Source organism: Dromiciops gliroides, chromosome 3, assembly GCF_019393635.1.
Source record: "Dromiciops gliroides isolate mDroGli1 chromosome 3, mDroGli1.pri, whole genome shotgun sequence".
Classification (NCBI taxonomy): Eukaryota; Metazoa; Chordata; class Mammalia; order Microbiotheria; family Microbiotheriidae; genus Dromiciops; species Dromiciops gliroides.
The window spans coordinates 308,644,480-308,932,837 of record NC_057863.1 but is presented as its reverse complement, the minus strand read 5'-3'; the positions used below and the strand labels follow the sequence as shown (position 1 = coordinate 308,932,837).

Sequence of the window (288,358 nt, the reverse complement as noted above, 5' to 3'; positions counted from 1 at the left end):
ATCTATATTGTGGTCACCTTAAATTAGAAGCTTCAATACCAGTCTTTGGGCATTAAACATTTATTAAAGCATACAGATATTTACGAGGAGTTCAGAAAGTTAAGAAAAAGAAGTCCTACCTAGCCTGGAGTTCCAGCTTGGTTGGGTTCTTCCTCAAGTCCTCCTCCATGAGCCTGCTTTAATCAGGAACTCTCTAGCAAGCTGACTGTGGAAGCTTTTTATAGGTCTGGAACAGAGACGGTCCTTACACACTGCTTCAAGCTGATTGGTTAGTGTCATCCAATTGCATTGGTTTTGAAGGTGTTCTCAAGTTGAGTTCACAGTCTAGCTTCTGAGAACAATACCTTCTAAAGGGCTAGCCAGGTGTGATTACAATCTAGTTAACTTGAAGTAGGCTAATCAGCAGTCAATCACTCTCACTTGATTCAATCAGTCTAGATTAATCTCCAGGTGGGTCTTTGAGTATCTGTGAAATCCCATTATTTCATCACACTAGAAAGATGTGATCAGGTGGCTAGAATTTTATGCCAGAAACTTACTATCTTTTATAAATAAATAAAAATCAATTCCTCCATGCACAGTGGATCCAGAGTATCATTAAAGAAATAAAAATTACTAAGAACTACCTAAACATAGCATTGACCCATGAAATTTTAAGAACATATATGATAGATATAACCAAACCAAATAGTCATAATCTCCAAACTACAAAGGATGAAAAAGCTCTGAAATAAAGAAATGTAATAGAAGAAAATAAAATCATGTAGAAACATGACAAAGGATATGCTACCCTGATCACATTGTCTGGCACAGGAGTTGTTTAAAATATACACTCAATGATTCTATAGAAAATGAACTTATATCCCAATATCAATTACAAAAAGCAAGCATTTTATCCACATGAGCTAGATAAAATATCATAATGAAATCCTTCAATTGTTTCTAATGAAACCCTATCAAATTAAATAAGATTAGGATAATAGGGCTAGTAATAATGATGATGGTAAACATCATCTCACTATCTTTCAGAAACTAATAAATTACAGATCATAACATTTCAAATATCCTATTATAAATATCCTTGAAAATTCAACAAATAGGCTTCACTGAAGCTAGAGGAGTATCACAGAAAAATTGTTCCCTTCAATTGGCTCTTCATAAAAATCCACACCAATTTAAGAGAAAACATTTTAATAGATATTGCTACAGCAAATGGTCATTATATTCACTCATATAACATGAAAAGCTTTTGAAGTATATAGATCTAGCAAAAAGAAACCAAAATCAATGTAGGGAAAAGGATGATGAAGTCCTTAGAATCCATTTTGTCATGTCTACTTCTGGGGTTGCCTTGAAGTTATTTCAAGAATAGATAGGTAGATAAATAGATAGATAGATAGATAGATAGATAGATAGATAGATAGATAGATAGATAGATAGATAGACAGACAGATAGATAGATGATAGATAGATAATATGATAATATATTATAAATGATATATGATAATATATATAATATATTTGTATATATTTGATAATCTTATTTCCCAATTATTCAATTAAAACACTTATTTTATCTACATGTACAATTACCTAAAGACATTCCATATTAAAGAATAATAGCAGGATAGCAATTTGTCCCAGGACCATTCTCATTTGACCTCATGAAAAAAAATGAGAATAGAATGAATAATGATGTAATAATAATCATCCGAATTTGTATAGCAGTTTAGCATTTGCAAAGTGTGGTATATACATTATCTCTTTTAATCTTCACAAGAATTGTACAAGGGAGGTGCTGTTAGTATTACCATTCATAGATGGAGAAACACTTGTCCAGGTAGTGAGTGTCTGAGGTTGTATTTGAAGCCAGGTTTTCCTAAAAAGCACTCTACTCACTTGATTGCAATTATTCTTTAGTGTTCTTTGTCTATACTGTTCATCTGCCGCTGGTTGTTGTTGTCCAGTCGTCTGTCATTTCCAGCTCTTCATGACCCTATTTTTCTTGGCAAAGATACTAAAGTTACTTCCCATTTTCTTCTTTAGCTCATTTTATGGTTGAGAACACTGAGGCATACAGGGTTACTGACTCACCCAGGTTTACATAGCTAGTGTCTGAGGCCAGATTTGAACTCAGGGAGATGTCTTCCTGACTTCAGGCCTAAAAATTTATCCATTGTACCTTCCTTTTTTGGTACCTATCATTCACTTCTCCAATGAGATTGAAAGCTTCATGAAGGCAAGGGTGAAAGGATAATAAATTTAGAGCAGGAAGGGAATTTAGGTATCATCTAGTCCATATTCTCTAATATTATAGATGAGTCAGCAGTGATTCATAGGTTAAATAATTTTCCAAAAATTACAGAGGTGGTAAGAGGCAAAGCCAGAAATTGGACCCCAGTCTTAAGACTATATTTAGCATTCATTCTAATGTACCATGGTGTCTACCTTTGTACTTAGAAGTAACCACTTCACATTTCTTTGTACCTACTCTATTCTTGATGCCTAACAAAATATTGTGCATGCACTGAAAACTCAATCTAAAAGTGTTAATTGACTGAAATTAAATTTATCATGAATTTGACCCAAGGAAGTAGAGTCTTTAGTGTATATCCTAATGATCTGGCAACAGAAGTGCGATAAAATAAAAGCAACAAGAACTTGGAAAGAATATATTAGTATGCTTCTACTTTTCTAGAACATCCTCAGGGACTGTTTCAGGTTTCCCACACATCTGTTCACATTTCATAGATTCATAGATTCATAGAATGTTAGAGACAGAAGGGACCTTAGGGATCACCTAGTCCAAACCCCTCATTTTATAGATGAAGAAACAGGGTCCCAGAGAGGTACAGTGACTTGCCGAAGGTCACAGACTGCCAGGAAGAAACTCAACAAAAAGTTCTGCAAAGAAATAAACAGAAAATGAGAAGTCAGGGAATATGAAGAGAGAGCACATGTTTCCTCCTGCCTAGACAGAAACTACACATTTTGTATGTTACCATTTATAATGGTCATACTTACCACTATGTTTTCTCTATCTCAGCCAAACTTTTCAAAAGAATAATGTGAGAAAGAACACATAATTCATCATTTAAAGAGCTAGCAATACTCTTTTAAGAAATAGCATAACGATTTCATTTTCTAAGGACCCATCAATCTAAGTAAAGAAACGCTTTACCAGATCACCAGTAATCTAAACACTTAGTCATGGAAGTGTTTTTGCCTTGGGGGCCCACATATTATACGTATGTATCTGTGGATATATAGAGTGCATATGCATATATATGTATATGTAATGCATGTGCATATACATATATACAACCATATATACATATGTACACACATGTATATATGCTTATATATGCCTGTGTGTGCATGGGTGTGTATGTATATGGATGGACAGATATATGGGGGTATATATAAAATGCCCTTTAATCTTTTGCAGAGCCCTTCTTAATCTTTAGTCATAGTAGAAAACTGGTTGGAAGATGAACTAATAATAATCGTGCAGCTTTTAGGACATCCATGAACATTCATTTGACTGTTGGTTTAGTAAATGTGAGATCTTTGTTCAAGGGCCAAAAGGCAGAGGAGCTAAATTACATCAGTCTAAACATTCATTTATAAATTTATAAGTGAAATCCAAGGAAATATTGAAGGTATAGATAAATGGAAAGATGGCTCACAAGTACTCATTGTTGGTAGTACAAGAAGTTGGTGAAACAGGTCTTATTTTATGCACAAAAGCAACAAAAAAAGATTATTTTTGTGCTATTTGTTAATCATATGTTATGCAACTAATAATAATTATTTTCAAAAAGACCAACATGAAAAAAATCACCATGTGGAACTTTTCATCAAAATGGCAGCATGAATCTTAGCACTTACTTATATATTCCAAAGGTTTGTCATGCTGGGGTGGGAGTGGGGATAAGCTCCCACTCTCTATAAAATGCTCCAATAGCCTCTGACAACTGAAGCCCAACTCCTGGCCTTCTCATGGCAGAACTGTTTCCACTAACAGGAGAAGGGGCGAAGGCGAGTCACTGGCACCTTAAAACCGGTGGCTTTGGGCAAGTGGGGTTCCTTAGCCTTGGTAGGCAACCCGCCTAGGAGAAGGTAACCTTGATTTTAAACCTCCGCTTCCCTGCGGCTATACCCATATATGGGAAAGGCTATGGGAGTTAACCCCAAGGAAAAATCAGGAGTCGGAGTCCCTTTGGCAGTTGGATGTTGTTCATCACATTGCTTGGGCAACTCCTGCGGCAACACTGGTGCCAAATTGTACTGGCTCTGCCTCTCCTTTGGATCTACCAATGTCACAGAGAGGGAAAACCTGCTGCATGGGCAACAGCTTGTTTTCCATATTGATCTGCCCAGGCCAGTGCCCTGGAGAGGACTCTCCAGCTACTCCTCATGGGGTAGATACAACACGGGATGCGGCAGTTATAAGTTATAAGTTTTAAGTTATAAGTCACTCCGGAGCTACAGCTCCCATATCGGACTGCACAGCCACACTGTGGCCTGTGGCTCTTCAAAGCGCTGATCCATGGTCATCCTTGACTGATGGAGGCCTACTACTACTTATATATTCCATACACAAACACATACCCCTCTATATGTGTGCATGTACATTATATATAAAAGTATGTATACATATATACATCTATATATGAATGTATATGCACACATACATATTTATTAGAGAAAACCAAATTGAGCAATAATCAAAAAGTCTAGAGAGAAACAATAGTAAGCTTTTACATGACAGTATTTATCATGGGTTTTTTTTCTTTTTAGTGAGGTAATTGGGGTTGTGACTTGCCTAAGGTTACACAGCTAGTAAGTGTTAAGTGTCTGAAGCCAGATTTGAACTCAGGTCCTCCTGACTCCAGGGTCAGTACTCTATCTACTGCACCACCTAGCTGCCCCTATCATATTGATTTTTAAAAAGCATTTGATTTAATACAGCAAAATCACAACAGAGTCTCTTTCTAAAGAAGATATTTCCCCACTACACATATAAATAATTTGAGATTCCTTGAAAAAAATAACAAAGATAATTGTTTAATGATCATCATATCAGTAATTAAAATGTAAAATGAAATTCCCATCACAAGAAATGTTCACTGTTGTGAGGTAGGAAATCCATCTCGGTGCAAATTGAAGTGACATGTTCTGTGGATAGTGACATATTCCCATTTATAAATGACAATATGTGGGTGGTACCAAGTTGCAGAAAACTCCAGAAGCTATTGTAAAGATACATAATTATCAAAATATAGTTTAGCTTGACTATCCGCATCAGAAAGACCAAGTTCATATATAATGCCTATTTTTCAGATTACATGTAGTTTGATGGACAATCTTTAGAGCTTATTCATCATCATTTATATCAGGCAGAGAGTACAGTCAGACAACAATTTGGGAACAAAGTTGAATGGGAACAAAAAAGTGAATTTGATTACTTTCAGGAAATTGGAAAGTTCCTTTAGTGAGCTCAAACATCCTTTGAAAGCAAATGACCATCTTTTAATAGCAACATTCTACCTGTTTTGTTGTAGTGCACTGAGAGATGAGCATTGCACAGAGGTCAGTCGAGAATCAGAGAGGTAGGAGCTGGCTGCAATGAGGAATTCTTTAGAAGAATAAGAGTAAAAGATACATTGTAAAAATATAAGAAAAGAAAATAGACTGATCATAGAAGGTGAGATATCAGAGTGTTCCACTGGTACTCTCTGTGTGTCAGATGAAATAGAGGAATATTGGATGGAGCATCTGTGTTAAAATTATAGGAGGATATGGATAGGACTTATGGTATCTACAGGCATTAATGGGTTTCAATTTATCCCATCAATGGGTACTCCCATCACAGATCCAATTGAGGATTGAGACTAACCCTTTTTCTAGGCAAGAGACATTTGGGATGAACTTCAAGACAATGCATTTAACAATAACAGTCCTATTAAATAATAGGAGAAACATTTAATCCTCTTGGAATGGAATCTTGTTTATCTGAAATATTGCTTTGGCAAGTGCTATCCTGATAAGTCATTCAGTATATTGTTAGAATATTAATTTTATTTCTTTCCATGTTAATCACATTTATATTTCCCTCCATGTTAACATACAGTGTTATAAATTGTTCAAACTGTTAAAATTATTTGTGTATATTATTTCATTTGATCTTCAGAATGATGCTTTAGTGAGGTAAACATTCTATCTATTATTATCTCCATTTCACAAATTAAAAACAAAGGCTCAGAAAGAGTAAATTACCCAGAATCAAATAGTGAGCATTAGAAGCATGATTTAAAAACAAGTTTCTCCTAACTCTAAATCTGAGATTATTTGTAGTATACCATTTTCCATGATCAATATGTCTATGTATGGGGCAGCTAGGTGGTACAGTGGATAAAGCACTGGCCCTGGATTTGGGAGGACCTGAGTTCAAATCCGACTTCAGACACTTGACACTTACTAGCTGTGTGACCCTGGGCAAGTCACTTAACCCCAATTGCCTCGCCCCCCCTTGCCCCCCCCCAAATATGTCTATGTATGGGCCTGCCACTTTTGTTTCTCAAATAGGAGACAAGTGGATTTTAGAATATGATTCATCCTAGATGCTACTACTCATTTTTGATGGCAAAATCACAGCATAAATAACACAATTAAATGTTCTTTAAAAAAAAAACCCTCAAAGTCTTGAAAATATTTATGCTTTTAAAATAATTTCTACATTGCACATCAACTTAATAATTGGGAGTCTTGGGTGAAATAAAATTATATATTTTTATTATTTATTCACTAAAAAAGGAAAAGTAAAAATACCCTATCAATAAGGGATTAAGGGAAATGAGGAAAAAAGACATAATAGAGAATTTAATGCATTAAAGGAAATAGAAAGGTACTTGATAAGTATATATAATAGCTACAAGGGAAAGCATATTTCATAAGCACCTTCAGAAAACAAACGATTTACATACACTTTTATATGTTTTCACATGCCATACAATGTGCTGATATGAAAAGCAAAATTCCTCATAGTAAATGCTACAAAGCTTAATGGTTTGCCATCCGTTCATTTAAGCTAAATAGACCATTTGATGTTGGACTAAAGTACTTTGGTTAAATTAGTCTTTTATGCCTGCTACTTCTGGATTTTTTCCCCTATGTCTTCACTGGCTGAATCAAATTCAAATTATTCACATCAAGCTTCAAGCTCTATCCATAGGCAAAATTTCATTCCCATCTATCCTTCACTTTTAATCATTGTTTTATTCCATTTATTTACATTCTTTTTCTTAACCTTCCTTGCTTTTTTCTACTTCTTTTTTTAGGGGGGGTTATGGGGGTGGGAAGATGATGAGTGGAATGTCCTCAAATTACTATTCAATCTCACTTGTCAAAGAAGGATGTGCCCTGATGACCTCATAGGAATGTTTTGATAACTAAATGGAATGAATTGGTAAAAACAATGAGAAATATTTATTGTTTATATTTATTTTAAACTTTAAAGTTTTCAAATATATTATGTCACTTGATCCTTCTTATAGCTGCTATAGTTATTAGTATAGCTAATGAAATAATTATTAGTAGCATGTTTAAATGTAGTTAAATAAACTAGTATAGTTAGTGGAGTTAACCAATAATTATTAATATCATGGTTAAATAAATAATGTTTTAAATTAGTATAGCTAAATAATTGGGTAGGTAAATATAATTGTTATTATTGTTGTTGTTGTTGTTATCACTTTATAAATGAGTAAACTGAAGTCCAATGATGCTAAGCAACTTTCAGAAGCTTGAATGTTAATAAACTGTTGAATTCCAACTCTGAGCCTTTTAATCCCAAAAGCCATGCTCCTTGTCTTGTACTATAATGACTCATATGCTTAATGAATTGTCATACTATGTCTACAAAGAGAGAGGATGAGGATAGGATGCTGATTTGGAATAGAAAGGGTCATCAGGACTAAAGACATGCCATTAAAAAGAACATCAAACAGGAGAAGAAATGTAGAAAAAGGGAAAATATATTTGATATTTTTATGTTTAAAATAAACTTATGTTTGTCAAATGAAATAATATATATGGTTTTAATTATAAATAAAAAAATTAATTGCTTTATTTTTGCTTCTTCTATTAATAATTTAATCCACATTTATTACTACTATGTACCAGGCACTGTGATAACTACTCACTTAAACTACCAAACTCCCTTAAATTAAAATCACATTATGTATCAACAAAGGGGGAAAAAACCAAATTTGAGTATGCCTATATACAGATATGCATATATATATATCTGTATATAGGTATATGTGTATTCTCATTTAGATTGCCATCTCCTTAATGATAAGATCCGTATCTTATACATTGTATATAGTACTGTGCTTTGCACATAAGAGATACCCACTAGATGTTTTAACAATGTGATGAAATAATGAGATTTAGCAGATACTCAAAGACCCACCTAGAGATTAATCTAGACTGATTGACTCAAGTGAGAGTGATTAACTGCTGATTAGCCTACTTTAAGTTAACTGGATTGTAATCACACCTTGAGAACACCTTCAGAACCAATGGATTTGGATGATGCCAACCAATCAGCTTGAAGCAGTGTGTAAGGACCGCCTCTGTTCCAGACTTATAAAAAGCTTCCACAATCAGTTTGCTGGAGAGAGTTTGTGATTGAAGCAGGCTTGTGGCAGAGGACTTGAGGAAGAACCAGACCAGGCTGGAGCTCTAGGCTAAATAGGCTTTTTTCTTAACTTTCTGAACTCCGTGGGAATATCTGCATGCTTTAATAAATGTTTAATGCCCAAGGACTGGTGCTAAAGCTTCTAATTTAAGACGACCACAATTTAGATTTTAAACATCACAACAATAAACAATGATGATGAAGATGATGATTGTGATGGTGATGATTTGAGGAAATGATACAAATAATTTAATATGTAAATATTTTATTATAAATAAGACTTGGTATTTTTGAACTTCAGTTTTGATTGGGGAGGGGAATAAAGAAGACAACTTGTCTTGATCTGTTATTTAATGAATATAAGGGACTCCTTAGCAAGAAATTTCTCTACCAATTATAATTAGTACTTTCTCTACAACTTTAGTTTTAGAGAGTTCTTAAAGGCATGATGATGACTGACTTGCCCACAGTCATATAATTAGTACTGAATATGTCTCATCTGGCCCTTAAACCTAGGTTTCCCTGACTCCCTGATTATGTGTGTGTGTGTGTGTGTGTATATATATGTGTGTGTATGTATGTGTATGTGTGTGTATTTATGTATGTATGTATGTATATATAAATATTCATATATAATATCTTCTGCCACTTCTGTTCAGGAGGGTAGGAGTCAGTTAATAGGTAATGATAGAAATATAAGAATATCCATGAAATATTAAAAACGTAGAAGAATACAAAAAGAATTTTAGAAGGGGACACACATATATCCATTTTGTCACTTCCTTGTGGAATTCAATATACCCTTCAAACCCTATGTTACAGATTCAGTTTTGTGTAAAATCCTCTTTTTTTCTTGTTTTTCATATGTTGAAATCATTGTTTGTTGATGGCTATTACATTTGTAGTGAAAAAATTCTAAGTAAAACAACAAAAACAACAATAAAATCTTGCCACAATATACATTTGTTGATATTGTCAATTTGTTGAAGTACTAACTGTACTTCTTGGTTATAATGGAGGGTTATAGTTTAGAAGATGAGAGAAAGCCATTTAGAAAAACTGATCAGTAAAAAGTTTAAAAGATAACTTGCCTCAAAAAGGATCCTTATGTGTGCAATAATACAAGGGTTGCCCAGAATGATATATTACAGGATTCAACCATTAATTGAGGATTAGATAATTTTTTCTAGATCTGGAATTTCAAAATCTATTACTTTAATAATTTTTTGTCAAAATGTTATCTTTTTTTTGTAACACTGAATGCAAGTAAAGGACTTATTTAACCAAGCTTATCAAACAATAAAATGCTTAACACTCTTTTTAAAATTGGGCTTGTTTCACTTATGAGTACAAATGTATATAAAGCATACAGACTTCAAATTGGGCCCTGCTGTAGGTGTTAAAATTAGCCTCAGGCTTCCCTCCCCCTCCATTTCAGCTCTGGGGGGGCCTCTGAGTCAGGTTAATCTGTGTGGCACAGAGAGATGTGCACAGCGAGATGTGCAGGAAAAACCATAGGGATGTCAGAGCTTGCTTTGCCCAGGCCCCAGTTCCTGGCATGCACAGCACAGGCTTGGCCTCGGCCCTGGGCGTGGCCAGCCACAGTTTCACTTGAGCAAGGAGGTTAATAAAAAGAGATGCAGGGAGATGTAAAAGGGGTTGACAAAGTGAAGGGGTCTTTGAGTTAGAAGAAAGGAGCAGAGCAGTGAAGCAGGGGGCTTTTTCGTTATAAGGGAGGATGCTATAAGGACACTAAGGAGACTGAGGAACTTTAAGGAAAGAAAGGGGGCTTGTGGTTAAAATATGTAGTGATAGAGAGGTTAAAGAGTGAAAGGGAGAGGACTGAGAAAGTTGGAGAGGACTGAAGGCAAACCAGTCTGAGTGAGGCTTAGCTATAGACTGAAGTGGAAGGGGCCAGTAGACCCACAGGCAAGAGAAGTGGCTAGGGGTAATAAGCACAAGGGGTGAAGTGCCCATAGGAGAAAAAGTTTAAAAAGCTGACAGGTCGTATTTTAATTTTGTTATCCTACTTCCTTTGTTGCCTTTATCCCTAAGTTTATTCATCTAAATAAATCTTTGTGCTGTTATTTAAAAATAGGCATTTGCTTATCAATTTGGGAGGAGCAGTGGGGGATTTTATAAATGGCCCATACAAAATTAAAAGCAGTCTGATAGCCAGCCAAAAGGCCACAGATTAGGCCCATCAGTTAGTTAAAATATTTTTACACTACAAATAAGTTTGGTAACAGAATATCATTTGTGCTATTTTTTATGGGGGCAGGGAGGGAGTGAATATAAACCTTAGAATTGATTTTTCCCTTTTGGACTTTGCCTTGTAACTCATGACTAACTTAAACCTTAGTTTTAGCCATCTTTGTACCATTGCTTATAATGATTGATATTTTTAAAAAGGAAATTAAGATCAAAGTACATAGGAAGCTCAAAAATTATATCAATAACTTATCTTGTGTAACATGCTAAAGTTCTAGCTAGTCTGTCTAAAATATCTAATGAGTGGTCACCAATAAATTATAAGCTTTAGCAAGAGTTAGACTTTTAAGCATTTATGAAGGAGAATAAGAATTTGGTGAAGAGAAAGAGAAAGGCCTAGATTCATCTATCTATTAAAGGAAGAGTGCATTTCTAGCTCCACTCTCCACCACAGTCCTGACAAAAGAGCACAAAAGAACCAGCCTCGCCCCCTCTTCCTCCCACAAGCTAAGTTCACTTCCTGACATCAAAGAAAAATTGCATGGCCTTGCCCTCAGAGGTCTTATCCTCATGGTGGAGCTTTTCTACAGTAAGTCTCCAGCAGGTGGCATCATTCCAATCGTTACACTTGACTGCTTAAATCCCTTGGAATGAGTATTTATTTTGGAGATAAGGAATGAGAGCATGAATTCTTAAACCCTTTTTTTTCTTTACCCTTGCAGTATTTATAGAATATTATTCTTTATGCCTGTAAATAGAACAGATGTTCTAATGTTTGGGGAAGTTATTTTTTATTTCCTTGGGTTAATTACTATACATTTTTCCCAAAGATAGGGTTGTATACAGTAACAGCAATGTTGTTTTCAGAACAATTTTGAGCAATTGAATAATTTTGACAATTATAAATACCCAAATTTGCTACAAAAGACACATGAAGAAAGACACTATCTGAATCTAGAGAAAGAACTGATAAATAGAAATACATATAGAATGATTTCAAATATATATATATATATATCCATATATATGGGGGGTGGGTATATATATGTATACACACATATATGTATGTATGTATTATGTATACTCACATTTGTGTCTAATGGGAAAAATGAATTCTACATGATAACTTCATTATATATTTAAAAGGAATAGAAAGTTGTACATAATAAATTTGCAGTTTCATGTGCAATCTTTTTTTATTCTACAATGCTATGGAAATGTGTGACTTCATAAATTACATATGTGTATATATTGTTAAGGGCTAAAATTCTAGCTAAACTGTCTAAAATATCTAATGAGTGGTCGCCAATAAATTATAAGCTTTAGTAAGAGTTAGACTTTTAAGCATTTATTAAGGAGAATAAGAATTTGATAAAGAGAGAAAGAAAGGCCTAGATTCCTATCTATTAAAGGGAAAGCACATTTCTAGCTCTCTTCTCTGCCGGAGTCCTCAGGAAAAAGTGTGAGACCGAGCACCAGTCTCTTCCTTCCTCCTCCCACTAGCCCGCATCACTTCCTGACGCCAAAGAAAAGACTCCTGGTCTTGCCCTCAAAGACCTTCACTTCATGGGCGGATCTCTTCTACAGTAAGTCTCCAGCAGGTGGTACCATTCCCATCATTATACATATATATATATATATATATATATATATATATATATATATGGGCTTGAGTGCATGTGTGTGGGGGTATTTTAAAGCTACAAAAGAAAAAAAAAAGATTGCTCCATGCACAATACTTTCTCCTCCTCAATATTTTTTCCCCTGGAGGCAAAGGACTTTTTTGTTCATATTTAGAAAGAACGTCTCTCAGAAGTATATGTGCTATTTTCATTGCTATATAATCCTTTTTTAAGCACTCATGAGATTATTGTTTTATAGATGTCTATTGATTATATAACCTGCAATAACCCAGTTCTACTATACCTAATTTTTAAGTCATTTGCAGAATGAATTAATGCCAAAAATAACCAGTTGTTTGGGTCAGTTATACTAATAGCTAAAAACTTGGTACAATTTGTATTATTACAAAATTTCAACAATGGAAGTAACCTCTAAAGGCCCAAGTAGTCTGCAAATGTTTCATGGAAGACATGGGGCTTCAATTTGGTCTTGAAGCAAGGGCAAAATTTGAATGGCAGAGGGCATTCCAAGGATGCAGAACAGGATGTGTAATGGTAGGAATATACACATTCAGAGAACAGTGAGTAGACCTATTGGTTGGCACAGAGACATCATGTATCAATGCCTCTATTTCCAATTACTGAATAAGCTATTTGGGGGGGGATATCATTTATGACCTTTTGTAAGCTAGAAGATTCATTTGCTGTTTACCTTGGGAGAGTTGGTTTTGTATATTCTCTTCTCTCATCAGAGAGACAATCATTCTTTTGTAGCATGATTACCTCATTTAGTGTCCTTTGAGAGCAATTGCAGGCAGGTAATATTTCACATGCAGTTTAGTTTATAAACAATGAACATCGCTAAGCGAAAGCAAATCTATTTAAATAAGTAGCTAGATGAGATTGCAAGATGCACAGAATGACTAAGAGCTCAAGGATTTTTTTTTTTCTGGTAAAGGTTTTACTTTCACAGTTCAAATAGCAGGTATTATTTCCTCTAATGACATAGACAGGGTATGTAGTAGAATTGATTTAGGGCAGGTTTTTTGATTACTAGGCCTGTCTAAGAAACAAGAAGCCCCTTAGTGATTAGGAAAGGATTAAACTTTGGGAACTTATGTTTTAAAACTGACTTTTAAGAACAACACAAAAGAAGTAATCTGAAAATAGGCAATTTGCCTTTCAGGTCAAATTATCTATCAGTCTATCAGTCAGTCTGCTGGCCTGTTTGCCTGTTTCTCTCCCTTTCCCTCTAGGCTAATTAGAAAGTAAACAAACAGATTCCCCCATAATCAATACAAGTCAGAAGTTAATGCTGTCAAAAGAACCAATAGTCAATTCAATACTCCGTTATTAACTGTGCCTGCAGTCAAAAGACAGTCACACAATTGATTTGGTGGATGATGCTGTAGAATGTCACTTAAAATGAGAACAATAAATGTGTCTAATGAAGTTTTCTCTCATCTATGTGGGTAATTAAGAAATAATATTATACCACAAAGATGCAGTAGATACAATTACTAATCCCTTTCTCTGGCACTTCTAAAACTTCTACAGATAATGGGTTGATTATTTCTCTAAATAAAATTCTAGCTCATTACCTTGCCTTCTTTAAGTATATACTATGTGCAGAGCAGTATGCTAGAGACTGAGAGAAATATAAATAATGAAGGTCTTGTCCTCAAGAAATTTACAATCTAATGTGAGTAATGCAGAAAAATAACTATGCTGCAAAATAGAAACTCAGTCATTAGGGAAGTATAATAATTCACAATTCTATGGAACTTAAAGGTTTACAAAGTATTCACCTCACAACAATGGGAAAGTATAGTATGGTGATACAAAAGGTAGAATTGGAATTAGAGGGGGCAGCTAGGTGGCGCAGTGGATAAAGCACCGGCCCTGTATTCAGGAAGACCTGAGTTCAAATCAGGCCTCAGACACTTAACACTTACTAGCTGTGTGACCCTGGGCAAGGCACTTAACCCCGGTTGCCCCGCCCCCCAAAAAATCCCTTAAAAAAAAATAAATAAATAAAAAGAATTGGAATTAGAATCCAAGTGTTTTTTTTTGTTTGTTTGCTTTTTTTGTTTTGTTTTGTTTTGTTTTTCCTGCCTCCAGTGTGACAACTGGTAAGCCATTTAAAAATTCTAGGCCTGGGGCAGCTAGGTGGCACAGTGGATAGAGCACCGGCCCTAGAGTCAGGAGTACCTGAGTTCAAATCCAGCCTCAGACACTTAACACTTACTAACTGTGTGACCCTGGGCAAGTCACTTAACCCTAATTGCCTCACTAAAAAAAAAATATTCTAGGCCTGTTTCCTTATATATAAAATGAAGAATTTAGATTGGTATCTAAGGTTATTTCTAGTTTTGTTTCCCTATGGCACTGATAGAGAAACTGAGACTCTGAGAAGTCAGAAGACTTATTCATAGTGACACAATACAATTAGCAAATGTCAGAGCTGGATTTTAAACTGGGGTCCATTGGTACCAAAGAATGTGTGTTGTCTCTTATATCCTTCACATAGTGTCAGGTCACAAAGAGATAAGAGAGTTCAAACACTGGTTAATTCTCTTCTGTGATATAGCCAAGGGAAGGTTTCATGGAAGGATAATGTCCAACATGAGGCTTTGTAAATGAGTTGGAGTTCAAGAAGGGGTCAGAGAGTAATACAGGTAGAAGGAATACCAGGAATAAAGTCATGAAGGTGAATAAAGAGATGAAGCACACAGAAGGTGTTCTATTTATATTTGCATATGTTATGTGAACAGGAGAGTGAGGTCGTAATACAACTAGACATTTATGTACCACTTTGAGATTTATAACACATTTTATACCCATCAGCTCATTTGACCACAGTAGCCATCAGAGATACATACTGTAGGTAAGATTGTGTCCATTTTATAGAAAAGAAAAGTAAGACTTAGCTTAATTCAGTGACTTGCCTAAGATCACACTGGTATGACATATCAGAGGCAGAACTCAAGCCCTTCTCTTTCCTCATTCCAAAGCCCATGTATTTTACACAGCCTCATACATTCTCTCAGAAAAGGTTAAGAAGAGAGGTTTAAGCCAACTTGTGATGGATCTTGAATTCCGGATTAAAGAAAACAAATTTTATTCAGTAGTTAAATTATTATTGAATTTGAAATTTCAGGCAAGTTAAAGGCAGATAATTTCATTCCCTTCTTTAGACATGAAACATTAGTTGCAAAGCTACACAGAACTTATACACTTCTGTTTAAATGGTTCATAGCAAATATAAACTTAAGCAAAAACCACACATATTACTGGAAAACAGTTATGTTTTTTATAAATGAACTGAAGCACCAATAAATTTACAGTATTGTTTTTAATGTTTTGAGGATACAATTTGCCAGGTTATTTGAATGTTTTCCAGAATGACATTTCCCAAAGGCCTAAGAAGTTTTCCCTAATTTACATAGTTTCTTTTTGCTATGGGCAAAGAATACAATTAAAAAGAATTCTACACATGTGCACACACATACATGCACACACTCAGAGTTTTCAAATTTTTCCATGTTCCAAAAGGAAATGAAATATCAAAAGTTAGATGTAAAAATAGGAGCAACTCTTTTATTAGAGTAAGTTGAATATAAGAATTATTCATTTTCTTCCATGTGAAAATTAGAATTTGTGCAGACATATGTGTATACATAAATGTATGTGTATGTATGTATGTGTGTGTATGGGAGAGGAGATGGCTATAAAAATTAGAAATTGTTACAAGTACATATAAATTGACAAGGAAGGCTGCTGGGAATTTATGCACTTGCTAAGAAAAGTTGATCACCAGGGCAATTTATTGAAAAGAAAGCAACTTTTTAAGAGGAAAGATAATAATGAACATCATATTAATTTAAAGAAGTGTTTCTAAGTATAGACATGAGAAACTCATGGGAAACATAATGCAGGAGAGAAAGATTCCATGGCATATAATAAAACAAATTTTGGGAAAGAATAACTATGTATAAATCCCTGAACCAATGCCTAATACCATTCATTAAATTAGATACATTTGGACTACATGACCTCAAAACTCCTTTAGAGCTCTCTTATTCTATGAATGTGACAAAGGTCTATGGTCCTAGAGATCATGAATTGGTCTTTTCGGATAAAGTTAAAACAATATCTGATTAACAAAAATTCTAAACTTTCCAGATTTCTTCCACAAATGAAGACAAAATAGAACCTCAGTGTGAAACAACAAGCCTTGGGGGTAGCTGGATTAGAATATAATCTCAGCCATAAGAATTCTCACCTCACAGATAGTGGGAGGAGGGGGTCAGGCATTTGAGAAGAGGAAGATTGAAGGACCCTCTGCTGCCAAGAGATATCAGGCCCAGCTGCACTTCCAAGAAATGGTCCCAGCAATGGCCAAAGGCATGAAGGAACCAGCACAAGCCCTGTGAGTACAGAAGCAGTGAGGAGGGGATACTGCTTGCTGCGGGGACTTACAGGAGAGCTAAATTCCTGGCTTTGGTTCAAGGCTAGATGGGAGATCTAAAGAGTATAGTCACTGGAGCGTCCTCAGGGAGCAAGAGCATTTCCAGAATGGTGTGGCTCGGGGTCTTAGCTATGGCTTGGAGGGGGAAAGAAGTGCTGAGTTTGGCCCCTGGACAAAGTTTAGAAAATAATTATAAGAAAGACCTGAGGTGAGAGCCATCAATACCCACACCCCTGGACTAGAGGCAATAATAGCAAACTGTTAAAAATGAGTAAGCAAAGGAGAAAGAATCCAACCATAGACAGCTACTATAGGGATAGAGAAGACCTGGGTTCATTTTCAGAGGATAATAAAGTTAAAGAAAAAAAACCTTTTCCTGCCCAAAGAGCAACATCAAATGGCCATGTGCCTAAAAAAAGAGTTCTTGGAAGAACTTTAAAATAATATAAAAAAACAGGGGGCAGCTAGGTGGAACAGGGGATAAAGCACTGGCCCTGGATTCAGGAGGACCTGAGTTCAAATCCCTGGCCTCAGACACTTGACACTTACTAGCTGTGTGACCCTGGGCAAGTCACTTAACCCCCATTGCCCTGCAAAAATGAACAAACAAACAAACAAATAAATGAATAAAAAACAAAAAAATTAAAAAAAATAATAATATAAAAAAACAAATAAGAGAGAATAAGGAAAAAAAATTATCCAGGGGAAAAACACATATATGTATGTATGTATATGTGTGTGTGTATATATATATATATGTATATATGTATACACACATACACACACACGCATATATATATGACAAGAAAGAAAGTCAGCTAAATGGAAAGAGAAATCTAGACTCTTAAGGAAGTAAACAACTCCTTGAAAACTAAAATTTGGCAACTGGAAGTGGATGAAATTATAGTATACCAAGAAATAATAAAATAAATAGAATGGAAAAAAATAGAAGAGAATGTGAATCATCTCTGGAGAACAAATCAAGAAGAGAAAATATAAGAATTATCAGACTACCTGAAAGCTACAATCACTAAAATAATCTTGATACAATATTATGAGAAAAAAAGAAAACTGCCCTGAAATTTTAGAACAAGAGGGGAAAGGAGAAATAGAAAATAACCATTCTTCACCACATGAAAGAGAGCCCAAGATGAAAACATACAGGAATATAATAGCCAAATTTCAAAACCCCTAGGTTAAATAGAAAATATTATGAGCAACGAGAAAAAAAAATCAAATACTGTTGAGCCACAATTATAATTACACAAGACCTAGTAGTTGCTACACTAAAAGACTGTAAGTCTTGGAACACTATATATCGAAGAGCAAAACAACTGGGGTTGCAACCAAAAATAACTTACCCAGCAATGTTAAGTGTAATTCTGAATGAGGGGAAAATTGACATTCAATGAATGTACAGACTTTCAGTTTTGTTTTGTTTTGTTTTTTGTCTCAAAAAGAACAGAACTTAATAAAAGATTTGATATAAGATCCAGGAGAAATGTAAGTTAAATATCCAAGACTAATTATAAGGGTTTCAATAAGGTCAAACCATTTTTAAAAATATGAAATGTAAACCCTATACTTAAGATTGTCATTAGTAGTTAGGTAGTTAAAAAAAAAGTTGGAGAAGAGCTGAGCATTATGTGGTTATTCTAAAAAGCAAAATTGTGTAGAAAAAGGTAAAAAGAGGAATTATACAAATTAGGTGTGAGAGGAAAAACTGATACAGAGGAAGAAGATGGGATAGAGGACTGGTAATGCTAGAATCCCTCTCTCATCAGATTTGGCTTAAAGAGGGAAAAATGTATATATTCACAAGGGTATAAAAGCCTTTTGAATTTATAAAGAAATAAGAAGGTGAGGCAACAGGATGGACAGATTTAGAAGGGTGTGGAGATTAGGATTTAGGGGGTTGCAGTAGAGGAAAAGGAAGGGTCACTACAGGAGTGGGTAGAATAAGGAATAGAAGAATTGGGGAAAAGGAAAAGGGAGAGATTCTTCAAAAAGTGGAAGAGGGAGGTAGTAGAATTAAATTAGAGGAGGTATAGGGTTAAAAGAGAGTTTGAGAATGAAAATAGTGAGAAAGATAGGATGGATGGAAACACACAAATAGTAATTATAACTTTGAATGTGAATGGAATTAATTCACCCATAAAACAAATGGATAGCAGAATTGATTAAAACTCAGAATCTGATGATATGCTGCTTACAAGAAACATTTACAAATGACAGATACAAAGTTAAAATAAAGGGCTGGAAAAGAATGCATTATGCTTCAACCAAAGGAAAAAAATTAGGGGTAGCAATTATGTTATCAGACAAGTCAAAGCTAAAATGGATTTAATTAAAAGAGATAATCAGGGAAACTACATTATGATAAAAGGTGATAGTTTTAAATAAATGCTTCTTATCAATTTAAGAAAAATTCCATTTGTTCCTATATTTTCAAGTGTTCTAAATAGAAATGAGTGTTGTATTTTATCAAATGTTTTTTCTGCATCTATTATTAATAAGCAAAACTAGAAGGGGTCCTATTAGACTCCTTTTATGAAACAAATATGATACTGCTACTTAAACCAGGAAAAGTAAAAACAGAGAAAGAAAATTATAGACAAATTTAATTAATGAATATGGATAGAAAAATCCTGAATAAAATACTAGCTAAAAGACTACAGCAATATATTACAAAGATTATACATTATGACCAAGTGGGTTTCATACGAGTTAATGAAGGGATGGTTTAGCATAAGGAACACTATTAACATAATTTTAGCAAAGTAGGAAGATACAAAGTAAGTCCACATAAACCATTAACATTCCTATATATCACCAATAGGATCTTGCAGGAAGAGATAGCTAGAGATACACCATTAAAAATATCTCCAAACAGTATAAAAATACCTGGTAATACACCTACTAAAACAAGTGCAAAATCTATGTGAAGAAAACAATAAAAAACTGTACATAAATAAAAACAGAATTAAATAAATTGAGAACTATTTATTGTTCATGGATAGTCAGGGCCAATATATTAAAATTACAATTTTATCTAAATTGATCCATATGTTCAATATCATTCCAATTAATTTAATTACCAAAAATATTTTACTCAAATAGAAAAATAATAACAAAATTCATTTGGAAGAACAAAAGTTTAAGGATTTCAAAAGAACTAATGGGGAAAAATGCAAAGGAAGGAGGCTTAGCAATACAAGATCTTAAACTAAATTATAACACAGTAATTATCAACATTATATGGTACTAAGAAACAGAAAGGAAGATCAATGAAACATAGTAAACATACAATCTACAGAAGCAAATTAATATAGTCTTGGAAAAGTATAACAATTTAAGTTTTGGGGATAAGAATTCACTATTTGGCAAAAATTGTTGAGAAAGCTAGAAAGCAGTGTATCAGAAATTGGGCATAGGCCAATACCTTACACCATTTTCCAAGATAAAATAAAAATGGATACATGACTAATATAAAGGGAGATATTAAAAGAAAATTAGAACAAAGACCATATTCCCTACCAGACTTATGGATAGGCAAATAAGAGATAGAGAGCATTGTATGATGTAAAATGAATAATTTTTATTACATTAAATTAAAAAGGTTTTATACAAATAAAACAAATGTAACCAAGATCAGAAGGAAAACAGAAAACTGGGGTGGGGGGGATAAAGGTCTCATATCACAATATATAAAGAAGTTTGTCAAAACTACAGAAATATGAGTCATTCCTCAATTGATAAATGGCCAAATGATATGAACAAGCAGTTTTCTGATAAAGAAATCAAAGCAATTTATACTTATATAAAAATTCTCTAAATCATTGACTAGAGAAATGCAAATTAAAAAAAAAAACCTGAGATATCATCTTATACCTATCAGATTGGCTAAAAGGATATGAGGAAAAAATAAAATAAAATGTATTTTTTAATGATATAAGGGGAAAATGACAAATGTTAGAGGGGATGTGGACAAATTAGGATCTTAATTCATGATTGGTGGATCTTTGAGTTGATCCCAGCATTTTGGAGAGAGTTCTGAAATTATGCCCAGAATTATTAAATTGCCTATACCCTTGGACCCAGAAATACCACTCTTCAGCCTTTTTCCCAAGATGTTTGGAGTGGGGGGGAGGGGTGGGTAAAGGAAAAGAACCTAAATGTTCAAAAAGAGCCCACAGCTCTCTTTGTGGTGGCAAAGAACTGGGAATTCTGGGGATGTCCATCAATTGGGAAATAGCTAAATAAGAAATGGTGAACTCAGTGATTTTAGAATAATGTAGAGAGACCTCCACAAAGTAATGCATAGTGAAATGAGCAGAACTAAGAGGACAATTGTACTCAGTAACAGCAGTATTGTTTTAAGAACAACTTTGAGGAACCAAGTCAATCTATTATAAATATCCAAGTTAACCACAAAGATCCTATGCCAGAAAATGCTGTTTGAATCCAAAAAAAGAAATTTCTCTCTCTCTCTCTCTGTCTCTCTCTCTCTGTCTCTCTCTCTCTCTCTCTCTCTCTCTCTCTCTCTCTCTCTCTCTCTCTCTCTCTCTCACACACACACACACACACACACACACACACACATCCACACACCCCTCCTTTACCTGGATTTAGGTACTTTATTAGCTATATACTAAATGTTTTCCCTCCCAGATTACTTCTTTGTATATATTTATATTTATTAACTTCAATTTATTCTGTACATATGTATATGTGTATATACATATATATGTGTGTATAGCTATATATATGCATGCATACTTATATACATATATATACATACACATATGTATGTATGTATGTATGTGTTTACCAGGTTGTGGTTGCTCTGTATACTATAGCTTTTCAGAGGCACAGGTAAAAGTTGGTGACAGGCCGACTCCAAAAGTGCATAAGCAGCTCAGGTAAAGGGATCAGCAAATCCTCACACCAGAGGTGCTAGTGCTCCCCAAATACCCCATATCATCTTAGCAAATGTGCTAAACCAGGTTGAGGGTAACTGAGAGGCCTCAAATATATCAGTGAGTTAGGGAGAAGTCTACCCCAAGTATGTAAAGACTTCCCCTGGCAGAATGGGTGGATGTAAATAATTTGTTCCAATAGCCAAGAAGACAACACAAACAGGTGCTATGAGGCACTTAGAGCTTGGTCAGACAATGAAGATGTCAAAGTCATCCACAGGACCCTGGGCCATTGCCAGTCATCTCAACTTTTTTCTTGCCACTGGACTTCAATGACTCTGGAAGAGACAGTGAGGCTGACAACTGCCTCACTTAAATCCAATTCATATATATATGTCAAGACATTATCCTATGACATCATCAAAAATGGACAAACAATGATATAGGTAAATAGAGATAGACATAGATATGGAGATATAGAATTGTTCAATATATATTGTGTATAATATATTATAATATTAAAACATATATATATATATATATATATATATACGTATATTGCATGTAGGGCACCACCTTGCCTCAGGGTGGTAGGCTATGGGGCATTGGTTAGGCCCCGGTCGTGTATGTATGTATATATGTATGTATACCTCAGTCTCCTCACCTGAAAAATGGAGATAATAATAACACCTACTTCCCAGGATTGTTGTGAGAATCAAGTGAAGTAATATGTGAGCATGCTCACCACAGTACCTTGCACATAGTGGGATCTTAATAAATTCTAGTTCCCTTTCCCTTTTCCACCTATTAGTGAAAGGAACTATGTAGGTAGTAGGGATTCTAAGGCAAAAATAGACTGAATTTCAAATTTATAACCTTGCATAAGAATTAGTTTCATCTTTAAAAATTCTCCTGGTTTTTACATCATTTAACTTCATTTCAATAAGTATTTCTTTAATACTTTGTTTTTGTATGTCACTTTTGTTAAATGGTAGTGATACAAAGACAAAAACAAAAGTATTCTTGCCCCCAAAAAGCAGACATTACAACAGAAGGACATAAATATTTGCATGAGGAAGTAGATATAAAGTACATACAAAGTCATTTCAAGAAGAGAGAGGCAATAACTAGGAGGAAACGAAAGGGCTCATGTAGGAGTTCTTACTTGGCCTGGTTTTTTTTAGAAATAAGAAAAAACATATGCCAAAGAAACATGCTGTTTTATGGCATAATAAAATTAGAAACTTTGTTCAGGGCTAGTCTTGAGTACATTTGTCCTCCTACCTTCCTCCATCCCCACTTTCAAGGTGAACATTACCTCTGAATAAGTAATGATGACCATAATAATGATAGCCATTCTCTTTGACACAGAAACCTTATATGACAGCTTTTACCCTGGAGTGAGTTTCAGTTGATTCATAATCCCTGGCTTATGGTAGATAGGATGATAAACCCCAAGAAGGACACAATAAAGGTATTTTTCATATTTTAAAAATCTATTTTACTCATGTTTTATAATAATCCTTTGGAAGTTTGACAGCAAAATCTGTTCCTCTACTGCTTTGTGATTCTCCTGTCTGCATGTATATGAGTTTATTATGGTAGGACTGTTCATAATGCCCATTTGTTGAACATTGATTTTTTTTCTACTGTGAGTCATTAAAAACACAAAAACACATACACAATAATTTCATAGACCTTACAAAAACAGCATAAGGAGGAAGAAAGGTAAGTCGAATTGTGGTCTTCTGAACTATTTAAGGTACCATAAGTGCTGTTAGAACGTGATAGCTAGAGCTCCATTTATTAGACTCTGGAAAGTGTGTACTCTAAAATCTCAGTTTTATGCCATGTAGATCTAAGGTCTGTCTGGGATACTCGGAAATGCATTTCTAATTGCATTTTCCATGCAAAAAAGATACCATAGATTACTAACAACAGACCTATTAATCATCAATCTAAGTGCAGCTAGTCCTTTGCATACAATATTTATGTGTTGATATACTCCTTGCTAATGCTCACAATCAATGCCTATTTGATGAACCAATCTATAGAGTTGCCAAATGCCTAAATCTTACAGCAGTATTTAGTATGCTCATGGTCTTTTTTCCAAATTATTCTGGAATATATAATATATCTATGTTTGCATGAATCTATGTATACATACATACAAAAAATTAAGTATATGTAATTTATGTACATATGCATACTATGTTTATATGTACATATATAAACATTAGAAATAATTAATTGAATTTAATGTCGGAAAATAAGTATTCCCATTGCATTTTTCTTATGAGTAAATAAAACTTATAAAAATTATTATTTCTTAAATACTATCTCATATCAACAGTAGAAACATAATAAGAGAAGATTTTTTTCTACTTCTGTATTTCTGAAAGGCACCTCTAAATACAAGGTTTCAATGGTGCTGGAATAAAAAAAACAATTACTGTAATAGTTTAATAGGGAATTTTCAGGTCTTGAGAGACCAAGGCCCTGTCCTCATCAATTTCTAAATGTAGTCTGGCAACATTACACATTGTTCTGGTTTCTGGAAACATCTATTTACCTTTTAGAGGGGATATTCATTGACCACTGGTCAATCTACTTCCTTCATTTTATTCATTCTGTGTTTAACAAAACTTCAGAGTAAGGAATTGTCAAAAACAAAATTGAGTTTCAGTCTGTTTTCAGATACCATCAGTTCTTTCTCTGTAGATGGACTGCAATTTTCATAAGTTCTTCAGAATTATATTGGGTCATTGCCTTGATGAAAATAACCACGTGTTTCCCAACAGATCATATTACACTAATGCTGTTATTTTCTATGTAGTACATTTCTCTCTGCTTCAGTTCATGTGGGTCTTTCCAGGATTTTTTGATACCATCTTGTTCATCATATTTTTATATAGTACCTTGAACTTAACAAAGAATTTTCTTCACCATAGCCCAGCAGAGTAGGTACCATATGTTTTGACATTGTAGTCTATCATCATAACTATTTCCATCCACACCATTCCCTTCCAATGATATTTACTTTATTATCTATCTTATCTTGCCCTAATCCTCCTCATAAGTGTTTTGCTACTGACTGTCCCCTCCCACACTCTACCCTCCCTTCATTAACCCTTCCCTCCTTATCCTCTTCCCCTCCTACTTTCCTGTAGGGTTAAATAGATTACTCTTCCAAGTTGGGTGTGTGTGTTATTCCCTCCTTGAGCCCACTCTAATGAGGTTAAGGCCTTTGTGCTAATTCTGTTTTCTAAATTTTTCTTCCTCCTTCCCTCCTCATCTCTCCCTATGAAATCAAGCAATCCAATATATGTCATATATGTGTTATTATGCAGAACATCTTCAGCTTCCTTAAAAGTATTTTGCTTTTTACAGCTCCCTCCCCCAAACTTTCCTTCCCTCCTTCTCCTCTTCTCCCCATCACCCCTTCGCCTTCTCCTCCCACTTTTCCTCAGGGCAAAAATGTATATATACCTTCTTGAGTATGTATGTTATTCCCTCTTTGAGCCAATTCTGATGATAGTGAGATTCACTCAATCCCATGCTCCTTACCCCCTTTCCCTCCCCTCCATAGGCTTTTTACTTGTTTCCTTCATGTAAACTACCTCTCCCCTCCCCCTCCCCCAATCCATTCCTCCTACACCTCACCCCTATTTTAAAGATGTCATCATGGGTTAGCTAGGTGGCACAGTGGACAAAGAACCAGCCCTGGGGCAAGGAGATCCAGAGCCAAAATCCAGCCGAAGACACTAGACAACTCACCCTGTTTGTTCCACAAAAGAAAAGGATACACAAAATATAAATACCCTCCCTTCATATTCAGTTCAGTCTTGTGTCTTCTGGATATGCCTTACTGAAAAAGCTCTTATGAGTTGGAAGTATTATTTTCTCATTTATGACTGTAAGCAGTTTAACCTTTTAATGTCCCTCATGATTTCTTTTCCCTGTTTACCTTTTTATGATTCTCCAGGGTTTTGTATTTTAAAGTCAAATTTTGTATTCAGTTCAGGTCTTTTCATCACAAATGCATGAAAGACCTCTTTTTTATTGAAGTCCCATTTTTTCCTCTGAAAGATTATACTCAGTTTTGCTGGGTATGTGATTTTTGGCTATAGTCCTAGTTCCTTCGCCCTCTGCAATATCATATTCCATGTCCTCCAGTCCTTTAAGGTAGAAGCTGCTAGATCTTGCTTTATCCTTATTGGAGCTCCATAGTATTTGAATTCCTTTTTTCTACCTGCTTGCAATATTTTCTCCTTGACCTGGGAGTTCTGGAATTTGGCTATAATACTCCTGGAGGTTTTCCTTTTGGGATCTCTTTCAGGAGGTGGATTCTTTTAATTTCTATTTTAGCTTCTGCTTCTAGAATATCAGGCCAATTTTCCCTCACAATCACTTGGAGGATGATGTCTAAGCTCTTGTTTTGGTCATGGTTTTCAAGTAGTCCAATGATTTTCAAATGATCTCTCCTGGATTTATTTTCTATTTCAGCTGTTTTTCCAAGGAGATATTTCACATTGCCCTATATTTTTTTCATTCCGTTGGATTTGCTTTACTGTGTCTTGGTTTCTCATAAGGTCACTAGCTTCCATTTGTTCAGTCCTAATTCTTAAGCAATTATTTTCATCTGAGAGTTTTTTAAATCTCCTTTTCCATTTGGCTTTTCAAACTGTTGACTTTTTTTCTCATGACTCTGCTGCATCGCTCTCATTTCTCTTTTCATTCTTTCCTCCCTCTCTCTACATCTTCCTTCTATCCCTCCTACTTTCTCTTCAAAGTCCATTTTGAAGCTTCCATGGCCTGAGACAAGTTCATATTTTTCTTGGAAGCTTTGGATGTAGGGGCCCTGTGGTTGATTTCCTCATCTGATGGTGCCAGTTGATCTTCCTTGTCACTGAAGAAGCTTTCTATAATTCTGAAGCTTCTTTGCTTGCTCATCTTTTACTTGACTGTGAACTCTCCACTGGGGGGGGATGGGGGGTTACTTTTTGGTTCCACTACTGTTCTCAGCTTCAGAGGGTCCCAGGTGTTTTGGTTTGAGGGAGGGCTGGTTTTATTCTCGTCTGGTCTATTCCCTGGTCAGATGAGACCCTCAAGCCTACTTACTAAACAACCAAGCAGCAAAGCTTTCTGCGGTGTGGTTCTTAGCTTCAATGAGCCTGCAACCCTCCCCAAACAGGGCCTCCTGCCATTGAGGATTTCTTCCTGGTTCACCCCTTGGGTGGGACAGCTGAATTTCTCCCTAGGTCCCACTGATACCTTGCACTTCCCCCCCAGCCAGCCATTCAGACCTCTCACCTGACCACACACTCAGTTCTAGAAGATGCTGGTGCTGTAGCTGATTCAGAGGCTCTGGGGTAAATTCCTCTGGCAACATGGATGGGGTCTCTGTCGGCATGATAACGAGGTTGGACTTTATTTATTGCCCAGCATGACACCCTGCAATCTATCTATAGCTGGAGAATAATCTCAACCTGTATTTTTGTGTGTTTTTCTGCTTCATGGGGTTCTTTTATTGCTCTTTTTGGGGTAATTGTAACAGGAGCTCTGTGTGTTTAAAGTCTTTCCTCCACCCTCTTGGCTCCACCCAGTTTCCTCATCTGTAAAATGAGATGGAGAAGGAAATGTCAAATCACTTTAAGCATCCTTACCAAGAAAACCCCAAATGTTGTCACAAAGTCAGACATGAATAAAACAAATGAAAAACAAAAAGTTATTCATCAGAATCAACTTAATGATCAGAATTAATTTTTTAAATGATGATAATTTGTTGTCACCTAAAGATCCAGATTTGTATATCTGTAATAATTAGAAAGTGAAAACTAATAGAATTATCGAAGAGATTGTAAACATTCTTCCAGAGGCCTTTTACTGCAAAGGTATTTGTCACTCTTATTTCCTTCATTCTATGTATTTTGAAGCAGTCAGTTCAGATTCAGGTGCAGGTTTGGATTGCAATGAATGTTATGTGGACCATAACATTCCATAAAAATGAATTTACTCACAATAGGTTTAAAAGGATATAATTTGCTAGAAATAAAATCTGCTCCTCTTTCCCTCCACATTTCCTAGCACATTACATAAAGCAGTCAGACACAGCACTCAATCTCAGGACCTCAAAGTCACCATAGTCTAGGTTTTTTATGGCTTTAGTATTGAAAAGAAACTGAATACTAATGGTTGATTCCTTGCCCTCTTAATAAGAAACCAACTTCACCTACATAAAATTTAAATTCTTCCTATTGCACTATTCCATCACAAGTGTCACCTACTTCTATTCTTCTGTCCTTTATCTGCTCCTTTTCTTCTTTCTTTTTTTTACTCTTCTTGTTTTTAAACCATCAACAATTTTCTCCCCCTCATTTTTTTCCAGCTAGGGACAAACAGAGAGAAGCAGTAACAGCAAAAAATACAATAGGGAGAATAAGAAAAGAGAAATAATCCTTTCTTCCTAGAACCTTTAGATAAATAATTATTACCCCTTTGAATGGTTAGAGGTCAATGATCTTTATTAGTAGTGTAGGGTCTTCATTGGAAGTGTTCTCTAATTATTTTGATCAGCTTATAGAGAAACAAGCTTTGGCTTGGGACTTTGATTGCCTCACTCTATTGATGCTGTGGACATGCCCATTTCAAGTCTTCCTGACCCTATAATTCAATGAATAGACTTGAAATGTTGCAGAATTCACTACAGTGGTAGAAACTATTCCTCTGTACCAGCCTGTAAAAGAGAGTCTTTATGTTATACAAAGATGCAAACTTTTTACCCCTTTTTACCATTTCTCTTTCTTTCATGTTCTTTAGTATTTTTCCCTAATTACATGTAAAGAATGATTTTAACATTAATTTTTAAAATTTTGATTTCTAAATTCTTTCCCTTCCTCCCTTCCCACCCCCCTCATTGAGAAGGCAAGTAATTCGATATAGGTTATACATGTTAGTTATGCAAAACATATTTCCTTATTTTTCATGTTGTAAAAAAAAACAGAATGAAAGAAAGAAAAAAGAAAGTAAAAAAGGATGCTTCAATATTTATTCAGACAACATCTATTCTTTCTCTGAGGATGGATAGCATTTTTCAACATACGTCCTTCAGAGTTGTCTTGAATCACTGTATTGCTGAGAATAGTGAATTCATTCACATCTGATCATCTCAGAATATTTCTGTCACTTTGTACACAGCACATTTCATTTTGCATTAGCTTATGTAAGCCTTTCCAGGTTTTTTCTGAGAGTATCTTGCTCATCATTTATTATCCAAAATAGTATTCCATCACAATCACATACCACAATTTGTTCAGTCATTCCTCTATTGATGGGTATCCCCTTAATTTCCAATTTACCACCAGAAAAGAATTGCTATAAAAGTGCCACTATAAATGTTTTTGTTTTTTACTTTTTGTTTTTTACCTCTTTTTTTGGATACAGACCTAGTACTACTATTACTAGGTCAAAGTATATGCATGGTTTTATATCCACCCCTTTGGGCATAGTTACAAATTGCTCTACAAAACGGTTGAATGAGTTCATAACTCCAACAACAGTGGAGTGGTTTTTTTCCACACCCCCCTCCAACACTTTGTCATTTTTCTTTTCTGTCCTATTAGCCAGTTTAATAGGTATGAGGTAGTAGCTCAGAATTCTTTTAGTTTGCACTTCTCCAACCAATAGTGATTTAGAGCATTTTTCCATATGGCTATAAGGAGGTTTCATTACTTCATCTGAAAATTTTTTCTTATCTTTTGGTCATTTGGGAATTAGCTTTTATTTCTAAACATTTAACTCAGTTCTCTATATGTTTGACAAATAAGGCCCTTTTCAGAGAAAATTATTCCTATTTTTTCAGTTACAATTGCTAACTATATTTCCCTCCATCCTATTCCCCCCTGTTTATTTTTTCTCTCTCCTTTCACCCTGTCCATCCTCAAAAGTGCTTTGCTTCTGACTACCAACTCCCCCAATCTGCCCTCTCTTCTATCAGCCTCACCCTATTTCTTATCTGCTTCCCCTCCTACTTTACTATAAGGTATGATAGATTTCTATGTCCAATTGAGTATGTATGTAATTCCCTCTTTGAGCTAATTCTGATGAGAGTTAGGTTCACTCACTTCCTGCCACCTCCCTCATCTTCCTCTCCACTGCAAAAGCTTTTATATTGCCTCTTTTATTTTAATTTGCCTTATTCTACTTTTCCTTTTCCCTTTCTCCCAGTGCATCCCTCTCACCCCTTAATTTTATTTTTTTAAATCTTCCTTCATATTAAATTCACACCTGTCCCCTCTGTCTATACATGCTCCTAACTGCCCTAATAATGAGAAAGTTCTTAGGAGTTACAAGTATCATCATCCCACGTAGGAATGGAAAGACTTTAACCTGATTAAGTCCCTTATGATTTCTCTTTTTGGTTTACCTTTTCGTGCTTCTCTTGAGTCTTTTATTTGAAAGTCAAATTTTCTATTCAGTTCTCAACAAGATAGCTTGAATATCCTCTACTTCATTGAATATCCATTTTTTCCCTGAAACATTATACTCAATTTTGCTGGGTAGATGATTAATTGTTATAATCCTAGCTCCTTTACTCTCTGTAATATATATTTCAAGTCCTCTGATTCTTTAAAAATGTAGAAACTGCTAAATCTTGTGTTACCCTTACCATGGCTCTGGATCTGAGTATGGGCAAAGCAACAGTCTTGCCCCTAGTGACAGCAAAGATAACTCTGTGATCTTTTTCTGAGAAATTGTTTAACCCCCTTACTGTCTGTGCAATGAGAGTTCCAGAAGCAGCCTAAACCACTGCTGATTCAGTGGCTCAGAAGTCCTGCTCTTAGTTTGCTGGGGCCTGGTCTGTGCTGGTGTGGCTTGCACTAGATGGAGCTTCACTTTCACCGAGGTGTGACAGACCTTTCTTGTCTACCTTCTGAGTTATTTTTTGGCTGGGTTCTGCCATTCCACAAATTTTTATGACATTATATAAAGGTGTTCATAGGGGTTTGGGGGAGAGGTAAGGTGAGTCACTGCCTTTCTTCACAAACATTGCTCCACCTCCCTTTTTACCTTTTAGATGATACATAAGAGAAATGTAAAGTTAAAAGCAGATGTGGGCACTAAGATATTCCCATGAAGCTTGGGAGTCAATGATTTCTTGGGAATGTAGATACATAGTTATTATCAGCTGTGTGGAATAGAATCACATTTCTGAACCCAGGATTGGAGACTCAGTGGCAAACCTTAACCTGAAAGATGGATAATTTGGAAAGATGAACTACTTGGTCAAAGTGATTAGAATTCCTATCACTCTACCTCCTCTTTAAAGAATGAAGAAGTATTCCTAGATGACATGATCCAAGAATCCATACTTTACCAAGGAAATAGGGATATACTAGGCATCATCAGCCTTTGGGATTACATTACCAGCAATCCCAATATGTGTATGTGTGTGTATACATACATATATGTATGTGTGTATATTTATGCATACATATATACATACATGCATATTTGCAACATGGCTAATATGGAAATATGATTTGGATGTCTTCATATGTACAATAAATACATTGTTTGACAGTCTGCGATCAGAGCCTCAGAAGCTGTTGGCATTGAAGACTCTGAGGCACTCTGGAAGAACTGTCTGTTCCTGGTTGGGTCTGGACTGAGGGCTGAGCTGTTCAGCCTGATCAGTAGGTGATCACAATTGCCCTCTTTTGCTGAAAGATAGTTTCACTCTATTCTTATGTGCATTAGGCTGCTATGTTGTTGTTTTTTTGTTTTTTTACCACATTATTTGGGAACGAGTGCATGGGTTTATCTGGAGCTGGTGGGAGTCACAGCCTCTCCTCCCAATTCTTGTTTTTAAAGTGTTATTTTCTTCAGCATTTTTGGTGCCTATTTTAACATGCTATAAATTTCCTTTTCGTAATTTTCTTTCCTCACTCTAATATTTTTATCCAATTTTCCTCTACCACTCATTTAATTTTGAAAATCATTTTACTCTGCAAGGAATACTTGTGAGGAGTCCAATTCACATTGGGTTTTTTGTTGTTGTTGGAGGCTTTGCTTGTAGATATTTTATCATTATTGTGTTCTTCTGAGTTTTTATCCTGCTTTTCCCACTTGTCATACTAGATGTTTATGATCAGGTTCTTTTCTAGTTGTTTTCTCATTTTCCAGGCTATTTCTTGACTTTGAACATTGTTAATTTTTGTTAATATTGAGCTCTGTTACTGGCATGGGGGAGGGAATTTTGGAAGAGGGAAACTCTCCCATGTTTCAAGGTTTGTTTTTTCATGTAACTATTTTCAAAGTTAGTTCTCCTGGTTTGGAAGTTGTCAGTCCTTACAAGGTGGTAAGATCTGGTGAGAAATATAGTCATTGCTCTCCTGGATTTGCAAATTAGTTCTTATCCAGAAAGGGACCCTGATCCTTCAGAATTGCAATAGATACTATTCTTCAGGGACCCTGATACCTTGTGACCAAAAATAAAACTGCTTTTCAGTGCCCATTCTCTTGTGATAAAGTGTGCATTTCCACCCTTGAACTGTAACCCAGAAATGGTTATAGGCAAAGGAGTTGCCAAAAAGTGTCCAATCCTGTTCCAGTGTTAGCATTCAGGTCTCCTGTGATCACTTTCTCACCAATTGCTTGATCCTTCTACCACTTTTGGCTTGAGATCTCTCCAAACTGCTAATTCTTTTCTCATCAACACTAGTCCCACTATTGGTATTAAGTCCACTTGGACTCTATTTCAGCCTCATCCCTCATGTCAGATCTCTCCTTCCAATCTCCAATAAATTGTCTTGGATTGGAAGATTCTAAGATTGACTTTTTATTGACTCTGCCACTCCAGAAATCAATTTGTGGTATTATTTTAAAGCTGTTTGGAGGGGGAGTGTTGGGAGACCTTGGATGAGAGCTTCATCTAATTTGCCATATTGGCTATGCCCCCTGAATAGTTATATTGTGTATTTGCTTCTGTATGTCCTATGGGCAGTGAATCCACCTTTATGGGGACCACACATTAACTTTGAGATATAGCCTGAGATTTTCCAGAAGCAAATCTTGGTGAGAGTAAAATGAACCCACCTCTTAGACTGTTTCAGTGGAGGACCACTGCCTGAAACATTGGTCCCAATCTATATAAATTCAATTTGAGGGGTTTAGAACAGGGATCACAGAGAAAGGGGAAACTTTTTAAAAGAGTAACTTTAATAGCTAAGAATGATACTTCCATTACAAAGATCACATTATTTGTTCTCACTTACTATGACATTTGTTTGTGTAATTTAAGCTAATCTACTTTGTCAGTAATAAAGTGATATTTGAGGACCTGAAAGTATCTGAAGCCTTAAGCTTCCTTCTTAGAGAATTTGTATTAATTGTGTATTCCCCTTTAGGTGGTTCATATGTATAGCAAAGTGGCAGATAGTTTCTATAATAGAGACCTTTACAAGACAATTCACTAATCACATAGCCTATATATGAGGGGTCACAGATGGTGGAATGGTCTCTAACAGAGTAGCCATTTTCATTTCCTGCCAGTGATCTTAGTATGAAGAGTGAATGGAGCTATCACTATTCTTTCATCCAATGTATGCTTCCTCTATAGATATTTATATTCTGAAAGTGATGCCATCTGGAGAACACATTTCTAGAAATACACATATCACTGCTTGTGTTTAGTATGTGTGTGTGTGTGTGTGTGTATATATATATATATGTTTACATATTTGTATGCAAACACACAAGCACACACATACACACACATATCTGTGATTCTGATTGATGACATATTTGATAGCTTACCTATTTGTGACATTGCCAAAAGATATTTTTGCTTATATAAATCAGATTCATGAGGATATAGGTGGAAGGGGTGAGGTACTAGCACCTTAGGGACCTGGTCTATCATTGGTATATGATATTAAAGAAGTGTCGGTAAATTATCTGGTACACAGTTCAAGAAACACATTTGTGAAGCAAGAAGAATCTGGTCCCACAAAATAGACAGACCCCCCAGCCCCAATCAAAATTTTTATGTAGACTTCAGAATTTTTGCTATAGCTTTCTAGAAGCATGCATTCTCTAACAGTCAGCTACATATTGCCACAGCTAAACAATTGGAGATTTTTAGCAAGATATGCTTCTACAGTATTTGTGAATCTGTTCAGTGTTGTTGCCAGGTATGTAGCCTTTGTGATGGATAATGGAAACTAATTAAGCTTAGGCACATGCTATATTTGTAACATTTTAACAGTAGAGTTTAGCACAATCCTGCTGACAATTTCTTCTTAAAAATATTTATAATTTCCTTTTCAGTGCATCATTTGAAGACAAAAATCAGATTGCAACTCTCCAATTAAAGTGGCAGTGCATGATGAATAGAAATCTATTGTTACCCAAAGGAAAACTGAAACATAAGAGGGGAGTGATGGAAATGTCCAAAGCTATCAGGGACATTTAAGGCCATTAGTTGCACTACTCCTTTAAGTGGAACCATTTATTCTAATTGGATAGAAATATGCACTACTTTATTGAGCTGACATTTTTTATTTTAGTCCAGTTGGCATTTATGATAAGAGGCCACTACTTGGAGAATCTTTTAAAAGGTGCAAACAGAAAATTTATCTTCCTGATCAGTCACTTACTGATTGTTTAAGTTGCCTTGAGATTTAAAATAAGGTCGTTGCTGCCTAGCTGTTAAGCAATTTTAAACTTATCCTTCTAGAGCTTTCTAAAAAGCTATTACTGGCTTGTGTGCATATAGAAAGATTGTGATCAGAGTTGAGGAAACTATTTTCCTGTAAACATACCAAAGAACTTGCTCCAGGATTATGATGAGGGCAAGTGAATGTCAGGTCAAGAAGCTTGCTTTTTAATACAAGATGATCTATAAGCTTTTCAGGAGTTGTGAAATTTAGAGTATACAGAGAATATCCCAACTAATTTAATTTACTATGTGTGTCATCAGATGGTGGTAGACTCACTGGTAAATAGTTTGTTTTTCTTCCAATTAATTTCAAAGGAATAGGTTGAATAGATTGTCACTTCTGCTTTCCCAAATGTACTGTAAAGCCCTTATTAAATCTAAAAAGTGACTATGCCCACCTTTCAAATTATAAAAATGACTTTATGTTGAGAGATGAGTGTGCTGAGGAGTTAATGATATGAGGCTATTTTATTGACCTGTAATAAAGTCCAGATACATTAGAACCATGTTGCGCTAGAGGGTACTTAGTACAATGTCCAAAAAACTAAAAATTAAAGTATGTTTGGACTCCTGAGCATTGCCAAGCCAGAATGATGTTGCCTTCCCTATGTGTCTATGTCCTCCTATAATGAAAGTATCTTAAAATATTTGCTATGGGTAACAACATTATATACTTTCAGCTTCAAAACTTGAAAATTCAGATTTTGAAGACCAAGGCAAGAAGACAAATAAGATGTACAATATTTTACATGGAAGGAACCTTAGATATCATCTAATTAAACTTCATTCACAATAGAGAAATCTGCTCTACAGGATCCTCTGACAAATAATCATACAAATATTTCTGTAATACTTCCACTGAAAAGGAAAATGAAGTATTTTCTTAACCTTGGGATTTGAATGAACAACATTTTAAATACTTTCCAAAATTTTTTAGACTCATTAATTGAATTCCAGGTTATCGGAGTAATTTCTTCCCTTTATAGTTAGGCTATTTTCCCTCTAGACAGGTAAGTGGCACAGTGAATTAGAGCACTGAACCTATATTCATGAAGATGAGTACAAATGTGTATACAAAGAGTAATAGCTCTGTTGACCCCCAAATAGCCATAAAACAACCCCTGGAGCAACAAAACCCACAAAAAGACAAGCTGAGATTATTTTCCAACCAAACACAGCTTAGAGGGGCCTGTGCTAGACTGCAAGCAGAGTCCAATCCTGCGATGCACTGACACAGTCCCTAGGCAGCCTGTGCCAGAAAAACTTACCCTCAAGCTCCTCCAAATCTGCTGCAGCACTGAGTCTTCTAGAAACAATCTACGGTTGGGTGAGAGGGCTGAAAAGCTGGCCGGAGGGAGGAGGGGTAATACAGGGGTGTCTGTGGGACCTAAGGAAGAATTTGTCTATTCCACCCCAGCAGGAAACAAGGAAGAAATCTTGAGTGGTGTGAGACCCAGGTGAGGGACAGCTGCAGGCTCATCAGAGATAAGAACTGCAGCAGACAAAGTTTTGCTGACTGGTTAAATAGCAAGTTGGCTTGAGGTTATCTTAAGACCTGAGAATGGGCCAGGGAAGAGAAAAACCTGCCTTCCTCAAACCAAAACACCTGGGACCCTCTGAATCCTGGGACAGTGTAGCTGAAAAGTAGGGCCCCAATGTAAGAGGGAATTAAAAGTCAGGGCTGCTAGGTGGTTCAGTGAATAAAACACCTGCCCTGGATTCAGGAGTACCTGAGTTCAAATCCTGCCTCAGACACTTGACACTTACTAGCTGTGTGACCTTGGGCAAGTCACTTAGCCCCCATTTCCCCACAAAAGCAAAAATAAACAAACAAACAAAAATAAACAAAAAAGTTTAAAAGTCAAGTAAAAGATGTCAAGATGAGCAAGCAAAGAAAGTTGAGAATTATAGAAAGTTTCTATAGCAATAAGGAAGAGCGAGATACACCCTCAGAAGAGGATAGCAACCTCAGGGCCCCTACATCCAAAGCTTCCAAGAAAAATGAATTGGTCGAAGGCCATGGAAGCACTCAAAAGGGACTTTGAAGAGAAAGGAAGAGAGATAGAAGGATTTATAGTGGTGGATGAAAGAATGGGAAGAGAAATGAGAGCAATACAGGACAATCATGAGAAAAAACTCAATACCCTGAAAAGACAAATGTAAAAGGAGATACAAAAGCTCTCTGAAGAAAATAATTGCTATGCAAATAATGCCATAGTACAATTCCTGGAGCAGCAAATCCCACAGAAGAATGTGCTGAAATCATCTTCCAACGGAGGACAGCTTGGAAGGTCAGAAAGAGGGAGTTACTGTGCTGAAACAGGAGTGGAGCTCAAACCCACAGTCACCCTGACAAAGATCCAGTCCCAGGAAGGCCTCCCCTCCCCCTGAGCCTCTGAATCAGCTGCAGTGCCAGTGTCATCTGGAACTAAGCTCACACTCTGGTGAGAGGGCTGAGCCCTTGGCAGGGGCTAGATCACATGGGTCTATGCTGGTGCTGAGGCAGAACTTGGATTTTTCACCCCTGCTGGGAACCAGGATGTAGGCTTAAGTATCAATGGCCCAGGTTGGGGAGGGTCACGGGCTCATACTGAGCTGACAACAACAACACACAAAGCTGCTTGATTAGCAAGTTGGTCTGGGGGTCATCTACAGACCAGGGAACAAGCCAGGAGAGGGAAGAACCTGCTTCTCCTTAAATCATACCACCTGGGACCTTATGAAGCTTGGGATAGTGCATCCTGGAAACAGTGCCCCACTTTAAGGAGCTAAAAGTTAAGTAAAATAAAGGCAAGATGAGGAGACAGAGAAAGGTGAGGACCAAAGAAAGTTTCTTTAGTGACAAGGAAGATTGAAGTGCACCACCAGAGGAAGATGTCAACATTGGGGCCCCTATATCTAAAGTTTCCAAAAAAATATTAATTAGTCTCAGGCCATAGAGGCACTCAAAAAGCACTTTGAAGATAAAGTTAGAGAGGTAAAGGAAAAATTGGAAATAGAAATGAGGGTAATGCAGGAAAGACATGAGAAAAAATCAATAGCTTGAAAAACCAAATTGGCCAAATGGAAAATGAGGTACAAAAGTTCTCTGACAAAAATAATTGCCTAAGAATTAGTATTGAACAAATGGACGCTAGTGACATTATGAGAAACCAAGACACAATAAAGCAAATCTAAATGAATAAAAAAATAGAGGGCAATGTGAAATATCTTCTTGGAAAAACAATTTGAAAATTATTGGTCTGCCTGAAAACCATGATCAAGGAAAGAGCTTAGACATCATCTTCCAAGAAATAGTCAGGGAAAATTGCCCTGATATTCTAGAAGCAGAAGGTAAAATAGAAATTGAAATAATCTATCAATCATCTCCTGAAAGAGATCCCAAAATGAAAACTACTAGGAATATTATAGCCAAATTCCAGAGCTCTCAGATCAAGGAGAAAATATTTCAAGCTGCCAAAAACAAAGAATTCAAGTACTGTGGAGCCCCAGTCAGGATAGCACAAGACCTAGAAGCTTCTACATTAAAGGACCAGAGGGCAAGGAATATGATATTCCAGAGGGCAAAGGAACTGGGATTACAACCAAGAATCACATATTCAGCAAAACTGTGTATAATCTTTCAGAGGAAAAAATGGGACTTCAATAAAAAAGAGGACTTTCAGCTATTTGTGATGAAAAGATGTGAACTGAATGGCAAATTGGACTTTCAAATACAAGACCGTAGAAAACCATAAAAAATTGGAATTGGGGGATATACCTGGGGTCATACAGTGGGTGACTGTCTTGTGTCTGAGGCCAAGTTTTGGCTGGGATTCCCCTGGGTCCAGGGTGGATGCTTTATCCACTATGTTATCCAGCTGCCCCATGATGACATCTTTAGGGTAAGATTGCGGGGTGAGGGGAATTCACTCAGGGAGGGGGAAGGGCAGAGGTAGCATGGAGTGAAATCCTACATGAAAGAAACAGGAAAGGGCTTATGTAGAAGGGGAAGAGATGGGGGAGGAGCAGGGCAGTAAATTAATTTTACACTCATCAGAATAGGCTCAAAGACCTCAATCTCATCAGAACTGGCTCAAGGAAGAAATAACATACACACTCAATTGGGTGGAGTAATCTATCTAACCCTGTAGAAAAATAGGAGGGGAAGGGCATAAAAAAAAGAGAGGCAAAAGAAGGGCAGGCAGATTGGGGGAGGGGACAAACAGAAGCAAATCCCTTTCTAAGGGGGATAGGTTGAAAGAAGATAGATAACAGAGTAATATCATGGGGAAGGGAAAAAGATGGAGGGAAACAGTTAACAATAGTAATCATTAAAAAAAGAAAAGGGGAGGGAATGTACAAAAAATATTTATAGCAACTCTTGATGGTGGCTAAGAATTGGGAATCAAGGGAATGTCCATCAATTGAGGAATTACTGAAGAAACTGTTGTTTATGATTTTTGTGGGATGGTATTATGCTATAGGAAATGATAAACAGGATGATACCAGAAAAACCTAGAAAGACTCATATAGTGAAATGACCAGAACTTGAAGAATATTGTGTATAGTGACAGCAGTATTGTTCAGTGTGTAGTTGACTCTGAGCAATATGATGATCCAAGATAATCCCATGGACTAATGATGATGCATATTATCTACCCCCATAGAAAGAACTGATAAAAAGAGTACTTGTGTATTATACATATATAACCTGCTTGATGTCTGGTGGAGTGACAATGAAAGGGAGGGAGGGAGAAAATTTTGAACTCTAAATATTATAAAAATGAATGTTGAAAACTACTCTTACATGTAACTGGAAAGAAATAAAATAAATGTTTGTTGCAAAGAAAAAAAAATAATTACCTTTGAATTAGGATTGTACAAATGGAAGTCAGTGACCTTATGAGAAACCAAGATACAGTGAAGTAAATCCAAATGAATAAAAAAATAGAGGGCACTATGAAATATCTTGTTGGATAAACAGCTGACCTTGATCATAGATCCAGGAGAGATAAATTGAAAATCATTGGACTACCTGAAACTCATGACCAAAATAAGAGTTTAGACAGCATCTTCCAAGAAATTGTCAGGGAAAATTGCTCTGATATTCTAGAAGTAGTAGGTAAAATAGAAATTAAAAGTATCCACTGATCACCTCCTGAAAGAGATCCCAAAAGGGAACCTCCAGAAATATCATAGCCAAATTCCAGAGCTCCTAGGTCAAGGAGAAAATATTGCAAGCAGCTAGAAAAAAGGAATTCAAATACTATGGAAATACGATAATGATAAAGCAAGATCTAGCAGCTTCTACATTAAAGGACTGCAGGGCATGGAATATGATATACCAGACATCAGAAGAACTGGGACTATAGCCAAGAATCATGTACCCAGCAAAACTGTGTATAATATTTCAGAAGAAAATATGGGACTTCAATGAAAAAAGAGGACTTTCAAGCATTTGTGATGAAAAGACCTGAATTGAATAGAAAATTTGAATTTCAAATACAAGACCCTAGAAAAGCATAGAAAGATAAACTGGAAAAACAAATCATGATGGATATTAAAAGATTAAACTCTTTACCTTCCTACATGGTAAGATAATACTTCTAATTCATAAGAACTTTTTTCATTATTAGGGTAGCTGAAAGGAATATACTTAGAGGACACAGGTCTGACCTGAATATGAAGGGATGATATATTTAAGCATTTATTTTTTGTTTACCCTTGTTTTTGTGAGGCAGGCAGGATGGGGTGTCATGTCTGGGGCCAGATATGGGCTTGGGACCTTCTGGGTCCAGGGCTTGTACTTTGTCCACTGTGCCACCTAGCTAACCCATGATGACATCTTTAAAATAGGGTTGAGGGGTAGGACAACTGACCTGGGAGAGGGAGAAGGGGAGAGGTAGACTGGAGAGAGGTAGATCACCTGAAGGAAACAAGAAAAATGTTTATGGAGGGGTGGGAAGAGGGGGAAGGAGTAGAGGAGTGAGTGAACCTTACTCTCATCTGAATTGGTTCAAAGAGCAAATAACATACATACTCAAGTGGGTATAGTAATGTATTTTGCACTAAGGGAAAGTGGGAGGGGAGGGAGATAAGGGGGGCATGGGAAGGAGGGAAGGGCAGATTGGGGAAGAGAGCAGTAAAAAGTAAAACTGGTTCGAGGGAGGTGAAGATGTTCTGCATTACTGCACAAGTATGACATGTTGAATTGTTTGATCTCATAGGGAGGGTTGAGGAGGGAGGGAGGAAGAAAAATTTATAATACAGAATTAGCTCAAAGACCTTAATCTCAGCAGAGTAGGATCATAGAGGGGATAACATTCATACCCAGTTGGGAGCAGTAATCTATTTAACCCTACAGGAAAGTAGGAGGGGAAGAAGATAAGGAAGGAAAGGTGAAAAAAAAAGGAGTGCAGAGTGGGGGAGAGGATAGTCAGAAGTAAAAAACTTTTGAGGAGGAATAGGTAAAAAGTAGACAGAAAATAGAGTAAATACCATGGGAAGGGAATAGGATAGAGGAATATAGTTATGATGATTGACTATAATGGCAAAATGTATGGTACCTACTTTGCTGGGCTATTGTGAAGAAAATTCTTTATCAAGTTTAAGGTACTATATAAAACTTATGAACAGGATGCTATTAGAAAAACCTGGAAAGGCCTATCTGAACTGAAGCAGAGTGAAATGTAGCATATACAAAATAACAACAATAGAGTAAGATGAACTGCTGGGAAGCACATGGTTATTTTCAGCAATGCAATGATAAAATATAACTTGAAAGGACTTAGGAAAATTATAATCCATCTACAGAGAAAGAAATGATGGTATCTGAAAACAGATTGAAGCATATTTTTGACAGTACCTTAATCTGAAATTTTGTTTTTATCTGTTTTTTCTCACAATGTAGCTAATGTGGATATGCTTTCCATGACTACTCATGTATAACTTATATTGAATTGCTTAAGTTCTTGGGGTTGGGGGGGCATTGTGAGATTTAAAATTGGATATAAGAGCATTAAACTCCCCTTTAACCTTTCCCTTATATATATATATCTCCCAGACCAGTAAGAGAAAGAAGCCTCTAAGCTTTAATTAGAGAGGGATTATATAGCTTTTATTGCTTGGGAATTAATTAGCTAACAAACAGGTGATACTGATTAGGGAAATAGGAAAGTAGAAATACAAATGAATAGTCTTAGATCTAAGCTTAGTCTATATTCTTTTATAAAACTCACCAAATCCCAAAGTTACCTCTCAGGCTGAGAACCAGAGTCAAACGCATGCTGCCACCAAGGACCAGAGCCGATTACCCGAACACACTGTCAAACCTGAGCCAGCATGTGTGTGCCAAGAGTGAGAGAGCCCACTTCCATTCTCTCCTCATTTTTAAACTGGCGTCCCAGAAGTGGCAAGTTTCTCCCGAGCAGCAGCAGGCGCAGGGCTGTTCGTCACAGTCTCCTCCCTGAAAGGTCGGTCCTTCAAAAACTGGCGGTCCTTCAGTAGTATGCATTCAACTCTTAAATTTAAAATTTTAGTTAAAAACTTCCATTTTTTTTTTACCACATTCCCCCACTTTGCTTTATTTGAAAAACAAATAAGTGTGCTCAATGAAACAGCCAAAAATAATATCCTAGTTTATTGTATTCTGTTATTTTTGACTGTTTCATCAAGGAAACGTCCCATTTCTTGAGGAAACAAAGGGGAGACTGTAATGATTGGAATGACGCCACCTGCTGGGGACTTACTGTAGAAAAGCTCCACAATGAAGTGAAGGTCTTTGAGGGCAAGACCAGGAGTCTTTTCTTTGGCGTCAGGAAGTGACATCTGCTTGTGGGAAGAAGAAGGAAGGAACCTGGTGCTCTGACTGGGTCTCTTTCCTTTGGACTCTGGTGGAGAGCAGAGCTAGAAATGTGCTCTCCCTTTAATAGATAGATGAATGTAGGCCTTTCTCTCTCTCTTTACCAAATTCTTATTTTCCTTAATAAATGCTTAAAAGCCTAACTCTTGCTAAAGCTTATAATTTATTGGCAACTACTCATTAGATATTTTAGACAGACTAACTAGAATTTTAGCCTTAAGAGGTTGGAAGGGAGGAAGAGAAGTTGGAACACAAAGTTTTAAAAAACTGATGTCAAAATTTGTTTTTACATGTAATTTGGAAAATAAAATTCTAAACAGAAAAAAAGAAAAGAACATAAAAAACAAAATAGGAAAAATCAGGAAAAATCAGGGGAAGGGTCCAAAATTTCACTGAAGAAAAGAATTCCTTAAAATTTTAATTTGACAAGTTGAAGCTAATTATTCCATGTGACATCATGAAAGAATAGAATACAGTCAAAAGAATGGGAAAAATTAAAGAAAATAGGGAATATCTCATTGGAAAAATAACTGAACTTGAAAATAAACCAATGAAAGATCATAAAAAAGGGGGAAAGGACCCACATGTACAAAAAAAATATATTTATAGCAATTCCTTTGATGGGAGCAAAGATTTGGAAATTTAGGGGATGCTCATAAATTGGGGAATGACTAAGCAATTTTTGTCATAGGATTATAGTGGAGTATTCTTGCATTGTGGGAAATGATAAGGGGGTGCTTTGAGTGAAAAATTAAAAAAAATACATGGCAAGTCCTTTATGAACTGATACAAAGTAAATTGTATTGATCCATAGTATCACTCTGTATAAGAACAGCAATGTGGTAATGATGATAAACTGAAAAACTTGGCTATTCTTATCAATACAATGATCCAAGACAAAACCAAAGTACTTATGATGAAAAAATAGATAACTGATGAACACTCTCTCTCCAAGATACTGAAAACAAAGTAGGAGCAATATATTGGGGAATGGCAGTGTAACTTGTTGTATATCAGGGTGTTGTTGTTGTTTGTGGGGCATTGAAGGTTAATTGACTTGCCCAGGGTCACACAGCTAGTAAGTGTCAAGTATCTGAGGCTGGATTTGAACTCAGATCCTCCTGAATCTAGGGCTGATGCTTTATCTCCTATGCCACCTAGCTGCCCCTGTATAGCAGTTTTATTTTTATGTGTTTTTTTTTTTTGGTGAGGTAATTGGGGTTAAGAGACTTGCCCAGGGTCACACAGTTAGTGTCAGGTGTCTCAAGTCAGATTTGAACTCAGGTCCTCCTGAATTCAGGGCTAGTGTTGTATTCACTGTACCACCTAGTTGCCCCAGTATATCAGTTTAATAGAATATTTTAAGCCCATAGAATTGATTAATATAACTATTTCATATGAAATTGAAGGGTGTTCTATAAATTGACTTAATTAAGTGATCAAAACAAAAATAAACCCAATATTCTCCAAAGACAACAAGATTGTAAAAGAAATTTACACTAAAATATAACAATATTCAAATTATCAAAAAGGATATTCTTGATTTCAGAGATCTGATGAGGAAACCTATTTTACTTCTCTTAATAGAAAGGCTATGGATTCTTCAGTCAATGAATAAAAAATTACCAATTACCTACTATCCTAAGCATTGGGAATATAAAAGGAGGCAAAAAGTGCCTGCCTCATAAAGCTCACAAGCTAATGGAGGAAACACTAAGCAAAAAAATGTACAAACTAATTTTATATATACATAATAAATAGTAAATAATTAGAAGGCTTAAAATTGAGAGGTTGGAAAAGACTTCCTCTGGAAGATGAGATTTTAGTTGGGACTCAAAGAAAGCTAGTGGAGTGAATAGTCATAGATGAGGAAAGAGTAAATTTCAGGCATGCAGAACAGGTAGAGAAAATGCCTAAGATTTATCTTGAATTATGGAATACAAATAAGGCTAATGACATTGGATCAAAAACTAGGTAGTAGGGATTAAGGTTTAAGAAGACCGGAAAGATAGAAGAATATTTGTTTATGAACAGTTTTGAACATCAAGCACAGGATTTTGTATTAGTTCCTGCAGGCAATAGTAAACCACTGGATTTCTTTGAATAGTTGGGGTGGCATAGTTGGACCTGTGCTTTCAGATAATTACTTTGGTGGCTGAAAAGGAGGACAGATTGAAGTAGGAAAGACATGATACAGGTGGACCAACTATCAAGCTATTACAATAAGTCAGACATCAGATGATGATATTCTACACCATAATGACAGTATCATCAGAAGAGAAATGGGGGTACAGTTGAGAGAGGTTGAAAAGGGGAAATTGACAGGACTTGGCAGCAAACTGGATATACATTGTAGAGATAGTGAGGAATCAAGAATGACATCTATGTTGTGAGCCCAAAGTATTGAGAGAATAGTATTACCTCCTGTAATAATAATAAGGATGGTAAGAAGGAGGAGAGTTTGGGGGAAAGGTGATTAGTTCTGTTTTGAACATGTTGAGTTTAACATGTTTAGTATACAGCCTGTTTGAGATGTCTTAAAACCAGTTGAAGATGTAAGATTCTTGATTGAGAATCCTCCATTATATATATTAAATAAAGCTGAGGTCACTTTTTTTTTAGCATAAACCTATCTCCTTCTTTCAGAAAGTGTTCTATTGGGTTGAATAGTGGGGAGATGTTATTGGGGTGTAACATTGCTATAAAAAGACTGTAATAAAATATATTTGTTGAAATATCATAGTGATAGGAATACTATGTTGATCACCTGGAGACATGAATTCATGTTATATTTTCATCCTTATGAATTCTAATTCTGGTACTATTAATACCTCTGCCCAAAATTATTATTATTAACTTATCTCTGAGCCTTAGTTTCCCTGTCTCTGAAGTCAGAAGGGTAGACTAGATCACTAGCGTCAAACTCATATTGAAAGTAGAGCTTCTAAACCATACATTTGGAAACCTGTGGGCCAAAGACTGACTTAGAAAACCACACTAAAATTGTCTGTGTTCTATTATATTTTTCTTTATTTTCTTAAATGTTTGGAAATTACATTTTGACCTTTTCCTAAAACATTCAGGGATGTTGTAGGCTGAAGTTTTGCCAGCTAAAAAATTTGACACCTTTGCATTAAATAACTTGTAAGATTTTTTTCATTCTAAAATCTATGATTTAATGAAATTCTCTGAAATTTATACCATAATATTTAATTTCTTGATCTGAGAGGTAATTAAGATGATCAATCATATGCTAAAGAGACTTATTTTAGCAAAGTAAAAACAAAACAAAATAAAATCATTGTCAACAAAAATAAAGGAAGTAAACAAATAAATAAATGAAAATTAATAGATAAACAATTTAACAAATAGCAAATTAATAAATTAATAAACACAGAAATAGTTAAGCTGACTTAAACCAAGTAGCTCACACTATTGACAGCAGAGACATATTAGGAGCCCCCTTGTTTTTCACTAGTGTTTTATATGCAATTAGAAATCCTAGCTGTACAAACAAGACAAGAAAAAGAAATTGAGAGAATATGTATGGGTGAAGGGGAGACAGCTAGGTGTACCAACGGTTAGAGCTCAGGCCTCGAGTCTGGAAGACCTGAATAAAATTTGATCTCAAATACTTGTTTTATGACCCTGGTTAAGTCATTTAGCCTCTGCATCAGTTTCCTCAACTGTAAAATTGCAGGGGGGTGGGAATTATAGAAACTATCTCAGGAAGTTGTTGTGAGGATCAAATGAGACATTTATAAAATATTTAGCATGGTGCCTAGCATATAGTTGGAACCATATGGACACTTATCCCCTTCTCCCACTTCCCAAAATGTGCTGGTGTGCAATAAATCTAAGAACAGAAGATACTGGGGAAGGAAAAGTTTTTTGACATGGATTTCTAAATGGAAAGCAAATTGGAAGAATATCCATTTAGACTCACATCTTTCATAATGTAACATAAGAAACACCAGAGTAACATATACACATATAGAGTTACATATAAAAAGTTACAACAGAAGATACTGAAATCCATAGATATCAAATAACAGAAATGTACTGACCTTAAGTTAACTGCATGACATATTAAAAGAATGTGAGCCATTGATAGTACATGCATTCATTAACACATATATGCTTACAAAAAAAAAGTGAAGGTGACAAGGACACTTGTACTTCCACCTATCCTGTAGAGGTCCCTCTCAAAATTCTGAAAATTAATCTATGTATTGAACCCTAGGCAAGAAATCACCTGTCTTCAGACTATACTCTGGCACAGAGTATCTTTTTTTTTTAATTTTGTAATAAACATTGTTATTTATAGTTTTGGGTTTTAATTTTTCTCCCTCCCTCCCCTCCCCCTTCCCTGAGGTGGCAAACAATCAGATATGGGTTATACATGTATGATTATGTAAAACAGTACCATATTTGTCATTCTGTACAAGAAATTTAGATTAAAAGAAAAAAATGAAATAGTGAAAATAGCAAGCTTCATTCTGTGTTCAATCAATATTAGTTCTTTCTTTGGAGGTGGATAATTTGTTTCATCAGTAGTCCATTGGGATTGTCTTAAATCATTGTATTGTTGAGAATAGTCAGCTCATTCACAGTTCTTTATCAAATATTGTTGCCTCTGTGCAAAATATTCTCTTGGTTCTTCTCACTTCACAATACAACATTTCATAGATTTCTTTCCATACCTTTCTAAAGTAATCCTGTTTGCCATTTCTTGTAGTATAACAATATTCCATCACCATCATATATCACCATTTGTTTAGTCATTCCCCAATTGATGGGCATTCCTTTGATTTCCAATTCTTGATCATAAGAAAAAGAGCTGCTATAAATATCTTTGTACAAATAGGGCTTTTTCTCTTTTTTGGGATGTCTTTGGGATATAAACTTAGCAGTGGTATTGCTGGATTGAAGGGTATGCACAGTTCTATAGCCCGTTGGGCATAGTTCCAAATTGCTCTCTAGAATGGTTGGATCTTTTCACAACTCTAACAGTGGATTAGTATCCCAGCTTTCCAACATCCAGTATTTTCCATTTTTGGTACTGAATATCTTAAGATAGGTAGGCTGTGTATTTTTTTCTAGTGAGGCAATTGGGGTTAAGTGACTTGCCCAGGGTCACACAGCTAGTAAGTATTAAGTGTCTGAGGCCGGATTTGAACCCAGGTACTCCTGACTCCAGGGCCGGTGCTCTATCCACTTTGCCACCTAGCTGCCCCGGCTGTGTATTTTTATACTGAGGTAGACAAAGGGATTTGGAACATTTTAAATGTCCACCAAAGTAGGGTAATTTGACTCTAAAGACCTTTAAATATACTGATCTTAAATAATCTTTGTAACTATAGAGAGATTGATAAGTCTTATATCAAGATCTTTCTTCAGTGATTCATTAGTCATTCCAACTGTATCACTCTGTGTGTCCTCCCTCCTCCCTGGGAGAAAGGGGATAATAGCAAACAAATTTATAACATGACATGGGACAGAGATTTTTTTTTAATTAAACTGACAACCATGAATACATAAAATTGTAAAAAAAAAAAGATGTTGTTCAAATAAAATCAATGCAATTAGAAGAAACAATAAGATTAGTAGAAATCCTGGAATTAAATACCTCTGATAAGTAATGAACTTGCCTGTATAGTAAAGAGTCATTCTTCCAAAGACAAATGATTATGTGAAAAGTACATTTTTCAAAGGAAGAAATACAAATGAGCAACAATGATCTAAAACTTTTACAAAATTATTAATAATCAGAAGAATGCAAATTAAAACAACTCAGGCATCACCATACACCTTTTAAAGTAGCAAATATAGAAAATGATGTGAAAATCCAATATTCAAAGGACTATGGGAAGTATCATGCAGTGCTATAAGTGGGTTTAAATATTTTGTAATGTGATTTGGAATTATGACCAAAGATGTTTTTGTACTCTTAAATTGTAGTTCTTACTAATGGGATTCATTCTTTTTGGAAGGTTAATTCTAGTAAGAAAAAAAATAATAAAACTCATATATGCCAAATATTCACAGCAGATTCTTTTTGATAACCAAAAGCTAGAAACAAGAAGCATACCTAATAATTGAAGAGGATCATCCTAAAGGAGGATAAGTTTAGAATTCATAGAAATGTAGAAGTTCCCATATAAAGCAATGCAGAATGACAAAAATAAAGCAAAAAAAAAGTACCCAGTGTGTCTATGACAATGTACCTAGAAACATGCTATACCCAGTTTTCTATGACAATGTGCCTTGCATTGAAATAGATAGATAAGATAGACCAGATAAATAGACAAGCAAATTGAATGAATGAACAGATAGATAAAAATAAATGAGTGTTGATGTTTAGTCAAACAGAAAGAAAAATTCACTTACTACTACATGATCAAAATTAAATCCTATATCCTTCTTTTCTAATTTTTAAATAATGCTGGAATATGACATGTTCTATCAGTTAGATTCACATTATTAATAAACTTTGCTCATCTGTTTTTCAGAGAATGTGCTTTATTGGGGTGGTTATTGTCTGTTATTGGTGTTTGTTGCATAAAAACATTATTATCAATATTAAGTAACAAGGGGATACAGAGTAGATTCAGCCAGTGTAGCAGGATTACATCTAAAATTTTAAAAGAAAATGTAGATGAACATCTCCTGGACTATGAGTAACTTCTCTGTGGAGGGCCTTAGAGGAGAATATGGATAAAAAGATTTGGATAGGTTACAATCTGCACTATTGCAATGAGTGTCCACATCAATAAAGTCAATAAGATGATTCAATATAAGTATTGACATAAAGAAATTTCATCTTTTGGGATGTTATTCAGTGCTTGTCATTTCTAGCTCCTTCCAATTCTTTTCAGAAAGAAAATAGTATATAGGTATGAAACTTCTGCTAGCCAAAAATATTTTGGCTTCTTATCTTTTACTCCTGAACTGTATTAAATTTAAATTGAATGTTCTTATAATTCTTCATACGAAATTCTCTACCTCATCATCTTCTGTAACAGTTATTTCTGAACAATTGTGATTGTTTTTCATAGTATGGGCAAGTAGGTGGTTCAGTGGCTAAAGTGCAAGACCTAGAGCCTGGAAGACATGAGTTCAATCCTACCTAGCTGTGTGATCCTTGGCAAATTACTATACTTTTGTATGCTTCAGTTTCCCATCTGTAAAAGTGAGATAATATTAGTACCTATCTTCCACAGTTCGTAAGGATAAAATAATATTTAGAAAATACTTCAAAAATCTTAAAATGCTATATAAATGTGAAATATTATTATTATATTATGGAGATTGTTTTGCAAATACTGATGAAATTGTCTTTGGAAAGCAATAAAGGCATCTCTGCTATGCACCCCCCCCCCCCCCGCTTTATTTGCTTCTTCAAGGAGAATATGTGAAACATACTTTTAGCTTAAACTTCCTTCTTCTGTTTAGTTTTTGCCTTCATTTTGTTTTGAATATTTAGAATGCCATAGTTGATATGAGTCAGTTCTTCCAGTGATATACTCATTGGCTATTGGACAAGGGTCTCACATTTAGATTGGTAATAATTGTTTATGTTACAATAGTCTTTAAATTTTGTGATTCTTAACATTCTGTGCCCCTCCCTTTCTACTTCTCTGCCACCATCACATCATAAGTAGAAGGGTTTTGTTTTTTTAACAACACTCAAGTTTATTTTGTAGTTTTCTTTTTTAATGGGATTTCATGATCAAAAAATCATCATGAAATGGACAACATGAAGGTGATGACTTCCCCTGCTTAAACAGGCTGGTTCTGAGAAAGGAGACATATTAATGTTGCAAAAAAGTACCTATTAGAGCTTATACTTCATTAACATAGACTTTGATAATTTAGGGCCACCCCTCCCCTTCCATGATTATGTATAAAGTAGGAATTCCCATCATAAATATTGAAAAGCTTACTACCAGAAGCAATATATATCCAATAGGGCCTTCTTTCTCCAGTTATCTTGATTGTTCTGTGTTATAGTCATGGGCACATTATGTAAAAAATAGCATTCATCAAAAATAAATGATTTCTGAATGTCAAACTAGATTTGAAAAACAGACTTTTTGGATTTTTAAATTATTCTTTATTTTACAAGCTTTGTATCAATCAATACAAGTAATGAAGAATTCATATAATCCTTCAATAGCTTTCCTTCAAGTAGGAAAAAAAAATAGTTAATTTTGAGGGTAGAAATAAGTATCCATTGAGCCACACTACCAGCTATTTAGAACCATATATTCCTTAATAGGGAGGCTGTCCATGGAATTAATAGTTGTAAAAGTCCTGATCCAATCACTCAACTTCTTAGAAACTTTTAATCCAAGGAGAATATTTGCAATTATATTCTCAATTAATTTTGAATTAATTAATTATGAATTAATTAAATTAATTTTTGAGAAAATATCACTGACATATCAAAATTATCATGTTTTTACATGGAAAATTGTAAAGAAATGGGATATATGAGGTGTCATATCATCAAACAAAAATATTATTTTTCAGTGAGCAACACATCTTTTTCAAAGCCAGGTATGGGAGAATAGCTATTAACCATACAGATAAGATCACAGTCATTGAGATTGGAACTACAAGGATGTGAAACCCATAAATAGTGACTGGACATAAAATGTTAGTCAAATTTAGTCTCTGTGGATCTAGAACACAGAATTAGGCCTAAGGAAGCAAATGGTCCATCATCTATAGAGAAATATAAGGAAGAAGACAATTATAATATCAGCTGCCCAAGACTGGAATGGGTTCTTTCATGAAGTTTGTATTTCTGTTTGATTATTTCGGGCATGCCTAACTTTTCTTGACCCCATTTGGGGTTTTCTTGGCAAAGATACTAGAATGGTTTGCCATTTTCTTCTCTGGATCATTTTACAACTGAGGAAACTAAGGTAAACAGAATTAAGTCATATAGCTATTAATTATGTGAGGCCAAATTTGAACTCAGGAAGATGTTTTCCTGACTCAAGGCCTAGCACTTGATCTACTACACCCTGCCAGCTACCCACAACAGAAGTTATCACTCATGCTTCTGATAACACAGAAGCGATTCCTGCACTGGATGGGTAGGGAGGGGAACAAAATAATTGTAAATGTCTTCCATCATTAAAAGATACTAGCACTATGTTGAAAACTATCTCTACATGTAACTGGAAAATAATAAAATACTTTTATAATTAAAAAAAGAGAGATTGGAACCTAAAAACATATATGTGTGTGTGTGTATGTATGTATATATGTCTATATACACATATGTATAGATATATATGTGTGTCTATACCAATATATTTACTTACAATATACTCATATATGTATGTATATGTATGTATATACACACATATTTTTGTGTATGCGGATGTTGGTAGAATTATGAGATCCTCTTGTTCAATCTTATCCCCTAGTCAGTACAAGAATTCTGTCTTTAGTATTAAGCTCCTAAATCAAAAGTTCTGTTGTTCACTTCTTCAATAAATAGTTCATTCCAGTTTCAGACAGATCTAATGATAATGAAAGTCTTCCATACCTTATATTTTCTGAAAATGGTTGCTCTGTGATTTCCAACCATTAATCCTAATTCTGATCTTTGAACTCAATGAGATTAGATCATATCTAAAAGTATATGCTCAGTCCTCCTTCTACAAATGTATGTAAAAAATAAATGCATGTGTGGCAAGGCCCCACAGATAGTAAAGTCTGTCACTGTGTAGCTCAATAGGAGGCAGAAGAGAAATCTCTAGACTCTTTTCCTCCCATCCTTCTCCAAGAGATGCTTTCATTCCTGCAAGAAGCGGAAAAATGAAGTTGGGGCCTGAGGACAGTCTGCTCTAGTTCTACAATAAACATACATAGTGCTTATCCAAGAAAACACATTTACCCAATGAAAAGCAAAACAGAATTCAGAGAAGTTATACATAAAAGAATGTATACCAAATAAGATGGCGTGAATGAGCTCTCTGATTAGGAGCAAGCTGATTTAGCTCAGCTGTGATCCCAGAGGAGAAGATCCCCAAAGTCTCTAGTGTAGCAAGCTGAGGATAGGGACATGATGAAGATGGCTAGCTCCTTCCATGGCATCCCAGTCTTTCCCTTCAGCAAACAGAAATGGAATTGGCCTCTTCCATCATCCCTCTCAAAGCTGGAAGCCATAAGTGGCCAAAGTGACTATAAGCTTCACAATTCCCAAAGAAGGTTGGAGCTCTCCTAATTTCATCAACTTTAATTTGCCTTTACACAGGTCAAGCCATTATCTCCAACAATGAGGTAAAATTTCCACACCAATGAGCTTTGGTATTGGGGTTATATTCATGTCTGTATAAACACACATGCATATGTATAGGTATATATGCATGCACATGCAAATACACACAAATGTGTATGGATATATGGATATTTGCAGCATCTGTTGGCTCAGTGGATAGAGCACTGGGCCAGGAGTCAGAAAGATGACTTCAAATCTAGCCCCAGACATTTCCTAGATGTGTGACCTTGGGCAAATCACTCAGTCTGATGAAATGGGTCCACTGGAGAAGGAATTGGCAAACCAATCTAGTATCTTTGCAGAGAAAATCCCAACTTTGGTCAGGATTTTTGAAAAAAATTACTACAATTTAACATATACTGTACAAAAGTTACCAACAAATGAGTCATGAAATATGTGAGAAAATATCCTCTGAGAGGTTAGGGAGCAGGAATGAGAAGATAAATGAGAGTGATGTAATAAAATCACAGAAAAAGAGTTAAGAGCTTGGTAAAGAAGACACAGACATACTGAAAAAAATAACAAATTAAAGAAACAGACTAGGCCAAATGGTAAAAGAGGTACAAAAAGTCAATGAGTAGAAGAATGCTTTGAAAAGCAGGATTGGCCAAATGGAAAAAGAAATCCAAAAATTCATTGAAAAAGAAAAGTCCTTAAAAAGTAGAACTGGCCAAATTGAAAAGAAAATAGAAAAACTCACTGAAGAAAATAATTCCTTGAAAATTAAGATTGAGCAAATGGAAGCTAATGACTCTATGAGAAATCAAGAAACAAAACAAAATAAAAAGAATGAAAAAATATATATAAGACTATTTGAAATTTCTCATTTGAAAAACAACTAATCTGGAAAAATAGATCCAGGGGAGATAACTTTTTTGAGCATTAAATATTTATTAAAGTATATTAGGGGTAAGTAAAGAGAAACACGTGGATCAAGTATGAAATTTGCTTGCTCTCCCTATCCTGCCTGTCTCTTGATCCCCTGGTGAAGTCTCCAACCAGAAAGCCCCCTTGCTCCTTGGCTCCTCTCAGAAGCCTCCTGAGAAACTGAAAACAGGGCCATACACACACACACACACACACACACACACACACACACACACAGCTCCAAGCTAATTGGCTGTTAGCTCTGACTGACAGGCCCCATGAGCAAATATCACTTCCTGACACCGAACTGAGCTTTGAAACCCCAGAAAAGGTCACTTCCAGATGCTAAAGTCACATGGTTTCTTTTTTTTCTGATAAAATTATTTTATTTTTTCCAGTTACATGTAAAAATAGTTCTCAACATTTGTTTATACAAGCTTTCCAATTTCAGATTTTTCTCCCTCCCTCCCCTCCCTCCTCCCTCCCCTAGATAGCAGGTAATCTGATATAGGTTTTATACACACACACACACACACACACACACATATACATATATATATGCACACACATAATAACATTAAACATATTTCTGCATTAGTAATGTTATAAGAGAAGAATCAGAGCAATGAGGAAAAACCTCAAAATAGAAAAACAACAGCACCCAAAGCAGAAGAAATAGTACGGTTCAATCAACATCTCTACTCCATAGTATTTTTTTTCTGGATTTGGAGATCCCCTATCATCATGGGTCCCCTGGAACTCTTCTGTACCATTGCATTGGTGACAAGAATCTAGTCCATCACAGTGGATCAACACACAATGTTGATGATACTGTGTACAATGTTCTTATGGTTCTGCTCATCTCACTCATCATCAGTTCATGTATGTCCTTCCAGGTTTCTCTGAACTCCTCCTGCTCATTGTTTCTTACAGCACAATAGAATTCCATTACATTCATATACCACGACTTGTTCAGCCATTCCCCAATTGATGGGCAACCCTTCAATTTCCAATTCATTGCCACCACAAGAGTAGCTATAAATATTTTTGTACATGTGGGTCCTTTTCCATTTTTTATGATCTCTTTGGGGAAATGACCCAAAAGTGCTATTGCTGGGTCAAAGGAGATGCACAGCTTTATAGCCCTTTGAGCATAATTCCAGATTGCACTCCAGAATAGTTGAATCAGTTCACAGCTCCACCAACAATGCATTAGTGTTCCAATTTTCCAACAGCTTCTCCAACATTCATTCTTTTCCTTTTTTGTCATATTAGCCAATCTGATAGGTGTCAGGTGCTATCTCAGAGTTGTTTTAATTTGCATCTCACTAATCAATAGTGATTTAGAGCATTTTTTCATATGGGAATATATAGCTTTGATTTCTTCATCAGGAAACTGCCCGTTCATATCCTTTGACCATTTCTCAATTGGGGAATGACTTGGATTCATATAAATTTGATTTAGTTCCCTATATACTTTAGAAATGAGACCTTTATCAGAAATACTGCCCATAAAAATTATTTCCCAACTTTCTGCATCCCTTCTAATTTTGGATACATTGCTTCTGTTTGTATAAAAACTTTTTAATTTAATGTAATTTTGCATTTCATAATATTCTCTATCTCTTCTTTGGTCATAAACTGTTCTCCTTTCCAAAGATCTGAAAGGTAGGCTATTCCTTCCTCTCCTAATTTACCTATGGTATCACCTCTTATGTCTAAATCATATATCCATTTTGACCTCATTTTAGTATAAGGTGTTAGATGTTGATCTATGCCTAATTTTTGCCATACTATCTTCCAGTTTTCCCAGCAGTTTTTGTCAAATGCTGAATTCCTATCCCAGAAGCTAGTCTTTTGGTTTATCAAACACTGCATTACTAATGTCATTTACTACTGTGTCTCCTGTGCCTAGCCTATTCCACTCTTATTTCGTAACCAGTACCAGATAGTTTTGATGACTGCCGCTTTAGAGTAAAGCTCCAGATTGGTACAGCTAACCCACTTTCCTATGCATTTTTTTTCATTATTTCCTTTGATATTCTTGACTTTTTGTTTCTCCAGATGAATTTTGCTATTATTTTTTCTAGCTCTATAAAGTAATTTTTAGGTAGTCTGATTGTTATGGTGCTGAATAGGTAATTTAGGTAGAATTGTCATTTTTATTATATTAGTTCTGCCTATCCATGACCAATTGATATCTTTCCAATTATTTAGATCTGATTTGATTTGTGTGAAAAATGTTTGGCAGATGTGTTCATAGAGTTCCTGGGTTTGTCTTGGCAAGTACACTCCTAAGTATTTTATATTGGCTACTATTACTTTTAATGGAATTTCTCTTTCTACCTCTTGCTGCTGGATTTTGTTGGTCATGTATAGAAATGCTGATGATTTATGTGGATTTATTTTATATCCTGCTACTTTGCTAAAGTTGTTAATTGTTTCAAGTAATTTTTGAGTTGATTCTCTAAGATTCTCTAAGTATACCATCATATCATCTACAAAGTGTGATAGTTTTGTTTCCTCCTTGCCTATTCTGATTCCTTTAATTCCTTTTTCTTCTCTGATTGCTAACACTAACTTTTTCTAGTACAATATTGAATAATAGAGGTGATGATGGACATCCCTGTTTCATCCCTGATCTTATTGGGAAGGCCTCTAACTTATCTCCATTACATATAATGCTTGCTGCTGGTTTTAGGTAGACACCATTTACTATTTTAAAGAAAGCTCCACCTATTCCTAAGCTCTCTAGTGTTTTTATTAGGAATGGGTGCTATATTTTGTCAAAAGCTTTTTCTGCATCTATTGAGATAATCATATGATTTTGGTTACTTTTCTTATTGATGTGGTGGATTATATTGATAGTTTGCCTGATGTTGAACCAGCCCTGCATTCCTGGTATAAATCCCACCTGGTCATGGTGTATTATCCTGGTGATGACTTGCTATAATCTCCTTGCTAATATCTTGTTTAAGATCTTTGCATCAATATTCATTAGGGAAATTGATCTATAATTTTCTTTCTGTTTTTGCTCTGCCTGGTTTGGGTATCACTACCATATTTGGGTCATAAAATGAATTTCATGGAATTCCTTCTTCATCTATTTTTTAAAATAATTTGTATAATATTGGAATTAATTGTTCTTTAAATGTTTGGTAGAATTCACCTGTAAACCTATCTGGCCCTGGGGCTTTTTTTTCTTAGGGAGTTCATTAATGGCTTGTTCAATTTCTTTTTTCTAATATGGGCTTATTTAAGGATTTTATTTCCTCTTCAGTTAACCTGGGCAGTTTGTATTTTTCTAAATATTTATCCATTTCATTTAGATTGTCAAATTTATTGGCATACAGATGGGCAAAATAATTCCTAATTATTGATTTAATTTACACTTCATTGGTGTTCACATCACCCCTTTCATTTTTGATATTGGTAATTTGGTTTTCTTCTTTCTTTTTTTTAAATCAAATTAACCAATATTTTATCTCTTTTATTGTTTTTTTTTCATAAAAAAGCTCTTACTTTTATTTATTAATTCTATAGTTTACTTGCTTTCAATTTTATGAATTTCTCCTTTAATTTTCAGGATTTCTAGTTTAGTATCTAATTGGGGATTTCTAATTTGTTCTCTTTCTAGCTTTTTAAGTTGCATGCCCAATTCATTGATCTCCTCTTTCTCTTTTTTATTCATGTAAGCAGTTAGAGCTGTAATTTTCCGTCTAAGTACTACTTTAGCTGCAACCCATAGATTTTGGTATCTTGTCTCATTATTGTCATTCTCTTGGATAAAGTTATTGATTGTTTCTATGATTTGTTGTTTGACCCATTCATTCTTTAGAATGAAATTATTTAGTTTCCAATTGATTTTCAGTCTACTTTTCCATGGCTCTTTCTTACATGTAAGTTTTATTGCATCATGATCTGAGAAGGATGCATTTACTATTTCTGCCTTTCTACATCTGACTATGATGTTTTTGTGCCCTAATACATGGTCAATTTTTGAAAATGTGCCATGTACTGCTGAGAAAAGGTATATTCCTTTCTATCCCCATTCAGTTTTCTCCAGACATCTACCATGTCTAACTTTTCTAGTATTCTATTCACCTCTTTCACTTCTTTCTTATTTATTTTTTGGCTAGATTTATCTAATTCTGAGAGATGAAGATTCAGATCCCCCACTAGTATAGTATTACTGTCTAATTCTTCTTGTAACTCATTTAACTCCTCCTCTAAGAATTTGGATGCTATACCACTCAGCGCATACATATTTAATATTGATATTGCATCATTACCTATAGTGCCTTTTAGCAAGATGTAGTTTCCTTCCTTATCTCTTTTAATGAGATCTATTTTTTGCCTTCACTTTGTTTGAGATAAGGATTGCTACCCCTGCTTTTTTTACTTTAACTGAAGCATAACATATTCTGCTCCAGGCTTTTACCTTTACTCTGTGTATATCTCTCTGCTTGAAATGTGTTTCTTGTAAACAGCATATTGTAGGATTCTGGTTTTTAATCCACTCTGCAATTCGCTTTCCTTTTATAGCAGAGTTCATCCCATTCACATTCACAGTTATTGTTACTGTTCATTCCCCTCCATTCTATTTACCCCCTTTGTATTCCCCTCTTCTTTCACCCTATTCCTCCTCACCAACATTTTGCTTCTTACCCCTGCCTCCTCTAATCTGCCCTCCCTTTTTATCACCCCCTCCCTTTTCTTTACCCTTTTCTCCCTTGCTTTTGCCCTCCCTTCTATCAGTCCTCCCTTCCCCTTCCCCTTTTATTTTCCTAAAGAATAAGCTAAGTTTCTTTATCCCAATGAATGTATATGTTATTCCCTCTTTGAATCAAATCTAATGAGAGTAGGGTTGAAACAATGTTCACCCCTCCCTTCTTTCCCTCTATTGTAATGGGCTTTTTTCACCTCTTCATATGATGTAATTCACCCCATTCCACCTCCCCTTTCCTTTTCTCCCTATAAGCTCCCTTTGTTACCCATTAATTTCCTTTATGTCATCACATCAAAGACTATATATATATATATATATATATATATATATACCTTCTGTCTATAATCCCTCTGTCTGCCCAAATACATTTACAATTCTCAAGAGTTATAAGTATTATCTTCCCCTGTAGGGATGTAAACAGTTTAACCTAATTGAGTAACTTTTTTCCCCCTGTTTTTAAACTTCTCTTGAGTCTTGTATGTTAAGATCCAATTTTCTATTCAGTTCTGGTCTTTTCCTCAGGAAACCTTGAAAGTCCCCCGTGTCATTGAATGTCCATCTTTTCCCCTGAAAGAGAATGCTGAGTTTTGCTGGGTGATAGATTCTTGGCTGCAATCCAAGCTCCTTTGCCTTCCGGAATATCATATTCCAAGCCTTGCGGTCCTTTAATGTTGAAGCTGCTAGATCCTGAGCAATCCTGACCATGGCTCCATGATATTTAAATTGGTTCTTTCTGGCTGCTTGGAGTATTTTCTCCTTCACCTGATAATTCTGGAATTTGGCTATAATGTTCCTTGGAGTTTCCCTTTTGGGGTCTCTTTCAGGAAGTGTTAGGTGGATTCTTTCAATGACAATTTTATCCTCTGATTCTATGACATCAAGGCAGTTCTCCTTAATAATTTCCTGGAATATGGTGTCTAGACTCATTTTCTGATCATGGCTTTCAAGCAGCCCAATGATTCTCAAATTGTCTCTCCTATAGATCTGTTTTCCAGATCAGTTGTCTTTTCAATGAGCTATTTCACATTTTCTTTTGATTTTTCATTGTTTTAATTCTGCTTGACTGATTCCTGGTGTCTCATGGATTCCTTATTGTCCAACTGTCCAATTTTAATTTTTAAGGCATTGTTTTCTTCAGTGAGATTATGTGCCTTTTTTTCCCATTTGGCCAGATGAATTTTTAAGGAATTGTTTTCTTCAGTCAATCTTTTTGCTTCCGTTTCCAAGCTGCTGATTCTTTTTTCATAATTTTCTTGTGTTCCTTTCATTTCTCTCAATTGATTTTTAAAATCCTTTTTGAGCTCCTCCCAGAAGGCTTTTTGTTCTTGAGACCAATTCACCTTTCCTCTTGAGGCTTCACAAATAGTCAATTTAGGAGTAATGTCCTCATCTGAATTTGTGTTTGCCTCTTCCCTGTCAACACAGAAGCTCTCCCCTCTTTTTTTTTTTTTTGGTGTGGCAATTGGGGTTAAATGACTTGCCCCAGGTCACACATATAGTAAGTGTTAAGTGTCTGAGGCCGGATTTGAACTCAGGTCCTCCTGACTCCAGGGCCAGTGCTCCATCTACTGTGCCACCTAGCTGCCCCTAACACAGAAGCTCTCAATGGTGAGAGGTTTTTTTTGTTTTTTACGCATAATGCAGCTTCTTTTATTTTTTATTTTTTTTAAGTTGAGGTCTCCTCTGGGAGCACCAGGGTCCTTGTTTCAAGCTTCTTGTGCTGGGATATAGGGGCTATGTCACTGGCTCTCTACACTGGGGCCTCTATGGCTTGTAGATTTTTCACCACCCTAGACTTCCTGTCAGAAGGAATCGGGATCGGTGGATATGGTCCTGTACTTCCTATCTGAGCGTGCTGGGATCAGTAGGCCTTCTGGCCCCTGTCCTGTGAGTATCCCTCCAGCTTGCAACCTGACCTCTCAGCTGGTACAGGTGGGTTTCTCCACTGTTCTGCTGCGCCACCAGCATGTTGTGCCAGCATCCAAGGGCCTCAGTTGCTTGGCTGTGTCCCACAGTTTCCTGCTGACTTGCCTCACCCTCTCCTGCACTGTGTGCTGCAGTAAGCTGAGTCTCCCTTTTGGCTGAGTGAGACCGACCTTTCCTGAAGTCTTCTAAATTATCTCTGGTTGGAAGATTGTGTCTCTCTGTCTCTTTCTAGGTTCTGTAGTTTCAGAATACATTTAGAGGCTTGATTTAATGTTCTTTTTGAGAGAACAGAACGAGAACTCACACAATTTGCTGGCTTCTCTCCGCCATCTTGGCTCTGCCCCGGGGGGAGGGGGGGAGGGGAATAATTTTTAAAATTATTGGACTACCTAAAAGACAAGAGCAAAAAATAAGCGGGCCGGGGGGAGGGGGGAAGGTAAGGTGGAATGGGGTAAATTATATCACATAAAAGAAGTCAGAAAAAGTTTATATAGTGGAGAAGAAAATAGGGGAGGTGAGGGGGACTGAGTGAACTTTACCCTCATCAGAATTGGCTCAAAGAGGGAATAACATACACAGTAGGTTTGGTACAGAAATCTATCCTGCCCGTAGGAAAAGAGTAAGGAAAGGGGATAAGAGAACCAGGAGTGGCAATGAAGGCTGTGATAGAAGGGAGGACAGATGGGATATGTAGATATGTATATACACTCGTGTGTATCAACAACTATATGTATCTATACTAATATATTTATTTAAAATATACTCATATATGTATGTATATATACACATATTTTTGCATATGTGTATGTTGGTAGAATTATGAGATCCTCTTGTTCAATCATATCCCCTACTCAGTACAAGAATTCTGTCTTTAGTATTCAGTAGTGTTAAGGCTAAAATTCTAGCTATATTATCTAAAATATCTAATGAGTGGTCGCCAATAAATTATAAGCTTTAACAAGAGTTAGACTTTTAAGCATTTATTAAGGAGAATAAGAATTTGGTAAAGAGAGAGAGAAAGGCCTACATTCATCTATCTATTAAAGGGAGAGCGCATTTCTAGCTCCACTCTCTGCCAGAGTCAACAGGAAAGAGCCCCAGTCATTGCCAGCCTTCCCCCCTCTTCCTCCCACAAGCAAATGTCACTTCCTGACGCCAAAGAAAAGATGCATGGTCTTGCCCTCAAAGACCTTCACCTCATGGGAAGAGCTCTTGTAAAGTATGTCTCCAGCAGGTGGCAGCATTCCAATTGTTACAGTACTCAGAAGCAAAACACTTTTGAGGATGGACATGGCAAAAGGAGAGAGTAGAATAAACAGGGGGTAGAGAATAGGATGGAGGGAAATACAGTTACCCATACTAACTATGAAAAATATTTTAGGCAAGTTTCTCTGATAAAAACCTTATTTCCCAAACATATGAAGAACTGAGTAGAATTTATAAATATAAGAGGCATTCCCCAATTGATAAATTGAAAGATATGAACAATTGTCATATGAAGTAATCAAAGCTATCTATAGCCATGGTTTTTTAAAAAGCTATAACTCACTACTGATTGAAGAGATGCAAATCAAACCAATTCTGGAATATTACCTTATACTTATTAGATTGGCTAATATAACAAAAGAAGAAAATGACAAATGTTAGAGGGGATATGGGGAAAAAAATAGACATTAATGCACTGCTGATGAAGGTGTAAGCTGATTCAACCATTCTGCAAAAGAATTTGGAATTATGCCTAAAGGACTATAAAATCATGCATACTCTTTGACTTAGCAATATCCCTACTAGTTCTGTATCAAAAAAAGAGCTTGGGGCAGCTAGATGGTGCAGTGGATAGAGCACCGGTCCTGGAATTAGGAGAACCAGAGTTCAAATCCGGCCTCAGACACTTTACACTTACTAGCTGTGTGACCCTGGGCAAGTCACTTAACCCCAATTTCCTCACTAAAAAAAAAAGAGTTAAAAAAAGCTAAAAACAACAAGGAAAAGGTACACACAATTTATAGCAACTCTTTTATTGTGGCAAGTAATTCAATATTTAGGGGATGTCCATCAATAGGGGAATGGCTGAATATGGTATGTGATTATGATGGAATACTATTGTACTATAAGAACTAATCTCAGAAAAATCTAGAAAACGTACATGCAAAGAGAAATTTACTGTTTACAAAGTAACAGAAATACAGTAAGATGCTCAGCTGTGAATGACTTAGATATTCTCAACAATACAGTGATCCAAGACAACTCTGAAGGACTTACAATAAAAAGGGCTCTCCATCCCAAGAGAAAGAACTGATGGTGTCTGAATAGACTGAAGCATATTTTTAAAGAAGAAATGACAAGCAGGATGATTTCCCAAAAACCTAGAAAGACTTATATGAATAGATGTGTAATCAAGTGAACAGAAACAGGAGAACATTGTACATAGTAACACAATATTATTGATTGAAAACTGTGTATAACTTAGCTATTCTCAGTAATACAGTGATCCAAGACAATCTTAACTAACAATTAAGCATACTATTCACCTCCAGAGAAAGAACTGATATTGATTGAATACAGACTGAAGCATGCTATTTTTCACTTTCTTTCTTTCATTTTTTCTTTTATTCAAGTCTTCTTAAATGAAATTACTAATGTGCAAATGTTTTCCATAAATGCACATATATAACCTATATTTGATTGCTTACCACCTCAAGGAGGGAGTAGGAGAGGGAGGCAGTGATGGATAGAATTTGAACTCAAAATTTTAAATGAAAATGTTTAAAATATAATTTGGATTTCTCTAATTACTAGTGATTTAGAGCATTTTTCATGTGATCATTGATTGATTTGATTCCCCATTCCAAAAGGTGGCTCTTTATATTATTTTTTGTAGTTTTATATGGCATTGGATAAGGAAATTAATATAGATAGCATTGTCATTTTTATGATGTTGACTCAGCCTCTCCATGAGCAACTAATAGTTTTTTTTTATTATTGAGACCTTTCTTTATTTGAGTGAAAAGCATTTTGTATTTGTGTTCACATAATAATCTTATTTGATCCTCATAAAAACTATGTGAGAAAAATGAAGGAACACTTACATGAACTCATGCAAAGTGAAATGAGCAGAACCAGGAAAACACTGTACACAATTAATAGCATTATTGTAAGGATGATTAGCCATGAAAGACTTAACTGAACTGATCAAGACAATGATCCAAGAAAATTCCAAAGGACCCATGAAAATAACGTTATCTACTTTCAGAGAGAGAGAACTAATAAAATCAATGCAAATTGGAGCATATTTCTTTTTTACCTTCTATTCCTGTTTTCTTTATTATCAGTCTTTTGCAAAATAAGTAATATGAAAATATTTCCCATGAGTTCACATTGCATAAATAATATCAAATTGCTTGACTTATCAAGGAGAGCAGAAGGCCAACAGAGAGGGAGAGAATTTGGGACTCAATTAAAAAATATTGCTAATTTTTTACATGTAATTTAGAATTTTTTAAAAATAAGTACATTTTATTAAAAATTAAAACCCTATGAAATATATATAATAGATACTATCAAACTTTGTTTTAATAGATGAGGAAATGGAGGATATAAGAAGGGAAGTGATTGTCCCATGGTGACACAGATAGTTAAAAGTCAGAGTTAGTATTCAAACTCAGGTGTCTCCTGACTTTGAAGTTATTATATTTTCTACTTTACTACACTGCCTTTTTTTCTGAGTAATGTTTCCTGTCATCTAATCAGGATCATTTAAATCTTCACTCACTCCATGATCCTTTTACACTGAAGATTCTAAAGTAAAATTACAAGAAATTCAATATCTACATGTGGCATTACGCAGAAATATTCGTCAATGTAACCTTGCTTCACTCAAGTCTCTATATTGACATATTCATTATATTGTCAGGCTGCCAACAAATGACCTAATACTTCAGTTCCTATTGGTTATATCAATATGACTTGAAGCCCAGTATTTTAGATATTTTCAAAGTAAGCAGAGTGGTCCTGACCAGCCAATTACGAAATTTCAATGTCTCATCAACTGTTTTGCATTATGTTCAAGAAAGCATTTAAATTACAGCAAGATGCTTTCCCTTTAAGATAAGTAGATGGTGCAGTAGATTAAGAATGAGTTCTGGGGCAGCTAGATGATTCAGTGGATAGAGCACTGGCCCTGGAGTCAGGAGTACCTGAATTCAAATCTGGCCTCAGGCACTTAATAGTTAACTAGCTGTGTGACCCTGGGCAAGTCACTTGACGCCAATTGCCTCACTAAAAATAAAAAATAAAAAAAGAATGAGTTCTGGGGGCAGCTAAATGGCATGGTGGATAAAGCACTGGCCCTGGATTCAGGAAGACCTGAGTTCAAATCCAGCCTCAGACACTTAACACTTACTAGCAGTGTGACCTTGGGCAAGTCACTTAACTCTCATTGCCCTGGGAAAAAAAAGAATGAATTCTGAAGTTAACAATTCAAATCCAGCCTCAAATACCTGCTATCTGTATAAACCTGGGTAAGTCATTAAACTGCTGTCTGCCTCAGTTTCATCAACGAAAAAAATTGGGATAATATAGCACCTGCCTCATAAGGTTGTTTGAGTACGAAAGGAGATACTATTAGTTATTAGTATAGTGCTTAGGAAAGAGCCTGATACATAGTAAACATTTAATAAATAATACTTTCTTCTCTTCCTTCCTTCCCTTCTCCCCTTCCTCCTTTCTTCCTTCTTTCCTTTCCTTTTCTCTATATTTTGCAACCACTTAAAGAGCTCAAGACAGAAAATTCTAACAAACCTTCCCATTGGAAAACTTAATATATCAATTCAACCCTACCAAAAAACTGTCCTTATTTGTATAGGTCAGAGTAACAATGATTTGAGAATTCAACCATAATTTTATGTGGTAAAGGGGATAAAACTGTATATAAAAACAATATTCTTACAGGTTCAAAAAGAATATTTGACCCAGTCAGAAAATGTTTCTGTGGAAGAAAATAATGTAGATGCTTTTGTCTGACATTTTAAAATGACAAAATTGATAACTTTTAAACTGTTATTAAGCTTGTCCATGTCTTGAATATTATCCATTCTGTCCTCTTCTACCTACATTTCTTCTGACTTATTTTAGCAGGGCTTATTTTTTCTTAATGAGAAATTATGTTAAACTTACAATTTGGGGAAAAAAAGCACATTTAACTTAAATCATGATAACCAACATCTGTTACAGGTCTTTTAAACCACTTTTCAGGATCTTATCCATTTTCAATTGACTTAAGTTGAGGAAAATGAAAATATAGTATTCAAAATAGTGCGTTCAATTCTTAAACAGCATCATGTTTTGTAAGAAATAGAGACTTAAAGAATGTTTATGGATAGAATTTAATATCTTTAATTACATCACCAAAAGTTAGAAATGTACTTAAAAATTATTTCTGGGGTTTTTTTGGGGAGGGGGAAGGGGAGAGATATTAGGATTAAATGATTTGCTCAAGGTAATACATACAGTAAGTGTCTAAGGGTGGATTTGAACTCAGGTCCTCCTGACTCTAGGGTCAGTGTTTTATCCACTGTGACACAGTTATTTCTCTCTTTTTTAAATGCCCCCCCACTTGTATTTGAGTATGCAGTAAGTTTCTAGATGCTAAGAATCATGCTTTTGTCTTACTTGGTAAGAGAATAATAACTAATATCATTGTTAAATTGATAGAATACACATTTCCTAGTTATGATCAGTTTGTTAAAGACCTTGCCATTATCTCTCAAATGTTTAAATGAATCTGTGATTACATTGTTCTTAATGTTCCCACTGCAAATCACAACTTTCTGTTACTGGTTCTTTGTCCATTTCCCACCGGAAATTGACCATAATATGCTAGGTATTTTCCTTACTTTCTCCTGATATCATAAGTATACCAGTGAACACACTTTGCTTATTATCCTTCAATGAACTCCTTTATTCTTGGTCTTTTTAGTAGTTTATTTCTTTTAAGATAGAAATTGTTTATACTCATTGTAAAACTTCATCTTTATCAAAACCAGCTTGGTAACTGAATGAAGGTTAGACAAGAGTATGGGGTAAAAGAAATAGTGGAAGAAAATTAGTGATTGGATAGGAGAAGTGAAGAAGAGGGAATTCTCAGCAAATTACCTCTATTTTTTTTTCAATAAAATATGATAGAAGTCATGAAAGGTGGGATATGGGGAGATATGAGAAGTTTGAGAAGGGATGAAAAGATACGGGGGAAAAACACTGTAGTGAGTGAAATAGTAAGTCAGTTAAGGAGGTGTAAAACAGGTTGCCTTGCTGCACTTAGGGCACAATTGAGGTTATGTAAAATAAATTTGTAACAAACCTAATCTGCATGATTTCATGATTTTCTTTAGCTTCATTCAGCAATAAGGGAGGAGTGAAGTCAATGGATGGTGTGAGTAGTTTAAGACTGAGGCTTGGTGGGACAAGATATGCAAAAAGATATTTCTTCACAGAGAGGTCAAGATGGGAAAGGAAAGAGAATGTAGCTTTGGGGACCAATTTTTAATTGGGGAGTGCTAGGTAAGCGGCTCACCGCAATATTGGGGCAAGGAAGGAAACCGGCAGCCTCCCTCAAAACAGAACAAGATTTTTTTTTTTTTTTTTTGCGGGACAATGAGGGTTAAGTGACTTGCCCAGGGTCACACAGCAAGTAAGTGTCAAGTGTCTGAAGCTGGATTTGAACTCAGGTCCTCCTGAATCCAGGGCCAGTGTTTTATCCACTGCACCACCTAGCTGCCCCCGAACAAGATTTATTTTAACAAGAACAAACTTTAAAAAAAAAAAAAAAACATGAACAGGATCAGTAGGATCAAGGGAAAGGAAATAAAATGGGGAAAGGGAAATTATAATACCTGAAAAAATACCACCACCCAGGAATCAGCTGAAAATACGCAGCGGAACACCTGTAGCTTTCCAGCTTCCACTTAGAATGCCTAATTCTCCTCCCCCAAACCTAGAACACCCCCCACAGTCCCAGCCAATGGGATGGCTGCTCTGACAGTCACATGACTGCCCTTACTAGGCTTCCAATCATTATAATTTTGCCAGGCCGATGTAGGCATTGGCGAGTGGTGATGACAGGAGGTGCCAGAGCCCTGGCAAGGTCTACAATCAGTGGGTGGAGCACCATGCAGTTTGCGGAGCCCCAGGCCAGTGCGCACAGAGGCATAAAAACCTCAAATAACAATTAATTCTTTACATTGCTATTATAAGAATGATGGCCTAAGAAAGAACTGAGGGAGGGGTTGAGGTACTAAAAGTTTTGGTGAAGATGAACACAGTGTTTGGAGTTGCAAAGGAGAATAAAGAGAAGAAATTGTGATAAGATAAAAGACTTTTAGAAATCATGGAATAGAAATAGCACATTTTCGTGATAGCAAGATCATGGGTCATGTTTATCCCTACGTGTAGCCACAGTAAGATGAAGGAGTAAGTTATGGGAAATGAGAAAATCGTGGAACTGGGAGGTAAATATATAAATATCAAGGAGTATCACTATGTATGTTGAAGTCCTCTAGAATGAATGAAGAAAATGGGAAAAGACTGGAATCCAGGCACTGAGGAAATTGAAAAAAGATGGAAAGTGAGCTAGAGATTGATAGACAACTACCAGAATTTTGATTGAGTGGTAGATATGGACTGATTGAACTTCAGAGGAATAGATATTATTTAGTGATGATGGTAGAAGTGCCTGGAAGTAGCAATGGAGATGAAGGAATATTTCAATTCCCTCATATCAACTAATGAGTCAGTTGTATAAATAAAAGTGTGAACAGTGTTGGATAGGGTGGCCGAGGAGATTTTGTTATCAAGAAGGCATAATCTCAGTGAGAACTAGATAATGGAAAGAATAGGGAAAAAGAAAGCATTTAAAATGAATATAAATTTGTTAGGTAAGGAGCAGGCAGAGAGGACAGTGGAAGGTATTGGTAGCTTTAGTATGGGACAGTGGGGCAGTTTAGTTCAGAATGATGGATATAAGGGAGCAAGCTGTGGGGAATGAAGAGCCAGGTGTTTAGAATCGTTGAGATTGGGAGAGTATGACTAAGTGTGAGTTTGTTAACTGTTGACAAATGAGTTCAGGTAGGTTATCAGCATTACTAGGGATCTGATCTCCTGTGGAATCCTCTCAATATACTAAGCAGATCAGGCAGGGTATTAGAAAAAATTGAATTGGGGTTTTCTTGGCAAAAATACTGGTATGATTTTCCATTACCTTCTCCAGCTCATTTTTTTTTTTTGGTTGTTTTTTGTTAATTCTTTTTAGTGAGGCAATGGGGGTTAAGTGATTTGCCCAGGGTCACTCAGCTAGTAAGTGTCAAGTGTCTGAGGCTGGATTTGAACTCAGGTCCTCCTGAATCCAGGGCCGGTGCTTTATCCACTGCGCCACCTAGCCGCCCCCTCTCCAGCTCATTTTGACAGATAAGGAAACTGAGGAAAACAAGGATAAATTACTTCCCAGTGTCACACAGCTAGTAGGTGTCTAAGGCCAGATTTAAACTCGGGTCTGCCTGACTTGAGGCTTGGTATCACCCACATACCCTACTAAGGCACTAATAGGAACATCTAATAGAATGAAGTTTCTCTCTTTCTCTTGCATGCAGACAAAGCCAGCTCAGAAGACTTATGGAAGGAATACTAAGGAATGGTGAGTCTCTTCATTTAGTAATAATCCCAGCCAGCAGCAAAATGCAATGGCATCTCTCTTCTAACCCTGCAGACAAGAAAAGGCCAGGGGAGGAGACTGGTACACCATACAATGACTTCTCCTTCCCTCTACTATAAGTAGGAGGAGGCCAGGAAGCATGGGAAGGAGGTCACTATGCAATGCACTTGCTTTTCTGTTCCTTGCCAGCAGTCAGGAAGAGAACAGGTAAGGAGATGGGTACCTAAAGGAATGATATCACTGTAAGCATGAAGAGACCATGAAGGGATTATAGATGTGATCAAATGGGCATTTTCCTGGCTCATCACCAAGTCTTTGAGGTTATAGTCTTCAAGTCACTCTAAATTTAATCAAGAAATTTGAAACAATTGAAACAGCAAAATTACTTCTTGGATATAAGTCCTGAGTCCTGATCTATCAAAATGACGTGACTTCTGGGAAATCTTCCCCAGTGATAGGGAATTGAGCCGAGTTTTGATGGCTCAGAGAAACATCTCTGAAGCTCAGTCTTCAGGATATGTAACTTCTCTTTATATTTATTTAGAGATGCTCTTTGTGTCCTGCTACCTGACCAGCAGACCTAACTATAGAGCATCCAAGAGCTGTGAGGAAACACAAAAATGTCATCAGAGCTTTTCACTCTCCACTTCAGAATAGGACCACACACAACACTTTGAATACAGAAGGGAAAAATTTTGGCTCACCAAAGTAGTGACACAAAATTCTGTAAAGCCAACCATTTCCCAATACTCCCCTAGATAAAAGTTAAACTCTCAGTGGTTGGATCCACCTAAGTTATACTCTAATAGTCATGAAAGTAGGGAAGAGTTATTTAATTGCCTGCTGGATCCACATGGAATCCTTGCTATTCATCCCCACATTGGCATCACCTTGCATCCCCAAATCCTATTATCTTGCATCAATTAATCTGAATGTCTCTACTCACATGGATTATTATAGGATAGGTGGCTCAGTGGATAAAGCACTGGGCCTGGATTTAGGAGGACCCGAGTTCAAATCTGGCCTCAGACACTTGACCCTAACTAGCTGTGTGACCCTGGGCAAGTCACTTAACTTTCATTGCCCTGAAAAAAAAATTTAAAACATGTAAGTGGGCAGGGTTTGGAGAGGGTTGTTTTTTCTTTTGTTTTGCTATAGAAACAGAAATGCATAGAAAAATTGTTAGCTCCATCCTTATTCCCTCAATATTAATGAAAGGCCTTTGGGGGTTTGTCAAAAATTTAAGTGAGGTTGCATGGTCCAGCCAATTCTGCAGGGAGAAAGTTGAAGCAAAATGCAGAATTTCAATGGATAACAATGAGTGCAATAGTAGCAGGATGGGGTTGGAGAACCATACCAAATGGCTAGATTGAGAAGAGAGTACAAGAAACAGTGAAGTAGAGCTGATGGCCTGGAGTCAGATCTGTGTGTGAGGCATTCCAAGAATAACTACTCTTTCTCTTTCTCTTCTCAGCACATCGATTTTGCAAGTAGTGTTCCCTTTCATACTGAGGTAGGAGTTGGAAAACATTCTTATAATAATCTCTGATATTCACTTTGATAATCTCTCTCATTTAAATGGTGTACTATTTAATTTAAGATTCCTGTCTTGAGAGGAAACAAAACTATCACTCTTTGCAGATGATATGATGGTATCCTTAGAGAACCCTAGAGAATCAACTAAAAAGCTACTTGAAACAATTAACAACTTTAACAAAGTTGCAGGATATAAAATAAATTGACGTAAATCATCAGCATTTCTATACATGACCAACAAAGCTCACCAGCAAGAGATAGCATAAGAAATTCCATTTAAAGTAACTGAAGACTATGTAAAATACTTGGGAGTTTACCTGGCAAGACAAACCCAGCAACTCTATGAACACAACTACCAAACAGTTTTCACACAAATCAAATCAGATCTAAATAATTGGGGAAATATCAATTGCTCATAGATAGGCTAAGCTAAAATAATAAAAATGACAATTCTACCTTAATTAATTTACTTATTCAGTGCCATATCAATAAGAATACCTAAAAATTATTTTATAGAGCTAGAAAAAATAATAACAAAATTCATCTGGAAAAACAAAAGGTCAAGAATATCAAGGGAAATAATAAAAAAAATGCATAGGAAGGTAGGCTAGCTGTACCAAATCTGAAGGTATATTATAAAGTGGCAGTCGAGGCAGCTAGGTGGCACAGTGGATAAAGCACCAGCCCTGGATTCAGGAGGATGAGAGTTCAAATCCAGCCTCAGACACTTAACACTTACTAGCTGTGTGACCCTGGGCAAGTCATTTAATCCCCATTGCCAAAGGGAGGAAGGGAGGAAGGGAGGAAGGGAGGAAGGGAGGAAGGGAGGAAGGGAGGAAGGGAGGAAGGGAGGAAGGGAGGAAGGGAGGAAGGGAGGAAGGGAGGAAGGAGGAAGAAGGAAGAAGGAAGAAGGAAGAAGGAGGAAGGAGGAAGGAAGAAGAAAGAAAGAAACATAAAGTGGCAGTCATCAAAATTATTTGGTACTGGTTGTGGAATAGAGTGGTGAATCATTGGAATAGGTTAGGCACAGGAGACACAGTATTAAATGACAATAGTAATCTACTGCTTAATAAACCCAAAGACTCCAGCTTCTGGGATAGGAACTATTTGACAAAAACTGCTGGGAAAACTGTAAAATGGTATGGTAGAAACTCAGCATAGACCTACATCTTACACCATATACCAAAATAAGGTCAAAATGGGTACATAATTTAGACATAAAGGGTGATAATATAGGTAAATTAGGAGGAGAAGGAATAGTTTAGCTCTCAGATCTATGGAGAGGAGAGCCATTTATGACCAAACAAGAGACAGAGAATAATATGAAATGCAAAATGGATGATTTTGATATATATATTTTTTCTTCCCATCCCAGTTCATGGATCCTTTGAAATGGATTAGTTTACCAATATTAAGATGAATTTCAATTCTGTTTTTTTTTTAATCATTGTTTTAACTTCATCTGAAAAGACTATTTCATGATATCAAGGACCACTGACCTTTGTCACACTTATAGAATAAGAGAGTTCTAAAGGAGCTTTGAGGTCATATAGTCCAAATCTATCTAATCTAATGAATTGCTATTAGGTATCATTTCAGGTACCTATACAAAGCTATTATTATCCAAAGTTCATGTTATTATGTGCTTAAACACCAATAAATGTCATGGAATCTTATCTTTCTATCCTGCAATGTATTTCCCATGAGTTTCTTATGTCTATACTTAGAAATACTTCAAGTTAATATGATGTTAATTATTATCTTCCTTCTTCCAAAGTTGCTTTTATTTCAATAAATTGTCCTGGTGACCAACTTTCCTTACCATGTTCATAAATTCCCAGTAACATCTCTTGACAATTTATCTGTATTAGTAACAATTTCAAATTTCTCATAGCCTAGGAAGATACAATGTGTTCTTTATCTTCTCTTTTTGTGGCATAAGAAAATAAGATTGATTCCAAGAACTGAACTCATGAATATAATTTACTTGACTTTTACCTCCTTCTTAAAGTGGGGCACTACTTCCAGGATGTACTGTCCCAAGCTTCAGGGGGTCTAAGGTGGTACAACTTAAGGAGGGCAGGTTCTTCACTTGCCTGGTCTGTTCTCTAGTTCACAGATAACCCCAGGCCAACTTGCTAATTAACCAGGCAGCAAAACTTTGCGTGTTGTGGTTGTTAGCTCCTATGAGCCCCTCCCCCACCTGGGCCACCACCACTCAAGCCTACTTCCTGCTTCCTATCAGGGTTGAAATACTGAAGTTCCAATTCAGCACAACCAGAGAATCCTGTAATCTCCCTCCAGCCAACTGTTTAGCCCTCTCACCAGACTATGAGCTTAGTTCCAGATGATACTGGAACTGCAACTGATTCAGAGGTTCCAGGGGTCTCTTTCTCTGGCTCAGCCTGACTGGGACTGGATCTATGTCAGCGTGACTGTGAGGTTGCTCTCCACTCGTGCCTCAGCAGAGCAGCCCTCTCCTAAGCCATCTTTGGCTGGAAAATGATCTCAGTATGTTCTTTTGTGGGTTCTGCTGCTCTAGGAATTGTCCTATGGCATTATTTGGAGGTTTTTTTGGAGCAATTATACCATGATTTCTGAGAGCTTACTGCCTTTCCTCTGCCATATTTGAACTCATGAAGATCAATGGAGGGTTTATGCAGACCTCCTCTAAAGTATGGGCTATTCATGTCTCAGGAATACACACACACACACACACACACACACACACACACACACACAAACACCTCACTCAGTAAAGCCCCTCCCACTCCAAATGGACTGATTAATGATAATGAAGCTGTCACTTATGTGTATTTCTCTCTGAAATATACACAGAAGTCTAAGAAACCTCTTGAACTGTTAAGCAAATGAATCCCACTTAGGCAGGTAGATGGCACAGTATATAGAGTATCAGGCCTGAAGTCAGAAAAAATTCATTTTCCTGAGTACAAATCTGGCCTCAGAAACTAGGTGTGTGAAGCAAGGAACTGAACCCTATTCACCTTGCTTTCATCATCTGTAAAATGAGCTCAAGAATGAAATGGCAAACCCTTCCAGTATCTCTGACAAGAAAACCCCAAATGTGGTTACAAAGAGTGAGACACAACTGAACAACAACAATTGTAGCATGAGTGCCCTCACAAGCTTTGGGTGACTTTTCAATCAGAGAGCATACACTTCAGGATAAAAAGGGATGGGGGTGATTGATAACTAATTAGGCGATATCTACAGAAAGGAAATTCTAAGCAGTGGCAACATCTTAATCCAGGATGTGTGAGGAGCTGATACCCAATAAATGCTGGTTATTATTGTGACAGCTGATAATAATATGGTGGAAATTAAAATTACCTACCTTTAAAACTCCTACTGTGTTACATTATTTAAATTATGTAATGTGATTTGCATCCTGGTGGGGTCAGAAGGTCATGGGACTTTTCCTTTGTATACCCCCACTCTCCCACCACTGTCGGTAATAACAGATTCTGCTGACAAGTCACGAATGACTGTGAGGCACAACTAACAAATGCCAGTAGAGAACTCTGGAAATATTTTAAATGCTATAGAAATGCTAAATAAAACATTCAAACTTTTCTGATTTGGGACAATAGGAAGGATGTTCTCAGCATCTAATGTTATCCCTAAAGCAGCATAAATCCAATTTTCCAGCTATTCATGCAAACTACTTGCAGCAATTTTCATTTTAGGCCTCTTAAAATGTGGAGACCCCCCAGTGGGAATCATTTCCTATTTCACAGCTTTCAGGGTTGGTGTTTCTTTTAATTTGGATCTTAGATTATTATATTTCTTTTCCCCACTCCTAACAAGTTAGCAACTCACTTTGAACTAGTAAAGGCAAGAATGATAAAAGCACATCGTGGTTTATCAGTCTCACATCTATAAGAACATCACATCATTCTTGCCTACCTTCACAGGAGTACACAAGTACCTTGGCAATATTGCAGGCCATTGTTTGACCATGGTTTTATTTGTTGTTTTGTTTTGTTTTGTTTTAGGTGCTACAGGACAGTTGAGAGACAGCATGATACAGTAGATAGAGAACTGATCTGGAAGTCAGGAAGACCTCGTTGCAAGCCCTGTACCTACTTACTGGTTGTATAACCAAGGAAAATTCACTAAAACTTTTAGAGTTCCAGGTAACTCGCTAAGATTATAAGTTGTCGAACCCTTGCCAATCTGCATTGACAGAGGGAGTTTCTTCATATGGGAGATATCCGCAATCAAAAAATTTTAAACATAAAACACCTGTTCTTTTCTGTGTAAATCATAGTATTTTAATGTAACTGAATATTATGATGCTATAACATAACCAATATTCTATGAGTTAGAATGAAAGAAAATATGAAAAAGAATTATGCAAACATTAAATGCCTTCTTAGACATAACATCCCATATCCTCACTAGGTGGCCTCTCTAACTTAATATAGCTCTTCTTGATCTATTAAAATTCTGGGGGCACTAAAGAAAGACCTTGGTATCCTTTTGTTATATGATCAGCTTATCTCCTCTTTGTGCAAATGTCTTTCACGATATCTTTTATATATTGCTTTTTAAAAAATCTTTATTGGTAATAGGCTCATTTTTTAATATCAATATTTTTCTAGATTCAGGGTGACAATGAGTAGAGGACCAACTTTAGACTCATGGAGATCTAATTACAAATGTTACCTCTAAAACCTTCCAGTTTTGTGACCTTCAACAATTCATTCAACCTCTTAGTGTAATAGGAAATCATCAAAGACTATGTTGTATGTGTATATTGGTAGAAGAAGGGAGAATTCACTAAAAAAAGAAAAAATTGTAAGCTAGTGAAATCAAAAGTCCAGACAAAGGAAAAATTGTTCTAGTGATATTATATTTCTGTGAATCATAAAACACCAGTTTCAGAAAAATTAAAAATGGAGGTCTACCAAAAGAAAATTCAGAAATGAATGCATGATGTAAATAAGTTGAAACATAGAAAGAATTGAACATAGCTAGCAACTATTTTTAAAGATATTTTAAATTTATCCAGTGAAAGATTGTGAAAGAAAAACAATGAGAAGGTTAAGCATTTTTTTTAATGTAGTCTGGAGGTAAATAAAGAAATTAGTTTCAACCTCAATTAAGAAGTACCAATAGACAGACAGACAAGCAAACAGAAAGATGGATAGATAGATAGATAGATAGATAGATAGATAGATAGATAGATAGATAGATAGATAGATAGATAGATAGATAGATAGACAGACAGACAGACAGAAGGGAAAACAAGCATTGTGTTGTTTAAAAATCTAAATGTGGGTTCTAATCTCTCCCCCCCCACCCAGTTTTGGGGGGAAACTGGCTAAAATCACTGATAAATTCACCAAGAGTTTAGGCTTTTAAGGGTTTATTAAAAGATATGATAGTGAAGAGGGAGAAAGATTGAGAACAGATTCTTTATAGTATGGAAATCCTAGCTTTCCTAGCACACATGAAGTCCTGCCACCACACTTATGTCTAGGACCAAAAGAGGCAGATTCTGTCCGACAGTGTCCACTTCCTATTTCCTGTCCTCTTTCCATAAATGGGAAGTTCTTCAAGTTGATTGGCTGAAAGCAGTCTCCTGTTGATGTCCTAGTCCATAGCCTCTAAGAACACTTGATGTCGCAGTCCATAGCCTCTGAGAATACACTGACCTTAGTGTTGCCTAGTGGCTAAAATCTAATCAACTTTAAGTGGGTACTTAGTAGTTCCTCATTCACTCCTAACTGAACCACTACTAAATCAATCAAGTCAGACCCCTGGGCATCTACCAAATTCCAAAGTTCCTAATCCACACCAACAAGAAAATGTCAAAGATAGATCATAATATGTGATTTTGTGTAAAACTGAAATAAAAGAATTTTTGCTTCTAATTGTTATGCTAATCTTCAATACTCTATCACTTCCTGAACTGTACAAAGCTAATTGTAATTCTGGACTCTTTGCTTTCTCATATTGCATAATAAATTTTGGAAACATACCCTCAAATAGCCAAGGGTAAAGAAAACAAGAATTTTTTTTTTAAATAACAAATACTAATTCTTGGCTTAAGAAGAAACCATTAGGGAATCCATTTTCCATGATCATCTTTGACAGATTGGAGAGGTCAGCATTTTTAATCTTAAAGACTGTTCATTAATATGGAGCCTTTTTCAAATCCAGTTGTTTTGAAAACTAGAAATAAGCAAAACTATTTCTTTGTGGAATCCTGCGTGAGGCTTCTAATTGATTGAACATGTCTGAATACATTTTCAAATCTTTGAAGGAATATTAAAACAATGAGTCGCCTTTTAGTAACATAATGGAATATATTAATTTGGGCTCATAAACAAAGTATCACTTGTATACTGTTAAAGACTTGTCAAAATTGGTATTGTATAATATATTAAAAGTGATTGGAAATGCTGGAGGGGCGGAGTCAAGATGGTGGAGGAAAAACATTAAATGCACAGAACTCCTGATATTATTACCCCCAAAACAGCAATAAAACAACCCCTGAAGCAGAAAACCCCTCAAAAATATGGGCTGAGATTATTTTCCAGCCATAGGCAGATTAAAGGGGGCCTTGTTGAGCTACTGGTCAAGTTCAATCCCTTGATTGTGCACACTACACCAGAGGAACTTAACCCCTGAGACTCCAAATCAGGTGCAGCACCAGCATCTTGTGGAACTGAGCTTGCAGTTGGGTGTCAGCAGGACCTACGTAGGAATTCAGCTGTCCCTCCCCAGAGGGGAACCAAGAAGAAATCCTGAGTGGCAGGAGGCACAGGTGGGGGAGGGGTGCAGGCTCGTTGAAGGTAAGAACCACACCACAGAAAGCTTTTCAGCTTGGATGTTTAGTAAGTAGGCTTGAGGTTATTTTTGGAACCAGAGAACAGGCCAGGTAGGAGAAAAATCTGCCCTCCCTCAAACCAAAACTCCTGGGATCCTCTGAAGCTGGTAAGAGTAGTTTAATCTAGAAGCAGGGCCCCCCAGTGGGGAGTTAAAAGTCAAGTAAAAGACAGCAAGATGAGGAAGCAAAGAAAGTTCAGAACTATAGAAAGATTCTTCAGTGACAAGGAAAATTAAGGTGCACCCTCAGAAGTAGACAACAACCTCAGGTCCCATACATCCAAAGTTTCCAAGAAAAATATTAGCTCATTTCAGGCCATGAAAGCTCTCAAAAGGGACTTTGAAGAGAAAGTAGAAAAGATAGAAGGAAGATTTAGATAGAGGGAGAAAAGAATGGAAAAAGAAATGAGAGCGATGCAGGAAAGTCATGAGAAAAAAGTCAACAGTTTGAAAAGTCAAGTGGAAAAAGATATAAAAAAGCTGTCCAAAGAAAATAATTGCTGAAGAATTAGGATTGAACAAATGGAAGCTAGTGACTTTATGAGAAATCAAGACACAGTAAAGCAAATCCAATTGAATGAAAAAATACAGGGCAATGTGAAATATCTCCTGGGAGAAACAGCTGACCTGGAAAATAAATCCAGGAGATAGCATTTTAAAATCATTGGACTACCTGAAAACCAGGACCAAAATAAGAACTTAGACATCATCTTCCAAGAAATTCTAAGGGAAAATTGCCTTGATATTCTTGAAGCAGAAGGTAAAATAGAAATTGAAAGAATCCACTGATCATTTCCTGAAAGAGATCCCAAAAGGAAAACCTCCAGGAATAGTATAGCCAAATTCTAGTGCTCCCAGGTCAAGGAGAAAATATTGCAAGCAGCTGGAAAAAAAAAGGTATTCAAATACTTTGGAGCCCCAATAAGGATAGAACAAGATCTAGCAGTATATACATTAAAGTACAAGAGGGCATGGAATATGATATTCCAGAGGGCAAAGGAACTGGGATTATAGCCAAGAATCAAATACCCAGCAAAATTGATCATAATCTTTCAGAGGAAAAAATGGGATTTCAATGAAAAAGAGTACTTTCATGCATTTGTGATGAAAAGACCTGAACTGAAAGAAAATTTGACTTTTGAATACAAGACCCTGGAGAAGCATAAAAAGTAAACAGGAAAAAGAAACCATGAGGGATACTAAAAGGTTAAACTGTTTACATTCTTACATGAGAAGATAATACTTCCAACTCATTAGAACTTTCCCAGTAAGGAATACACAGAGGACACAGGTCTGAACTGAATATGAAGGAATGATATCTGTAAAACTTTCATTTTTTGTTTATTTGTTGTTCTTTGTGGGGCAAACAGGGTGGGGTCAGATTTGGGCTTGGGACCTCCTGGATCCAGGGCTGGTGCTTTGTCCACTGTGCCATGTAGCTAACCCATGATGATATTTTAAAATAGGGTTGAGGAGTAGAAAGAATAGACTGGGGGAGGGGGAAGGGGAGAGGTGGACTGGGGAGAGGTAGCTCATATGAAGGAAAGGAAAAAAACTTATGGAGGATTGAGGAAGAGGGGGAAGGAATAGGGCAGTGAGTGAACCTTAATGTTATTAGAATTGGCTCAAAGAGGGAATAACATACATACTCAAGTGGGTATAGTAATATATTTTTGCCTTGTCAAAAAATGGATGGGGATGCAAGTAAGGGGGGTGAAAGAAGAGGGGAAGGATGGAAGGAAAGTTTGGGGGAGGGAGCTGTAAAAAGCAAAATACTTTCAAGGAAGGTGAAGATGTTCTGCATAACAGCACATATATGACATATATTGAATTGCTTGATTTCACAGAGAGAGCTGAGGAGGGAGGGAGGAAGAAAAATTTAAGAAAACAGAATTAGCTCAAAGACCACCTCATCAGAGAGAGCTCAAGGAGGGAATAACATACACACCCAATTGGGAGGAGTAATCTATTTAACCCTACAAGAAAGTAGGAGGGGAAGAGGATAAGGAAAGAAGGGTGAATGAAGGGAGGGTAGAGTGGGGAAGGGGACCGTCAGTAGCAAAACAGTTTTGAGGAGGAATAGGGCAAAATAACATAGAAAATAGAGTAAATATAATTGGAAGGGAATAGGATGGAGGGAAATAGTTATGATTGACTACAATGTCAAAACATATGGTACCTACTCTGTTGGGCTATTGTGAAGAAAACTATTTATCAAATTTAAGGTACTATATAAAAATTATGATGAACAGTATGCTATCAGAAAAACCTGTAAAGACCCATATGAACTGAGGCAGAGAGAAATGTACTATATAGAAAATAACAGCAATAGTGTAAAGATGATCTGCTGGGAAGCACATGGTTATTTTCAGCAAGGCAATGATCCAATATAACTCTGAAGGGCTTTCGAAAATTGCAATACACCTACAGAGAAAGAACTGATGGTATCTGAAAACAGACTGAAACACATTTTTTTTGACAACTCCTTAATCTGAAGTTTTATTTTTCTCTGTTTTCTCTCACAACCTAGCTAATTTAGAGATGTTTTCCATGACTTCTCATGTGTAACTTAAAAAAAAATGTTATTGCGCACTCTGATTTCTGCTTTTACTCTGGCTGTGATGCCCAAGGTGGGAAGCAACAGCCACCAGACACCGAGGAGAGTGGGGATGAAGAGAATGGGAATCCTGCTGGTCCAGCCAGCCTCCTGGGCCCTCCCCCCATAGCCAAGTGGAAGTTTGGTGGCCCTGATGCAGCTTCCCATAGAAGTCCCCAGGGCTTAAGGGGACTAGTGATTCCACCACTCCTGAGCCTCCCACTTCCTTTCTGGGGAGGATGCCCAATGAAGGGGGTCCCAGGTCCCAGGCCTCGACCATATCTACATAGCCATTGTGCCTATGAGGATCCAGAACCTAGGTGGGAAACAGGCTATAGGGACTATGTCAGGAATGGTCCTCCCAATGGATAGAGAAATATTGGAAGGGGCAGTAGTCACCATCCATCTAAGAATATCCCCTGGCCTAAGAATGCCCCTCAATTCAAGGACTGAATCCAGGAAGGTGATAGAACACATAAATCCAACCACCCTGTGTGCAGACACTTTTCTTTTTCTTTTTTTTTTTTTTAAAGTGAGGCAATTGGGGTTAAGTGACTTGCCCAGGGTCACACAGCTAGTAAGTGTTAAGTGTCTGAGGCCGGATTTGAACTCAGGTACTCCTGAATCCAGGGCCGGTGCTATATCCACTGCGCCACCTAGCCGCCCCGTGCAGACACTTTTCAAAGAGCCACTGTCACTGTAAGGATCTTTGTGCCTTCTGCCACCCGGGGATGAATAGACCTCCACAGTAAAACTGTGCCTTCCACTAGTCAGGCTCCAGTGGACTTTTTCTATCCCATAAGCCCATTGCCCTATTGTTCTTCGTTGGCTTCTCTGAGGTATTTCTTCCCAACACCTCTGGCTGAGGAAGGAGCCTGAGCCTGACCCTCTCCTTCCTCTACTTGGGGATCAGGAGGATTTGGGGTGGGGGGAAGAGTGGCAAGATGAGGTTTGTTTGTTTTTTAAATAATGTTTTAATGATACTTTGGAGTTTTATACCACTATCACTTACCAGTAACTCTCTCAGTAACAATCCTGTCTTTTAACGAAGAAAATCACTTATAGAAATCAGCATATGGACAACATCTCACAGTGTGTGCAGCATTCCACATCAGTATTGGTCTGGGAGGCTTTCCAGTCATTGATGTGCATCATCTAACTTTTTCTCTGTTAGAGGTGGGAGGGGTGGGGTGTTGTAATTTCAATGCTGTATCCATTTATTCCTCTTTCCCAATAAGTGACGTTCTTCTGATAAGTTGTAATAGAAACCTAATTGGTGCTGTTCTCCCACAATTTGCCCCCTTCAAGTATTACTTGTGGTTCTTGTGAGCCCTGGATAGTTTTGGAAAAGTACACCCATCTTGATTCCATTTTTGTCCATTAGTTGTGCCCTCCAACCCTTCTCACCTTCAGATATAGATTTAAGAAATGTCCTTTAGAAAAATACCCTGTGGTTTACCCAGTTTCCCTCCTTCCCCAATGTGAAATAGTGAGTTGTCCCTTAGCTTACTCCCAACTTTTGATTCCCTCCCTCCCCTTTCCCTACCTCCAGTCTGTTGGATTCTGGGAATCTCCACCCAGTATAAAATCTCTGGGCAATGAAATTCCCCTATCTCACTTAGTGAAGCTTAGATGATACTACTGCTTTTTACCCTTTTTCTTTCCTTTATCCCTGCATAGGTTTTCTGTGAAAATAGATTAAGTTTTGTGAGTAGAGCCTGGAGAAAGATTAGGGAATGTGGGGAAAAGGGACAGACCGGAGCCATGACTAGTTGAAGAGTCTTTGTTTAGCTTTTTTTTTTTTTTTTGCGGGGCAATGGGGGTTAAGTGACTTGCCCAAAGTCACACAGCCAGTAAGTGTCAAGTGTCTGAAGCCAGATTTGAACCCAGGAACTCCTGACTCCAGGGCCGGTGCTTTATCCACTGCGCCACCTAGCTGCCCTGCTTTTTTTTTTTTTAAGTAATAAACTCAGAAGAAGCATTTTATTTAAAATAAAAAAAATGATTGGGGCTGCTAAGTGGCACAGTAGATAAATTACCAGCCCTGGATTCAGGAGTAGCTGAGTTCAAATCTGGCCTCAGACACTTAACACTTACTAGCTGTGTGACCATGGGCAAGTGATTTAACCTCATTACCCCACCAAAAAACAAAACTGATTGATTTCAGAGTAATCACTAAAGTTATGCCAAGGCCCCTCTGAGCCCAAAAGCAGGGGCTAGGACAGAGGTGGAGGTGTGCGTGGGGGCCACTGTTGGGGGGAGACCCTGCCTTGGAATCTGGGACCCAGCTGCACCCAGGGGCAGCCACTGCTGCTTGCTCAGTGTGAGGAACTCCAGAAAAGAAGCCATGAAACCAGACTTCATCTCTAGCTGCTTCTTTTCCATCTCCTTGATCTTTGCTTGGATCGTCTCCCAGATCTGGCTGGAGTCCTCACCACCTTCCATGGGGCTGGAAGAATCTGCTTCCCCCACCATAGAGCTGTCACCCTCACCCACCTTGGGCACTGCCAGTTTGATCTTGAGTGGCTTCAGGAGCTCCAGCCCTTCAGTTCTGGGCTCATCTGCCTTCCTCCCCAGGCTCCAGGCCCAGCCTATTGGCTTTCTGGTTCCATCTGCCTGGGTGCCAGGAATATGGGGTCCCAGCTGGGGATCCAGCTGGGGCCCAGGAGAAGGTTCGGTTAAGGGCTGGATGCCGGGCCGTCACCAGGGCGGAGGTGGGACATCCTGTTTGGCTTTAATGGGTTTCCTTTCCTGGCATCAGGGGCTGGTGGGTAGTAGTCAATGTCCCCCAAAGGTGAAAGTTCCAGGAGTGAACTGTAGCTAGACACAAGGTCCAGCAGAAAGTCCAGGATGCCGTGGGGATTTGAGGTGGGCACATCAACCATATCCTTGTCAGCTTCACACTGGTATTTCTAGGCATAGAGCTTCTTGGCAGTCTAGAAGGGAGGGTCCCACCACCATCCTGCTGCTGCAGCATTTGAAAGAATAAGATACTTTGGATAAGAGTAATGAAAGCCATGCTTCTCATCTAGTGGAGTCTATCACATATGCAAAAATGTATGTACAACATAGTACCAGTTTCCCACTAATAGTCTACTTCAAAACAATCATGGTCCAATATTGTCATTGTTCCCCTCTTTAATTCTGCAAATTATTGTCATTTCAAAGTGACATGCACATTTTTGAAGAGGATATGATGTAATGGAAGAAAACAATGAGCATTAATCAAAGGAAACAGCAATATTGTTTTATCTCTATTTAAGGACATCTCATTATACTTAAGATGATCAAATATGCGATCTGTGATTAGATGCTATTTGTGACATTATTGTGGATTGTTCTTATTCTTGTTTTTAATACTGTCCCTTTAGATATCATAGAATCCTAGGAAAATTCAATCTTAGAACTGAAAGAAACATCAAAGATTTCCTAACCTACCTTTTACTTCAGAAGAAATCTTGATAATTCTCATGGCAATGGTCCTCCCACTTTATGTCTTGAGGTTTAGCAATGATAAACATTATATTTTCTGAAAGTAAATATGGAATCTCTTATTACAATCTTGCTCTTATGTCTCATTAAGAAACAGAAGTAACTTTGTGATTTCAAAGATTATATCAATAAAATCTAAACTCTGACAGATTCTATAAGTAGAAAAAGATTTGAATGTAGATTTGTATAGAATATATAGTGAAAGAGCTCAGTAGTGAGGATGATCCATAATTATGCAGAATAGTGAGGGGCAGCCAGGTAACACAGTGGATAGAGCACTGGCACTGGATTCAGGAGGACCTGAGTTCAAATTTGAGCCCAGACACTTAACACTTACTAGTTGTGTGGCCCAGTCAAGTCATTGCCCCACAAAATAAATTAATAAATAAATAGATAGAGAGATAGATAAGTGAATGAATGAATAAATAAATAAACAAACTATATACAAGATAAATTGAATATAATCAATAGAGGAAAGGCACTCAAATTGAGGATCAAGAAAGAATTCTCTTAGAATATTGGATTTTAACTGTGACCTTAAGGAAGCTGGAAGGCAGAGGTGAAAATGAGTAGTATTTCAGGTATGGGGAACAACCCATGAAAATTCCTGGAGTCTAGAGATGGAATGTCTTGTGTGAGGTAGAGATAAAAGGTCAATGTGTGAGATTACAGAATATGTGTTAGGAGTAAGATGTAAAAAGATTGGAAAGGTAGGAGGGAAGTGGGCAATGAAGGGTCCTAAATGGCAAATAGAGGTTGTATAATTTATCCTGGAGTTGACAAAGTATTCCTGGAGTTTATGGAACAGAGAAGTGTGTCTTAGTCAGATCTGCATTTAGGAAAATTAATTGACATTTAAATGGCAAATGGATTGGACTGGGGAGAGACTTGAGGCAGGAAGACCAAATTGCAGACGTAGGAGAAGAAACAAACTGTTAAATGTGTATCTGTTTCTCCTTATATTATTCTTTCAACTCTTCCTTCTTCCTTTTATTTTAGTTGTTCTCTCCTCCCACTGCTCCTCCCTCTCTCTCTCCCTCATTTTCCTCTGTTCCTTCTTCTTTTTCTCTTCCATCTCCGTTTCGTTTACCTTCTCTCTTTCTACTCTCTCCTCTCCTCTTCCTCCTCCTTCTTCTTGGTGATACCTAAATGCACAGAGCAGCTGCAACAACTCTCCAATTAGAGCAGCAGTTTTATCTACCAAGAGCAACTTTTATGAGTAACAGACACTTAGTTAACTGATGGATCAGAAATGGGGTTTCGCACCTTGTCTTTCTTTGAGCAGTAGCAGAAAACAACTCAGTTGAACATTCATTGGCAATGTCACCTTAGATCAGCTCACAGAATGTCTTAATGAGAATCTCCTTATTTCCAGCCAGTAATATGGAATTAGATAATCCGCTCTGTCTCTCTCTGTCTTTGTCTCTGTCTGTCTCTTTGTCTGTCTGTCTGTCTGTCTGTCTGTCTATATATATATATCATCATGTTTTAAGTTCCTTCACTGTCCATTTGACATGAGACCACACCCTCCCAGGTGACCCAGGTGACATGATGCAAATCATCATAACACCACCACCACTGCCAACAGCAACACTTACCGTTGTTTTTTTCTCTCTTTTTAAATATTTTTATATAACTTCATTTCAAAACATCCATTGGTTTACCTACTCCCTTAGCATGTCAGGGATGCAGTTATTTGACATTGATGATAGTTTTCTAACTTGTCCTCTAACATCAGAATTATTTATTTCATACCTTAATGCTTCATCCCAAGGAAGAATTCGTCATTCACATTGACTTATCATGGGGGCTGTGGTCTTAAGCAGGGACCACAAATAATTCTTCCTCTATTACCACCACCACTGCCATCACAACACCATCATCAATTTGTTTTTCTTGTGTATTTATGTGCAGAACCCTACTCAAAACAAATCCTAAAATTCAGAAAGCTATCTACTATTATCAAAGTACTACACCAGCCCCATGTTCAAGAGTCAGCCCTGTGGCCCCCTGAGTAATTTCTTATCCAAAAAAGAACTAAGAAATATTGCTACCTTCATCATAGCACACCCCTTTCCAGTAGGATTTTTATAAAAGGGGACTTATCCTCTTCCCCTACACTCCCCAATCCAAGCATTTTCATACATGTTCCTATGTACAGAGCTCTCCCCTTGCTATTCTATGAGTTGGGTTTATCTCCAGTCTTTTCCTGTTATGTGCTAATTTATTTTTCTCATGAAACCACTGAAGCACCCCCCCCCAACTTCCCATACTTTCTTCATGTACCCTTGGTCACCACTTTTATACCATTAATGACTTTCCAAGCAACTAAAGCAACTTGTCACTCTTCTCAAGGTCCCTTGATCAACCCTATCTCTATCTCCCTTAATCTTCATTTCCAAACTGGTCTTTTTACTTCTGAAACAGTCAAACACTAAACCTAAGGATATATCCTAGAATTCTTAAATAGAAAAAGGAAATTTTGGGCAGCTGCATTCATCTCACCAAACTTTCCCACCTTACTTCAAGTGCTAACCTTCCTTTGGGTCCCACATCTTCCATGGATCATGAAAGCATTCTCTCTCTAAACAGCATAATCTTCTACTTCTTCCCAAGGAAAAGAAAGAACAAATGTTCCTAGGCTTTAAAGAATGAATTAAGGGGGAGGGCAGCTAGGTGGCACAGTGGATAATGCACCAGTTCTGGATTCAAGAGTACCTGAGTTCAATTCCAGCTTCAGACACTTGACTCTTACTGGCTGTGTGAGCATGGGCAAGTCACTTATCCCTCATTGCCCCACCAAAAAGAAAACAAAAGAAAGAATGAATGAATTATGAAGCTACTGCTGAGATGCTTGGGGAAAGATGCTGACATCTTCTTAAGGACTTTTTGACCCAGGACCTTTCCAACATTTCTTCATTGTTTTGTTCCACCCCTTCCATATTGTCCATGCACAGAAGACTGATGATTGCTGAGGACAAGGCCAATCCTTTCCCCAAATATCTACCTGATGAAGTCTCCTCTTCACCAGAATATATAAGAAATATAAGATGTTTCTGCATTACTCATATCCTAAAAGACGTTGTATTCTTTTCTACCTAATACCCCTGATTTCTCCTGAAGCCCTCACAATAAAACCTGTTCCTTTCTCACATATAAAAAGCCACACCAGAGCCCCCAATATGCATGTGGAATGATTTAAGGAGTGCCTAAAATGACTTGAGTCCAAAAATTTTCTTCCCACCTGTTTTTTTTCCTTTCCCCCCTCACTGGTTTGCACAAAACACATAAATAGAAATACCCAAATAATGCAATCTTCAGAATGTAAGTTACAAAGGAGTAAATTCCTTGCTAAAAATGGGAGCTGCAAATTACGTTATGATTTGTCATTATACCTTGTTCTCCAATAAAAGGAGTATATGAGTTAGCTAATCATAAATCAAAATTCAAAGGGAATGAGAACAAATATTGTGAGAGTTTGATATAGTGATAGAGCCAGGAAAGATTTATAGCATGAGAACATACCTGAACTGATATACTAGGTATAGGTTTTAGAAAATAAGCTATAGGCAAACAAAATATACAGGCATTGACCCCCTAAATAGAAATGAAAAGGAAAAGAATATCAATCTAATGTAAAAAAAATTACTGGTGCTAAATTTTCTCTACTTCAAAAGTTTCCCTATGTCTACATCTAATTATTTGGAAATAGAAAACACAAGGAAACAGTGACTTAGAATTTTCAGAAAATGGTCCTAGTTAATAGAATGTTTTAGTTAATGATGGTTACTAATAAATTGTATGTCACATGGCGGATAGTGATGGATCTGTGATTTCATTCATGAATGAGGACATGTTCTCTACCAATATAGGTTGGAACACTCTCTGAAACTTGTAGAAGGTTGACCAAGAGCACTGAGAGGTTAGGTGAATTACTCAGGGTTGCCCAGAAGAGGATATGTCATAGGCAATCCTAAATCCAGGTATTCCTGGACATAAGTTCCTTCCTATATTCAACTTGATGGTTCAGCCCAATGGCCTGCTGATATTTCTCAACAGGATATTCTGTAATTTCATCTGTTCCTTGAACTGGCTGAGCTTCATGGCTGGAATGCTTCTCCTCTTCATATCTACCTCTTAAAACCCATGACTCTCTTAACATTCAACTCAAACATTAGCTTTTTGAATTCTCCTTCCCTCCACCTACTAGTGGCTTCCCCTCTCTGTGTCAGTGTGTATATTATATGCTCCTGTTTATATACATATGATCTCTATCATTAGATTACAATTTCCTTGAGGACAAGAATGGGTTTTACTTTTTTCTTTCTTATTTCAAATCGGTCATCACAGACTGTTTTTTTAAATGCTTGTTTATTGATTAATTTATTCACTCATTCAGCCTTTCCCAAACCCAATAGTGCTCAGGAAACAAACAAGCCACCTCAATCCTAGGAGTTCAAAAAAATGTACATCTCGAGTTTATTTTCCTATAACCACTCTCCCTTTGAGTAGGCAAAGAAAGGCAGATGAGAAAAGAAATTCATTCAATATTTGATTCATGTCATCAGGCCCAGTCATAAAATGAAGATAAGGAACTCTGGTGGAATTCTGGTCCCAGGGCTCCCTTCATGGGCACAGGAATTTGGGATATAGTCACCATGAGTAAAGATAAAAGCACCCATGCATCATACTTTCCTCAATCTTGATCGTCCTGTCATTGACAGGGATCTTTAGCCTTCTGTCATTGTAGCTAGATCATCACTCATAGATCAGGATGAATGAATCCTGTGGCTGGCTTTGGCAGGAGAGTTCTATCACTGGCATGATGATCTGGTGACCCTTATTAACTGTAGTCCTTGCACCCCTTTCTTTCAGGTCATGTCACTTTCTGTAATAAATTTCTTTTTAAACTCCCTCTTCTTTTAGTCAAAGTCACAACATTTCCATCAATAGGGAAGAGAGTGAAAATATAAACTCTTCTTTAACCCCCTACCTCTTTTCTTTTTCTTATGGTATTTCTTCTCTCTCAAATTCCCGTCCCTCCCACTTTTGCTTGTCTAAATCATGCCATCTTTAAAAGGTAGGGCCATATACCACTACCTCCTTGAGTCCTCCTTGATTCCCATAGCTAGAAATTATCCTTCCTTTCTCTGAACTGCCATAACTATGCTTGTACATTTTGAATAGCACTTTATTTCTTTTATTTTCTAGTCCTTTCTCTACTTGTCTTATCACCCTTATGCATTTGCATACATAATTTCAAAACTCAAAAGGCCCTAGGAGGCCATATAGTTCAACACATAACTGAAAAACATTTTTTAACTCAACTATAGGTACCCATGCATCCTTTGCTCTAATTATAGAACCAAGCTTTCTCTTTCTTTAGTTAAAAATATCTATCCTACTTCTTTTCCCCCAATGTTTTCTTTAATGGTAGGCAAGAAATATAATTCATACTTCCCCTCCCCACCTTCCCAGAGCCTTATAAAAAGATTTTTTTTGAGTTTCCAAGTTTTGAGTTTAACTAAATGGAAACACATAAGAATTATACTGCTTAACAAGATTACTTCATTATTGGCACAATTTGTAAAACTTTATGCAGTATATTATAATGACTTATAAATAATATGCCAGGGATTTACTTCTCTATATGACAAATAATAAAATTAAAATTTTTTTCTGAAGTGTTCTTCTTTATCTTGTTTCATTTTCTATGTGTTTGTTTGTTTTCTGATTATAACAAATCAGATATTTCAAGTAAAGAATGACACCATCAAATGAAGAATATATCACCTACTAGACTAATCTCATAGGCGAAGATCACATCAGATAATAGACATAAAGTGCTTTTGCAACCTTAAAGTGCTGTAGAAATAATATTAGTCATGGAAATGTTTTACATAATTGCACTTGTATAAACTATATTGAATTACTTACCCTCTCAGGGAGGGAGGGAGGAAAGGGAGGAGGGAAAGAATTTGGAACTCAAAACTTTCTTTAAAATGTAAAACAAATGTTTTAACATGTAATTGGGGGAAAATTAAATATATGAAAAAATGAATGACATTCTCTAAAATGAAATTTTACATGTAATTTTAATACTTTACTTTACATGTAGCACTGCCAATTTACAAGCCATTTTCACATTGATTTCATCCTCATGAGGTCTATCTGATCTGAACAAAATAGCAATGTTTATTTCTATATCATATAAGATAATTTAGCCCCAGTGAAAAGGAGTAGCTTGCCTAAGGATACACTGCTAGTAAGGGGTAGATATAAAGCTTGAACCCAGTTTTCCTGACTCCTAGTACAGGGCACCTTTCTGCATCCCACTTGGCTCATCAAAGAGTCTTTTGTCTGCTTTAAAACTATTATAAATTATTTAAAATTATCAACTCCAGTTCTTAGTGCCAGAATGTAAGGCAAACTACTTATAATGCACCCAGGGTTTCAAAGTGAGGTCAGGAATGGAACCCAGGGAAGCATTAGATTTTATTGAATGAACTTTTAAGTTAATGTAAGAGATTTGCTCTAAAGCTCTCAGTAACCCCAAAACATCAGAACATGGATTACAACATATTTTGATCAATAGTTGCTTCAGTCCTTAAACCAGAGTCAATACATGTGGACTTACATCAACATTGTGATCATCATCATATAAGATAATTTAGAGGAAGCCTTTTGTAAATCATAAAGCACTTTGACAAGCTAGTCTTACCACCACTATCATTATCATCACCATCTAATTTGTTTTGCTTGGCCCAGAAAGCAGAATCAGTACCAATGAATGTAAATTACAAGCATTTATTAAATACCTGCTATATGCTATACGCTGTGCTAAACACCTTAAAATATCTCATTTGATCTTCAAAACAACCTTGTGAGATAGGTAGTATGTTGTTTTTGTTTTACAGTTGAGGGAACTGAGGCAGAGTTTATGTGAATTTCTCAGGCTCACATAGCTGGTATATCTGAGGTCATAATTGAACTCATGCATTCCTGTTTATAGACCCAGATTTCTACCCACTACACCACCTAGTTACCTCCAAGAAGGTGAGGAAGATTTCAGCTCAAAACAAGGGGAAAAAATTAAGAGATTAGAGATCTATAAAAATGCAATAGGCTGTTTCATGAAGAATGGGATTGCCTTACACTAAAGGTCTTCAGGAGATTTCTGGATGACCATTTGTCAATAAAGTTCTAGAGGACATTTCTTCTTTTGGTAGGTGTTGGAATAGATAAATTGAGGTCTATTCTATTTTTTTTATTCTATGATTTTATTCTTCTAAGACTCACTACATGCTCCATGGCATAAAAAATTTAAATGTTATTCTCATTCCAAATGTTAAGAAAATATTGTTGATTCATTACATATTAAACACTGTACTGGTAACTGAGGAAAGCATGAGGAGATATCTCTGCCTTCAAAGGGACAGATAGAAGGAACAAGAAGGGGAGAGGAGTAGAGCTGGAGTCTAACTAGTTTACCATCAAAAAAATTGCAAGTGTGAGAAGTTTTTGTTCTATTTTAATAGATATTTGGTAATGTAGTTGAATAAATGATCAAACATGATTATTGAAAACTGATTAAAAATGCTGCTCACTATGTGATAAATTATTATGTAGAAAAAAGAAATATAATTTTGTACATGATCAATGTAGGAATCCTTTTTTCTTCTTCTTCATATTGTTTACTTGATACCAGAGTTCATTTTGCTTTCTTCCTTCCTTCCTTTCTTTTTCTTCCTACTTTCATTCTTCCTTTCCTTCCTTTCTTTTTTCTCACTTCCTCTCTTTCTCTTTTTCCTTCTTTCCTTCCTCCCTTTCTTCCTTCGCGCTTTCTTTTCTTTCTTCTCCCAATATTTGTTGGGACATGAAAGGAAGAAATTTAAAAAATGTTTGGTAACTGAAAAGAAAAGAAAAGAAAAGAAAAGAAAGCACTAAAAGAATATGGGTCCCAGATTAATGATCCCTAGTGGTTTCTCCAGGGAATTATGATTTTGATTGAAGTTAAAGGTTTGTGTTTGGCTTTAGTATATATTAAGGAAGGAATGGTGGGTAGAGCCACAGGCAACACTATCGGGGGACTAAATAGTAGAATGAAAGCCAGCTTCTAGAAAGCTTCTCAGGGTTTTCAGCAACATATTTTTTTCTCTCAAGTGATATTCAATAACAAGGAGTGTTTCATCATTTCCTATGAAAACATTCTGCTAAACTGTAGCCACAATCCAATTAATCTGTAATCAATGGAAGAAGTTTTGGAAGCATTTGCAGCAAAATAAAAGATCCCTTTATTCAATTACATTATTAAACATCAGTTCAAATGGAGGGCAAAATTCTAGTTCCTAATATTCTTGCAAATTTCCTGATACTAAGCTAATTTAAATCTCTAAGTCCACTGTCATTCCTACCTCCTCCTTACCCCCACTTTCTTCCCCCTTTCCACTATAAATCAAATGCAAAATTTTCCACAGATGGGCTTGTGAATGTTAACTCTGAAGAAAAAGATAAGAGATAGAATACATGGAGAAATAAAAACCAGTCACACATGATAACCAGACCAGCTAAAACATCGAAGTGCATTTGAGGTCATTTAAGACATGTTTATCTATCTGTCCAGGTGAAGTACTTCACTCAAGAATTTTTTAAAAGGGTGTTAATTGGGGGCAGCTAGGTGGTGCAGTGGATAAAGCAGTGGCCCTGGATTCAGGAGGACCTGAGTTCAAATCTGGCCTCAGACATTTGAGACTTACTAGTTGTGTGACCCTGGGCAAATCACAAAAAACAAACAAAACAAAATACAACAAAAAAAGTGTTAATTTATAAATAAACTTAATCTTTATTTTTTCACTTAGCTACACATTTTAATAACAAGGGCTAGATACATGTGTTATATTGTTTGTTTTTTTTAAGATATCTTTCTTTACTCAAATTGTTGGCGATAACCTATGTTTGTCCAAATTCATTTGGAATGAGTTCAGCCCCATATTCAGCCACCGTAAATAAAGAGTTTTGACCTGAAAGAATGCAATTTCTCCTTACACTGAATAATAGTTATTCATACAACAAGTCCATGAACCTTTGCAATAGTATTTTTCTCTTCCATTCCACAATGTTGTTTTTTCATATTGATTTTTGTCTCTTTTTATTTGAAACTACATACAAAAGCAGCAACATCTCCAGTAATACAAATTCACGTTGGCATGTATTGATTAAGGTATATTGTTATCAGTTGCATTACAAGAATATTGACAGATCCAGGAACATCATATTTCGTTACAGGGAGCCTCAAACCCCAGCACTTTTTCATCATTGTCATATTGTTTTCCCCTCTGGTTCTTAATAGCTGTGTTATATGAAGGACAGAAAAGGAAATGAAAACAAAAACAAATAGTGAACAACATCAAAATCTATTAAAGCCACAATTGCAAGACAATTTGCCCAGTATAGATAATATTAGGGTCTAGATAAAGTTGATCTCTTAACTATGAGTTGCTCAAACTGCCAGGAAAAAAAAGCATGGTAAGGAATGAGCCCAGGCCATGATCAGAATTCTATTGCTTGGTAGATTGAAGTCCCGCTATTAGAGTTATACGTATATAGCTTTGTGTAGTTCAATTGCCTAAGGACTCCAAGTCACTAAAAATAGGTCACCCACATAAAAAAAAAAAAAACTTTCAAATCCAAAACTCAGCAGACCAAGTAATCCAAACTCCAGTTGCTCAAGGTTTTATTACTTCTCCATAATTCATTTTTCTGTCATTCCACAAAACCTAGCTACAGATATAGTCGTAACAAGTATCCATATGAAGTCCAATATAATGTACTAAAAAATGAGGTGTCTTTTTTAGAAGACTTGAGATGCATACAAGCCTTTTCACATTGCAAATCTTTTCACATTAATTCACTAGGTAATTGCCAATTTAGCATGCACATTGTCTATTACATTATGCAAAATCAGCCCATGTATTTGGGGGCATCAACTCATTGCCCCTTCTTTAGTGGTGATGCATGGAAATGAAACTATATTTACCATGACTAATAATGCTTAATTAATCTTTTTAAGGAAAAGAGGTCTAAGTAGTGGATATATGACAATAGTAGGGATCAGTATTATGATTTTTTCTTTATATTTTTGCAAGGCATTTAAATGTTCCAGCTTGTATGCAAAAATGTTTTTGCATGCTCCTTTTAAAAGAGATTTGGCCAATATTTTATACATATGCTTGATTGTTAAGGGTTTCTCTATAATTGATTACACCTTTAGAAAAGCATTGATCCCAGTGACAAGTCTTCTCCCTATATGGTGTTTGGGTTTGTTTTGTTTGTTTTCAGGTGTTGTTTTGGTGGATATAGTTACTGTTTTTTCCTCTGAGAATGTTGACTGGAATTTTCCAAAAATATATATAAAACATCCAGCATATGTGACTCTTCTAGGAGGTCTCATAATATTGTTTGTCTGATGCTTAGTCTGACTAATGGATTCAAACCTCACATTAATATTATCTTCTTGGGCTCCTGCTTCTATTCCATTATTCAATCCTTTTATATAAAGTAATCTGACATATTTATCTCATGCTTCCTTATGTTATTACACTCTGATTTCATCAATTTCTTCATTTCTTTTGTGGGGTTGGAGCTTTCTTACCTGTTATACATCATTTCATGATTTTTAATGGTATCTTCAATCACTTGTATAATATCTGAATGACTATTATTGATAAGGCAGGCTGTTAAGACTCCTGCTATCATAAATGGAAAGCTTAGCCTGGTGGATTTATTTGTATATGTAAAACTACAATAAAACTCCTACATTGCCCTTGGACAGAGAGATACTGGGGACCTTGCAGAGGTTAAGGTGCCCAGTAACTGGGGATTCACATTATAGTTAGATCTATTTAATATGACCTTTATGAACTCACCACGGCAGCTATTCCCTTGACTAATTCAGTGACACTGACATGTTCATAGTTTAACTACAGGAAACAGAGTGTCTGGAACACCTAAGTGATATACTATGTCCATATATAGAAACATTTGCTTTGCCAGTAATTACCAAGTCATGGAACATGAGATTAAAGAAAGCCAAGAGACTGGTGAGTTTAATCCTCATAGCCTATGGATGAAGCTCAGAGAGACTTGTCTAAGCATACACAGTCAGTCAGTGCAGAACTCAGATCCCCTGATTTCAAGTTCAGTGATCACCTCCATGAAATTCTGAAAAACAGTTGACATAGGGCTTGGGACAAGACAGACATATCAAAGAGTCCAGGGAGTATTAAATTCCTAAAGTTTAAACTGGTCAACGAGATATCAGGACAGACACACAGAAGAAGTAAGAGGAGGGGCAGCTAGGTGGCGCAGTGGATGAAGCACCAGCCCTGGATTCAGGAGGACCTGAGTTCAAATCCAGTCTCACACTTGACACTTACTAGCTATATGACCCCGGGCAAGTCACTTAACCCTCATTTCCAGCAAAAACAAACAAACAAACAAATAAGTAAGGGGATATAAAATTCTATAGCAGGAAAGTCAGTTAGGCGTGGCTACTACCTGGGCTAGGAGACAGAAATAACTCCAGAGGTCAGGACTATAATTCAAAAAAAAAAAAATCCCCCTGATGCTCAGGAATCTTCTACCACCCCACCCCCAAAAGGAACTTTTCATTTTCAGATGGTCACCCCACCTATCCTCTATAAAAGCTTTTTCCTTCTTTCTGTTGGGAGAGGAAGAGGTTTCTAAGCCATCTTTTCTCTCTGGATCATTTTCTCTAGTGCCCAATAAAGGACCATTTTAATTCTAATTGGACTGTATACAAGAGTGCAATTCTTTAAAGAGAAATACCCAAGGACTCCACCACTACTTTTTCCCGCATGACACAATGGTTGATTTGATTACCATGGTCAAAATTATAAGGATAGTTGGAACTCTTCAGTAGAAGCATTTTCCAGTCCTTCCATTTTTCACAAGTAATCCTTCTTACAGATTTAAAACACCTAAGAATATGTTGATAAATGTTTCACTATCTTTTTAAAAAAATATCTGCTAAACATTTAAGTTTAATCTGCATTATCAAGATATGCCCATGTCTTAAGCTTATATAATCAACAAAATAATAACTCAAACTCTGATTTGTGGCTTTGGCCGATTTCTGAAGTATAAATATTCACACGGAAAATTTAACAATTGACTTTCTTGGGTCAGATAAAATTGAATCAAACACACCAATGAAGCCACCACAATATAAGAAGTGGTAACTAATTTTTCTAAGTGTAAGCCTCTATATGTATATGTAGGATTGTTAAAAATTAATAGTTATAAAATTCAGATCATGGTCAAGCTTGATGACATCTTTGCTAATTTCTTTGTTGTTATATACTACTCTCCATTATGTTCTTATACAGATAAGGAATGTCTCAGAACCTTGCCAAGGTCACAAGAGCCTTCTTCAACCCACATTTCAGTCTGCTGAATAATAAATATTCAAGGGCAATAATGGGTAATTGAGACTCCATCAGCACCACCACTATGTACTTCCTCTCCCTCCTTGACTAATTCTAATGCACAAGAATCTCAAAGCACAGATTTGCAAATGGAGGTAACAGATAACTACCTCATCTCCCTACCAATCATTCCCTTAAAATCCCTCAAAATAAATGAAACATTATTATTCTATGTCAGGGATGGAATTTTTCTGTATATAATTTTAAAAAATGTAAAATCATTTTGTGCTACTTAAGCGAATCTGGGGACATTAGTTTTCCTGTGGCTGCAGAGTTGCTATGTTCAATCTGCAGACCTAGAGGAAGACATAGTCTTCTACTTCAGAAGTACCTTGAAGAAATTCACCACCTGTGTCTGACCTGTAAATTGTTATCAGGGACCTAACAGTGTACAAATATAAATTGCCAAAAAAAAAAAAAGTCTCACTGGGATACATAAATTTTGCCCATGCACTGTCTTTCATTCCTCTTGTGTTCTGGTAGACTAATCCCATAGCCATTCATTTGAAAAACATCCTGGGAATGTATATATGTTAACCTCTTTAGTATCTGAAAGTGACTTCTTAGAATACAGTACACCTATACTTATGGATTAAATTTTTATTTTAATTGCCTGAAAAGATACTAATTTTTGATTTTCTGGATAGTGGTCAAATTTAAGACTAAATTCAAATCTGATGAGGTAGCCATTTTTGGCATAAGGGAAAAGTGTGACCATATCTAAGAACATGTTCTCTGGTATTTATACAAGATTAGATGTTCAACGATTTCTATTAACAAGTTTTATTTGTTTGTTTTTATATAAAAGAGTATAATAGACTAGTGTCTATCACCGTCAAGCAGTTAAAACTATACATATAATTCTTGACTGTATGGCACAAACAGGAAACCATCTATTCCAAAAAGATGTTCCCAATAAAATAATTTCCTATTTCAAGCTTCAATGTTGCTTTATTTACATTTGTCTTAGAGATTTTTATAGTGGTATTGCACTGCCCTGGTTGCTTCCTAGGACCCCTTCAACTATAGTACCACATAGAAACAAGTAAGAGAGAAATGTCTTAATTATAGCTTCTATAAGTGTATGATTACATAAATGCCAGTGTCTTTGGGGCATGAATTATTTTATTTTAATTTTGTATCCCCCAACATTTAGTCCAAGGTCTTGGGTATTATTGGAACTTAATAAAATGAACTATAAGTGAATTGTAGCAATTACTACATCTTTATACATTTATATTGAATGAAGGATGCATTGTACTAGAATGCCAAAGTAGGGTTTTCAACATTGATTATCTTTTTGAGAGTTGGGAAAGTGCTATTATATCCCCAGAGGAATTAAATACATTTTCCTTTCAATTTTAACAATGGGATATCATGAACCATAACTAAAAACACTTCAGTACTTGATTCGCACATTATCAGCATACAACAGATGTCAAAGGAGAACTTTATGAAAATGATTTGGGGAATAATTATAAATGTGGTTGGAGCTGAGGGCTAGATAATGTATTTAGAATGAAGCTCAGCAGAAAAAATAAAAAAATATTAATTTAAAGAAGCATAATGGAGAAAGGAGATTTCTTGTATTAAAGTAAACTTTTCTTTATTAGAATACTTAGAAGCCATGATATGAAAAGCCAAGAAATCCAAAGATGAACGCTTTCAATGATCTGTTTCCATTTTATAGAATGACATAGTTTTACCACTTAATTAGATATCCAATCCCACCCTATAACATCCCCTCTCATATGATCTACTGCTCCATTTTCAAAATGAGAAAATTGAGGTCCAAAATTATAACTTGACTGTCACATGGCTAGTTACTAAAAGAACAAGGATTAGAACTTAGACAAGGGGCTTATGATTCAAGAGTATATAATGTAGCCCCAAATTCTGGGAAAATGCAGTTGGAACAGTTTTAAGAGATTATGCTTTAATTAATCAAAAATGTCCTCAGGTTATGAGATAAAACAAGCCATGGCAAGTGGCTTTCAAATCCACACCTATTTTTTGAGCCTGGAGAAAGTGGTAAGGGAAAAATAACTCACCTGTTATGAAGTGCATTCACATTTGAACAATACAGTTAGTGTTGGTCTTTCAAATTGTCTGAACTGATAAATGGATATGAACAGTTAGTGTTCAGAAGAAGAAATCAAAGTCACATAAAAATTGCTCTAAATCACTACTGATTTAGAAATGCAAATTGAAACAACTCTGAGGGGTAGAGCCAAGGTGGAGGAGGAAAGGCAGTGACTTGCCTGAGTTCTCCCCAAGACCACTCCATGGGGAGGGAATAGGATTGTGGGAAGTACAGTTAACAGTAGTAACTATGAAAAAAATTTGAAGCAAGTTTGTCTAACAGGCCTCATTTTTCAAACACATAGAGAACTGAGTCAAGTTTATTAAAATGAGAGCCATTCCCCAACTGACAGATAATCAAAAGATATGAAGTTTTCAAATGAAATAACCAAAGCTTCCTACAGCCAAAAGGAAAAAAAAATGTTCTAACTCACTATTGATTGCAGAGATGCCGATCAAAACAATTCTGTGGTATTACCTCATACTTCTTTGTTTTGGATAACAGGGCAACAGAGAAAAATGACAAATGTTGTAGGGGATATCAGGGAAATGATACATCAAAGCACTTTTCATGAAGTTGTAAACTGATTCAAACATTCTGTAGAGCAATTTGGAACTACACCCAAAGGACATAAAATCAAGTATAGTCTTTGATGTAGTAATACTACTACTAGGTCAGTATCCAAAAATAGATAAAAAAAACAAAAAGTTAAATTTGAAATTGAGGTGATGGCCATCAATTGGAGAATGGCTGAACAAATTGTGGGATGACATTATGATGGAACACTATTGTGTTATAAGAAATGATGAGCAGGATGCTATCAGAAAAACCTGGAAAGACTTACATGAGCTGTTGCAAAGTGCAATTTACTGTATAAAATGTAACAGCAATATTGTAAGATGATCAGCTGTGAATGGCTTAGCTATTTTCTGCAATACAGTAATCCAAGGCAACTCTGAAAGGCTTATGAAAAATTCAGTCCATCTCCAGAGAAATAAATGATGGTGTCCAAATACAGATTGAAGCATAATTTTTTTAGTTCCTTTTTCTTGTTTTCTTTTTGTTCTGTTTTCTTTCACAACCTGACTAATGTGGAAAGGTTTTGCATGACTACACATGTATAACTTATATTGAATTGCTAATCGGATGACTACCATGACAGAAAAGGTAAATGACAAATGTTGGAGGGGATGTGAAAAAATTGGGACACTAATGCATTGTTGATAGAGTTATGAATCAGTCCAAACAATCAAAAACAGTTTGAAACTATTCCCAAAAGCCTATAAAACTGTATATATCTTTTGTCCCAATAATACCACTATTAGGTCTATGTCCCAAAGAGATAAAAGAAAATGAAAAGGACCTATATTTACAAAAATATTTACAGCACCTTTTTTCTGTGATGGCAAAGAATTAGAAACTGAGGCAAAGCCCATCAATTTGGGAATGACTGAACAAGCTGCAGTATATGATTGTGATGGAAGAATATTGTACTATAAGAAATGAAAAGCAGAAAAACCCGTAAAAAGCTTACATGAACTGATGCACAGTGATGTGAAAAGGAAAACATTATACACGGTAAGAGCAATATTGTAAGGATGATCAACTGTGAAAGACTTGCCTAGTCTTATCATTAAAATGATCCAAGATGATTCCAAAGGATACATGACCAAAAAAACAAAATGTTATCTACCTTCAGAGAGAGATAATGAACTCTGAAAACAGATTGAAACCTACTTTTTTAAAACTTCCTTTATTTTTATTGTTTCATTTTGTTTGTATTTTTTTTGCAACACAGCTAATATGGAAATATATTAGCATGATCTCTTATGTATAATCAATGTGTTTGCTTTCTTAAGAATGCAGGAAGAATGGGAGAGTCATGAAGTATCAGACACAACAAATGGGAGAGAGGTAGAGAATTTGGAATTCAAATTTTTAAATGATTGTTAAAATTATTTTTACATGTAATTGGGAAATACTTGATGAAATTTAAAAAAGAAAAAAACTTATTTGGGTTAAGTCCCTAGTTATAACTCTGGTGCTATCTAGTGTTACATATGATCATTATGTCTACTATGTGGTATTTCTAAAGCGACCCTTTATCAAGAACAATCACCTAAAACAATTTGCTTCTCCCCTATTACTACTGGCATTTTTCTTTAGGATTTTTCTGTTTGAATTGTAAATTTCTCTCACAGTGAGTACCAACACCTACATGCTCTGAAGTTCTAAAGTGAGGTTGGAATGAGGCTTATGCAAATGGAAAGAAAGAGGCATAGGTATAATAATAATTTAAATACACATACACACATTTGGCCCTGACCTTGGTTGATTATGGCTATACACTGCACAATAACACATCTGGCATTAGCAAAGGGGCTTATCACAATTGAAGCTTAAACAGAATGGAGTAGGCAGAACCCTTTCCAAAAGGGATAGACTAGTTAATGAAATATAATGTTTTTTGGAAGCTAGAGATTTTTCCTGAATTTCCCCTTGGGCAAGCACAATGCACCTGTAGCAAACTGGCTCTTCTCTCATACATCAAGTGCCAATCCCCTTACCCAATCCAAATTTGATTTTAATAAGCACTCAAGTCCAGCTGAACTCCACTGGAGTCTATCCTTCTGGAATCATCTAGAAGAGACAAACCACCTTGGGAACTTCCCCAGCTGGGAAGTAGGGCAATTAATAAAGAATAAATCAAAATGCAACCAAGAACTGTGTAGCCTGGGATATTATTATGAGGATGACATGAGTTTAAAAAAATTCTGTGTGATTTGAGTGCAACAAGAAATACCAGCATTGCTCTACAATTTTCACTTATATGCAATTATTTAGTCAAGCATTTTTTGGTAGCAACTATGTGCCAAGCACTGCTAGGACTGGTGTTGTTTAATCAGTTTTAGTTTTGTCTGATACTTCATGAGCCCATTTAAGGTTTTCTTGGCAAAGACACTGGAGTAGTTTGTTATTTTCTTCTCTAGCTCATTTAAGATGAACGAACTAAAGGGGTCAAGTGTCTTATCCAGGATAACACAGCTAGTAAGTGTCTGAGTCCAGATTTGAACTAAGGAAGATGAGTCTTCCAGACTCCAGGCCTGACCTTCTATCTACTGAGTAATCTAGTGAGAGAAAGATAAAGGAATAATAACTCTTTCTCTTAGTGAGTTATATTCTTCTTCTTCTTCTTTTTTGCAGGGCAATGAGGGTTAAGGAACTTGCCCAGGATCACACAGCTAGTAAGTGTCAAGTAATGAGGCCGGATTTGAAGTCAGCTCCTCCTGAATCCAGGGCCTATGATCTACCCACTGCTCCACCTAGCTGCCCCCAGTGAGTTATATTCTAATGGGCTGACTCTAAGTATATGCAAAAAACACAAGGAAATAACCCTCTATTAGTAGGAGCTTTTTCTTTTCTTCAAATCTCAACTGTGAGTCCATCTCCTCTGGAAAACCTACTTGATTTTATCCATTTTTAAAATGTGTTTTCGCTCTTCAAAATACTTTGTCTTTATGTGTGTACATGCTGGATCCCCTTCATAGAACAAAAGGGACATGAGGACAGGGACTACTAGTCTTTGTATCCCTATCACCTTACAAAATGCCTTTGATATTGACTAAAGCAAAATTTTTTTTAATTAGTAGTTAATCCCCTATAGGTGAAGGAATGAATCCCCTGAAATAGTCCCATTATTTTAATTCATACTACCTATTTTCATTTGGCTGGAATCAATTACCACATTTTGCATAATTAGAACTTCAAATAGTGCAAATCTGAGTACATGGAACAACTTCAGGAGGTTCACGATTTGGACTAATTTGGACCTAGCAGTACACAACATCTTTGGAAAGGAAGGAACTAGAAGCAGGAAAGTCCTCATGCAGGAGGCATTTAAGCCAGGATTTCATGGGACATTCTTTTATCATAAGACACAGATAAGAAAGGAGAACACTCTAGGTGTGGGAATAAACTAGTAAAAAGACAAGGCAAGGGAAAAAGAGCAGATTTTTTAGTTGGAGTTTCAAATTTACAGAATTTATAGTGCAGGAAAGAAGTTTATTTTACATTGCCTGACACCATAAAATTTCCATAATTTTACTTATTTCAGGTTAAGCTAGATGATAACATTTAATTATAAAGTGTGATACTGTAAAGCTACCGGCCAATGTAACTATGAATATACAAGGAGAAGGAAAGCAACATTTTCTCCAAGTTTCAGCTATGGAATCAGTAGTTTCTCATGCCTGAAAAAAATCCATTCAAGTAAATTTTTAAATTTGTTCCTAGGTACTATGTGAAAGGCATTGTGCAAGGTGATAGGGATACAAAGAACTAAAGCAAAACAGTCCCTGTCCTCAAGACACTTATACTCAATGAGTGGAATACAAGGTATTTTTTTTTAATGGATGTAATCAAATAAGATTCCTGGAGGAAATAGCCTCAGAAAATAATGATAAAAGGAAAGATAAAGTCAGACAATAGTCCCAAAGAAGAATTATAAAAAGAAAGATAAAATCAGAGATGAGGAGTTGACAAGGGAATTTATTGCAAGTAAGAGCCAAAAGCTTATTCAAATGGGCAAAAATAGGAGGTGAAATGTCACATTTGGAATAAAAAAAAATTAGTAGACATATGTGAGGGCTGAAATTTAATATATGGGGCGTTAATTGGGTAACTCGCCAGAATATTGGGGTCCCAGAAATAATGAGGGACCTTTAGGTTCAAAGCTCCCTCCCCTCCAAACTGCCCTTTTAGGTATTTCTCCCAGGTCAGTAGAAAGGAGCCTTGCAGCTTCTTTTCCACAAAAGGATCAGATTTTATTACTTGGGAATTAATTAAACAACAAAGGTGAAATTAATAAAAATCAAAGATAAGGAAGTAGGATAAAGAAATAGAGAAAAATTCTCTTAACTCTAAGTCTATGCAATCCCCAGATCATTTCCAATTAAGCTAATTTAAAGAAATTTGTGTTCCCTCACCACTCCTGGGATGTCTGCAGTTGCTAGCACCACCAGAAAGGCGGGAGGGAGAGAGAGAGAGAGAGAGAGAGAGAGAGAGAGAGAGAGAGAGAGAGAGAGAGAGAGAGAGAGAGAGAGAGAGAGAGAGAGAGAGAGAGAGCGCTAGTGTTCTGGAAGTGCCTCCCCTCAGGGAGTGTTCAATCTTCCTCCTCCAAAAGGGGAGGTCCTTCAAAAACTGCCTATGGAGAGTTCTCCTTCTGACCTCAGTAGCATACATAACTTCAGGGTGGGCCAGGTGTGGCCCCTCCCAAATGAGTCAGCTAAAATTCCAATAATTTTTTACCACAAATAATTTTTACCACACACATTTGGGTGAAATAATGTTTATATAAAGTGATGTACTGTAGAATACAGTTGGTAAAGTTATCAACTTCTTGTTAAGGATCTTAAATAATGGCATGAGAAGTTTATATTTTCTCCCAAAGGAAATAGGAAGCCACTGAAGATTTTTGAACACAGCAATGGCAGAGTCAGACCTGAGCATTAGGAAGGTTATTTAGCACCTGCATAAAGGAGGTCTTTTAGAGGAGGAATGCTGGAGGTAGTGACATTAATTAAGATGTCATTAAAATAATCCAGGTGAGAGGTGATGAGGGCTAGATGAAGGATGAGGGTCATAGCAATGTGAGCAGAGACAAGAGGACAAATGTCAGAGATACTCTGGATGTAAGGTTTTTTAAAAAGTTCAAATTATTATATTTGTGGAGAAAGTAAGAAGGAAGAATTAAAATGGAATCTGAGGCTACATAACTGGGTTATTTGGAACATCAAGATGCAATGAAAATATATAGGAATGTTGCAAGAAGGCCAGATTTTCAATATGAGTTTTATAGACCAATGGAAAATCAAGTGAAGATGACCAGTAGGCACATGACAGTGTGAGAAAGCAGAATTGAAAAGAAACTTCCTTGGAGATCTAGATTTCGGAGACTTCTATGTAGATAGGATACTTTAACCAACAATAACAGATGAGATCACCAAGGTAGACTATGGAGACAGACAGAGAAAGACAGGCAGGGAGCGGGAGGGGTAAACTAGTAAATACTGAATATGCTCTCCAGAAGAAAAAAAAATGTGTGCACAGTATATTTTCAAGATCAATCATCATTATTAGCTCCATAACTGTCTTAATGCCAGACAATCACAAAACAATGAACCAATCCCTGATTTAGAATAGTTGCTGTTTTCTGATAGATAAATGCTCACCCTGAAAATGAATCAATCTGCTCACTCTAGATCTGATTTGAGCTGGTTCCAGAATACCCCTGGAGAGAAGAAAATGCAAGATGCCAATGCAGCAAGTGAGAGTTAGAATGAGTGATTAAGCATGAAGGAGGGGGAGGAAAGAATAATTCCATAGAAGTCAGAGAAACACAAACTATCTAGGAAGAAGGGATTGTCAACAGTGTTAAATGTTCAAGGAGCATAAGGATTGAGAAGGGGGTATTAAATTTTACAGTTAAGAGATCATTGGTGTTTTTTGGAGATAGTTTCAATTCAGTATTTTGTGGGAGGTTATCTGAAGTGAAGGGGAGAGGAAACAAAGATACAGAAAAAAAGGAAGAATAAACTGCTTGGGCGAATGTAATCCATAAAGCTGAAATGTATAGTTGAAGTTTGGGAAACTCCCATACTCAGGCTAGTGGAATAGACAAAATCTTAATGCATTCTTCAGCAAAATAAACAAACAAATGAATAATTTTGTCCAACGTATGGGGTGGATTTTTGGTTTGGTTTATTTCTTTGTTATTGGGTCAATGTCAGTGTAAATCAAATCATCAATAGAAATCAATATGAAAAGTATATTATATCAATGTGAAAGCATATTATATATACTTATGCCAAGGGGTAAGGGGTGTCAAGGGAAGGCTAGTACCTCTGGCTTGAGGGCTTACCAAGCACTTTTCAGAGCTGCTCAAACACCTTTGGTGTCCAGCTGTCACCCAACTCTCACCTGTGCTCCAAGAATCTGTAGCATGCACAGTGGCCAGTAAAAGTGTCTAGGTAGATGGGTTAAACCAGGTTAAGTGTAACTGAGAGGATTCAAACCTGTCAATAAGTTAGGGGAATATCTACCCTAAGTAGGTGAATACTTTCCCCAATGGAATGGGAGGATGAGAACAATTTGTTTCAATGGCTATGAAGGCAGGTAAAGCAGGCACTGTGGAAAACTTTGAACTTTATCAGACATCAAAAACACCAAGGTTATCTACTGCATCCTGGGCCATTGCCAGATATCTTGACTTTTTTCTTCCATTGGACTTTGGTGATTCTAGAACAGAGAGTGAGGTAGATAATTTTATGTAACACTGCCTCTGCCTCAGTTAAATACAATTCACACACAATTCAAGACATAAACCTATGCTGTCATTTTTCCTCTTTGAAAATGAAGAATGAAAAACAACTTATGACAAGGAATAGAACTTTGCAACTTAGTGCTGCTTTGCACCTGGACGAAAAGCCCCGTATAGGTAATATTGTCACAGAACTTCAAGGAAAGATTAACATCTATATCAGCCCTGGAAGTTGTACATAAAAAAACCTCTTAAGCTGCCCAGTATGATATGGAAAATAAAGAGATATATTTTTCTACGTATCATTGAAATGTATTTCATGAATTGCTATGGCCAAAGAACTCATCACCAAGTAGCCAGAATGCTGGTATTGAGCTTTGCTATACTTCATTGGTTGGGCCTCAGAAAGTAGTCATACTTTTTTTTAATCATAAAAGTATTTTATTATTTTTCAGATACAGGTAAAGATAGTTTTCTACATTTGTTTTCATAAGATTTTTAGTTCCAAATTTTTCTCCCTCCCTCCCTTCCCTCCTCCCTCCCCAAGACAGAAAGCAATGTGATATAGTTTATAAATGTACAACCACATTAAACATATTTTTGCATTAGTTATGTTATGAAAGAAGAACCAGAACAAAAGGGGAAAATCTTAAAAAATGTAGAAACCATATGGTTCAATCTGTATTCAGAATTCCCAGTTCTTTCTTCTGGATGTGAAGAACATTTTGCATCATGAGTCCTTTGCAGTTGTCTTGGATCATTGTATTGCTGAGAAGAGTTAAGTCTATCACAATCGATTATCACAAATGTTTCTGTTGAAAGTATTCATATTAAAAAAAAAAACACAGGGGCAGCTAGGTGGCACAGTGGATAAAGCACTGGCCCTAGATTCAGGAGGATTTGAGTTCAAATCCGGACTGACACTTAACACTAGCTGTGTGACCCTGGGCAAGTCACTTAACCCCAATTGCCTCACCAAAAAAAAAACCCCAAAAAACAAAACACACACACACACACACACATCTTTACTTTATTTTTTCCTATGACCAAACATAGAAGTAAAGAATGACCAATAAAATTTCCCCTTATTCCAGTGTTATCTTCACAATTTTAAGAAAATTGGAGGATGACTCATAACACACTGGGAGGATTCTTTATAGCATATATAATATGGAAAAGGATTAGAAAGATTGGGCATTTAGTCATTTATTCATGTTGCAAGTAAAATTAAATGTGGTCACCTTATTTCTGTCCCAAATTTAGGGAAAATTAGCTGGGGTTTCTAATATATTGCTACTTATAAATTAGAAGCTTTAGCACAAGTTTTGGGGCATTAAGCATTTACTAAAGTATATTAAATATTAGTAAAGAGAGAGAGCACATGGCTCAGAAAGTTCAGAAGCCCTATGGTACCTAGGGATAGAAGGAGTGAGGCCGCCTCCTCTGAGTCCCAGGCCAAGAGGAAGTCCCTCTGTGCCTGTGTGAGTGGAAGCTTCCTGCAGGATCCTGAGGAGAGGTGGCCTTTACACATTACTTCAAGCTAATTGACTAGTATCATTCAAATCTATTGGGTTATGGTCTTGAGGGTGGTCCATGAGTAGAATGTGCTGAGGTCAGAGGTTCAGAGAACACACCCTCTGAGGGCCAGGCTTTCAGGTAGGTATGGTTTTAATTAAGTTAACGTTAAATGAGTTAATCAATCTAAGTCAATCCAGTCAATCTAATATTATCCCTTCCAGAGGGGGGCCTCTGGGCATCCCAAAACCCATTATTTTCTCACATTTTCAAATGAATAAAACATTACCAAGTGCCAATTATATTCCAGGCCTTGCACTTGGTGGTGGTGGTGGTGTGGTGGTGGTGGGGTGGTGTGTGTGTGTGTGTGTGTGTGTGAGAGAAGAGAGAGAGAGAGAGAGAGAGAGAGAGAGAGAGAGAGAGAGAGGAACAAGAAGCTAATGGATATAGCCAGAAAATATTCTACATATAGAAAAAGGAGAAGTGTAGAATCATTATACAGTGAATAAATGTAATAATTTGAAAAGTATTTAGATAGAAAGGCCACTAGAAGGTAGGGGGATCAAAGAAGGTTTTCCATAGAAAGTAGCACTTGAGTTAAATCTTTTAGGAAGAGAGGAACTCTGTGAGGTAGAGAGAGAGAAGACTAGAATGTAAAGCATAGGAGAGCAGATATGGATAGCTACAACCTGCAGTAGTTTGAGGGCACATTCATATCAAGATGATCACAGATCCATTGATGTATCCAAATATTTATAAATTTAATAGAACTCAGTATTATAAAAGAAATTGAGGATGATTATATCTAGAATCCAAAAATTAGATAAATGATGACAATAACATTTATTAAATTGTTTATAATTACAAAATGGTTTCCATGGAATTATGGCATGGAAGACATGGAAAATTCCTCAGAAGTCCTCTAATACAGACATACATGAAGCAATAATTGTTTCTAAAACATCCATGATAAGGAATCATCCAGTCCCCTTCTCCTTTGATAGAGGTGGCTCTTACACACTGCTCAAAGCTAATTGGCTAGAATCATTCAATTCCAGTGAGGGTGAAGAGAAAACTTACTAAGACTGTGTTCCTGTATCTTCCAAGAAATCCATTATCAATAATTATATTCCCACAAAACAAACACTAAACATTACAAAGTAGAGACATTTATTCTTCTCTTTAAAATGAGGAATCAGGCTCAGAGAGGGTAAGGAACTTGATTATATTCATACAGCTATCAAACCTAGCTCTTCTGGACTGCTCTTTCCAATATGCCCATGATCAAAACACTTTCAATACTGTAAAGCATAAATAGTGTCTTACTATTAGTATGTATCTTCATAAAAAGGTTAAAACAGGATAGGGTCATGTACAGAGTTCTACAACAGCCCATTTGAGACCTCCCTTCAGAATGGCATCAATCCATTAATTGTTCTTTAAGTTTCATTGTTTCTAAAAGGTTACTAATCGAGCTAATTATACTGATATAGTGTAACTGCATTGGGGGCCAGGGGAGAGAGTAGGGAAAACTAGTATGGTTTCAGATTCAGGGCTGGATGAGATTTGTAATTCATCCTCTCCACTTCCCCTCATTTTTTTTTAAATTTTTTTTTTTGGAGGGGCATTGAGGTTAAGTGACTTCCCCAGAAATCACACACAGCTAGTAAAATTGTCATGTGTCTGAGCTGGGATTTGAAATCAGGTCCTCCTGATTCCAAGGCCAGTTGCTTCTATCCACTGTGCCACCTAGCTGCCCCCACTTCCCTCATTTTTACAGACAAAACTCATAACGTGGATGTGAAATAACTTGCTCATAGTCCTTACAAAAGAGGTAGCAATTGCATACAAGTCATCTGAACTATTTCTGAATGCTGGATGTCAGTAGAAAGGAGTGAAGGAAGAGCCTTCCAGCTTCCGCCAGAGTGCCCAGAGGAAAGAAAAAAAAAAAATTCCTTCCTCCCCGTACACTCCACACAGCCCCCAGTCAATGGGATGGCCACTGACAGTCCACATGACTGCCCTCTCTAGGCCTTCCAATCATTATAATGTTGCAGGCCCATGTAGACATCACGCAAGTGGTGATTGACATGAGGTGCCTAGCACCATGGCAACGGCTACCAACCAGGTGGGTGGAGCACCATGCGCTTTGAAGAGCCCCCTGGCCCAGTGCGCACAGAGGCATAAAACCCTCAAATAACAATTGATTCATTACACAGTAAAATATTTGATTTGTCTGCCATGTGTACCCCCTGATATACCCTGAAGCTCAGTCTGTTGTGAGCAATGGCACAGAGTATTTCTCAAGGTCTAGAGACTAAACTGCCTCTGGTGTGACTTAGGACAATAAAATCACATCTCTAATCTGCACCCACTGTATTCCCTTGTTCCTTACATCACTCGGCTGTTTCTTATTGATTCTATTTCAAAGTTATTGTATAAAACTTTAGTGTGGATATTAGGAAACCGATGGTATTAATTACACAATGCAGGTGGATCTCTCAACTCATACAATACTCCTATGCTTTTCTTCCCTGTCTCCTTTCTAGGAAGTTAGCTAGAAACTCAGGAGTTCATTTCTTCCAACAAGCCATGAAGAGAACTAGGAAAACATGCCTTGGGACTTTCCCACAAAACAGGTACTTTATCCTTCTGCAGGTTCTTTCATCAGGCCTCCAGGACTGCTCTGAAAGAAGACTGGATGCTTCTTAAGACAAACTCATATCTGGATTTCTTTTGAAGCCGAGTTCCTTTGTCTTTTATAACGTAGTTATGAGGGCAGCTAGGTGGCACAGTGGCTAAAGCACCAGCCCTGGATTCAGGAGGTCCTGAATTCAAATCTAGGCCTCAGATGCTTGACACTTACTAGCTGTGTGACCTTGGGCATGTCACTTAACCCTCATTGCCCCTCCTCCCCTCCAAATAAATAATGTAGTTATATCTCTGTCCCCTTTCCTACTGGCAAAAGTGAAAATCAAAGGCTATCTCCTACAGGGCAAAGATGGATGTTTCACTCATATCTAAGCCACTGAGAAGAAGTGCACACAGACTCCTAGAATAGGGAATTTAATTCCCTCAATCTTTCCCCACATTTTTAAAGTTGAGCCCCTTATACCTTTACCTGGCTTGTTTTTTCATTTATTTATTTATTTAGGTACTTATTTGTTTGTTTACTTATTCTTTATCTTTTTTTGTGTTTCTCTGTCAATCCACTATTCCATTCATTCATTTATTTGAAAGACTGAATCTTCCATCTCATGCAGTCCTGGAAGTGTAGGGTACGTATTGGACAATCTTGCTACTGATTGTCATGAGAGCTTTAACCTATTGCATTTTCAACCTGGGCAAGTTTGACTCATCAGGGCAACCTAGTGGACACCCTGCATGAGGAGAAGATTAAATTCAACATATTGATTCACCTTAGGGCAGGGACCTCTAACAGCATAGTCCACTGTATTCAGAACTTCCAAACCCGAAGATCCATTACCCTCAATATCCATGGTCACTGGAATAAGTAAGCCCTTCATCCAACATTTGGCCCCTTTTTTAAACTGGGCTTTATTTTTTTCCTATCAGAAGTAACTTCCCAAGTTTTTCAGACAGGGCTCACTCAATGTTTACTGCTCTAATACATGTCTTTAGCAATCTATTCTTGGGTTTGAACTGTGAGTGAACTTTGAAAATCATCTTACAAACTCATTTACAAATGATAAAATTGAGCCTCAGCAGAAGTTGGCCTTATTTGAAGTTACAGGCACAGTAAGTGGTAAGAGCCAGGATTGGAATCCAGACCATGTGATTTTAAACTCAGTTCTCTTTTTGGCAGCTATTTGACCTAATGCTGGGCCTGGAGTCAGGAAGACATAAATTCAAATTTTACCTTAGACACTTACTAGCTTGTGACCCTGGGCAAGTCACTCAACCTCTGATTCAGTTTCCTAACTGTAAAAGGAGATAATAAGAGTATCTGGTCTCCAGGGGTTCAAATGAAATGATGCTTGTAAAGCACTTAGCACAGTGGCAGTGCTACCCAGAACAGCAACAGAGCCATTGCTAATTCCCTTCTGAAAAGCTATGCATTATTCTGATACTCTCTGATACCTCATACTATGCTAGAAAGTGTATATTGGTACAGTGGCATAACAGAAGAGAAGAGATGTATAGGCAAGGTCTAAGGGCAGAAGAAACATTGACTCCATTCTGTGTAGTGTCAGAAAGTCATTCAGTCAGTAGAAAGAAGCCACCATTTTGGAGATTCTCTTGTTCCGTGTTCCATCTACGATAGTGACTTACAGCATAGCCTTAAGGAAGTTGAGAAACTATCTAGAAAACACTGTGGAAGAGTGAATGTACCAACCCACATACTGACAGGCCTTTTAAAAAATAAGTCACATAATGTGACATTAGTACTTAGAATTAGTCATGTAGTCAATCAATCAACCAAGCAAGTATTTATTGAGTGCCAGATTGCTGCAAGGTACTTGTATCCTTTCGAGCATGATGAGTTCAGACATCTATTTCTAGCACATGAACTCTTTACTAAATGCAAGTGCAAATAATATTAATAGCATATGCACTTGGAGTACAAATCTATATGGCAAAGTAGACAGGTACACAGCCACATCTCTTCAGTCCAATTCCACAAATTTACTGAGGACAAAGCTTTTGCACTTGGCAATGTCTATAATATATTCCCTTAAGTTTTAGTTGGCCATTTTTCCTTAGTGCTATTAGTCTTTGTCTTCATTTTTTTTCCTGATTAACAACCTTTGTTCTGGACTGGTGTTCACACACATACTTCACTCAAGTTTGGCCTTCCAGTGAAGTTTGAAAAGGATCTCTGAACTTTTGCAAAGTTCCAGGCAGAAAATTTCCTAGGGCTTTACCAGGCAGTCCAATGGTTAAGACTGGGTGCCCATTTCATTAAGATGCTTATAAGAAACACCTTGGGACAATAATGGAAAAATGATTTTTGAAATGTCTAAACCCATAAAACCCATAAATATTTTATCTGAAAAGGTATTAAGTACCATCTGCCACAGTACATTTAATTTTCATAGTACTGATATCTATGTTGTGTACTTTGGTTCCTCATTTCACATTCTCTTTACCCATCATGGAGGTAAGCTATATCTTTCCCTAAAAGATGACGAGGCTAGTAATGTGATTGGGGTGGTGTGGGGACATAAAGTGAGTTTCAAGCTGTGCTTCCTTTGAAATAGACTTCTGATGGCTTCTCATTCTATTGCACTGTTGATTTGACTTCCAGATCACTTAGGGGTATAAAAGGTTCCAATCACATAAGAATGATCCCCTACAGGCTGGATGGATACCTGATATCACTGCTGACCAAACACATTTTCAAAGGGAGATGAGGGGGATAGAGTGTGTCTACCTCAAGTCAGTGCTACTATATATGCTTTTTTAAAGTTTGGGTTATTAAACCTCCTTTACTTAACTTTTGTTGTTTGTCCTTTATTCTTGAAGAGGGCCCATGACATCCATGACTGTTACTGAATTGCATTTTAGTAAGGGAGGTTCGTTCAAGTTCACCAATCCTCACTCTCTCTCCTGAATATATCTGGGTCCAGTGGCAAGATATACATCAGGACAACTGAAGATGGACCGAATGTTTAGGCAAGTCGGTCGTTGTGACTTGCCCCAACATCAGAGCAGCTTGTAAGTGTCTGAGGTGAGATTTGAACTGAAGTCCTCCTGATTCCAGGGCCAGTGCCCTGCCCTGCACTGCACCACCTAGTTCCCACTTTTCTTAATTATTCAATGAACTATGAGTGACTGATTTCATCTCAGCATCATATTTGATCTAATAAAATACCAAGTCAGGCCTTCACCTTACATTTACAGATAATGAAACTGAGGATCAGAGAAATAAAATAACTAGTTAGTGGCAGACCCAGAAAACAAACAAATCCGGATTCTCCTGTCTTCAAATACAGTACTTTTTATGTTGCCTTTCATGTTCCCTTCCCCAGTTCCACTGTATTTATGGGAGTCCAGGCCATAGAATAACTTAGACACCTCATGATCAAAGTATTTGGCACAGTTTCATTTCCTACACCATAACTGGTCTACAAAAGCAATAGGCCCACTGAGCATTCTAGACCCAGCTAAAGTATATTCATTCTTTGTATATTAAGTACGCACAGGTATCCTTGACCCTTCCTTTTCCCATGGCCGCCTCACCCTCTCCCCATCCACATAGTTTGTGTTTTTTTTCTCATGTGTAATTAACTGAAATCTTTTCATTTATCTTAGGCTCAGCTTCTTTAAGACCCTAAAATGTCTAACCTTGCTGCATTCGAGTAGTCGCCTCTTTTCTTTCCTGCTTTGCTGCTCTGTGCCACTTATATCCATTTCTCCCTAATATGACTTGCAAAAGTGAGATGCCCAGATAATAATCAATAACAGTTGATAAGACAATTTGAATATACTGCTTTTTTCTGAGCGAGTGCCCTCTACTACTCATGTTCCCATGGAGGCTACCTTTCACAACCATCCTATTCTTTATTAAAAATATCCTGAGTCTAAAATGTCTTGATCCAAATTCTAACTATTTCCATTATACCATACTGCCTATAAGGATGAATAAACAGAGCAAAAAGAAAGTCTTAGTAATTGTCCTTTATCTCCAATAAGATATACAATTTCCTTCTATCACTTTTCTCTCTTATAACCATCATTACATTCTAGGACCTGTTGCTGGGCACCAAACAAGATGGAGATGTAAACTTTTTTTCTGGAACTAACCCTACAAGTTTAGGACTTTTTATGGTAAGGGTTTCGTGGGGTAGTAGTGTGTTGTGCCCATGTAGATGATATGTACCCACATGTTCTATCTAGATTGGGCTCATGAAACATTAAAGAAGCATCTAGTCTCTTCCACCAACCTTGCTTCAAGGTGATTTTGTTTCCTGCCAGGACAGGAAGGAAGTCATTTGGTACCAGAGATTGGCCGCTCTGTTATGTTTTTCCCCAGAAAAAAAAGGTATCAATGTCAGAATTATATCTTTCATTCCCCGGCCCCCCCCAAACATATCTTAAATCTAGGAAAGTATTTTGTTAGCATCCCACTCCCTAAATCATTATACTCATTTTTTAAAGATGCTTTTTTATAGTAACTTCCAATTTGATTTTTACCTCTGCTCATATTTTATGATTTATATTATTTCATTCTCCTAACTATTATTCCGAAGAGTTCCCAATCATCTGCCAATTTTATTAACATGATGTTTACTCTTCTTGAGCATTATTAAAAAGTATGTATGAAATTACAAGGAAGCCAGAAGACAAAACACAATAACTAAAGTTTTCTAATTTAAAATGTCTAATTTAAAATGTCCCTAAGTGGGGCATTTCTTTTTTTTAATATTTTTATCAAAATGAAAGGAGAAAAGAGCAAGAAAAAATAATTCTGAAGTTATCAGAGGAAACACACTCTTCTGGATTCTCTTCTACAGGAAAAAATGTAGTCTTTTGTCATGGGTAAAAGAAGATTGAGAGAAAGTCCTTTCCAGATCTAAAATGATCACACTTTGTTCTGACAAGAAAATGTAAGGAAAGAATAAGGCTAAGTGTAGTGGCACTGACTTGCAATCCCTGTCACCTGGGAGGGTGAGGCTGGCAATTTCTTAAACTCTAAAGTTCTGAGTTGTAGTAGGCTAAGCTGACTGAATGTCTGTACTAAGGTCAGCATTGGATGGAATAGCTAGGTGGTGCAGTGGATAGAGTGCCTGGCCTGGGCTAAGGCAGACTGATCTTCCTGAGTTCAAATCTGGTCTCAGACACTTATTAGCTATGTGGCCCTTGGCAAGTCACTTTACCCTATTTGCTTCAGTTTCCTCCTCTATGGAAAACCACTCTATCTTTACCAAGGAAACCCTAAATGAGGTCATGAAGAATTGGACACAACCAAAAAATAACTGAACAACAACAACTAAGTTTATCATTAATATGGTATGTGTCCAGAACTAGGGGAAGGGGAACAAAGCCCATATTGGACAATCATACAGGTCAAAGCCCCTTTACTAATCAGAATGGGTCCATATCAATGAGTAGAGCTTCCATGCTTCCAGCTTGCATTAAAAAGAGAGACCAAGTCAAAAGAAGGAAGGAAGGAAGGAAGGGAAGAAGGAGAGAAGGAAGGAAAGAAGGTAGAAAAGAAGGAAAGAAGGAAGGAAAGGAAAGGAAAGGAAAGGAAAGGAAAGGAAAGGAAAGGAAAGGAAAGGAAAGGAAAGGAAAGGAAAGGAAAGGAAAGGAAAGGAAAGGGAAAGAAAGGAAAGGAAAGGAAAAGGAAAGGAAAGAAAGGAAAAGGGAAAGGAAAGGAAAGGAAAGGAAAGGAAAGGAAAGGAATAGGAAAGGAAAGGATAGGAAAGGAAATGGAAAGGAAGAAGGAATATAGATAAGACTGTCTTCTACATGTTAATATTCATATATTGACATCACATTTATTCAATAATTAAACTTCAGAAGTTTCAGTGTGCTCCTGATTCATACACATATATAATATACATATAGGATCTATGATATCACTGGTATCAAACCTTCTTTCATGAATGAGATCATTAAAGAATATGGTTTAAATGTTAATTTTCCCTCTCGGTTACCTTATGGAAGATTGGAATTATTGGTTGTCATTGTGGACATATCGTCATTATTTTGTCCCGCTGGCATGCCTTTTTTTTTAAGTGAGACAATTGGGGTTAAGTGACTTGCCCAGGGTCACACAGCTAGTAATTGCTAAGTGTCTGAGGCTGGATTTGAACTCAGGTACTCCTGTAATCCAGGGCCGGGTGCTCTATCCACTGTGCCACCTAGCTGCCCCTGGCATGCCCTTTTTTAAAAAAATTAAATTAACAAAAGCCTGCCTGGACTTAATATTTCTTCTTAAATAAAAACAAAGTCCACATAAGTAATGTGTTGGATTCTCTAAAAGATGCCATTAATACTTGAGAACCCCCCTTTGCATGCGGCTATTGGCAAATGAACATACTTTAAGTTGCTCTTCATGTTGTAGTTCTAGACTACACATACTAGTAGGAGATCAAGGAAAACCTGACACAAGTATTGTTTCTCTCCAGTTACTGGCATTACCCCAACCTACCCTGCTGCTATCAGTGGGAGGTTAGCTAAGAGAAACCTTAAGTACATTTCAGGTATTTGGCATATACTGAACCTGTTGGCTAGATGGCACAGCCTGAGAAGTATTTGCTGACCATTTGGGTGTTTAACTGCATTCAAATTCAACTACAACAACAAAAAATTCATGGAAGAGGTACAAAGACAAAGTGAAACAAATACCTCTCTTGAGAAACTATATTCTTTTGGGGGAAGCACCGTTCTGACATTGTACCTCCTATCTCATAATGCACTTGTCTTCAATCTGATCTTCCAGCTTTCTTTGAGAAGTGGAGTGACTCTCCTCCACTCAGTGGTAAATATTCTCTTTACTATACCTCTAATGATTCTGAATCTCCTAAAGATCACTATCTAAAAACCCATTCCCTACCCTCCAACTCTAGATTTCTATTCCCATCGTTTCCTAACCCTCTCACCTCAAGTTTCAAACAAATTCAACAACTTCTATTTTGTCTTGTGTAATACCTGTTCCATAGGTACCAAACTTCTCTTTTCTTAATTCCTTTCCTCCCCCATTCCTTTCACCTACTAGCCATTTCTGAACCTGGCTTCCCCCGATGATAAAACCTCTGTGGCCATCTATTACAGTATTTGCTGTAATGATTGAAGGTCCCCTCAACTTACTGTTTGAGGTGAGGAGTTAGAATACTTCTTGCTCCCTATTGGGCATTTCCAGGATCCTCCCCTGCTTCTATAACTCAGTTACCTCTTCTCTTTTGAGGGTCCTCTATTCATATCTACCACCCAATCAAAATCCTGGGATTTTGTCTCTAGATCTCTAAGTTACTTCTCTTCCTCCTCAATGATTTTGGTATATAGTTTACAACTTTTACAACTTCCCCCCCCCACGCCCCAGCTCCTGTCTTCATACTAGGGGACTTTAGCACATAAATGAAGTTGTCTCTCAACACCCTATTAATTTACTCCCTCAACTTCCTTACTTCCCATGACCTACTCCTCCATCCATCTCAGTCACATAAAAAGATAGCCATACCCTAGACCTAAATTCACCACTTTTGTATTCAAGAATTCTAAAATGCCTTTATCTAACATTAATCTATTGTCTTTCTACCCTCCTTCCCTTAACAAATCCTACTCTTCACCACACTATGAACTTCAATCCCTTCACCCTCAATTCTCTCCCAGGCAACTCCCATGCATTAGACATCCTCTCTTTTCTTTTTCCTATCTTGATCCCTTGGTAGACAATTCAACTGCAAATCATCATTCTCTCCAACTTTAGCCTCTGTATCATTTTGCCAATAATGCCCCACTAAGCTCTGTCTTAGATCACTTCCTACACATAAGCTACTAATTAAAGTAGAGAATATCATAAAACCATTCTGACTGGTTTCTATTACAAATTTAGGTTAAACAACTTCACCCTGGGCCCTTGCAGCTGCTAGACAATCCTTCTATACCCCTACTTATCAACTCACTGTCCCACTCTCCACAGCTGGCTCTTCAAACCTTTTCATCCTTCCTAAAATCTCTTATGGCTCTCCCTTCTCTTAACCTATCAACTGAGTACTTTTGCCTCGTATTTTACAGAAAGAAATGAAGCCATTCACTGTGAACTCCTTTTTCTCCATTTTTCTTAATTTCATATAACTATATGCCTTCTGCCACTTTTCCTCCTTCACTGTCTCCTTGCTCCTACATGGAGGTGGGCTCACTCCTTAAAGAATGCCTAAACTCTCTACATGTTCAACTGATTTTTTTCCTTCTTGTCTCTTCCAATAGATTGTCTTCTCTTTCATTCCACTCTGTCATTTTATTTTCAATTTCTCCTTGTTTACTGACTCATTCCCTAACTGCCTACACATATGACTGTCTCCCACCATCCTGGAAAAATAATCTTCACTCTGTCCTTCCATGCCTCACTATTATCCTATGTTTCTTCTGCCCTTTATGACTGAACTGGAAAGGGCTTGTCTATTATAGGTGCATCCACTTTTTTCCTGTTCTTCTTAACCCCTTACAATCCAGCTTCTGCAATAATTCCACTAAAAACTGCTCTCTCCCAAAGGTACTATATGATCTGTAAGTTGTCAAATCCAAATGCCTTTTCTGGTTTTCATTCTTCTTAACCTCTCTATAGCTCTTAATACTGCTGATTACCTCTCCTCCTTTGCATTCTCTTCTCTTCAGATTTTCAGAACATTATTCTCTCCTGGTTCTCTTCCTTCCTATCTGACCACTCCCCATTATTTTCTTTGCTGGATGCTCATCCAGATCATGCCCTATAAAGACAGGGTGGGATGGTTTGCAGTTTCCTACTCATCTTATTTTACAGATGAGGAAAACTGAGGGCAAACAGGATTAAGTGACTTGCCCAGGGTCACAGAGCTAGTAGATGTCTGAGATGGTATTTGAACTCATGAACATGAATCTTCCTGATCCAAGCACTGGGCCTCTATCCACTGCACCACCTAGCTGCCCAAAGGATAAATAGGATATAATGTTAGAATTAGAAAAAAAGAGGCATTGAGAGGGCTTACTGTAGAAGACAGAATTTTGCATTGGGATTTAAAAGGAACCAAAAAAGGCAATAGGTGGAGATATAAAGGAAGATCATTTGAGACATAAGGTACAGCCAGAGAAAATGCCTGTAGGTGAGAGATGGAGTATTTTCTCTTGGAACATCTGAGAGGCTGGATTGAAGGGCTACATGGCATGGAAAAAGGAGTAAGAAGACTGGAAATGTAAGTGTAGGGGCATAGACTATTCAAAGGAACAGTCCCACTATAACAGGAAGGTATTCAGATTCCCGAGAAAGGAACTGACCATAGCAGCCTGATTTATGTGTGTAGATTATTAGGGCTAATTGGGTTGTAAAAAAGGGAAATTACCATTGAGCTGGCCCTGTGGCAGCCACAGACAGGGAGGTGCGTTACTGCACCAACCATTAGGCTAGGTATTATTTTAGTTGTTTTTGTGTTTTGTTTTTCATAGGCTATGAGGGTTAAGTGATTTGCCCCAGGGTCACACAGCTAGTAAGTGGCAAGTGTCTGAGGGTCAAATTTGAACTCAGGTCCTCCGAATCCAGGGCCAGTGCTTTATCCACTCACCACCTAGCTACCCCTTGCCAGGTGTTATTTATAAATAGAATAAAGAAGGCATAGTGCCAGGATGACCCAGTGTTACATACAGGTATCTCATAGGATAATTAGAACTTCTCTTGCAGTTTACATCAAAGGAGAGTAATTGTGTTTTTGTTTGTTTTTAGAATAGGAGAAAAATGAGTATGCTTATGGGCATCAATAAAAGTACCAGTAGATAAAGTGAGATTGAAATTTAGAGTGAGAGTGTGGATGATAGAATAAGGTAATCTGCTCAAGGAAGGTATTGTATGTGATTAAATATGTGCATGTAGAGATTTGGAATTATTAGAGGATTTTGATCAATAAATAATATCAGGTTGCTTTATAGGAAAGTTACTACTACAGCACTGTGCAATATAGACTGGAGTAAGATGGAGGGTTGGTTAGGAAAATAAAAGGCAGGGAAACCAATCAGGAGGCTTTTAAAAATAGCCCATTAAAAATGTAACAAGGACTCAAATTACAGGAATCATAATAGAAAAGGAAAGGAAACAATGAACTTACATGACTGTTGCCAAACATCAACTGAGCTATAAACATTTTTTGTTACCTCTATGTATAACTTTACTGTTTTCATTTAGGTTTACAAATGTGCTTATTTGTTTTATTTAGACCATTGTTTTTCTTTAGTGCTTTTCCCCACTCTTTCCATAGATAAGAGAAGTAAATCTGATACAAATTAAAACATGAACCCATAAAAAATATCCTTCTCTTCAAAGTTTTATCATATTTTACAAGCCTTGATTACATGGCAGTACTATCTCTAAACTTTTCCCCACCTATAATAAATACTTACTCTTTCACAAAGAAATTATTACAGTAGATGAAAAACATGAAACTATCAACTGCTATAGTTTTTTTCATTGCCTTGGGAAACTGTAAACAAACACTCCTGGACTTAGAGATTGCTCTTAGTTTCTTGGTGTTTATTTTAGAACACCATACAACTTTTCAAAATGTTTGAAAATCATTTGGAATTATGTCTGTGTGTATTTTAAGTGACTAAAATGTTCACATCCTTTGACCTTGAGATTTCATTACTAGTCATATTTCCCAAGTAGTGCAATGACCAAAAGGTCTTCTGTATAACAAAATGGTTATTGTTATTATTTTTATTGAAGGGGGGAAATTAGAAAAATAAGGAGTTGCCCACTGATTGTATGAAAAAAATGAATGAGATGGAATATCATTGCACTGCTTGATATAATGAATATGAAAAATTCAGATAAGTTTGGGATGATGTATGACCTCTTGCAGAGTAAAGGAAGCATAAGGAGGGGGGGGACATTACCTAATTGCCAATGTAAATGGAAAGAATAAAAGAAAACTGAAAACTGTGTAATTATAATGATTAAGCCTAGGTGCTAGAAACAAGATGAAGAAACATACCTCTCCCTTCATTTCAGAATTAGAAGACATTGCACACTCTCAGGCACAGCGTTTACATTGTTTTATTTTATTTAATTATAAAATGGAAAATATCAGCAAATAGAATTTTTCCATATATGAAGAAGGGGAAAAATAGGGCTCCATGAAATACAGTTAATCTCTAGTATGCATATTTTGGGGGGAAGTATATTTCAAATTTAATATGGTAATTATACTACTACCCTGATTGTTTATGTATCATTCTCAGCTTGCTTCTACCTTTTTTGACACTTCTTTCATTCCTTCCTTTTAAAAATATTTATTAATGCCCTTCCACACCCCCATAAAATTACCTACCTTAAAGAAATAAATATATAAGCCATTTCCTAATAATTGAATAAGTAGTCACACAAAACAAATCCACAGTTGGCTAGATTTAAATGTATGACTTATTCTGACCTTTGCCAAGAGGTAGAAAGAATTATTCATCATTAGTTACTCATATAGATTTATATTAGAGGGGCCCCATTCCCTCCTTCCTTTAATCTTTTTGGATATTATTCCTAAAGTGGCCAAAATGTTGACTTTTGGGCATCATTATGAATTGCTTTCATAGAACAACTACTTCAAGGTCCATCAAGAGTCTATTAATATTGGGGCAGCTAGGTGGCACAGTGGATAAAGCACCAACCCTGGATTCAGAAGGACCTGAGTTCAAATCCGGTCTTGATACTTGACACTTACTAGCTGTGTGACCCTGGGCAAGTCACTTAACCCTCATTGCTCTGCCCAAAAAAATGTATTAAGTTGTTTGCTTATGAAGAGAACCCCAAGAATTCAACTAGGGGGAACTAGATAGTGAAATACTCAACTATCATGAGAACAGAGCACCACTGGCAATTTTTTCCAGTGATTTCACACATATCTGTCAGTAGGCAAATAGGGGGGACACAAAGCCCAAAATGAAAGTAGGGAATTCACCCCCTAGAAATACATGCTTTCATTAATAAATCCCAATAGAGCATGGATTAAAATGGAACAGACTATCTCTTTACACCAATGGGGTAGAACTCATCTAATCAATTTAATGGAAATAAAATAGATGGCATACCACAAGCAAAACTCCATAGCTGCTAACACCCCTTAATTCTTCCTCAAGGAATCTCCTTTTAACTATATAATATTGTTTCAGTATTTTATGTTCAGTAACCATATTACATGTTCAGTAACCATTATTATCACTATAGAATTGGCTATCTGGGTGAGACTGGCTTTCCTCAAAAGAAAAGTACCTATAACAGGGTAGAAAACAATTGCCCAATATCTGGCTTCATTGCATATAACTGTGGCAATGCCATTCATGAAGTAAATGGATTCCAACAGTTCCAACCTTCTACACATATCCTTGATCCCATGCAGTTCCTTCTTTGCCACAGATTATCTTATTCTATCATCACACTCACTTTAAACTTCAGTCTCTCCTTGTCTACTTAGACTTTTCTTGCTGCCCATCAACTCACTCATTTCTTCCCCATCCTAAAAAAACAAACAAAAGAAAAACAATCTGGAAAATAGAGGGAAAGATACAAAGGGTAATATGTTGATGTAAGAAAGAGTAAATGTTAATAAAAACTTAATCCAAAATAAACAAATGGAACCTAGCTTAATCTATAAAATAACATGGAAACCAGCCACTTTTGCTTAAAGCACAACAGTAAGTACTGTCACCAGTGCCTTAAAAAAAATTATTAAACATTTTTCTTTAAAGTTTCTGAGTTCCAAACTGTCCCTCCTTCACTCCCCACCCCTACCCCATCCCTGAGGTGGTAAGCAATAAAATATAGAGTTATACATGTGCAATTATATAAAACATGACAATATTAGTCATTTAACATAAAAAACTGTAATCAAAGAAAAAATTAAAGAAAGTGAAAATAGTATGCTTAAGTCTGTGTTCAATCACTGTCAGTTCTTTCTTTGGAGGTGGTTAGTATGCTTTATTATTAGTCCTTTGGGATTGTCTTGGATCACTATATTGCTGAGAATAGCTAAGTCATTCACAGTTCTTCATCAAACAATATTACTGTCACTGTGCACAATGTTCTCCTGGTTCTTTTCACTTCACTATACATCAGTTCACACAAGTTTTCCCAGGACTTTCTGAAATCATCCTTTTTGCCATTTCTCATAGCACAATAATAATAATATTCCATCACATAATATACCATAGATTTTGTAGCTATTCCTCAATTGATGGGCATTTCCTTTGATTTCCAATTCTTAGCCACCACAAAAAGGACTGCTATAAATATTTTTGTGCAAATATGTCTTTTTATTTGGGGAATGTCTTTCAGATATAAACATAACAGTGGTATTGCTGTATCAAAGGGCAAGCACAGTTTTATAATCCTTTGGGCATAGTTTTCAAATTGCTCTCCAGAATGGTTGGATCTGTTTGCAAACTCCACCAACCCATAGTGGATTAGTAAAACAGTTTTGCCCCATCACCTCAAGCATGCCATATTTCCTTTTTTTTTTGTTATATTTGCCAGTCCGATAGGTGTGAGATGATGCCTCACAGTTTTTTTTTTTAATTTGCATTTCTCTGAACAATAGTGATATAGAGCATTTTTTCATATGCCTATAGATAGTTTTGATTTCTTTGTCTGAAAATTGCCTGTTCATATCCTTTGACATCTTATAAATTGGAGAATGACTTATATTTTTATAAATATTATTCAGTTTTCTATATATTTGAGAAATGAGTCTTTTATCAGAGATATTTGTTTAAAAAAATTCTTTCCCAGTTTCCTGATTTCCTTATAATCTTGGTTATATAAGTTTTATTTGTGCAAAAGCTTTTTAATTTTAAAATCAATTATCTATTTTACATTTGTATCACTCTCTCTATCTTCTTTGGTCCTCAATTCTTCCTCTGTCCATAAATCTGACAGATAAACTAACCAATGCACTATTATCAGCACCCCTGAACAAGAACTGTATAACCAAATCCATCATACTATTGTGAGAATTGGAACGCCACCCCCTGCTAAGAGGGACATTGTGAGAATCAGGCCTGAAAAGAAAACATGTGACTTAGCATCTGGAAGTTACCACCTATTAATCATGTCAATCAGTGCTACCAGCCAATTAGCTTGGAGTTCTGTGTGTGGACAGCCCTGCTTCCTGTTTCAGAGAGGGCTTCTGGGAGAAGCCACTGAGAAGCAGCCTTTTTTCATCCAGAACTGGCTTGTGATGGCAGAACTTCACAGGGGCTGCAAGGTAAAGGGATGTTTTGCTCTCTGTCTATCCCGCATAGATCTAAGCTAGGGTTTTCTTCTCTCTCTCTCTCTCTCTCTCTCTCTCTCTCTCTCTCTCTCTCTCCACTAACTTCTAATACACATTAATAAATACTGAAAAGCCTAAACTCTTGCTGAATTGATAAGTAAATCTTAGCTAGTTTCTCCCCTACACTGGGGTCAGGTCAGGTGACCACACATTAGATTTTAAATATCACAGCTAGAATTTTAGGCTTTACACTATTCAACTATGCTTCATTGACAATATATGAAAGGTGACTCCTACCTGTGGGTTTCTAAGGTTAAAAGCTCCTACCAGCCACTCAGTATGATACCCTTTTCAAATACCAAATTCTAGCTACCTGCTTGCCTTCTTAGAAACAAAGTATTACCCATTAGGAAACCACTGAATTATACAGAGAAATGCACATAATAACCTACCCTGTATGAGAAAACAATTAACTTTGGGAGGCTGGGCGCAGTAAACATAATTCCCTGGTGCCTCTGGGAAAGGCCTAAATCTGGATCCCTGAGTGTCTCCACAGTTGCTTCCTATATTCTCCTGGACAAATGGCAGACAACTCCAGAGGCTGATGAGACTCTATTCCAGCTCTTGTGAACTTGGAGGTTCAGAGTTAGTTTCCGTCTAGGTCAGCTTGAGGTGGAGACCATGGAATATATTTACTTCATGGAGGATATTAATACCATTTTATATAACTGAGCCAGTTTGGCTCAGGGAAATAGTTGTTAACCAATTATGGGTGCTTTGTTTCTGAAGCAATCTAGTATCACACAACTAGTCAAACCTACAGTATTCATGACCACTGAATATGCTAAATTTCATGGAGTGAATAGCAACCATATTTTCACTGACTTCTGGGATATAGCCTTGGCTTAGATCACAAAGCTTCCAATAATACCAAAGAGAAATACCATCAGGGTCCTCAACCTCCTATATGGCCCTATTGTTACTACTATCTCTCTATACACTACCCCCACTAAGACTTTAGCTCCCATTTTCTTGTCATCCTTTGACTATCCTCTCCCCCTGCCCTCTTCCAGGAAACTATCCCTTGTAACAAATAATTTTAAAGAAAAGAAAAAAAGAGAAAAATCAGCAATATATCTCCAAATTGTAAAAATAAATGGATCTCCCACTTTTGCCAAGGAATGAAATTGGAATATTTTCTCATTTCTATGCTCTAGTGTCTTGCTTCTTTATTGTAATTTTGTAACACTTTTGATTGTTTTGTTGTCATTCTTTCCATTTAGCTTCTTGAAGTTATTATGAATATTTTTTTCCTGGCTCTGCTTACTTTATACTGTATCAGATTGTGTTAAACCAGTCCTTTCTCTGTTTGTTATGTTCATTATTTCTTATAGAACAATAGCATAGCATTACATGCATATCCCAAACTTTGTTACTCATTCTCAAGTCAATGGGCTTCTATTTTATACCCAATTCTTTGACACTATAAAAAAAGTACCACTATAAATATTTTGATGTATATAAGGACTTTGTTCCTATTAATGATCTCTTTGACATATAAGTCTAGTAGTAGAAACCTTTGTGTCAAAGTTTATGGGCATTTAAATCACTTTATTTGTATAATTTCATGTTTTGCAAAATGATTGTATTGATTTACACTACTATAAATGCACTAGTATGCTTATCATCCCTACAGTATTTTTCCATGTTTTGTAATTTTTGCCAATTTATTGCATGTGAAGTGAAACTTTGATTGTCTTAATTTGTATATTTCTTACTACCAGTGAATTGATGCATTCTTCAATTTTTTTTTGGAGGTGCAATGAGGTTTAAGTGACTTGCCCAGGGTCACACAGCTAGTAAGTGTCAAGTGTCTCAGGCTAGATTTGAACTCAGGTCCCCCTGAATCCCGGGACTGTGCTTTATCCACTGTGCCACCTAGCTTCCCTGGAGCATTCTTTCATATGATGATAAGTAGTTACTAATTTTTTGGAGAACTGTTTATATTCTTTAACCACTTCTTTATTAAAATGGTTTTTGCTTGTGTGTGTGTGTGTCTATGTCTAAATTAGCTGAAATTGCCTTTATTCTCTATTTTCATAAGAATATAAAACAACTCATAGATATGAAAGGTATGTAATCTGTTTATCTTAAAATTTTAATGGTCTTTGATATTGAGGGCACATAACAAGAACAATTTGTGTAGTATTGGTACTAGTTCCATGAGTTGAAGAAAAATATGTATGCTCATTAGCAGTCTTACTTAGAAGGTACAACAGGTATTTTTACTCTAGTTTCGCTATACACTTATTCAATTCTCTATTTTCTTTAAAAACAAAATGTCTGGTTAGATTTGTCCAAATCCAAGAGAGAAATTAAAGTCCCCTATTCTTTTATTTCTATGTCTTCTTTGTGAATTGACATTTAGAGGATATTGGGAGGACATTTGTTAGGGCATTTAGAGCATATACAGTTAATATTGATATTTTCACATGATTCCTTTCAGTATAATGGTAACTTCTTTGTCCCTTTTTTATTTGTTTTCCTCGTTGTCTGCTAACATGACTGAAACTTTTATTTTTTTATTCAAATGATACAGAGTAAATTTTGTTCTACTTTCATTCTGTAGATGTCTTAGGTTTATGTTTTCTCTATTTATCATCAATAATTTTATGAATTTGATTTTTTTGGCAGCTTGTCCTCTTCCTATATAAAGAGAATACTCTCTCACACTCTCTCTCTCTCTCTATCACACACACACACATACACACACACACACAAAATTATTTTTTAAACTATTTTAAGGATCCTATTCCCACAAGCTCTCTTTTCCACATCTCTAATCCCTTCTTTTCTTTCTTACCCATTCTCAAGGTTGTTTTTGTTTCATTTAACTTGTTAATTCATTTTTTTAATAAATTTCCCTTTTTTCTAGTTATTTAATTAAGCCTCTTTTTCTCTCCTTCTAAGGTGCCCAGTAAAATCCCTTCTAATCTCCTACCCTTCAATGTTTATTATTAATTTTTTTGCACTTTCTATGCCTTCCTCTAAAAAGAATTTCTTTTCTTCTTTTTCTTCAGTATTTTCCTTCTGTTTATTATGGAATTATAATCTTTGATTCTATTTTTTTATTTACTCTACATTTCTCATGGAATAAGTTCTAAATACCAAATTTTCCTTCTCTTCTAACACTTTTTCTGTTACTGATTTGTACTCCCCTCCCCCATCTTTTTGTGCAATACTCTTAGTAGTATCAAATAATTTTTCTTATTTTATGAAATATCAGGTTAAGGATTTTTTTCAAACTTTTCATCATTTTCTCAGAGATCTATAATCATTAAACTGTCTTTACATACCCTGTCTTTGATATCATTATGTTAAACTTATGTAGAAATCATGCTTTATTTTAATGTTATTGCCTTTTGCTTCTCTTCTTCCAGATTGTCCTTTACTTCTGCATATTTCATTCCCAATCAGTTCTCTTTTGCTTCTGTGTTGTGACTCACCACAGTGAATACAAGTTTTTCTATTCTGCCAATTATTTCTACTCTGTAGATCATAAATTATGTTTTTATTATTCTTATTTCACTCTTGACATAATCAGGAGCATCCTGCTATGAATCAATGCTTAATTGGGATTCTGCAAGACCCTTGTGCCTAATTAAGTGCTGATTTATTTTGCTTTGTGTGCCAATATTTATTCACATATGTTTGGACTTCTTGAAAGGCCCTGGAGTCCATAATACCTTCTATAGTTATCTTCATTGTTGCTTTAGCTATATGTGGTCAAGGTTTTAAACTATTTGCTTCCTCCTTAGATCTTTCATAATTTCAGCCTTTTTCTTCTTTAGTTCTCCTATCACTCATTTTCTTAACTCCTTCCCCTGTGATTAAAGATCCCATAAGGGATAGATCTTATAGCTACATCAGCCTTTTCCCATAATGGAAATTCACTTTAAAAATTTATAAATTACTTTAATAAAAATTTTTCAGATGCTTCTCTGAAGTTCTCTAAGAACATCATGTTATTTGCAAAAAAAGAAAAAGAGCAATGATTTCATTCTATATAACCTTTGCTTTTTTCCCCTTCCTCTCTTTCATATTTCCTATTGTTCTAATGGGATTCTAGAAGTATTCTCTTCATAATATAGGCAACATTAACCATCTTTGTTTTACTCCTATATCATTGGAAAATGTCAAGCTTTTCTTCTTTCTGGATATTGTTAGCTCTTTGTTTTATATCAATATATTTACCATATTAAGGAGTGTTCCATTTGTCTCTAAGCTTTTTAATTTAAAAAATGGTATGTTGAACTATATATGCTCAAAAAATGTTGGCCTGTTTGATATAATTAACATTATATTATTTTGGTGGTTAACATTAGTGATTATGTTTATAGCTTTCATTACCTTGAATGAACCCCACATTTCTGGTAAAAACACAACCTAATCATAGGGTATATAATTTTTTATATAGTGTTAACAATTTTATACTATTTTATTTTTATATACATTAAATTACATTGGTCTAAAGTTTTCTTCCTGTTTTATCTCTTAATAATTCAGTAATAGGACCATATTTGTCTCACTGATAGAGTTGAATAAAATCAATTTTTCCCTATTTTTGCCAACAACTTATATATTATTTGAATTCTTCTATTAAGGTCTTATAGAATTCACTTGTAAATCCATCTGGTCCTGTTTTCCTTTTCCTTTTGGTTTTCCCTTATGCTTTGTTAATTTTTGTCACAGAGACTGAATTATTTAAATTATCTATTTTTATACTTAATCTGGATATTTTACATTTTGTATATAATCATCCATCTCATTAAGTTAGCAGTTTTACTGGCACATAATTGGGCATAATATTTACTAATGTTTTTGTATTTCCTCTTTATTTATTGTGAATTTAACTTTTTTTATTTTTTATATTCTGTGGTAATTTTTTTTTCTTTTTATCAGGTTAGCTAACAAATTAAATAGTTTTTTAAAAGCGCCTTTTTGTCAATTGTTATATTTTCTTTTTTCAACATTTCAAATTTTGTGTTTATTTTGTTTTGTCTTTTGCTTTTTAAGGTTTTTTTAGTTGTTGAGTGCTTTCCTTCTCTGCTAGTAATAAAAAGATTTAAAGATACATTTTCCTGTAAGGATTTGTTTGTCTATCCAAAAATTTTTGTATGATATCTCATTTCCATGATTTTCTTTAATAAAAGTATGTATTGAGGGGACAGCTAGGTGGCACAGTGGAAAAAAACACCTGCCCTGGATTCAGGAGGACCTGAGTTCAAATTCAGCCTCAGACACTTGACACTTACTAGCTGTGTGACCCTGGGGCAAGTCACTTAACCCCCATTGCCCTCACCCCAAAAGTATATATTGGGGCAACTAGGTGGTACAGTGGTTAGAGTACTGGCTCTGGAGTCAGGAGGATCTGAGTTCAAATCTGGCTTCAGACACTTAACACTTACTAGCTGTGTGACCCTGGGCAAGTCACCTAACCCCAATTGCCTGAAAAAACCAAAACCAAAATAAAGCAAACAAAAGTATGTATTGCTTTTTTCACTTGTTCTTAGATCCACTAATTATTTAAGAATAAATTGTTTAATCTCCAAGTAAATTTTTTTTTGGTCAAATATCCTTTATTAGATACATGGTTTTTAGTGTTATGGCCAGAAAAATGATGGTGTTAATATTTCTGCTTTTATACATTTTTTCAAAAGTTGTTTTTTTATTTAATGTTCTATTACATGAAGATTTTTTTTGTAATGTGCCATGAATTGCTGAGAAAATTTTTGTATGTTTATATATAAACATGTATATTCCCACACATGTAAAAATATGACAAGGTGATAACCACATATCTATCATACTTGATTATTCTAAAATAATATTCAGATTTGTTTACTTATTTCTTATTTTTCTTTCTGTTTTATTTGTCTAGCTATGAAAAGAGCATTTTGAGATTCCCAATGATCATAGTTTATTCTGTTTATTTCTCCTTGTAATTTGATTGACTCTCCTCAAGTACCTAGATGCTATGCCATTTGGTGCATAAATGTTAAGTATTGATGTTATATCATTATTTATGGTGCCTTTAAACATAATGCTAATTTCCTTCTTTTCTCTTTAACCTTGTCTAATTTACTGTTTCCTTGTATGAGCTCATGATTTCTAACCATATTTATAATTTGTCTGAAGCATAATAAATTTTACTCTAACCTTTCATTTTAAATCTCGGTGAATCTTGATGTTTCAAGTGTGTTTCTTACAAACAACCCATTATTAAATTTTGATTTCTAATCCATTCTGCTACTCTCTGTTTTATGGGTGGCTTCATACCATTCATGTTCACTGATTATGCATTTATCTCCATTAGTCACTTATGATTTTTCTTCTTTCCTTCCCATGCCTCTTTTCACAAGAAGACACTGGAGAAAAAGAAAAAAAAACTAGTGAAAACTACACATTTAAAACTACTCTGGCCCTGCCTGTGATCTCTGATTTTTATATTTTATTTCTTTTTTAAATTCTTACTCAATGATCAACATTTCAAAATTGAAGTTTGTTTTATTTATGAGAAATCTTTCTTTGAATCTACTCTTTTTTCCTTTCCTCCACCTGTATTCCTGTTGAGTTCAAGATGTTTCTATACCAAACTTTTTTTTTTGAAAATGTGTGTGTATTTACCCTTTTTGTTCAGTTGGGGGGTGCAGCTTGGTGCCACAATGGATAGAGTTCTCAGCCTAGAGTCAGGAAGACCTGATTTCAAATTCAGTTTCAGACATTTACTAGCCTTGTGACCCTGGGAAAGTCACTTAACCCTGTTTGCCTCAGTTTTTCATCTATAAAATGAGCTAGAGAAGGAAATGGCAAACCACTCCAATAGCTTTGCCAAGAAAATGCCAAGTGGGGTTACAAAAATCAGATATAACTGAAATGACTGAACAATAAAAATAAAAATTCAGTTCAGGAAGAGTGAGGTCATCAATCAAGAAATAAATATTTATTAAGGACTTACTATGTGTAACCAGAGTTCCAAAGTCCATTGTTGTGCTATTTTCTCCTCTTTGATGGATATCAGTGCCCTGACCTATATAAGGGGGAGTACAGACTTATAAAGCGTGGGAGAAAAAAAGAGGATAACTCTCTTTGGGCTCTAGAATTTCTTCAAATCTTTGAATCTTCTTCAATCTCCTTGAGTGTATTGAGTTCTATAGTAATTCCAGGTGCTTCTGGCTTTCTGTTTCAAGAGATGATGAATAACACCAAACCCCACTTCAGGTTGCTGAAGGGAAATAAGATTCTAGGAAGAAGCTAACATGAGAGGAGCTAGCAGTCTCCATTGTGTCTTCACCTTCAAAATGTATGCTGGGGGGTGGGGGGGCAGTTAGGTGGTGGAGTAGATAAAGCACTGGCCCTGGAGTCAGGAGGACCTGAGTTCAAATCCGGCCTCAGATACTTGACACTTACTAGCTGTGTGACCCTGGGCAAGTCACTTAACCCCAATTGCCTCACACACCAAAAAAAAATGTATGCTAGGAAATTTACAGAGAGCCCCCTTGGTTGAGATCTGGGATTCTTTCTCTCTCAGTTGAGCTAGTTACTTTGCTTCCAGTGAGTACTCCTTTACTCTATATTGTATAGTATATATTCTCTTATGTGTGTTTTCTCTGATTTCTATTTTGCTAATGATTTAAATAAATGGGTTTCTTTGCTAGCTGCTATGTATGCTCATTGTGGCACTAGTATTTATTAGAAAAGAAATCAAGCCTTACATATAAAGGATGGGTTCTCCTTTTCCAATTGAGAAACAGGGATCAGAAGTATAACTAAGAACTGAAAACTACATTCCCTAGATTACTAATACATAAGGAACAGATAGATATAATTCTAACACAGTACCCACCCTCTCTGAGCAAAGGGGAATGGCCAAGATTCTGGCCCTAACCTCTTGCTTCCTGTCCTGGAGGAGAATGAAAGTCTAGCAAGGACTATTCTTTCTCTCTTTGAGCCACACAATGACATTCCCAAATTACATGTTGGGGAAAATACTTGATATGTATGTGCTAAATACTGTTGTAGGTGCTCATTAAAGAAGCAAAAAGCAATTCTTGCTCTCAAGGAGCTCACAAGACAATGAGGGAGACAAAACACAAACATACAAGTCTATACACACATATTAACTACAGGCAAAATATCAAATGACTAATAAAGAGATGCCACTAGAATTAAGAAAGTTTAGGGAAGACTTGGTACAAAAGATGGAATTTTAGTTGGGACTTAATTGAAGTCAGGGAAGATAATAGACAATGATAAGGAAGAAGAGCATTCCAGGCATAGGAGGCAAGTCAAAGAAAATCCCCAGAGTAGAAGGAATGGAATGTCTTTTTTTTTTCTTCTTGGAACAATAAGCCAGTGTCACTGGATTGGGGAGCATGTAGCAGGACATAAAGTTAAAAAGATTGGAAGGGCAGAAAGGTTCTATGTTATGAAGGGCTTCGAATGCCAAATACAGGACTTTGTATTTGATCCTGGGAGACGCTGAAGTTTATTGAGTAAAGGAGTAACACAGTCAGATCTCTACTTTAGGAAAATAATTTTAGTGGTTGAATAGATAATGGGTTAGAGTGAGAAAAGTATTGAAGCAAGCAGACCCACCAGCAGGCCAGGTGTGAGGCGGTAAGGACATGTTTCAGAATGGTGGCAATATCAGAGGAGAGAAGGGGATGTATCAGAGTGATGTGAATGTGTACAGACCTTTTGACAGATTGCATATAGTTTAGGAAAATCCCTCTTCTCTACCCCCACAACATGTCTGCAATTATGGCTAGCTCCTTTCAGAAACCCTCATGCTTCTGTGCTTTGCAGGGAGGGCACTGTATTTATAATTTTCTTTGAGTGAATTTTTGCTCTGGGTTCTGAATGAGGCATCTGTACTCCTACCCTTTCTGGGAGACCCCAAAGTATTGGACTGAGCTATGGGCTGGAACCAAGATTCACTCCAGGCAAATCAATGCCACTGGCCTCTCTAAGATCTCTGAGCACTTAGTCAGTGATCCCAGATCATCCCTATTAAATAGCTTCTGCTCAGGTCACTTATCCTGTAAGTCAAATTTGTCTTGGGCTCAAAAAATAACCCAGTGTAGTTTCTCCTTTTGTTTTATCAATTACAACTTAGTCTGATGATCTCCTTAGATTGTGGTTGGAATAGTTATTCAGAGAGTTGGACTGTATAGCTTCCATCTACTCTATGGTCTTAGGTAAGTATGTGTCTATGTGTGTATGCATGTGTGTCTGTTTGCATGTATACACACACACACACACACACACACACACACAAACATTGAGTCTAATCTCTAAGTCCTTCCTTGATCATGGCCAAGGCCTTAGACTTAGTCCTATAAGCCATTTCACTCTGCCCAGCTAATATATTCCTGCCATAAGCCCTACCTCAATCATACTTCACCTTAACCACACCCAGTCTGAATACTTGACTTTGCTTGAGTCTCTGCTTCCCTCCTCAACATACCACCTCATTTGAGCTGCAGATATCTCTGCCTGAATGAACCACATTCCCATTTTATTTACAGATAAAACTAAATTAGCATAGGCCTAAAAATTCAAACTAATTTTGCAGAGAGACAAAAAATTAATGAAATGAAATGCAGACAAATGAGATATTCTATATTTTGTGTACCCAAAAAGGGGGTGGGAGGCGATTATTGACTTGATTTTTCTCAGATATGAGATTCAAGTTAGTTGTCTAATAACAATAATAAATTTAAAGTAAGTCATTCATTCTCTCCTGTGTAACTTACTTGACCTACCGTATAAATTAGATAGTATACTATTTGACAACTGAAAGTTATGTGGAATACAGATTTAGGGTTCAGAATACATCTCATTCTGAACATGAATCAAGAGTATAAGTAGTACCATGCTGTCTCTCTTATGTAATAGTGGTTTTCTCAACCTACTGAAGTAGATATGCACTGTATTTTGTTTTTCCAATACCATTAAAGAAAGTTTCTCTGATAAAGGATTAAGGAACTGAACCAAATTTATAAAAAAAAAAAAAATAAGAACTATTTCTCAGTTGATAAATGGTCAATGGATAGGAATAGGCAGTTTTCAGAGGAAATCAAAGTTATCATTAGTCACATGAAAAAATATTCTAAATCAGTATTGATTAGAGAAATTGTAATTAAAACAACTGAAATACCACCTCACATCTATTAGGTTGCCTAAAATGACATAAAAGGAAAAGTACATATGTTGGGGTGGTAAGAATATAGAAAAATTGAGACACTGTTGGTGGAGTTGTGAAGTAGTCCAATCTTTCTGGAAAAAAAAATTGGAATTACATCCAAAGGGCTATTAAGTTGCATAACCTTCAACCCAGAAATACCACTAATAGGTATGTATCAAAAAGAGATCAGGGCAGCTAGATGGCACAGTGGTAAAGCACCATTCCTGGATTCAGGAGAACCTGAGTTCAAATCTGACCTCAGACACTTACTAGCTGTGTGACCCTGGGCAAGTCACTTAACCCTCATTGCCCCACAAAAAGAGAGAGAAACAGAGAGAGAGAGAGAGAGAGAGAGAGAGAGAGAGAGAGAGAGAGAGAGAGAGAGAGAGAGATCAAAGAAAATGGAAAAGTACCTCTTTGTACAAAAAGTATTTGTAGCAGCTCTTTTGTAGGTAAATAATTTGAAATTGAGGGAATGCCCATCAATTGGGGAATGGCTGAACAAGTTGTGGTAATGATTGTGGTGGAATACTATTGTGCTATTAAGAAAATGACAAGCAAGATGGTTTCAGAAAAATCCTGGGAACATTTATATGAACTCATGCAAAATTAAATGAGCAGAACCAGAAGAATATTGTACATGGTAACAGCAACATTTTAAGGATGATCAACTGTGATTAAAGCAATAATCCAAGACAATTCTAAAGGACTTATAATGAAAAATTCTATCCACTCCCAGAGAGAGAACTAATGAACTATAAATGCAGAATGAAGCATACTTTCTTTGAAGCTTTTTTTGGTTTTGTTTTTATTTTTTAAAGTTTGTGTTTTCTTTCACAACATGGCTAACATGGAGATGTTTTGAATTACTTCACATGTATAATTGATATCAGATTGCTTGCCTTTCCAAAGAGTGGTGAGGAACAGGAGAGGAGAAGAGAATTTAGAACTAAAAAATATTTTTTTAAAGAGTGTTGAATTTTTTACATATAATCAGGAAATATTTAATTAATTTTTTTTAAAAAATGATTTAAAAACACAGCCTCTAGATACACTTATGTCTGAAATTTCACAAGCCAGAAAATGATACAAATAAAATTTCCAATTTGAATGCAGTGCATAAAATTGAAATTAAACACATTTTTAAATTACTTCAAGTTCCCCAATGAACTTTACAACTTTTATTATTTTATTCTGATCCCCTACTGGTTCCCTCAGTCCCTAAAGTAACATCTATGGGCTTGAGTTAATAGCTAACAATACAAAAAAGTTCCAAAGGACTCATGATGGAAAAGGCTCTCCAAATCCAGAAGAAAAAAAAAAAAGAACTGTGGGATATGGATGCTAATTGGACCATACTATTTCTTCCATTTTCGCTGCTGTTTTTCTTTTTTGAGGTTTTTCCTTTTTGCTCTGATTCTTCTCTTAAAACATGACTAATGCAGAAATATGCTAAATGTTATATATAACCTATATCACATTACCTGCTGTCTAGGGGAGGGGGGAGAGAGGAGAGAGAGGGAGAAAAATTTTAAATTTGAAATCTTATGTAAACAAATGTTGAAAACTATATCTACATGTAACTGGAAAATAATAAAATACTTTTATTTTTAAAAGAGTTAATAGCTAAGAACAGCAATAAAAACTCAGAATCTTTTTCATTTATAAATCTAAGTAACTCAATAAGCTCTTTAAAGTTTAAATCCAGGTCAACATTCCCCCCAAAACATTAACTAGAAAGTTGGCCATTATTAAAAAATCCAGGTGACATAGATAAATTTGGGCTAATCTACTTTCAAACTTGAAAGTTCTACCTCTACCTCATTAAAAATACATCATTGCTGATGGACAATTTTTATAGGAAAATGGATCATAGATTTAGAGTTAAAAGGGATCCCTAAGGCTACCTAGTCTAAATCCCTCATTTTCCAGATGAGGAAATGAGGCCTAATGTGGTTAGGTGTCTTACACAACAACAGACAAGTAGCATTCAAGACAATATTCGAATAAGGTCTTCTGACTATAATTCTTCCACTATATCTCACTGTATAGACCTTTTCTACTAATGAGGCAAATATTACTCAATTAAATGAATTTAATTATCTCCCCTTAGTTGATTTAGTTTTTAGTCATGTAGTCCATCAGATGAAAATTAACAATAGAATCATATACATTCCTAAGAATAACAATTACAAATTTATGAATTAGAGTCCAATTTATAATTCTGTTCTAAAGGACAGTCATTCACTGACAACTAAGATTAAGACCTACATGTTAATTATGAGAAAAACATATGTAAAATTTGTACATTTAGTATTAGTGAAAATTCAACCACCTTATTATTTGTTGACAGTCACTAATAACTCCCAAGAAAGTATGCCAGCCAGACTATTTTAAACAAAGAATGCTTACCTATAGGCATTTCCTTGTCGGCAGTTGGTGAATTTACTGAAATACAAGAGAATAAGGACTGTGAGTTGTCCCTTACTGAACCAGGCATTGGTTGTGAAACAAGATAAAGGTTACAAGATTATGCCAATAAAAAGAATTATCTCCTCCTAGGCAGTAGGAGGGAATTCCCAACTACTCTGAGCTGTGCTTATTTAATATCTGTTTTCCTTTAAATTCTGAGAAAGGCCATTATCTTTCACTTCAAAGAATGTCCTAGAACCTTTTCATAGGACCTCATTCCTGGACAATTCCTGGTTGCTGTTCACAAGAAAGATGTTTATTTTTACTCTTTCTTGCCAAATAAATACTATTTTTTAAAATTTATTTCCTGTCACCCAGATTTCCAAGTCTCTACATGCTATTTTTTCACCCCATGTTTTTGAACTACCTCAGTGCTCAAAAGGAAGATAGTAAGGTCCTGGCATCTGTAGATCATGTCTAACTAAATCCCTTATGGTTCCTTACTTGAATGGTAGTTCCCTTCTAAAGCTTGGCTTCTTAAAGGGCTGTTATTTTTGTTTTCTTCTGAACATTTTAAAAATCATGAAACAAAACAGAATGTCTTAAGCAAGACCACACAGAATCACCTCAAAGCAATTGCCAGTTATTTAACCAACTCTTGCCTTTATCTAAAGCAAGAGTCACTGAGTGCAATTCAACAACATAGTTGTTCTGCTTTTGTACTTAAGGGTAACTAGTATTTTTTTTTAATCTGGTCTAGAACCTACTTAGTTCACAATTTTCACTTCCTACATTAGACATAAATTTAAACTATGGTCAGTCCTGAAAAAACTTCGTTCATAAATGTTCATACTTTTGAAATAATTCAACAAGAAATGTGGTTCCCCTTGGAGAAGGTAAAGGTATTTCTGCCTAGAGAAGGTGTCCTTTGATAAATGGGTTTCAATTACCCCTTTTATTTGAAGAAGCATTATGTCCCTTACTGACTTTATGAAAATGTCTATGTTGCAGTGGTCACATATTCAATTTAGACTAAATAAAAGGCAATCTCATTAATTCTCATGATTTGCAAATCTCTTCACTGTGCTGAAAAAAATGATACTATCAAAAGGATAAACACGGCAGTAAGGCATACATGATATTTTAAACGTAGGCTAAAAGGTTGCTAATTCTTAGCATTAATAACAGAAGCCAACATTTATATAGTCCTTTATGGTTTGCAAAGTGCTTTACATATGTTATGTCATTTGATTAAATTGATTGTGATTTCTTTTTGAATTATTTCATCCAAGACTAGTGATTTTCTTTAAGAACTGGGAGAATATTTGTACAAGATTTGAGTTAAGGTTATACAATTTATATACAGAGGTACTTGAACTATGCTCCCATGCATTCCTCTATCCCCTGTTACCCCAGAGAAAACTGACATTTTTTCAATATCCCTCCCACTCGTATTAAGACATAATAGGAAAAATTACTTGAGTTTCCATCTTTTATGATGCCCCTCCTGGGAGCTATTCTGCAAGATATGCCCAGATAAACTCTCACTCAGCAAAAATCTCCATTTCAGCATTGCCTAATGCATCAACCTCACTCCTGCAGTTAAAGTTTTGTTGTTCAAAGACTGAGATTTATCTGAGGAAAAAGAGAACAAAATGCTGACATAATGTAGAGAATCAAATACATGGAATACCTCACCCTCCTCATGTTATTGTGTAGCCTCAAAATGTTAGGAGTAGAAATCTCATCACACCAAAAATGTTATTTTTTATTTGTAAAGAATAAAATTGCCGATCTATAACTTCTAAGCTCGGGGTTTAATCAGAAAAAAAAATCAGTAAACTTTAGTAAATCTGGACTGTTCTTTTGGTTTCGATTCAGAGACATTGAGCATTTTCTTTTGGCTCAGAACTTAATAAGGTTAGGAGAAGGATCCAGACATATAGTGAGGTCCCCAACTAATACAGAAATACCTACAAAGGTTCTAAATGTTATCCCCTTTTTTGACAAACAGGTTACATAATTAAGGCAGTATCTGAATCTACTTAATAACAAATATAAGAACAATATTACATTATTTCTATGTTCACACTGGCCAAGACCAATGAGATTTCCAAGCTCACAGATCTGAACACAGACATGGTAATACTTTTTTCAATAGTGACCCCACAATTGCAGCTGCTATTACTTCAAATTGCTAGTGCAATTTAAACTAGGCCTGTAGAGAATATTTTAATTGATTTTATCATGCTTGTGTAGTAGTAAAATAAATGCAGATTAGTTCCACATAGCCCATGGGATTTGATGCAAGACACCAATGGTGAAATCCCATTTATAATAATATATCTTTATTTTCCCTTGGTGTTCATTCTGAGAGTTCATTCATATTGTGTTTATTAAAAAAGAGAAAATGAATGTGTGAATGACAACAAAATACTCAACTCTTTAGGTACAACTCTTTAAAAAGTGGTAATACTTATCCTTCATTTTCCATATTTTCAATTTATTTCTGTAAAAGTGACCAGATTTCCTAATGAGGTGAATTTAATAATATGGCTTGTTTTAATGAGATTTGTTTTCTTTCAAGACTGTATTGAAAATGCCAAAACTTTGGTTTTGAAGTAAACTCTAATACTACAGTTAGCAGACTAGTTAATCTAACATGTTTCTGTTCCTCGGTTTTTATCACCACTTACAACCAGTCTGGTCCATAAGTCACATCTCTGCTTAGCCAGAAACGTGTACAGCTTTCTCTATAGAATCCTAAATAGTGGTGAAGTGTTTCTGTCATGCCCTATATTATGTAACTAGGACCACAAATGTTCCTTGCTTCTTGAAGGAAACAGCAATATAATCTATTACCTTTACAGACTTCGTTTAACAAACAGAAACCACAGTTGACTATAAATGATGACAAAGTTCTTTAAAAGCTGAGGGGAAAAAAAAGTTCTTTTCATCACACTGATAAAACACCACCACCTCATGATCGTTCTTTGACTTGAATTCAATCTTTATAAAAATTCATTCAAATCGTTTTGTTGATGTAGATGCTACTTTATCACTGAATTATGATATAGAGCATGGAGGAATGAGATGAAATTAGCAAAAAGGTGATTTTTTTAAAACCATTTTTTGATTGTAAACACTTCTGACAAAAGTTCTTTATTGTCTGTGTTGGCTTTTTTCACATAATCAATAAAAAATCAATAAAAATTATTAAGTATGGGCCACAGTGGATAAAGCACCAACCTTGGATTCAGGAGGACCTGAGTTCAAATCCAGTCTCAGACACTTGACACTTACTAGCTGTCTGATCTGGGGCAAGTCATTTAACCCCAATTGCCTCACCAAAAAAAATTATTAAGCACTATGTGCCAGTCACTGTGCAAAATGCTGAAAATATTATCCTTTGTTTTCTAGGGGGAAAATTTTGCTCCTTCATCTTACTTTACACCAAGAAATATTTTGAAGATGTTAATGTTAATAAAAGGAACAACTGAGCTGGAGATATAGGAACTATCTAATGGAGAGCTTTTCGTCAAATTCATTATGACCTTTTCTGCTTTACAGATCTTTTGTATCCCTCCCTTTAAGGAGGTTTTGGGAGTAGGAAGTGAGTATAGGGAATCATAAGGAGAATGTGTATTGTTTCTACTTAGCTTTCATCATGTGGCACACAGGAATGCAGAGGCACATGAACATTTAATGATATGAACATTTGGTGAAGTTTTATTTCACCATAAGTTAAGAAACTCAGAGGGAATGAGTCAACATAAAGTCCCAGCTAAACATTTTTGTGAATGCTTTGAAAGGAGTATAAATACTATCTTTTCATTATTTCTTCTATCTTGTGTACACAGGGAATAATGTTTATTTGTTTTTATTCACGTATCCTTTCCTGTTCATCAAAGTTACCTCTTAGACAAATCCTCCTCTTACATTATGGTCATGCTCCTTTGCAAAATTGGATTTTAAATCTAGTTGGAGGTGACTAAAGCCAGCCTTGATCTGTTAGATCAAGTCATTGTAGGGAAGAAGAAACACAAGTCCTTGAATAGCTAACAAAAAGAGGTTAAGTTTGCCCTAACATAGCAAGGATAGGGAGGAAGAATAATGACATAGCTTCTCTGAAGGTATTTTGAAATGAAGCCATGAGATGGTGAAGGGGAATCTCAAACTTCATGTGGCTGGTATTTTTATGCCCTTAGAAGACTAGGAATTTGTATTTTAAAAGTTAGGGCTGAATCCAAGTCATTTCCCAATTGAGAAATGGTCAAAGGATATGAACAGGCAGTTTTCTGATGAAGAAACCAAAGCTATCTATTCCCATATGAAAAAAATTCTCCAAATCACTATTGATTAGAGAGATGCAAATTAAAACAACTCTGAGGTACCACCTGACACCTATCAGATTGGTTAACATTACATAAAAGGAAAATAATAAATGTTGAAGAAGTTGTGGAAAAATTAGAACACTAATGCTTTGTTGGTGGAGCTAAGAACTGATCCAATCATTCTGAAGAGCAATTTGGAATTATGCCCAAAGGGCTATAAAGCTGTGCATACCCTTTGACCCAGCAATAGTACTTTTGGGTCTTTTTCCTGAAGAGATCATAAAAAATGGAAAAGGACCCACATATACAAAAATATTTCTAGCTGCTCTTTTTGTGGTGGCAAGCAATTGGAAATTATGGGGATGTCCATCAATTGGGGAATGGCTGAACAAGTTGTGGTATATGAATGTAAATGGAATTCTATTGTGCTGTAAGAAATGATGAAGAAGGAGTTCAGAGAAACCTGGAAGGTTTTGCATGAACTGATGATTAATGAGATAAGCAAAACCAGAAGAACATTATACACAGTATCATCAACATTATATGTTGATCAACTGTGATAGACTAGATTCTTCTCAGGAATACCAAGGCACAAGAAAGTTCCAAAGGACTCATGATGGAAAAGGCTCTCCAAATCCAGAAAAAAAAAAAAAAGGAACTGTGGAATATGGATGCTGATTGGACCATACTATTTCATTTGTTTTTGGTGCTGCTGTTTTTCTTTTTTGAGGTTTTTCCTTTTTGCTCTGATTCTTCTCTTATACACACATGCAGAAATATGTTTAAAGTTATTATATATTACCTGCTGTTTAGGGGAGGGGGGAGGGATGGGAGAGAGGGAGAAAAATTTGAAATTGGAAATATTATCTAAACAAATGTTTAAAACTAAAATAAATTTTAAAAAATTGAATTAAGGAGATTTACCCCCCCCAAAAAAAAAGAAAAAAAAAACTAGGGCCAGTGGCAGCTAGGTAGAGCAGTGGATAAAGCACTGGGCCTGGACTCAGGAGGTCCTGAGTTCAAATCTTGCCTCTGACACTAGATACTTACTAGCTGTGTGACCCTGGGCAAGTAACTTAACCCTCATTGCCCAGCAAAAAAAAAAAAAAAAAATCTAGGGCCATTGATATACTGGAGACAACTTGATTTACTTTTAGGCAAAGTTAAGCCCACAGGGAAAAAAGGGAAAAGGACTGGGCTTACTAGATGTTATGGATGGAGTGAAAGAAGCTGCATCAGGGAAACAGGGACCAATCAGTTTCTGGGATGCCTTTTCACAGAATGGAAAGAAGAGGGTAATCCTAAACTTTATTTTGAGGAAATGCTGATAGACATTAGTCCTATCACCAATCACTGAAATTTACTTATCAGTGGATATACTTCAATTCCTTCTTAGTCATCTTTGATTCTGCTTTTTTAGAAAGTCTCCTTTGTTATTTCTGATTTTATCTAGCTCATTGTTTTAATTTCAATAATTTTATTTGACTCCATTTTAACCATGTTAACTAAAATTTGCTTGGTCAAGTCAGTTAGCATTTTCAAAGGAATAGATTTTGATTTTGTTCTTGTTTCTCCAATTATCATTATCCATTTTATGTATTTCTCTCCTTGTTTTTAGGATTTTCTTTTGTAATTATTTTGAGTCTCATTGCTTTTGGATTATTGCCTCTCTTTCCATTTTATTAATATATTCTCAGAGATATCTTTTTTTCCCATTTAAGAATTTCATTTCCTACATTCAGGAAATTTTGATATACTCTTGTTTTTTTGTTTTGTTTGTCTGATTTTTGCAGGGCAATGAGGGTTAAATGACTTGCCCAAGGTCACAAAGCTTTAAGTGTCAAGTGTCTGAGGCCAGATTTGAACTCAGATCCTTCTGAATCCAGGGCCAGTGCTTTATCCACTACACCACCTAACTGTCCCAGATTTTGATATACTCTTAATCATTTTAATTCTCTTCCACATAATTACTTGATTGTATAATGTGTTGTTTGACCAATTTATTATTCAGAAGGTCATTATTAAGTCTGTTTAAGTTGTTATTTTGTTTAATCTTTGCATTGTTATTTTATTGTCCCGATTGACATATGTATTCTATATTTTTATATTTATAAATGTTCTGTGCTCTCACACATTTTGCAAAAGCTGCCATTGTTTGTTTGTTTTGTTTTGTTTTGTTTTTGCAGGGCAATGAGGGTTAAGGGACTTGCCCAGGGTCACACAGCTAGTAAGTGTCAAGTGTCTGAGGTCAGATTTGAACTCAGGTCCTCCTGAATCCAGGGTTGGTGCTTTATCCACTGTGCCACCTAGATGCTCTAAAGCTGCCATTGCTGCTGAGAATTATTTATATCCCTTAATGTTCCCATTAATAGGAAGCCATAAGTATTTTAGATATATCTTCTGTCACTATTTGTATAATTCTAGGTTTTCTTTTTTGTTTACTCTTATGTTACATTTATCCAAATCTGAAACTGAAATATTAAAATCTCCTATGATTATTGTAATGTTTTCTCTATCTTTTTGTAATTCAGTTAACATCTCCCTTCTACATGTAAATGCTATTCATTTTGGTGAATGTACTTTCAACATTGATATTATTTCACTGTTTCTGGTTCCTTCAAACATAAATTTTGTTTTGTTTTTTTTCTCTTGCGAATGTGAATTTCAATTTTGATTTGTATGATAATATATTTATAATATGTTATTATTTGGATTCACCTGATAAAAGCAGGGTTTCTGTTATTCAGATAGATAGATAGATGGATAGATGTGTGTGTGCATTTGTGTAAGTGTGTACATTATTATTTTTACAGATTTTTAATATATTTTATCTAATAATCTAATAATGTTTTGTTTTTTATCTATTCTTCCATTTTTCTTTTGTGTTATTGGATTGTATATTCTATTCACATTTGGGGTTATGATTCTTAAACATTTGTTATTCTTCATTTATTTATTTTGTACTTATTTTATACGTTTCCCCTTTTAAGTCAGCTCTTTGTCCCCAAGAATGGTTTTGATTATCCTACTTTGATGCTAGTCTATCCCCATCGACTTTTCCTCCATTCTTATTTACCTACCTTAAATGAATTCCTTTAATAGAGTTAAATTGTAAATTTGTCTGTCTGTCTGTCTATCTATCTATCCATCTTTTGGTCTATCCATGTCCAAAACTATATTAATTATCTTTTCCCTAAACCACCCTTATCTTCTATCTTCCCTATTACTGTTGAAAGCAACACGTTTCTCCTAGTTCATCAGGCTCTGAATTTGGAGTCATCCTGGACACGTCACTATCTCTCACTCCTCTCCATATTCCATCTATTTCCAAAGCCTATTGTTTCTAACTTCCAGACTTCTCTTAATATTTCCTAATACTGCCACCACTTTGGTGCAGGCCCTCATCACCTTATGCCTGAACCATTACAATAATATTTTTTTCCAAAATTTATTTTGTTCTTATTATTTCTCTACTACTATAGTTAATTATATTATGAGATCAAGGGGGGTACCTTTGTTGGTGCTTCTTTGTACTTTGTATCCTTCATGAGGGTAGCACTTCTGTAGTACAAAAGTTTTACTATCAAAGGCAGCTAGGTGGCACAGTGGAAAAAACACTGGCCCTGGAGTCAGGAGGGCCTGAGTTCAAATATGGAATCAGACACTTGACACTTACTAGCTGTGTGACCTTGGGCAAGTCACTTCACCCTAATTGCCTTGCCCCCCCAAAAACAAACAAAAAGTTTTACTATCCCATTTCTAATTCATTGCATTTGTAAATTTTATTTTATTGAAATATTTTTTTCTTCTATTTATTTAGAATATCAATTATAAAAGGAAAATTATGATATTAGAGTTATTCTGTGCCCTGAGTCTAGGAGCCTAGTTCTATCCCCTGCTTTTACCATGATCCCCCTCCATTCCTAGGGCAAAAATATCCTCTTTTGTTTTATTTCCCCCTAGATGGTGGGAGTTGGCTGCCCTTGGGAACTTACATGGATGCGGTGTCGAGATACAGTCCTGAAATATAAATCTCTTCCTTAGAAAAGTTATTCTCTCAATGTGGAAATTTCCAGCAGATCAAAATGCATTATAGGTTTCCAATTTCTTACAATAGAAATCAACTTCCTTGCCCATGGGAATGTTCTTTAGTGGCATTGATGCCTTTCTTATTAATTTCAACATTAACTTTTATCCCAAAACTTACAATGCTTTTCTTCTTTAGTTTCCACTTAGGAAGTTACTATTGACTGCTGTGTTTCTTTGGACAGGTTCAGGCCTACCCATCTGAGTCATTTCAGGAAAGTAGAACATAGTGCTAAAAAAGTTTGATTTTCACATCGGCCAGTTGTATTATATGAACATTTTAATCAATATATTTTCATTGTATTGTCATTTAAAACTAAAATCTATTAATATTAAATTTGTAAACTTAAAAAAACAAAATTATTTCTGGGGCAAAACTCCTTTACCTTACTCCACCAATTACATCCCTCTCCCTTCCATGGTTTCCATACTATTCTATTATACCTCCCATTCATGTTGAGAAACTAAATATACTGCCACCATTTCTTCATTGTTCATTTATGGACATGGTAGAAGTGAATCATTCTCTTTCCTCTTTTTACTGACATCCTATCTCCCAACTAATTAAACTATATAATTCCTCTCACAGAACATACCATAGAAGAGTTCTAACTTTCATCTTCCAATTATTTATGTTCCCTTTAGGTTCTTGTTGACCTTTCATAATCCTTATGTGTTCTCTTCTCTTCTCTTCTTTCTCTCTCTTCTCTTCCCTTCCTTCTCCTCCCCTTCCCCACCCCCTCTCTCACACACACATACACACAAATACACACATTAATCTATAAACATGAGTGACATAATTTAATTACTTATTCTTTTCTAGGAAATGGGGGACTTTTTTAGATTTTGTGTTTATTTTTCATTGATTAGTATGCTCAACCTGTCAGAATATAATATTTTCAGTTCCAGATGGAGCTTCTTTGCTTTTCTGAATATCCTATTATAGTCCTTCCTTCTGCTTCTCATGACTGCAGAATATTTCTCCATTTTCTGAATTAGCATTCCTTCATACATGAAGATCTTTCTCCTGGATACATTTAGATAGATAGATAGATAGATAGATAGATAGATAGATAGATAGATAGATAGATAGATCTATGTATATATGTATATGTAAATGTATATACAATATTAATATATGCACATATATTTTATATTTGTATATACACATATATTTATATATACACACATGTATATTTTATATACATATATGTGTATATAATTTGTTATTTTTATTTAAAAAAACTACTATTAGTCCCTAGAGTTTCAAATGTGCTTTAGTTTCAATCTTATAGTGATCTGGGGTTTTGATAATTCAATTTTTGTTATCTATATTCAAAAGTCCTTCCTAAGCAGTTTTCTTTTACTATTTCTTGAAGTATGCTCAGTTGTTTTGGTGTCGTGTTTTTTTTTTTTAATTTATTATCTTCTATCAGATGTATGGGATGAAGAGAGCATGAGGTTCAGACTGTCTCTGCAGGTCAGAGGTCCCTGCAGCAGTGACCCACACAGCCAGGCCCTCAATCATAAATAGGTGGGTTATTTTATATGCATGCTTCTGGAGCATGAAATGGATTTGGAGTAGGCAAAGAACACTGAGCAGGAGATCTAGACATTTCAGTTTTCCAATATTCTTTTGTTTTAAGTAATAAACATTTTTATTTATAGTTTGGGGTTCCAATTTCTATCCCTCATTCCTTTCCTCCCATCCACCCTCCCTGAGGTGTTATGCAATCAGATATAGGTCATGTATGTACAATTATGTGAAACATTACCATATTAGTCATTTTGTATATGAAAACTTGAATAAAAGAAAAAACTGAAATAAAGTAAAAAATAGCGTACTTCGGGTCTGTGTTCCATCAATCTCAGTTCTTTCTTTGGAGGTAGATAGTATGTTTCATCAATAGTCCTTTGTGATTGTCTTAGATCATTGTATTACTGAGAATAGTTAAGTCATTCACAGTCTGTGTACGTGTGTATATGTTTGTGTAGTTAGCATGAGACAAAGGGGCAGCTAGGGGTGCAGTAGATAAAGCAGTGGTCTTGGATTCAGGAGGACATGAATTCAAATCTGCCTCTGACATTTGACACTTACTAGCTGTGTGAGTGATCAAATCACTTAACCCTCATTGCCCTGCGCACCCCCCCCCCACCAATAGCATGAGACTAGGACCATGTTAGGTTAATGGAATGGGGTTGTGGGAACCATTTTTTAATTGGGGAGTGTTAGCTAAGTGGCTCCCCACAATATTGGGGCAAGGAAGGAGACTGGCAGCCTCCCTCAAAACAGAGCAGGATTTATTTAAAAAGAACGAACTTTAAAAAAAAATACAAACAGGATCAGTAGGATCAAGGGAAAGGAAATAAAATGGGAAAAGGGAAATTATACAACCTGAAAAACACCACCACCCAGGAATCAGCTGAGAATACACAGCAGCACTCCTGTCACCTTCCAGTTTCCAGCTAGAATGGCAAATTCTCCTCCCTCTTCCCAGCATACCCCAGGCAGCCCCCAGCCAATTGGTTGGTCACTCTGATAGTCACATGACTGCGCTCACTAGGCTTCCAATCATTAAAATTTTGCCAGGCTCATGTAGGTGTGAGGTGCCAGCACCATGGCCACAGCTACAACTAGTGGGTAGAGCACTGTGCCATTTGCAGAGCCCCAGAGGCCAGTGCGCATGCTGATGTTTTTAAAAATGCATATATACATATGTCTCTTTGTGTGTATATAATTAAAAAAAAAAAGTTCTATCATTGACCATTGAAATTCTTTAGGTTAAAAAAACCCCATATTATTTACATAGATGCATTCAATTTGACAATCTAATATGACACTTGGGTAGAGATCAAAGAGTAAAAAGGGTGATTCAGCTTGTGTGTGTGTGTGTGTGTGTGTGTGTGTGTGTGTGTGTATGTTTCTTGAAATGGGGTTCCCTTAGAACCAGCCTATCATACAACAATTGCAGTATTCTATTCAATCAGTAAATATAAACCCCTCCCTTCAATTGCTAATTTTAATGGACATCAATATACTGCCTCACAATGTGTATAATCATCTAATTGTTTAATAAGAGGACACTCTATTAAATGAGTTACTCATGATTAATATTCTTAATGATCTATAATACATACTAATTGGCTAACCCTCTGATTTTAAACTTTAGCCTGATTTATTGTGAAAAGATTTGGCATCTTTCTGGCTGTTGCACTCCTTAAAAACTGGATATCTCATGGTATAAGTCAAGATGTTTGATTGCTTTCTTGGCAATGTTTCTTATAAGCTGACATAATGGTTTCATATTTGCACTGATCACATGCTTTATTTTGCAATAATTTCCATCCAGACCATATTGACATTGATGGAAAACCCAATGGAGTATTTTAATACCAAAGAAAATGTAGATAAGAAATAAAGGCTTCCTACCCCCGTTTTTTAACAGACCAAATAAAACTTTATAATGTTTCTTGGCCCTATAGCTTTGACCATGTTATCTTTTTCACTTTCACAAAGTACAGACAAGGAAGACAAATGGAACAGGAATGATTCTGATGGGTAGGATTGTAGATGAATAAAAAAAATTTCAGATTTACTCTGTGTTTGTGTGTGTATGCAAGAAGCAGAGACAGACATAGAGACAGGGAATGAGACAGAGACAAAGAAAGACAAAGACAGGGAGAGAAGGGCAAAGAGACAATGAGAGACAAAGAAGCAGAGAAAGAATAAGAGAGAAAGGGAGAAAGAAAATGAAAGGAGAGAAAAATATAGAGGGACAGAGTGTGAAAGAGGGAAAATAGAAATGGGGAGAGACAGAGACAGAGAGATTCAAAGAGGTTTAATGTTGTAACTTCCCTATGAAATACAGCAAGAGTTAATACATTTATATGTATATATTTCATATATTTTTTCATATACATTTAAAAAGTTTTAAAAACACTTCACATGCTTTATGTCATTTGAAACTCACAAATACCCTGTGAGTTCTTTAAGATAAGTAAAGTAAGGCACAGAGAGATTAATACACTTGTGCACGGTCACACAGTGGGGAAGTTTCTGAAGTGAAATTCAAATTCAGGCCTACTTAACTCCAATTCCATTACTCTATGAAGGTATTGAGCCAGTTTGGATTGTTTTGTTGTTGTTCTTGTTGTTGTTGTTTTGTTTCATTTTTTTTCCCAGTCCCAAAGGAAGCCCCATAGGTTTTATTCATCTCAGACTGGTGGTGGTGGTGGAGCAGGGTGACAAAGAGGGACCAGCTTGGTTACTCTGGATACCTAAGCAAGGCAGTAGGTTAATGAAAGGGGCTAGGGTACCTGGGAGGCTGGAGATAGATCTATGCCTCTTAAATCTGGCTCTATGACACACTAGTTATGTGACATTAGAAGAGGTCACTTCAACTCCCAGTTTCCCTATTTGTAAAAATCAGAGTATACATGGTCTTTCAAAAGGTCCTTTTCAGACCACTATTTCAGGCCAAAAAGTCCTTTCTACTTCTAACTCCTTTTGATTCCATTTCCATGCATCTAAATCCGGACTAGAGATAGGACTAGGAAACCCGTTTCCTCCAAAGGCCCATGGCTGGGAAATTAGGATACCCCGAGTCCCATCCTTGGGAGAGGGGGTGGTCAACGGTCAACTGGGTAGATCCGAAGCATCACAGGCCTGGGTAGGTTGTGGGGCTGCAGTTTCAGCCCCCTGAGGTGGCCTGGGGACAGGTTGGAACTGGCCAATCTTTGGGGGGGGGGAATGGCTGGGACAGGGCGTAGCTTGTCACTGCTTCTTCTTCTGCTCCTTCTGCATATCATTTAGAATCCAGGTCTGATAGGTTGGTGTAGACAGCAGGATATCTGGCCAGGGTGCAGTGTTCAATGACCCAAGACACAATGCCTTGCAGGGCCACACTTTACACCAAGGGGCCTCCAGAGTCATCCGGAGAGGCATCCTTTTCACTTTTCTCAGTCCCAGTACAGACAATGCCTAGGGTGATTTCTTATCAGCAGTTAAGCTTTTTTGCATTTTTCCAAGGACATGATGCTGACTTCCACATACTGGAGGGTGCTGGGATATTTGACAATAGAACTGGAGGTGGTACCCCAGCTGGACACTTGGCAGGTTGTCCCAGGACTGGTACACTCTTCTGTTAGCTGAATGGGCTGGACTTGAGGGGTCAGATTCTCTGGCTTCTCAAGGTAGAGCAGCATGAGATGGTGGTTCAGATTTCTGAAGCTGTTCTTGGGGTAGGGGATCCGGCGCTGCATCTTGATAGATTGCTGGAAGGGCTGCTCCTGATGGATACTGTGCTTCCCCAAAACTGCTTGAAGGTTCTGGTGGCTGAAATGAGCTGCTGTGAGGATCCACTGAGCAGACAGCAGGACACCCCCACAGTGGAAATTCTGAGCGACAAACAGTGCAGCCTACCAGGGCTGGGAGTGGGGAATACAGGTTTGCCCACCAATGATCTTTTCCTCATTCCTTTCAGGGATGTTGGCAGAAACCCATGAGAAAGAAGCGGCATTAAAACCGGGGGGGGTGGGGTGCGGCTAGGTGACACAGTGGAAAAAGCACTAGCCCTGGATTCAGAAGTTCCTGAGTTCAAATCTGGCCTCAGACACTTGACACTTACTGGCTGTGTGACCCTGGGCAAGTCACTTAACCCCCATTGCCCTGCAAAAAAAATTTAAAAAGCAGGGGTAGCATATCTGAAGGGATCTCAGGGTGGGCTGGGGGAGGTCAGAGGCAGAGATGGTGCCCCAACAGAAGCCACAGTCTAAAGGTCCTGGAGGGAGATGCAGGACAGGGAGCCAGGTATCTTCTGGGAGGGGTGTCTGCAGAGAAGCCTGTCCAGCTGGACTGTTTAGAAGAAGTTAATTATGGGATGATTATCACGCCTTGAAGGAAAGCATATTATAAATGGATGGGCACAGGAGCCTAAAGAGAGAAAGTAAAACTGGATATATTACCTATTTTGAATATTACCTATTTTCTTGTATGTGTAGTTTGTACATAGATATTTGCATGTTAAGTCTCCTAATAGACTGTGAACTGTTTATTTTATCTCCAATGCTTAGAACCTACATAGCAGAAAGTAGGTGATTAAATATTTATTGACAGACAATGTTACACCTATCATTCACAGTGAGACCAGAGTACATACTCTTGATGAGTTAGAAAGAACAATGACAGAGAAAGTTCTTGCATGTCAGTGAATTATACTAGATACACACATGCAAAATCATTCAGGGACAAAAACTTGTTTAAATTCAAACAACGTTAAAAACAACTGGCTAGTAACCATATATTATTCATTTGTTTGGATGAATCTCCCAGATTTCCTTTATCTTATTTGTAAACCTGACTTTTGGACAGAGAGAGTTCTTTAGTTCATGACCTCAAATTACTTTTAAGCAATTCAATAATCTCATTGATAAAAGGAAGAGAAATAATACTTGCCTCTATATTCATGTGGAAGAGGGCATAGAAGGGGTGCTATATATTAATACCACTGAGCTTTTTGAAAGACCCTAGGCACATTCAAATACTTTATTGTATTGTGTCAAAAATAAGAAATTGTTTGAGTTGACTAATATACAATTCATAATGAATGTGTTGACATCATAAATACTTTTGTTTCTCATTAATCACTGAATAATTATAATTTAGTTAATAATATGCATATATAGTTTGAATGTTAATAAATTCGAACTGTATGTCTAAATATAATAATTTATATTGTTGTCTGATGAGATCACAGGTCAGCATTGCTTACATATTCCATATGATTTAGCAGTTTAGAGTTTAAAAACAGTAACAGCACAATGTGTCTGTCTTTTCTAGATTCATGATATAAGTCGAGTCTGGGAATTGGTCATTACAGGTCAAGACAGGGAAGGCAGAGGTTTTGAGTTCAGGAATAATGATAACATCAGAAGTCAGTCTATGGGGGTGAGGCTAGGAATTTATTATTTGAAAAATGAAGATGGGTCTGAAATTGGAACTTCAGAAGGAAAGAGGCAGATGACAAGGAACATTAGGCAAAGGTTTAAATTGAGCCATGAGCCAAGGTATCCAGTTAAATAGAGGGAGGTCAGATGATTAATAGAAGGCTAAGCAATAGGAAATAGTAAAGTATTCTGGCAAATGGTAAGCTATGGAATTCTAAGAAGAAGGTTACTTGGCTGTATCAGATAATCAATAGCAGGCAATGCAAAAAGTCCAGACAAATGTATATTTAATATTAGAGAAGCTTAGTGACAGAAACCAAGGACTCAGATACAAAATTGGAATCCAGGGCCAGAACTCCAGTTCTCATGAAAACTAGATTTCAGGCAAGCCAAGACTACAGTCCTAGAGACACTGGAAACTGAGGGACTCTGGAATGAGTGAGATTAGATAGAGATAGTCGGTAGAACTGGAATCAAAGGCTATTACTGGGAGATCCTGAAAACCTCAAATATTGCTAACATTTCCATATTTTATGCTAAGCCTAAGGCACAGGCCATGCTATTCTAGATACTTCTTTTATACATATAGGAGGAAAATGACATTTTGGGCTCTGTATACACATGTATTTTTCTAATGATAAAACTGGATTCCAATAAACCATTTCCCTAGGGGAAAGGATACCATAATCCATGTACACTAATATGAAGGCAGGAAGGAAATTTCAACTAACACTTGGTTCAGGTTCAATCAGTATGAAGTTTCTGTCACCCAATTTTGCTAATTAGCTTGGATCTGGGGGATATCCAAATGGTTCCAAAGGGTTAGAACTGGGCCAAAAGCTCAGGTTGAAGAGGAGAGGTAGGCTAGAAACAGAGTGCAGAGCTAAACATTTGGACAAGAATCATGAAGCCTTATTTCTTGCTGTCAGAATATGTTGGCTTTCAGAGAAGATCTGGAACAATAGATGTCAAGTCAACAAGTATTGATGCCTACTATGTGCCAGGTACTGTATTAGGTGGAGGAGGTATTCTTAACAGAAAAGGCAAAATCCATTTTATAACTCAATGGGGGGTAGGAAAGGCTACATATAGGGAGAGAAAAGGAGACAAAGGGGTACAAGGTGAGTGAGTGGAAGGAGAAGGAAAGGAGAAGAGGAGGGAGAGGAGGCAAAGGAAAAGGACGGGAAAGGGAGAGGAAGAAGAGAGGAATGAAATGAGAGAAACTGACCTGACTGAGAAATTTTATAATTTTATCTAGTATATCTATTTATCTATTATATAATAGATATTATATAGCATTATATAGTATAATATATACACATTATATATATATTTGTATTTATTTATATTTATATATTTATACAAACACATTCCTGGGTTACAAGTCTGGAATATTTGCATGAGACTATCTTCATAGGTGGAGAGAATGGTGATGCAACTCTGCCTAACAGCTTACCTAAGGGGTAGTGGGGAGAGGTTTGGAGAACAGTGAAATTATCCAAATGTTCAGTGGTTGAAATATGTGATTAGCTTAGAATGGCAGATAGAAAAATAAAGATGTTTCTCATCTAGAGAGGCAAGAGACAAAGACATTATTTCGCCAGGCCCATGTTCAGAGAGTTTGCCACAAAAAAGATGAATGTAAGTTCCTTGTAGGCCAGAGATCAAGGAAACAGAACACATCTATCTATTGATTGTCAGGAAGCTGTGCAAGAGGGGATTCAAGAGGTAATTTCTTCTTTTTGAATAGCTCTAGCTGACTAGCTAGTTGATTCCATTTGCTAAAGTTGTTAGATGCTTCATTCATTCTATTCAATTGTTTAGCTCTGGACAATTAGATCTCAAAACTGGAACTAAGTTGTATTTTTGTTTTTGATTTTGTTTTTGTTGGGTTTTTTTAGTGAGGCAATTGGGGTTAAGTGACTTGCCCAGGGTCACACAGCTAGTAAGTGTTAAGTGTCTGAGGCCGGATTTGAACTCAGGTACTCCTGACTCCAGGGCCGGTGCTCTATCCACTGTGCCACCTAACTGCCCCACTAAGTTGTATTTGTGAGAAGGAAGATCCATGAACAAGGCTTATAAAGGAAATATCATACACAAAATAAAATTATTATCTATTCCCCCATAGTTTTTACTCTATAGTTTTTACAATATTAAATAACAGGGCAAGTAGAAATTATACCGTTTTTTCATTGATCTGATATTATTAATGTAATCAGAAATCCCTTTGCATTTTTATAGTATTTAATCATAAATCCCTTAGCATTATATATATATATATATATATATTTCCTATTGTATTTAGTAATAAATCTTTTAGGGAGGAAAAAAAAACTATAAAGAAAGGCTATTTCCATGGAACAAAGCAAGGAAAAAATACAAAAGGTCTGTGGTCTGTCCTGTGTGGGGCTAAGGGTAGACAGTGGTAGTGAAAAAAAAATGAGGAGGTCAGAAAGGAAGATCTTGGGGTTATCTGGCAAAAGAAAAAAAAACATGTTTACAGTAGATTATGGTTGTGTGGCATCCCAGGCTATCTGAACACTGGCACAGAAAAAGTCTGGAACCATGTACTCATGGTTATCAAGCTTCAGTGAATGGACTGATAAACCATTTTGCACATTTGCTTACTTAAGCCATGTGTTATAATATCCTAATAGAATCTCATAAATAAACACCAGACTTATTAAAGTTTATTGAAACACCATGTAGTTATTACTGTATGACTAGTACTATGGTAGGCATTGCAGAGAAAGCACTGAAAGAATAGAAGTATATTCCTAGTCCCTGAGGAATTTACCTGCTTCTTGTGGAGAAAAGATGTATATAATCAAAGCAACCAGAGAACAATGTAATGCAATATAGAAAAGTGTGAAATACCTTGATACAGACTGGGGATTTCAATTTAGCAGGAGAGATATTTGTAAAGGGTAAAAATAAAGCCTTTCTGGCATTTAGCTCTTAAAATGCAACTTGCAGACCACCCCAGAGTTGAATGGCCTGAGATTTTTGTTATGATGGTGACATAGGGAAATTGATGGAATGCTTTGAACTTTGCAGACTTGAAATTAATTTTCCCATGGAACACAAATATTTTGTACTACAAATAGATAAAAATAAAAAATAAGCTTTATTTTTTTAGCCATAAACAGCTCATAAAAATCACCTACTAAGGATTTAGCAGGGTTATAATCTTGTGATATGCATCAGCAAAGGGAATGCCTACACTGATTCAAAGCATCAAATCAAAGTTGAACACAGCATACACACACATTGAATGCCAGTTTTTGTAAAGACTATATAGCCACATAGGCTAGTATGTGTGTCCAATGTTATAAAAATAATATAAGGGACTTAAACATGAGATGCTTGACTTAAATGTTATAAACTGTTAACTTAGAATAGCATGTATTCATGGAAGCTCAGTAGTTAAATTAACATTCACTCCCAGAAGAAATGAAAATTTAGAGAGGGAAAAGGTGCCTTGGGCATTGTACTTTCTGATTTCAGAGAATCTGTGTCTCCTGCCTCCTAATCCAGAAAGCAAAATGTATATCTGATAGATTCCGAGGACATAACAATAAAGATTGGAAAGCCATAACAATACACAGTAAGCTATCTCAGAGACATAAATGTGTTTTCTTCAGTTTTGTAAAAACTCTAATTGATGTTTACTAAAAATCAAAATTTTTTATTTTTGATGAGTACAATTTTATTGTTTTTCAGTTTATAGGAAAGATGGGAAATTAAGCTATGTGGATGTAGAAAAAGATAAGTGAATAGAATTACAGTTCTTTTGTTATAATAAATAGGTGTATTACGGTGGAAAGAAAACTGCCTCTGGATTCAGAGGATCTGAGTTGAAATCTTGCCTCTGAAACTTACTATCTATATGACCCTAGGTAAGTCACATGCTCTCCTGAGATCTCAGTTCCTTCACCTGTAAAATGATATATTTATATTAGATACCTTTCCAGCTCTAGATTTATGATACTATTTTTGTTTGACATGAATATGTGGGAAAATGTTTCATGTCTCTTAACAGGCACTTGTGTTTCCTATATAAGAAGCCAATTTGGTTGCCTGGAGGGAATAAAATCTAAAAGCAATGCTTCTGATCAAAATACTGCCTGGGGAAAAAGCAAAGCCTAAATGCTAACTTTTATTTGGAATCTTGAGTGGTTTAGAACTAAGTGGTTAAACTACTGATTCCAGAATTCATTGCCTGGAAGGAATCAACAGATACCTAATGTTATCCTTATATAAACAGGATCTCACTCTATTTTGGGCTGGATTGTAAATTTGTTGAATCAACCCAATAAAGACCTATGCAATTCAATTGAATATGATTCAATTCAATGGAGATATAAGAGGGAAATGGAAACTGTTATTGCTTTCAAAAAGTTTAAAGTATAGCAAAGGGATTCCTAGACGATATTTGTGAAGGCTTTCACAAAGCAAAAGTAGCCTATTTATCAAGTACTCCTCTTCCAGCATCTTTCTTTAGATAACTCCTTAGCGCAGAGCATTAGCTTTGGTAAATAACATCCTGTGAAACTCACTGGTTACTTCAGAAATGGACCATTTTGTTTTGTTTCTAAGTCTGTGGTTTTTTTTAATTTGTTTTGTTTTTTAATAAGCAAGTATCACTATCCTTTTGGTCTATTATCACGTGTGTTAACAATAGGTGCTGATGTTCAAAGAATGGAAACATTGTAATTTGAGAGCATCCAGAATTTTGGAAACTATTTGGAGGATTACTTAGGGCCATATTAAAAACAAACAAAAACATCCACAGCAACAGCAATTACAAGTGACTTCAAGTGACTTAGACTATTTTTAAAATCGTAAATTACCCAATTTGCATGGTTATTTGCTCTCCCTTCATCCCTTTCTCCCTTCCCTGTGGAAGGAGGGACAAGCTGGGTGACTTCTTAGAGTAGGTTCTCCCTCCTCAAAGCTACCATAGAACTGCTTACTTTTCCATTTACAATTTCATATTCTACTTGTTATATGAAAGCTATATATGTAGATGACATGTCACTACTAGGGCAGGGATTGTCATTTATTTGTCTTTATATCCTACATTCTCCACCTGAGTCCTATATCTAAGGTTCAGCCAAACACACACACACACACACACACACACACACACACACACACACACCTCAACAATGATTTACATTCTTCCCTCTTTGCTTCTACACAGTTTCATTAGCTAACTACTCTCTCACCTGCCACACAATCACCCAATCAAATACTAACTTGCTCTCTTCCAGACTGAAACTCCACTCTATACTGGGTCGCAAATACCCAAGGTGCTAGATTACATTCAACCACAGAAAAACCTACTTGTTTGCCAGGAGCAGGAGGCAGAAGTGATGCTTTTTAAATATCTGGGTCATTATGACTACACCTAACAGTTTTAGGTAGCTACTATCTTCCTTCGTTCTTCAACATGCATGGAGGCAGAGTCTGAGCATTTTATACTAGTCTAGGATTAACCTTGAATTCCTAGAACATCAGAAGTTCTAGTCGATATGGAAAGATATAATGCATAGACCTGATGATATCATGTTCAAGAAGCACACTGGTTACATGTAAGGAAGCTCATCAGCATAAGATTAGCAACTGGGTGATTTTTTTTCTGGAAACTTGTGAAATGTGAAGGGGTTCAAATCTGTGTCAAGTGAAAGAAAATTAAGCCTGAAATAACCAAAGATCTTTCAAACTGTGCCTTACATATAATCAGCACTCAAATATTTGTTCAAATATTTGTTCAAGCATTTAGATTTGGAAGTAAGATAGTACTAGTAGCTAAATGGGAGTACCTGGTAATGAAGAAGGCATTGAGAAAAAAGGGAAAAAAAGGACAAAGAAGAGATCCTTGAAGGACTTAGCATTCAATAAATATTTGTTTAAATAATTGAAAATACAAATGTGATCAGATGTACAGAGTTCCAGTTCTAGCTCTGCCATTTACTAGCTCTCTGATATTAGGTACATTGTTTAGCCTCTCTGAGCCTTGATTCCCTGATCTGTATAAAGGGGATTCATTCACCAACCCATTATTCAGTGACTATTATATAGAAAGCACTAGGCACTGAGAGAGAAGTAAAGTTTATGATCTTTGCCATTATAGAGTTTATAGTCTAATAGGGGGTTAAGAACTAAGCAAAAATAACTAGACTGTATAGCATAACATAATTACACAAGAGCATTGTGAAACAAAATCATCTATGAAGTTTAATGGGGAAAGCAGTAATTAGTGTTACTATTGACAGTGTAGCATAGGAATTAAGGAACTGTATATGCAGTCAGGAAGACCTGGGTTCAAATCCCGATTCAGGAAATTACTAGTTGTGTGACCCTCAATGAATGACTTGCTTAAACTGATCTCAGCCCCCAGCTTCTCCAGCAATAAAATGGGGTTATTAAACTTAATAATTGCCTTCTTTTTGGTCTTTTTAATTTTAATATAGTGTTTTCTTTTTCTCCAATTCAATAACTGGCTTCTAAGGTCTCACATTTCTAAATCTATGATCCTATACTCATATGATTACAAACCAAGAATTATGCAGAAAGCCTCATTGAAATAGAAGCATTTGAATTGGGCTTTAGGAAATGGTTAAGAATTCAAGAGATACAAGGGCAAGGGAAATCATTCAGTCATAGGAAACAGAATAACCAAAGGCAAGTGATCCATATGACTTGAACAAGGTGTGTAGAGGGGAGTAAAATGAACTAACACTGGTATGGTAAGATGGTGATAAATTGTGGAGGGCTTTGAATTCCAGATGAGAACTTTAAACTTCACTTGGGAGGTATTAGAGAGCCACTGACGTCTTTTGGTTGTTTCTTTAGCATAGGCGTAATATGACTGATTCTGTACAAAAGAACGATAAATCTGACAACAGTATGAAGTATATGGATCATACTTTGGAGAAGGTGGATGTGGAAAGGCTTGTCAGGATATCATTGTACTACTGGCAGTAAAGAAATGGAGCAGCTAGGTGGCACAGTTAATACACTACTGGACCAGGAATCAAGAAAACTTGAGTTCAAATCTAGCCTCAAATCTTTACCAGATGTGACCCTGGGCAAGTCACTTAACCCTGTTTATCTCATTTTATTCATCTACAAAATAAACTGGAGAAAGAAATAGCAAAGCATTCTAGTATCTTTGCCAAGAAAATGCCAAATGGGGTCATGAAGAGTTTGGCACAACTGAAACCACTGAACAACAACAATAAGAACATATACTCGAGTGGTTGCAGTAAGAATAGAGAAATGTAAGAATATGAAAGATCTTGCAGAGATAGAAACACCTGGTCTTGATATCTGGTTTGATATACTGTAAACTTTCATAGAAATAGTCTACCAGGCCTGGACTCAGGAGGACCTGAGTTCAAATCCGGCCTCAGACACTTGACGCTTACTAGTTGTGTGACCCTGGGCAAGTCACTTAACCCTCATTGCCCCACCAGAAAAAAAAAAAAACAGCTTAGAAATAGAGAAGTCAAAGAGCACCCTAATGTTATAAATACAGAAAACTTGATAATCATGTCACAGAATAAAATAGTAAAACCAGGAGATGTAGCAGTTGGGGACAGAAGAGAAGTTTATATACATGTTGAATATGGAGTACTGGTAGTTTAGCGAAGTGTTGATGGCTAAAAGGAAGCTGAAAATGTAGACCTGCAGTTCTAAAGAAGGAACAGGGTCATACCTTTAGACATGGAAGTAAGCTAGCACTAGTATCTAAATTGGAAGTGCCTAGCAATGAAGAAGGCATAGAGAAAAAAGAAAATAGAGATACTTGAAAGAGATACTTGAAAGAAAGATTCATTTAAAAATGTTATATCTAAGACTTGGTTTTTAAAGGCTAAGGATTTATTGAATGTGACAAAGGAGAAGGGGATATTATGGAAGAAGCATGGTTACCAAGAAAATGTGGTATCCCCAAAGACAAAGCAAATATGCAGTAGAAGGAGAGTGGCCAACTATGTCAAAAATAGAATAGTAGGGGCAGCTAGGTGGCGCAGTGGATAGAGCACCGGCCCTGGAGTCAGGAGGACCTGAGTTCAAATCCGGCCTCAGACACTTAACACTTACTAGCTGTGTGACCCTGGGCAAGTCACTTAACCCCAATTGCCTCACTAAAAAAAAAAAAAATAGAATAGTAAAGAATGAAAACTGCAAAAAAAAAATAATGAATGCAATAATTAAAATTTTACTGTCGAAACTTTGAGGGGGCAGCTAGGTGGTGCAGTGGATACAGCACTGGCCCTGGATTCAGGAGGACCTGACACTTACTAGCTTTGTGACCCTAGGCAAGTCACTTAACCCTCATCTCATCGCCTCACCAAAACAAAAAAGAAAAAGAAACTTTGAGAGCAAATTCAATATAAAGATGAGGGGAAAATTCAGATTATAAGGTATTGAGGATATACTACGTAATAAACTGAGCCATCAAGATCTGTAAACTTTTCAAACAGCAAAGGGAAGAAAAGTGATGGATCAGGAGCTGGATGAGCTAACAGGCTCTAGAAAGGGTTTAGATTTTTGTAGTAACTTTGAATTAGAGGGATCTGCTTAGATTAACATATTAAAAATAGACAGTGGGAGAGAGAGTAGCCAAATAGGTTATATGAAGGGGAGGGATAGTGGTACATCAAGGGAATAAAGACATTTGATTTTTTACTATAAATTCCTAGGATGGTATGAGGATTAAATTCAACATCATACTTCTAGGATCAAATACAAACTTTTCTGGTTGGCATTTGAGCTTTCCCACAACATGGTCCCTTCCTATCTCCACAGTCTTTTAACATATTACTCCCCTCCATGCATCCTAACCAAGTATCCTATTTTTGAAATTACATAGAAGTATATGGTGGCTTGAGTCCTCTAGAATGATAAGGCAAAGGGTCAGCTATCAGAGAGCAGAGTACTAGAGGCAAAGATTGCTGATTGATTGATATATGATGTGCATGATAACTACAAAGTGCTATATAGATATGGATTATAGTTATGAATAGCTAAAAGTGCATCAAAGTAGTAACTGTTTTAGTTGCTTTTTGCTGATGGTGATCCCAAGAGAGATTCTTGTCATCTCTCAGAGAAGAACCTTATGAAGAATAGGGAGAGGTCATAGAACTGTATTACTCTTGTCTCTGCAACCAAGTTTGTGCTGAGGCTGGAGTTCCATTGTGGTATAGGGCAAGTGGAAATAGTCCCCACCATCACCAGTATAAGAGCCAACCCTGCTTAAGTTTATCCTTATGATCAAGTACATACCAGAACCTCACAGGTAGTATGGCCCATGGCTTTTGGTGAAGTCCAGTATCACTTCCTGTAGTACAATACTGAATGGAAGAGAGAAATACACAGATACCCAAATATCCTGTGTCCTCAACATATGATTATCTTGCTGTTTACTTATACCAAGACAGCATGGTACCATGAGAGGAACCCTATACTCACTGGAATCAGAGGACCTAGATTCATTTCCTAAATCTATTACTTACTACCTTGACTTTGTACGTCACTTAAGCAAGCTGTAATTCAGTTTCCTTATCTGCAAACAATGTTTCTATGCTGGCCATTCCATCTTCTTCTTGACCAAGGAGCACCACATTTTAACTCATCAATTCATTGATGTTTATCTTGTAGCTTTAGATGTCATTAAAGGAGGAAGAAAAGCCTGCCCTCATTTTCTTTTATTGGGCTACTGTAAAAACTGCATGGGTACTCTAAAGAGATAGATGGAAAAGAAATGCCTTGGTCAATATGCATATAAATGCACATGTATTAACATTTTACACTCTGAACATGGTATCCTCTCTGAGCTCTCCCCTAAGGAGAGAATGTACTCGTGTAGGATCAATATCTACAATTTTGGTCTTCAAACTAAAAGCATTGGATACTGTGCTTTGCTCAGAAATCATGGGCAAAGTGGTCAAGCCCAGTTTACTCCACTGTCTCTCTCTTACCCTACCCTTCCCCACATATGACAATCATTGAAAAGACAGGGAGAAATAATTACATGCTCATGCTAAAGAGTGGTTTTTGAAATGTCTCAGTGTCACTCTGCATCTAGCTTTCTTACATCATTATGTGAATGTAGGCTTCTTTCTGTCTCTCCCTCTTAACAGCTTAAAAAAAGGCTCCTCACAGTGCATTAGACTATTGGTTTAGCTGTTGGAAGCCAAGAATGCATTTAGTCCATTCTTTTTTTTATATGAAGTGTTCTTTTAAGTAGCTTCCACACTAATTAAGTTAAATGTGATAATGACAACACATTGATGAAAGTGAAGTTAATGGTAATGATGCAATACATTAGTGTTGAGAACACCTACCCAGGGAAATTCATTGTTCTATTGTCTGTAGATGGGTTGTATGCCAATTTTTAAATATGGGAAGATACCTGTCTTCATAATCTTATTTTTAATATAAGTGGGTGGTAAAGAAGCTTTCTGGTTTGAAGGTTGCATTAAGAATGGATTTTGAGGTGTCTATTATTCTCAATTTTTCTCTATAATTGATCAATTATCAACATAGTTATGTACATGTGTTTTATTTAGTGATAGGGATGGTGATTAGTCATGTGAATTCATTGGTATAAGTGATCTCTCAGATAACGAACATCATTTTACTACTGCCAGTTGGCACCTTCTCTGCAGCACTGAGAAGTTATATTACTTGCCCATAATCACACAGGCACTATATACATCAACATGCAAAAGTTGAAGTTGTTTCCCTAATTTTGAACGCTGTGTGTGTGTGTGTGTTTGTGTGTCTCTCTCACTGTGTCTCTGTTTGTCTCTGTCTCTCTCTCTGTCTCTCTCTCTCTCTCTCTCTCTCTCTCTCTCTGTCTCTCTCTCTCTCTCTGTTTCTCTCTCTTTCTCTGTCTCTCCTTTTCCTCCCTCCCTCCCCTTGGTCTCTGTCACTCCCTCTCTCTCTCTCTCTGTGTTTCATATAAAAAACACTTGTTGAGGCTATACCACTGACATTTTTATAGAAGAAACATGGTACAATGCAGAGTGCTATATTCCTCATTAAAAGGCCTGGGTTTAAATCATTGCTGTACCATTTATATTTTGTGTTACTTTGGGCAACATGAAACATTGGGAAACAGTGTAGTGAAGTGAAAAAAGAGCTTCATTTGGAAACAGAGATCCTGGGTTTGAATCCTGTTACTACTACTTGTTGTTGTTTATCCTTTCTTCAATAATAAGACCATGACATCAGGAAGGTGATGCTGTGACTTGGTTTTAAGTGAGCCAGGGCTATACTAAGTCACCAGCCTCACTCTATCCTCCTGAGACATCTGGTTTCAGTGGCAAGATATAGATTAGGATGACTGGAGATGGCCAGGATGCCATGAGAGACCGTGGCCTTTTTAAGGTTTTTCCCAGATCTCAGTTTGTCTGAGGCAACACCCATTCAGTGATTAAGGCTAGGTAAGAAATTAGGCCCCCCCAAAATGGCCTCTTTTACCTAGCAAAAAAAGCAATATGGGAAGGGAAGACCCTGTTTCTGGCCCAAACAAAAACAATTGCTATTTATATTCATCCTGAGCCCTCAGAACCCAAGCAATGACCAAGGTAGGTATGAGATGCTATTGTTGGCCAATAAGTGGGAGTCAGAGTAGTTCCTACTGACTTTGAACAAACTATATGGTCTGGGCTTCAGTTCCCTCATCTGCAAAATGAGGGTTTTTAACTACACAAGCTCAAAGATTCTCCCACCTCTAAATCATTGATCTCATGTTCTAACATCTCTTAATTGCCCTTTGGTTCATTCAAAATTTTAATTCTTTGGAGACGTTTGTCTTCAGCAGGTCATGGATATTTAGAGAGTATCTTAGAAATAATCTAGTACAAGCTGTCATTTTGTACATTCACGTTCACACACACACACACACACACACACACACACACACACTCCTACCTCTTCTCTAACCTAAAGTTGCCCACTCCCTACATCCAGTCCTCATATGTGATGTTGCCAAGATGCTCCACTTGCTGGTTGCTTGCCTACAGATTTAATGTACTATCCATGTGCATTTGGCCAATAATATAATATTTTTGTTCAATTCACTGTTGGACTAGAAAGTCATACTCAGTTCTAATACAGAGTGATGAAAATACATGGGCCTAGAAAGATTAATAAATTCATTAAATTGTATACTTGTGGTATAATTTATTTTACATAAATTGTTCTTGATATTGCTGTATTGATAGCATGCTTCTAATAGAGAACAGGTTTCCATATAAACATCAAATTCTCTTGCATTCTTACAATGCTTGAACCTGTTTTATGTATTTATAGCTTATGACTAAGCCATGAGTACAGAATTGAGGCTTTGCAATAATGAATAAATTTTGAGACAATAATTGTTATTTTATTATCATTATAAATAAAAATAACAACAATAATGAGGGGGTGAGCTTTAATTAATTATAAATTTTAATTAATAGGTAATATGATATTTTGTTGACATAGGATAAATGCAGACATTTATTTTAGGGAATACAGTTATATGTTTTCTGGGGCAAAATAGGGCCATGAACACCAAGTCTGCCCAGGACCTTTCTAGTCTTGCTCTGAAGATGATTTGCATGTATGAGTGGCATTATAAGAATTGAGAATATTATTTTCTCAATAACTCAATCTAGCCCATTTTTTAAAGTTTTTCTAAGTAGAAGTCCAGGGATAAAATGTGAAAGAGTTAGGAAAGTGGCCATGGGTATAATTTTTTTTAATAATAAACATTTATATTTAAAGTTTTGAGTTCTAAATTTTATCCCTCCATCCTTGCCTCTCCTCCCTGAGGTGGTAAGCAATCAGATATAGGTTATATATGTGCAATTATATAAAACATTATCATATTCATCATTTTGTATGAGAAAACCTGAATAAAAGAAAATGAAAGTGAAAAATGGCTTGCTTCAGTCTGTGTTCAATCAATATCAGTTCTTTCTTTGGAGGTGATAGTATGCTGTATCATTAGTCCTTTGGGATTGTCTTCGATCATTGTATTGCTGAAAATTGTTGTCATTCACGGTTCTTTATCAAACAATATTGCTGTCACTGTGCATAGATTTCTCTTGAATTTGCTCACTATAGATCAGTTCATATATAGTTCATACTTTCCAGGGGGTTCTGAAATCATTCTGCTTATCATCTCTTATACCACAATAATATTCCATCACCATCAAATACCACAGTTTGTTTAGCCATTCCCCAATTGATGGCTTTCCTTTGATTTCCAATTCTTAGCCACAACAAAAAAAAAGAGCTGCTATAAATGTTTTTGTAATATAAGACTTAACGTGAATTTTACAAATTTTCTCAAAACTACAAACTAAGATATTCTGAGTTACAACAAAAGAGAAATTCAGTTCCACAAACAGACTGATTTCTAAGGATATCTTAAGCTACTTACATGTGGGAATCTAAAATCACAAAAGAGCTAAATAGCACAAAGTGTGCCAAAAGTCAGAAAGGGATTTCAATATTTAATAACTCCTTTATTTTTTCTTTTCAATTTATAATATCATAGAATCATATACAGTATATATAGGAAATGAATCTATATTATTTGTGCAAAATCAAATCTCATAAATGGTAAAAATTAAGAAAAATATGTTTCAAAAAGTTATTAAAACATTGCAATGTTTCACCCACCCTGTATTTGGGCCCATAGTCTTTAAAAGCTGATAAACTTCTCCTATTATGGAGTAAGAAGCAGCATAACTGATAGAGAAAAACAGATGTTGTCAGAGTAACAGAATAGCAAAGCAGAAAAGCTTGCAAAGAGAAGCAAGGCAAAGTTAGTGGAAATGGACAACTCAATGAAAATACTACCGCAAATTGATACCACCACAAGGAATCAAGTATTAAAGAATGAGGAAGAGAAAAATGAGTTCTCTCCATACTGTTGCTTCAATTCTAAGTAACTACTAGTTTTTCATATTTTTAGAGAACCTTGAATACTCCTGAAATGTGCCCCCTTTTCCATCAGTGGTATCACCATCTTTGAGGGAATTAATCCATATATATATATATATATATATATATATGTGTGTGTGTGTGTGTGTGTGTGTGTGTGTGTGTGTGTGTGTATATATATATATATATATATATGAATCTTTATTTTCACTTATTTTGATGTGTTAATTAAATGTCCTTTGCTTTAATGGAATATATTTCACAGAATCATAGGACCATATGATTTATAGCTATAGGAGACCTTAGAAATCATCTAGTCTGGTCCTTTCATTTTCCAAATGAGAAATTGAACCCAAAAAAGAAATGGCTTAACTAAGATCATGTAGATAACAAATAGCAGATAGAGAATGAAAGATTAATGGATAGATAGATTGAATTGGAAGGAGAGAGAGAGACAGAGACAGAGAATGAATTAAGTATTTACTGTATGCATAGTATTCTGGTAGGGGCTTTGAAAAATAACCAAATAAATAAATAAATAAAGTACAGTCCCTGACCATAGGCAAGAATCTTGTTACACCAAGGCAAATTGGATTCATTTCCAATAATAATAAAACAATAATAACATGTAAATAGAGCTTACTACTTTCCAAGTGTTGTGCTAAACACTTTATGATTATTACATCATTTGATATAGGTACTATTATTATCTCCATTTTATAGGTGAGAAAACTGAGGCAAACTGAGATTAAGTGACTTGCCAAGGGTTATACAGTCAATATGGATCTGAGACCATATTTTAAATCAGGTCTTCCTGACTGCAGGCCTAGCACTCTATCTACTATGCCACCTAGCTATCCAGATGCAAAAGAATATCAATTGGTTTCTATCCATAAGATATAGAATTACATATAGATATCTCTGCAAGAAGAGCTCTAGAATTGCTAGTATCCATGAGCATTAATTATGTGAAGTACTATTTATTTCTTCCCATCCGACCTAAAGGAAATTATTTATATTTCTTCTTTCTTATACCTTGTTGCTGTTATATTTAAGAAAATAATCATGAATCTTGAAGTTAGCTTAAGCTCCTATGAAATCTGAAATAAACTTCATTAACAAAATTGTATATGGTAGTAAGAATTTTAAATTATGGATGCACCAACTATGTTCAATGATCCTCTGATTATAAACACTACATAAGGTATATGCTACCCAAAGGTATTTGTAAATCTAATGGAGAAAATCCAGCATAGAATCCAAGCTGAAGGGATATTTTCCATGGAGTCCAGATGCTCCTGTTTATAGATGACATTATACTGGTTACACTAGAAATTGGGACATTGCAGATCCTCCTGCAGGAGATATATAACAAGTCAAAATAATGTTGACAGGACCATTCATACAGGAAATTCCAAGTGGATGAAAAATGTTTATTGTCAAAATGATGACATGTGTTTGAACTGACATCCTATAAAAGTGAATGTATTATATGAACGTATGAAAAAGACAATACAGATAGACAAAATGTTGGGCAGAGATTGGAACAAGAAGAGGTGAGTGGAGTATATTGCCTTCATAAGATTGGATGGCTCTTTTAATGACGTCAAGCTTCCTAAACAAAAAAAGTCTAGCTTTTTTAATATCAAAATTCAAACATGTTATCATATTTCAGGGAAGCATGGAATATGTTTCTGAAGATTTAAAAATGAGCATCATCACATGAAGGGAAATGGATGGGCACATTGAAAAGACTTAAATATGTAACTAACAAGAAACTTTATAGAAAGATAGAACTAAAATATGTCACCCAGGAATTCTATGATAAGAATAAAAATAGGGGGATGTGGAAAGAATAAGGGATAGAAGGTATACACCCAAAGTGTTTTAAAACAAAAAGGGCCTCTAGAATATTAGTTAACCTCCTGAAGTATGCTTATGGTAGGGCATAGAAAAGAATCACAGAGGATGGGCAGGCATAGTCAATATATAAACTTTTATTAAGTGTCTATTATGCACCAAGCACAGTGCTTAGTGTTGTAGATAAAAAAGAAAAGCAGAAGAATGTCAGTCCATGCCCTTGAGGAGTTCACAATCTAATGGAGAATTCACAATGTAAAGGGAAGAAGAAGCTTTGAAGAGGCAGTAAGAATTATGTCTACACCCTCAAATCTTAGGTGGAGAGTTATCTGATCCATTAGAGGGAACCTGCAAATCAATAAGACTATAGGTCCCTATTGGTATCTGAGTCATTCAAAAACTGTGATGGTTTTATGATAATGCTCTAGGTGTATTGTTTATAGAAAATACTGTGAAGATGGTGCAGTATGGATTCCTTTACAAAATCACTGTAGCATACAAGGAACCATGAGAAGGGCCAAAATATAGCCAAAGATGTGCAGTGATCAGGGGCAGACAGTTGTCTCTTTTTTCCCCTATCGCTATTCCTTACCCTCCTCCATTTGTCATTTTCCTTTGTGAACTATCTGCTCTCTTTCCTTTGCTAAACAGTCACCACACCTATGTTTTCTCCACATCAACATACTGAACTCAGGACAGTCTGGACTCAGTTTCTGATGGAGGAAATAAAAAGAATATGAGAGACGTTAGAGAGTTAGGATTGACAGGCCTTGGAAAATATTTGAATTATGAGGTCAAAGGGTCAAACTTAAGGGTCAAATATAGCAGCCATGCTTCAAACTTGGATGATTTAGAGTGTGGTGTTTCTATTACCAGAAATATAGAAGTGTGGAGAAGAAGCAGGTTTAGGGAAAATGATTAATCCAGTTTCTGACATTTTTGATTTTGAGATTATGGGGTTAACAAGAAAATCCAGTTCTGGTAAGAGATTCAGGTTGATATATAAATATAGTTATCAATATGAAGAGGATCATTTCATATGAGTGCTGCAGATATTATCACAACAAAGATTATGAACAGAGAAAAAGAGGACTGAGAAAAGAATGTGATGGAACAAATGGGCAGAGATATCAAGAAACGGATGATGAAACAGGAAGCTCAGCTGGAGAGCAGTCAGGAAGTTAAGAATAACAGAAAAGAGCCACATCTTAGAAGGCAAGGGATGAGAAAGGAGGTGCAGGGAATGATCAACAGCATCAAAAGCTGCAGAAAAATGGAGGGGAATAAAGACATAAAATATATTCAGTTTTAGTTTTTAAGGCATCTTTGGCAACTTCTGAAAGAGCAATTTAAATAGAAAAGAGGGATTGATAGTCATTTTTCAAGCAGTTGAGAATTGAATGGAGGTGAAGATTTAGGTCAGCATTGTAGTCCCCTCTTTCAAATACTTCAAAAATGAGAGTCATGAGACATGTGATGACATCTTGAGGAATGTTAGGCCCATATGAAAATATTTTAAGTATAGGGAGCCCTAGAAATGTCTGTTGGCAGTAGGGAAGCAGTCAGTATAGCTACCAAGAGATTAAAGACAAAAGGGAGATAATGTTCAATGTGAGGAAGTACCTAAAGGAAAGGAGAGGAGATATGATAGGATTAAAGAGATAAATAAAAAAGGTTAGCCTTGAAAAGAAGGACCATTTCATTTTATGAGACTGGAGCAAAGAGCAAAATGATGAGAGCACATATAAAATAGTATAATTGTGGCATCACAGAATTAAATCTGGAAAGGAACAGAGTAGTTGCTAATCCACCCCTCATTTTATAAATAAGGAAAACAAGACCGCAAAACCTTAAGTGACTTCTCCAAGTCTAACAGAAGTAGTAAATGATGGAGGTACAATTTTAAGCCATGCCTTCTGGCTGCAAATCTACTTCTCTTTCCACTGTGCCATTGGATCTGAGGAATCTTAAGATGCATAGGTGGATTAAAGGTATTTTGGGTTTTTTCTTTATTTTTACTTCATTTGTTTGTTTTGCTATTTGTTTGTTTTTGTTATTGTTGTTGTTTTTTACCCAATAAGATATAGAACATTAGGTCATTATCAGAAAGCAGGGATAGTTAGGGAATTGAGCTTCATAGGTTTAGAGCTGGATGAAATTTTGAAGAGTATCGAATTGAACTTTTTGATTTTACAATTAAACAAACTTAGGCCTATAGAGATTCAGTGAATTGGCTAAGTTCACATAGTGGCAGATTGTGGTGAATTTGAAGTAGATCTTTTGATTCTAGATACACTTTCTACCACACCATAAGCTTTTGTGAAGTTTGGTGCTTGGAACATAGTGGGCACTTAATAAATGTTTATTGACTGACTGGCAAAGCCTCCTAAATGCAGTAGGATTTTTTTTGTCTATTTTGATGGATAAGAATATTTCATTAGAACCTGGAGGGTTTTGTGTGGGCTGATGATGAGTGAGATGAGCAGAACCAGAAGAACATTGTACACAGTATCATCAACATTGTGTGTTGATCTACTGTGATGGACTTATATTCTTCTCACCAATGCAATGGTACAGAAGAGTTCCAGGGAACTCATGATAGAAGAGGATCTCCAAATCCAGGAAAAAAAAAGAACTGGGGAGTATAGATGCTGAATGAACCATACTATTTCTTTTGTTTTTGGTGCTGTTGTTTTTCTATTTTGAGGTTTTTCTTCATTGCTCTGATTTTTCTCTTATAACATGACTAATGCAGAAATATGTTTAATGTTATTGTATATTGTTAAGGGCTAAAATTCTAGCTAGTCTGTCTAAAATATCTAATGAGTAGTCGCCAATAAATTATAAGCTTTAGCAAGAGTTAGGCTTTTAAGCATTTATTAAGGAGAATAAGAATTTGGTAAAGAGAGAGAGAGAAAGGCCTAGATTCCTATCTATTAAAGGGACAGCACATTTCTAGCTCCCTTCTCGGCCCAAGTCCCCAGGAGAGCGTCAGAGCGAGCGCCAGTCTCTTCCTTCCTCCTCCCACTAGCCCGCGTCACTTCCTGACGCCAAAGAAAAGACTCCTGGTCTTGTCCTCAAAGACCTTCACTTCATGGGTGGAACTCTTCTACAGTAAGTCTCCAGCAGGTGGCGTCATTCCAATCGTTACTATATAACCTATATCAGATAACCTGCTGTCTAGGGGAGGAGGGAGGGAGGGGAGGGAGGGAGAAAAATCTGAAATTGGAAAGCTTGTATAAACAAAAGTTGAGAACTATCTTTACATGTAACAGGAAAAAATAAAATACTTTATTAAAAGAAAGAACTGTTAGATAGTCACATGACATGTCATATTATAGATGTCAAAACTATGTAATAAAATATTATTTAAAAATAATAAATTAAAATTTTAAAAAAGAATATTTCATTAGGTAGTGAGAATCAAGAAGGACATCACAGACAGGAAAAATAACAGGAAAGTATTGAGAGAAGAATGAATAAAGCATGTACAAAGAATATAGCAACCTTGCCTGATTGATGTGGAAAATATTTGGATGAATATTGAGGAGTAGTGGGGATAAGGTAAGATAGAAGAGGTGGGGCCAAATTACAAAGACCTAGAAATCTAAATAGAAGTGATCAGATAATTAATATACTTATGTTTCCTAGTACTCTGAGCTTATAACTCCAAAGAGAATTTAGGTTCCAATGTCATTTCCTGGATGGTCTTCATTATTTGGAATTTACAAAAGTATTATGGCTTCCAAATACATATAAAACTAGATTTTAGTAGTTTGTTAACACTTTATCTAAACCATCCAAAATAGCATACTGCTGAATGCACAGTGGGGCCCTATGAGTCCTTATTGAAATTCAGTTTAAAATCTTTAAATATTTTTGCATTCTTCTGCAGAAGTTCAATACCATAGAATACTAGGTAGAACATTGGCTTTGGAGTCAGGAATACCTGAATTCAAATTATACCTCTCAAACTTATTACTATTACAACCATGTAGAATTCATTTAACCTCCCAAACATCAGTTACCTCCTTTATAAAATGGCAGGAGCAAGAAAATCATTTCACAGAATTGTTGTGAGGATCAAATGAAAAAAAGGTGCTTTGCAAATCTTGAATCACTATGAAAATGAACTAACATTATTCTAGAGATTTATTCTGCATTTTTACTGGATTCAAATAGGTTTTAAAGGTTTAAAATTGCTTACAGGGTTCATACTAATTCTATATTTTCATTGGCTTCCTATGTATTTGCCTTCCCTGAAATTTGTATGCTGTTTAAAATAGACAATGATTTTCTTTGCAAGTCAACTGTCCCAATGTCAAAATATAAGCAGGAAGCAGATGAAGTCCAACTAGCTTAATCATATAGTAAGCAGTTCAAACTAGTTTATTGAATGACCTCATGTTTATAATATCAATTTAACAGATCAAATATTAAATCTCATTTTGTTAAAGGTATAAGGAGTAGTGTGCTCTGAGCAATTCCTCAAACCTTCTCACATTTTCCCTAATGTAATTTTATTTGGTGTAATCAAATTATTAAGTGCCAATTTGTTACAAAGCTCTACTTTGGATTCTTTTGAATTCTTAAAGACTTAAGATTACTCTCACCCTCAAGAAACTTTGCACTCTAGCTTCCATGCAAAAAGATTGTGGGAGAAGAGAGAATTTGAGCTGAATCAGAAGTAGCAGAAAATCTTGTAGGTGACTTGCAGGGGTCTAAATTAGTGAAGCAATTCAAGGGTTGAATTTGGTGGGGAAAAATAAATTTGTCAAACATTTTGGAAATTGAGAAAATATTGAAGAACAATCCCTAGGCCCAGAAACTGTTCCAGAATCTACTTCCAGATTGGAAGGAGGTTGGACAGGATTGGAGCAATTAAAGAATATATAAAACCATGAAGGAGGCTCATGGAGGACTGGGGAATAGTTCCTAAAGAGATAGACTCAAGGATAAGGAAAACATGTTGGCAAGACAAGGCAAGGTAAATCAGAAAAGGTAAATGGAATAATTAACAAATTGTGAGAGTGTTGGGTGGGGCATATTAGTGAGATATATAGGCTTGTTCAAAGTTGAATAGGAACTAAATATGACTGTGGCTGTAAGTTGTTAAGACAGGAAAGAAATGTAAATGAAAAAAATCTGCAAAAAAAAAAAGAAAGAAAGAAAGAAAGTCTCAACCAGGTTCTTAGGATTGAGATGTAAACATTTACAAATAGTTTTAAAAACAAGGCTGGATATTTGAACCATTACGGTATGAGTGAGATTTTCCCCACCCCTTAGTTATAAGTGATTTAACTATGGTAATAAGTATATGAACTAAAATTGTGATTTATTATATCTATATATTTTATTTTATTAAAAGATTAAGTCAATAATAATGGATTAGGTAAGACAGATACCAGTAGAGCTAATTCCAATGCTATATTATTAGCAATGCCATACAATTATCAAGTCTTGCTAGAAACCATCTCTAGCCATCATCTGTAGCTTCTAGCCATTGTCCTTTCCATCATAGTATTGGGTGTTCAGCAAGTTGGCTAGAGGCAGATTGTGATAATCAAATGGCTAGCAAGTTGGCTAGATAATCCAAATAGCAAGCAAATTGATTAACAAGCCTGGATGATCAACTGTAAATTGGAAGAAGTTTGTCTAAAATTAGTATGGTATATAAGCATTTAAGCCCTGTAGGGATATAAAATCCTGTTGAGTCCCAAGCTCAGGGTCTTTCAGGTCCTACCCCTGACTGGCTGGCTTTATAGTGAGACCAGTGCCCTCTCTCAATAAACCCATTTTCTACGACTTGGAGAATTTGCTGTTTTGTTTCTTCGTTAAACTTATGAATTTTCATGACAATGGAGAGTAGGTGAAACTATATAGTGACTGGTTTTTAAATCCAACATACTCAAGGTTAATAGGGAAAATGAAAGATTCCTAAAAGAAACAAAACTTCAGAGGGGAAATAATGGGTTCCGGAGTTGGGGAACAGAAGCTTAACCCTTGTCTAGATGATGGAGAATAAGTATTGGTTAGTGGTTGTCCTTCAGGCTCAAAGAGGACCAAATTGATATCACTATGTTGGAGTCAAAGTATTGTGTGTCTGACTGTGGCTCAGGAGGCTCTATCATAAGTCAGACAAAAATAGTCCATATGAACATTTGGAGTGTGATGTCTCTAAATTTGTGCATCTCATGTTTCTTTTGAGCTACTCCATTTCTGCTTTGCTCACAGAGCACCAGACCTTACACAGGAGAGAAAGGGAAGAAATGGGAGAGCTGTACAATCAGAGTTTCAAAACACATATGAGGCTCTTTATGGAGAGAGAGTTAGTTGGCCTGAAGAGGAAATAGTTGCTTGTCTTCCCAAGTTTTATAGAGTAGCATCCCAGAAGTTATCAGGTCATCCAGTAAGAAGGAGAAGAAAAGAAGAATGGTAGGTGGTTATTCCCTACTCAGTATTACTGACAAATATACAACAAAATCAACCTTATAAAAACAATGGAGAGGCCTGTAGCATTTATTTAAGACATAACAAAGAATCTCCTAAGATTTATCCAAATCAGTAACTACCACTTCTGACAATTTTCATTGGCATAATCGACACTTCCAGAATGAAAATGTACTAAATGAACAACAAGAACTAAACACCATAAGGACAAAATCTGTGGTTTCCCCACTGTTGGCCTCACTGTTGAACACTGAAGGCAATAGATGAAGATGATAAGAGGTAATTTAGGAATTGAACATCTGGCTAAGGAAATGGTGTCTGAAAATATTATTTTGAATTCTCAATAAAAGTTTATAATAAAGTTGACATTCCCAACCAGAGATAGAGTACTCCTAAAAAATGTTGGGTTTTTTCTTCATTTTTTTAATGAATGGATGGGCAGATATCTTGAAAATGCAATCAAAAGAGGCTTTAAGTTAGAAACGATCAAAGAGTAAAAACAATGTTATGAGTATCCCACAATTATGATGATAAAGAGAATATCATGAAATATTAAGAATAGCAACCGTGATATACAGAAATTCACAGAAGACAAAGTCCAAAAATGAAACTACTAGTAAAAGCCATAACCTTACATCTGTACAAAAATACTCCAAGTATTGACATGAAATAAGATGAACTGCAGGTACACCCTTTTTTTTCTTTTTTTTTTTTTTTGGCAGGGCAATGAAGGTTAAGTGACTTGCCCAAGGTCACATAGCTAGTAAGTGTCAAGTGTCTGAGGCCAGATTTGAATTCAGGTCCTCCTGAATCCAGGGTCAGTGCTTTATTTACTGTGCCACCCAGCTGCCCCCAGGGTACACATTTTTATAAGGGTACATATTATAAAGATACATATTTAAAATGTTTCTCCATAATTTAAAAGTATAACAAAACATACATAATAATGAAACTCAAAGCAAACATAATTTAGTTTCCCAATGAAGCAGAAGACATAGCAAGATCTCAAAGTACTTCAAAGATAAAATTATGAACAACAATTACAATTCTACTGTGGATATTGCATCTAATGGAATTTCAGTAGCAAAATGTCGAATAATAGACAGTTCCCTGTATCTACAGTTTAACAAAATATGTGCTAAAGATTGTTGAAAACATTTTGCTGAGAAAAATCAATCAAAATTGGTTTTGATTGACAGAAAATAAAGGCTCTAGTGATGATAAAGGGTACATTTGTAATGATATGCTTGGTTCTATTCCCCTAAATCCCTCTAATCTTCCAATTTGGAGGTATTTAACCACTACCTATAGATTTAGCTTACCTCCAGTTCTGACACTAATCATATCCCTAGGCTGGGGACATGGTGGGATATAAACTTGGTGCTTTGCAGAGAGCAGAAGCTCAGATATGTGTTGAATTATAAAGACTCCATCACTGATTGAATTCTGCTGTTGGTTCTGTCCCAGTATTTTTATCCCAATTCCCTAGTAACTAGGTTCTTTTTTGTTGTTGTTTTTCTCCTGTTACAAAGAATCCTACCTAATACTCTAGACCCCTAGGAACTATGTTTTCTACTTGTAAACTCCATGGTCCCTATATGGTAATCTTCATTTCCTACTGCCAAGCCTCTCTAATGTTGTGAACTATCTGGATAGTCTCTGATTTTATGCTTTTTGGACTTCTTTACCTTTATCACATATGCATCTTCTTGGAGAAACACTTTTGATCTTGGTCTGCTTTTAGACCATATGTTTCATCTGCCCTGGTTCTAGAGTTATAATTAGATTGGGGGTTCATAATCTGGATTCCATGGAGCTTATAGAGAAAAAAAAGGAAGAAAGAAAGGAAGGAAGGAAGGAAGGAAGGAAGGAAGGAAGGAAGGAAGGAAGGAAGGAAGGAAGGAAGGAAGGAAGGAAGGAAGGAAGGAAGGAAGGAAGGAAAAAAGAAAGGAAGAAAGAAAGAAAGAAAGAAAGAAAGAAAGAAAGAAAGAAAGAAAGAAAGAAAGAAAGAAAGAAAGAAAGATAGGAAGGAAGGAAGGAAGAAAGGAAGAAAGAAAGAGGAAGGGAGGGAGGGAGGGAAGGAAGGAAGGAAGGAAGGAAGGAAGGAAGGAAGGAAGGAAGGAAGGAAGGAAGGAAGGAAGGAAGGAAGGAAGGAAGGAAGGAAGACTATTTTATAATAGATTTCTTTTGTAAACCTATGTATTTTATTTTGGTAATTGAAAAACGTTATTCTGAAAAAGGCTTCATAGGCTTCATTAGACTTTAAAAAATTAGAACCCCTGATTTAGACCTGTGTTCTGGTGTGCTTCCCCAAAATAATCAGCCCTAGACTTTCCTTTCATGCCCAAAGTATTTAACCTTTAACTGATCTATTGGGGCTTTTAGGGGGACACTATTGGTCCTAGCATTTCAAGATCAAGGCCATGTTACTATGATAGCTGAGCTTATTTATTCTAAATCATAGGTTATAGGGCCTGGGATAAACTATGTTAGTTGTGATTTTGTTGTTATAAAGAAATCCTCTGTGGAGACACTCTCTCTACCAACACAGGTTGACACCTTCTCTGAAAGTTATAGTTTTAAAAAAGCTGTGTAGAATACTAAAAGTTTAAGTCATTTATCCAGGATCGTAGCCAGCATGTGTCAAAAGTCAGACTTGAGCATATGTCTTCCTGGCTTTGAGGCTGAATCTCTATCAACTGTCATGATGCTTCTTTTTATATATAATACCACTAAATTACATACTTGAGCAAAACATTTCTGTTTCTTACTGGAATGAGCAAAATTCTTACCTAATTGTAAAATGAGAAATTAAAAGTGGTGAGCTTTCTAAATCATTAAAATTTCTCATTGGAGGTGTATTTTGTTTCTTTGTTGTTGGTTTGATTTTTTTCCTCTCCCAAGAGTATACATATTTCTGCTTTCAGTTGCAGAAGGTATGGCTGTTTGTGTTCAGGGGAGAAATAGAAGAGAGTAGAATTAGGTTTTGCTAGGTTAGTATTTTGCCCAGCGTTTTAAGAAATAGGCAGTATGTAAATTTGCTGATGCCATTTAGTGGGGGAATTCCACAAACTCCAATGAGATAACAAAATAATATCCATCAACCTAACAAGGTTAGATATAAGGGCAGGAAACTACAAAATTAGATTCACCCTTGAAAAACAGACATGATGGAAATATTGAAGGAACAAAAAAAAATCTCTATTATATCTAGGGGAAAAGCAATCTACAACTCTCCATGTTGGAAAACTTGGAGAGCAGTAATTTGGAAACAGACTTGTGTTGATAGGAGACATCAAACTAAATATCAGTTGGTAGCAATAAAAGACATGAATAAAAAAAAGGTCAGTGATCTTTTGGATAGCAAGGAATGATCTAATGAATCATGGGATAGGAAGCTTCTAGCTTGTCTGGGACAACTCTTCTGAAACAGCAGCTTGAAAGAGTGCTGTTCAATTTCTGAGAACTTTCATAACTGAGAAGTGTGTAATACAGAAAGCATTAGGAAAGAAATAGTAAAATATAGGAATTAAGTTTTAATGAAAAGTAAACAGAAAGACATTTATAATAATAGCTGTTTACATAGTGTTTAAAAATTTCAGAAGCACTTCATGTACATTATCTTCTTTGATGCAACAAACTTGTTGGTCTAGTAATCCAATTATCTCATTTTTATAGATGTGAAAATAAAGGCTCAGAGAGATTAAATGAATTGCCGAGTCCCATAGTTAGTGGGTAGGGTTCAAATCCACTGACTCCAAGCCCTGTACTATATTCATTATAATAACTAATAATACTTCCTACTATGTTCTCGCACTATGCTAAGTGGTTTACAAGTATTGCCTCGGGGAAGCTAGGTGGCACAGTAGATAGAGCACCGGCCCTGGAGTCAGGAGGACCTGAGTTCAAATCCGGCCTCAGACACTTGAGACTTACTAGCTGTGTGACCCTGGGCAAGTCACTTAACCCCAATTGCCTCACTCAAAAAAAAAGTACAAGTATTACCTCAAAACAATCCTTGGTGCTATTATTATCCCATTACACAGATGAGGAAACTAAGTCAGACAGAATTCACATACCTAGTAAATGACAGAGGCCTGATCAGAACTTATACTATACTCACTCTCTTTTTAGACCATGCGTTGGACCATTCAATCACCAACCACTTATTAAGTAGCTGGGCAGCTAGGTGGCACAGTGGATAGAGCACCAGCCCTTAAGTTGGGAGGACCTGAGTTCAAATCTTACCTCAGACACTTACAAGCTATATGACCCTGGGCAAGTCTCTTAATCCCAATTGCTTTAAACATCCCAAGACATTTCCATTTATCTTGATGTATATATTGCCACTGGGTCCAGATGGCTCTGGAGGAGAGAGCGAGGTTGATGACCTTGCACATTCCTCCCTCACTTAAAAAACCCAATTTGGGGGCACCTAGATGGTTCAGTGGATAAAGCACAGGCCCTGGATTCAGGAGGACCTGAGTTCAAATCTGACCTCAGACACTTGACACTAGCTATGTGATCCAGGGCAAGTCACTTAACCCTCATTACCATGCAAAAAAATATATATATTCAATTCAGTGCAAGTCATGACATCACCCCAATGTCATGGTCCTCCTCAGGGGTGAAGGACAAACAACAAGTAGCTACTATGAGCAAAACATTATGGTAGGTAGTAGTGGAGCTAAAAATTATTTTAAGAATTAGAGTCTGCTCTTTTTAGAATTTAGCAATGAGAACATTAAACAAATATACAGTGTTTATGATAAAGATGTAGTAAAAGTATAAAATACAATATAATAAGAGCACAAAACACATACAAATTGCTATTGTAAGGTGCCAAAAAGCTGAAATTAAATGTGAAAGAATATTAATGTAGCACAAAAACAGATACAGTAAAGGAAATAAAAAAGCAAATTAGTTGAATAACATATTAAAACGTAATAATAAAGTAATGTTGAAAAGGAACAATGAGTGATTTAAAGGGGAAAATTGCTTTCCTAACAAAGAAAACACCTATAAAAATAATTATTTCATATTTGAAATCACTGCCTAGATATTTATTTCAATATTTTATGTAATATAGAGGTATTTGATTTTTTTTGTTTGATGAAATTTGTATGCCTCTCTTGGCACTGATTAATTTAATTCAGTTTGATAATAATAAGAACAACATTATTTATATAGCATCTAGTAATGTACTAAAGTACCTAAGCCCCACTTAGGAGATCCCCCTGGACCACATGGGCCTGGCCAAATTATAATGGGGACAGTCGAGGGGGTATGTTGAACCAATTGGAGACTCAGCATGACTAAGAACCACCCTATCTATGAGAAAGGCAGGAGGAGAGAATACTGGAAGAGGGACGGGGAGGGAAGGTAGAGAGAGAGAAAGGAACTGGCGGGTTTTGACCTTTAGACCAAACCAGGAGAAAGACTGCATAGCTGATTCTCCTTAGAACTACAGATTCCAGGTGGTGGTGAGTTTGTGTTATTGAAGTGAGTCTAGCTCATTAGGCCAGCTGAGCTGGAAACAAGTTTAGTGTTTGAGTTAATTTTTGCCAGACCCAAGCTGTTCTGAGTAGCTGAAGAAGCAGAGCTTATTCGAGGTACCTGGGGGCATTTTTACCCTAGAGATTTAGATTTTAACTATCTGTGAAGTGGTCATATTTTTCCTTTTCTCTATCCCCTTTCTCATTGTCCCTAGCTTTCTTAACTCCACTTGTGTTGTAAATTTTGTTACCATTAATAAAACCTAATTTGTTTGCGGAAAAGAGGCTGTTAATCTCCTTTCTTATTAGTCTGGAAGACAACTGGAAAAAGAGGCAGTTTGGAGAAGGGGAAACTCTGAATCTAGAGATCCCCCATTATTTTCTGTACCCTAATTTTATGGCAAGCCGCCCCATACTGAATTTGGCCCTAACAATACAAATAAACATTAATACATATATACACATATACATAAATCTGTATGTATTTTATGTGTTAAAGATCTATGGACAAATGATAAAACATTAATAAAAGACTCTATACATGTGTGTGTATAAATGTGTGTGTTGCCACATATACTTTTTTCCATTTGTTAAGAGAAAAAAAGGTTTATATCTGAGGTGATCAAAACTGGCCTACATGTTTTTCAATTAGCTCTTGTAGCAAGATTATAAAGTTATTGTATTATATTGATATTATATTTCAAGCTATTCCATTTGTTTTCTGAGACATTGTAGTTTAGGAAAATAGATATGTGTGATGTTCATTCTACGATAGGCACCTTGATAGTAGAAATTGTTTTATTGTTTGCATTTCTTTCCCCAATACCATATATACTGCTGGCTGCTGGACACACTGGGATTGAAATAACTCAGCTCAATCAAGAGAGCATCCCAAATCTCACCTTAAAGTTAATTCCCACAAGTTGAGAATAAAGATATGATCAAAAATCTATATATCAGCTTGTTTCCAGAGTTTTTGTCTCCTTTCAGTAACACAAAGAGAAATTTTTATCACCTACATTATTTTCTTGAAGCTAGAAGCTAAAAGGCCTCAAAGAAATTGAAGAAATATGATCTCCGTTCTCTCTGATTCTCACCAACTCTTTCCCATCCCTGACATAGGTGAGGGGCACTGATCCCCACCACTGAGGAGAGAGTTCCATACAAATGGGATTGGGGGCTTTGGTTACATATAATTTAAGAATTAGAATTCTTTCCCAAAAGAATGAGTTACCTTGGGACAAAGGTAGTTCCCAACACTAGAGTCCTTGAAGTGAAGGTTGCATGATTATCTGTCATGGATGTTGTGCGAGGAATTTTTGCTTCAGTTTGGTTTATAGAATCATAGACATAGATCTGGAAGTCACCTCAGAGGCCATCAAGTCCAACCCCTTCATATAATAGATGAGGAAATTGAGGTCTAGGGAAGACAAATAATTTGACCTGAGTCATATGAGTAGTAACCAGCAGAGGGACAATTGACTAGGTGGTAGAAAATCATGGGATCATTAGTAAATTCTGAGATCCTAAACAATTATAAAATCATATAGTTATATAAAATATATCTAATTTGTTAACTTTTGTTACCATCCCAATGTGGATGACTCCCAAATCTACATAAAGAGCAATTATCATTTTCTTGAACTATAGTATTGAAAATGACTCCTGAATAGCTGTAGCCATGAGGATGTAAGGGGGGGGGGACTTTTTTTTTTTCCAGTGAGAGGTATCATGTCCAATAACAAATGTGATGGAGCAGACACTAATTGAAAGGTTATCATTTTTCATCTTTATTACTAGCATAATGTCTCTATATAATTGCTTTACTGACTTTCATAGATGAAAACATCCATATACCTAAACAGTGTGGTAAAGTGAAATCAATCATTCAATCAGCAAGCACTTATCAAACACCTATTAGGTGTTTAGGTGAAGATGTTGGAGAGGTAGAAATGGGAAGATTTGTTCACTGATTGGCTATGTAATTAGAGGGAAAGTGAAGAGTTAAGGGTAATGCTGAGGTTGCAAATCAGAAAGACTACAAGGATGGTGGTGCCCATAGGGAAATTTCTTAAAAGGATTGGAATTGTGGGTTTATGGGAAAAGATAATGAGTTCTGTTTTGGATATGTTGAATGTAACTTATAATGTTAACATTTGTCTTTATGTCTGATTGGGAGAAATAAAATACTAAATAAATAGAAAAAAATGTTTTAACAGACTATAAACTCCAAAAAAGGAAGAAATTATTCCTTATAGTCATTGATATTGCTTGGCCAATCCATTTTGTTCTTCAGTCAACATATCATTTGTGTGTCTGTGTGCATTCATATAAATGTGTATTACATATACATGTTTAAATGTATATATGTTAATTACTTTGTATGTCATATAAGTGGCAAATGCTTTGTATCAATACTTACAGAAGTAATAGACACATACTTAGGCATAAATATTTATATAATGATTGATATAATATTTAATCTTATATTTATATTATATATATTTATTGAACGCCTTCATTCTTTCATAATAGATTTGTAATTAATTTGATTAGGAAAAGTAAGATCAAACTTTTACCTTAGAGGAAGTTGATTCACTTAGTGGTTACTTATTCCTTCAGCACTATGAAATATTTGAGACAAGGATCTTATCCTGTCCTATTAGTTTCAAGTTTATTAGAGAGGTTCAATTATCAGGTATCTGCCTTGATTTAATTGTTACGTTATTCAACGTACTGATGTCCTGAAAACTTTGCTTCCCATTTAACCTTTTTTAGATACTGTTGTACCAGAATTCTTAGGACCATAAGGAAAACCAGAAATTTTCAAATTTCTTTCTTTAAGTTCTGACTTTTTCCCTGTGTAGTAGTTTTTAATTTATATTCCATTGTTTATTTTATTATTTGTACTGCTTTGACTACTTGTATCATCCTAATTTTTTTTTTAGTGAGGCAGTTGGGGTTAAGTGACTTGCCCAGGGTCGCACAGCTAGTAAGTGTTAAGTGTCTGAGGCCGGATTTGAACTCAGGTACTCCTGACTCCAGGGCCGGTGCTCTATCCACTGAGCCACCTAGCTGCCCCCTAAACTTTTAACTTTTGTTTTCAATGGAAAATTAAGGGCAACTAGAATTTATCATATTTCTTTTTTCCTGGATTCATTTCAGCACTATTTTTGTTCATTGTTATCTTTAACTGGATATTGTGGTGTTATTGTTTTCTATTTTGCGTATAGCATGGAAATAGATGTAATCTCCAAACGCTTTTCTTCAGATCTCCAATAGATTTCTCAAGTTACTTCTACCATAATGATGTTTGGTGGTATTATGGATTTTTCTTGATAGAACTATCCTCCCTGTTATGTTTCTTAATAGAATAATGGTTGTCCCATATAATGCTACTTCTAAAACATTTTCATGCTTTTGATGATATACTGTAGGAGAATGTTTTTTATTTATGATAAAAAGCAGCTATAGTTAATTTATATGTGTTTTAGGACATAGAAAATCCAGATTTCTAAGTACCATTTTGTATGATCTAAGTTAAATTTATGTCCTTAAACAAAAAAAAAGTCTCTCATAATTCCATCTCAGTGTGCCCATCTTCTTTCCAAACTTATTCAAGATTACAGTATTTTTTACCTTTTTTTATTAGGTATACATTAGGGATTTTATTAAATGAAGGTTGTTTACCTCCACATATTTCAATAGCATCTCAATTTATTCTCTTATTTCATCTAAGCTAGGATACCAGGTTTTATTTTTTGAGTGATTGCAGGGCTTTTTGTGTAGGTATTTTTTTTAATCTTTACCAGTCAGCAATAGTGTGTGTATACACCTCTCTGGGTGTATATGAGAGAGAAAGACAGAGACAGAGAATAAGAGAGAGGAAGAGACAGAGAGAGACAGAGAAAGAGAGACAGAGACAGAGACAGAGAAAGAAAGAGAGCGAGAGAGATTTGGTTATAAAGATACTGTTAAAAAGCAAAATGAGATCTTTACTAATAACTGATAAGGTCTAACTCCAAATTTTGTTAAAATAGAGTCTTGGTGCATAAAGAAAGGATACATGTCTTCAGATCACTTCATGCACACTTATGGTTTCCTAACTGTAGTTTAGTTAATGGACTATACCATTTTTCCTGAAGCATTTCTAGTACACAGGTACTGGTGTTTCTGATTTGTTCCAAAATATCTTATTTTTCTATACAATTCACTACAATGAATTTATTGTCATTAAGCTGATCATTAAGATGGTTCCAAGTAAGGGAGGACCTGAGTTCAAATATGGCCTCAGACACTTGACACTTACTAGATGTGTGACCCTGGACAAGTCACTTAACCCCAATTGCCTCACCAAAAAAGAAAAAAAGATAGTTGTACTGGTAAAGATATCACATATAGGTATGGACAAAGAAAATTTAAACTGAGGGGAAAAAATGAGATGAGCTAAAAATGTCTGCCAAAGCATATGACCTTATCATAAAGGCAGCTATCATTAAGGTATATCACACACACACACACACACACACACACACACACTGTATGTGTGAGCAAGAGATAGAAGGAGATACAGAGACAGAGAGAATTCTGTGAGGGATCAATTTATGTTGGGCTGTTGGATGGCCTTAGCAGTTTGATAAAAATTTTCCAACTAAAATTTCTATAAGTTTTTGATTTAGTTCTCTGGAGTACTAATAGGGAGTAGGGAGATTAAGATAATTGTCCAGGAAACTGAGATAACTTCTCAATTGACTGCTCTTTTTCCATAACCCAGCTAGAGATAAATATCAGGTCTAAATCTAAGTGACACACTCATTGGCCAGTTCCAGAAGAAGTAAGATCAAATACCTATAAACTTTAATAATAATAATACTTTTCTACCTACAATATTACTTCAACTAAAATTCAATAGAGAGGATTCCTTAACCCAAACCTAAAAGAAACCAAAAAAGTAGTTTTTATCATATACTAAACTGATAAATAAGATTAGACATTTTCTTTATCTATGACTCAGTTTGAAATCAAAATATAGATAAAAATACAAAAGACTGGATTATCTTCACAACACTTCTAAGAATTTCTTGCTAGAGGGTTTCAGAAGAATACAATTTGGGTCATTAATTTCTGGGGAAAAGAATGGTTCTTCTTTTTCTTTTTTTAATTTTCCATGGACTATAAGAGCTATCAGGACCCCTGACATACTCCAGGTACACTATTATAGGGCTTTTATAGTGAAGATAACTTTGTGATCTCGTATTCTCCAGTGATTTGTGGAGTAGTAAAAATGGTGACATGCTTGAATGGGGCAGGTGGTAAGATTTTTTTTTAATATGGGCAATACCAAATCTAATGTTAAGTATTCTTTTTTTTAACTTTCAAAACTATGTCCAGGGGCACCTCATTAATCCAGCATCTATGAGGAAGCAGGTGTTCCATGTAAATAAATTTTTCAAAAAATTAAAGTTCATTCCACTAAGATTCGTTTTTTAAAAATCATTTTATATGGCAATCCTGTGAAAAGACATCTCACAGTTCTTTGCTTTCCCAGAGTATAATGAACATAACTTTTGTTTTTTTCTTGATAACATAGGGTCATCATTGTGAACATCAATCTTTGTGCTGGATTGCAATATAGTTATGTATTATAGTACTATAGGTATTACTGAACTTTGTAACGTTGCTATAGTAAAGAGCCTCAAATTGCTCTGCTTTCACAGTTTCTGTTTTTCTATCTCCTGACTTGCTGACAGACCCTATATTTTTGCCTTTATCTAGCCTCCTTTTTTACCTTCTCCCTTATCATGTGGCCTTATTGGATATTTGGCTCTGTTTTTGTCTACTGTGGGCCAGAAAGTCAGAAAAGTACATTGGTTAGGATTATACTTAAAATACTAATAAATAGTTTATATGAGAATCTGAGGGGGTACTATGAATTTTATGCTTGAATTTTATTGAATGGACTTTGCTCTATCTCTTTTGGATATTCAAAATTCTTTTTTACTACCCACCCCACTCTACCCCATCCCTAAACACACCTCTCAGCTGTACTGAAGCTGTATTGATAATTGAGATATATGTTCATCACCCAGGAAACTATTATGTAAAGGATGTTACTGCTATATCTCTCCAACAAAACCAATGAATTTCAGCTCTAATAAACATGTGCCATTGGACCAAGATATTTTCTTTCTCAATCAAATATATGGAAGTCAATTTATGATCTAATAAATCCCCAATATGAACTGCCTTATCTATTATCATTAATGGTTATATAACGTAATGCTTTGTAGCCATTATTTTCCTCTGTGACCATTAGATTACCATTTATAGAAATGTCCCTTTGGAAAGAGAACAAATCACTGGCCATAAGAATTCAGAAAGCTGTACATTGGAATCTTCAAAACCTCAAGGCAGTAGCACAGCCAAGATAAAACAATCACATCTAATATGAACCAACTTTTACTAATAAGATGAGAAAATTCTGTGAATTCTCAGGAAGCCAGACTGACAGAAGGACAATTTGATGGCAGCTAATTAAAAACAATATTGTGCAAGTTGAAGCTTTTTTTACCCTACATAAAAACTGAATATTAATGTTCAAATAGAGCCCATTAAAACAAAGACATGAACACACATCACTACCAACATCATGAAATTATATAAAACTAACTTAAAGTTAGGTGTACTAGCTAACAAAAACAAAGGAATTTCGAGCAGATTCCCCCTTGCTCTTTTCATCACCCATGCTTTGATATCACTGTCCATGTGTTCAGCAAAGTTAAAGCCTTTTAAGAAATGACTTTAAGCAAAATTGTCACCTGACTAAAAAAGGAACCTAAAAATCATGCCTTCACTTTGACCATGATTCTTAAAGGCAACTTTTTCCTTATGTAGCTAGTCCTGATCAGGGGACTTGACTCAATGCAAGTGGGATTGGAGATAAGAATCTCCAGAGCTCAGAAGGGTAATCTGTGGGGCCTCATCATGAATAAATATGACAATTCACATTTTCTGGAGCCTTCTTACAATGGGGATTGACATTCTACAGTCTCTGGCCTGAAAGTTAAGAATGAATTTTATATTTCTAAATAAAATTTTATTGTATTTTAAAATGAAAAAGCATTCTTAGCTCATGGGAAGCACAAAAACAAGTAGCAGGCAGGATTTAGCCCTCTTGTGTGTAGTTTGCCAACCTCTTCCTTGGGAGATAGTCCATCCAGAACTGCAATTATTGGATACCCTAGTTTCGATGATACATTAGGGGAAAAAACAAATTGACATTTGTTCCTTCTGTTGCTATAGGCTATAATTATATAGCCAGTTTTTCCAGTATATTTCCTCTACAAGTCAGAAAATTTCTTTTTGCGTCACCTTTTGCACAAATGAATGTTTAAGCAGTGCTACCTAGTGTAGCAGCCAGGTGGTGCAGTGGCTAGAGTGCTGGCCCCGGAGTAAGGAAAACCTCTGTTCAAATCTGCCCTCAGACACTTACTAATGTGTGACCCTGGGCAAGTCACTTAACACTATTTGCCTCAGTTTCCTCATCTGTAATATGAGCTGGAAAAGGACATGGCAAACCACTCCAGTATCATTACCAAGAAACCTCCAAATGAGGTCACAAAGAATCAGACATGACCAAGCAACAACAGCAACACCTAGTATATTACTGAACCCTTTATAAGTATTAATACTGAGGTTAATACAGGAAGTTTGGATTTCATCTTCCTAAAATACTACTGACCAGGCGACAAGTGTTCATATTTTTTCTCTGATTTTAAACATACCTAGAATGCTTGCTGTACTAAGAGATCCTCACAAATTTCAAGTCCTTAGGATAATACTTCCTGTTGGTGAAGAAAGTGCAAGTTGTCAATCTCATGTTTAATTCATTTTGGACATTGTACATATGTTTGAAGCTAACCTGATTCTGTTCTTAGGCTGAGTCTGTGTTTTTGAATTTCAGATATATTTGGAATTCAGCTTAACTTGTTCTCAGGGTAGCAGGGCTGTATAGAAAAGTTTGAGTGCCCTAGGATGTTTCGGGGATCTAGATAAGTTGTGTTTCCTGTGCATTGGTCACCTAGAGATTTTTGTCTGGACCTTCAGTTGGATTCTTCATGGATTTCTAGGATCCCTTGAGAAAAATTTACATGTCTTAGATTATTGCAGGGAGTTTATGTCACAGCATCAGAAGAATCCTATTGCCCCTCAGAGATAGGCAGAGAATCCTGAAGGAGGGAAAGATGTAGCTAGGCTTGATCTGATGATACAAGTAATAAATTAAAATATGAGTTGGAAAAAGGCTTTCCAGAGCTTATAGAGGCTATACTTAAGAACAATTAGGCTTACTCTTTTTTTTTTCCTGTGCATGACAATTGAATTGACTTCAAGATATATAAGGATTCTTTAGGTGTCTTTACACAGCTAAGACATAGTACATGCTCTTATAAAAGTGAGACACTATAATCCTAAATTTGGAGTCAGAGAATGTGGGTCAGAAAGCTGACTCTGCTACTTCATGTGTGACATGGGGCAACTTGCTTGACTGTTCTGGAACTTATTTTAAACAAGAGTGACAACTTTGTTTTTGCTCGTTTATTTCAGTTGTATGTGTACCTTGTGACAAAATTTGAAGTTTTCTTGGCAAAGATATTGTAGTGGATTCCCATTTCCTTCTCCATCTCATTTTATATATGAGGAAACTGAGGCAAAAGGGATTAAATGACTTATCCAGTGTCACACAGATAATATCTGAGACCAGATTTTAATTTAGGAAGATGAGTCTTCCTGACTCTAGGCCCAGCACTCTCACCTAGCTTCCCCATAGAATGACAATATCTATATATAATTGAATTAGATTTGTTACTGATATTAAAGATGCTTTGGAGTGGAGAAAAAGAAGAGGTTTGAAGATTATATAAGAGGCTATGTTTTAGATGTTATAGGTGGGTGTTAATTAATATATTGGAGACAAAGGAGGATACCAATGATATTAGAGTAAATGGAATATATTCATACATAAATTCCCTCATTAGAGCATTCAGCAAGTTTTTATTAAATACCTACTATGTATAAGTCACTAAGCCAAGTGCTGAGGATACAAAGAAGAAATATATAACCATCTAGTCAATTTATAGCTTAGAGATATTGTGTCAACAAAATGAATGACAATGGTGTTGGATCTGAGTAGTTTACATATACTATTGTATATGTATGTATTGGAGAAGATATGTTATCATGTGATTTGGGAAGCAAATAAATTGATTAAAAACATATACAACTTATTTCAGGATGGGACAGGACTGAAAATACTACCAAAGACCTCTTTTCCCTTAGGAACAGTTAAGCAAACCCTAGTTTGTAATGCTTTGAGCCTTCAAAATCCAACACAACAATAATGCAGGGCAACCTCGCTTAATGGCTTTCCTCTAAGTTGTGTTCACCTTATAAGTCAACTTATAAGAACAAGAGCACTTGATTAAAACTAGAGGACATCAGTTTGAATCCAGCCTCTGTCACTTACTACTTCTGTGACACTGGGCAAATCAATTATCATTTCTGGGCCTCAGTTTCCTTATCTTAAAATGAATTGGTGGTATTAACTAACCTTTGAGATTCCATTCAGCTCAAAATCTCTTATGAACACCATTTTTCATAGGATATTAAAAATATTATAAAATACTGCTTGCTTTCATTAATTTAACAGGGATTATTAACCTGGGGTCCAGAACTTGTTATTTACATACATATATACATATATGTGTATCTAATATATATATATGTATATGTACATATATGTACATATGCATATTTCAATTCAGTCTACTTTGTAATCATGTGCATTTTATTTTATATATTTAAAAACATTATTCCTTTTCAGAAGAGGTACATAGGTTTCACTACATAAAAATGTCCTTTACTTCTTTTTTAAAAATTAAATTTTATTTTTTAAAATCAGCAATATTCTCAATCCATTTTATCCCCCTCAATAAACACATCTAATCAAGCAAAGACACCCTTTCATTATTTCTTATTAAGCAAGAGTATTCCATCACATTTATATAACAGAATTTTTCAGGCTTTTCCCAATTGACAGGCATCCTCTCAGTTCCACATTCTTTTGCTACTTCAACAAAGAGCTGCTATAAATATTTTTGTCCATCCTCACCTAAAGTTCTACTTAGGACTAATCCCTCCTTAAACTACTATCCCACCACTTCATCCTTCCTTCTATTTCCCTGTTGACTAAGTAGTATTTTTACCAACCTTGTATTTCTTTTCTTCTTTAAGTAGTTAAGATGAGAGCAAAGTTCAAATATCCATTGTTCTGACCCTCTACTCTTTGTATAGACATCTAGTTGCACACCCTCATTATGTAAGATAATTTCTTTTGAAGTAGCTCCCATTCCTTTCTTCCCACCCAATGGGTTTTTTTTTCTTTTAAAATCATCAAGACATAAAAAAAAATTCCCAGGCATCCTGTTTAATTATACTCAAACTCTGACCCCTGATGATGATAGACTTTAAATGGGTCACAAATATCATCTCCCCATAATTTAATATAACCAGTTTGTCCTGGTTTAATGCCTTATTATTGTTGACTCATGTTTACCATTTTAAGTTTCTCTTAATTCCTGAATTTGAATTTTGAACTTTCTATAAAGCTATGGTATTTTCATTATGAATGTTTGAAAATCCTTTCTTTCTCCACTAGCATTACACATAGGGATTTTTATTTGTTTTCTGGGAAACTAATTCTTGGATATAATCTCTGGCTACATGTTCCCTCCTCAGTCTGCCTTGGATCCTTTGTAGCATGTGACAAAGATGCCAGATGGCACCAATTTCTGTTGTTATGTCTTGGTAGGTTTCTAGGACTAGGAACTCCTCTTGCCCTAGTGCACAATTTCTCCCTTGACACTGTAGTACTTTGCCTGGCCATTCCTGCATAGACCTGATCCTCATTATCCCCAGACCTCTTTGTCTGTCTCCAAATACTTACCTGGGCTGGAACAATGGTTCACTGTGACTTTATTTTAGAATTCCCCATCAGGCTTCAGTCTGATGCACATTCTAGATCTGTTTAGAAGAAGGTGTCTTGTTTTGGTTTGTTTTTTTCTGGGGGGAGTGGAGGTGGACCACACTCCATCCTGCTTCTCACTTCTTAATGTCTGTCATTAGTGATGGCAAGCAATCTTTCAACTTAGTTATTAGAGGTGATGTTCAATTTTTACAGGCCATTCCAATATCAAAAGCTATGGTCATTCAGTATTGGAGATAATAGTGTGGTTATCCAAGACTTAGAAAAAAATGTGGTTTCACAATTGTGACTACATATGGATTCGATGAGCAGCAGATTTCAGCTGAGTAATCTTTGCCTTTGTTATCTGGAATATCATTAAATAAGTTGATTTAAAAATCTCTTACATAAGTCATGTGTGTACTAGCCGTAATTGTGGCTCTGAAACAATTTCAGAAGATGGCATTGGCTAGTGTTAATTTAATACTCAGAGCCAGGAGCTCATATATACATCAGAGAAATGGTGTCAAACACAATGCAGATTGTTTGTTTAGAGTAACCTAGCAGTTACTTATGTAAACAAAATTGTAAGACAAGTTCTAGTTTTCATCCAGATTTCTCCTTATAATGATATATGCCTAAGAAGTATAATGAAGCCACAAAAAGTTGAAATAGTTTATTGTGTAGTCAAATACTATATTTGGTCTTCATTACATGATAACTTGATTGGGGCAAAACCCACTTTGGGATTCCCTTTATAAATAGCACAAATTTACAATAACTTCTGCATCGGAACAGGCTATATAATCACCAATTAAGACAAAAGAGGTTAGTAATTAAGTGCAAGGAATTTCTCTTTTTTCCAGAAATATGTCTATGTTTTGAGTTCCTTTACTCCATAGATGCCCAGGATAATAATCTATATGGAATTCTCAGTCACAATGAGAAAAGGTGAAGATTTAAATTTCACATTCAGTCTTTATTGGTGCAGCTCTGTACATCATTCTGAAAATACTGAACCTGAGGATTGGCTGATTAATGATGGTTACTCTGTAGATGCACATTTGTTTTCTTAACAATTCACATTTTGGTATTCTACATTATACATCCTGGAAAGTAGTTATCTCTGATCTAACTTGGGACCACAAATAATGCCTGATTGCTGTATAACCCCAAATTACCGATGCTTCTGAGGAACAACAAAAATACTAAAGTATTTTATAACTATTTTTATCTTGCTTTCTTTATGTACATATAGCAGGTTCTTTTATTAAGGGGTCACAGTCTTTGAGACAAGATAACAATTTAAATTTAAGGGTACTGATACTTTATCTTTGCTATTTTCTTGGATCTCTCCATTTCCTTCCCATTTTTTGGCTGCACCCAGAAGGCTGACTGAGCATTTTTCATGAATGCTAGTACTCATGCATTTCATTTTATTACTTTCACTTATGGACCCAATCTATAAGTTATATAGATGTTATGATTTGGATGATGTAATAAAGGAATCACCATCCTTTCTTTACCCCCAAAGAATCTCTTGCTCATTTATAATAGTGCTACTCATATATATGTATATACACAAAAATATGTACATATTCACTTACATATGTATGAATGTATGCAATGTATATATGCATATATATTCATACACATACATATACATATGGACACACACATATATATATAGCAAAAAGAATTTTTCAGTGCCCCACAGTTAGTAAGGTTAGGCTTATATTTCTACTACTAACAAATAATAGCTATGAATGCATAAGGTGGAAGTTACATAAGACCAAAAGCCATTTCCCAATAGATAAATATGAAAGGAGATGAAGTTTTCAAAAGAAGAATTGCAAGCTATCAAATATTCTGTAAAAGAATCCTCCAAATGACTAAGAAATGCAAATTAAACCAACTTTAAGATTTCACACTGTACTCAATAAATTGTCAAAAGTGACAAAAGATAGAAAAAGTTCATGATGGAAAGGCCATCAGTATCATAAAAAAACTTCAACTATGAGAAATTCAGAGCAAAATAGAAAGATCAGCATGAGTTGAAAAAGAATAAAGAGAACAATAAAGGCAGTGACAATAATGGAAATGAAAATAAGACACAAATGAAGCTGACACTGAGTTATTACAACGATGAGTGTTAGCCATGGATAAATCATGAAAACGTGTCTCCTTCCATTGATAGGAACATGAGATTATGGATGTAGAATGATAGATATATTTGACAGGTGTGGTCATTGTGTCAGTTGATTTTGCTTAGTTGTTTTTATATTTAAAAAAGAGAACTCATTTTGGGGTAGGGAGGAGAGAAAGGAAGGTATATCAAAAATAACTATTTTGTCAATTTTAAAATATCAGTAATTTTTTTATTTAAGTTGTTCTTCCTCCTAGAGAAAGTAAAAAGTATTGTAGTGGTGGTGGATTACCCAATTTATTAGGAAGAATGAAGAGTTCCTTTAAAAAAAACTGGAGGGAATACTTCAAAGGAAGGGAAAGAGATAAACAAATCTGGTGACTCAATGAGTGATACTAGCTTATTTCAAAAGCTGAAAGGGTAGAAAAATGTGAAACAGAAAAGAAAGAAAAGAAGGAAGAATAAACTTTAGAGGTATATAATAAGTATGAAGGTCATCCTACAAAAGGAGTGGGACCCCTTAAGTAAAGAGCTTATCTAACAATGGTGAGGAACAGAGCTCTAGGTCATGCTGAGGGGTAATTAAAAGGTAATTTGTTTGTCTGAGAAAAGCAGCTGTCTTCCTGGAGAATGTCCCCAGGATGACATGGAAAAATTCTGACTTTTGTTATACCTGCCACCACACTACTGGTTTTACACACTACTGGTGATTCATACGGGGGCAATTTATATCACCCCCAAGGAACTTAGGAAGCATTGTTCAGTTTTTATAGTCCAAAGAAAGAAACTGAATATTTAGAGACATACAGGGTGTTTTCACCATTTTTGCCCACTGAAGGGAGGGACTTCAGAAAAAATAAATGGGAACTGGTTAAGGGAGCTGGACTTGGTTTGTGGGACCATGGCTTATATTATAGGCAAACTGGACTTTTAGTACCTAAGTACACAAAGTATTAAAAGTACCTAAAAGTTATGAGAGGAAAGCATAATTAGATGGATTCAGAACTAGCTGAATAAGCAAACACAAAGAACTGTTTTTAATTGATTGATAACAGCTAGGAGAAAGGTACTCTATGAAGTACCCCAGGGAGCTGTCTTTGGCTCTGTGGTGCTGAAAATTTATATCAATAACAGTAAGCAGGGAGACATAGCTAACTTGTCAGATGGATAAGTCTTGATAAACTGAAATTAAATAATCTTGAAAAAGTCATCTGTATAACAAGAAGATGAATAAGAAATCTTGAGACAGCAGTTTATCTGGAGGAAAAAAATCTGAGCATTTTAATGGGCTGCAAACTCTACCAGAGTTAACAGGTAACATGGTAATCAAAATAATTAAGCTTCAGTTGCAATATAGAGCTAAACTGTACAAAGGAAGAAAGGTTATAGTTCCACAGAATACATGGTAGTTCATGCCTGAAATCCCTGTTATTAGAGAGGTTGAAGCTGGTGGATTTCTTGTGTTTAGAAGTTCCAAGCTGCAGTGTACTAAAATAATTCTGTTTCCATACCAAACCTGATACCAATATGATAAACCCCTGGGAAGGGGGCAGGGGAGCTACCAGGCATTCAAAGGAGGGGAGAACTGTCCCAGGTTGCAAACACAAAGGTTAAAACTCCCATGAGGTCATGTCCATAAGTGATTACTCAACTTGGGACACGGTAAGACAAAAAGGCCCTGTCTTAACAAATAAATAAATTGGCAGATAAATACTTTAATTCTAGATACTATTGTTGTTTGTTTTTAAAGACAATGATACCATTTACTCTAGAGGACCTTGACCTGTAAATTGAACATATTCCAAATGAAAATAGATTGAAGAACCAGATTTCTTAGCCTTAAAAATAATAGACTGTGGGAAACGAGTGGCAAGGAAATATTATGGTGGTCTTCAAGAATTTACAAGGTCATCTTGTAAAAGATGAACTAAATTTGTTCTTGGACTCAGAATGCAAAACTTAGAAAAAAAAGAGGTGACCACAGAGAAGCAAATTTAGGATTATTATAAGGGAAAACTTTGTAACAATTGAAACTATTGCCAAAATGGAATGGACTGCCTTGTAAGATAATTTGAATCACTTTCAGCAGAGGCCTTTAATTTGAGTTGAGAATGGCATGCAGAGGGTATTGCCAAGTGGATATTTGGTCAGCCATGTGTTAGATTAGCCAAGGTCTGAAGTCCCTTGCAAGTCCAAGATTATACATTTCTGTAATTCATTAATCATAAACTCCTTGAATGAACAGATAAAATTTCATACTTCTATTTTATCCCTTACTGTCATTAGGATATTTCTTGATATATATTTTGGGGGTCTTATAAAGCCTAATGACCCACTATAACCAATGAAGTATCTATAACATAGGCTAGCATTTTACAGGCTGTGGGTAAGAGGCAGCTCTATGTATTATACATTGATTATATGATTTGTTTCTCACAACAACCCTTTGAGGTGGGTGCTGCTAAATTCTTTAATCAAAAGAACTGGACTCTAGGAGAACACAGTCCAATTATTTATTTATAGCACTTTCCTAGATAATTTATAATATTCTGAAATCAGTCTGTCATAATATGATGTAGGTAAAAATAAATGTATTCTTGCCAAGAAGTTTGAAGAAAAAGGCTTTAGCAAGCTCTTGGCGAGAGGGATGGCAAATACAACAAGTGTAAGATGTCAAATATTTTTATTGTAGGGGAGTCAGTTAAGGGAAATCAGAGACAGCTGTTACCAGAGATCTAAGCAGATAAGGTCCAGAGTCCAGGAAACAAAGAGATTCAACAAAAGCCATATTACTGACTAGGGGAAAACAAAAATGAATTCTCAACCTGGGTTAGATATTTTTCCTGCCTTACTTTCTATTGTCAACAATTACTTGTTGAAGCTGGAAGGAGGTCAGATAACAGAAAGTGAATCCTGTCACTGACTATAGCAAGGAGCAGAAATACAATAGCCTACAGGGAAGACCTCATACCATCTTTATATTACACATGTATTCTTATGATCTTTTTCTCCTCCCTTAGCTCATAAAAACTGAGCTATTTCCCCTAAATGAGTCTGTAAGATTTTCTTTACCTACTCATAGACTGAAGAGTTGGAGAACAGCAATCATTAAGTATTATAAATGTCTATACAAAAGGTTAAACATAATGTAAATGATACCTTGGATTAATTTAGCATCTTTCTCTGAAGAATTAAATGTGTGTATAAAAAAGCACTATTTCTAGATCCATATGATCATAGTTCAAATCTTCTCTAAATATGATGCCTCATGTGACCTTGGACAAGTCATAGAACCTCCACGGGCCTCAATTTTTATATCTATATAATACGAAGTTTAAACTAGGTAGTAGTATTGAAGGTCTCTACTGTGATGATTAAAAATAATGAGTGACATGGTATCTGGGTAATTTGATCATTTTATTAATATAGGCAGCAAGATATTAGTAAAATGAGGTCGATGGCCATCTCTCCCAGACCAAAAGCCCCTCCTCATGGTGAAACTCTTAGTTCATATACTTTTCCACTGTAGGAGGTCCATCACACAGCAAACAAATCTAATTGGTTAGCATTATTCACATCTATTGGTTGAAATTGGTTGGTCTATAATAAAATGAACTCTAGAGATGACTTCAGTAAAAGAATGCAAAAAGCCCTTATTCCAGTTGCTCAAGACAAAGTTCATTATCTAGGTGTGGTTAAATCTTATCAGTTCTTCAGCAATCTTGACAAAATAATCTATCTCCATTCCTTTTGTTACCTTGGGTTTGTCCCAGATGAGATTTGATAAAGTTTCTCAGAGAACTGGATTCTCTGGAGAGGGGAGTCAGGGGGAGTGGGGGAGGACTGATCACTGGGTTCCCCAAGAAATCAATTACTAATAATTATTTTCTCATATTGCCCCTAATGAAAAATCCTATGATCCTTTGCAGATCACATTCATGTTATCTTCTCTATATCCAAGGGACCATAGGAAAGGTTAATATTAGCTACTGTGAGTTAAAATGTGTGTCATTAATAAGTAGGCATATTCTGTAATGTCCATGGAAACTAAGGTCACTCACAAAATTGTCCAGTAATTGAGACTGATAGGCCATCCACTCAAAACATAACCTTTCTTCCAACTTAGTTCATACTGTGTTCATATTTGTACATAGGGACTTTTAAAAGTCATCATTTAAGGCATCTGTAAGATGTTTACAAAAAAAATCTAAATTTTTGAGGAGGACTTTGCCAGTTTAATGGTCCTTCTAGTCTGTAATAGGCTGGAATTTCCCCCTTTAATTCAAACTTAAAAGAGAATTAAAATTGGCCTTCCTTTAAATTTACTGAGTTCTGAGTTAAAAAAAATAAAAGCTATTTTGTAACAATAATTACACCATCTTGGGCAGCTAGGTGGCAAGGTGGATAAAGCGCCAGCCCTGGATTCAGGAGTACCTGAGCTCAAATCCAGCCTCAGACACTTGACACTTACTAGCTGTGTGACCCTGGGCAAGTCACTTAACCCCCATTGCCCCACAAAAAAAAATAAAATAAAATAATTACACCATCTTCTTAACTCAGGGGGTCCATAACCTGGGGTTGTGCTAAATTTAAAAATAAAACACCTTTAAAAACTTTATATTTCCAAAATGATGCCATGGGTACTGAGCCAAGATGGCAGAGAAAAGGTAGTGACTTGCCTGAGCTCTCCCCAAGACCCTTCCAAATGCCTTTAGATAATGCCATAAGACAATTCCTGGAGCACAAGAACCCACAAAAAGACAGGGTGAACTAATTTTCCAGCCAAAGACAACTTAGAAAGTTGCAGGAAAGGTTTGTTGCATTGGGGTGAGAGTGGAGCACAGTCCAGCATAGGCCATGACAGCACAAACCCAGTCTCATCACAGACCCAGAAATAGCCACAGCACATATTGGAACTGCAGCAACTGCTCCTGGAATGCAGCCTACAGAAAGTAAGGGGCTCAAACAATTGGCCAAAAGGAGATTATAGGGATCTCTTTGCTAGAAATGAGGCCGGACTCTGTTGTTTGGCCCATATTCAGATCTGGGTCACAGACTTGGGTGGCAATCCCAGGTAGGGGAGTGCACAAGTACTCAAGAGCTTGCAGCTACAGTGGAGCAAAATTCTGTTCATAGTTCCAGGTCAGAAAAGCAGGCCTCTGTTTGCTCACAGACCAAAGCACAGACTAGGAGAGTAGTAAACATACCTCTCCTTAAATCATACCACCTTGGAAGAACTGAAAACTTACATATTCATAGAAGTATCTCTGAAAACAGTTGCTCAAACCCCCTGAAGCTTGGGACAGTGCACCCTCCACCCTGGAAGCAATGTTCCACTTTAACAAAGAGTGAAAGTCAAGAAATATGCTAGGAAAATGAGCAAACAGAAAAAATGCTGACCCTAGAAAGTTTCTACATTGACAAGGAACATCAAAATACACCCTCAGAAGAATATAACAAAATGAAAGCTCCTACATCCAAAGCTTCAAAGAAAAATATGAATTTGTATAAGGCCATAGAAATAACTCAAAAAGGACGTGGAAAATAAAGTAAGAGAGGTAGAGGGAAAAAATAGAAAGAGAAATGAAGTGATGTAAGAAAATAATGAAAAAAAATTAGCAGCTTGGTAAAGGAGACACAAAAAAATACCAAAGAAGATGACCCCTTAAAAAAAAGACTAGGCCAAATGGCAAAAGAGGTACAAAATACCAGTGAGGAAAAGAATGCCTTGAAAAGCCAAATTGGCCAAATGGAAAAGGAGATACAATAGCTCTCTAAAGAAAATAATTTCTTAAAAATTAGGACTGAGTAAATGGAAACTTATGACTTTATGAGAAATCAAGAAACAATAAAGCAAAACCAAAGAATGAAAAAACAAAAGGCAATTTGAAATATCTCATTGGAAAATCAACTGACCTGGAAAATAGATCCAGGAGAGATAATCTGAAAATTATTGGGCTACCTGAAAGCCATGATCAAAATTAGAGCTTAGACATAGACTTCCAAGAAATTGTCAGGGAAAATTGCCCTGATATTCTAGAAACAGAAGGTAAAATAGAAATTGAAAGAATCCACCAATCACCACCAGAAAGAGATCCCAAAAGGAAAACTTCCAGGAAGATTATAGCCAAACTCCAGAGATCCCAGGTAAAGGAGAAAATATTGCAAGCAGCTAGAAAAAAAGGAATTCAAATACTGTGGAGCTACAGTCAGGATAACACAAGACCTAGCAGCTTCTGCACTGAAGAACTGGAGGTCAAAGAATATGATAATCTGGAGCGCAAAGGAGCTGGAATTACAACCAAGAATCACCTACCCAGCAAAACTGGTTATAATCCTTCAGGGGATAAAAAGGGAATTCAATAAAAGTGAGGACTTTGAGGCATTATTCATGAAAAGACCTGAGCTGAATAGAAAATTTGACCTTTGAATACAAGACTATAGAGAAGCAAAAAAAGGTAAACAGAAAAAATAAATCATAAGGGATTTTAAAATGTTAAACTATTTAAATTCCTACTTGGGTAGAGGATACTTGTAACTCATAAGAACTTTCTCATTATTAGGGCAGCTGGGTGGAGTATATTTAGACAGAAGGCACAGGAGTGAGTTGAATAAGAAGGGGTGATATCTTTTTTAAAAAATAATAAAATTAAAGGGTGAGAGAAGAATGCACTGGGAGAAAGGGAAATGGAGAGATGGAATAGGGTAAAGTAGCTCATGTAAAAGAAGCAAGAAAAAGCTATATAGTGGAGGGGAATATGGGGGAGGTGAAGGGGAGTGGCTCATAAGAATTGGCTCAAAGAAGGAATACCATATACATTCAATTGGGTATAATTATCTAACTCCGAAGAAAAATAGGAGGGGAAGGGGATGGGTGGTGGTGATAGAAGGGAGGGCAGATTGGGGAAGGGGGCAGTCAGAAGCAAAACACTTTTGAAGAGAGACAGGGTAAGAGGAGATAGAAGATAGAGTAAAGGGCATGTAAAGTGAATAGATTGGAAGAAAATTCAGTTAGCAATAGTAACTGTGAAACAATTTTGAAGCAAGTTTGTCTAACAAAGGTCTCATTTCTTGAATTATTTTTTGTGAGGCAATTGGGGTTAAGTGACTTGCCCAGGGTCACACAGTCAGTAAGTGTTAAGTGTCTGAGGCTGGATTTGAACTCAGGTCCTCCTGACTCCAGGGCTGGTGCTCTATCCACTGCACCATCTTGCTGCCCCAAAGGTCTCATTTCTTAAACACATAGAGAACTGAATCAAATTTATTAGGATAAGAGCTATTCCCTAATTAATAAATAATCAAAAGGTATGGAGAGTTTTCAGATGAAATAATCAAAGCTTTCTATAACCATATGGAAAAAAGTGTTCTGAGTCACTTCTGATTATGCAATTCTGGGGTACTACTTCATAATTATTGGATTATATAATAGGACAGCAGAAGAAAGTGACAAATGCCATAGGGGATATGGGGAAAATAAGAAATCAATACACTGTTGGTGGAGTTGTAAACTGATTCAAACATTCTGTAGAGCAATTTGGAAATATGGCCAAAGGGCTATAAAACCAGGCATACTCTTTGACCTAGTAATATGACTACTGGGTTGGTATCCAAAAAGAGATAAAAACCAAAAAGTTAAAGGACCTATATGTACAAAAAATATTTATGGCAGCCCTTTTCTGCTGCAAAGAATTTGAAATTGAGGAGATGCCCATAAATTAGAGAATAGCTGAATAAACTGTGGGATGAGATTATGATGGAACATTAATGTGCTATAAGAAATGATGAGCAGGAGGTTCTCAGAAAAACCTGGAAAGTATAAAAAATTTGATCCATCTCCAGAGAAAGAACTGATGGTGTCTGAATACAGATTGAAGCATAATTTTTTTTAGTTTTTTTTTCTTGGTCTTTTTTGTCTGTTTTCTGTCACAGCCTGACTAATGTGGAACTGTCTTGCATGACTACACATCTGTTATTTATATTGAATTGCTTGTGTTCATAAGGGGTGAGGGGTGGAGGGTGGAAGAGAATTTGGAACACAGAGTTTTAAAAATTGATGTTGAAAATTGTTTCTACATGTAATTGGGGGAAAATAAAATAAAATTCTAAAAAAAAAACCTTTGTATTTCATCCCTATTTAATAAATGGACAAGAATATGAATGGGTAGTTTTCAGACAAAGAAATCAAAGCTATCTATAATCAAATGAATAAATGCTCTAAATTACTATTGAATAGAGAAATGCAAATTCAAACAAGTCTGAGGTAACACCTGATGCCTATTAGATTGACTAATATGACAAAAAGAGGAAAATTACAAATGTTGAAAGGATGTAGGAAAATTAGGATACTAATACAGTGTTGGTGGAGTTGTGAACTGATCCAACCATTCTGAAAAAAACAATTTGGAACTATGTCCAATGGGCTATAAAACTGTGTATATAACCTTTTACCCAGCAATACCACTACTATGTATATATCCATTTGTATCTGGAAATATGACCACTCATGTATAATCAATATCAAATTGCTTGATTTCTCAATGAGGAAGGAGGAGAGGGAGGAAGAGAATTTGGAACTCAAAATTTTTTAAAAATGTTAAAAAGGTTTACACGTAATTTGGAAAAAAATGAAATATTTAAAAATAAAAAGACTGAATTTCAATATAATTGGTTTCTCTTATAACCCTGGATATTTTTTATGCATTTAAAGCATTTTTATGAGAAGGGTGCTATACTTTTTACTAGGTTATCAAAATGGTCTATGAGGCAAAAAAAATGTCAAAAACTTCTGCCCTAACTCTTTTCCCGTCCCACTTCCTTTTGTTTACAAACACTTGTGCTTCATTCTAAGGTGTTTCAAAGTATGTTACTGGAAACCCTGGGTTCAGAGCTTTCCCTTAAATTTTTAACATACATATACACAGACATTATAGTTTTCTGCCAAAACTTATTTAGAAACCAAAATGAGGAACACATAGTATTTAAGTTCATAAAGATGCGTTGTAAGCCTTCTAGAGATAGATCACTTTATCACAAGCTATGAGGGGTCCTAGTGGCCATAGAAGTCCTCCACTACAACCAACTTCATCACCTCAAAAAAAGACAATTACAATCATGTTTGAAATAGATTCACACAAAGATGCTTCCCTCTACTAATTTATTGTCATATGTGCTCAAAAGATTGATTAAGTTTCATTCAAAAAGGAAATGTTTGCAAGAGCAACAATGTGTTAATGGGCACATTATCACTTGATAATTTGGAAATGTCATGTGCTAACTGGTGGTCCTTGGCCTATGCTGTTGATCTCAGCAGATATGGGCAGCAATCCTTCCAATAAATCTGCAATTCATTCCTGTCACTCACTTCCCTAGTGAAATGGAATTCATAATTGAAATGCTGATGTAACTTTGTCCTTAGCTATATCACAGCAAATGACAACATTATGGGTAGTGACAAATCAAAAAGGACCAGAGGACTGCATGCCAATTAGTAAGGTGCACAGAAGTTCCATACCTCCATGTTAGAGCAAGGAATTAGAAGCAAGTGACATGAGTAAAAGGATTCGATGGCATCCTTGGCCTTCTCCATCATAGTACTCTGACTGTAGAGAAAAATAATACCCTATTACCAGACACCACATTGATTTGACTAATACTGAGCCCAATCCAATAAATAGTCACTGCCTTAGATAGTATGATTTTTATGTTCTAAGAAAACTTTTGTTTGATCTTGCATTGACCTATGTGACCTTAGAACAGTTATTTAACCTCTCTTGGTCCATTTATAAAATAATGGTGTTGGACTATATCATCTCTAAGGTCTTATGATTCTTATCATCTTCCCCCACCAAAAAATGGCAGAAATTCCAATATTATGGAATAATTCCTTTGGGTATTAGGGTCTTCAAAAAGAACTTACACTTGCAAAAAAACCTTATATATAAGGCATCTAACAATGATAGTTTGAGCCATAATTGAGGCAAATATTTTTATACTGGATGATTGGTCACACAGTAAAGTCCTTTGAATAAAGGATGCATCTGGTAAGAGGCAAGATATGGAGCAAGAGCCATAAAAGTGTGTCTGTCACAAAAAGCTGCCCATTACACATTTCTGGCCAGACAGAGATTGAGTTGATTCCCCAGAATTTTCAGCTAATGGTCAAGCCAAAAGATATTAAAAATATTGTTAGATAATTTATAATAGCTTACATTTATAAAAGTTTTATTTAAGGTTTTTAAGACATTTTCTTCACAACAGCCCTGTGAAGTAAATAATGTAAGGAAGATTATCACCAAATGAAGAAACTGAGTCTCAGAGATATTCATGAGGCTAAGAAGTATTTCTGATATATACCATCCTGAGATGTTTTCCCATTGCTAAGGGTTTTTTTTTTTTAAGAAAGTAAAAGTTAACAATATTCATCATGAGTAAATATTTACCACTGAATTCAGCTTAAGGATTTATCTTGTCCTCCTAGGAATCTGCATTTTGAAGACCTGACAGAGTCCTCAAAAATTAGACTGGATTTCTTGGGAAATGGTGAGTTCCCCTTCTTTGGAGGTCTTGAAGCAAAGTCCTGATAGATATTTGTAAAATACATTTTAAAGAGGTCCTTGATCAGATATATTGTGGGCTAGATGACCTCTGAGGTCCCTTTCAACTAAAATGCAATAGATGTTATTCTGTGACCTCAAAAAGCTGTCTACAATCCACTCAACAGAGGGAGGGCAAAGCACTTATGTTCTTATCCAGCAACAAATAATCTCGGAGTCCATGGCTAAATTGCTTAAAATTAGAGCACACCAGCATAGCTCATCTTCGATTCCAACTATCTGGTTCAGCAAATTGAAGAAACTTATCACCCTTCTCACTTTTAACCTTTGGTATTTCCAATCTATATAGGCCTTGTGATCTTAAAGTACAAGTGCAATCTGACATTGACTGATAAGACAGCTGCCATCCCCAGGCTCTCAGATTCCTCTTATATAAGGAGATAAAACAATCTGGAAAGTTGCCTGGCATCAAGAAGTCAAAAATGACTCCTGTGCTTGACAGTCAAAAGGTACTTTATAAGGGATAGGAGGAAAAATGTAAAATTAATATCACCAAAGAGAGGCAGCATGGTATGGCAGATTGAGGAATGACTTTCGCATCACTTAGGGCTAGACTCAAGCCATCCCTCTGACACATACTAGCCTTTGCCCATAAGTTACCTGCTCCCAGGTAACTCTCAAAGACCATATGTCATAACCAAGTCATTAGGCATGGACTAGAGGAGGAAGACACCTCAGAAGCCATAAACTCTAGCCCTCTCCATTTATATCGGAGGAAACTGAGGCTCAGGGAGATGAAGTGACTTTCCTGACAGCACAAAAACATAAGCAGAAGAGGCAAGATTTGTAACCTGGCAGTCTGACTCCACTCTTAGTACTCTTTCCATTGTGCTATGCTATCTTCTATACCAGTGGAGGAACATTCCCTACTGGGAAGTTCCCCATAACAATTAGTTAAATCAGAATTTGGTTCACAAAAAAGATGAAAGAGAGAGAGAGAGAGAGGGAGAGAGTGATGTGAAATAATTTTAAGCAGGGATTGTTTTATTCTTTTTATAGTACTTGTATCGTCATTGTCTAGCATGTAATAAGCAATTAATGTCCATTCATTGATTAAAAACCAATACGGGGGGGGGGGGGGGCAGCTAGATGGCACAGTGGATAGAGCACCGGCCCTGGAGTCAGGAGTACCTGAGTTCAAATCCGGCCTCAGACACTTAACACTTACTAGCTGTGTGACCCTGGGCAAGTCACTTAACCCCATTTGCCTCACCAAAAAAAACAAAACAAAACAAAACAAAAACCAATAGAGGGGCAGCTAAGTGGTGCAGTGGATAGAGAACCAGCCCTGGATTCAGGAGGACCTGAGTTCAAATCCGGCCTCAGGCACTTAACGCTTACTAGCTGTGTGACCCTGGGCAATTCACTTAACCCCAATTGCCTCACAAAACAAAACAAAAACAATAGAGAAATGATAGAAAGATATATATATATATATATATATATATATCCATAAATATACAGATATGTATATCACTGAAGCTACCACTTAATGAACAGTATCATCACCAGCATGTAGAAGGAATAAATCTTTGTTGTTTCACATAGTCAACACTTGTTCAGTTTTTGCTTTCAAAAGCTCAGTTTAAGAAATACAAGGAGATAGCAGGAGTTGAGGGCATGGGGATGAGGGCAGCAATAAGAAGTTAATTATTAGTCAGGTTGAGAGACAGATAGAGTAGTAGTACCTTTGTGAAATAATTTTTTTCTTGTGTTGTTCCAGAGATGAGACATTCTCAGGAGCAGCATTGCCCTAAGTAGTATTTAGTACTCCAGTCCACATGCTTGCCTCCCCCTTCTGTTCACTCCCTACTTAGAAGCAAATAAAAATAGTTGGGAACGTGAAAAAAAAATCTCCTCTGTGGGGGGTCTCTTGGAGCAGAACCCATGTGGTGTTTACAGCAGAGAAGAACACACATTAAATTCGACAGGGTCCCAGCAGGAGACTGCTGTGTGAGGTTGCAGTGTGACACCAGGGATCGTGCCTCTTCAGAAACAAGTGAGGCAATTATTGCAAATAATTATTCCAGGAACAGAGCTTCTTTGGGCAATACCAAGGAAAAATTTTAGTTGGGATATTTGGCAACAATAACAACAGCAAAGCACACGCAAAAATTCATGAGGTCAAATTAAAATACAGCTCCAGAGCTAAAGGAGGGAAAAATAAGGAATAATATAGGACCTGAGTTCTGAAAAAATTAAAATGAAACAGTTTATTAGAGCCACTTGTCCAGCTAAACATATCTCTCAAACTCCCACATTCAAAAACTAATAGTGCACTGCTTCTAAAAAGTAAGTGAGGAGCAGCTAGGTGACTCAGTGGATAAAGCAGCGGCCCTGGATTCAGGAGGATCTGAGTTCATATCTGGCCTCAGACACTTGACACTTATTAGCTATATGACCCTGGGCAAGTCACTTAACCCCCATTGCCCCATGCAAAAAAAACCAAAAAACAAAAAAAGGAAATGAGATACATAACTCTAACCACAAGGAGAAAAATGAATACAAGTTGTACCCAACTTACAAAATAGCCAACCTACAAACTACCTGTATATGAAGATACAATGAGGGAAACCTGAATCTGTATCCCCCACCTATGAGGGCAACTGTCTTGGAAGGAAGGAAGGAAGGAAGGAAGGAAGGAAGGAAGGAAGGAAGGAAGGAAGGAAGGAAGGAAGGAAGGAAGGAAGGAAGGAAGGAAGGAAGGGAAAATCTGAGTGAATTAAAATCTAAGGAGATGCTGATTGTTTTACATAGGCATGTCTTGTGTATAATAGACATTTTGTAAATATTTATTGAATAAATTACATTGAAGTGTGGAGAGTTAACAAGTTACTGGTGCCCAATAATATCTATCCTCTCCATGGCTTTTCTGATGCCATATATTACACAATAACCATTTCATCTCCCATAAGGGAATGTGGGTCAAAATAAAATTCATAATGCGTTTTTACTTAGAAATGAAATGGAACTAAAATGAATATTTGCACTGAAATGATGATCTAATGTTATGGAAATTGTTCATAGTTTAGTCACTTTTCAGTCATGTCAAACTCTCCATGGCCACATTGGGGTTTTCTTGGCAAAGACACTAGAGTGGTTTGCCATTTCCTTCTCCAGTTCGTTTTACAGGTGAGAAAATGGAGGCAAACAGGATTAAGTGATTTGCCCAGGGTCACAGAACTAGTAAGTGTTTGAGGCCAGATTTGAACTTAGGAAGATAAGTCTTCCTGACTCCAGACTTGGTACTCTATCCATATGACACCTAACTGCTCCTCTCATGGGAATATAAGCCTGAATTTTCTATTTCAGGCACTGGATTGGTGACTTAATAGAGAATTGCCTGAGGAACAAAGAATCAATCAGTCTATTATCATTTATTAAATGACCACTGCCTGTCAGATTCCATGCTAGGAATTAGGGAAAGAAAAATATAAAATGGAACAATACCTGCCCTAAAAATGCTTACATTATGGGAATTACAAAAAAAAATCAGTGTGTCAGAAGTAGGGCTTAAGCACAGTCAAATTTTTCTGACTCTTAGGTAGGGTAGATATGGTAAGTATTTATTAAAATGTTGGTGGCTAATCTAGAAAACTGCCCAGCAATTACAATATTATTTCTAAAAGAAAGTATACCTCAATCCCGAACAACCAGCCAACATATGAAGAATATTTTGGAAGTTTATAAATTAAAGTTTGCCTGTTTAGTGAATCATAAAAGAACAGGGAACAAAATAAATGATCCAGTAGAATTCCCTGCTGGGAAACAATTGCTTTAATGGGTCTTTTGTGTGACAGATATACTGGAAAGAACACAACACTTGGAATATCATGACCTAAGTTCAAATCCTAGTTCTGCCTCTTATTGTCCATGTGACAGCAAAAGCAATAGCAATAATAGCTAATAATTATATATCAAGATCCCTACCTGTAGAATTGGACATCATATGGCTTGCAAGTAGCCAATGGTAGCCATATCTAGCCTCTTCTCTACCCACCATCCTTCAAAGGAGACTTTAATTTCTTCCATGAGAGGAAGCAGGAGATGAAGGACAGAAGCTTGTACCTGTCCTCTCTTCTCAGAAAGAGGGGGTACTGAGCTAGAAATATGTTGATCTGTTCTCCTATTATTAGTCCAGTGGATATAGTTTTCAGGTTCAAGCTAAATTTCTGATCTCTATAATTCAAGATATAGATATATGACTAGATAAACATCTACGATACATACATATGTATATGTACCCATTATACATATTACCAACACTTGATGACTTTTCAACCAAATGTCAGTTCTACAATGAAAATATGTAGCAAGTATTAAAGGGACCCATATATCCAAGTTGATGGAAAAAGATAAATTAGAGAAAGTATGCGTAGGAGAATTTATATAGGCAATAAAATGTGAAGGGACTCTCTCATTGGTAGAGGAGTTGTTGTTATTCAATTGTGTCCAATTCTTTGTAACCCCATGGACCATAACACAACAAGCCCTTCTATCCTCCATCATCTCTTAAAGTCTTTCCCAATTCATAGTCATTTTTTCCATTATATTATCTATTCATCTCATCCTGTGCCACCCCCATTTTCTTTTGTTTTTGTTTTTTGTTTTGCAGGGCAATGAGGGTTAAGTGACTTGCCCAGGGTCACACAGCTAGTAAGTGTCAAGTGTCTGAGGCCAGAAATTAACTCAGGTCCTCCTGAATCTTGAGCAGGTGCTTTATTCACTGTGCCACCTAGCTTTCCCCCTTCCCCAATTTTCTTTTGCCTTCAATCCTTCCTAACATGAGGGTCTTTCTCATTATGTGGCCAAAGTATTTAATATTCAGGTTCAGTATTTGATCTTTCAGTTCACTAGATCAATAGTTACAGTAGCCAAATTGGCCTTTTGCAATTGTCAGAGCAGTCCAATGCCAAACAATAGATGATTGTTGAAGAAGGGTTGTTTCGGGAATCTTAAAAACTACATGAGAGGAACCATTTAGCAACTACAGTGCTAACTTGGCATTAGACGTACAACTACTGAACCCAACAACCATCAAGATATTTGTCATATGAAGAAAATTAAGTCAAAGACACTATCAACAATACAAGACATAAACATTTTTTTCTTCTGAATAAAGGCTAAGAAAAGAAATGACATTGAGTGATACTTATGTGACATCAACTGAAAGTGCTAGCCAGAATGTGGGCACATGTAAAAATCTAGAGCTAGAAGAAGTAGATAAGAACAGGAGAGGCCAATCAAACCATACAAGGAAACAAAAGTAAGAGGTACTAGTAAGGCAACTGGTTATTTAAGAGTTCAACAGGCAACTAGGAAATAGGCTAGCCAGAGAAGTTGAAAGGGAAAATTAAATGAGCTAAGGAACATATGGGAGATATTCACATCAAGAAAAACCTTTGTGATTAAGGTAACTTTCACCTCATAATGGAGACATTTCTATATGCTCCCTATGAAGCCATGAAGCCTTTTCCAAATGGCATTCTTTTGGGACTTATAGAGTTTAACTGATAGTGTCTGACTAGAAACAGGAATAAGAAGGTTAAAAAAAAGATGATGGTCCTAGAAGATTACAACCAATCAACATCGGCCAATTATAATAAGGGGGAAAATGATTTTTTTAGGGAAAAGGTCATTAAAAGAAGTTTCTCTAAAGTATATGTTTGGGTGGGCATGCATGCATACATGTGTATGTGATTGTCATAACACTTAAATTGGTAATTCTGCTTTTCCGATTGATATTTTTCCTAAATCAATATAATTCAACATTAAGCCCAGTAAAGTATATTTTTCAGATAAAACTGATGATGGCCTTAAAGAATATGAAAGATAGAATTGCAAAGTTGCAAAAAGAGAAGCCAACTTATTTCTTAGATAGTTATAATAGCATAGAAGACTCACAATGGTTTTCTCCCCCACAGCAGAGCATTGAACTTGTCAAAAACAAACAAACAAATAGGCAGCCATCTTTGCCTGGGAATATTAATATAAATGAATATGCTTAAGAAGAGAAAGGTTTATTCAGTCCAACATGATTAATTAATTATGCTTTTGCCTGAGAGCAAAATACCAAGAGGCGAAGTGTCTGAAAATACAATTTACTTAGTCAAGCAAACTAAAATTTTGCCACTTCCTAAACCCATGAAAACTTTGAAATATATGGAAATTCTTACACCAATATTTTTCATCTCTTGACACAAATGAGCCAGTTGTAATTACTTTTATGTGACTTTTGAAATCAATAATTTTTCTTTACAATTAGAATTTCCTAGTGTGAAACTAAGATGGAGTTCAGTATTAGAATACTAGTATGTTAGAGCAGAAAGCAACTTTAGAGGTTAGTTACCCACACTGTCTTATTTTGAGAATGAGGAAACTGAAGCCTAGAGAAGCAAATTGATATGATCAACATTGTCTGAGCTCAGACTTGAGCTTAGTGTCTGAACTGTGAATTCATTTTACTATAACCCCTGAGGCAACGTAGTATAATGAAAGTAACTTTGGACTCAAACTAAGGAAAATAGTTTTAATAACAGCTCTGACACTTATTAGCTTTGTAATTCTAAGACAAGTCACTTGACCAGTCAGAGCTTTATTTTCCTCATCTGTAAAGTAGGGATCATAATAGCACTTACTTAGAAGGTTTGTCGTGACGATCAAATGAAATTATGTATGTCTCAGTAACTGGGACATAGTAGGTGCTTAAATTCTTGGTGAATAAACTCAAATGACAGCCTTAAGATCTTATCTAAAGGATAGCCACTCATTGCATTATTTTCAATCCCAAAAAGGAATTTCAAAGTCAAATGGAATCCAAATAGAAATAGTTCTGGGACAAGGTATTAGCCTATTCTTCTTCTTTATGTTTAATGTTCTACAGATTATTGGATATGTAAATTAAATGACTGCATTTTATTTCAACTCATTTTCTGTTGACTCACTGAAAGTATTTTTGGGACAGTTCCAGTAACAGACAAAATGACAAAGAGAATATATACTTCATCCTGTAATAATATTTCATTTTCTCTACAGTTTATTTATCTATTTATTTTTTATTTGTTACTTATTTACTTAATCATTTATTTATTTAGTTAGTTTTATTTGTTTAGTTATTGCAGGGCAATGAGGGTTAAGTGACTTGCCCAGGCTCACATAGCTAGTAAGTGTCAAGTGTCTGGGGCCGGAATTAAGCTCAGGTCCTCCTGAATCCAGGGCTGGTGCTTTATCCACTGTGCCAACTAGCTGCTCCACCTTATGCATTTATGCATTTAGACAACCCATGTGAACATAAATATCTTACATGGGCATATATATTTATAGAGATATTAAACTTATTCTGTTGTTCCTAGAGGGAATCCAGAGCAATGGGTAGAAATGGAAAACAGTCTGATGAATATATTCCTGAATTATAATGGATAATTTTAAGTCTGTATTATTCTCATAATGATCAATGTTATTTTCAACTTGTGATTTCAACTATGTAGGAAACTCCAGGGTGGAAACAACTGACATGGTGGATTGCCACTTCTTTGACAGTAGATAGTGTTATAGAGTTGCCTAGGGCTCAGAGAGTTTAACTGAATTACCCAGGGTCCTACAGTTAGTATGTGAGATGCAGAATCTAAATTCAGGTCTTCCCTACTCCATGTTCATCTCATTATCAACTATACCACAGTCAATTGTTACTATTATTGTGCTGATGGTGGTGGTGGTGGTTCTAATTTGTTATTAGATAAATTATCAGATGGCAATTGAACCTATATTTTATTGTTGTAGGGAACTCCCAGATGAGGAAAGTCCATCTACTTGTGGAGATCAGCAACTTCTCTATTATTTAGTCTTAGAGTTTCTTAGTGTTTGAGAGGTTAAGTGATTTATTCAGAATCATATGACCAGTATGACTCAGAGACAGCACTAGAATCCCAGTCTTCCTAACTCCAAAGCCATCTCTCTGTCCACCATACCTCAATACCTGTTGTCTATGTCTACTACTGCTGCTACTACTACTACTACTACTACTACTACTACTACTACTACTTAACTGTCTTTTAAAAATAAACATTACTTTTTTTATTAAGCCAATTCTATGGCCATTACTACTTCTTCCTCTCTATTAATATTACTATTTAATTCAGTTATTCCCTACAGAGAGAGTATTTTCTTTATATGATTTGCTGAATATAAAGTAGACATTCAGATCCAAAAAAGAAAAGAAAATTCATTGGTAAAATCCTGGCAGTATGGGTATGTTGGATGGAGGAAGAGATGAAATGCAGGTTCTCTATTGTACTGAATTCAACATAACAAAACTCTCTAGTTCATCATTAAATTCTTATTTTACAAATGAGCTAAATAGATTAGAAGTTTCCCAATATTCCTTTTACTTATCTTTACTTTCAACTACTCAGAACCATTCCCTGGTTTCTCCTCTTTGCCATTATCCCATTTCTACCTCTTGAAATAAATATATATTTCAAAACTCAGGTTAAAATTTACTTATCCAATTAATGATTGAGTGTTTGGTGTTTTCTGCTTATATTAACCAAAAGTAATGTCTGTCTCTGTCTCTGTGTCTCTCTATATCTTTCTCCCTGTCTCTATTTCTCTGTGTATCTGTCACCATCTCTCTCTCTCTCTCTCTCTCTCTCTCTCTCTCTCTCTCTCTCTCTCTCTCTCTCTCCCTGATGGCCTATAGCAATTTATACCATTCATTTTGTATTCATCATTTATTGCCTTGTATTCTAGTTTTTTGTCTGTGTTTTACTTTCTTTTGCAGCTTATAAGAACCTTGAGGGTAGAAGTGATGCTTGCTTCATCTTGGTATTCCACTAACTTTTAGGAAAATGTCTTGCACATAGTAGGAGCTCAATAAATATTAGAAAAATGAATTATATCCACCAAAATTAGCAACTTTATAGGAAGAGGTTGGCATAATTAAAATTATTGTTAAAGACATGCTCACAATTATCAGAAGGCAAATGAGTCTTTTAACAAATTTAATCACTGACCCAATTCACTGTGGAGTGTTCCCTGGAGACTTTATTTGGGGAAAATTATAATGCCCTTCTTAGAGAGCAATTTGAATTGTAATAGGTAGAGCAAGTAAACAAGCAGGAAGAATTCAGTTCATGTATAACTCTCATTCCTCATACAGCAAACTATAGTATTGACAGAATCAGAAACTTAATTAAGTCTGTTAGTGATGATTTTAATAAGGCTAGCCTGCATCTGTTTCAGATCAACACAGTTCTTGATGTGGGCATTACTGCTGTTTTTCAGTACTAATAAATTTTATCACAGAAATCTACAAGAGAATATTTGAGATCTATAGAAATCTTAAAGTCAACTACTAAGGAAAATATGTTGCAGAATGCTGCAAATTCCTCAGATCAAAAAATATTCTTATGAAAAATTGTGGTGAACTTCTGAGGCAGAATCAAGATGGTGGAGGAAAGGCAGTGAGCTCCCGAACTCATGACACGATTGCTCCAAAAAACACCCAAATAATGCCATAGGAAAATGCCCAGAGCAGCAAAACTCACAGAAGAATATGTTGAAATCATCTTCTAACCAAGAACAGCTTGGAAGGTCAGAAGGAGGGAACTGCTGTGCTAACACAGGAGTCTAGCCCAACCCCACAGTCACCCTGACAGAGATCCAGTCCCAGGAAGGCCTCACCAGAGAAGCAGACCCCCAGAGCCTCTGAATCAGCTGAAGCACCAGTGTTGTCTGGAACTAAGCTCACAGTCTGGTGAGTGGGCTGAGTCCTGGGCAGGGGGGAGACTACAGGGGTCTATGCTAGTGCTGAGGCAGAACTTGGGTTTTTCACCCCTGCTGGGAACCAGGAGGTAGGCTCGAGTAGCAGTGGCCCAGGTTGGGGAGGGGCACAGGCTCATCAGAGCTAACAACTACAACACACAAAGCTGGTTGATTAGCAAGTTGTTCTGGGGTCATCTAAGTACCAGGGAACATGCTGGGCAAGTGACGAACCTTATCCTCCTTAAATCATACCACCTGGGAATTCTTAAGCTTGGGATATTGCAGCCTGGAAACAGTGCCCCACTTTAAGGAGCTAAAAGTCAAGTAAAAGAAAGACAAGATGAGCCGACAGAGAAAAGCGAGGACCATAGAAAGTTTCTTCAGTAACAAAGAAGACCAAGGGGCACCCTCAGAGGAAGATGTCAACATCAGGGCCCCTATATCTAAAGCTTCCAAGAAAAATATGAATAGGTCTCAGGCCATAGAGGTGCTCAAAAAGGACTTTGAAGATAAAGTTAGAGAGGTAGAAGAAAAAAGGGAAAGAGAAATGAGGGTGATGCAGGGAAGGCATGAGAAAAAAGTCAACAGCTTGAAAAGTCAAATTGGCCAAATGGAAAAGGAGGTACAAAAGCTCTCTGATGAAAATAATTGCCTAAGAATTAGGATTGAACAAATGGAAGCCAGTGATGTTATGAGAAACCAAGACACAATAAAGCAAATCCAAATGTATAAAAAAAAAATAGAGGGCAATGTGAAATACCTTCTGGGGAAAACTGCTGACCTGGAAAATAGGCCCAGGAGACATAATTTGAAAATTATTGGTCTACCTAAAAACCATGATCAAGGAAAGAGCTTAGACACCATCTTCCAAGATATTCTCAGGGAAAATTGCCCTGAAATTCTAGAAGAAGCTAAAATAGAAATTGAAAGAATCCAGAGCTGTGGAGCCCCAGTCAGGATAGCACAAGATCTAGCAGCTTCTACACTAAAGGACCAGAGAGCATGGAATATAATATTCCAAGGGGCAAAGGAAATAGGATTACAACCAAGAATCACCTACCCAGCAAAACTCAGCATTATCTTTCAGCGGAAAAAATGGGACTTTAATGAAAAAGAAGACTTTCAGATATTTGTGATGAAAAGACTTGAACTGAATGGCAAATTTGAATTTCAAATACAAAACCCTAGAGAACCATAAAAAAATGGAGCTGGGGTACATACTTGGGGTCATACACTGGACGACTGTGTTGTGTCTGAGGCAAGGTTTTGGCTGAGATCCCCCTGGGTCCAGGGGTGATGCTTTGTCCACTGTGTCACTTAGCTAGGTGATGAAATCTTTAGGGTTAAATTGAGGGATTAAGGGAATTCACTGGGGGAAGGGGAAGGGCAGAGGTGATATCCTACATGAAAGAAACAGGAAAAGGCTTATGGAGTGGGGGAAGAGATGGGAGAGGAGCCAGGCAGCAAATGAATTTTATACTCATCAGAAAAGGTTCAAAGACCTTAAACTCATTAGAACTGCCTCAAGGAGGGACTAACAGAACACCCAACTGGGTGGAGTAATCTGTTTAATCTGGGCAGTAAATGAGCCTAACACTCATCAGAATTAGCTCAAAGAACTCAATCTCATAAGAATTGGCTCAAGGAGGAAGTAATGTACACACTCAATTGGGTGGAGTAATCTCTATAACCCTGAAGGAAAATAGGATGGGGGAAGGGGATAAAGAGAGAGGGACAAAAGAAGGAAGGGCAGAGTGGGGGCGGGGACAGACAGAAGCAAATCCCTTTTGAAGAGTGATAGGATGAAAGAAGATGGATAATAGAATAAATATCATGCGGAAGGGAATAGGATGGAAGGGAAACAGTTAACAATAGTAATCATGAAAAAGAGAAAAGGGGGAAAAATTGTACAAAAAATATTTATAGCAACTCTTGGTGGAGACTAAGAATTGAGAATCAAGGGAACGTCCATCAACTGAGGAATGATAGAAAAGGCTGTGCTATATTATTGTAGTGGAATGGTCTTGTGCTACAGTAAATGACAAACAGGATGGTCCCCAAAAGACCTGGAAAGACTAATGAAAATGGATGTATAGTGAAGTGAGCAGAGCTGGGAGGACATTTTGCATAGTGACAGCAGTATTGTTCAATGAGCAATTGTGAATGACTTAACTACTCTCAGCAGTGCAATGATCCAAGACAATCCCAAGGAACTAATGAGGAAGCTTACTATGCACCCCTATAGAAAGAACTGATAAAAAGAACACTTGTGGATTGTACATATATAACTTGGTTGTGATCTTGTGGAGGGGGGAGGAAAGGGAGGGAGGGAGGGAGAAAAATTTGGAACTCTAAATCTTAAGAAAATGAATGTTGAAAACTACTTACATGTAACTGGAAAATAAAATAAATGTTTGTTGCTAGGAAAGAAAAGATAATGATGGTGATAATAAAGGAGAAAAAAATTGTGTAGGACTGTGTCTCAAGTAAGACAGGAGAGTTCAATATATTTACAACATGTTTTATTTTTTTAAAGAGCTATCTAGCTGAGTTTGTGCAAGCAGTGTTATTCATATATTTAAATACTGAAATAATAAATACAGTGTTATTTCAGATGAACATATATTTCACTGTGTGAAATAATTACTGTGAACACTTTAAAAAGGAAAGTATGAGTATTCTTTCTTTGGAAAAAAAAACAGTATTAAGGTCTAAAAAGTTAACTTTGAAAAAATTGAGTCTAAAGAAAGAAAACACACACACACACACACACACACACACACCCTTTAAATAGAATACATGCCATAGCATCATAGGCCTAGGGCTGGAAAGGACCTTAGAGACTACCTAGCCCTTTTATTTATAGATGAGAAAGCAAAGGCCAATCAGCTAGGATCGAAGATGGGCTTTGAACTCAGGTCTTAATGACTCTGATACATTGACCTGTATATGCTGCTTAATTATAGGTAAAAAGATTTGGCATTTGTCCCGATTACCTAAAATGGAGGTAACCCTTTGGGGAATGCCAGGCAATTGATTCTGGGAAACAAAGGACTAGAAGGGTCATTAGAAATAATCTAGTCCACCTTCACCCTTTCAAAGAGCCCCAGTCAGGATAGCTGAGACCCAGAAAGGTCAGGCAACCTGCCTAAGACTACAATAACTCCAAATATTTTTGGAGTCAGAGCCTAAATTTAGGTCTCCTTAATAATCCCAGTCTAGTATTCCCTTTTTAGATCACTTCCATTTATGAATGAATCCCTCAACTAGATGTACTCACTATAATTACAAATACAAATTAAGTGGTACATTAAAATTTTGAATATATATATATATATATATGACATGGGCAAAATCACTTAACCTCCCTGCACTTGTTTCATCATCTGCAAAATTAGGAGGTCTGGAAATATGGCTTTTGATGTCCTTTCAGATTTAATCTTTTTTTTGTTGGTTTTTTTTTTTTGGTTTTTTTTTTTTTGCAGGGCAATGGGGGTTAAGTGACTTGCCCAGGGTCACACAGCTAGTAAGTGTCAAGTGTCTGAGGCCAGATTTGAACTCAGGTACTCCTGAATCCAGGACTGGTGCTTTATCCACTGCGCCACCTAGCTGCCCCCCAGATTTAATTTTCATGATCCATGATCTATCCCATCCCCCTCCCCTTTCAGGAACTAGGTAGGGCCGTCTGATCATAGAAGGGAAACATTCATTTTTTTTTCCTTACAGCATAGCAGAGATATACCAATCAGCTTTCCCAGAAGGAAGCTAAGTGAAAGCAAGGTCCTGGGAGAATGACAAAGGAAAGGCATCTTTGAAATGATGAGAATGTAGGAAAGGATGTTTTAAGATATGGTAGCACTAAAAGAAAAAGAAAGCACTAAAGGAAAAATTGGGATTTTGCTGAGGCTTGGAACTATGGTTTTAGCTACTACACACAGAAAAATAACATAGTTTACCATATATTGAAATCTATACTTAATGCTTAGCTGGTTTTGAAAATGTTTTGGTAAATTATACTACCTTTGTGGATAAAGATAGACTATATCTACAGATGGTGCTCATCGCCTCTCCACTGAACTATGAATTTATCCCTCTAAGTTCTCTCTCTGATTCCAAGTTGTGCTCCTCTCCCTTTCATTCTCAATATTTCTGCCAAAGTCACTTTCCTAACACACACTTGTGACTATGCCACTCCCGTATTCAAGAATCTTCAGTTACTCCACACCTGTAGCCTGAAATAAAGTAGAAATAAAGTTACTTAATAACTGATTAGAAGCTGATTGACTTCTCAGATGGACATCTATACCTAACCAGCCAAACTTTCCAAACTTGTTTCACTTTAAATCACACACATTTTCCATTAATCCTATGTTTAAAATCTAATATGTGTCCTAACCTGCCCCCCCATAAGTTGGAGGGGGGGAGACTAGTTAAGATTTACTGATAAATTCAGCAACAGTTTAGGCTTTTAAGTATTTATTAAAGTGTATTAGAAGTTAATGAAGAGAGAGTGAGAACAGATCTCTTATAGAATGGAAAACCCTAGCTTAGATCTATTCCATATTGCCCAAGAGAAAACCTTGCCTTTCCCTAGCAGCCCACATGAAGTTCTGCCACCATGCCAAAGTCCTGGACAAAAAGAGAACAATTCAGTGAGCCACCCTCACCTTCTTATTTCTTGTCTCCCTCCCTGAAAGGGGAAGTTTCTCAATCTGATTGGCTGAGGGTGGTCTCCTGTTGATGCCGTAGTCCACAGCCTCTGTGAACAACACCCCAATCAAGGAAGGTCAGTCATGGTCTTGATTTTATCAATCTTAAGTAGGTTCTCAGTCAGTTTCTCAGTTTTACCCAATTCAATCAATTCCAAATCAATCTTCAGTTGGGGGCCCCTGGGTATCTGCCAAATCCCATCATTTTGTCACAATCCTTATACAAGGAATTTAATCTCCTCCATCAGAGCCTTTGCACATGTTATTATGTACATATTATTATGTTATTATTCCTCAGGGTTTTATCTGACACAACAGCTAGCCAAGCACAAGTATGTGAAGCCAAGGGCTGTTAACCTTCACCAATCATTAGACTTAACCCACTTTACCCAGCACTCATAGCTTGGTGTAGATTCATTGTTCTAGGGTTGCATTTCTCCTTGAACAGGGAAATTAGCATCCACTGCTTCAAATCCATTCCCATCTCCAATTGTTGAGGAACAAATCAATTTGTGGCCCTAATCTAATGAACTTAGGGTGGGAGTGGGGGAATTAGTGAAGAGCAAAAAGGGCACTGAGGAGATAGAATGCCAGGGATCTCATTTTGATTTATATGAAGGGTAGGGGAGAGTGTGTTGTAAGGCCTTTCCCTTCCATTTTAGAACAGTTACAGATATTATCTGACTTCCCTATTTAATTGAGTATGATCAATCAGCTTAAATCTTGAATGGATTCCAAGAATTGCCAGTCAGGAAGAGATTTCAATGGGTACTGAAATCTCTTCCCAGAACAGTGCCAGTAACAGTCAAATATAGATCCTAAAGATAAGGAGAGATCTCAGGGTGCAAAGATAGTGGTAGAGGAAGGATCAGTTTGGGGCACATGGAATGGTATGAATAAAATCACAAAGATCAAAGAGGGCAGAATAAAAATGGGAGATTGGGAGTAGGTAGCCCGGATTGATTCAAATGTAGAATGAATGGAGGAAAGACATATAAGATAAGGCTAGATAAATAAGTGTGAGCAAGAGTTGGGGAATGAGGGACATTTTAATTCCAGAATGAATTTCTATTTTATTCAGTGGACAATAAGGCACCACAGAAGGTATTTGGACACAGTAGCAACTTAATCACAGAAACACTTTAGGAAGATGACTTTTAAAATGGCTTGAAGCATGAGTTTGAGAGGGAAAAGACAGAAGACAAGAAAATTCAACTAGGGGATTGCTAAAACTCTCCTGGCCTGAAGTGATGAATACATGAACAAGAATGGTGACAATGAGAATGGAAAGGAAGAGAAAGTTGTTAAAATATATATATATGAAGATGTGACTTTAACTAGGAAGCAGATTTAAGGTCAGATTCACAAAACTGTAGAAGAATTCAGTTTTGGACAAGGGGAATTTGAGGTACTCAGCACATTCTAGCACTAAAAGCCATGGATAGTTGGAAATGTGATATTAGAACCCTGGGGAAAATTTGGAAGTAGAAACTAAGCTTTGGATGTCATCTGGATGGAGACAATAAGTGAAGCTACAAGAATAGGCAGAGAAAAATAAAGCAGCACTCATTTACATAGAGAAGCTTAACTTATTTTGAAGGAAAGTACTTAATTCCATGGAGAGGATATAAAAAGTCAATTTCTCTTCCTTGAAAGAGAGTGAAATTGGATTGATTTTATTCAACCACTTCAAAATAAATGTAATGGGAAGGATGATTAACAAAAGACCCAACATTTTCTGCTTTGGCAAGAGCATAGTCCATGGAGCATTGAGACTCGTACTTGTACCTTGGCCACTTCTGGGGGAAAAAATGTGGTTCAACACTGGATGTAGCACTTTGGAATCAAGCAGCAAACTCTAGGTGATCCTTTGTTTTTTCTCTTACTGCCATCCACCCCATGACAGCAGCAGTGAAGCTTCTACTCTTTTTTATTTTAACTGATAAAATACCCTGCCCTGCTGTACCTGTCAGGGAGAGGGGGCAGTAGGAGGGGAGGAACAAAGGACCAGTCAGGGTTTGCTGCTGAATCACTGGAAGGAGCCACACAACCTCTCTGGGGTGTAATCTGGCCAGAAAAGACAAGATGGGTCTGCTCCTGATACCCCATATTATTGAAACTGCATAAAATTTGTTCCACATTTATTGTACAACAGTCTTTCCCAAGCTAGAATCACTCCCTCCTTACTTTTCAACTCGCTTTTGTGTGCTATTTGCTGTCCTTAAATTGTAATCTCCTAAAGTGCAGGATTATTTTTATTTTTGCTTATATTTGTATCCTTAGCACTTAGTAAAGTCTCTGGCATGTATTAAGCACTTAATAAATGATATTTTCCTTCCTTCCTTCCTTCCTTCCTTCCTTCGTCTCTTTCTATCTCCCTCTCTTCATCTTGAATTGCTGTTTTAGCAAAAAAAACCCCCACAAAAATATGGTCTTTTAAAACATATGCTGTTTAATGCACTTGGCTATGAAATGGGTTAAATTTCAAAGAACGCTACTTAGAATCTCATATTGAAATTGATCCTGTTTATTTCAGAATGTTTTTATTCTAACAACAAGAGAATCTCCTGTGCTTGACATTTTTTGCCCTTACTAAATGCGTGTGACTAATTTATTAGTTTCCATTGTCATCTAGATAAGAATAGATTTTCTTCCCAGAGCAGTTTGAGTTAAATATCCCTAGACAGTAATGGGAAATAAATAGAAATATGGAGGCAAGAGAGAAGCAAGAAGGGACTTGTTGACAAGAACTTATAGTGAATGGAAAAGGGGGGAGTGGTGAAAGAAAATTGTGGATTCCCCAAGTATCATGTGTCAATATCTTACAATATATTTAGTTAACTAGATATTCACTATGAGTCCAGAGAGGAATGCAGTAGCATGAAAGGTAATGCAATCTTAATTAGTAGTAGTAGGCCTCCACCAGTCGCAGACAACCATGGATTAGCGCCTTGAAGAGCCACAGGCCACAGTGTGGCTATGTAGTCCGATACAAAAGCCACAACTCCTGAGTGACGTATAACCGGTAACTGGCACATCCCAAGTTGTATCTACCCCATGAGGAGTAGCTGGAGTGTCCTCTCCAGGGCGCTAGCATGGGCAGATCAATATGGAAAACAAGCTGTTGCCCATGCAGCAGGTTTTCCCTCTCTGCGACATTGGTGGATCCAAAGGAGAGGCAGAGCCAATACAGTTTGGCACCAGTGCCGCCACAGGAGTTGCCAGAGGGATGTGATGTCCAATATTCAACTGCCTAAGGGTCTCCAACTCCTGATTTTTCCTCGGGGTTAACTCCTGAAGCCTTTCCCATATATGGGTATAGCCGCAAGGTAATGGAGGTTTAAAATCAGGGTTTCCTTCCCCTAGGCAGCTTGCCTCCCAAGGCTAAAGAGCCCCCACCTGCCCGAAGCGACTGGTTTTAAGGCGCCAGTGACTCGCCTTTGCCCCTTCTCCTGTTAGTGGAAACAGTTCCACCACGAGAAGGCCAGGAGTTGGGCTTCGGTTGTCAGAGGCTATTTGAGATGCATGCTATTGGAGCATTTTATAGAGTATTTTATAATCTTAATTAGAGTCATATTAAAAGAAGTATGGTGTTCAAAACAGGGAAGATACATCTGGGTTGATCAAATTATCCATTTGAAAAATCTGCTTCAAACAGAAAGCCACATTTTAAGAGAAATGTTGACAAATTAGCAAGTCTCCAGGACTGTGGACAAACAGTACTCTAGAACCATTATTATTTGAAGATCAGTATGAGGAAAGGTTTGGCCAGAAGATGCCAAGAATTCATTAGCTCATGATAATTCTCTTAAAATATTTGAATACCTACTGTGTGAAAGAAAGATTAATATTTAAGTCCAGAAAGAAAGAAAAAATAGAACCAACAGTTTCAGGTGAAAGGCAGGCAACTTTTATCAGAATATGAAGATATTTCTAAGTACTAAAGCTATACCAAAGTGGAAAAGGCTGCCTCATGAAATAGTGAGCAGCTAGTCAAAGAAAGCACACAGGGCACAGGCTTACTCTGCCTATTAGGGAAATCACAAAGAAGACCCTGCATTCATGGTGAGTGATTGGAGGAAATGACTTCTGACATGCCCTCCAAGATATTAAGGTGGTATGATTTAATGAATTAGATAACCTTACAACATGATCAAGTAAAACATAGTCCCTGCATCAAAGGGGATGTTTTGCAATATATTTTTTCTCTTAAAGAATTTTTAGTATTTAAGCAGTAAATCCAATTCATCATCAAATACTGGTATCTTGTAGGATTGTTTAAGGCAGATTCACTTTAATCTTTTGCCTTCCTTTGATTAGTTAACATTTTATCTGAATCTTCATTACTTCCTAATTCTGCTAATTTCTTTTCCTTTACTTTTTTGAAAAGAGTCTTAAAGAATTTCAATATCCTACCTACTATGAGTTCCTATTGTTTATACCCCCAATTATTATTATTTTTCTCAATATTTTGTCATGTAGAAAATGCATTTACTTTAAAGGGATATCCTTCATATCTCATATCACTTTCCCCCTGGATGATTTTAAAATGCCCTCCAGATTCACTTTAACATCCTTGATGGCATTTTCATTTTCCGAGAAACTATAAAGAATGTCACCTATTTTTACCCTGGCTTCCTGCCTTTCTCTTCCTCCCTCAGTTATCATTCAAGTTAATCCCACACATTCTTCAATGCAGTTTTTATTTTGCCTGTTGATTCCTGATAACTTCATAGTAAAGCTATATTGGTTGCTTTTGATCTTTTATTGGAGGAAATTATAATCGGCTATGCCATAGTTATAGTGTCCTTTAGGATACTCATGAATTTTAATACTTCCTCTCAGTGAAACACAATAACTAGATACTTTAATTCCCTCAAATTTGATTTATTGGAAGCTAATGGCATTGAAATGCTATTGTATGTGATCTTATTATTTAATATTCTGAATCTGAATATCTTCCAGTCACTGTTACAAAGCTTTGCCTGATTGTTAGAGAGGCATCATGAGGCAAGGTACATTACAGGTCATCTCTTCTTGTCCCCTGCCTTTGCTAGGAGTAAGCATTCACCATCCAGGACAAACACATAGACACCCTATTTGCATACATCTCCAAGATAATTCGAATTATGCCTGAGTAGTTAAAAAACATCAGGGTATGCTATTGAATTATTTAGAAAATGTCAAACCCCTCTCTAAAGATCTGCATTCTGGGAAAGTATATAAATTCAATCTGTAGGTCTATCATATCAGTGTTGGCAATCTGCTTATGAGATAGCCATTAAGTCATAAACTTCTTTATTTAAATATACTCTTACATTTTTCCTGTATCCTTATTTTTCCCATTACTCATATTTTTGCATGTCCATTTTAATTTTAGCAGATGGGTTTCTCATTTGAGTGTGGGCCCAGCCTGAAACTGTATCTAAAATTGAAGTTTCTCCATGGAAGAAGCAAGATAAAAAAATGGTGCAGTAAAATAACTTTTTCAAACTAAAGGATTAAATTCACTTAATAGTATCTTAATCACAATAATCCCTCCCACACCAACATGAAGTAAGGCAAACTTACACATTTAGTAGTTTCTTATGTATAGCAGAGGTTCTTAACCATATTTTTTGTCATAGACCCCTTGGCAATTTGGTGATACTTACAGACCCCTTCTTAGATTAATGTTTGTAAATTCATAAAATAAAATATGTAGTATTACAAAAGCAACCAAATTATCAAAATACAGTTTTTTAAAGTTCATCCACACTTAAGAACCCCTGATCTATAGTTACAAGGAGTGTTTTGTAGTACATAGAGTCAGGCTTGCTACTAGTAGAACTGAGTTCAAATTCTGCCTCTCACATATAATTGTTGTGTTGACTCTGGGTCAGGCATTTAAGTTCTCATTATTCTAGGCATTTCTCTAAAACTATAAGCTGTGGAGAACATGTCAGCTTGCATTGGTAAAGAGAGTTTCTTCACCAGGGAGTTCCCTATTTTGATAAAAATAACAAGTATAGTATCCATCCCTAGACTATCTTTAATAGATGGTGAAACTGGGAACACAAAAATGTCTTGTAATTTTCCCAAGCTCCTATAATAGTAGTCCCCAAAGTGATCTAGGATAATAATCCATAGCTCCAAAAGAGCAAAAGCTAATAATCCAAACTCACCTTCCACAGTCATATGTTTTCCAGTGTTAAGGTTGCTTTTAGCAACATTCTTTCTTCATTGCTACTAATATCTGGACTTAACAAAATCCCTCAAAAAAGAAGCTGAAGACAAATAGTTTCCTTTTCAAAGTCTTTTAAATATTTGTTATCCATTTTTATTCTCTTGAGAGCTCTTCATTCTCTTTATGGATCAGTGATTTTGTCAGATTGTTTATTCTCTGCACTGATTCTTATAGATAACCCTCCATGTCTTCCTTTCCATTTAATATTTTGTCATTGTGAACTTGAAAAAATCAACTTAACATGAACATTTTCATATACAAAGAAAAAAAGGATGTATATGAAATTACAAATGTATGGTATGTATACCTTATAATTTTTAATATGTAAGAATCTTAATGTAAAATTCAATTAGTTTCAAAGCTGTCCTGATTGTCTATATCTCCCTCTGAACTTCTGTCATCCTCTGTACAATTTTTAAATGACTCAATGGACCTTTTTTTTCCAGAGCTATCATTGGTCTTCCTTTTCCCCTAAAGTCCTTTTTCTTCCCCACAAAATTGAAATCTATTTTATAACAAAAAAGCATATTCAAGAAAAAAAATTAGCATTTTTTTAAATTAGCAATTAGCAATTGGCCATGCAAAAAAAAAGTAGGTATCATTCTATACCACCAGTAAATCACTGTCTATTCTGTCAGGAAGTGGGTTATGTGTTTCATCTTTAAGCCTCTTGGGAAGAGCCAAGATGGCAGAGGGAAGTCAGGAAGTTGCCTGAGCTCTAACAAGTTTCCCTCAGAACTAACATTAAATCAAGCCTCTAAATGGATTCTGGAGCTACAGAACCTACAAAAAGACAGAAAGACACAATCTCCCAACTTGAAATGATTTAGAAGACATTAGGAAAGGTCTGCCTCACTTGGGTGAAAGGGAGCTTAGCAAAGATCAATGCAGTACAGAAGGGGTCTGGGCAAGTCAGCAGGAGACTCTTGGCCACAGCACAGATTAACAGCTGAGGCCTCTTGGTCCTGGCTCAGCAGGCTGGTGGCTCGTCAAGCCAATTGTGATATATGCCAGCCCTGGCTGAGAGTGTAAACTGCCAGCTAAAGGACCACCCACAGAACGGGTACAACTAGGCCAAGCCATCCCAGCTCAGGGAGCAAGCCCAGGGCATTGAGGAATCCCCAAGACCCAAAGGTCTCAGAGCAGAAAGCCAGTAACCAGGCCCCTATCCCCCAGCAAAAGAAGCTTACAACAGTGGCCCCTGTGTGCAAGGAGCAGAACTCAACTTTAAAAGTAACAAAATAGGCTAAAATATGAGTAAGAAACAGAAAAGGACCCTTACCATTGACAGCTTCTATGGCAACAGGGAAAACCAAAACACAAACTCAGATGAGGACAGTACTGTAAAAATGCCTACATGTAAAGCCTTAAGGGGGCAGATGAAGTAGTTTCAAGACAAAAAGCCTCCTCTGAAGATCTCAAAAATGATTTTTAAAATAAAATAAGAGAGGTAGAATAAAAATGGAAAAAGAAATGAGAAAAATGAAAGATACACAAGAAAAATATGAAAAAGAGTCAACAGCTTCAAAAAGAAAGCACAGAAATTGACTGAAGAAAACAAATCCATTAAAAAAATACAATTGGACAAATGGCAAAAAAAATGGCCAAATGGAAAAAGAGGTTCAAAAGCCTACTAAAGAAAATAATGCCTTAAAAATTAGAATTGGGTGGATGGAAGCTAATGACTCCATGAGATACCAGAAATCAGTCAAACAGAATCAAAAGAATGAAATAAAATGTGAAATAGCTCATCAGAAAAGCAACTGACAAAAAAAAAAAAAAAAGAAAAGAAACTGACCTGGAAAAAAGCTCCAGGAGAGATAATCTAAGAATTATTGGGCTATCTGAAAGCCATGATCAAAAAAATAGTCTAGACACCATATTCCAAGAAATCATCAAGGAGAACTGCCATGATATTGTAGAATCAGAGGATAAAATAGTCATTGAAAGAAACCACCAATAACATCTTGAAAGGGTTCCCAAAAGGAAAACTCCAAGGAACATTGTAGCCAAATTCCAGAATTATCAGGTAAAGGAGAAAATATTACAAGCAGACAGAAAGAAACAATTTAAATATCATGGAGTCATAGTTGGGATTACACAGGACATGGCAGATTCAACATTAAAAGATCAGAAGGCTAGGAATATAACATTCTGGAAATCAAAGAAGCTTGTATTGCACCCAAGAATCAACCATGCAGCAAAATTGAGCATTATCTTTCAGGGGAAAAGATGGTCATTCAATGAAATAGGGTACTTTCTTCTTCTTTTTTTTTTTTTTTGCAGGGCAATGGGGGTTAAGTGACTTGCCCAGGGTCACACAGCTAGTAAGTGTCAAGTGTCTGAGGCCAGATTTGAACTCAGGTAATCCTGAATCCAGGGTCGGTGCTTTATCCACTGCACCACCTAGCTGCCCCCGAAATACAGTATTTTCAATGTTTCCTGATGAAAAGATCAGAACTGAACAGAAAATTTGATCTTCAAATATAAGATTCAAGAGAAGTATAAAAAGGTAAACAGGAAAATATAAGTTTTTAAATAAGGTTAAACTGTTTGCATTCCTACATGGGAAGATAATAGTTGTAATTCTTTAGAACTATATCTCTATTTGGGTAGATAAAAGGAGTATACATAGAAAGTATATATATAAATTGACTTTGATGTGATGATATAAAGAAAATTAGGGGGTGAAAAAAAGGAGTGTACTGTGAGAAAAGGAAAGGGTAGGTGGAATGGGGTAAATTACATCACATGAAGAGGCACACAAAAAAACTATTACAGGAGAGGGAAAGAAGGGAGGGATAAGCATTGTTTCAGCCTTACTCTCATCAGATTGGCTCAAAGAGGGAATAATACATACACTGATTTAGATAAAGAAATTTACCTTATCCTTTAGTGAAGTAAATGGGTAAGTGGAAAGAGGGGGAGGGCACTAATAGAAGAAAAGACAGAAGTAGCAGAGGAAAGAGGAAAGAAAGGGGAGGAGGCTGATAAAAGGGAGGACAGTTTGAGGGAGGCAGTGGTTAGAAGCAAAATGTTGGTGAGGAGGAATAGGGTGGAAGAAGAAAAGAGTACAAACAAAAGGAAAAATAGGATGTATGGAAATACATATTTAGTAATCATAACTGTAAATATGAATAGGATGAACCCTCCCATAAAACAGAAGTGAATAGCAGAGTGGATTAAAAATCAAAACCCTACAATTTATTGTTTACAAGAAACACATTTGAAGCAGAGAGAGACACACAGAGTAAAGGTAAAAAGTTGGAGCAAAATATTTTATGCTTCAGCAGAAGTAAGCCTCTTGGGCCATAGTTCGTCATAGTATCAATTAGGGTTCTGGACTATTCTCCTAATTCTATTCTCTTCACTCTGCATTAGTTCATATACATGTTAGCACCCTTTCTGGGATTGCTTGCCCTATCTAAAGTTGTATTTAAAGGTCAAATCCCTGAAGGCAGCTAAATACTACTTTCTTTAGTGTGCTATGGGTAACCCTTAGGGCCCAAATTATTTTACTATGACTTTCGAGCCCCCACTGGGGTTCTCCCTTTATCAATCAAATAGTTCAATTCCATTAAGTCTTAGAAAAGTGAAGGTATGGTATGATGAACAGTCACTATAGAGGGCAGCTAGATGGCACAGTGGATAGAGCACTGGCCCTGGATTCAGGAGTACCTGAGTAAAAATCCAGTCTCAGACATTTAACACTTACTAGCTGTGTGACCTTGGGCAAGTCACTTAACCCCAACTGCCTCACCCAAAAAAAAAAGTGGGTTCATTCTTAAAGCACAAAGGTAGGAAAACACACATATAAAAACATGTATGGCAATGGGATATCTTGCAAGTCTTGTCATTGAGTGTTTCTTCCTTTGTAGAGTCAAGATTTCTTTTTGTCTAGCTCTCAGTTGTCCTCTGAGTCTTCTTGACTCAAAGTCCAGCACTCTACCCATGGTGCCATCTCCCAATTATTAAGTACAAACCACCAGTGGTCATGTAAATCACCCAATAATTTCCAGATCATGGACTTTTTTCCTCTTTAGGTTGCTTTTATTTTTATATTTTTACATATTGTGGTATTCATTGATGCAGAACCAGACTATATCACCAGCACAAAACTTTTGTTAAAGTCATGAATGTTTCCATCAGTATATATTATGTCCATAAGAAAAATATGCATCGCATACATTTATTAAGTATATACAACAATATAGCCTGCGGCAAAAGTCTAACTCTTTAATGCCAACATTCTTCCAGTGATGCATATAGCCAAAAACAGATGGAAGGACATATATAGTTAAAAAGTCCATCTCAAAAATAGATATTTTGGGGCGGAGCCAAGATGGCGGAGAGGAAACAGCAAGCTGCCTGAGCTCTCCTTCTGTTCCCTCAAAAAGAACTTTAAATCAAGCCTGTGGACAGATTCTGAAACTACAGAACGTGCAAAGAGACAGAGAGACACAGTCTTCCAACCAGAGATAATTTAGAAGACGTCAGGAAAAGGTCGGTCTGACTCGGGCAAAAGGGAGGCCCAGCACAGGGCAGCAGCCCAATGCCAAAGGGGGTGGGGCAAGTCAGCAGGAGCTGCGGGCCACAACCAAACAACTTAGGACCCTGGAACCTGGCTCAAAAATCTGGTGGCCAAGAAGGACAGTGGAAAACCCTACCTGCACCGGCCCGGAGGGCAGGTTGGCAGAGGGACAGGCGGGATCAGGCGCCTGGCAGAGCGCGCTTAGACAGGAAGTGCAGGGGGGCGAACTGCACACACTATAAAGGCCTCAGAGTAAAAAGCCAGTCCCACAGCACCTATAACCCTGCACAAGAAGCCCAAAACAGGGACCCTGGTGCCCCCAGAGCAGACCTCAACTTAGAAAATAAATAAATAAGCTGCAATAATGAGGAAGAAGCAAAAAAGAGCCCTCTCCATTGAGAGCTTCTGTATCAATAGGGAAGAAGCCAACACAAACTCAGATGAGGACAATAGCCTCAAATTGCCTACATCTGAAGCCTCACAAGGTAAGGTGAATTGGTCTCAAGAACAAAAAGCCTTCCTGGAAGAGCTCAAAAAGGATTTCAAAAATCAATTGAGAGAGGTAGAAGAAAAAATGGGGAGAGAAATGAAAGCAAAACAAGAAAACTATGAAAAAAGAATCAGCAGCTTGGAAAAGGAAGCACAAAGACTGACTGCAGAAAACAATTCCTTAAAAAATTCATCTGGCCAATTGGGAAAAAAAGTGCATAATTTCACTGAAGAAAAGAATGCCTTAAAAAATTTATTTGGCCAAATGGAAAAAAAGGTGCATAATCTCACTGAAGAAAACAATTGGAAGATAAGGAATCCATGAGACACCTGGAATCAGTCAAGCAGAATCAAAACAATGAAAAAATAGAAGAAAATGTGAAATACCTCATTGGAAAGACAACTGATGTGGAAAACAGATCCAGGAGAGACAATTTGAGAATCACTGGACTGCTTGAAAGCCATGACCAGAAAAAGAATCTAGACAACATATTCCAGGAAATTATTAAGGAGAACTGCCCTGATATCATAGAATCAGAGGATAAAATCATCATTGAAAGAATCCACCGATCACCTCCTGAAAGAGACCCCAAAAGGAAAACTCCAAGGAATACTGTAGCCAAATTCCAGAATTATCAGGTGAAGGAGAAAATAATCCAAGCAGCCAGAAAGAAGCAATTTAAATATCATGGAGCCACAGTCAGGATTGCTCAGGACCTGGCAGCTTCAACATTAAAGGACTGCAAGGCTTGGAATATGATATTCTGGAAGGCAAAGGAGCTGGGATTACAGCCAAGAATCTATTACCCAGCAAAACTCAGCATTCTCTTTCAGGGGAAAAGATGGACATTTAATGACATTGGGGACTTTCAATCATTCCTGATGAAAAGACCAGAACTGAATAGAAAATTCAATCTTAACATACAAGACTGAAGAGAAGTTTAAAAAAGTAAACAGAGGGGGGGAAAGAGTTACTCAATTAGGTTAAACTGTTTATATCCCTACATGGGAAGAGAATACTCATAACTCTTAAAAACTGTAAATGTATTTGGGCAGAGAGAAGGACTTTACACAGAGGGTATAAATATAAATTGTCTTCGATGTGATGATACAAAGAAAATTAAGGGGTTAAAAAGGGAGTCTATGGGGAGGAGAGGAAAGGGGAGGTGGAATGGGGTGAATTATATCATATGAAGAGGTGAAAAAAAAGCCTATTACAATAGAGGGAAAGAAAGGAGGGGTGAACATTGTTTCAACCCTACTCTCACCAGATTTGATTCAAAGAGGGAATAACATATACATTCATTGGGATAAAGAAACTTAGCTCATTCTTTATGGAAGCAAAAGAGGAAGGGAAAGGGGGGGACTGATAGAAGGGAGGACAAAAGCAAGGGAGAAAAGGGTAAAGAAAAGAGAGGGGGGTGATAAAAAGGGAAGGCAGATTGGGGGAGGCAGGGGTAAGAAGTAAAACGTCATTGAGGAGGAATAGGGTGAAAGAAGGGGGGCAAAGTACAAAGCAGGTAAATAGAATGGAGGGGAATGGACAGTCAGTATAATAACTGTGAATGTGAATGGGATGAACTCTGCTATAAAAAGGAAGCGAATTGCAGAGTGGATTAAAAACCAGAATCCTACAATATGCTGTTTACAAGAAACACATTTGAAGCAGAGAGATACAAAAAGAGTAAAGGTAAAAGGCTAGAGCAGAATATATTATTCTTCAACTAAAGTAAAAAAAGCAGGGATAGCAATCCTTATCTCAGACAAAGCGCAGGCCAAAATAGATCTCATTAAAAGAGATAAGGAAGGAAATTACATCTTGCTGAAAGGTACTATAGATAATGAAGCAATATTAATATTAAATATATATGCACCAAGTGGTATAGCACCCAAATTCTTAGAGGAGACGTTAAATGAGTTACAAGAGGAATTAGACAGTAATACAATACTAGTGGGGGATCTGAATCTCCCCCTCTCAGAATTAGATAAATCTATCCTGAAAAATAAATAAGGAAGAAGTGAAAGAGGTGAATAGATTACTAGAAAATTTAGACATAATAGATGTCTGGAGAAAATTGAATGGGGATAGAAAGGAATATACCTTTCTCTCAGCAGTACATGGCACATTTTCAAAAATTGACCATGTTTTATGGCACAAAAACATCATAGTCTGATGTAGAAAGGCAGAAATAATAAATGCATACTTCTCAGATCATGATGCAATAAAACTTACATGTAAGAAAGAGCCAGGGAAAAGTAGAATGAAAATCAATTGGAAACTAAATAATTTCATTCTAAAGAATGAATGGGCCAAACAACAAATCATAGAAATAATCAATAACTATATCCAAGAGAATGACAATAATGAGACAACATGCCAAAATCTATGGGATGTAGCCAAAGCAGTGCTTAGGGGAAAATTTATAGCTTTAAACGCTTACATGAATAAAAAAGAGAAAGAGGAGATTAATGAATTGGGCATGCAACTTAAAAAGCTAGAAAAAGAACAAATTAGAAATCCCCAATTAGATACTAAATTAGAGATCCTGAAAATCAAAGGAGAAATTAATAAGATTGAAAGCAAAAAACTATAGAATTAATCAATAAAACTAAGACCTGGTTTTATGAAAAAAGCAATAAAATAGATAAAATATTGGTTAATTTGACTTAAAAAAAGAAAGAAGAAAACCAAATTACCAGTATCAAAAATGAAAAAGGTGATGTTACTACCAACTAAGTAGAAATTAAATCAATAATTAGGAATTATTTTGCCCAACTCTATGCCAATAAATTTGACAATCTAAATGAAATGGATGAATATTTACAAAAATACAAACTGCCCAGGTTAACTGAAGAGGAAATAAATTCCTTAAATAAACCCATATTAGAAAAAGAAATTGAACAAGTCATTAATGAACTCCCTAAGAAAAAATCCCCAGGGCCCGATGGGTTTACAGGTGAATTTTACCAAACATTTAAAGAACAATTAATTCCAATATTATACAAATTAGTTGGAAAAATAGGTGAAGAAGGCGTTCTACCAAATTCATTTTATGACACAAATATGGTGGTGATACCAAAACCAGGCAAAGCAAAAACAGAGAAAGAAAATTATAGACCAATTTCCCTAATGAATATTGATGCTAAAATCTTAAATAAGATATTAGCAAGGAGATTACAGCAAGTGATCACCAGGATAATACACTATGACCAGGTGGGATTTATACCAGGAATGCAGGGCTGGTTCAACATTAGGAAAACTATTAACATAATCAACCACATCAATAAGAAAACCAACCAAAATCATATGATTATCTCAATAGACACAGAGAAAGCTTTTGAGAAAACACAGCACCCATTCCTAATAAAAACACTAGAGAGTTTAGGAATAGGGGGAGCTTTCCTTAGAATAATAAACAGTATCTACCTAAAGCCATCAGCAAGTATTATATGCAATGGAGATAAATTAGAGGCCTTCCCAATAAGATCAGGGGTGAAACAGGGATGTCCATTATCACCCCTATTATTTAATATTGTTCTAGAAATGTTAGCTTTAGCAATCAGAGAAGAGAAAGGAATTAAAGGAATTAGAATAGGCAAGGAGGAAACAAAACTATCACTCTTTGCAGATGATATGATGGCATACTTAAGGAATCCTAGAGAATCAACTCAAAAATTACTTGAAACAATTAACAACTTTAGCAAAGTAGCAGGATATAAAATAAATCTACAGAAATCATCAGCATTTCTATACATGACCAACAAAGTCCAGCAGCAAGAGATAGAAAGAGAAATTCCATTTAAAGTAACGGTAGATAATATAAAATACTTGGGAGTCTACTTGCCAAGACAAACCCAGGAACTCTATGAACACAACTACCAAACACTCTTCACACAAATCAAATCAGATCTAAATAATTGGAAAGATATCAATTGCTCATGGATAGGCAGAGCTAATATAGTAAAAATGACAATACTGCCTAAATTAATTTACTTATTCAGTGCCATACCAATCAGACTACCTAAAAATTATTTTATACAGCTAGAAAAATAATAACAAAATTCATCTGGAAAAACAAAAAATCAAGAATATCCAGGGAAATAATGAAAAAAAATTCACAGGAAGGTGGGTTAGCGGTACCAAACCTGGAGCTTTACTATAAAGCGGCAGTCATCAAAACTATCTGGTACTGGCTAAAAAATAGAGTGGTAGATCAATGGAATAGGCTAGGCTCTGGAAATGCAGTAGTAAATAAAACTAGTAATGTAGTGTTTGATAAACCCAAAGACTCCAGCTTCTGGGATAGGAACTCAGTATTTGACAAAAACTGCTGGGAAAACTAGAAGATAGTATGGCAGAAATTAGGCATAGACCAACATCTTACACCTTATACTAAAATAAGGTCAAAATGGATACATGATTTAGACATAAGAGGTGATACCATAGGTAAATTAGGAGAGAAAGGAATAGTGTACCTATCAGATCTTTGGAAAGGAAAATAGTTTTTGACCAAACAAGAGATAGAGTATATTATAAAATGCAAAATGGATGATTTTGATTATATTAAATTTAAAAATGTCTGTACAAACAGAAGCAATGCATCCAAAATTAGAAGGGAGGCAGAAAGCTGGGAAAACATTTTTGAGGCCAGTACTTCTGATAAAGGCCTCATCTCTAAAATATATAGAGAATTAAATCAAATTTATAAGAATCCAAGTCATTCCCCAATTGAGAAATGGTCAAAGGATATGAATAGGCAGTTTTCTGATGAAGAAACCAAAGCTATCTATTCCCATATGAAAAAATGCTCTAAATCTCTAATGATTAGAGAGATGCAAATTAAAACAACTCTGAGGTACCACCTGACACCTATCAGATTGGCTAATATGACAAAAAAGGAAGATAATAAATGTTGGAGAAGCTGTGGGAAAATTGGAACACTAATGCATTGTTGGTGGAGCTGTGAACTGATCCAACCATTCTGGAGAGCAATTTGGAATTATGCCCAAAGGGCGATAAAGCTGTGCATACCCTTTGACCCAGCAATTCCACTTTTAGGTCTTTTTCCCAAAAAAATCATGGAAGGGGGAAAGGGACCCACATGTACAAAAATATTTATAGCTGCTCTTTACGTGGTAGTAAGGAATTGGAAGTTGAGGGGGTGCCCATCAATTGGGGAATGGCTGGACAAGTTGTGGTATATGAATACATTGGAATACTATTGTGCTGTAAGAAATGATGAGCAGGAGGAGTTTAGAGAAACCTGGAGGGTCTTATGTGAGCTGATGATGAGTGAGATGAGTAGAACCAGAAGAACATTTTACACAGTATCATCAACATTGAGTGTTGACCTACTGTGATGGACTATATTCTTCTCACCAATGCAATGGTACAGAAGAGTTCCAGGGAACTCATGATAGAAGAGGATCTCCAAATCCAAGAAAAAAAATAAAAAAGAACTTTGGAGTATAGATGCTGATTGAATCATACTATTTCTTTTGTTTTGGGTGCTGTTGTTGTTTTTTCTATTCTGAGGTTTTTCATCATTGCTCTGATTTTTCTCTTATAACATGACTAATGCAGAAATAGGATTAATGTTATTATGTGTGTATATATACATATATATACATATATATACATATATATATATATATATATAAAACCTATATCAGATTACCTGCTGTCTAGGGGAGGAAGGAGGGAGGGGAGGGAAGGAGAAAAATCTGAAATTGAAAAGCTAGTATAAACAAAATTTGAGAACTATCTTTACATGTAATGGGAAAAAAATAGAATACTTTATTAATTAAAAAAACAAATGTTGAAAACTATCTCTACATGTAACTGGAAAATAATAAAATACTTTTATAATTAAAAAATAGATATTTCCAGAAAACTATATCCAAAGCTTTCTCAAACAACTTTCCTTTTATTCACTGGGCCTGAAGTATACCAACCAGCACTGCCTAGACAACTAAAGCCTGACTACACACTGAGTTTAACTATTCTTTTTCTTGACTACTTCTGCCACTCATTCTGTGTAGCTCTTATGGTTAATTTCTTTGAATACTCCAACTGATCATTGAAAAGCTGATTTATGAAAGCGAATCTATCATGAAATTGGGGATGAATTTTGGAAATGTTAAGAACCTCTTCCATCCCTCATTCCTATTAATCTGAGACTCATGGATGATAGTCTGGTATCAAAATGGATTATACATAGTTGAAGGGTTGAAATACCATTACCAAACTTAGATGCTCAAATGGTTCTATAACTATGTAGTTGGTACCCTAAAAATGATATTTCTTTTTAGTTTTTTTCTTTCAGTTTTTACTGATATTTTTGTTTTTATATGGTCTCCATTTCCAAGTAAATCCCTTCCCTACTCAGAGAGCTATCCTATAAAGTCAAATGGTATTTTTTCATTAGGTTAGTAGCACTAAAGTATTGCTCATCACATGATCAATGAAAAATTATTTATTAAGCAGCAAATACTAGGAGTTTGTGATACAAAGAGAAAAATAAAATAATCCCTGCCCTCAAGAACATGACATTCTATGAACGGAGACTACATATAGATATAAGTATATAAAAGATAGTACAATAATAATGATTATAATAGTGATCATTGCATTTATCTTTTATATACTTATATATGATTATAAAAAGTGGAAGTGGGGAGGAGGTATATGCCAAGCATTTGTTGGGAGGACTGGAAAAAAGGCCCAGACTTGAAAGATGGAATATTGTGTATTGGAAGTCCCAAGAAAGCCAATTTGGATAAGCGATAGAGTACAAAAAAGAAAATACATGGATTTAAATAGCTACAAAATGCACTAAAACATTTGGAACCCCCTAAATAATATATGAGGCTGGAAAGGAAGGGTGGGCCTAGATTGTAAAATGCTTTCATTGCCAAGCAGAGGAGCTTGTATTTTGGTCCCTCAAGACAATGAGGAGGCATTAAAGTTTGTCCTAAAAAGACAATAAGTGGCAATGTCATGGCAGTGAGGCCTAATGTGTAACTAACTACATGGCACCATACCGTTGTCAGTGAAAAATCAAAAGATTCCCAGTAAAATTTCAGGCAGTAATATATAATACCTTCTTTTAAAAAGTCAAAATATTTTCAAAAGAAATTTACTTTTGAAATGAAATTGTCTATAGTTGCTCAAGCCAAAGATTCTAGGCAAATCAATAAATATAACCCTACCCTAACACCCTGATTCAGAACCATTCTGTGGGAATCATTTGTCATTTTTAATAACATGGAATTGAAAAGTGAAGATAATGGAAAACAAATTTCCCTAATAGTAATAAAATATTTGTAAACAAAAAATATTCATTTTGACTGTTGAGGAGACATTTAAATAATATAACTGCTGTGAGTAAAATTGAAATGGGTCTGTAATTACTCAAATTTTCAGCATCACCTCCTTTATGAAGAGAAAGAACCACTGCTGGTTCCCAAATCTCTGGCACTGTTACTCTGCCAAATGAAAAGATTAAAAATATGTACCAGCTGCAGAGAAAGTAAGCCTGAAGCAAATTAACAAAATCCAGGTGACACTCTTTCCAATCACTCTTTCTTATTAATGGGATGTCCTGCAAATATGTATTTCATTAACTCTGTAAGTGTATAGATGGGAAGATGTCACCCTTAGCCAAGAGCTAGAGAACAGCTATTTTTCTTTTTCAATTTAGAAAAGTTTACCTTGTTGAGTCTTTAAGAAGTCATAGGGGTATTGCTTTCAGAGTAAGAAAGTTTTTTGCCTATAGTTATTCTTTATGCTCTACCAAAATGCAGTGAATTTTGCAAATTTGAAGAATCTCTTCCATCCCTCATTCCTATTAATCTGAGACTCATGGATGATAGTCTGGTATCAATATGGATGCATAGGTGAAGGGTTGAAATACCATTACAAAATTAGATGCTCAAATAGTTCTATAACTAAGTAGTTGGTACCCCCCCCCAAAAAAAAGGACATTTCCTTTTAGTTTTTCTTTCAATTTTTATTGATGTTTTGGTTTTTATATGGTATTCCTTTCCAAGTAAATCCCTTCCCTACTCAGATAGCTATAATATATAGTCAAGAATTTGAGAGAGAGAGAGAGAGAGAAAGAGAGAGAGAGAGATAACAGGATAACAGTTCAACACAGCAACTGAGCGTAGAAGTATATGCAGTGCTTTAGATCCATAATCCCCTACCTTTGCAAAAAAAAAGGCAGGAGAGTCAGAGGAAGATACTATTTCTTTTTTTTTCAGAATCAAGTTTGAGTATAATAATTACATCATGTTTGGCTTTCTTGCTGTTGTTTTCTTTCCATTTATGTTATTGTGCCCTTTGTGTATACTGGAGGATGATTTGTTCACAGAGGGAATTCCTTTAATTTTATCCTTTTTTTCTTGGGGCAGCTAGGTGGTGCAGTGGATAAAGCACTGGACCTGGAGTCAGGAGAACCTGAGTTCAAATATCGTCTCGGGGGGCAGCTAGGTGGAGCAGTGGATAAAGCGTTGGCCCTGGATTCAGGAGTACTTGAGTTCAAATCCCACCTCAGACCCTTGACACGTACTAGCTGGGTGACCCTGGGCAAGTCACTTAGCCCCCATTATCCCAAAAAAACCCCAAAAAACAAAAAAACCCAATTATCATCTCAGACACTTATGAGGTGTGTGACTCTGGGCAAATAACTTGACCCCAATTGTCTTAAACATCCAGGGCTGTCTCCAATTGTCCTGATATGTATCTTGCCAGTGGACCCAGATGGCTCTGTAGGAGAGAGTGAGGCTGGTGACTTTGCACAGTCCTATCTCACTTAAATCCAATTCAGGGCAAGTCATAACATCACCTTCTGATGTCATGGTCCTCTCTGAGAATGAAGGACAACAACAATAATACTTTTTTCTTATATAACTTTTTCTAACATATTCTTCCCTTCTTCTCTTGGGTCTTACTCTAGCTTTGTGTTTCCCTGTTGTTTTGTCTTTGTCATCTTCAATTTATTCTCTTTAGTGTCATAGAAAATTATCAAATTTCTGATTCTCAGAGTTGAAAGACTTTTCAAAGGTCAACTAGTCTTATACTCCAGCCAAACTATTTATTAATCTTCACATATACACTTACTTTCTGATCTGTTCCTTTGCTAATTCAGTTTTCTATACTTGAAATGCTTTGTCTGGTCCTCTATCTGTTGAGTTCCTGTCGATTCTTTAAGGCTTATCTTAAACAATAACTCCTCCAGGATGTCTTTACTTGTTTCTACTCCCACTTCCAAGCTAACTGGTTCAGTAATGACCCTTCCCCACCTCAGATCTCACATAATACTTTCTTTGTACTTCTCACACATTTATGTGATTTTGTATTGTTGGTATGTTAATATGGAATGTATGAGCAGAGACTAGGTCTTATAAAGATTTTCAATTTCTCTAGAACCTGCTAGAGTGATCTGCATAGAGCAAGTTCTTGAGTAGAATTTATTGAATTTTTTAAATTAGCAAACCTTTGCTTCATAGGGAAAATAGTGGGGAATCCAGTCTTACCAATTTGCAAGTTATCCTAAACTATTAATTAGCAGAATTCAAATTAATGAGGTTTTAATTTGTATTGGCAAAGCGAGAATATAGAACTTTTCTCTCACTTGACAACCTTACAGTAAAGGGGAAAAAAAAAGAGGCAATCTTTTGAATGAATCACTAACTCCAAGAATTCCTAGGGCAAAACTGCATAGAACACCTAGGAAGTTCACTTTGTCTTCATAAAAGTACATTTTCAGTAAAGTGTCCTGGTGAGAATAAACCTTCCCCCACTGATTGTTCTCTATTGTCTGTGAGAGACTTTTCACAGAAACACACTGAGTATAAATCTGGATGTGTATAAGGGCTCAGCCAGCACTCAGCTTTGAGCATATTTAAATTAGTCAACTGCTTACTTTCAAAAGCACTCTTGTGGGAGTACTCAACTCCTGATACATTGAGGTTGAGCAGTAATCAGCAGCTAGCCTCCCTCTACTCGAGTTTTTTTTTTTTTCTTTTTAACATCGGCACAAAATTGAAATTTGTAGAAATGACATTCTCAGATTTCTACAGACGTCTCAACAGATACCCATCTTCAACTGAGTTCTGGAAGTTTAAGTGTGGAGAAAACATGCCTTCTAAATTAACTTCATTCTTACCTGAAAGTAACAAATCACAAAATTCAGAAAGTAACATAATGTCATGCAGCTTCCAAATGAACAGCAACATCTTTGTTTTGAAACAAACACTGCCCTTAGGAAAGCAAAGGGTGGGAGGCTAGGTGGTGCAGTGGATAAAGCACCGGCCCTGGATTCAGGAGTACCTGAGTTCAAATCCGGCCTCAGACACTTGACACTTACTAGTTGTGTGACCCTGGGCAAGTCACTTAACCCCCATTGCCCCGCAAAAAAAAAAAAAAAGGAAAGCAATGGGTAAAAACTTACCTGGGAATGGGATGATAATAAGAACTAACATTGGTTGAAATGTGCTTTGATAATATTATCTAGACTTTAGGTGTCATAAAAGATCCTTTCCCAAATTTTCTGTGTGCTTCTGTAATTCCTTTGATTGCTCCTTTTTTCTTCCCTCAACTTTTTTGCCCTTGAAAAAGGAGAGGAAATTACTTTTTTGCATCCAACATCAATATACACCCCTTCGAAGATTTTTCCCCCTTTATGAACTTTTGTCTATCACCTACCACCCTGAAAAAGTTTCTAACTCATTCAACACACCCCCATAATAAATATCATATTTTCTTTCTATATTAGGAGTCAGTATACCCCAGTTGGCATATGGTCCAAATTCAGACCTGACAGGTTTTGTAATGCTATAAGCTAAGAATGTTTTTACATTTTTAATATTTGTATTTGTTTTTAATTTAAAATTTCTTTCTTAGCTCCCTGGCAATAAAAAAATAGGCCATGGCTGAATTTGGCCTTCAGACCATAGTGACTGAGCCATGCTGTACATGATTGAATATAATAATCACATATTGGCATCATCTTAACATTAGTTTTTATCTTTAGAAAGCAAGGATCATATCTGGTCTTTACTAAGGGTCTACCTCCTCATACTTCAAAGAAGTATGATGTTCTTAAATTCTCAATGATCAACTGAAACAGGACCATCAATTTATACAAAAAGGACAATAAACCTTTAGCAGTGAAGTATAGCAATATCCTTATATCCTCATTTACAATTATTTCAATCTTTAAAACTACCATGTGAAGCAGACTATAATAATAACTCACCTGGATAAATATATATTATTTTGTTTTTGTTTATGCTGCGAACCTAAGATTTCACTATTATAGAGAAAAGATAAACATCTGCTCTGCAACCTGTAGCCTTGTAAAGTTCCAAGGGGCATTGAGAGTCGAAGTGGCTTATCCAAGGTTATAGTCAATAAGTTTCTGAGGTGTTATTTAAACCTAAATGTTCCTAATTCCAAGGATGGCTCTCTCTGAATTATTCCATGCTGTCTCTCATTTTCAGAATTTGTCATTAAGTGAAATTCAGTGGCCTGGAGAAAATATTTTGGGCATTTTTTTAAGAAAACCAATAATAAAAAAGAAAAAAAAAAACCTGGGGGTGGGGGTGGGAATGAGGAGATCATGTAATGTTTGGGATTCTTTTTTGTTTGTTTGTTTGTTTTGGTTTTGTTTTTGTATTTTTTTTTGCAATGAGGGTTAAGTGACTTGCCCAGGGTCACAGAGCAAGAAAGTGTCAAGTGTCTGAAGTCAGATTTGAACTCAATTTCTCCTGAATCCAGGGCCAGGGGGCTATCGACTGCATCACCTAGCTGTCCCCAAATTCTTGGGATTCTTAATCTGGAATCTGAGAACTCATTTGTTAAAAAACATTTTGATAATTTCATTTCAGTGTAATCAGATTCCTTTGTTTTCCTATGCATCTTATTTTCATGTATTTAAAAACATTGTTCTGAGAAGTCCATAGGCTTTATTAGACTGCCAAAGGGGTCACATGACACAAAAGAAGGTAAGAACCTTTGATCTAGTCCAATGTAACACACAGATTTTATGTTTAAGTTTATACTACTCACCAATTACTATCTAAACATTTGTTACTTTGCACATGGGCTTGCTAATGGGATTACATATTCATCTGAGCAAAAGCAGGGATGATTATATAATAAACCTGTAGAGGCTATCAGCAGCCTGATAAAGTAATCCAAAGGGTTGGGGATCTATTTAATTTGGAATAATAATCATTTATGGAATACTTACAATGATTATTAGTCATACAGAGGCAAAAATCAAGAATCTTTAAAGAACTTACTTCTTTTGATTTTTTAAAGTTTATTTTTAATTTATGGAATAAGACAAGCATTTTCATAATAGTAAAATAAAAAGATGATTGCGCATGAAACTGCAAATCTACTATACACAACTTGCTATTCCTTTCAAATACACAACAAAATTATCATGTAAATTTCTTTTTTGTTGTTGTTGTTTTTTCTTCCTTTTCCCCGTCCCCTGCCCTAGCTGAGGAGCTACAACATGTACATAGGTCAGTAAAAATAAATTATCATATAAAAATAATTTCAAGTGAAATTACCAATAACTGGAAGCATTAGTCAAGGTCTTTCTCAGGAGGTGGTCCCTGAGTGGTCCTAGGGCATTCCAGGCATGGGGAAGAACTTATTCAAAGTAACAATATTGGGAAACAATTAGCAGAACAGTTTGACTGAAACATAAGGATCACATGAAGGGGAATAATATAAAATAATACTAGGAAGGTAGGTGAGAGCCAGATTGTGGGTGGTTTTGATGCTAGGTTCCATATTTGGTATTTTCTTCTAAAGGTTGCTACTGAAGACTTTCAAACAAGGGAACAGCACAGTTATGTCTCTATTTTGAAATCTTGTGAAAACTGCCAAATGAAAATTTAGCAGCTGCATAAATATTTTTTTTAAGAGGGGTAATATTGAGACTATAGAAATCAATATGAAGGCTATTGGAAAAATATGGGCACTAATATGGAGTCTAGACTAAATGAATGAATGAATGAATGAATGAATGAATGAATGAATGAATGAATAAATAAATGAAGAACCTGAATTGGAATAGACTGTGAATGTAAAGAAAAAGTTGGACATAAGAGATGTGGTAGTAGAATCAAAAGTATTTGGCAAGTAATATGCTATGATGAGGTTAAGGGAAGACCAAAAATGACATTGTCTGTTACTTTTAACTTACTAGAAGGATGGTGATCCCCTTGGTAGGAATAGAGAAATTGAAGGGGAATTTGAGGGAAAATATAATAAATTATGTTTTGGACATGGAGAGCCTGAAATCCTACAGGAATATAGATAGAGATTTAAGGATCATGGACCTATAGCTTGAAGGAACCTCTGAGGTTCACACGCTCTCCTATTTTACAAGGCTAAGTAAGGCTGTGACTTACCTGAAAATACATAAATAGGAAATGGTCAAAAGAAGGATTTCAATATGAATTCTCAGACTCCAGAGCCAATGCTCTTTCCACTAAAACTTGTTCCCTCTGTGGATTTTAATTACTAATGGAATGTTGGCCTGGAGTTTGAGAGAGAGATTATGACTTACTGTTTAAATTTGGGAATCATCAACATAGAGATAAAATGACCTCATCAAGGGATATGATTTATGAAGGTAGACCTCAAGGATTCTTGCCCTGGGATTTTTTTTTTTGGTATTATTGTACTTTAGTATTATTGGTTTCCTTGGTATTTGCTTTTTATTCCTATGTGTTTTATTTTATGAATTTAATTTTTTTTTCTGTGAAGGGGTCCACTGACTTTCCTAGGCTTCCATAAGGGTGCATAACACACAGAGACAAAAAAAAGTTAAGAACATGTGGTATATAGAGAAAAGAGAAGGTCCCAGATAGAAATGAGTGACCAGGAAAAAAGATAATGATTTCTAATCTACTCCATCCTTTAATCACACAATCCTCTCACTTTCCTATCTCAGGAAAGGGCTCCATATGACCATTTGCAAAAGATAATTGTTGATTTATTTTTTTTAAATCCTAGAGATTCTATAACTTCTTTCAGAGATTAATTTCTTCATTTCCAACCCTTATAATCAAGGTCTTCAAGCTGCAAAGAGGCAAATTTAGCTGTCTAAAAGGCAATAGCTTCCTCAAGAGGTGATATGAGGATGCCCTTCCTTCAAGATCTTTGAGTGGAGGCTATAGGACCACTTGTCACACATGCTAGAATGTGAATTCCCTTCATATATGGGTTGGCCTAGAGGCTACTAAGGTCCATTCCAACTCATATTCATTGATTCTGTGCTTCTAACTTAAATAATTCCTCTCGTAGCTCATGCCTCCTTTCTCTTGTTCTGCCTTAAAAAGAAAGGAATAGCATCTGCTCGTTACTCTTCATGTGAAAACCTTTCAAATATATGAGAAGGGTTACTCAAATTCCCCTTAGCCTTTGCTCCTTCAGGATAAATCACCCCAATCTTTTCATCTTTCTTTAAAGATAAATTCCTTTTTATTCATTTACAGTACTTTGGGAAGAAAAAAAAAAGGCATGTGTGAATGTACTTTCTGACTACAAAGTAGGCTATTATTTCTCCAAATTTGAAAACCTTGTTAGGCAGAGTAGATAGTAAAGAACTTGGGTGAATTCCCCCAAGCTTCTATGAAAGTTTCAGCAGTATTTTTCTTTTTAAAACTGGTATTTTTAAGTTTATGAAAATAATAGTGATTTTACTGATTTCAATTCTATTGAAATCAATTCTAAAAATTACTGATCAAGACCCATAAAACATGTCAGTCAGTCAGCCAGCATTTATTAATTTTTTATCATGTACCAGACACTGTGATTAGCACCAGAGATACAAAGGGAAGAAAAAACCCTGTCCTTAAAAAGTTTGCATTCTAATGATGGAGACAACATGTAGCTAATTAGGTATATACAAGTTATATGTGATGGTAGATAGAAGGCAATAAAATATCTCAAATTCAGTCTTTGAAGTACAATCTGAAATCCAAGGATCAGGGCTTTTGGAGGATCTCACCAGATACAGCTAGATCGTTCAGTGGATTTAGCATTGGGACTAGAGTCAGAAAGATATATTCAAATCTGCCCGTATTTACTGGTATTATGATTATGGACACCTTGCTTAATCTCTGTCTACCTCAGTTCCTTTAAGTGTAGAATGGGCATCAAAAAAGGACTCCTGGGGTTTCGGCTAGTATCAAATGTGATAAAATTTGTAAAGTGCTTTGTACAGGGTCTAGCACATAGTAGGTACTTAATAAATACTTGTATCCTTCCTTATCTAATGAAAACCCCCTTGACATTCTGATAATATGATTTCTCCAAGCTTAAAAAAAAAAGTTGTTAATGTCAAAGCAGGGACTAGAACCCAAGTATTCTAATTAATTCTGGTGTTCTTTCCATTACATCACATGCCTCCAGACTTTGGATTTATGTTAAGAAAAAAAATGATCCACAACAAAAAGTACCCAAGCTCAATTAAGATCCAAGCAGCATTCAAATAAAATTAATCCTTCTCAATATCCATAGTTTCCAAAGCTAAGGATAGTAATAAGCTACCCAGTTTCCCATTCAATGTCTATAATCTATCAAAATCTTTAAACTTTCCAAACACAACAGACACAATTAATCTGTCTGACCCATGAACAAGACTCTGATCAATATGGGCAAAATTTCAGCCTCAGATTCTCTGAAATAGTACAAGAGGTGATTGTGCCACCCTTGAATGAATTGAGCCATTCATCTATACACTTCACATGAAACTAATGCTAATACATTTAAGCTGCCTTAGCTATTAGATAAGGCTTGATAAATATTCTAGCCCTTGGCTTTGTTGTTGTTAAGTGTGTGTGTGTGTGTGTGCATGCACACATGTATGTGCATGCGTGCACATTTGAGTGCACACATTGAATCCTAAAGGCTTGAGAAACAATTAGGAGCTGAAGTAGAAACAATGCCCCACTTGAACATTGCATAAAAAGGAAGGCAGCCCTGAATTCAGTATGCCATTGTGAATATCAAATGGCCAAATTCTCAGAGTCACTCAAGCATACTATCTCAATGCTGTAACTTCTCATTTTAGCAATTACTACATTTCCCATAGCCTTAATGGCTCTCTGTACAGTGATAGTGCCAACCTCAGAAAACTTTAATTCAGTCTTTTAAAGCACTTCTAAATGAAGTAAAATGTGGGTGCATAAGGTTGAAGTGCTTTCTAAAAAGGTTGTTGAATATTTTCTTAGAATATTCATAGAGACTTAAAAGCAAAAGTAATGACAATTCCCTTTCATGAACATGTTTTTGCTTCATCCACTTCAGATCACTAGCTCTGAACTCAACTCTTTTACTATTATGGGGCCAAGCCATTACTTCCTCTGTATATAGAGTAGAAGCAAAAAGGCCCAGTTAATGAAGAGAGGCACTTAGGTTAGATAGATGGAAAATTACGCAAAGATTCTCCATTGAAGTCATTATGAAATAGAAAAAAAGCTAGGCTGTCAAAGATTATGGCAATAGACTACAAACTCCAGTAGGTCATACCAAGATAGAAAAGCCATGAGTATAGAACTAGTAGTATGCCAATTTAAGTCAATTCAAAAACATTTATTAAGAAAAGGGGGGCAGGGGTAAGATTGTTCTAGATATTATGATTATGAAGACAAAAAGGAACAGTTAGTACATTCATGAAATTTCCATTTTAATAGGACAAATAAATACAATTTCAACCAATCAATCAATCAAAAAGTGACCTAATATTAAGAATCTATTATAGGCATACTTCATTTATTGTGTTTTGCTGTATTCTGCTTTGCAGATATTGGGGCTTGGTTTTTGTTGTTGCTGTTGTTGCAGTTTTCTACAAACTGAAGGTTTGTGGCAACCCCGAGAACATATCTCTCGGTACCTTTTTTTCCAACAGCAGGTGCTCACATTGTCTGTGTCACATTTTGGTAATTCTTGCAATATTTCTTGTTTTTTCCTTATCATAATATGTTACAGTGAACTTTGATCAGTGATCTTTAATGTTACTATTGTAATTATTCTGGAGCACCATGAAACACACCTGTATAGGATGGCAAACTTAATGTGTTTTGTGTGTTTTAATTGCTCTACCAAACAACTGTCAAGGGGAAATAGGAGGTGGGGAATCCTCCAGTATTCCTCTGTAAGGAATTACACTCTTCCCACACAATCCAATTAAAATAAAGTAGTATTTTATTTGGGTACTTAGAGAGAATGACCAAGAGGGAAGTCAAAGTCTCAAGGGGAGAAAATGGCTTAGAGATAATATGAATTCTCTGAGACTCGTTTCTCCTCAAAGAGAAGAAAGGCAAAAGCTTTTATAGAGGACGGATGGGCAGACAGATGGAATGACCACCTGAAAAATGGAAATTTCCCTTTAGGGGTGGGGAAATCTTGAATGAGGGGTGGTAGTCTGGACTTCCGGAGTTATCTCTGCATCCTGGCATTGATCAGGCAGCAGTCACACCTAATAGGTTTATCTCCCTTACTTCTTATGTTTGTCTGCCCTTTAGTTTATCTTCTCAAGGAGAGTTACCCCAGATCCATATGACAATGATCCTCATTTCTCTCCCTCTCCTGGGGTCTCCCTATTCCCTGAGAAACAATGATATTGAAATTAGGCCAATTAACCCTATAATAGCCTTGAAATGTTCAAGTGAAAGGAAGAATCGATTGATGAGGTAAACTTCATTGTTATCTTATTTTAAGAAATTGCCACAGCCATCCCAACCTTCAGCAACCACAATCCTGAGCAGCTGTCAACATTGAGGCAAGACCCTCTACCAGAAAAAAGGATTACAATTCACTGAAGTCTCAGATGAGAGCAATTTTTAGCAACAGAGGATTTGTAATTAAGGTATGTAAGGATTTCATACTACTTTTGTACACTTAATAGACTACAGGATAGTCATAAACATATTTTTATATGCAATGGGAAACTAATGGTGACTTGCTTCATTGCAATGATCCAGAACCAAATTTGCAATATCTCCAAGGTATGCTTGTATATGTTAGACATTATCCTTTGCAAAGAAATACCAATTACAAAGAATGGAACAATCCCTAATCTCAAAGATCTTAAATTTAAATAGGAGAGATAAGTATGCACATGAGTGTGTGCACATACACACATGCACATGCATGCATACGCTGAGCGCACACACATGCACGCACACGCACGCATGCACACACACATTGTAAATGTAAGGTGAATAAATACAAGTATATACAAAGGAATCCCCACAAAATGTGTATCAATCAGCAGATTTTCTTAAGAACTTCATTACGTGCCAAACACTATGTAAGGGCTGGGGCCACAAGTACCAAGAATGAAACAATCCCTATCACAGGAATTTACATTCTAATTCAGGAGCCATGAAGGACATATAGAAATATAAATATATTTGAAATTTTTTGTAACAATAATAACTAACTCTGGGCCTCCACTGCTTAAAGGCCAGGTATGTTCTATTTCAACCTTCAATCAGTGTTGTGTGATACAGTGTTGCAGCTCAAGCTGCAACCAATTATGTCCCCCCCAATTTTAGGGGTTCACGTTCCATTTAACTAATCAATAGTCCAACTAGCTTTTTAAGAGGTACATTCCAAACAAATAAATTGTTTTTCCTAAACTCTGGAGCTCAATCCTCCCTACACCACCTTCATCTTTGGAGAGCAGATGGAGAAGTAGGTTTACAATTTAGTTCAGTTGCCACATAGCATTAGTTCTACCCAATCCCAAGTCCAAAGCCTTCCTGAGCTTGTATATCAGACTTTGGCTTCTCAGGGATTCCCTGCTAGGGGGGCCTACAACATCTGACTTGGAATTCTGGACTCCACGGTCTTCCTAGCTTAAGCTCTGAGGTCAGAGACTTCTTTCCTTACTCCTAGACAAGAAAAGGACAAACAAAATAACTGAAACCCTGAGACCATTTCCTGAAACCAGACCTAAGTTGAAGGGAAGAAGGACCTCAGACACTTGACTCATCAGTCAGTCAAGAATTAGTAATTGGGGCAGCTAGGTGTCACAGTGGATAGAGCGCTGGCCCTGGATCCAGGAGGCCCTGAGTTCAAATCCAGCCATAGACACTTGACACTTCCAAGCTGTGTGACTCTGGGCAAGTCCCCAATTGCCTCACAAAAAAAAAAAAAAAAGAATTAGTAATTAAGGGCCTATTATGCACCCAGCTTACTGCTGAGTGTGAATGAATCTTTCATTCCTGGACACTACTAGAAAGAAAACAGGCAGGTAGTTTTAAAGATGAAGAAAATTATGGCTACACAGCTAATGGAAATAGATTGCTCTCAACCTTGTGATAGCAAAGAAAAATGTTTATTTTTTTCCCAAAAGCACATCTTCAATCTCTTTCATGTATGACTCTATCTTAGGTGATCTTGGCTTTCAGCCATTATGATAAAAAGTTAATATTAAAACACAACAAGAACAACAAAGTAGTTAAATACAAAGCAGTTTGGGAAGAAGGTACTAGCAATTAAGGGGAATAAGAAAAGGCTTCAATGTAGAAGGTGGTATATGGGCTGCTATTTCAAGGAGGAGCGGGAATCTATGAAATGGGGCTGCTAAATAAAGTAAATATAACAGAAGCAAAGGAAATAGGAGGGGTAGATGAAGAACACTAACAGTAATAACATAGATGATGCAGAAAGATGTCCTACACATAGTGGTTCCAGAGCTGACCTTTGAATAGAACTAGGGTTTTTAATAGATCAAAGTCTATTGTCTAAGGACTATACTACCTAAGTTTGTATATATTCATCACCCGAAGTTTGGTGACCAGGTCAAGGATATTTTTCAATCAATCAAAGATATTAAGTGTGTGAGAAATAATTATTAATAATCAATATCTTGGGGGGACCCAAAGATCTCCCCTTCTTTCTTAAGGAAAGCTCTTCTTGATAGATTCCATCAAATCTCCTGATCTAGGTGAAACACAACTTCAAGCTTACCAAGAATCTTGGGTGGAGACAGATCCATTTGTCTAGATTGCTAAAGGATTGATGAGATTTAACCACACCTGGAGGAAAAAGTGTTTTGCACTGATCAGCGTGAGTGTGGGGCTAGGGGGGAGGGGGAGGTCTTACATTCCTTTCTCTGATGTCATCCCTTGACTTCATTTTAATATAACCCACCTCCAATCATGTCAACTAATTAAATTTGAATGATAGTAACCAATTAATTAGCTTTGATTTCTGTGTGATGAACCTTCTACAGTGGGAAGGGTATATGAATCAAGACACCACCATGAGAAGGGGGCCTTTTGATCTGAGAGAGATTCCAATAGACCTCCTTTTTTAAAATATCCAACTGGCCATATTAATAAAATGATTAAATTACCCAGAAACTGTCTCTCATATTTTAACTTGTCACAAGTACCTACTATGTACTAGATGATATGACACTGGGAATAAGAGGAAAGTGCCCTTGCTTTCAAGGAGCACACATTCTTCTAGGAAAATACAGCATGTTTGTTGATAAATACATGTAGGATCTATACAGAATACAACAGAATTGGTGCTAAAATTACTAAGAACTGAGAGACTCAGGAAAGGCTTCTTATTGCTGAATCTTGAAGGGACCTTGGGGTTCCAAGAGATCTACCTGATAAGGGAGAGGTATAGAGAATTGCTATGAGAAGCCCAGAAAAGGAAGGAGGAACTTCATGTATGGGGAACAGCAGGTAGGCCAATGAATCTGGAATGAGAACATATGATAGGGAAATAAACTATAATCAGTCTAGAAAGATAGGCTGGAGTCAGATTTTGACAATGAATTTGTATTCAAAGAAGTTTATATTTTTTTTCTTTACAGGCACTCGGTGGACCACTAAATTTTCTTGAGCAGAGTAGTTGTGTGGTTTATTCTGAACCATAGAAAATTGTTGTATGTGTTAAAGAAAGATTGGAGATAGCAAATCATAAAGACCTTGTGCTAAATTGTAGAGGAATTGTAATTGGCATGTGTGAACTCATGTTGTTTTTCAAGTTATAAAGTAATTAAGAAATACCTGCTCATAAGGGCTGGGCCTCTGATTTCATTGGCATAGGGAACTCCCTCAGTGAGGAAATTCCTTCTACCAAAATAAATTAGCACCTTCTCTGCAACTTCTTTGGATTATAAGCACCTAGAGGATAAAGACTGTCTTTCTTTTCATTAATTACCGTCTGGCACAATGCTTGGAATGTGATAGGTGCTTAATAAATGTTTATTAGATTGGATTGGATTTATAATCTCAGAGACTGCCTAAAACATCCAGAGATCAAGAGCCTTGCCTAGACTCAGAAAACAAGTATCAGAGGTGAAACCTGAAACCAGGTTGTCCTGCTTTCAAAGCCAACTCTATCCTCTATGCAACTCTCTGTCTCTCTGCCTCTCTGTCTCTCTCTCTGTCTCTGTCTCTGTCTCTGTCTCTCTCTCTCTGTCTCTCTCTCTCTCTCTTATCATAGGAAAGGTTTTTAAACAACTGAATGAAAGATTAGGAAAGTTGCTTTTTCCAAAGATCTTTCAGGATGAAGTCAGCCACCACCTAATTGGAATAGTTCAGACATTTCAAATTACCCAAAACTATAGCCACTCAACTTCTATCATAGATTTTGAGATCTCTTTATCTTTTTTATGATTATAATAAGAGATAGTCATAGTAAATAATTTTATTGCTTTCCCTGGGTCTCTGTTTTTGTTCCCAGAGCTTCCTTGAAAGTTAATATTAGTAGAACAGATGAGAAAATTCAAGCTAAATATGATTTTCTGTTACTATCAAGTACCAAGTAATAAATGTGAATTAGTTTCCTTCTAAGAATTAAAGAGCTGAAAAACAGCATTCCAATTTCTATAACATTCTACCTTCTCTACATTCATTGGCCCCCTACTCCAGTCACACTATCCACAATTTTCAAAAATAATATATGTATGAATTGGGAATTTTAGCTATGTACTTCGTAGGAGCTGGTTTTCATGAACCACCTGAATGATTTTGTATACAAACAGTTGCCACCCAGATATTTCCCCTGAGAAATATTTTGGAAAATCTTTCATAAGGCTGATTTTGAGTTTAGTCTGCTTAATTCAGCTTGGTCCCTGATTTCATGAATTTTATATTTAAAGAGGTGATTTTCACAATCTATTCCTAGAGCTTATTCCAGCAACCTTTTAATATATTTTTCTTTTTTCTAAATCTTATGTATTACTTTTTTTCACATTTGGAGTATGCGGGATTTCTAGAAGGATGTTAAAAGAAACTTCTTTTCAGCTAAAAAGTATTGTATTTACAATGCAAAAAGCATATATCCAAAGTTTTAATTTTGTACACAATAATCCACTATCAACTTCTTTTGCCCAACTAGTTCTTCTGTGACTGATTGCAGTACAACTTGCTGAACTGAAAAAAGTATAATTTTTGATATCCTATATAATATTTAGCTATGATTAAATTCTTATTCCGAGTCTAGGTGAAAAAATCTGTTCCTCAAATTTGCCATTGGCAATCTAGGCTCTCATAAGTGATGAGCATCACTTTTTGGTTTTGAAATTTGATGCTACTGACACATGTCACAGTTAGAAACAAATTCTTCCATCTCTTCACTTATTCCAATTGAAATTATCATGCTCACAGTTGATATTTCTCATTTTCCATTTCATAAATCCAAGATGAATCTTTTTGTGTGTCTCTCGTGTAACAAAACCTGTAGCAATCAAACACAGGGTTCAATTTTGTCATTATTTCAATTCAGAGGACCATATTTACAATGGCTCTGGACACAACACCAACCCTCTTATATTCCCAAACTGCATTCCAAATTTATTTTCCAATTCATTTTCATTTCCATTCAAAATATTCATTATTGATGTCCTTGTCATAATAGGCACCTGCATGCTAATGTTTAAATTTTTTTTATGTTTAAAAGGCAGTCCAGTATAATGGCAAATGCATTGGACCTGAAGTCAGAAGATCTGCATATAAATACCAATTTAACACTTATCAGCTATGTGATCATGAGAAAGCTATTTAATCTTGATAAACCTATATGCCTTTATCTGCAAATTGGGGATAATATTTTCTCCTTGCATTATTGTTGTGAGGAAAGTACCTTCTAAATTATGTGACATGTAAATGAGCTACTACTTAATTTGTTTGTAAACTAAAATCAAGCTTTTTAAGACATGACCATTCAAGTTTGATGTTGTCCCTTAACTTTGATGACTAGCTGGAAATAGAAATGGGTGATAGGAATTGAAAGGGGAAGATCGTTGTCCCTGTCCCCTTGCCATTGTCAAATATTTGATCAATAAATCAATAAGCATTCAAATGCTTTTTATTAAATGTGCCAGATACTGTGCTAAACCTTGATGATGCAAATATAAAGGACAAATCTATCCCTATCATCAAGATCCTTGCATTCTAACATGTCTTGCACATAGCTATCCTGGTTCCACCCTTTATCAACATCATCACCATCTCTCAAATGCATATGGTGCTTTAAGGATTGCAAAGTAATTGATATACATTATCTTCTTTGAACCTAGGTGATTTTCACAAGCATTTGGGGATGTGGTCCAATAATGAATGGTCAGAGAGCAAAGAAGAAAAAAACTAGGAGGTTGATTCTTTTACAAAGTGACTCATTTGCTTTTTTCTTTTCCTAACACTTCACTTCAACTCAAAACTATATTTTTCTGTACAACTTGATAGAAATAAGGGGACCAGAGCTACCACAACTGATAGAAATATAAGTATAATGGTAGCTCAGTGGTTGCTTGAAGGGACTGGACAACTTCAGGCAAAAAGGAAGCAAGCAAAAGAAAAGTCCCTTTGACACATTTCCTTCACTACTCAACTGAGCACATTGTTTTCAATTCAATTTGTATTATTAGATTGTAATGTCCTTGAGGAAAGAGATCTTTTGAGATTATCATTATATTTCCCCTGATACATAATAAAGAACATTTAATACAATATAAGCATAATTAACAGTTGTTGAATAAATAAATGAATTCATCCAGTACGTATTTTAAGTACTTACTATATGTAAGAACAGTTCTTTGCTTCACTGTAAAACCAGATACTATTTGTATGCTTATTTGACAGATGACTCAAAATTCACACTAGTGAATGTCCAAACCTTGACCCATTCCCACTAAATTTTTAAATTGCTTAAACAATTAAGTATGTTTATTTACTATAAATACCTTGTTGTAGATGTTAACATATGGTTAAAATTTAATCATCAAATGGCTGGTGATAACATTTAAACATTTAAAGAACATTTAAATAATTATAATTTAAAAATTTTAAATTATATATTTGGCTTGGTCAGTCATTGTCTGAAGTTTTCTGTTAAAATAGGTACCATAACTGGAAACTCCATAACAATCAGAGGCTGATAAATATTATTAACACTAGGGAATATAAATACATACTACTTTTGTGAGCTTATTCAGAGATGGGTACAGTGATACACTAAATATCTAATTTGCTAGATTATGAGACTGATTATACTCCTGTATTAACCAAACAAAGGAATTTTACTTAAAAATATTTACAGTTGGGATGGACTGAATATGTATGCATCTCAAAAATATCAACTTTGACATCACTACTTTTCTGGGCTTGACTTCAACAAATGACCTTTAAAAAATTATACCAGTACCATAAGCTAAATAAATATAAATAGATAGATGAATATACATATATATATATATATACACATATAGGTAGATGGAGGAAGGGGGGAGAGAGAGAAAGAGAGAGAGCTAGCAGATTTCTTTTATACTGGAATTCTCTACAGGTACAGTTTTACATGTAATTAAATAAGGGAATGCATGTTCTCTACAGTTTGCTTTGATTAAACAATTTTTCACCATATGAAATGAACAAGCAGTCATTTGCAAAGATACTCTAAATCCATGTGTATTTCTAGTGAAATTCAGTTGACTACATCATTGTTGCTACATCATTCATTGACCCATCACTTGGCTTAATATTACTTCTCTAACAGTCTGAAAACACTATGAAATATTTTCTTGCCTACATAATTTTGTTAGGAAGGCAGGTGGATTGTAAAGAAAATCATACCTTGTTTGTTTGTTTGTTTGTTTTTATCATAGTGGCTAGAGTACTGGACTTGGAGTCAAGAAGTCTTGAGTTCAAATCCAGATTTAGACACTAGCTCTTTGAAGCTGGGCAAATCATTCAACCTCTTTTTGACTGGTTCCACATTTGTAAATAGGAATAATAATAGTACTACCACCCAGGGTTATTGTGAGGATCAAATGAGATGACAGTCATAAGAACTTTACTTAAAAGTGTTATATAAATGATAGCTATTATTATATGTATATGTGTTTTCACAGGGTTATAGGTATACTGGTCAAAAAAAAGAGGAGGTGGGGAAGATAGGTAGCACAGTGGATAAAACACGGGCCTTCGATTCAGGAGGACCTGAGTTCAAATCCAGCCTCTCAGACATTTAACACTTACTAGCTTGTGTGACTCTGAGCAAGTCACTTAACCCCAATTGCCTCAACAAAAAAAGAAAAAAAGAGAGGAGGTGAAATGATAGATTTAGAGCTAGAAGAAATCTTATTGCTATTCTTGTCCAATTCCATTTTTTTTCAAATGAGTCAATTAAGACTCAGAGAGTTTAAATGAAATTAACAAAGTCACACAGATGATAGAAAGAGGATTTAAACTCAGACCTTCTGACTTCAGACCTAGAACTTTTTTCACTGCATCAGTCCATTTTACCAGATAGTTCTGGTATAAATTAAGATGCCAATTAGCTCCTTCTGTAGTGAGGGCAACCAGAAGATTCAAAGTTTATACTCCCAAATATCCTACAAGTACACCCACCAGAATGAGAATAGGGGAAGAGGGAGGGGCTCTTCAAAGCTACAGAGAATGCAAGACTACCATTTAGTATATGGGTTGCAAACTACAAGTACATGACCCTTAACTGTCAAGTTGAAATAGAGGAAGGGTTGGACATCTCATATAATACATACAGTAAGAAATTAAGTCACACATATATTCAAAGCCCTTATATTCTACTCTGCTAAAGTAGAGCTGTAACTTCAGCTCTATTTATTCTAAAATGAGAGCTCATATTTTCTGAAAAGTAGAAAAACTGATCTTCTTGTGATTATGGGCATTCAACATTCTGTGTGCCATTTAAACACCTTCAGCATCAATTTTGCAGCTGGCAAACTATTGCTATTTATGTTTTCAGTGCATTTGAAATAATTCAGAAGTTATTTTACTGCCATTAGCCATTAAGAAAAGAAGAAAGTGCAAAATCATTACTTTGTCAATTTACTGTGAAACCCAAAGGAAATATTTCACATGTATCATTTATTGAAGGTAAAGTGTGTGTGGGGGGGTGGAAATCAACATATTCAGCTTTTGGAAATCAGTTTCCAGCTCTTTGCTCAGATTGATTCATCAAAGATGTATCTGGGAATTTAGGAGGATATAATAGGACCTTTTCCCCCATTTGTGGTATTAAAAATCAATTGTCTATGACTCTGGATTTGATTCCACATGGCCTTTAGGAATTCTCACTCATACTTCTAACTCTCTGAAGGTAATATGTCATATGGATAATTTGAACAAGGCAACATTCATTCTTAAAAATACTTGATTTATGAGGGAAACTGTTAAAATATAAAATGTGAAACTAATACAAATCTAATTCAGTACTGCCTTGGATGTTTAGTTCCTCTTGACCTCACACTATGGGAGTCTTCTTTTGTGGAACACTCCTACATTCTGTTTTATTTCTTCTATCCTGAGGCTATAGAAGATGACCAGAAAAATAGATAAAATCAAGAAGATTGAAGCCAATGGCTACAAATTCCTGCAGTCACTCTCAAAGCAATACCCTTACTTCTGTGCAACTTTTATCAGTAGCTGCACCTGATCTTCTCTCACTTCAAATACTCAGTTCCTCCCTATGTTTACTCTTGCTTCCCAAAGGTGACCCTACTTAATACTTCACTGAGAAGATCCAGCATGAAGTCCATTTTTTTTTTATATCAGCTTCAACATCCCAGTACATCTGGCCTTCTAACTTTTTATCTTTTCCCTATAGACTTGATCAGAGGTATGTTCCATCCTCTTTAAGACTGATTCATTCAACCTTTATCCTTGCTCTACATTTACCTTCCTCTTCTCCAATTCTTCAATTTCTCCATGTCCTGTTCGGATTTCAGACAATCACAGTAAACTATCTTGAAATAATTTTTGCCTGTTGCTGTTGCTACTGGGGTATAATTCTAGTCATTCAATAAATATCTATTAACTTCCTATGTGTGGCAGACACTGTGCTAAGTCCTGGGCAAATAAAGAATGGCCAAAAAACCAAAAACAAAAACAACCCTTGTTGTCTAAGAGGATTCTAATGGGGGAAAATGCAAAAAAAAAAATCTATACAAACAAGATATAGACAGAATTAATTGGAGATAATCAGCACATAAGGAGGATTAAGAAACTTCTTGTTGAACATGGGATTTTAGCTGAGCCTTAAAAGAAGTCAGAAAAACCAGAAGATAGAAAGGAGGGGGGAGAATTCCAAGTATACTGGTCAATGAAAATGTCTATAGTTGAAAGATGGAGTATCTTGTTAAAGGAATATCAAGGAAGTCAGTATTATGGAATGCAAGAGTATACAAAATTTCTCAAATAAATAGTACCATCAACTGCTTCCATTTACTCTTGACTCCTTGCCTCTTAGTCCCCTAAATTTGGATTCTATTTCTACTATTCTAATGAAATACTTCTTTTTTAAAGGTCAGCAAAAGGAGTCTAATGACTTTTCCTTTGCTCTAATATTCTTTACTCTGCTACATTTGACCATACTCTTTATTGAAACTATTTCCTTTATTAGCATTTCATTATCCTGGGTCTCTTACATACAGCTGAGTGATTTGATTTGTTTTGCTTGGCCCCAGAGGGCAGAATGGGTTTAATGAAGCAATGCGTGGAAGTTGTAAAGGAAGATTTAGACTTGACATAAGGCAAAGTTCTTAACAATTAGAGATGTCTAAAAGTGGAATGGCAGAAGACAATTGTGTCAGTAAGAGAAGCCTAAGTATTGAAAACTGAGAGATCTTGCCATTACGTAGTGCTAAATGTGAAATCTATTATTCTGCAGAACCTAGAATAAAGAGATAATCATATCCTCCTCCCAGGAATGCTCAAATATTTCTAATAGAAGTAGTCATTGGACCAAAGTTAAAAGCCAGTCTTTTTGAAAATTCAAACATAACCTCCAGCTCAAGATTCCTGAGTCTATTATTGTGTTTCTACTGAACCTACCTTTAAGCTGTACAAAACATTAGTGTATCTAGTAAAGACCTAATGGTAGTTATGAATGTCTTCAGCAGAAAAAAAAAAGAAAAAAATAATTAATGCCATATTTCTCTTAATATTCTCAAGGAAATAGATGTTGTTTCTTTTCATGAAGATATTTTGTATTCATTTAATTCATCAATGCTAAGAATAAAACATAATATATTTTGAAAAGTGGAATGAACTGCTCCAGTTCCTGTATGTATCATGTTTGTATATCATTGTTTGCATGTTGCCCCAATATTAAACTATGCAGTCTTTGAGAGCAGGTATTTATTTGGTCCTCTTTGCTTTTCATTATTTCCCAGCTGTTATCATGGTACATGGTACACAGTAGGCATTTCAATACTTTTTTTTTCACTCAATTGACTTGTCCTACCTGGGAAAGTCATAAATTCTAGCTCCTAAGGAAATTTATTCAATCAAAGACTGGGTAAACACTTGTAAACAATGGTGTATAAAGATTCTTGTTTAGGTATAGGTTGGACTATGACATACCTCAAAATGATAAGATTCTGTGATAATGAGGCTTAGTACTGTATTTTTAAATACCTCTCATGTCTATTTCAATGACTCTTTAACATCTCATCCTCCATAAATCACCTGCCCTACCCTACATAATATTTCCTGGCTCTGTTGGTGATTCCACTATTACCCTACTTTTGTAGGCATAAAAGAAGTCTTTTTTTTTCATCATACTATTCCTTTATTTCACAATTTTGATTCTTTTTCCTTCATCTTCCTTTCCTCATTATCTAATTCTTAAATGCATTTAACAGCTTTCGATCATGCTTTGCTAACCCAAAGTTTCTTTTCCAATCATCATTCCAGGACCTTGGTAGCAATAAGAAAATGCAGGCCAAAAGTGACCAAAACCAATATAGCCAAGTAGACAAATAAGGGTCCATTATTCAGAAAATCAGAAAAACAGCAAGTGCTACCCTAGGGCAAAAGATATGTCTTATCTTTCCTGTTTAATATTGATTTCTGGTTTAGGTGAATAACAGGCACACAGATATTAATTGAAGTCAGAAAAAGATCAAAGGATTATGTCATAGTTCCCCATAGATACATATATGTTTGTATGTGTACACATACATGATTAGTCCCCCTGATTTTTTTAACCTCAAGTGAAGCTTAATAAATTTTTCTACAACCCTTTATTATAACTGTATCTGTTTGTTTCAAGTATACTTCTTACAAAAAAGAAACAGGGGCGGCTAGGTGGCACAGTGGATAAAGCACTGGCACTGGAGTCAGGAGTACCTGAGTTCAAATCTGGCCTCAGACACTTAACACTTACTAGCTGTGTGACCCTGGGCAAGTCACTTAACCCCCATTGCCCCACAAAAAAAAAAACCAAAAAAAGAAACAAACAAATGAAGGAAGGAAGAAAGAAAGAAAATATAATGTTGGATTTGGGTTTCTAATCCACTCATCTATGCTTTTCCATTTTATTGGTGATTTTACACTATTAACATTTTCATTTATGATTGTTGTTTATTTCCCTCCACTCTATTCTTTTACACTAATTCTTTTCTTTCTTACCCTCTCCCCTCTTCTAGAGTCTGTTGTGTTTCTGACAACTATTTTCCTTAATCTATTCTCCCTTTTTACTTTTCCCACCTTTCTCTTAACCCTTTTCTGTCTTACTTCCCTGTTAAGTAAGATGAATTTCTGTACCTTATTATGAGTATGTATATTCTTCCCTTTTTCAGTTGGTTCAGATGATCATAAGGTTCAACTATTTTCCACTTCCACCCTCCAGTATAGATTTTGTTTTTTCCATTACATAAATTCTTCCTTGTGAACCCTATTTATGTGAGATAATTTTCACCATTTTTCCTCTCCTTTCCAACCTCTCTCTGTGCATCCTTCTGCTCATCGTTCTGTTATTCTTTTGTCATCTTGACATAATAGAATTAGATCCATGTCCCCTATCTGAGTAGACTTTCTTAAATGGTCCTGGTAATGATAAAGTTCTGTGACAATTAAAAAAAAACAGACATTGTTTCTGTGTAATTTAATCATTTTACTAATAAGTCTGGCAGGTTATTAATAAAAACATGGTCATTTGACCATCTCTATCAGACCAATGATAATCATTGTGGCCAGACTCACAGTTTATATATTCTTGAAAAACAGTAGGTGGTAAATGGGGCTGAGAAGAAATCCATGCACAGAGAGATGATCTACAGCCTTGGTCTATCAATTCAATGAATGTCTTCCCTTTTCAATTTAGGGGAAAGGGACCAAGTGACCCCTCCCTGCATGGAGAGGTCTTCCTATGTAGACAAAAGGATCAAGCTTGAGTAGAACACAATGAGCTTCACTTCCCTCTATTAAATTCCTTGTATGGTCATGAGGGGACTGACCAATATGAAGAAAGTTAAATGGAATCTTTTTATCAAGGGAAAACTGGACTTTGAAAGATCAGAGTTTTAGAACGGGGGAGAGAGCTCTGAATCTCCCCTAAAATATTGATTATAAATAATCATTTCTCACAGTTCTGAGGATTTACATAAATGACCTTCATATATAGTAATATAAATAGGATTTAATACCTTCAGACAATTTTTCAATAAAAGAATTCTAGGTACAGTCAAGATTATATAATAGGGGGCAGCTAGGTAGCGCAGTATGATAGAACACTGGCCCTGGAGTCAGGAGTATCTGAGTTCAAATCCGGCCTCAGACACTTAACACTTACTAGCTGTGTGACCCTGGGCAAGTCACTTAACCCCAATTGCCTCACTAAAAAAAAAAAATTAAAAAAAGATGATATAATAGAAGAAGCATTCTAGCCAACTCTCCCAAAATTCCTCACAGAACAATTTGAATATAATGTTGTTAATTGTTTCAAGTAATTTTTGAGTTGATTCTCTAGGATTCTTTAAGTATACATACCATCATAGCATCTGCAAAGAGTGATAGTTTTGTTTCCTCCTTGCCTATTCTAATTCTTTTAATTCCTTTCTCTTCTCTGATTGCTAAAGCTAACATTTCTAGGACAATATAAAATAATAGGGGTGATAATGGACATCCCTGTTTCACCCCTGATCTTATTGGGAAGGCCTCTAATTTATCTCCATTGCATATAATACTTGCTGATGGCTTTAGGTAGATACAGTTTATTATTTTAAGAAAAGCTCCACCTATTCCTAAACTCTCCAGTGTTTTTATTAGGAATGGGTGTTGTATTTTCTCAAAAGCTTTCTCTGTGTCTATTGAGATAATCATATGATTTTGGTTGGTTTTCTTATTGATGTGGTTGATTATGTTAATAGTTTTCCTAATGTTGAACCAGCCCTGCATTCCTGGTATAAATCCCACCTGGTCATAGTGTATTATCCTGGTGATCACTTGCTGTAATCTCCTTGCTAATATCTTATTTAAGATTTTAGCATCAATATTCATTAGGGAAATTGGTCTATAATTTTCTTTCTCTGTTTTTGCTTTGCATGGTTTTGGTATCACCACCATATTTGTGTCATAAAATGAATTTGGTAGAACGCCTTCTTCACCTATTTTTCCAACTAATTTGTATAATATTGGAATTAATTGTTTTTTAAATGTTTGGTAAAATACACCCGTAAACCCATCTGGCCCTGGGGATTTTTTCTTAGGGAGTTCATTAATGGCGTGTTCAGTTTCTTTTTCTAATATGGGTTTATTTAAGGACTTTATTTCCTCTTCAGTTAACCTGGGAAGTTTGTATTTTTGTAAATATTTATCCATTTCATTTAGATTGTCAAATTTATTGGCATAGAGTTGGGCAAAATAATTCCTAATTATTGATTTAATTTCCACTTCGTTGATGCTAACATCACCTTTTTCATTTTTGATACTGGTAATTTGGTTTTCTTCTTTCTTTTTTTAAATCAAATTAACCAATATTTTATCTATTTTATTGGTTTTTTCATAAAACCAGCTCTTAGTTTTATTGATTAATTCTTCAGTTTTTTTGCTTTCAATCTTATTAATTTATTCTTTGATTTTCAGGATCTCTAATTTAGTATCTAATTGGGGATTTCTAATTTGTTCTTTTTCTAGCTTTTTAAGTTGCATGCCCAATTCATTAATCTCCTCTTTCTCTTTTTTTATTCATGTAAGCATTTAAAGCTATAAATTTTCCCCTAAGCACTGCTTTGGCTACATCCCATAGATTTTGGCATGTTGTCTCATTATTGTCATTCTCTTGGATATAGTTATTGATTGTTTCTATGATTTGTTGTTTGGCCCATTCATTCTTTAGAATGAAATTATTTAGTTTCCAATTGATTTTCATTCTACTTTTCCCTGGCTCTTTCTTACATGTAAGTTTTATTGCATCATGATCTGAAAAGGATGCATTTATTATTTCTGCCTTCCTACATCTGACTATGATGTTTTTGTGCCATAATACATGGTCAATTTTTGAAAATGTGCCATGTACTGCTGAGAGAAAGGTATATTCCTTTCTATCCCCATTCAATTTTCTCCAGACATATATTATGTCTAAATTTTCTAGTAATCTATTCACCTCTTTCACTTCTTCCTTATTTATTTTTCAGGATAGATTTATCTAATTCTGAGAGGGGGAGATTCAGATCCCCCACTAGTATTGTATTACTGTCTAATTCCTCTTGTAACTCATTTAACATCTCCTCTAAGAATTTGGATGCTATACCACTTGGTGCATATATATTTAATATTAATATTGCTTCATTATCTATAGTACCTTTCAGCAAGATGTAATTTCCTTCCTTATCTCTTTTAATGAGATCTATTTTTGCCTGGGCTTTGTCTGAGATAGGGATTGCTACCCCTGCTTTTTTTACTTTAGCTGAAGCATAATATATTCTGCTCCAGCCTTTTACCTTCATTATCTGTGTATCTCTCTGCTTCAGATGTGTTTCTTGTAAACAGCATATTGTAGGATTCTGGTTTTTAATCCATTCTGCAATTCGCTTCCTTTTTATAGCAGAGTTCATCCCATTCACATTCACAGTTATTATACTGACTGTCTATTCCCCTCCATTCTATATACCCCCTTTGTACTTTCCCCCCCTTCTTTCACCCTATTCCTCCTCACCAACGTTTTACTTCTTACCCCTGCCTCCCCCGATCTGCCCTCCCTTTTTATCACCCCCCTCTCTTTTCTTTACCCTTTTCTCCCTTGCTTTTGTCCTCCCTTCTATCAGTCCCCCCTTTCCCTTCCCCTTTTGCTTCCCTAAAGAATGAGTTAAGTTTCTTTATCCCAATGAATGTATATGTTATTCCCTCTTTGAATCAAATCTAATGAGAATAGGGTTGAAACAATGTTCCCCCTCCTTTTTTTCCCTCTATTGTAATAGGTTTTTTCCACCTCTTCATATGAAATAATTCATCCCATTCCACCTCCCCTTTCCTCTCCTCCCCATAGACTCCCTTTTTAACCCCTTAATTCTTTTTTGTATCATCACATCAAAGACAATTTAAATTTATACCCTCTCTATAAAGTCCTTCTCTCTGCCCAAATACATTTACAATTCTTAAGAGTTATGAGTATTATCTTCCTGTGTAGGGATATAACCAGTTTAACCTAATAGGGTAACCTTTTTTTCCCCCCTCTGTTTACCTTTTTAAACTTCTCTTGAGTCTTGTATGTTGAGATCGAATTTTCTATTCAGTTCTGGTCTTTTCATCAGGAAAGATTGAAAGTCCCCAATGTCATTAAATGTCCATCTTTTCCCCTGAAAGAAAATGCTGAGTTTTGCTGGGTAATAGATTCTCGGCTGCAATCCAAGCTCCTTTGCCTTCTGGAATATCATATTCTAAGCCTTGCAGTCCTTTAATGTTGAAGCTGCCAGGTCCTGAGCAATCCTGACTGTGACTCCATGATATTCAAATTGCTTCTTTCTGGCTGCTTGGAGTATTTTCTTCTTCACCTGATAATTCTGGAATTTGGCTACAGTATTCCTTGGAGTTTTCCTTTTGGGGTCTCTTTCAGGAGGTGATCGGTGGATTCTTTCAATGATGATTTTATCTTCTGATTCTATGATATCAGGGCAGTTCTCCTTGATAATTTCCTGGAATATGGTGTCTAGACTCTTTTTCTGATCACGGCTTTCAGGCAGTCCAATAATTTGCAAATTGCCTCTCCTGTATCTGTTTTCCGGGTCAGTTGTCTTTCCACTGAGGTATTTCACATATTCTTCTATTTTTTCATTCTTTTGATTCTGTTTGACTGATTCCTGGTGTCTCATGGAATCATTAGCTTCCAACTGTCCAATTTGAATTTTTAAGACATTGTTTTCTTCAGTAAGATTATGCAACTACTTTTCCATTTGGCCAAATGAATTTTTTAAGGAATTGTTTTCTTCAGTCAATCTTTGTGTTTCTTTTTCCAAGCTGCTGATTCTTTTTTCATAATTTTCTTGTGTTGCTTTCATTTCTCTCCCCATTTTTCTTCTACCTCTCTAATTTGATTTTTAAAGTATTATTTGAGCTCTTCCAAGAAGGCTTTTTGTTCTTGAGACCAATTCATCTTCCCTTTTTAGGCATCACATGTAGGCAATTTTGAGAGTATTGTTCTCATCTGAGTTTGTGATTAGCCCTTCCCTGTTGACACAGAAGCTCTCTCTCTCTTTTTAAAAAAATTAATAAAGTATTTTATTTTTTTCCTGTTACATGTAAAGATAGTTCTCAACTTTTGCTTATACAAGCTTTCCAATTTCAGATTTTTCTCCCTCCCTCCCCTTCCTCCCCTCCTTTCCCCCTCCCCTAGACAGCAGGTAATCTGATATATATATATATATATATGATATCAGGGCAGTTCTCCTTGATAATTTCCTGGAATATGGTGTCTAGATTCTTTTTCTGGTCATGGCTTTCAGGCAGTCCAATGATTCTCAGATTGTCTCTCCTCCATCTGTTTTCCAGATCAGTTGGCCAAATGAATTTTTTAAGGTATTGGTTTCTTCAGTGAGATTATGCACCTTTTTTTCCATTTTGCCAAATGAATTTTTTAAGGCATTGTTTTCTTCAGTGAAATTATGTGCTTCCTTTTCCAAGCTGCTGATTCTTTTTTCATAGTTTTCTTGTTTTGCTTTCATTTCTCTCCCCATTTTTTCTTTTACCTCTCTCAATTGTTTTTTTTTTTTTTTTTTTTTTTTTTAAGGGCAATGGGGTTTAAGTGACTTGCCCAGGGTCACACAGCTAGTAAGTGTCTGAGACTGGGTTTGAACTCAGGTCCTCCTGAATCCAAGGCTAGTGCCTTATCCATTGCACCACCTAGCTGCCCCTCAATTGATTTTTGAAATCCTTTTTGAGCTCTTCCAAGAAAGCTTTTTGTTCTTGAGACCAATTCACCTTCCCTCGTGAGGCTTCAGATGTAGGCAATTTGAGGCTATTGTCCTCATCTGAGTTTGTGTTGGCTTCTTCCCTATTGATACAGAAGCTCTCAATGGAGAGGGCTCTTTTTTGCTTCTTCCTCATTATTGCAGCTTATTTATTTATTTTTTAAGTTGAGGTCTGCTCTGGGGGCACCAGGGTCCCTGTTTTGGGCTTCTTGTGCAGGGTTATAGGTGCTGTGGGACTAGCTTTTTACTCTGAGGCTTTTATGGTGTGTGGAGATCCCCTGCCCTGCACTTCCTGTCTGAGTGCACTCGGCCAGCCAGGCTCCTGATCCCGGCGTCCATTCCCGCCAGACCAGTTCCTGGCCCTCCCAGCCGGTGCAGGTAGGTTTTTCCACTATCCTTCTTGGCCACCAGATTTTTGAACCAGGTTCCAGGGACCTCAGTTGTTTGGCTGTGGCCCGCAGCTCCTGCTGACTTGCCCCAACCCCTCAAAGCTGGGTTGCTGCCCTGCGCTGGGCCTCCCTTTTGCCCGAGTCAGACCGACCTTTTCCTGAAGTCTTCTAAATTATCTCTGGTTGGAGGACTGTGTCTCTCTGTCCCTTTGCAGGTTCTGTAGTTTCAGAATCTATCCAGAGGCTTGATTTAATGTTCTTTTTGAGGGAACAGAAGGAGAGTTCAGGCAGCTTGCTGCTTCCTCTCCACCATCTTGGCTCTGCCCCTGAACCTTACCCTAAAGAAAGTTTTCTTAAAGAACAAAAAATTTTTAAATCAAGTATAAGTGGTAGAGGAAAAATTGGGGAAAAGAATAAGAGCAATCTAAAAAAGTTATAAAAGAGAAATAATAGATTGGTAAAAGAGGCAAAAAAACCCCTCTAAATTATTTTAGAGTTATTTTACTCTAAAAACCAGAATTGGCCAAATAGTTTTGAAAAGTTCAAATCCAACTGGAGAAAATAACTCTTTAAAAAGCAGAATTGGACAAATATTCAGTTGGGCATAAAAATGTATATAACCAAATGGGGGAATAAGAGAGTAAGGGGCTAAGAGAAAGGGCAGTGTGATAAGAGAATTGAAGGACACAACGGTTTAAAAAAATATACTTTTGAGAAGAGAATGGGATAAAAAGGGATAAATAGAAGAAAACAGGATGGAGGGAAGTGCACAGTTAGTAATCATAACTGTGGATGGGAATGACATAAACTCACCATAAAACAGAAGAGGATTCATAAGAAACTAAAATCCAACAATATTTGTTGTCTAAAGAGACATAAAATTTGTCCTGAGAGATTTTGCTTCCATTCACTTTTCAGGTCAAAGTGAAGGTACTTCATTTTACCTAGTAGTAGTAATATTAGTAGTGGTAGTAGTAGTAGTAGTAGTAGTAGTAGTAGTAGTAGTAGTAGTAGTAGTAGGCCTCCACCAGTCGCAGACGACCATGGATCAGCGCCTTGAAGAGCCACAGGCCACAGTATGGCTATGTAGTCTGATACAAAAGCCACAGCTCCTGAGTGACATATAACTGGTAACTGCCACATCCCATGTTGTATCTACCCCATGAGGAGTAGCTGGAGTGTCCTCTCCAGAGCACTGGCCTGGGCAGATCAATATGGAAAACAAGCTGTTGCTCATGCAGCAGGTTTTCCCTCTCTGCGACATTGGTAGATCCAAAGGAGAGGCAGAGCCAATAAATACAGTTTGGCACCAGTGCGACCTCAGAAGTTGCCCAAGCAATGTGATGAACAACATCCAACTGCCAAAGGGACTCCGACTCCTGATTTTTCCTCGGGGTTAACTCCCGAAGCCTTTCCCATATATGGGTATAGCCACAAGGCAGCGGAGGTTTAAAATCAGGGTTACCTTCATTTTACCTAGGAATCAATTATATGGAATAGTCTTGAACAAAGGACACTCCCAAGAGCCTTGTCACATTTTTTATGGGTAGCTTTCTTCCACTGATAGTAGCACAAGTGGCAATGAGGCAATGAGACCAATGAACTTTTTTAATTCATATAAAGTAATGTACCAATTAACATTGCCTATTAATATTGGTCATATGCATTTGTACATTTCTAGATGTTCCTAAGCACTGGTTCACTAAATAAAAATTAAAAAAAAAAAGAAAAATGAGATTTTTCTCAGTGACATGGATTGTAGAATCTGAAGTAGGGACAGATCTAAGGGTAATATTTAGCTGTTGCAATAATCCTAATACTTATTGAGAAGTAATAACCCATCACCTAGAAGAACCATCTTTACCTTTCAGACATTGTGGTTCTTCTCTTTTGTCATGAACTTGGATCTGACAAGAACTAAATTGCTCATTGCTGTTTAGTTTGTCAGCTATAGAAGGAGCTTCACTGATGGACTCATTTTCATTGTCATCAGATAAGGAATACTGTTTCTCTGACATACTGCAATTGTATTATTCACATCTTAAATTCTATCAGTAAACATTCATCAAGTACCTACCAGATGTCAGGTACTAAGGAAAGAACTAGAGATATAAAAAGATTCAAAAGATGGTGATTGTCCTCAGGAAGCTTATGTTGTAATGGGGGAGACAACAAAGAAACATATGTAAACCTGGATAGATAGATAGATAGATAGATAGATAGATAGATAGATAGATAGATAGATAGATAGATAGATAGATAGATAGATGATATAGAGATACAGAGATATATTGTTGTATGCATACACACACACACACACAAATATCTAAAACTACCTGTGGTAGTTGCCCCTCTGGGGACTCAATCTTCAACTATAAATGGGAATGTAGCCCATAACCTAGAAGATGCACTATATATTTATTAACCTCAAGTATATAATCATTATCAAAGCATAACTTTTAAAACACATTTGATAGATATAAAGGTTGTTTCTTATTATTAAGAAACAAAGTAGTTTTATTAAATTCCTTAACAAGGGACCACTAAAATTTTAGGAAAAAAAATCAGCCTCTTCACTGTCCTATAGAAAGCTTCACTCATTCTAACCCCTCTCCTTTCTTAATCTAGTTATTGCCTTTGTCCTCTCTGCCTATTGAAATCTTACCTATTCTTCAAGATCTATCTGTTACTAAAAACTCCTTCATGAAGCCTTCCCCAATTATTCTAACCCTAGCATATTTCTCTATAATATCACATATAGTCTAAAGTTCATACTTAGTGCGTGCTCTCTCTCTGTACATATATATAAAATCTTGCATTATTCACTATTCTTCATGGGGGGGGGCAGGGCAATGAGGGTTAAGTGACTTGTCCAGGGTCACACAGCTACTAAGTGTCAAGTGTCTGAGGCCAAATTTGAACTCAGGTCCTTCTAAATCCAGGGCCAGTGCTTTATCCACTGCACCACCTAGCTGCCCCCACTACTCACTATTATTTTGTGCATGTTAACTACTTTAGAATATACGCTATAACCTCCTTAAATGAAAGAACTCTGCGCCCCAAATAGTTTCTGGCATTATACTGACTACATAAGAGAGGCTAAAAGAATACAGATAATTTTGATTCTTTTTAGCACAGCCTTTAAAAATAATTTCTCAAAAGAGTTTAAGAAAATGAATAATCAGCAGAACACAATTCCACTTTTCCTCCCCTTCCCCTCATGCACCTTAATTGTGGTAGTACTTAGAGTAAATTGATAAAGAGAACAAATATGATATAATATATATTCCATTACCTTACATAATCAATGTATAATCCTACAGGATGAAAAAAAGCAAGAAGAACATGAAATTTTAAAATGTTTAACAGGGGCAGCTAGGTGGCGCAGTAGATAGGCCCTGGAGTCAGGAGTACCTGAGTTCAAATCCGGCCTCAGACATTTGACACTTACTAGCTGTGTGACCCCGGGCAAGTCACTTAACCCCAATTGCCTCACCCCCCCAAAAAAAATGTTTAACAATTATTCACATGATATGTTACTTTATTGGTTCATACCTAGAGTACTTCTTAATGGTTTATAAAAACCTGTGTCACTTGTGATAACTCTCTTAGCACCATACATAAATCATGAGATGACTAAAACAGTAATGATATAGATAAATGCCATTTTGTTCTCATTTTTAATATGAAAAAATACAGAACATATTAAAGTAACTTAAAATTTAAAGTATAATTGTTTTTCAATATTTTCCCATATATTTTCAAAGAGTGCACAAGAAATTAAAAGCAATAGCATGTGCTTGTTTTAAAATTTTTGTCCTTCCCTTTCTCTTTCTGTTTATAAAATATGTGTATTATGAATAAACACATGCCTATATAATTATATATACATTTAGTTACATATGTATATTTGTATATATAAATAGATGTATATCATATATAGGGCAGTTAGGTGGCACAGTGGATAGAGTGCTGGGCTTGGAGTCAGGAAGACTTATTTTCCTGAGTTCAAATATGACCTCAGATACTATAAAATGAGCTGGAAAAGGAAACAGCAAGTCACCCTATTATCTGCCAAGAAAACCCCAAATGGGATCACAAAGAGTCAGACATGACTGAAAATGACTGAACAAAAAAAATTTCATACATGGGTATTATATATAAGTAAATATATACATACATATATGTATGCAATGTAAAGAATTAATTGTTATTTGAGGTTTTTATGCCTTGGCGCGCACTGGCCTGGGGCTCCGCAAACTGCACGGTGCTCCACCCACTGGTTGTAGCCATTGCCAGGACTCTGGCACCTCACGTCATCACCACTTGCTCACGCTTACATGGGCCTGGCAAAATTATAATGATTGGAAGCCTAGTGAGGGCAGTCATGTGACTGTCAGAGTGGCCATCTCATTGGCTGGGGCTGTGTGGGGTGTTTCTAGGTTTGGGGAGGAGAATTGGGCATTCTAGGTGGAAGCTGGAAAGAGACAGGTGTTCTGCTGTGTATTTTCAGCTGATTCCTGGGCGGTGGTATTTTTTCAGGTATTATAATTTCCCTTTCCCCATTTTATTTCCTTTCCCTTGATCCTACTGATCCTGTTTGTGTGTGTGTGTGTGTGTGTTTTAAGTTCGTTCTTGTTAAAATAAATCTTGTTCTGTTTTGAGGGAGGCTGCAGGTCTCCTTCCTTGCCCCAATATTGAGGCAAGCCACTTAGCTATCACTCCCCAATTAAAAATTGGTCCCCACTGTATATAAGTAAACATTTTAAAACTTTGTATATGCATAAAATTGAAAAGAAAATTCAATATTACTTTAAAATATTTTCTTGTGGTTATTTTTTCAAATATATTTAGCTATAAATATCTGTTCATATATCTAAGGAGAGTATATATGTATAAATATACACACATGCATATGTATATATGCATAGATAGATACACACACGCACACGCACACGCACACACACACACACATATATGCTCAGAATTTAATGCTGTACTCTGTCTCCTAGGCACAACTCTGCCAGAAACAATTTTTAATTAAGCTTAATTTTCTTTAGAAATCTAAAAGTTTCTATCTTAAAGAGAGAAATATCCAAATTGGCATACCTTTTCCCCTATTCTGTTGGATATAGCCTTGAAGGGGGGGGGGGATGGGTTTAATTGATCAATTTGATCTTGAGGCATCCCAATGAATTACAAGACTCAGTGACTCAGTTTCCAGTTTTGTTAAAATACTGTGAAGTCACAGGGAGAGTCAACCAAAGGAGATAGGTGTCTCAAATAGGAAGTGGAAAATGGTTATATTTACAGTGAAAAAAGCAGGTTACCTCCTCATTATCTTAATCTCCTCTTTTGGGAGGTTCACATCCTATTTTAGACTTCCTTGGATCCTAAGACATCCTCCAAGGCGGGTACCTTTTTTCCTAGGGGTGTGTTTTGGGGGTTTACATGTTATAAGATGAACCTAAGGACACATTTGGTCTTTCTGTGCATATTCCTAAAGACATGTTTAAATGTATCAGACCCTAAAGGTCTCTCTGTTTATGATATCTCTTTACTTTAAGATCTGGTTTCTAAATGTAGTTTCTGTTTCCTGTCATCCAGGAATATTAATGGCTATTAATGGTCAATGGCCTAAGCTTCTTATTGATAGTTTTGGTTGACAGGGACTTGAACCCTCTTGGTTACCATACTGTTGATAATATATCAAACCTTGGTCTCTCTGTTAACCCTTTTAGCTACTGATGATTAGAGCCCCTTTTAGCCTTCTCCATCAGCCTTACATAATGCAATTTAAAGTAACATTTATAAGGATTTTGAACAAGGAAAAGGTCATAAAGTGATAAAATGCAATTTTGGATTAGCCTTCTGAAACAATAGACCCTTAATCTTCAACTGCAACTATTGAATTCTTCCTTGATCATTCCTCTTAAGGACTCATGGAGTAAGTATCCTGTGATCAATATTATAATCATTGAATAAAGAAAATAGCACTGCCCTTCAGAGGATAAAAGCGCCAACAATTTTAGGAAATGAAGAAAGCTATGATCTTAACCACACAAGGGTTAAATTCTGTTTCCATGTTTCATCCCTATTTTCTGTGCATTAGCCCTTGTTTTCAACCTTTTACACATTTCCTCAAAGGGAAAAATTAGGAAAGGGTTGTTAGACTAAATACAATTTTCAATTGAACAAGGTTTTTAATATGCTTTCAAAATATACACATATTTATAATACATATATTTGTAGTTTTCAAAGATCTTATTTTAGAAGTGTGTTTCACATTTAAGAATATATATATATATATATAATTTATATTTGTTCATCCTCTGTAAGATTAATAAGGCCATGAATCTGGGTTTGGGAGGATCTACAGTGGGGCAATGTCAGGCTGTTAAGGTATAAGCCTTAATGAATTAAAGATTGACCTTTTGAAAAGGTTTATTAGGTATTCATATATTAGGCATATATATATATATATACACACACATATGTATGTGTGTTTATATGTACATGTATGTATATATACGTGTATATGGCTGTATATGTACATATATACACATATGCATACAGATATACAGGTATATGTATGTATATGTATATTTGTATAATGCAATATGAGAGATACTACCAGAAAAGAACCCTTCCCCACTGGCCTACCATTGCATTTAGAATTAGTATCAATAGAAAAATTTTTTAGTTTGTTTTATATTATTCTCCCCAGCCTCAATCAAGAATAGATGAGGCATATGACTTGTTATTAGATAAAAATGGATAGTCTTCACTTGTATAGGTTGAGTTATGGCTGATCTAGTGGGAAGCAGAAATATATGTTTTATTGAGCAGAAACAGAATGAGATATATTATTATTTTGTTATATTAACAATAAATTATTAAATTTGGATTGAGTTTGTATTTCCTTTATTTCCTCATTCAGGGACCAGCCCCTGTAGGTTAGTCAGTCAATCTCCAAATAGATAAGACTGCCCTAGTCCTAGATCTTGGGCAGGCTCCCACCCAAATAGAAGACCTTACCTCTATTTATAGTGTAAACAGAATCTAATTTAGGTGAATTTTTGCCTTTAGCAAGTAAACTCCTCTCAGGAGCATTTCCTTTAAAAAAAATACTTAAGGCATTCAATATCTCTATTATTGCTCTTTGGTTACCAAGAGAAACCACTGACCATCAACTCATTGAGCTAGCCTAATTAATAAATTGATTATTAATTATCCAGAAACTCTATCTCTTGGGTTTTTCATTCATCACAAGCTGTCATTTGCCAGACATATGAAATATTGAGCTAAATGGTCAAGACAGAAAGCAAGATACAGACCATAAGCATAAAGCTGGTACCAGGGTCAGGTCAAAAACATTCAAGGAATATGAGGTAAAGAATGGAGATTTGGGAGGGAGGGGGAGGGAGTACAATACTGAGAGATCAGAGAGGCTTTAAAGTCTACCCTGAGTTCAGCACAATTTCATATCAGCTGACTCTCTGCAGGCACATGTACAAAGACATAACTAGAAGGAGATAACTTTGTGCTGATAGCACTTGCTATCAATTCATAAATAACAGAACATAGGACCTAGTTAACAAGAACATTTAGTTTTGAAGGAAGTAATCAAATGATTGGCTAGGATAAATTCCTTCCTCACCCTTCTCTACCCACCCTCCAGAATTAACTCATCAATGAGTTCTTTGTGTAAATGTCCTAGGTCTTTGTCTCTGTTCTTCTTGGAACAATGTTTCTATCCCCTCTCCCCTCTACTCAAATAAGAGTATACATCATATGTTTTATCCCAGGTACAACAATTTCTAGTTTGCCCTATGCAGTCCCTTATCTTTAAACATATCTCCTAGTTTCCCCTAAATAACCTGAAACTGGGGGGTGGGGCAGCTAGGAGGCATAGTGGATAAAGCACTGGTCCTGGATTCAGGAGGACCTGAGTTCAAATCTGGCCTCAGCCATTTGACACTTACTAGCTGTGTGATCCTGGGAAAGTCACTTAACCCTCACTGCATTGCCAAAAACAAAACAAACAAACAAAAAATAACCTGCAACTGGTAAACTTGCATCATTGTTATTGTCATTTTTCCAGGAGTATTCTAAAATACAAATTCCACTAAGAAAATATCATAGCAAATTACTGTCTAAGTTTACCTCACTAAAATATTTGAATGATCTATGATTCCATTACCATAGGTACTTCTTCCAATAATGTAGATCTTAACTCCATTAAGACTTGGTAAATGGGTGTTAAGAGGACCTATGGCTGAAAAATTCAGCACCAGAAACAAATCTGCTGCTGTCTTTGGAATATTTCCATAGTTAGCTAGGCTGTTCCTTAGATAAAAAACACTGAGTCTGTCTCTAAGACATGTACTTGAATATTTCCATTGGCAAAGCTTTTGAAAACCCAGGATCATCTCCATATCATAGCAAGGCATTACAGAAAAAAACTTTCATTCCAGACATCATCCATCTATTTAAAATTAATATATTAGGAAAGCTCCAGTTATGGAGAGAGGCATGGAAAGAATGTAACCCTATGCCTCACCAATTCTAAAGTTTTGGTATGACAAAGTAAAATAAAGGTAGGTTTAAGAGATGGTGATGATAATGATGATAGCATCCCCATTTTACATATGAATAATCTGAAGCAAACATATGTTAAGTGACCTGCCCAGGGTCATACAACTGGTAAGTGTCTGAGACTATATTTGAACTATCTTCCTGAATCCAGGCCTGTTGTTCTATCCACCCTACTTCCCCAATTAATGAGGATGGCTACATAAGTTTCAATAAATCCAATAAACATCAAAATATTTGTAGGAATACTTTTTTGTAGCAGAAAGTCTAGATATAAAGTAGTTGACCATTTACTAAGCAATAGATAAAAAAAAATATGGTACATTAATGTAAAGGAAAACTTTTGTTATAATACATGACATACATGAAGAGTTTAGAAAATATGGAAAGATATATAGGAGTTGATGCAGAGTGATATAAGCATAATCAGAAATATATACAATGACCATTACAACAATGTAAAATAGAAGAACAAGGAAAGAAACTAAATACATCATAGTTTAAGTTAAGAAAATGGATCTCACTCTCTTTATTTCAAAAGTCGGGAGTTAATCAATATCAGATGTTACATATACTGTCAGATTTGGTTAATGCTTTGCTCAGTTTTGCCAAACTTTTTGTTTGTTTGTTTTTCTTGTTTAATGTTTATTAAGAATGAACATATTCAGAAACAAAAGTGATGTTAAAAAAATCAATAAAAAACAAAATAAATTACACAAAAGGGTGAAAATGACTATTTCTCCCTTATATTTAATAACTAATTATAGTCTTAGGACCAATGTTTTTTTTTTTTTCCTTTTCTGCTTCCTCATATAGAAATCAACTAGTGTGGAAAATCTTCCTTAGAGATTTACCTAAGCCAAGATCCAATAAGACAGTAAAGAAATTCTAAGTTTGGGCTAATGGTTATTTTCCTACTCATTGTGTTTGCTCATAAAGGTCCTGGGAAAATGGTGATTCTCCCTATTATCAAGATGGGTGATATTGAAATTGATTTCTCTTTGACCAACATTTGAGTGACCTTAGTCACATATCCCAAAATAGACCACTTTCCATTGTGTTAACCAATCAGAGGTATTCAGGAACTTCTCTTCTTTGAAAAGTATTTAAACTCTGACCCACCCACCAATGGGGGTTTTGTTCTAAGAGAGTAAGCCAAATGACCATCCTTTTCTTCATAACCCGTTGGCCTTATTAATAAAAGCATTAAATTACCCAGAAACCATGTCTCTCAAACCTTTCTAAACATTACAAAAGTGAGATGTTTAAAGATCATAGGCTTGGTTTTATGTTTTTGTTATGTGAGAGTTCATGATCAGTCATTGCTTAGCCTAATTCATAAGGACTATATTCCAGAGCCCTAGAGGCCCACACATTTGGTATTTAGCCATCTTTCTCAGGGGAGAAATTTGATTCAATCTCAAGAAAGGTGAAGAAAATACCAAAATGATGACAGTAAAGATTACAAGGCAAATCTCAAGTAATACTCATGTGCTTTTTAAAGAGAAAAGTTGTAAGCTCCCTTAAGGGAAGGGACTGTTTTCATTTTTGTCTATCTCTATCACCTAACATACATAGGGAACACCTAAAAATGTTTGATGACTGATTGATATGAAAATATGCAGAAAAAAAATACCTTCTGAATAGGACACAGTCAAGTGAAATTCCCATTCTGCTTCAGGACAAGAATAGAACAAAAGAAAGAGAACTCAGAAGGCCTGGCTGCCTGTAGCTGGGCCAGAAGGCTTCTATTGTTCTGCAGTGTGTGTTTACATTGGAAAGGGGAAATAGACGCAGTGACTACAAAAATACGGATATGAAAAGGTATGCACCACAGGGACCTGTAGTCTATATCATTAGTGCCACTGTAATCCAAGAATCCTAAGGAATTTGTAAATTGGACTGTTTACTTTGCCAGTGTGAGAAGGGAAAGGTGCCAAGTGATTTACTTACCACGGTCAGCATTCTGAGGATATTGTTCCATGCTTCTTGGTTAAAAACCAAAGACAAAAGCAAAAACATCCCAAACCTCCCTATATTGTCATGGTGCATGACAAGTTATGAATGTAAATTCTTGACAAGAAGATGAAAATATACCTTCGGGATGCAAATTAAATTAGGCGTCCCTGAAATCCTCATTTTGTGTAGTTTTAGGAAATGCCTGCATCTGTCATTGCTACTTAGGTAGTATTTATTGTGTTATTTCAGTGGGGTGGTGGGCTTTTTATCTATGAGATGAATTTTTCTCTCATGGTTCTTATATTTTATATGAATCCTTAAAATATGTGTTATATAGAAATGACTTGGAAATTTTTAAAATGTAATTTAAATGCTGATTTCAGTGTGAATATGTGAGTATGGATTTAAGGTTGCCAAGAGAGAACAGGTTTTGTTAAATCCTTACTTTCTATGTATGTATATATGTATAACTATATATACATAATATGTATGCATATATATATACACATATATGCATATATATGTGGCATAGGTTTGTGTTACTTTATTTCTTTAACCATTATATCTGTAGAAAAATATCCCATCGTTTTAGCTACCATATATACTTTGTTCAATAAGTGTACTTTTGGTACTGGTGAGGAAGGGTCTTTAACTATGATTTCATTGGTCTAAAGAACTCCTAACAAGGAAAGCTCATCTACCCATACAGATTGGGAACAGCTCTGTAACTTTTAGTCTAAGAAGTGAATTGCCTAAGGTCATAGCCAATATAGCAGAAGCAGAATTTTAAACCAAGTTCTTATGATTCTGAGGGTGGTTCTTTAACCACAATAGAGTATAATAGAGTTCTTTAACTATAATAGAGTACCTAATAAGTACAGTATACCAATAAAAAATACATGCACATAATTTAAGGGGATTCTTAGGAGTCAGGCAGCACGGCTTGAATACTAGACTTGGAGTCAGGAAGACCTGGGTTCAATTTCAGTTTCAGATATTTTCTAGAAATGTGATCATGGGAAGGTCATCAAACTTCTCTGAGCCTTGGGGAACTATATGACTTTACGTTATGGATGAGTGATATCTGTGTCACTGGGCCAGCCACTGACAAAATTATCGGCCCTTGACATTTCAAGATGTACCTTTTTCTTCTTCTTCTTCTTCTTCTTCTTCTTCTTCTTCTTCTTCTTCTTCTTCTTCTTCTTCTTCTTCTTTTTCTTTCTTCCTTTTTTTTTTTTTGTTAACAATTTTTCTTTTTATTTAGCACTTCAACAACTTGTGCCTTAACAGCAAATTTCTGGAAAGGGTACAGGGATTCCTTCCTCTGCTGTTTTTTGGTCTTCAGACTTTCCTAGAGCTTCTTATGCCTGCAGTGTCAGGCACAGGTCTTCTTGGGCCAAAGTTCCAGGGGCTTGTATTTCTTGCTGTTATAGAATTTCCTGAGGTTCTTTCTGTGTCTGCTTGATGACAATCAGGACTCAGGCAATAGATTTTCAGACAATTCAGATCTTAGATAGCTTGGATGCAGCTCCTCCAGTGACATTAGCCACTCTCAATTGGGAAAGTTCCAACTTTAAATCATCTGTTTAGGTAGCTCCTCCTTCTTCTTCCCATGAAAATCCCTGGCCTTGATTTTTGCCATGATTGAATATACGACAGACCGCCAACAGATCCGAGGAGAAAGAGGAAAGGGGAAGGGCCATGCCTTGTACCTTGCTTCTTAAGAATTTGTTTTTTTTCTTTTTTAAAGGAGTAAGAGGTAGAAAATAAAGAAAACATTTCTATTTATTAAAAAAAACTTTCAAAAATAAAGAGATTCAGGGGCTACCCGTATGGAATATAATTTCAGATGAGATCATTGTATTATTGTTTCTTAACTGCTTTATTTTGTTAAAAAGAGAGATCTCACAAGGTAGGGATAATGTGGAAATATTTTAGTGTAAAAAAAAAATGCCACTTCCAATCTCAAGATAATTTTGTCCATATTCTGACTATAGATCCACTGAAAGAACATATTCTGCATATATAAGAAATATTAATAAAAACAACAACAACAATAAATGTTCAAGGACCATATGTTCTTTTTCCCCTCTTGTTTGGAGGAATAAAAGAGTATGCATTACATATGCTTGCTATATGCCAAGCACTGATGATACAAATAGAAAAAAGTTAGATAATCCCTCCTATCAGGGAAGTTACTTGGCAATTGGAGAATAAAACACAAAAAAGTTCAGCTACAAATGGAATAGAAAAGCTGAGATAGAAAGGCCCATGGATCCTTGGGTTATATTAGTAGGTCACCTGAAGGTTCCAAGAGTCTGGCTCTTAAAGGTATCGAGGCACTACAGATAATAACTCCTAGAAGACCCTAAGAAGCAGTGACAGGAAAGATAGTATGGCCTGGTGCTCCTTTATGTCATGAAAAAGAATAAAATTGATCACTTCCATCTCATCTGAGTTATTTTATGATGTTATCACTATTACCAAAAAGAGTAATAAGGAAGAAGAGATGAAATACAGTTAACTTAGCTGCTTACAAATAGTTCTCACTTCACTTTATATCAGTTCCTGTAAATCTTGTCCTATTTTTATGAAAGCACTCACCTTTTCATTTCTTGTAGCACAATCGTACTCAATCATAATCATATGCCATAACTTATTTAGCTGTTTCCCTCAGCATCCCCTCAATTTCCAATTCTTTGCTGCTACAAAAAGAACTACTATAAATATTTTTGCATATATATATATATTCTTCCTCTTTGAACCAATTTCAATTAGAGTGAGGTTCAAGCATTGCCTGCCACCACCACCTCTTTCCCCCCTCCATTGTTAAAGTCCATCCTTGTATGCCTTTTCTAATTGAGAAAATGTTTCTTATTCTACCTTTTCCTTTTTCCTTTTCCCAGTACATCCCTTATTCTCGCCTCTACATTTTTTGGTGATAATTCCAACATAATCAATTCACACTCATTCCCACTGTCTATGTAAACTTTTTTTTTAATCTCCTAATAATGATAAAGTTCTTAGGAGTTACACATATCATATTTACATATAGAAATGTAAATATTTTATCTTTATTGAGTCCCCTATGATTACTCTTTCACGTTTACCTTTTTAATTTCTCTTTAAATGTCAAATTTAATTGTCTTTAAATGTCAAATTTCTATTCAGCTCTGTTTTTCTTTTAATCAGGAAAGTTTGAAAATTCTCTGTTTCATTAAAGATCTATCTTCCCCTTGAAAGTCTATTTTCAGTTTTACTGGGTTGGTGATTATTCATTGCAATCCTAGTTCCTTTGCTTTGCAGAATTTCATATTCCAAGCCTACCAGTTCTTTAACATGGAAGCCACTAAACCTTATGTGATTTTGACTGACTCCATGATATTTAAATATTTCTTTCTGACTGCTTAAAGTAATTTCTCTTTGACCTGAGAGCTGTGGGATTTAACTATAATATTTCTCAAGTTTTCATTTTGGAAGCTCTCAGAAGGTGATTGGTAGATTCTTTCATTTTCTATTTTACCTTCTGGATATAAGTAGTTTCCCTTGCTAATTTCTTGAACTATTTTGTCTTTGCTTTTCCTTTGATCATGATTTACAGGTAGTCCAATAATTATTAAATTGTCTCTCTTTGATCCATTGTCTAGGTCAGTTGTTTTTCTGATGAGATATTTCACCTTCTATTTTTTCATTGTTTTGATTTTGTTTTGTTGTTTCTTAATATCTCATAGAACCACTTGCCACATTCTAATATTTAAGAAATTATTATCTTCAGAGAGATTTTCTACGTTATTTTCCATTTGGCTAATTCCGGTTTTTAATGAGCTGTCTTCAGGGGATTTTTATGCCTCTTTTACCATTTGTCCAATTATGTTTTTAAGGTATTCTTTTATTCCATATTTTTTGCCTCTTTTAATAAGCTATTAGTTATCTTTTTTATATTGCTCTCCTCTCTTTTCCCAATTTTTCCTCTACTTATCTTATCTCTTTCTTTTAATCTTCCAGGAATTCTTATTGGGTTTGGGGCCAATTATCATTATTCTTTGAGACATATTTGTAGCTGTCTTCACATTTTTGTTTTCTTCTGAGTTTATTTGTTTGTCTTCCCTGCCACCATAGTAGCTTTTTATGGTCAATTTTTTTTGTTCTGGTTGTTTGCTAATATTTCAGCCTATTTCTTGACTTTGAACTTTATGTTAAAGTTGAGTTTGACTCACCTGGGGGTGGAGAAGCACTGTCCCAAACTTCAGACGTTTTCATACTGCTGTTTTCAGGGCTAGTTTGAGGTGGGGGATGGGTTCTGCAAGTTTTTGATGTTTCCAAGGTGCCATAGCACCTTGGTAGAGGTATGGTCACTGCTCTCCTAGTCTCCATTCTGGTCTTTACCCAGGAATGGCCCTTGGTCCCTCATAGCCACAGGTACTGGACGTTCTGCTTTGGTACTGTGGCTAGAGCCCCTGTTCCCTTGTGACTTACCACCAGTACTTCTCTTCACCCTAAAACTACAACCTGGAACCACAAATGGGCAATAGAGTTTTGTTTTTTTTTAATTAATAAAGTATTTTATTTTTTTCCATTACATGTAAAGATAGTTCTCATCTTTTGTTTATACAAGCTTTACAATTTCAGATTTTTCTCCCTCCCTCCTCTCCCTCCCCCCTCCCCTAGACAGCAGGTAATCTGATATAGGTTATATATATACACACACATAATAACATTAATCCTATTTCTGCATTAGTCACGTTATAAGAGAAAAAAAATCAGAGCACTGATGAAAAACCTCAAAATAGAAAAAAACAACAGCACCAAAAACAAAAGAAATAGTATGGTTCATTCAGCATCTATACTCCGCAGTTCTTTAATTTTTTTCCCTTGGATTTGGAGATCCTCTTCCATCATGAGTTCCCTGGAACTCTTCTGTACCATTGCATTGGTGAGAAGAATATAGTCCATCACAGTAGATCAACACTCAATGTTGATGATACTGTGTACAGTGTTCTTCTGGTTCTGCTCATCTCACTCATCATCAGCTCATGCAAGACCCTCCAGTTTTCTCTGAACTCCTCCTGCTCATCATTTCTTACAGCACAATAGTATTCCATTGTATTCATATACCACAACTTGTCCAGCCATTCCCCAATTGATGGGCACCCCCTCAACTTCCAATTCCTTGCCACCACATAAAGAGCAGCTATAAATATTTTTGTACATGTGGGTCCCTTTCCCCCTTCCGTGATTTCTTTGGGAAAAAGACCCAAAAGTGGTATTTCTGGGTCAAAGGGTATGCACAGCTTTATCGCCCTTTGGGCATAATTCCAAATTGCTCTCCAGAATGGTTGGATCAGTTCACAGGTCCACCAACAATGAATTAGTGTTCCAATTTTCCCACAGCTTCTTCAACATTTATTATTTTCCTTTTTTGTCATATTAGCCAATCTGATAGGTGTCAGGTGGTACCTCAGAGTTGTTTTAATTTGCATCTCTCTAATCATTAGGGATTTAGAGCATTTTTTCATATGGGAATAGATAGCTTTGGTTTCTTCATCAGAAAACTGCCTGTTCATATCCTTTGACCATTTCTCAATTGGGGAATGACTTGGATTCTTATAAATTTGATTTAGTTCCCTATATATTTTAGAGATGAGGCCTTTATCAGAAGTACTGGCCTCAAAAATTGTTTCCCAGCTTTCTGCCTCCCTTATAATTTTGGATGCATTGCTTCTGTTTGTACAAAAATTTTTTTAATTTAATGTAATCAAAATCATCCATTTTGCATTTTATAATATACTCTATCTCTTGTTTGGTCATAAACTGTTTTCCTTTCCAAAGGTCTGATAGGTAGATTGGCAATAGAGTTTTGTTAGCTATACCCAATGCCAGCAAAGGGTCCCCATAATCTCCTTTTGACCAGTTGTGTGACTCCGTTTACATATATATATATATATATATATATATACACACACATACATGTATATAAATGGGCTGAGAGCTCCTATAACTGCTATTTCTACCCCCCCATATAAGTTTCAGATAGACCTCTACCCCAATGCCACACACTTCTTCTGAAAACCTCTTAAGTTTTTTTAGGCCATAAAAATGTCTCACATCAATCTTTTGTTGGCTCTGCTACTCCAAAATTTGATTTGAGACATTATTTTTAAGTTATTTGATCATATCTTTTTTTTTTGGGCAGGGCAATAAAGGTTAAGTGACTTGCCCAGGGTCACACAGATAGTGTGTCAAGTGTCTGAGGCTGGATTTGAACTCAGATCCTCCTGAATCCAGAGCCAGTGCTTTATCCACTGTGCCACCTACCTGTCCATTTTTAAGTTATTTGAAAGGAAATATTGGGAGAGTTCAACAGGGTTGCTGCCTCTAATCTGCCATCATGGCTCCACCTCCACTCTAAATTCTTAAGGCAAAGAGGTTCCAATTAATTCAAAATCTAGAGGAAATGGGGACCAAACAAGTGAGGCTCAATTGTATTATTTTGCCCTTAGGGAAACATTGTTTTGTATTACCTTCATATGTCTTGGCTTTTCAGCTAAATTAGAATGTCCTAGCTGGTTTGGAGAAGGTATTCTATTCTTTCCTGGTACTCTCCAGCCTCTTTCTTCCTAATGGTAGTATTAATAACAACAACTAGAATTTGTGTAGAGATCTGTAGTATACAAAGTTCTTTTAAGACATTATTTCATTTCATTTTCATTGTGCTTCTAAGCATGTGCGTTAAGGAGGGCACTGACAAAATGAAAGGCTCTAATACTAAAATATTTATTGTAGCACTTTTTGTGGTTAGCAAAGAGTTAAAAACAAAGTAGATTTCCATCAACTGAGGAATGGATAAATAAATTGAGGTATAAGAGTATAATGGAATATTATTGTGTTACAAGAAATGATGCATATGATAAATATAGAGAAGTAGAGAAAAACTTATATGAACAGGCATAAAGTAAAATAAGCAGAATGCAGAAAACAATTTAACCAAAGAATATGTTGTTATAACATACAGTTGAAAATTTAAATAAGGCATTATTTTGACCTGCATATTGTTTATATTTGTGTTATGGTAATTACACACATTATTATTGTTGTTAGCACATATTTATGCCATATTTCTCCTTAGCTCCACAGAGAAAAGAAGAAAAATCCACTGGGAAAGGGATGGAGACAGATTGAAACAACTGGTCATTATGAATTTTCTACTGCCATTCTAGAGAAAGATCATGACACTGTATGATTAATTTTAGAAACTTCTGGGAAGTATACATGTTTCCAAATCATCAAACCAGCCGAAATGAGGAAATCTATGAAGATGACTAGACCTCCCTAGATACTGTTACAAACTGGCCTACAGGTTGATGTGGAGCTGACAGGGCATACAGTAGGCAATCACCACCTATGCACTCATTTGGTTTCACAAAGAACAGAGTTTCTATCCAATTTGGTAAAAGTTTTCATATGTTAGAAAAATTCTGAAGCAGAGGTTGGGGGTGGTGGGAAGTGAGAAGATGGGAGGGACAAGAAAGAGAGAAAGTAAATTTATACTACATTCATTGCATGATAAGCCAAACACATAACAATTTTACATGCATAAACTGAAAAATCAAAATGTACTGTCATTCTTCATCAGAAATGATCACAATCATATTCCTTCCTGCAATAAAGAAAAAGACATGTTGGGGAAGGGGGTGTTATTTGTCTCATTAAACTTGCTGGTTATAAAGAAGTTTGGCGAGAATAGTTATGAAAGTCCGGCCACCGTGAAGCATTCTCAGGGAAACAATGTGAATCCAATGAAGTGAAAGGAACATTAATACAGGACTTTTTAATTTGAAGAAATAGGTGATTTTAAGATGGCCACAAGTGCTTAAATTGGAAAAAGGTAGGTTACATGTCAGCTGAAAGACAGAGGAAAAATAAAACCTCTATCTTACCAGTAGCCTTCATTTAAAGTCTGAATATATTCTCTAAGAACTGCAAGATCATCCTCCCTCCTTTCCCAAATTTACTATGCAACTCAGTTTTCTTCTTCACCAAAACCAATACCTTGGTCCTTAGAGACTTCAATTTACACATCTCCTTACTTCTCATTTCATCAGCATCCTCATCTTCTTTAATATGCTTCTTCAATCTCCTTCAGATACACATAGGGAGAATAGTATCAATGGTATCATTGTATGCAAGTTTTCCATCTCCTCAGTCAAGACAGAAATCCTGTCTATCTTTTTCTAATCTCTTGTTCTTACATCTTGCTCTGTGCTTCACCTCTCCTAAACTTAATTCCATCATCTCCAGTCATTTCTCCTCCTTTTTTTCTAAACCATCATCCTTTCCCCTTAAAAAATATTGACCCTATAGTTAACAAGTTCAGCCTGACACTTCCCCCTAACCTTGAATCTCTTGCCTCCTTGTCCTTCCACAACCCATCAAGTGAAACTATAGAAGGAAGAGAGAAGAGAGCTCAGGATGAAGCACTGGGGTACAACCCATATTAGGGAATATGACATGAATAAGGTTCTAGCAATGTAGACTAAGGAGTTCTCACAGAGATAGCTATGTCACAAAAGCCTAGACAGGAGAGAATACCCAAGAGAACAAAATGATTGACAGTGCCAAAGGCTAAAATGAGGTTAAGAAAGATGAGGATTAAGAAAAGCACATTACAAATATTGATGGAAAGATTTTTAAATAAAATACTAGCAAAAAGATGACAGCAATACATCACAAGGATCATACATTATTACCAGGTGGGATCTATACCAGGAATGCAGGGCTGGTTCGATATTAGGAAAACTATCAGCATAATTGACCATATCAATAATAAAACCAACAGAAATCATATGATTATCTCAATAGATGCAGAAAAAGCTTTTGAAAAATACAGCACCCATTCCTATTAAAAACACTAGAGATCGGGGCAGCTAGACAGCACAGTGGATAAAGCTCTGGCTTTGGATTCAGGAGGACCTGAATTCGAGCCTCAGATACTTAACACTTAACTAGCTGTGTGACCCTGGGTAAGTCACTTAACCCTCATTGTCCAGAAAAAACAACAAACAAACAACAACAACAACAAAAAAAAAACACTAGAGATCATTGGTATAAATGGTGCTTACCTTAAACTGATAAGCAATATTTATCTAAAAATATCAGCAAGCATTATGTGTAATGGGGATAAGCTAGAAACCCTCCCAATACAATCAGGGGTGAAGCAAGGATGCCCATTATCACCACTATTATTTAAAATTGTACTAGAAATGTTAGCTATAGAAATAAAAGAAGAAAAAGAAATTAAAGGAATTGGAATAGATAATAAGGAAAAAACCATCACTCTTTTCAGATAATTTGATGTTACATACTTTAAAAATCCTATCAACTAAAAAATTATTTTAACAACTTTAGCAAAGTACATTTCTATATATTACCAACAAAGTCCAGCAATAACAGATAGAAAGAGAAATTCCATTTAAAATAACTATAGACCATATAAAATACTTGGTAGTCTAGCTCCCAAGACAAACCCAGGAACTATATGACCAGAACTAAAAAACACTTTTTTTGCAAAAGTCAGATCTAGACAATTGGAAAAATATTAATTGCTCATGGGTAGGCCAAGTCAATGTAATAAAAATGACAATCCTTCCTAAGTTAAATGATTTATTTAGTGCTATACCTATCAAACTACCAAAAATATTTTCTAGATCTTGAAAAATTATAACAAAATTCATCTGGAAGTATAAAAACTCAAGAACATCACAGGAATTAATGAAAAAAAAGCAAAAGAAGGTGCTCTGGCAGTACCAGATCTCAAACTGTAATATAAAGTGGTAATTATCAAAATAATCTGGTATTAAGAAATAGAGAGGGGGATCAGTGGAATAGAATAGGTACAAATTATATAATAGTAAACAACTATAGTAATCTAGTATATGATAAACCCAAAGATTCAAGCTTTTGGAACAAAAACTTATTAATTAATAAAAGCTGCTGGGAAAACTGGAAAATAGTATAGCAGACAGTAGGTATAGGCCAACATATCACAGAGTATACTAAAATAAGGTCAAAATAGGTACATAATTTACTCATAAAGGGTGATAACTTAAGCAAATTAAGAGAGAATAGAATAGTTTATCTGCCAGATTTATGGACAGAGGAAGAATTTAGGACCAAAGAAAATATAGACAGCAATACAAAATGTAAAATAAAGAATTTTGATTATATACAATTTAAAAGTTTTTGCACAAACAAAACTAATGTAAACAAGATTATAAGGGAAGCAGAAAACTAGGAAAGAATTTTTGAAACAATTATATTTGAAAAAAACCTCATTTCTCAAATATATAGAAAACTGAGTCAAATTTATAAAATGCAAGCCATTAACCTATTGATAAATGGTCAAAGGATCTGAACACAGTTTTCAGATAAAGGAATCAAAGCTTTCTATATCATATGAAAAAATGCTCTAAATCACTCTTGATAAATAAATGTAAATTAAAACAACTCTTAGGAGTTATACCTCATACCTATCAGAGTGGCAAACATAACAAAAAAGGAAAATATTGAATATTGGATGGGATGTTGGAAAACTGGGACACTAATCCACTATTGGTGGAGTTGTGAAAGGATCCAAACATTCTGGAGAGCAATTTAGAATTATGCCCAAAGGGGAATATAATTGTGCATACCCTTTGATTCAGAACTACCATTGTTAGGTTTATATCCCAAAGACATCATCAAAAAGAGAAAAATATCTATTTGTACAAAAAAATAATTTAGCGGCTCCTATGTGATGCCTAAGAATTGGAAATCAAAGGAATGTCCATCAATTGAGGAATGGCTAAACAAGCTGTGGTATATGATTGTGATGAAATATTATTGTGCTATAAGAAATGACAAGAAAGATGATTTCATAAAGGCCTGGAAAGACTTATATGAATTGATGTATAGTGAAGTGAGCAGAACTAGGAGAACATCATACACAATGACAGCAATATTGTGTGATGAAGAACTGTGAATGACTTAAGTATTCTCAAAAATACAATGAGCCAAGATAATCCCAAAGGACTAATGATAAAGCACACTATCCACCTTCAAAGAAAGAACTGATATTGACTGAACACAGACTGAAGCATGCAATTTTTCACTTTATTTCATTTTTTCTTTTATTCAACTTTTCTTATACAAAATTATTGATATGGTAATGTTTTAAATAATTGCATATGTATAACCTATAACTGCTTACCATCTTGGGGGCAAGGGGGAGGAGAGAGACAAGAAGGAAGAAAATTTGGAACTCAAATTTTAAATAAAAGATATTTGTTATTAAAAAAAAACACATTACATCTGACAATGAAGACAACACTGGTTTGGAGAAAGCACTTTCTATTGAATGATGAGATTAGGAGTGATATTGAAGAAGGTTTAGAATAAAATTAAAGGAGAGGATGGGGAGGCACCAAATCTTGTCAGCTTTGTAAAGGAATTTAGCAAAGAAGGGGAAGAAAAACATAGTATGATAGCTAGTGGAATTGGTAGGATCAAATGAGAGTTTTGTTTGCTTCTTTGCTTTAGGAGGTATGCATTTGTTTATAGCTAGCAAAGAAGCAAGCAGTAAATAGAGAAGAATTGAAGATAAAACAGCTTTTGGTTGAGAGAGAAGTAATTTCCTGTAGAAGATGTGATAAATGGGATCAAGAATGAGTGTAGAGGAGGTTGCCTTGGCAAAGAGAAGGCCAACTCCTTTTATGAAACAGAGATGAAGAATGGAATAGTGGGAGATGACACTGAGTGATGTGAGATGAGGAGGAATTGAAAAGAAGCAGCTCTTGGAAAATGGCCTCAGACTTTTTCAGTGAAGCATGAAGTGAGATCCTCAGCTTAGAGGATAAAAATCCTTCCACTAGGTCATTAGAAGATGAACTAAATGCATGGTTTCCTGGATGCTGACAAGCTGAATTGAGGGAAGATAGAATGATTCATAATATGTTTGAGGTCATACAACATATCTCTGGCAGACCAGAAATATAACTTTGGTCACTTCTATAACTATTAGACTACACTTCTGTGTCAGGCATGCATATCATTGTATTTCTGTAAACAGTAAATAAGATGGTTTTTCAAATAAAGCTTGAAAGAAAATTTATCTGTTTAAGTAAAAGATTTGCATTTCAGGGATAAAATTTACAAAGGGGATGATAGGCCAGATTCAAAGATGAAGTCCATCTAACAAGGGATATTGAAAATGTATTTGCCTTGGACAATAGTGGGTCAATTATATAGTAGATAAAGAGTGAGCCTCAAAGCCAAGAGACAAATACTTCATGGTGAGTTCAAGTCCCACCTCTGACACATGCTTGCTGTGTGACTTGGGACAAATCACATAATTTTTCTGTGTTCTAGACTACACTTTTGGTATAGAGAAGAGGCTTATTTGCATTGGCAAAGGACATTTGCTCACAAGAAAGTTCCCTATACAATTGAAAGCTGAAGTTCAGTCTTTTTACCTATTTCTTAGACAGATATATGTGATCAAGTGGAGCTTGAACTGAAAATTC

The 288,358-nt window shown here is 36.0% G+C and overlaps 1 pseudogene; it reads right to left on the bottom strand.

Annotated features, from left to right (window-relative positions):
* Window positions 1-149,695: 149,695 nt before the first annotated feature.
* On the bottom strand, window positions 149,696-280,175 carry LOC122747518 (annotated as a pseudogene).
* Between the last annotated feature and the right edge of the window lie 8,183 nt (window positions 280,176-288,358).